The sequence below is a fragment of the Copadichromis virginalis genome, linkage group LG2 (genome assembly GCF_057382275.1).
Source record: "Copadichromis virginalis isolate Kocher_CV1m ecotype Utaka linkage group LG2, C_Virginalis_male_GT1.1, whole genome shotgun sequence".
In the NCBI taxonomy this organism is placed as follows: domain Eukaryota; kingdom Metazoa; phylum Chordata; class Actinopteri; order Cichliformes; family Cichlidae; genus Copadichromis; species Copadichromis virginalis.
Window position 1 is genome coordinate 26669245 of NC_140619.1, and position 283919 is coordinate 26953163.

The window sequence follows — 283919 nt, forward strand, 5'->3', positions numbered from 1 at the left end:
ATGCTTTAGAGAGGACCTACTTTGCAACTTTGCTGTGACTGTCCAGGCATTAGACTTATTAACAACTTTTGCAATATTTACAACAGCATTACTGATACATGATTAGAACACGAGAATGCAATAGCTTTCTAACTGACTGACAGGCATACTAATATATAGGTGTTATACCTGTTAGAAACCACATTCAGTGTTCTTGTATCACAGCCATTATCCATTCAGTTATAAATAGCGTTATCATTAATGCTATGTATATATACTCCTCTTTGTCAAATGACTGGTAAAATGGCAAGTTTGTAACCTCCTATAGTCCCAAACTATGTTAAACAACAGCAGGGCCACACAAAACAGCAACTCGAACAGTTGTCCTCTGCAATAACTGATCTTTAATGTTTAAAAACCCTTTGTTAATTTAGTTTCATCCCTCAGGTGATACCAAGCAGTTGTGAGTGCAAAGTAAAGTGTAATTTTGAGTATAGTGAAGCCTGCAGCTCGGTGATCACATTCTGGAGGTTGAAGACAGGATGTCTCCATGAGAAACAGATGATGACGAGAGCCGTAGGTGGTTGGTGTGCTGCCTCAGTCAGTGCTCTGCTTACAAAGGGCCATTAGCCAAGGTCTGTAGCTGACAGATGAAGGCCCCCCTACGGTGCAGGACCACGCTGTGATTTACAATCTTTATATTTAACCGGAGAGAGATTAATTATCACCAGCAAATTGACAGGACCAGGAAGACGAGGGAGGTTTTTGACTGACATTGCCATTCCTCACAGCACTTCATGCCAGAGGTCATTGCTCCTGACCTTGGGATGCCAGGCATATTGGGCACCCTGCCTCCTTTCAGCAGCACCTTCTTATGCATTTTTTTACTTTGACAACCATCATTTTTGCTTTGCAGGCACGCCGCTCACCCCCGGATGAGCTTATGGCCCCACAATGGTTGTCAAAATAAAGGGAAAATTAACTGTCGAGCAGAATTCTCTCATATTTTTCATCGTGGACACTTTTTTGTAGACTTGTAGTCAAGCATGTGTGGGGGAATGAGTGAGTGAGCGAGTGCGAGGGAAAACAAGCCTTGCCCAAAGCAAGAAAACAAAAGAGCCATGGTTCCACTCTGTGTTTCCACTCTCCTGGTTTACTGATGCCCTGCAGATGTCCTGAGCCACTTTTTATTTCCTTAAGTATTGAGTCCAGTGTGAGAGGGGGGTGGGAAAGTGGATTCTGGTGTGTTTTTGATGTGTTTGTGTTGCTATCTAGTGCATTATCCATTGTGGAAGGGATGGGCTTGGCTAGGTCATTTCTTTGTAGCATATACAACAGGGTGCTAAATCAATTTACCTCTCCAGGGACAATAAATATCATGTGTTTAAAAGTCTGTATCGATAAGATAAGATAAGATAAGATGAGATAAGATAAGATAAGATAAGATAACTCTTTATTGTCATTGCACAGTCATACATAGTACAGTAGTACAATGAAATTGGAAAACTGTGTTACGTCGGCACTACATATAACACAACACGACACGATATGACACATCACAACGCAACAAACAACACAACACAGTATATTAACTTAGTATAAAAAAGAAGAATAAGTGTATGTGTATTGCACACTATTGGGGGCTAAATGCATGCTAAGACCAAGCATCAAGCTCTAGGATGAAGGTGGCCAGTTGGCGTTGGCTTTAAAGTCCCCATATATTCCCTTGTTAAAACAGTACACTGTACAACTGTACAAAGGTGATTGTGATATTGGAGTCATGGAGCTGGATTTCTCAATCAGTGCGTCTTAAGCATACTAAATGCAATTATCTTTCTGATACAGACAATGCAAGCAGTTACTAGTTCTGATGAGCAAAATTTGAGTATTTTATTTAGTTACGTAGCAGTAATTACAATATATCTTTGTCTGTGTGATACAACTACTAAGTCTACACTCTGCCAAACAGTTAGTTCATAACATTGTACTCCATCCTCCTGTCTAAATATGGTCGCTTCTCTTTCCAAGAAAACAGCGTGGCGGGAGCCAGTAACATTAACACTGAAGCTTTAAAACAGGGCAGCTGGTGGGGGCTATATCCACATTTTATATTCATGTTTCCCATGTGACATCATGTTCACATTGCTCAAGAGTATTCTGTGATGTAGGCTGTAACATAACGTATTGACACACCTTTTAATACTGTACTCACACATTGTATAGATAAAAGGCATTGCTGCTTTTCACAGTGCCTATATTGTGCTACGCTGATGGCTGCAGAAATCATCAAGGACAGAAAGAGAATCTTTCTTTTTATCACTTTTGTCCTGATTTGGATTGAAGATGTTGGTTTGCAGTAGATAATCAGTGAACATTTCATTGGAGGTAAGCATTTTGCAGAATATTAACCCGCTCCAGGATCCCTGGCTGCATCTATGACATCCTTGGTCATAGATTTTTGCTATTATATTCTTGTAATTGCTTTGGTCGCTGGCAGACTGCCAGTAGGTTGCATGTTGGATGTTAACTTGTCTGCAAACACTTGCTAACTGCTAACCCAGCTGTAACTTAAAAACTGAAAAACATTCACCTTCAAATTAAATTTTGTGTCCCAGCGCTGCAGCCAACATGTTTCAAAATGCACAGCAGAGGCAAATGGTCTCTGTTACCAGAAAGTTACTGACCTGTGTGACTGAGGCTTTAGCAATCGATTTCACAGCAACTGCAATCAATCTCTAGCCACTACTCACCAACCATGTTTTTCCCTTATGACCAATGGTTGCCGATTTAACCTGTATGTACATGTGTGTATAATGCTGAACAGCTAGTGAGACATGAATGGTGCCAAATTCCTAAGAAGCAAAAAAAACCTCCTGTTTTTCCTTGCTTTTCCGATTTTCCTAGTGAAATTCCTACTGAACTTGGTAGTGATGTAACTCCCGTGTTATGGCTTCCAGGGTAACTGCAACATGGCATGCGTGCCTGGGGGCAGCATTACACATCCAAAACAGTGGATGGCCACATGACTAGAAAACATGTGCGATCGTGGCTCAAGAGTTGGGAGTTCGACTTGTAATCGGAAGGTTGCCGGTTTGAGCCCTGGCTTGGACAGTCTCTGTCGTTGTGTCCTTGGGCAAGACACTTCACCCGTTGCCTACTGGTGGTGGTCAGACGGCCCGGTGGCACCAGTACGCCCCAGGGGGCTGTGGCTACAATGCAGCCACACCAGTGTGTGAATGGGTAAAGCGCTATACAAATACCATTTTGAAAAATTGAGACTTTTTCTTTTCATCTCACCCAGTAGACTGTTATAATTAATCACATTTTTTGTTTGATTTCATCACAGTATCAAGTGGGACAAATTTTGGGAAAATAAGTCAGAGTACTTGACACGTGGGGATTCACTCTTGTCTCGAGTTAGATGAGATGATTGATAGCCCTCTCAACTCTGTTCATAAGATACGAAGCAGATGGTTATCTTAGTCTAGCACTGCAATCGGGGAGAAGCAACACGCAAGGCTCTCTAAGAAAATTTACCTACCAGTACTTTAAAGACGCTCCATAATTTACAAGTTATATCCAAGAGGGTTTCCTAAATGCCAAACTGTTGCTTTAAAGGGCAACTCTAAAACAGGCAAAGCTCTGAAATGTGTTGAAGAAATATAATAGGCTTCAGAACAAGGCAAGAATTTGTGCATAAGGCACAGAGTGTGAGTTTACTGGTTTCTCGCTACATTTTCAGCATTTGGTTTGTTTTCAGCCACGCTGGCAGAGAGAAATATATTTAGAGAATCAAATTTCATTTCTGTTAGTGACTTCAGTCGACACAGAGGCATGTTAGTCAGCACTTAACACCAGTTTTCTCTCCCCACCTATCAGTTTACCTTGTGCCTCCAGCTGAGTAAATCATACAAATGAAATCTGGCTTATTATCTATCACAAATGTGGATGCAGCAAGATTCTGACACATAAATCCCCCTTTGAAGGTTAATAAAAACACACACGCAACTTTGCAACCTCTCTGACGATAAATAAATAAATAAATAAAACTAAAAGCACAGTGCAGCACACCAGAAAACTGATTCACAGCTGATATCAGATGGTTATTCAGTCTTTGAGGGGTGGAGGGGGGAGAAAGTTGTTCATGCTTTCAAATGATTAAGCTATCAGAGGAATAACAGATGCTTTACACCTCTCATCCCCTATAACAGCTCTCACCTCCTCCCAGCTACAAACTCCAGCTCCTGCAAGTCTCCCTCTGTTTCTCTCTTGCTCACCCCTCACCTTTGCCTTGCCAGTCTCATCCATCTCTGCACTCACCTATGGCACTTCCTCATGTTGCATTCACTTGCACTTTTGCCGAATGAGAATCACAATGAAGGACAAGGTGCTAATGATTTCCACTCACTTTAAGCCTCTGGCATGCAGGAAATATATTCCCTGGGTAAATCCTGAGATTTATGACATCAACATTTTATCTTCTTTTAAGTGCGGGGATGACCAAGAAGAGGGCAGGGATGGACACTGAATGCCATGCAGGAACCATGACCACCTTTGCTAATCCTTTGGCACCCCCACCAGCTCGCATTACAGATGGAAGTCACAGGCGGATTATGACTGCAAATCAGCTCTACTCGCTTTAAGAAGCCGTACGCCCTCAGCCGTCTCATTTCTCTCTCTCGCTCACTCTCTTTACCACCCTTAAATCACACCCACCCCCATCTGAAGTTAGTGCTCTAAAGGGAGAGATCTCACCAACCCCGAGTGTCAGCATGGGAACAATTAGCAGGCAGGTGCAGAAAATTGCTCTTTTCATAATGACGGATATTTATACATAACCCCTCGCAGAGGTGGACACGCTGCTTCTTTGTTACCCAGGCTGATTGTCCAAGGCTCCTTCTCTTTCCACCTCCTCTCACTTCCTTTCCTTTCCTTTTTTTCAGCCATTCATAAAATACAAGCACCCATAAGTCAAAGTGACAAACATCAACATAAAGGCAGCTGCTGCGAAATCTGACATCCGCTCAGATGTCAGTTAAGACTGAGACATCCGTGACTCTCGATCCAATTACGTTAATCAGCCGTGGAAAATCCATACTGAAAGTTGATGAACAATCTCGCGCGATTGTAAATGAAGTTGGTTGTGGCTGTCACTATCCGTCTAATGAAATAATCTCGTTGAACTGACCCCCTGACGGTGATCATGACAGACGTAATCATCAGTTTTGTGCCTTATTGTGCCTTACTCCTCACATCACGGGGACGGGGAAGATGCGATTTCCAAAACAGTGCATTGACGCCGAAGACACTAAAGGTCACCGTGCGCTCTTGAAGGATCACTCATTGAAAACAGCCTTGTTTGATTCTGCGATGATCAGATGACTTCATAACAGCTCCCACTTTGTGCCAGGAGTTTAATTCAGCCCGCAAGGTCAAAGGGGTCAGTGGACAAAGTGTTGCTCATCTTAACTGACTAGCAGCCTCGTGCTGCTGTGCTCTGCTCGGCTCTACACGCAGAGCGCTACTGCTCTCTACTGACAGCTGCACATCACTTGCCTGATGGAGTGATGCTTTCTTATTGAGATCTACCACGTCCCTGAAAAAAATAATAAAAAAGAAAAGAGTACTGGTAAACATGATTCTGTTTCTGTGTTTCACTCTGGAGAAAGGTTTGAAGGATCTTTTTTCCCCCCCAAGCTTTAGAGTAACATGTACTAAGGATATGATCGCATCCCTTCATAGCCTATATCATGATGGATGTAATCCCAAGTGAACTGAGTAGGGCTTTATTATTACACGATACACATCTCTATCCTCACAGTAAATAGCTTTCTGATTGCAAACCATCGCTGAAGCCTCCAGAGATATCCCCTTCTCAGACAACTGCCTATCTCTTACAGGATTTATGTCTGGCAGGCGGCTGGTAAATAACCCTATCAGCACTTAAAGGCTCATTTAGCTTGAGGAGTGTGTAATGGTGTTTATATAATCAGCATCTTTGTTTCTGAGACTGAACAATGAAAAGCCCTTATTTGATTTGAGTGCCATCGTGACTGCCTCTGGCATGTATATCGTGTTGTCTCCATCTGGTGGTAACTGGTGGAAACACACGAATGTGGGGTGTTTTTTCCACTCTCATAAATGTTTTATATTATTAACACATAGCGATTGCAACTATGTGTGTTGCTCACCTAAGATTTTTACATTAACTGTCAAATAACCCATCTGTTCATGTTTGCAATCCTAGAATTCAGTATAGCATGGCCAGAGGGTAGAAAAGAATCCCTCAAATCCCATAAAATAACCAAAACAAGCAGGGGAGACATTTTTGACACAGTACCATTAAATCTGACATATAATTCAAATGCTGCAAGAACTGCATGATGAAAAATTCAAGTTCATATGTGACCTGAAAAATAAAAATATCTGATGTAATGTAATGCAATACAATACACGAGCCACACAATAAATAATATTTTCCTTAAAACCTGTCACTTTTTTTTAGACTGTGTGCATGTGTGTGTTTGTGTGTGTGTGTGTGTGAGTGTGTGTGCGTTTTCTGGTAGCTTTCAAATCTGAAGGTGGCATGAAAACCCTTTGCTAGGGTAAAAATTAAAAATTGTTATCATGAAAATGAAAACTAGGTTACTAATTCCTGGTTCCATTGGTTTTTTTAAATCCTAAATATGTTTTCAATGCACTAATTAAAATCAATAACTTTCATAAGGACCCAGTGCTACTTTTGGCAACCACCAAAGTCCTTAATGATAAAAAAATAAGTTGGGACAGTAGAGGTTTTAGTTCACTCGTGTGCTTGTCCGCCCATCAAAACGTCATATAATGGTATTATTAAAAGCACAATAGCCTGAGCATCCATTACACACTATAAGTGTCTATCTACTGCTGACAGCTTTCAGAGTCCCTGATGCTCAAGTGTCTGGAAGCCTTTCTTCTTCTTTTGATGGACTGGGTCTTTACAGCCCACTCGGCGTTCGCCTATCTGCCATATGGCGTGCTGGTACATGAAAAGAGTGCACTCAAACACTGCATTTTCAACCCATCATACATGAAGCAAAACACTAACGAGAACCCATTAAAGCAACTCTCCCTTTTTTTTTAAGATTTATTAAACAATGAAAGTTCTAAAGATGGATTCATCACTAATGAGAGCACACAGCATCACAAGGTGGCAAGAGTGGAAAAATAGGCCTGTGCAAACAGAAACCAAGGTTTTATTTAAATAATATATAGATTTACCAGTAAAATGTATTTATTTTAAATACTTTACTGCTTAAATGTCTCTCATTTTCTTTATTTTTGCTTCTTGGAAGCCAACGTTTCTTGTCATTTTTAATGTGGTCTGTGAGCAGTAGTTCGCCAAGCTTTCTGAAGGGCTTTTTTTAAAGCCACTTAACGCTGAATTGTATCATTCAAGTATATAAAAAAAAGCACATAAATCAGTGGATGACACATAACAGATAATTTAGCAAAGAACTCATTTTAAAATGTGTCTTTAGGCCTGTTGTGAAAACACATAATTTGTTCCTCCTTTAGCTGAATCTACAAAGAAATGCCAACAATAACTCAATCTGACAGAAATAAAGTACTACTTTTGCACCAACAAGGTGATTTCCAGAGAAATCCTGATATAGCTCAGCACGGTGTGCAGTGTGTCCTTAACAAAGGTTGAGAAAACTAGACAAGCGGAGATCGAAGTGGTGGGCCTAAAAAACAAAACACCTACAGCAAATGAACAGGATCTAAAAGTCAAGTTTTTAAGAAATAGGAAGAAAAAAACAGCATTATCATTTTCAGTTATTGATTGGCTTCCCCAGAGGCTGGGCCTCAACTTCAGCATGACAGAAACCCAAAACACCAGTGTGCCAGTGAACTAAAACCTTTTCCTGAAGACAACCTAAAGAAAATACAAGAAAGCTTGATTAACATAATAATAATAAAGGAAGTCATACCAAATACTGACTTTAACGCTTCACACACAGTCATATCTATCTATCTATATATATAGATAGAAAGATATAATCATAGGTTAGTAGGGTGGGTGTGATATAGAAATAGTCTTGTAATTTAGTCTTTTAGGTTTTTTTTGGTATTACTTTCAGTCACTGCTCTCATCTATTTCAGTGACAGTACCAAAGCAAATTAGAAACTAAAACTTTTAATGGTGTAAGAAGTAAATAAAACATTTTTTTACTGCTTCGGTGTGATCTACAGGATTACAGAATGAGAATAAGTGTGCAAATGAGTAATCAAAGTAGGCTAGAAAACACGTGACACGTGTCTTCAGGAAGGTATCCGGTAACACCTGTGATCAGTGGTGCAGGGCTGACTCCAAACCTCGTACTTAAACCGCACCCTGCAGTGACTTTGTCTCAGGTATCGCGACATTTTCTTCCAATTCAATAAGGAACAATTGAGGTCTTCTCGCGATGACAGGGGCGACCACTCAAGTATATTGTTCCTAAATTAGCAGGTATTAAACACAAAGCCCTAATAGTGCTACTGTACGGAGAAAAAGTCTTCTCTCATTATTACTGTCCTTCTCAGAGTTCATCAATTAGCCTTTTGCCACAGATAGCACTGACTTAATGAACCGTTACTTTAACTAGAATATTACTTCCATTTTCCCAAATTAATGAGGCCACTAATTGTCCTAATTTGCGCCTGAAACCCGGGCATTACGGTTTCTCTCTTTGCTCACTAGAACCACCTCCGTAGCTCGGGGTGTGAGAGGATAATTACAGACCAGACTCCGCCGAACATCAAGAGGTTCACTGTTCCTGGTGCACGAGAAAAAAAAAAATGAAACAGTCTTTTGTTCAGAAATTAACAGGTCTTTAATTAAAACACAAGGCGAAACGACGGCACACTTTATAGAGCATTCATCCCCACTGAATGCTGGCGACGAGGAAGGAAATCCAACAGCTGAGCTACAGTTTACTAGTGTGGCTGTTTGCATGTTGCTAGGCAACCGTAAAGCACGCTCAACACAGGGTTAGATGCGATTCAGTGGGTGGAGCAAAACAAAGGGGACGCCTGGATAGTAAACAGGAATTCAAAGGCATGCATCAAAAGCACATTTATATGTGTTGATTGTTATTTATTTGTTTATTAAGAACATATTACAATCAGAACTGTGGTTATTATTTTATTATCTTTGTTGGGTCATAATTTCCGGATAATTGCTGGTATTCTGTAATACTAATTCTACTGTAATTTGGTGTGTTAGGCAAATAGTTGGGAGGTGAAGTGCACTTTGTCATTTTAGTAAATGGTTTGTTTATTTTTGCACAGAGAGAGAGAGAGAGAGAGAGAGATCTAATTTCCTTTATTGTCACCTACCCAGGTATTATTGTAGCTATTTGTTTCCAGGAAACAAGAAAATGCATCGTTAAAGTAGAGAGTCATATTTATATGTGAACTTAGTTCACATATAAATATGGTTCACACCTCATTTAAAAAGCCTTAAAAATAGTTTTAAAGATCGGTCGGGGTCACAGTCACCCAACATAACAACTGAGAAGATGAGGGCATCCCCAGTGATATCACCATTAGTGTAAATAATTTTAACTATGGCATTTGACTTATTTGTCAGCATTATAAGAATAACCCACACATAAAAAAAAAATCCCCAGTCTTTACAAAGTTCAGTTACCAGCAAACACGAACCGGTCAAAGGGCACTTGTACCTTCCACTTGCAATCACCTACAAGTGTAACAACTTAGGTGGTTAGTGCTAATTAAACAGCAGCTATGGGAAAGATGTGCTGACTCAAGTGGAATCTGCTGTTGGTTGGCTGGTTGAGTTTAGGTTGTGGATGATTCAAGGATAAGGAGTAATCGCTGGGATATGTACCAGGGCTACATCACCACCTAACTTTGTTTGTTATTCACTGTTTGCAAAGCAATAAGTGTGCGCAGATAGATCCAAATATCGATAGCGTCGATACCTGTTCCGCTATTGATGTTGGATAGCAACATGATCAATGTTTATTTCTGTCCTCTAAGTTCAATATGATGTCTTAAATGTGTTAAATATTTTTCTCGGAAATGATGACAACACCTGAAGCATGCCCTATAAAAAATGTGTGAAATTTTTCTTTATTGTCTTTCATGTCTATTTTAGTTGTAGTTTATAGCACATTTTAAATAGAAAAAGCTGACCAAAGGTGCTTTAAAGACAAACACATTTATGCCTCTTTTTCCCTAGTACCTACTTGGCTTGACTCAACTCAGTTTGTAGAGTTTTCCATTATGTGGTAGCACCTGGTACCAAGTACTTGTTTAGTACCTGCTCAGCCTGGGTTCCGAGAAAAGTGAGTCAATCTAAAAATGTGCCATCAACATATTGCATGCCACCTATTGAGCAGTCAACAGCATCACTTGACAAGTTAAGAGCAACCGCCTCAGAAAAAACAAAACCACCGTTTTTGAAACCCGGCAACGAGGGAAATGGCTACACAAAAAATGAACACCGTGATCCCCTTATTCTGACAAAAACCATAGACCAAGCAGCACCATCGCCTCCTCATTCTCCATTGTTGTTTTGTGTTTGTGTCACATTAAAATGACATTGTGGAACTTTCGGTCACATTGCACACTCAGTTGTAATGGAAAACAACCAAACCGAGTCAAGTGGATACTAGTAGAATAGAGATAGGTCTCCAAAAACCCCAGTATTAAAATCCACGAAAAGCTGAAAGGTGTGTTTTATCAAGTATTGTGGAAAGTAAAAATCACGATGAATTAGTGGTCATTAGAATGTGGTCAGATGTGTTTTAAAAATCACGATGGTCATCTCATAACACATGACACTGCTCTCCCCTACATACACTGGCTTTACAGGTTAAAAGTAATGGTGTTGGTATCGGTATGGGTAATACTGGCCCTGTGTTTACTTGATATGGGAACATAGCACTACAAAGCAGCAATAGCCACAATGGCCATGAACTGCATTGTGAAATTGCTGAGGAATTTTTTGCAAAACACTTTTGTGCAATTTGAGGTTCATGTTTTTTGCATTGTGCATTTTCAGCAGGAAACAGTTACAGAGTTGATTTGTTTAGTTTAGTCAGGGTCATTGCATCATTTAGTCACAGTGATGTACAGTGGCCTAACACCACTCAAGAAGAACGCATTCAAGTAAAGATAAAGTAAGGCCCCCCTCCCTTCATTCTCGCCTGTCTCCTACAGAAGGTCGCTGCAAGTTGACCTTAGAAATGTTCCTCACACCTCCTCGGCCTCCACTGCCACTCCCCCCCTCACGCCCCGCACCAGATGGGAAGTGTAGCTGCATTTTTTTAAAGCCTGCACGCAGGGTTGCGGGCTGTTGCGCTGGCACTGGGGCTAAAGGAATGAAATATTCATGTAGCCCCCCCAGCCCTCTTTAAATAGAAGAAAAAAAAAGAATGGACATCCCGGGACGAAGAACGTGCCGATTTATTCAAGTAAGACCAGGCCTCATTAAACTGCTGGCGGCGGGGCAGGTCACGGTGATTTTCTTCACTACTACTCGACCCCGAAAGAGAGAGAGAGAGATCGCTGAATGCAAAATTTGTCCCAGTCACTCCTCACTACAACATCTCAGATCTCTCAGCGGACAGGTCCGTCACCGGTGCTGAAGTTGTTTCTCCGCCGTAATTGATGCCCTAATGAATGATTAGCTCTCATGTCAGAGTCAGAGCTCAGTGAGCGCCGTGGGCAGCATATGGGAGACGTGGGTGACACCGTCTCGGAGGTGCGTGGCTTGTGAGCGGTGCCAAGGGACACCAGCTGATAGGCACAGGCCAGGGGCCACGTGACCCTGAGCAAAAATTTGTAGCCTAATTTATCTTCTTCCTTCGAGGCTGGGTCTGAAAGGGGAAAAATCTTAATCTTGTAACGACAACAACGGCAAAAAAAAAAATAACAGCAATAAATAATAAATGACGGAGTGTTTTTCTTTTCTTTCCAACTTTTCTTAATGGTTCATAAATCGCCTTCAGACAACTTATCAGTTATTGCGCCTCAGCTATAGGTGTGTCTCGATCCTTGTCTCACACCTGTTAGTTTTATTATTCTTCTGCAAATAATGAATGATTGGGCGCCTTTTACTGTTTGTTTGAGAACAAACTTGGACGTTTGTTTTCCACAACCACAGCTCTCAGCGGGTCAGAACCAATCACGAGTCGGTTACTGCGCTCGTGAGAAAGAGGCCGAAATGCATTTTCCATGGAAAGGATGATGATGACTTTATAGAAAAACACATACTTACTATAGAAATATGACTAACACACTTGTGTAATTAAAAAGAAGACAAACGTTTTCCCATACAAGCTCGCGTTTATTAATATAGACACATAATATAGACTATAACTTAATTTATTACATAATCATTCATTCTCTATACATTTTTATTCATGAGTAGGGTGAGCTTCGTTAGGTAGAGCATAGGTCGGCTATTGCACGCTCTTAAATGATTAATACTCGTCTCCTTTTAGGGATAACAAGGTCGTGATTGAGTTACAATGCACAATAGGAGAAAAAGTCGAGCTTTGTCTAATTGTTCTTTGACAGACAGGGTCAGAGGGGATTGTGCGATTAGCTGCTGCCTCCTGAGGCTACAGTGCTGTCAGGGCTGTTTGCGGGCTGGGAGTGACACCAAGGTGACTACAGGGGAGGCTGTATAAATTGTAGGCGCAGCGCAAACCACTCCAGAGACTCTGGCACCGGCTGAAGCGAAAGTGCGACCTTTATATCCTGCCGTGCACGACCACATCAGGACACTGCAGTGATGGCTGCAAAAGCAGAACTTTCGAGCTGGTCGGAGTACCCAGAGGACTTCACTCTGCTGCAGCAGCATCACCAGCAGCAGCACAACCTGGCCCACATCAGCTCCAAAGCCTGGATTTCCTCCACTTCAATCCGTGCGCTCTCAATTAGGGACGCGCACGCGGCTGCAGAGGCAGCGGGCATCTCGCGGGAGAAACTTGTGCCAGTGACCGAATTCACTGACCGCGTTACCACCAAAGGCATGACAGAGACAGACCCTGCTAAGGCGCCAGATGGATGCAAGACGAGCCACTTCGGCCCTCAGAGACACAGGCGCGTGGCGGCCAACGCCAGGGAGAGGAGGAGGATGCACGGGTTGAACAAAGCGTTTGACGAGCTCAGGAGTGTCATCCCCTCCCTGGAAAACGAGAAAAAGTTATCCAAATACGACACCCTCCAGATGGCGCAGATTTACATCACAGAGCTGTCTGAGCTCCTGGCCGGCGTGGTTCACCCAGAGTGCAGGAGTCCTCGTCCAGGCTCTGGAGACAAGACCTCCAGGAGGAGCCTGATTCACTCTCTGCTGCCAGCAGCCGCTGCACAGTCCCCGAAACCTCTGACCGGAGAGCAGCGAGACCCCTCCGCATCTATCGGTCATCTGATTTTACTTGGACCTACATCTGACATGGAATCAAATAAATCAGGCACTTGTTCCAGCAGCAGCGATGGGGAATATTCACATCTCAGTGACGCAGAGGAGGGTCAAAGCGGGAAACAGTGGCAGAAAGTCAGTGCCACTGACTTTTAACTTGTTTGGAGCTCTTTACAAGGCAGAAGATATCAGCTGACCAGCAGAGACGCTCTCAAAGTCCTGTTTTTAATAATAGTTGAGATTCTGCACTACCTGTACAGGTAAAAGTACAGGTAAAACTCAGAAAAACCTGCTTGGATGTGATGGACTCTTGCAGGCCCTTTTTATGCACTTTATACTCTGAACCATTACTAGACACATTTCCAGTTTCATTAGTGACATTTGTCAAATAAAACAAACAAAAACAATAAACAAGTATTTTTCTATTTATGTATAGCGTATTTTATGATGGCTCTTTTGGTACAATAAAGATATACTTAACATAAGAGTGTGCTTTTTAAGTGGTTTTTATATGGATATTGTCAGCAAACACATGCAGTAATTACAGCAAAACACAATGTGGGTTATTGGTTTTTCCACTCTGTTTTACAGATACTGACAGTTGATGTGACAAATCCCTCCTCACTCTGCTTAAGAAACCAAACTGATTCCAGAGAGGATGATAATGAAGATGATGTGTAGCGCATCAAACATAACAAGGCGAGGTCGTTTGTTTTCTCTCCCAGCTTTCCCATTATGAAACGGTGCGGGCAAATGCTCGCCCACCTTCTCAGTTAATGTCACATTAAAGGTATTCGCCTAGCATTCCCGCAGAAGAAAACAAAATAAATCTCTCTTTTTGGCAACAGCATTTGCAGATTAAAAAGTATTCCAGATGCATCTTTCATATAACAAGCTGCAAAAACAATCAAACACTTGTGAGCCAGAATGCCTAACTGCATGTTCCCAGTGGAGGGGATTTTATAGAAGTAAAGAAACTAATTGTGTTTTATGACAATTTATCACAGATAAAATTGTCCTGTCTAGTCTGTCTGATAGTCTACTGAGAAAATGTGAGGCTGCTTGCTCCGTAGGGAAGAGGAGGCTGGAACTTTGCCAAGTCCTTAGAAATGATTTCTGCCAGCCTGTGTTTAAAACTGCCAGGCACCTCTGAGGGGGTAACTTGAGCAGAGGAGCTATTGGCCTCCTCAGTCTCATTCAAATCGTCTTCATCGTAGTCTGCTTGTGTATTGTATTCTGGCTGGAAGGAGTTATTCACAGGGAGCGCATGCTGGTTTTGGGGTTTGGCTAAGGAGTAAGCGGATGATAAGGGAGGAGGTGGGGGTACAGGCAATGGTAAGGGGGGATAGGAAGGCTCCTGCTGAAGATTTGTCAGAGAATTGACTTTTTTTATCCCTGAATAAATGCAATCTGAATTATCTGCCTCGGCTTTTCTCATCAAAGGAGGCGTGCCTCTCGGTAAGTTGCAGTAAATGCTGTCCTCAATATTGTTATCCAGATTTAGAGCCTCCAGGGAATAGCACCATTCCTGCTCATCCTCATCCTCAGATTCCTCTGCCACAGCCTCGTTGCTGCCCAAGAGAGGAGGCTTGAGTGATAGCTGTTTTATCTGCTGCACAGGGTCGTCATAAATGGGGTAATCGCCGGTAAACTTGTCCTCTGTGTCGGCTGAAACATCTGGAAAACTGTAGATGGAAGGGTCGACGAAAGAGTGAGCTGTGGCAGGCGGGGGAGCAGGAAATGGGTCAATTAGTGATCTTCTGTTGGCACTGGGAGGCTGCACTGCTGTATTCCTCTCCACTGTGCACTGCTTAGATATAGTCTGAAAGATCTGGGGACCATGCTGGGTCAGAAACATGAACACGCCTTGTCCCGACTTGCAGCGACGGCCTGCTTCGATGCTGAATCCCCCCTGCAATCACAGCCAAAGATCCTCATGTTAGGAAATACATTTGCCATTTTATAAAATATGCAATACTTCAGCTTTGAATTAAATTTTTTTTTTTGCAGCAGCAGAATAAACAAACGAGTAGCAGCATGTTAATTAGTGAGCTTTAGAGATTTTGCTGCCTTTGAACAAAGCCAGAGTAGCTGTTTTCCTCCGTTTCTGGGCTAACAAGCTGCTGGCTGTCGCTTCATATTTAGAGTACAAACAGAGTGGTAGTAATTTTTTTCTTCCAACTCTTGGCACAAAAGTCAATGAGTGTGTTTTACAAAGCTTTTCCCTTTGAGAAATTCTAAATAAACCCACTGGAATACCTGGTTTATCATCAGCATAGGGACTGCACAACATCTAGTGCTTTACCTCAATCTGACCAAATTTGCGTAGGAGCTTGTATGGCCAGTCGAAGATGATGTAACGAGTTCTCATGTCCAGCAGCTCTATTGCCTCCCCTTCTATGGAGACCAGGTACTTCCCAGACAGCTTGCACCTCTTGGACGCCTCTGTGCTCTGGATGGTTACTTGGTACTGGTTTGGAGGAAGCGTCAGCTCTAAAGACAGGAACACATGACATCACACAAGGGTTAGTGTTTCGCAACTACACACAAAGGGTTGGGGTTTTTTTTTCCCCACAAGAGGTCTGAGCAGCACAGGAAATAAATGCACACCAAATACTTTTTAATTTTGAAAAATCTGATTTAAAATTGCTTGCCTTCTACTAATCTCTCTGTGAGGCTGGCTTTTCTGGATTGTTGAGAAGTGTAATCCATTAGGAAATGAAGAGAAATGCATTTGTATAAGTCAGAGCTTGCTGACGCTGATACATTCTGGCTTTCATGTTTGAATAAATTAGCGGCTGTAGCGCCCGCTCCCATATATATAGGGGATTTCTGCTGATGTCTTGAATTTATGATGCTGTGAAATATTTCCATCCATTTTCTTCTCTGCTTATCCTACTGAAATATCTCTTTTTTATTATAATATACTCACAGGTTTAGGCTTATTAATGGGGAATTTACAAGTAATAATAATAAATCAAATTATCGCCCATTATATCCTTTGGTTGTGGAAGCACTTCAGTCACCAAGTTACCTGCTGACGTCAGCTGAGTAATTTTGCTACAGTGTTGGAAACCGGAAGAAACGTCACTGATCAGAGAGTCAGACAGACTGTTAAAGGATTTGTTTGAAGGTGATCTATCGTTAGTGCTTGTAAAATCTGTGGGAAGGCAAAAACACTGGGTAAAGCGGGCTGCCTTTGAAACAGGAAGTTGGTCTTAAGCTGTGGTTTTGCTTACGATGAACCCTTGTGGTGCATTTCTTTACCTGTCTGACGTATATTTGAGGGCTGTACAGTGATGCTGAGCTTGGTGGGGGGGACGCAAACGTATTCATCATTTTTAGAACATAACTGCCCTCGCAGGGGTTGTTTATCTTTTCATTTATATCACTTCCTGCTTAAAAAAACAAACAAAAAAAAAAAAACCCCAACCCTGCAAGTACCTTCCTCAAAACATGCGATAAAGTGGCACAGGTCGTTAAGTTTTGTAAGCTCATTAAAACCTTTGATAGTTTAATGTGAGCTAGTACACCGCAATAAAACCCTGATAAAGAAACGGCTGGCCATATTTATAACTGGGGAGTAAGTCGAAGTATTTTTGTAATGTAACTTTTCAAATCTATTAGCAGTGTAGCAAAAATGGGCTAAAATGAAACACCAGTAAAATGCAAGCTGATTGCTGGAGGAGGTTGGCGTTGACGAAGGAGTCAAACACCATATTTTTAGCTCTATAGTTATGCTTATTATTGGGGAATTTGGAAGTAATAGCAACAAATGTAATTTTTAGCTATTATATCCTGACTTTGAAACTAGGTTTCTCAAAACATGTGATAAAGTGGCATAGGTGTGTTATTTTAATTAAAATAGACCCTTTCACAACAATAACCTTGAGTTAATATTACTTGTATCAGAAATTCTGGCAATGTGTTCCTGTGTGCAAATAACATTACTATGGACACCTGATTGCTTCTCTGTGCCATGCTCCTGGATGTAAATAGCCACACTGGCTCTTCCAACCTGGGTGTGAATAGTAAATTAGTAAAATAAAGAAAAGTCTAAAATAGTTCCTTGTATATTCGGGGGGGAAATTACACCAACCTTCCCCTTTTTCTTACCTCATCTTCTAAGACTAGTAGTTTTCACGCACTCTCTTATTAACCAGTACACAGAGTTCAACAGGTGTGTGTAGGACGAATAGACAAGCTACAGAAATAAGACCTGCACATTTTTATTTGTTTTCGATTTCTTGTGCCTGATCCCTAATCATGTGTAGACGTGCTTGCATTACCGCTTTTCCAAGATGCGTAAAGATCATTGTCCGCCATGGTCAAGCCATTATCTTGCTCAAAATCCCCTTTGTCTGATTCTCCAGGATCCTTCTGTAAACAGTGGCATGGTAAACATTACATGGAGTGTACAAGTACCTCTTATCACTGTTTTATGGCTTTAAAGTGGTAAGATGCAAGAAGGTACATAGCTTGTGCAAGCACAAGAATTAGAGAAGTAAAAGGGACAGAAGTTACAGATAATGCATTAACTTCCTTATTATGCTACTTGTCTCTGGATGTGGGCAGAGTCTGTCCTTACTGACCTTTCCCAAAAATTAAAACCTAACCAGTGACATAAAAGGAAAGGTCATATTTGTACTGTTCAGGATTGGAGATGTGTGATACCTGGAAGGCTAGATGACAGAGGGCATTCACCCAGTCCTGGCTTGATGTGGAGGCTAAGATGTAGGTTGACTGTGTGGTGTTTAGGTAGAAGGCTGTGCAGCCAGCCGGGCAAGACTCCTTTGGTGCAAACGTGACACTGAGACAGTCAATTAGACGCACGACTTTTCTTTCTGGTGTTTTCTGCCGGCACATCCTTTTCTGCTCGGTAACACAGCTGCTGTCAGCTAGAGCATAGAACTCCAATCGGCCAACCCCCTGAGAGCTGGGTTTATAAAGCACCATCCACATTTTCCGCCATGTTTTCTGATGAAATGATAAAAAGTGACTATTAATAAGTGGGAGGTAATAAGATATTAAGCAAGAATGGCATCTTTCCTTTGTGGCTACCAAGTGGCTACACACACACACACATACATATATATATAATATATATATATATATATATATAATATATATATATATATATATATATATATATATGTATGTGTGTATCATTATTTACTATCTGTAGGAGATCTTAAGTAGAAATGGTCCTCTGTCCATCACAGGTTACTTTCACAGAACAAATGAGCCGCTGTTCAGTGATGCCAGGATGTTCACAAACCACAGCCTGACATATACAAAACAGCTGTAAGACTTAAATACTATGATACACAGGTATAGTAAGTCTTGGTTATTGATATTTAACGCTGTTTAGTATATAAAAGAACAAATATAAGATCTTTACTACTTTATCCACATATCCACGCATGACTTTTTAAACATTCAACAGATTTAGCTTCACACTCGCCTTTCTCTTACTTAATGTAGCGGAAGGATTATTCATTTTCATGTAGGTTAATGTTCCTGTGACTCTACTGCTGCCAAACTGGGTTAAAGGATGAAATACTCACACTGATCTGAGTGCATGAGCGTTCGGTTATACACTAAAGTTTTAGACTTTCATGAAATACTAAAAATGATTTTGAGATACAGCTATTGGTTATGTCAGCGTTTAACAAATTAAATGGGACTAAACATTTCCATTAGATTTACTACTAGAGTCACTAACGCCTTTTGATCAACTAGCAGGTAAGAAACAAGTCGATATATTCCACATGTGATGAATGCCTATAAAACTTACTTTTCCAAATTTGACAGCTTGAAGGTACAGCATTCCCTCTTTGAAGATGACCTCCATGCTTGTGAGCGCTGACTGTGAAAACCTGTAGTCTCTTACACCAGTCGCTGCTCTGTGGCCAAGATGAAACTGCCAACGAAGTTAAAATTAGGTTCCTTTGGCCACAAGAATAAATGTTTCCTTTACGTCACTAACAGCCTTTATTTTCTTGCATACTTTGGTGTGTGATAAAGTATCTCTCTGATCTGCGTTTTAGCTGTTGCAAAAGAAAGGACATGAGTTGTGTGCTGCTGTTGTCTTGTGTCAACTTCCCTTTGCATTTGTCTATATCTTGTAGCAACTTCCTCACCATACCACACTTAAGCCACACCTGTCACTTTTTCCAGAAGACACAGACAAAAGAAATGTACACAAAAGAAAAACAAGAACAAATATAGTGGTTTTATTTACAGAGCTGCAGAAATCTATGCTACAAAGTGAGAAAACTGACGGAAAGGCGAAGCAATCGGTCATCTCATCTACAATGTTGGGAGGGTTATAATATCCACTTCCTTTCTTCAGTGATGTGACACATTGCTGTACAGTTTCCTCAGAAATGCTTTCAAGTTTTGTTCAGCACTGGAGAATCTTGCCCCTAATGAAAGACTCTTAGAAGTCCATTGAGCTATGAGCCAGGTAGTCTTTCCTTCCAATGTTGGTGACCTGCTTGGTCTGCATGGCCTCCAGCTTGGGACAGTCTGTAATACGATGACCAAGACCACCACAGAATGTACATCCTCTCTCGCCTGAAGAAAGAAAGAAGAATCTGATGTAAGGAAAGGATTGTAAAGAATGCAACTGGCTTCAGTCATATCACACGAGGCAGTCAATATTCAAAAAGAAACCAAAAAACATGATTAAGGAGTAGCTATTGAGGTGGGACAACTCGCCTCCGATGTCCAGCATGGTCTCGTCTCCGGTCTGGAGTACCTGGAGGACTGGAGGAACTTTCTGCTTGGCTTCAACAAGCAGAGCTTTCAGATCCATCAGAACGGATTCATCTATAAACAAACACATAGACTGGTTAAATTTTAACTGTACTTAAACACTGATCCACCTAACTAAATTTATTACAATAAGTTATTTCCCATTAAAAAGCCGGCACCACTTCAGCTATGCCATGCCTGTATGAGTAAATTACCATGTTTAAAACCATACAGTGGTGTTTCAAAGACATCCAGTATCTGTAATTACTGGACAAACCTTAACGACGTTACTTTTTTACTTTGGTCAGCGACATAAATAGAGCATGGCTTACACTGGCTAGCATTCTCAGAGAGGTTACTCTCCCTCCTTAGTAATCAATCTAATTTTATCTTTAGGTTGTGTCCTTACCGCAGCCTTTATTGATGAAAGTTGTGGCAATTCCAGTTTTGCCCGATCGTCCAGTTCTTCCTATTCTATGGACTGAAACGGGAAAATTTTGTCAAATAAGCCTGAGAAATTTTAGAAGAACTAACAAATACGTGATGAAGGTAAAGCCATATGCATATTATTCTCTTACCATAGTTTTCTATCTCTTCTGGCATGTCATAGTTCACTACATGCTGAATAGCTGGGAAATCCAGACCCTTGGAGGCAACATCAGTGGCCACTAACACATCTTTTTTTCCTTCTTTGAATGCTTCAATGGCTTTTGTTCTTTCCTCTTGATCTGGAAAAATACAGAAATTTATCTCAATAAAAACAACATTTTCTAAGAAGCAGAAACAATTCTGCATCACCGGAACCCATGAAGCAGAAACCATGAAGGTGACATTTGCAAGAAAGATGGCATCTAGTGGTGATGATGAGCAACTACAAAACAACAAAGATATGGCTTTGCACATACTAAATACATTTACCAGCCACTTGATTAGGTACACCTGGCAGAATTTCAATGCAGACAGGCATGCAGACATGGCCAAAATTACTTGCTGAATTTCAAACTGAGCATTATGTAAATGACTTTCCGCATGAGATACTTACTGGTACCGAAAGTGCTGACTTACTGGGATTTTCTCACACAACCATCTTTAGGGTTTACAGAGAATGCTGCCATCCTGCCTTATATCAACGATTCAGGCTAATGGTGGTTGCACATAGAGACACAATTTGGGCCCCTTAGTGCCAACTGAACACTATTTAAACACCACAGCCTACCTAAATATTCCTGCTGACCAAGTCTTTCCCTTTAAGACCACAATATATCCACCTTCTACTTGCTGCTTCAAGCAGGATAAACCTCCAGGTTGCAAAGCTCAGATTATCTCAAGCTGGTTTCTTGAACATAACAGTGAGTTCACTGAACTCAAATGGCCCCCACAGTCACCAGATCGCAATCCAACAGAGCACCTTTGAGGTGTGGTAGTACAGGGGAGTCACATCATGGATGTGCAGCCGACATATCCGCAGTAATTGTGTGATGCTATTGCAATCACGTCAATATGGACCAGAGTCTTTGAGGGATGTTTCCAGTAGCTTGTTGAAGTTGCCATAAAGAATTAAGGCAGCTCTGAAGGAAAAAGGTTCCAAGGTTTCATGGTACTAGCAAGGTGCACATAATGAACTGGCACTCTGACAATGATTTAAATGAAATATTTAGACTCTGCATACCTTTTCCACCATGTATGGCCACTGCCTCTACTCCTTTAAGCAGCAGATACTCATGGATGGCATCTACATCCGCCTTTTTCTCAGCAAATATCAGCACCTGTCAGAATGAAAAAGGACTTGTGACGTGTTGCTTTAATTCTTTATAAGAACTCTTTATAAAAGTGTCAAACACGTGAAAGTACGAACTGGAGGAGATGTTTTCTGGAGACACTCTAAGAGGTACACCATCTTAGCCTCTTCTTTGACGTACTCCACTTCCTGCACACACATAAAAATATTTATTTCATTAATATTTTTACATATGCATTTGGAAGGCAAACCATATCTGTGACTGAGACAAACGACTATTTTAGTGAAAGATAAAGTCACCTGGATGACATCCAAGCTGGCAGCTCCTGCTCTGCCCACGTTAATAGTAATGGGTTTGACCAGTGCACTCTTGGCAAAGTTCTGGATTTTCTTGGGCATAGTGGCACTGAAAAGCAGGGTTTGTCTTTGACCCTAGATTAGGAAACAAACAGAAAGCAAATGTTTTCATGAAAAAATTGGCATGAAAATAAAAAATCCAGCATCAACTGGAAGAAATATTTCTTTGCAACTGCTAGTAGAGCTTATATTATGAAGAAATGTATTACCTCTGAAAGTACTATGACTACCTGGAAACTGATGTCTCAAAAGCAGTTAAAGTCAGACTGAATAGAGAACTTTAGTGAGTGCAGTAACAACAAAAAGCCTATTGTACTCTGCCAAGGTGTGGATTTGTGAAACAAGAAAAAAGGAATTTATTGTTATGTTTGAGAGAAGCAGAGGAATCTCAGTTCTCTAGTGTAATAAACATTATGCTGTCTGGCCTTGGCAGGCTGGCTTTGTAAAGCTACTTATCTGGTGAAGGATAGAGCAAGCACAACAAAGAAAAATGGATGAGGAAAAACTACTGCAATAGTGCTGTAACATTTAAAAGCTAGAGCCATGAAGGACTGCCTCACCTTGAAGTAAGAGAAGATGGTTCGGATGTCTTCTTCAAAACCCATATCTATCATCCTGTCAGCTTCATCCAAAGCCAAGTAGCGACAGATGTCCAGACCCACCATCTTCTTCTGCAGCAAGTCCATCAATCTTCCAGGTGTAGCAACCATCATATGGACGCCGCTTTAACCAAGACAGAGTTGGAGAGAAAATTAGTCCACAACATCACATGACATTTTGGCTTTTTAAAGTGTAGTAGTGTAGTACTATCAGTGTTTAGGTAGTAATGCTTTTGAGCTTTATGCATGCTGTACGTTAAAGCACTGATTCAGGAACACGTCACTTTTTTTGTTCCTCGCTGAACGTTAGGGCTGAATCGTGCAATTTTCTGCTTGACACTGAAATGGGAATTCTGGTTGAAATCCAGATTTTTTTCACAACACCTTCAGCTGTACTTACTGTTTTACTACCTCCATCTGCTCCTTGACAGACATTCCTCCGATGCAGAGGGCTGTGCGCAGCTGAGGAGCTCCCTCCTCTTCCAGCAGCTTGCAGTAATACTCTATGATGCCATGTGTCTGCCTCGCCAGCTCTCGCTGCAATAACACACCGGGTTATAAAACACACATACAGGATTCAGGAGTCAGAGGGATGAGAAAAACAGAGGTTCTCAAAGCTAATGTCATCTTTTCCAAAGGGCACGAAAAATTCACAGTGCATGAATATTTGAAAAGGCTTTGTTTCCTCTATTTAGATCATAGTATGCTACAACTGCCCATAATTAACAGTATTGGTAATTACCTATATTATTTTTTTATGTTACATTTTATGTTACAGTGGAACCCCGACTTACGAATACCTCATTTAACGAAAAATTCAAGTTACAAAGGCACTTAACGGCAATATTTCTGCCCGTGTTACGGCAAAATGCCTGTGTAACAAAATCCGTTGGCTCTAATTGGCTGAGCCCAGAATACCCACAATGCCTCCCGAATCATGTGACAACCCCCTTGGCTTTCGTACTTGCGCTTCGCTGTTCCACTTGAACGATGTATTGTTGTTGCAGTTAGCAATTAGCCTATAGCCCATCGTTCACTCAAAAGGCGCGATGGGTGCTTCGACTTACGAAAATTTTCGACTTACGAAAGACCCTCGGGAACGAATTAATTTCGCAAGTCGGGGTTCCACTGTATCATTTATTAATTTGGCAGTATGCACAAGTTCATTAATCAAAATGATATTTATACAGCTAATATATAATTATTGTTAATGATCAATTTCCAAATTTTAAGTTTTACAAAAAAGCAGAAACATTAGTAAACTACTTGTTTTGTTTTTTTAAATTGAGATGCCAATTGTAGTGTTTTCTTACATTCCTGCACAGAAAAATTAATTTTGTGGTTCAATGTTTTTCTTTGTCCAGTTTCTCAAATTTTTCAAGGATGTATTTTACATCATGCCGAGATATGTCAGGTTTTTCGCTAATAGCTCTTTCGGAATCACCTCATTGGTGCAAAAATATAATTTTTATGAATGTCAAACTGTCATCTTTGGGAGTTATTTGCAGGCACTGTTTTATTTGTATTGAATTACACCTGCCTACGACAGTAAGCACTATCTTCAGCTATAGTTTAGCTAAGGTTTCTTTTTAGTAGCAAGGCCTCTGGAAAGAGACTTTGCTGCTGAAATATACACGTTGAGTATTTGATTTTGAGGAGATAGCACTCCTAGAGTACAAACATGAAAGTGGCCCCACATGAGGCCATTTTCTCTGAGATTTCACCCTGAAGCCCAGAACAGCACAATGAAGGTGAACATTTTTTAATGTCCATTAATCAACATCTTGAACTCTATTTTTAAAAATATATATTATTAGTAGGTAATTTTAGTAAAAGTAATAGTTTTGGTCTAAAAACCATGAATGTGCATCAGTGGTACATTTTAAGAAACGAAGGAATACATTTATCAGATATTTAAATTTATGTGAAATGACCGATATAAATGTGCTGATTATGTTTTTCTTACTGAAGGACAGATGATAAGTCCATACGGTCCCTCTCTCTTAAAGAAAGGCAGTCTTTTCTCTTGCTCCAGCGCGAACATGATGATCGGCAGAGTGAAGACCAAAGTCTTTCCTGATCCAGTGAAGGCGATTCCAATCATGTCTCTACCTGAAAGACTACAGACAAACAGGGTTCCTTTAAATGTACTTAAAAAATAGAATTTACATTACAGCCTTTGTATTCTATTTATACATACACTGTTGGGATTCCTTGTATTTGAATTGGTGTTGGGTGGATGATTCCCTTCTTTTTCAAACCTTTCAGAATTGCTGCAGGAAAAACAAACACAGATTTGTTGTCAGTTGATGATCACTGTGAACCATGAGTCAGTGTTTTTGATGTACTGGGCAGAGTCCGCTGTCACCTGGTGGAAGCTTCATCTCTCTGAAGCTTTTGATAGGAGCTGGAATGCCGTCGCCATCAACCAGGATGTGAAATTTCTTCCTGACGCGCTCATGTCTGGTGTCTGGCATATTCAGGATGTAGCGTGGTGCTTTCCAGCTATACAATATATTTGGGACGAAAGAATATTAAAAAAGAAACTACAAAGAGAAACTGACTACATGGAATTCTGTGATAAGGAGCTTACCTTGTTTTTATAGGATCATCATATATGATACCTTTGGCCATTTCCTTCACAGACATCAGAGCTGACAGAAGAAGAGAGATGAACGTTGCCAAAAGAACTTGTGCAAATTCAGATAGTTTACCACACTTTTCTCATGCCTACCAACATCTAATTCAAGAAGGCTAAACAGAAACCATTAGTTTACCTCTGCCCTCTGCAACACTCTCCAGGATCTTCTCCTCCTCTTTCAGCTGCTTCTCTTTGGCTGACTCCTTCCGAGCTGTAGGTATAAAAATAAAAACAAGTTAAGGTCATAAAAAACTTAAAAACTGAATAGTTAAACACAGAAGTATCAGACCACAGAATGGGTCTACTTTGAACTAGATACCTTCTGCCTTTTCCTTGAGGTGTTGATGCTGGTCGAGGAGACTAATATGGGAGCGTGGACCAAGAGCCTCATCTTCATCCCTCTGTTCCTCCCCACTGTCCTTCTGTTCTTCATCCACCGCTTTCCCTCGCAAGCGCAACATCTTTTGTAGCTATAAGTCAGAAAAGTTATAAATGTATTTAATTTTGATACATGTCACATTTTTAGAAGTTTCATTTATTAGAAAAAAAAAACTGCAGTCAATGTGGATCAACCAGATCTAGTCAATTTCTCCAATCTACTCAATAAGGTCAATGTTTTCCCACTATGAAAACAAGAGTTGGCAGTTACTACCTGCATAAAACTCAATCAGAACAATGTTCAGTAACTCACCATTTGCTGTTTTCTGATTTTGACTGGAACATATGGAACGTAGTCGTCATCCTCCGATCCTTCTGAGCCAGTCCTTTCATCCTCGTCATGGGATCTCTGTGAAAATATATATACATATGCTAATTTACATGTTATCAGCTACACAGCTGCCTTAGTGTGTCTCTGTTATTCTCTAAGAGATATTGGCTCTCCACAGATACAACCAGGACCTTTGAATAAAACTTCTGCCACACAGAACATTATGGAGCACAAACCTGATGATATAAAAGCAGTCTGATGATGGTAGACTATTGATAGCATCCAAATAACAACCACGCTCTTATTTCATAAAATTATATTTACTGAACATCAATAGACACTCAAATCATATGCTTGCGACTAGTACAGTGGGGCAAAAAAGTATTTAGTCAGCCACCGATTGTGCAAGTTCCCCCACTTAAAATGATGACAGAGGTCAGTAATTTGCACCAGAGGTACACTTCAACTGTGAGAGACAGAATGTGAAAAAAAATCCATGAATTCACATGGTAGGATTTGTAAAGAATTTATTCATAAATTAGGGTGGAAAATAAGTATTTGGTCACCTCAAACAAGGAAAATCTCTGGCTCTCACAGACCTGTAACGTCTTCTGTAAGAAGCTTTTCTGTCCCCCACTCGTTACCTGTATGAATGGCACCTGTTTGAACTCATCATCTGTATAAAAGACACCTGTCCACAGCCTCAAACAGACTCCAAACTCCGCCATGGCCAAGACCAAAGAGCTTTCGAAGGACACCAGGAAAAGTATTGTAGACCTGCACCAGACTGGGAAGAGTGAATCTACAATAGGCAAGCAGCTTGGTGTGAAAAAATCAACTGTGGGAGCAATCATCAGAAAATGGAAGACATACAAGACCACTGATAATCTCCCTCGATCTGGGGCTCCACACAAGATCTCATCCCGTGGGGTCAAAATGATCATGAGAACGGTGAGCAAAGATCCCAGAACCACACGGGGGGACCTGGTGAATGACCTGCAGAGAGCTGGGACCAAAGTAACAAAGGTCACCATCAGTAACACACTACAACGGCAGGGAATCAAATCCCGCAGTGACAGACGTGTTCCGCTGCTGAAGCCAGTGCATGTCCAGGCCCGTCTGAAGTTTGCCAGAGAGCACATGGATGATACAGCAGAGGATTGGGAGAATGTCATGTGGTCAGATGAAACCAAAGTAGAACTTTTTGGTATAAACTCAACTCGTCGTGTTTGGAGGAAGAAGAATACTGAGTTGCATCCCAAGAACACCATACCTACTGTGAAGCATGGGGGTGGAAACATCATGCTATGGGGCTGTTTTTCTGCCAAGGGGACAGGACGACTGATCCGTGTTACGGACAGAATGAATGGGGCCATGTATCGTGAGATTTTGAGCCAAAACCTCCTTCCATCAGTGAGAACTTTGAAGATGAAACGAGGCTGGGTCTTCCAACATGACAATGATCCAAAACACACCGCCCGGGCAACAAAGGAGTGGCTCCATAAGAAGCATTTGAAAGTCCTGGAGTGGCCTAGCCAGTCTCCAGACCTCAACCCCATAGAAAATCTGTGGCGGGAGTTGAAAGTCTGTTGCTCGGCGACAGCCCCAAAACATCACTGCTCTCGAGAAGATCTGCATGGAGGAATGGGCCAAAATACCAGCTACTGTGTGTGCAAACCTGGTAAAGACCTATAGTAAACGTTTGACCTCTGTTATTGCCAACAAAGGTTATGTTACAAAGTATTGAGTTGTATTTTTGTTATTGACCAAATACTTATTTTCCACCCTGATTTACAAATAAATTCTTTACAAATCCTACCATGTGGATTCATGGATTTTTTTTCCACATTCTGTCTCTCACAGTTGAAGTGTACCTCTGGTGCAAATTACTGACCTCTGTCATCATTTTAGGTGGGGGAACTTGCACAATCGGTGGCTGACTAAATACTTTTTTGCCCCACTGTATGTCAGCGGTGTTGGGTACAAGGCATTATTGTAAGCATATTGTATCACACTACTATACTAACCTACTAACAACTTTTTAAACAACAACAACACGTTAATGTGCTTGTGTTTGCCTGTCTCTGTAAGCAGATGAGCAGCAGCATTCTGAGCCACTTGTAAACGTGACGGTGAAACCTGGTCGATAAAAACATAAAGTGCATTACTATAATCAAAGCAAGTGGTCACTAATCCATATTACACTCTCGTTAAGCCACAGAGATAAAAGTCAGGATGTGGGAACAATTTAACATCTTTTTCTTCCCTACAATAGACCGATTTCACTTCCCGTAGGGAGAAGGAAAAAGGTGTAGAAGTCTACAACTTTACAGAAGTGGAAATGTGAACATTGTTTTTATTTTATTTCACAAAAGGACAGGAGCACGATGGTAATCTTGCATCAACTGCATTATACTGCTATCACAACACTTGCAAACATCTGCACAGCTAGCATGCTAACATGAAGCTAGAAGAGAACCCAGAGTGATGTCTTGATGCATGCCAAGTCATCCAGGAATCCCAGAAAGATGATTCAGATGAACAGAATAAACTTTCTGGCAACTCAGAGTTATGTTAAAGTGGAGTGTCAGCTGATCCCAGCTCAGCAGCCAGAACCTGATCGTCAACAGGTAACAAAGGCAGTGATGAGCAGTCATGCTTTGTAGCATCCATTTCTACATGCATCTACAGTAGAAGTCTCTTTCTTATTGTTGAATCATGAAGACTGAACTTAACTGAAGCGAGGCCTACAGTTCAGCCACACCTAGGAAGGTTCTCCACCAAGCTTTCTCCGTTTCACTATAATGCCTCTCACTGCGGCTGGCTCTAGTAACCCTTTTCAGACTGTTGGGACGTCAGTGACTTTCTCTACATCATAGCATGATGCATTTCTTGTTTTCTTGCCCCAAAAGCTCGTTACTAATCATAATTATTAAAGAATGAAATCTAATTTTTAAAATATTTTCAAGTTTTATCCTAATTTTACATCCACAGGGCCACATTTATGCTGTCTCTTACTATAACCGCTTGATATCGCATACGTCAACTTTACGTCTTTATAGTAAATGTTTTAGCACTGCATCATGGCTAATGCTAATAGTAGCGATTTAATAAAAACGATTGTACAGAATTAATATGAACCGTCTGTTATTCAACCACTTTAATTTGCTTCTATTAAGGTTGCCAAGTGAGCTCGACTCCAACAGATAGCAAAACGACTCGAAGATTAGGTTAAAGCTAGCTAATGTTACCGTTAGCTAACCCTGGTTAGCGTAGCATCTTTAAAGTATGGCTGTTTAACTTACCTTTTGAGGTCGGTTTTCGGTCTCCATTTTATTTAAGAATAACCTAACGTCCCTTTAAATGCCTTTGCTTCGAAGTTTTTCGGGAAAATACGAAAGCATACAATTTAACAAAAGTATCTAATCCGCATGTTTACACAGTACGCAGAGGAGAGGAAGCCTTGATACCGGACGGAGGGCTGGAAGGGTCAAAACTTAGCGAGCAATTTCCCAATCACGAAGCGCTTCAAGTAAATACAGTAAAAGAGAAATGTAAAAAGCAAACACCACACTTTTTGTCAAAACTGTATTGTTTTTAATCTTTCCGAACGAAAGATTTTTCACAGTATCAAAAGTGATTTTTTTTCTTAAAAAAAAGAAGAAACAAGCCAACATACACTTGGCTATTACTGGTATAGTATAAATCTACATTCGAAACATTAAGATAATCTTCTCTAATTGAATATAACCTGGAAAGCATCAGAGATATTATATTAAAACAAAATCTCAGCACAGATTCAGGAAAAAAACAAAACATCATTCATTTCAATGAAAGCCATCAGCTAAAACATTGATACTGATGTGAAACTCAAGGCCGGTGTCAAAACCAAAGGTCTCCTTTGTGATATTTGCCATTGTAACATAGATCAAGATTGGGGTCTCACTGGGTTAGCTGAGGTGGAGGGTGCCATCGAGGTCACAGTAAAGGGAAAGTGAGTAATATGGTTGGAAAATGCATCCCAGACAGAGCCCATGACTAGGGCTCAAGTGGGCAAAAATTATTCATTCAGTATGTACAACAAACAAGGTTTTTTGTTCCAGTGGCAGAATGAACATTTCACACTGGTGTACTGTTACTGCTGGGATTCAGAAGGGTAAAAAAGTGTTTGAGAAACCGTGTTCAAGGGTGTCCTTTTAAAGATATACACATACAGAATGTATACTGGATATCACTTATAAGAGATAATTGTTCAAGACTAACATCACAGGAGGACTGACACTGAAGCGACAGACACTGAATTTTGGGACAGTGTTTAGATTTTTCTTTCATGCACGTCATGCATGGGGATGTATCTGCAGGGATACTTAACTGGATTTGTTTTTTGGATGCATTCTGTTGGCCAAATAATACATTTAACAGAAATGTATTTTAAAACATTTTAGTGTTGCTGGTGTACCAACTGCCAAACATTCATTTCATAATAAAACAGGTTGGCAGAAAAATCATGCATTGTCACTTTTCGGTAATTGATTTTCTTTAAAATGAACATTAAACATTATTCCAATTCAAAACTGTGAGCAACCAGCAGAGGTACTGCGGCTTCTCTGCAAGTAATATAATGTAACTGTCTCCTCTGCTCCAAGAAGAGAAGACTGGTACGAGTGTTTATAAGACACATGGCCTCTAGTGTCTATTTCGACTGGTGGAGTGGATTGGAAAATAGAAATGTAGGACGTAATGGATGAGCACCAAATTCAATCAAGTGGAATTCAGACGTTTAACGACGTTAAAATGTCTCAGATTTGTGATAAAAAAACATTTATTTAATGTACGGTTGCTGATTACATACTACATACTTAAGCACATGGATGCAGTTGATTCAACAGACTTTTTTTTTTCCACTTTTGCATCTCTTACTTAGTGAACATTGCAAATAGTAGCAGAGGGTAGAGTTGGCTTTGAGTATGATCCCTGGCTTTGTTAGCCACACGTTTCAGTCTTCTGAATGGAGAGTATGATTTTGAACCAGGGTCCCTTGGCTTAGTATGGAAGAGAAGAAAACTGGGAATGAGAGATGGCCTTGGGCCAAATAGGGCTCTACCGAAAGAGTTTGTGGTGGGAAGTTTTTTTTTCTGGCACTCGTTCAAGTTATTGAGCTGCATTGGAAGAAACCTTTTTGAGGCTAAAGTTGGACCAATTCACTGCGACCTTCTGGCGAGTTTGCTTTGCAGAATCCAGGCAAAACCTACAGGGAACAAAAGACAAACAAGAGAGGGGAAAAGGTCATGTAAATATAACAGCTGAGCTAAAATATATAAACCCCCCCCTCCCCCAAAAAACTCCACGTATCTGGACATTTATTGTGATGAGCTTACCGTTTGAAATATTCCACTTCCCGATCGATCTCATCCATTTCTGTTGGATCCACATCTTTAGGGAGAAATACATCATCTACAGTATAAACATAAAGAATTGAACATCAAGATAATTTAAAAAAACAGTAGTGATTAAGCATGCAATTACAGTTACTTTTCCATACCAATTGCACTGTTGGATTTTTCACCCTTGTTCTTGCTCTTCTTATTTTTCCCCTTGGACTGTTGCTGTTGTCCATTCGCTGGAATAGCGGGTTGTGTTTTGCTCTCTGAATCCTGCTCACACCGGCCTCCTCGTGTCTCTGGGTCGCTTTTCCCCCTTTGTGCACTCAAGGGGCCACCGTTTGCTCCATTTGTTGCATATTTGGATGGTCTGCCCTCTTCAGATTTCTTAGGCCCATTTTTCTGGTGGTCTGCGATAAGCTGGGGCTGTTTGTTTCCAGACTTTGAGCCACTAGATGCCGTTTCTTTAGACTCATTGGTTTTCTGTGCCTCGTTACCAGAGCCGGCTTTGGTTGGTTTGTTGGAATTTTGCTCTGACGCAGACTGTTCCTGTCTCTGCTTTTTATTCTTTTTTGACTTTGCACCATTGCTCCCAACAGTTGTGTTCTTAAGATCAGAGGCGTCCTCTTTTGATTTAGCTGTCGCTTGAGCTGGCACCTGTGGTAAATTGTCAGATCCAGTGGAAGTGCATCTTTCTGGTGAGCGAACTCTTATGAGCTTAGAGAGACTAGGGGTACTGTGCAACCGCTGGATGTCCTTTGTAGTTGCACTAACCCCTGATGCAGTGGTGGTGCTGGTGGTGCTATTAGAAGATGAGACAATGTTTGTGTCCTCCCATCCGTTAACCAGGTCCAGGTGGCTTTTAAAGGTTCCCAGCGAAAGAGGAGAGAGGTCAAGGTCTATCTGCTGCAAGTCAGAGGAACCATTCAGATGGGACAGTAAATGGTTTCCCTCCAACGTGGCTGCTTTCTTTGGGAAGTCATTGACATCCAGATTGAGGTCGTACATACTAAACGATGCCCGGATTGAGTCTTTGATGGTGTTTTTAATCTCTTCTAGCCGACTTGTGAGAAAACTATTAACGCGTTCAAGTTCCAGCTGAGGCCAGTCTAGCAACCGACTGGCTTCAGAACCATCAGGGATGGGCTCGTCGATAGGCTCAGATGGATTGGAGTGGGGGTCACTGCCTGCAGCGCCCGTGTTGCCCTGCTGAGCTTTTTCCTACAACAGACATGGTACAGGTAAGAAAGTGAAAACGGTACCCACATAGACACTAGGACTCTGTACTGAACACTTGCATAAAGTTAAAATATATACCCTAAAGGACTTTGTTGATACTGACCAAAATGTATCTAAAGGACTGAGTATTAGAAAATACCCAAGCCTGAAATCAAATATCTGTAATCTGTTATTATATTGTCACTTACAGTTGCAAGAATACTTAATTACTCAGAGGCGGTCTTATCTCACCCAAGTCACAACAACAGAAAAACATATTCTGACAAAACTAACCACACAAAAAGCAGTAGTGTTTATGTCTTCATAGAAGACGCTGAGTAATTCTCAGTTCAGTCTGAAAAAAAGTCAATGGACCTTTGTGCTAATGAGTTCTTGAAAAGATAAGACTCAACGGTTCTAATTAAGGAGGGGAGATTGTAAGCATGGGTTGTACAAGTGCCACTAATGGTAAATAAAGGCATACAAAGTCTGGTTATCAACCACAGTGACCTTTTAACAAGACCTTAACCTCCTAGGACCTGGCGTCCACATATGTGGACATCACATTTTGGGTTATGTAGACCCAAATACTCAATTTTGCTCTACAAGGGCCTGATATCCACTTACGAGAACATTATACTGCCACTGTTCTATCGAAATTTTAAACAAATATCCTCATATGTGGCTCTCATTTTTCTTAGAAACAAAAATCAGGTTAAAAAAAATCTGGTAATTCTTTGTTTTTACATTCATCAGGTCCCAATCAGCCCAAATATCAAAGAGAAATTAAAAATGCATGCTGTGGAAGAGTTCGGGCCTTAGGAGGGAAAAGGAAGAATTACAGTAATGTACAATGCTAGAAAAGGCTAAAAACTATATCTAGAGTTTTGCTGGAGTTACTCAATCAACAGTAAGGGCAACAAACAGAGGAAAAGCAGACCATTCTCTGACATTTAGGAGAGGTTAAGCCAGGGGTGCTCAATACGTCGATCGCGATCGACAAGTCGATCGCAAAGGTAGTATTGGTAGATCGCATGGCATTAAAAAAATAGATGCCAGCCTATCATCCATCCCGTCACTTGATTGATACAGGGAAGCCAGTCAGATGACATCAGATTTTTTCTGACGCTTAGGTCGCTGCGCATGCGCAAACAGCGGCGCGAAGTGTAGTAAAACTGACAAGCTAGTCAGCGAGTTAACTCCAATTTTTAGCTCTCGGTTTTTTCTCTTAAACCTGGCCGTCAGCAGCTACTGTCCGGACTATGCATCCCTGGCTGATTCAATTCAGTGCAAGTCATCAGAGTAAACTCAGGTAATGACAAAAAATTTACATAGTTAATTGTGTTGTGAAATATTGGATATTGCGGTTATGCATGTATACATTGTAGATATAAAGAATCCTCAATATATTTATAAATAAGTATATGTTTTGGATTTTTGTAGTGGGTAGATCATTTTGACTTGGTCATTTTATAAGTAGCTCACATGCGGAAAAAGTGTGAGCACCCCTGGGTTAAGCAATACAACAAGACAATGAAACATTGTGCATATTTATATAAACCAACGAATGGTTGAAAAAGAAGACAGTTTTTTGGAAGAAATCAGAGTCCTCAAATGAACCCTGCTGAGATGGTGCATGTTCAATTAATATGTCCCAGAAATAATGAAAGTTTGGTAGCAAGGGACAGTCCAAAATCTACCTCATCATTCCCTGCTCCACAAAACAAGTACATTGTGTGGATTTAGTTTAATCAAACTGATTTTGTCTATTGACTGAGAGAAGGATCAGACCACATTTTATGAATATGCAAAGATCCTGGTCATTTCAAAATTTTTAGCTGCAGTGTCTCATCTAAATTTAAAATATTTTCAATAAATCAAACTGTCTTTGATGCTATCTAAGAGGAAATTTTCCATCATTTGCTTCTCCATCAATTTGCACTTCTTTGCAATGTGCTTTTCATCACTTCTTCCTCCCACATATAATTAATGAGGCCCACCTACCCATGAGATTACACAGGATTAGCATGTAACTAATCCAGAGTAAGTGTTTGCAGATTTCTCCTGCTGTTTGCACTGAAATCTCATCTGAAGTCTATTATTGAGCTGCTAGTGTCTAGTTAACCTTTCCTATTCAATAAGAGGAAATGTTATTGACATGGGTCTAATAGATTCCATGTTAAATATTAAAGTTCGCCAAATAATCTCAGCTTTAGACGTAAATAAACATGACTGAACTATAACTGAAAAACAGAAAACAACACACATTCAATAAAATTACCACACCTTTTTCTTTTGTTTGTGTCGAGCCCTTTTGGCAGCCTTGGCACTGTTGACAGGTTTGGGCTCAGAACTGTTTATAAAGTCTAGCAGCTCGTCCACGTCCCGGTTGTCGATGGCACCAGCCACTGTCAGTTCTGAATCTTGGCGCTGCTCCTCTTTACGCCGTGTCAGTCGTGAGCGAAGCTTCTCTCGGATCTCGGCGTAGTTTCGGCTGGTCGGTGCAGCTGGAGGCTGTGAGCAAATAATATTTCACAATACTGAGCTCTTCTCACAGAGTCACATTTGATGAATGAAAAAGCATACCTCTTTGTTAGTAAAACTTTTAAAGTGGTCGATCAAACCGTACCGCATTGTGTCCAAAGAACTCGCAGTAGCAGCAGTCGCAGTACTTCCCGTCTTTCTGATTTGTGGAAGAAGAGGCGCAGGAGCTCCTCTCAGAGCTGCTGTCTTCATCCTCACCCTCCTCCAGCTCAGACGAAGGGTGGCATAACGTCCCATTAGTCACCTTGTGCCCCTTACATGCTTGATCCCTACAAAAAAGAATGATAAACCCTTAGGATATAATTGTTCTCTGAATAAACACAGCTAAATAAGTGACAAAAAACAAGGCTGATTATTAAAACTCACCTGCATGCCCCAGGTGTTACATGACCTACATTGGAGGTGGCTACTGTTCCCGGATTGTGCCCATTACAGGAGTGGTTACAACCCACGACAGACGTGCCCAGTTTGCTGTGTTGTGCGTTCACAGCGGGAATGTGGGAGTTTTTGCACGGGCTGGGTTTATGGACAGATGTTGGGCTATCTGGGCTCAGAGAATTGATTTTGGCTGCGGGGCCGTGGAGGTTTGGTACCAGAGGGGAGAATGGCGCGTGCGCTGCGACGCCAGTGCCACAGGAGGAGGTCACGTGGCCGTGCTGCCCAGAGTTCGGCTTTGCGGGTAGGAGAGAGGAATGCTGGGAAGACAGGCCGGTGGGACTGTTGGGGGGTACCGATAAGTCTGTATGTTGATGGTGGTCACTGGGGTGGAAGGCTTCACCTGGACAATAACAAACCATGAATATGAATGAGTCACAGGTCACACATACAGAATCATCTCTTTCTAAAGTACATCAGTTAATTTTCAGGTCCACTAATCTTTTGACTGTAAGCTAAAGTATCCTATTAAAGTTCACTTCAAAGATGAGCTCAGAGCAAAATACAACTACAGGCTTGCAAAGTCTGAAAGAACAGTTACTGTGTTTTCTACAGTAATATATAATTAGGTGTTTCTATTAAAGGACAAAAATAAAGAAACAATTAAAATAAAAATATCTTGTTAAACCTAAATCATTCGCCTATTATACACTCTTAACTTTAATGCTGCACATTTTGATTTGAAACTTGAGTTTTCTTCTTTGCTGGCTTTAATAAAAGCTCCTGAACTCATTGAAGAATAAAATTACCTGGTGGCGTTGGTCGACGGCACATGGTCTTGAAGTGCTTGGGAGTGGTCTTACAAAGGTCTGCTGAGGTAGAGAGTGCGTTCCCAGCAGAGGATCCACTGGAATTCTGGGCTGATGGGTGACTGTAGGGACATACTTTGTTCCCTGACGTTTTAGCCGATTTCCCTGGCGCTTCATTAAGTCCTCTTTTCTCATGACAGGTTGAAACTCCTGTTATACCTGCAGACATTTAAAAAAGACCGTTACAAATAAAGGGGAACAGTGCTTTTAACTTTCACCATGGGTAAATATGAATTTACCGCCTATGAGCAGTTTGTGTTTTAAAAAATAACTCTCTTTTCTTTGGAGACATGTTTTGACATTAAAAAGGAAAACAGCTATGTAAAACATTTTCAGTCCCGAAGCATAAATCCCTTTCTGCTAGCTAAAATAACATCAAGACAGCACTAAATTTTAATAATTTATTTAACATGCTTATTTCTGCTGTGCAAAACTGACTGCACCTATTACTGGTAATCACACACACTTGCCAGGAGAAGTTACAAATCCGCGTAACATAATGCCTGCCTAAACATTTTTTGCTATATACAGCGAAATATAATTGGGATGCCAATTAGGATGCGGGTAGTGTATTTCACAGCTAAACACCTCTCCTACAGCTTCATTCTTTCTTAATTAATTTAAGGAAAACATACCAGTCTATTTTAGAAGGAAACAGCCGCCTTCACAAAGGGCATGGATCATTTAACTAGTCTTTCACTTACTCCTCTTTAAATGCCATTTGGTGCCATGAACCATCCAAATATTTAACTAGAAATTCAATCACATTCACGCAGCAGGGAAAGGGTTTTGAAGGGAGCAAAGAAAAGTGAGAAATCAGACAAAAACAAAGTCATCTTAGTTGTTTGTCAGGTCTAAGTAATAAATCACAGCCTAATGATCCATTCCCACTGAATGCATCATTCATCATGTGAAATGGGAACTTTAAAAACAGTTAATGAGACTTCCTGTGAATTGTGCATAACTCGCAGTGTTAGAACTTTAAAATTGAGGATTAATCCAGTTCGGAAGCGAGGCTGACTCTCAAAGTTTGTTAATGTCAATATAACTGAATAAACATTAAAGTCTGTGGCTTGTGTCACGTGCACAAGTCTCTGCACGTGCCTCCTTGGATTTTTATACATGGTTATACATGAGAAACTTGCTGTTCAGCGCTGTTCACTGTTACACTTCACCAAGCTCTTGCGCAATGGGGAATTGTGGAGTTTCTGTCTGTTATTCTGAAGTCTTGCCCTTACTAAGGAATTAAAAATAAATAAATAAATAAACTGAAATGAATGAAATATTTGTTCCTGCTAATCATCATAAACCCAGTTCACAGTATGAAACTCTTTTATTTATCCTGTTGTTTAAACAATTTAGTTAACACACTTGTACTGTGTTTGAAAATTAGTATCATTAAACAGTTTCTTACAATTAAGTAAGATTTATCCAATCAAAAATCGCCATGCACCTTCCTCTCTTGATTTCTTATATTCAGATTTGGGGATTTTTTTGTGTAAAAATATAAATGCAATATTTCCTAACTAAATATTTTGCATTCTTCTCGGGAACAGAAATGTAAAAACTGTATAAAGCCTGATTAATAACTTGTGTTTCATTCTGTTTATACACTTGAGTTAAAATGCTATACAATGCATATTTCTACTTTGAAATAAAACAGGCAAGGTGCTTGCAAGTGTGTAAGTGCTAATGAAATGAAGTAAAAATGAGCTATGATGGATGTTTGCTTTCCATTAAAAGCAAAATAAAAAATGTTATGGGAGCCAAGCAGCGTGGTCTACCTGTCATGTTTCGCTGATGCGCGATGATGCATTAACCCATGACGACATGTTCCAGGATTAACACTTGAGTTTTGGACTGTGAGGTCTAATAATAAATGCTTCTTTCTGACTAATCAATATGATTAAACTGAACTCGAGTTTTGCCAGCATAACTCTTTCACTTTGGATTTGTGACTGATGCTGATATAACATTACTATAATATTACAACCAAAAGATGTAAGTAATTCCTTAAAAAGAAAACTATATACTTTGCACATAATAGATGAAATCCCTAAGAATGAGCCATTCCTCTGACATGTGGCCTGAATACCTGCACATGTATCGATGAAGTGTGTCTTCCAACTGCTTTTTTTACAAACGTATTTATAACTTTCTATTCATTTACTTTGCTTTAGCTGTTGTTAATCCCACCATCAGTCTTTCCTACTGCTGAGCCATCGAGCTGTATAACCCTGTTTTCATTCCATACATCTTTCCTCTCTCTTGTTGTTACACAAACTAAATAGTACCCATGATTTCCTTCTCAACATTGTATAAATGATGACCTTCACAGGCAACTGTATTTTAAAAACAATTTCACAGTCTTTACATTTTTTAACATTAAAACATTACTGCACGTCCTATAATGCTGACTTTTAATGAGTGTAATCTTTTACATCGTGCATTTAAGTTCTTCTATGATCATTTCGATTAACAGCTGAACAAAGTGACCTAAAATGAACCTCACACACAGTACTGCTAAAACAGCCAAGGAACTAAATCTAACCAAAATTCTGTCCATTTGCCAAAACTGAAGCTTGCAACACAGCCTGAAATTCAGGATGGTGATGTTTTCAGCGTTTATTGTCAGTCGCTGCATGCTTTTCTTTTACTCTGTGACGACAGACCTTGTTGTGAGTGTGAAGAAGTGCTGTGGTTGCAGTGTTCCCCTCCGTTGGTGTGGGCAGAGTTCCAGAGACCCGACAGTTTGTGAGCCGACAGGAAAGAACTCGGGTCCCAGTCCACAGTACTTTGCTCTGGGTAACCGTTCCCACAGCTCTGGGACTTACAGGAGGAAGAGTGTGACAACGGTACCTAAATAAATAAACAAACAAAAAGAAAACACCCCAGTATAAATCATGTGGCTGCAAACAGTGTCTTGCAGTTTGGTAGCAGCTGCAACTAACTTGCAGATAAGCAATGAAAATCATTTTACTTGCGTGTTTTGCTTTAATACTTAAGAAAAAAAAAACACATATTAAAGAATGCTTTAAGTCACCATAAGTCACTTTTTTGCAACTCTGCCTGCTGTTCTCATTTTGAAACTTTTAACATTTAACCCACATGTCAGCAAAACGTCATGACCACGACACTCATCAGCAGTCCAGCTGAAGTATTGTGATATATTAAGTTTAAAAAAATGCTTTCCATGTAAATTATTTACAAAAATAACTAACAAAGAAAGCTTATTGGCTGCTTCTGTCTTACATATGCAGCAGAGATTACAGAAAAACCAAAGCAGACAATTACTTTCCTTCATTGCAGGCTTGTTTCTGTCACATTAGGAAAAAAACACCAGAAGAATCATTGACCTTGGTAGACCTTGTGCTCTCAAAGTGCCTTTCTGATCACAGTTATGGTTAGAGGTTCATATAAACTCATCCTAGACATGAATTACATGGTAATTCTGGGGTTTTTAATGACTTATTTGAACTGTTCTTTTGCCAGGATGTAATTGGGTGCATAAACAATAACTTCGTGCACAGCTTTAATTTATTTTGAAATTTTCTCTAATCCACACATGGTCAAATTATACATACAGTCACTTAAATCTTTTAAGGAGTGAATGCTGAAGCTTCTACAATGTGTTTTAGCTTGACAAGGCCATGGCTTATTAATTTCTCGTTAGTAATCACTAATCACAGTTGACTACAACTTTACCTTTGTCAGAATAAGAAGGATTTGTTCAACAAAACTCAGAACAATGGGAAAGTCCAAAGAACTCAATGAAAATCTAAAGCAGACAATTTTAGATTTACACCTCATGCCCATGATGAGTGTACGTAACATTCTAATCACAATTTATATATCTAGCAGATATGAACAAAAATTTTTAAATATGAATGGGGGGGGGGGGGGGGGAAAGCACCCTTAGTATCTGTCTCCTGAACTGCAGAGTGCAAAGCTGGGTTTCCAGCAGAGAAGTTGTTAGACCAACTGCTGCTGCAGGGTTAACGGAGCATAATCCACCTGCAAAACTGCATATTGGTTGACAAAGCTGGAACAGCTGTGTGGTGTAGATGCGTGCTTCACACTGCTGCAGGTGCAAGAAAGGATAAAAGTGACTGGTTTAGCCTACATAATGAGGGAATATAAGTGGGTGGATATCAGCTAAATGGTCTCAAGCCATAAAAATTTCTTGTTTGTTTTTTTTTTTTTACTTGTTAAAGGTTGTTTAGTTCTACCTGGAGTTTCAGACTGTTTTATATGTGTACAAAACTGTTAACAGTAACAGCAGGCAAGTTAGGTTAGGTCTGTTTTGTTTTGGAACAGATCAACAGTAAGGATGCCATAAAGGTGACAACCAAACGCAAGTCAGAAAGATCGATTTAACACTTGGTGTCCCATTTGGGAATACTTGGGATTTTGGTCTGTAGAAGACCAAGACTGTGGAACCTTAACTGTCCTGACTGATTAACAAATAATCCAGAGATAAAAGCTTCACGTCATAGTTTCCTAATGGTTTTATTATCTTCACAACTCATTCTGAGGAAAAGATCCTTGTTGTTCCATGTTACTGAAAGCAGAGCTCTCTCAGAACCTCAAAGGTTCATTCAGTAAAACTTAATCTAATAATTATACTTGCTTATTTTGTCAGTTGTAGGTATTTAGATCTTTAGTAACAGGTTTATTTGTGGTATTGGTTTGCCCTCTTGTGGTCATGATGTAATATTTAAATAGTTCCAACCTGTGTGGCTCTTTTGAACAAATAAGTGACCTCTGGCACCTTTTGACAGCCCTAACAGCAAAGGTGAGATTTAGAGAGATTTATTTTGCAGAAACAGTGTTGATGACTAATAATGAGGTAACCTCAGTAGGATAAAGAAACATAGTTTAACTAAACATTAGTAAACAGAGGCTTTGAAAAGTACTCAGACATGTGACCCAGATCAGTCCTGTTTTATTTACCGGTGTTGGCTGCTCCTGTGTGCTCCGCTTCTCCTCCTCTTCTACACTCCTGCAGCAGCTCTGACAGATCCACAGAGGCACCTCTCCCAGCAGGGACTGAGATAGTGAGGGCACAGCATCAGCGAGCTTACGCCCTGGCGCCTCCCGCAATAAAGCTTGGGAGAGCGCAGGCACAGCGTTGGCCAGCTTCGTTCCATGGCCCCCGGGAAGCCCGTTCACAGAACTCGCTCCCCAGTCCTTAAATTCACGATGGCACAGGAGACAGCAGGTGTGCATAGGCTAGGCAGAAAAAGAGAGAAGAAAGCGTTCCATATATAAGATGTATTGACTGATTGATGCATATAATCGCAACAGATATCACAGACTAAAACATATATTAATTAAGCTCATAATACTGTGCACGCAATACATACCAAAGTGCTAAAAAGCAATGACAAAGATCAAATTATTTCCTCGCTGGACCTTTTGCAAGCATTGTGTGACAGAACCATCATAAGAAAAAAACAAAACAAACAAAAAGCAAAAAGTAACACCACAAAAACAAATAAAAATAACAATAACAAATAAATGTAATTTAACCATCATGTTAACTTTAACACATAGTAAAATTATGTAGTAGATTCACTCTCTGCAATGCTCCACGCTTAATCAATCAAGGTTTGTGCCCTAGATCAAAGCCTGAAAAGCAAACTGATTATGCTTGTAATTCATGGTTTAGGGGGAAACGATTCAAAACACATTCACAGTCAGCTCAAAATTAAACTGCATCCTTAACGATCAATGTCAAGAAACTTTGGTGTTTTGGTGATTTTTCTAGATAAATGTTTAAATGTTCAATGAGGGTGGATTACCTATCTTTAACCCTTGTGTATAACATTCACAACCATTCTCTCACCGTTACAGTAGGGGGATATTTCATTCAATACTCTTGCACCCACAGTCCCTAGACTTTGATTTAGATGAGGGAAAAGTTCTCCTTAACAGGAAAAAGCAGGTGAGAAAAAACTAAAGATCAATTGGAATAATATGTCTTTTGCAAAAGGGACAAACATCTAGAATACCAGATTACAAACATATTAGAAATATAAGCCAGAGCTAAGCAACTTTCAAGAGACATCAAAACATGTGCTTATATGACTGTAGAAGTGCTGTGTTGCCAGTTTGAAGGTACAGTTGGCTATATCCTATATAGTGTGGTACCTTAAGAAATCATGAATAGAGCTTCTCCATAACAGTTTACATAAAAATGAACATTCACTGTTATGCTAGGACTTAGTTCGATTATTTTTGGTACAGTACTAAAAAGCTCTATGGAAAAAAGCTGATCGATCCGTTTAGGGGCTTAAGTTTGCGTTATAAAAATGTAATTAACAGGTCCCAGCTGCAGCGGACAGGTTGCAGGTTATAAAGCTCAGGCCAGGTGTAATATCAGCTGGTTGTTAATAAGACAGTTTTCCAGCCTGCAGATGGATAAATTTTATTTATTTATTTTAAGCGGTTACCCTCAACATCAAAGATACTTCTGATTCAGCTAAGCATCATTAGCTCACAAGTTAACTGCTTATACTGAAACTTTTTTACATTAGCTCCTGTTACAGATTGATACTTGATTCTGGTACGACAAAAAACTAATAGGAACTAGTCTGACAGCTCCCCTAATTGATAACCCGTTATGTTTCAAGTTTTTAAGCTAATTAACTGTTGATTAGCTAGTAGCTGGTTAGCCTCTGCTGGCTGAGTAGGTCCTGTGGAGGGGATCAAGTGCAGGCAGCAAGCACGTTTGCAGCACGCTAGCTGAAGATGATAGCTTGGCTAACGTTAGCTGGGCGGATGAAGTCTTGTAAGCGATGGAAATGGGACGACCCTGCCCGAGGTACAATGTCACCTGTCCGGTATAAGGGACTGGCTGCAATGGTGATCACAGTGCCTAAAAATGCGTCTGGTGGGAACTATTCTACTCGGTAAGTTGAGCTTAATATTTATTTAATTACAATTCACACGACATAAAGGTATACATACATCGCTGCTAAATTACAACTAAAATAGCTTCCCACCAAGAAGCGGGTGCATATAATTGCACCTCTCCATGATTGAGCTGATAGAATAGAAGCACAATGGAGGATGCTTGGATTAGCTGAGTAGTGCTAGCTAGGCTAGCTAGCCTATTTTAAAGGCAGCGTTTGGCTCGCAGCTAGCTACCTGGTTCGCCTTGGTAGTGGGAAGCCTATCCAGCCCAGCATCTCCGCCGCCACCGCCAGCTGCATCGCCGGGAGAGACGGGGCTCTTCGGAGCGGTCTGCTGTCCAGGCACAAGCTCCTTCTGGGCGACCCCTTGCTGCTTGCTTTTCTTCCTTGCCATTACGACCTTGTTTATAGTACGCTTTGACCAAGTTTGCACCAGTTTCGGTGATTTTAAGAGCACACTTTCGTTTCTTCTCGGACCTCAAAATGTTCTCTATCTCCTCCAGTCAAGACAACAGTCAATATGGCGGAGGACTCGCACACTCAGGAGTTCAAAGGTTAAACATACTGCTGGCAAAGAGGCTTCACTCCCGCATGGAGTATGCGGCTGCAAGCATATTCTCGCGGTGAAGCCAGGGGCCGCCATATTTAGTTAGGCAAACGTCTCCTCCCACTTTCCATTGGTATATATAATGTTTATTGAATTTTTTATTATTTATTGTCTTTATTGAGCAAACTGTAACACGTTTGAGTGTTTTCTATCCTTAAACATTTTGTTATCGAAATAAAATGTTTAGACTTGAGCTGTTTTTAGACGTTGAGGGAGACAGTGAAACTGAAATATATGAACTGAAATAAATGTGTAAGAGTTGGTTTGGTAACGGGAGCTACCTCACAAACAATCATCTTGTTGTGAAATGTTATCATTGACAATGTCGATAAACAAAATTAGAAAAATAGTGCCGTGTGAAAGACTTTTTTTTCAATAAACTTTATGGAAGGACAGGGACCAATCAGTGTTAGGTGCTTTCAGTGCTTTCGGAAATATTTTGATGGAGGTATAACACAGATATTGTTTGTTATATATAAAGAGTACAATTATAGCATTATTTCTTGGTTTATCATTTGCATAGCATAGGATTTTACATAAATGCTAACATAACATTAGACATATGGCGCATTCTAGGTTGCAAACAACGATTGTACAGATTCCACCAAAACCCAGAATTCCCTGGATTAAATGAGCAAATTTGCCATAAACGACTTTTAGAAAAACAAACAGACAAAAACACCACTACTTAGCAATGCAAGTTGAACATGAAGGGAAATATGAAAAATAATTTGAACAGAACAAAAAGCGCTGACGCTATCCTGCTGACCATTATTTTTCTGAAGTTCAACTTCGACCCTAATAAAAAGACTTTTCAGAAGAAAAGCATATTGATTTGGATGAATCGATAGATAGTGTGGGGCATGTGGCGTGATAAGTTTAATGATAATATCCGAGTGGTTAGAGAATTTAGTCAAAATATTACGTAGAACGGTATAACCTGGAATGTTTATACACAATTTATTGAAAATTTCCGAGTTTGCGTGGGGCTCCTGAACGCACCACCGGTTTAGCGTTGTGTGGATTGAGGACGTAGCTCAGACACTGCTTCATCCACTTCGGGCTCTTGACGCTTGTACCACAGTAGCTTGTTTACCTGCTGCCGTTTCATTTGAGCAAAAAAAACCAAAACAATGGAAGGACAAGTGTGCAACATCCAGGTGCTTCTTCGGGCTGCCGAGTTTCTGGAGAGAAGAGAGCGGGGTAAGTGCTTTATGTCAACTGTCAGCCTAGAGAGGGGAGTTGATTGGTTATTGTTAAAACAACGATGAATCCACAATAAACCGGCGGCAAGTATGCACCTACACATAACGTAGAAACATCATACCGTGCAGCTGTTTAAGATTTAACCTGGATTCTAGGTGCAAGGTTATTTTTGGGCGGTGTTTTGCCATTTGACTCTGACCTACATATCGGTCGCATCTTTGTACTCAAAGGCGCCAATCTGGACCAGTTTGAAAATGAATCCGGGCGCCGCTGAGCGTTCGCTCCGGTGAATGAAAGGGGGGGGGGGGGGATGAGGAAAGCCTATAAAGTATAACTTTTATTCATTGCTTACTAGCTGTAGACGCTATCCCGACTCCTTTTTTACGCGTGAGGTTGTAAGGCTGGTTGGATAAAAGCGAACAGATAGTGGATGATGGCGCCAAAAGCAAAACGTCCAGCTGATGACAACGGTAGACTGCGTTCAGCCTCCTTTTCTCCCACCTCCCCTACAGCACGGATAGTATATCACACTTTAATTACGCCGTAATAAAAGTTGATTTGTCCCACCGGCATTCGCACATGTTAATATGAGGGCACCTTTAACGTCGCAGCCAGTGTGCACTGTGATTTTGCCGGCGATTGTTGTGTAACACAGCTGTGATGCGTCTCCCTGCGCAGAGGCAGAACATGGGTATGCTTCCGTCTTGCCTCTCAGTCCAGCTCAGTTCGACAGGAGAAGCAAGCAGAAGAGCAAGAAGATATCTGCTGGTGGCAATAGGTGAATGCATTACATAACAAATAACTGACGACAGGGTGTGGCTCGGTCTGACTTTCAGTTTTGATAAGGCACCCTTTCAACCTTGAATACCTCTCACGCAGTAGCTGCTGAGTAGGAGTGCACTGTTGTGAATGTTTGACCAAACTGTCTGTTTGTTTACTTTGTTTGCAGGTCTGTTCATAATGAGCTGGAGAAAAACAGGTAATGGGCTTTTCTTCGTAATGCTACAGTAAAAGTTCATGTGTGTCAGATCAAGAGATTAAAAAAACCCCAAAAAGAGGGAAGTGTGGATTTGCAGCTTGACTTCTTTCTCATTGTGCTTTGCAGACGGGCACAGCTGAGGCACTGCCTGGAGCAGCTGAAGAAGCAGGTCCCACTGTCATCGGACTCGATGAGGAACACCACTCTGAACCTGCTGAGACGAGCCCAGCTTCACATAAAGGTGCGAGATGTCTGAATTTGCATTGAATCTGACTCGAGTTTGGTTTACTTGTCATCCCAGCCATGTTTAAAATGTGGTGCTTTTCTCAGGGACACAATACGTGTTAAAGGGAGACCGCACAAGACAAAACAGAGAACAATGCTGAATCATGAAGTGGGGTAACACTGTGGTGTGGTGGTTAGCACTGCTGCCTCACAGCAAGAATATCCTGTGTTTAAATCCAGCCTCTCTGTGTGCAGTTTGCATGTTCTCCCTCTGTCTATGTGCTCTCTGCGGGTAGTTCGATTTACTCCCAAAGTCCAAAGACATGCATGTAATTGGTGTTTCTAAAGTTAAGCATTTAAATTAGTCAAGAACATTAAATATTCTGAATATATATGAATACTGTGTGTATAGAAAGTGGCTTGTTTTGTGCATTTTACAGAGCTTTTAGCAATCTCAATTTTTGCTTTTGCCTGTACTGTTTATCCTTTCTTCATTGCTCTGCTCCTGCACCTTTTTCCCGTTCAGAAGCTGCAGGAGCAGGATGAGCGTGCAGAGCAGCTGAAGGATCGTCTGCGCTGGGAGCAGCAAGAGCTGCGGGTTCGGCTGGAGCAGCTGCAGAGGGGCACGGAGAGGATGAGGAACGACAGCCAGGGGTCAACCATGTCCTCCGAGAGGTCGGACTCAGACAGAGGTAAGCCCCTCGGGTTTTTTTTATTTCACGTTCAAATTATTTCAGTCCTATTAGGAGCTGGCTGTCTCCTCAAAGGCAAATTGCAAGTTCAAGCTTAATGTGACGAGCGAAGTTTGCCGTATTTCTGCTGACGGATCGGATCTGTGCTCGGGTTTGTTGCAGAGGACGTTGAGGTTGATGTGGAGAGCATTGTGTTTGTGGACTCTGATGGACTGAGCATTACGCACACCGGCGCGGACCACTGTTACTCCAGCCTGGAAAAGGCCTGGCTATGACGGCAGTACACGAGTGGTAACTGGTTTATTGTCACCGGACGGACAGGAAGAGGAGGAAAAACATTCCAAAAACAAAGGATGGGGGAGAATGGAAGAAGATGTTACTGTACAACTGAACATTTTTTTGGCATTCTCTTGTCAGCACACGTCGGACAAAAAGCTAAAAGCCAACCTTTGGTTATGAAAGAGAGGTGTCCATTTGCACTGAATAGCAGTAACATTCACTGGGCCGTGTCGTCACCAAACACATACTCGTGTGTGTTCTAGCATCAGTCATTAATGCTATTTTCCCCCAAAGCCATGAGGTGTCAAACTTCGTATCATTCATGCAGCTCTAATAATTCATTTTTTTTAAGGGCTTTTAAAATTCAGATAAGGGCTTTTATTCTAAACTTTTAACTTATTCTTTACTACAGAATGTCTGTACTGAATTCTGCCTTAAATCAGATCTGGTTTAGTATGCTATTCAGCTTTTACCTAGCACTAAGCTTATATCTCAGTATGCCACGTTTAGCATGCACTTAAACATTAATCTTGCTATGTTGGGGTTTTTTGTGTTTGTGTCCTATTGTATATCTAAGTGCAGTCATATACTTTGCTCCTTTTTATTCTATTGCACATAATTTCCAAATGTTGCACTTGTTTTGTCTCAAAAAGATTTGAAAGCAGCAAACAGAAGCAGGTCATATTTGCACATCGACATCAGGAAAATTCAGTAACATTGCCAAATATGAATTAGTTCACAATTTAAGAACTTAAAACTGTGAGAGGAGCACTTGGGAGCTGCTCACCGAGGCCTAATGGCAGTTTTATTCACTGCTAATGTTTCCTAGAAGTCTTTCCTACCTTCACTTGTGCATTTATCAATTAAATTGTTAATTATACACATAACAAATTCACCAGTCAGGTAGGCAGTTTGTACTTTTAATGATTATGTAGTTAATGCTGTATTACATATTCATTTCTGTGTATTCAATAGGGGTCGACCTATATTTTTTTAGTTTCAAAGACACCGATAACAGATATTTGAAACTTTTAGATAAACCTAACACTTTGCTGAAATGCCTCTGGGCAAGCTATGGCTACATAAACTGTTAATTTGTTTTAGTAAATTGCATCAATGTAAAAAAACAAAAAAGGTGCATTGTTCGATTTTTCAGTGTAATTGGGAAAAATCGCCGTGCTTGTAGTCATAGAAACACATAACATCGCAGTGTTTATTGCAACTTCTGCCGCTTCAGCATGGAAACACAGCTTTGCAGCAGGTGCCGGGAGCTGCTCCAAGCTTGCAGCTGCACTACTGTATAACATTGGTGTTGATGGGCTGTTATTTATCAGCCGTGTTCAAACAGAAGACTGCATCAGAGCCGGCGCGGCTCATTTACAGTTTATCTTCAAAGGCCTTGAAACTCTGAACACTGGTCGACCCCTAGTATTTAATAACTTAAGGTGCTTTCTACCCCCTCAATTCACTTTTGTATATGCAAGAGGCCTTATTACTTTATCCGTCTCTCCACCCAGTAATATTATGTAGCATTTTTTTACTGATGTAAGCTTCCTTTTTTTTAATGAATAAATATTTTCTGTATTTATTTGCTGTTGTGTTTGTTATTAGTCATTTTAGAGGTAAAAATCCATTCACCCCTAACTCGAGCAGGGCTGGCGCACAGACATACACTTGACAGACAGCAAAGTGATTAGAAAGACAAAGTCAATTTATTGACAAGCTGATAAAGGACACATTTTTGCATGGGTTGCATCACCAGAGCTTAGATGAATGTACAGTTCAAGGTAGCTTTTGTGCCTTTTTTTTTTTTTTTTTTTTTTTAAATGCACAATCACAATTCAAGTTTTCAGAGGTTTCTTCTTGAGCAATGACACCAACTGTACCAAACTCTTCAGTCCAACTTGAGGCAAGGAGATGATCAGCTGCAGTAATGCGATTTAAGTGTTGTAGAGCGAACTAAACCAGCAACTGTATGCAAGATTAAATAAAACCAATCATAAACGAGAATGCCTTAATCACAAATTCGGTGTGACCTTATCTACTGGAGCTTTAAAGACAACGTGACTTGCTTTAGACGAGGCATACTCAAAGGAACGGAGTTTAAAAAAAACAAACAAAAAACAAGACAATGGGCACGACTGGAGCAAAGGTCAAACAACAGCTTCAATCATTTTATGGCAGCGCCAGTAATAACCAACCATTCCTGTCTAAGACCTGCATCTCTGGTAAATACTGAGGTGATGTGGCGTAGATACGCTCGGCAATATATTTATAGTGCATGTAGAGGGAGGCAGGAACAGGCTGTTTAACCCAGCTCAGGTCTTTTATGGTCCACCCACCATTTCAGTTGGATGCGCCCTCACAGAGGTGTCTAACCATGACTGGGATCGGTGAGTTCTGCTGCAGAATCACTTTATTTGTGTAGCTTGTCACACGTATTGCTTCTTCTGGGCATGCGAGGCGAGGTCTTTGGCTTTCTCTTTAGCAGCCAGCGCCGTCTCTCTCGCCCTCTCTGTAGCCGTCTCCGCTAAAGTTCTCGATGGAGTTTCACCTACACGGGGACAAAACACAGCTCTTCATTGGATTCATCCAGGTTTTCGTGCCTAAGCAGCTAACACTTCCAATTATTACTATAATCAGTTTTCCAGATTCATGAAAAAAGCAACAGTCACCTTATTTTAGAAGAATATGCAGTTCCATGCACGAATTACTGATGTTATATTATGCTGCTCAGAAAAAAATGAATAAATAAAAAGGGAGACACTTGATCACCACAGTTTAACACAGAGTCAGTTAAACTTAAGAGATATCCATCTGTCCTATTAGGAAGCATCAACCACTGACTCCATTTAACCTGCTTTGGGATAAATAAAAGCGACAACAGGTAAAGTGGGAGGCAAAGAGAAGGCAACCATCAAAAAGAGAATACTTCTGCAAGACGATGACCACAGACCATTGTTCTCACCTTTTCCCCAACTGATTTTTCTCTAACTTTACGTTTTCTTTGTGTCACTAGTCACTACTGATACAATAGCTGCAATCCATTCAGCATATACAGGTAGTTCAGTTCCTCCAGTATTCCAGCCATACATGCCATTGCAAGAAGGGTTGCTGTGTCTCCCAGGGCCATCCACCCCAGTAGCAGCCCCACTATGTGACTCTGTGTGAGGGGGAACATGTGGAGGGCTGCCAGAGCCCTAAAGAATGAGCTCCAGAGGGCTACACGTGTTAACCTCGATGCTTCCATCAGAAACAGACTCCATGAAAATGGCATAAAGTCCCAGTGTCTTTAAGTGGGACCTGTGCCAGCAGAACAATGCTATACAGCCTCCGATAGTGCCAATTCTCTTCAAAGGACGCAAACTGACACGGAGTCCATGTGACAAGCATAAAGGTGTCTGGAGATGCTGGGAAGCACTATGTCGCCTGCCGCTCACAATTCTAGTGTTCTCCAGGAAATGCCACTCCAGCAGCACAGTGTTGGTGTGTGAGCACAAATCCTGCTAAAGGACGTTGGGCTCCAATCCTCATGTGTTACACTGAGGCGATCAAGTGTTCCCTTAATTTTTTTGAGCAGTTTGAACCGATTTGGAAAACCCATATTAGCATCAGCCACAAACTTACAATAGGAATAAAATGGGAATAAGAACCAAGAATAATTTACCTTGCATTTTGGCAAGCACATACTCGAAGCCTTTCATGGTTTTTGTCACACCGGTCTTGAATCTTGCGAGCCCAAATTCCTGGAAGGTGAAAAACAAAGTTATAAAAGATGCATGAGGCATAACAACACATGACTCACATCCTCATATATGGGCTGTCAACAACTACTGTAATTCTCTGTCATAAGTCATTTACTACTTCAGGTCCTGGCCGACAGCTTCAGCTGCTCAGCTGTTGCATCTTAACACTGTATTATGTTTCTAAATACAGAACAAATGCAAGGTGGGCGAGTGTTACTCTCGGTCACCCCCGACTACTTTCCCTCAGCTGTTATGTAGCGCAGCACTCTGCTTTACTCCACTGACCTGAATAGCTCTAGAGAGCCCGTAGACATTGGAGGAGACCCAAGCTTCTCTCTTAATCTCGGTCCAGCTGCCATTCTCAGGGTTAATTCTGTAGTGACACCGCTCTTCTACAGACTGTCAGCGAGAAAAAACAAAAGCAAAATGAGCCAAAGGTGCCACTTTGTGCACTGCTGATGAATGCTGCTTAAGGCACACAAACGCCAATGTACCATTAGGCGAGCGTGGCTGATGTTCCACGTGAGCGTGGTCATGGTCCTTTTCTGAGGGTCCACGATGGAGTCCTCGATGATGTACGCCGAGCTGGCCATGTGCTTTGGAAGGTAGCGCTCCATCCAGCGAGGGGCACGGCTAGTTTTGGTCAAAAGACGCCTGGAAATGAGGCAGTTGGTTGGGGTAACCTCTCGGAAAATTATATCTTCAGTCAAGACATGGTTACTGTGAAAGAAGAAGAAGAAGAAGAAGGACGGATGGATTATGATGACGTGAAACCTGGATTATTTAGGTTTATGATCCTGAAAAATCTCTATTTTTGCTTCAGTTCAATAAGAATTTACCGTTTTTAATCCACACAACAGTTCAAAATCGAAATATATTACATTTAAACATTCTATGAAACAGTGACAAACACAGAAATACTAAACTAGACACTGTATTTTTAGCTTGACAAGAACTATTAAGCTTCAATTAAATGGACAAACTGATGATTCAATTAAAAGCACAACTAACATTTGCTTTCACACTCATTGTGACTTGATTACGGTGATTTTTTTCCCCCTTTATTACCCGAATGGTAGTTCGGCTGGTAAAAATGGCAGAATGATGAAGAAACTGAGCTATTTAGAAACTGCTTGGTCCCCTAAAGTATTATTATTATTATTTTTATCTCCATTAAATTTTTTATGCGAACAATCTTCAGCAGAAAATTGGCAAAATAAAGTCAAAACTATGCGTTTCCTGAAAATGATTTTCCAGGATCTTCCACTTAACCATCTCAGTAGGTGAATGCTAAAATGTAATCTAATCATGTTGTTCTTGTAATGTAAAACTAAAAAGAGATGTAAAAAGAATCTTGTTCACTGAAGTAACAACAACAAAAATGTTCTTAATAATAAAAATAAATAGACTTTAGATAAAAACAAAAATGAACCAAGTGGAAAAAATGCCGTGGGAATACACAAACCGTCCTATGAATCAGCAGAACAAGCACGAGGAAGTGTTGGTGAATACTCTTACCGAGTCTGGGAGATATACCTGACTGTAAGTCACATGACTTCTCTGAGCGTTGCGTTTGTAAAACATAATGTCTCAAAAGTTGTCTCATAAGAAACTAAAGTGAAACAAAATTCATTGATCATCACACCATGACACAGTCTCATATTTATGCTAAAAAAAATGTTTAAACTGGAGTGTTTACTGAACATTTGGATACATAAAATGTGTTTTTAATTTGATCTTTTTTTTTTCTATATCGCTATATCGGTTTGTTTATCTTAAACAAAAACATATGAAGGGGAAGTTTAAAAAAAAAAAAAAAAAAAAAAATCACACTGATGATGTCGCATTCTCAAAACACTTGGCATTTAAGCGTAAAGATTAGGAAAACTATGATAATGCAGACTATATTCCATCCCTGTGTCTTTGTCTCCTTTTTTCTCCCTTCCCCCAACTAGCATGGCAGAGGAGTCTGGACCTGTTAGTCTCTTCCTGTTAAAATGGAGTTCTTCCACCCCACAGTCATCTAGTGCTTACAGAAAGAGGCGATCAGCTGGGTTTGGGACGTTGACTCTAAAATTGTAGGCTCTTCACATTGCAAGGTGACTTTTTGTTGCCTTATTGGGTGCAGTTTACAGTCCATTAAAAAAATATTACAGGCTATAAGAAAGATGTTTGATACGAATGCGTATCCACACATAAACCCCTCACCTCACCTGTAAGGGTTGGGATATCGTTGCCAGAAAGCAACACAGACTTGGTCCCAGGTGTTTTTTAGCAGACCTGCACAGCAGAAATATTTCACCATTGTTCCCTTGGTTTACCCTGCAAACACACAGAACAAACAGCGTGATAGTTAGCCAGATGTGTTCAGATAATTTTCAGATGCCACATCAGGACGAAGCCGTAAATAGCGGTGTCAATGTGATAAAACAACTCAGCGATGACAACCCTTATGTTCCAAAATAAATCCAAGCCATTGGTATTTTCAGCTACAACAACAGGTGTCAAGTTCAATAAACACCTGAAGGTAAACACTATAGCGTTACCTTTAACACCTTTTTACCTCACAACTCCAGCTGTGTCCAACTGTGTCTCGTCGCGTGACTGACAACAAACAATGTAAGCCTCATTAAGACCGCAGACTGTGACATATTTCAACAACGAGAGGCCTAACGTGAGATAAAACACTGCTATCCTGTTTTATCACGTCCGCACTCTTTAGCTTCCCCTTTAGCATAGCCTAGCATGAGGCAAGCCACATGAATGAATGGCACAGCGTACCCCAGAAAATTCTACTACTGACATTCAATAAGCACATTTTTTAGGGTCAGCTCAGATGAAAAGGCGATTACCTGCACGGCGATACCATTTACAAAATGAGAATTTGCATTTTACGCTCCCATCGGGAAGAATTTCACCGCGGATAAAGTCCGAAAATCATGTCAAACGTAACTGGAGCAAAAAAGGAAGGTCAAACGAGACGCTATATCCGGTTAGGTGGGGCGTGTGCAACGCCTGCTTGGGACACTAGAGGGCAGCAGGTGACCGCGCAAGACACTACAGAAGAGTCTCAAAACTTTCTGTCTGAACTTTATAATGACGTGTGAGGGGGAATTTTAATGTAACCCTGTCAGCTCTCAACAACTGGAACTGGCATCTTTAGGACTCCCTGAACAAATATGCATCCCAGAATCCCAAATAATGTGTTCCTGTTTAAAAAAGAAGTGTCCACACGTCCACCGTAATGGTGTGTGATGCAATGGATACAAGCTGAGTGCTGTTCTGCTGGTTGCACTGATAGCACTCACAGCTCTCATAATAATTTAGAGGACTAAAAAGGGATATAGGTCAAACAAGGGAATAAAACAGCAATGTGGGTGTCAGGATCCAGTAATGCCAGAGCAATAGGCATTTTCTCTGCTGTATAATGAATCACAATGTGTAGGCCATATACAAATGCTTCACTGGAATCACTTGACCCACTTATTTTTTTTTCTTTTTTAAAATAAACAAAAAAATATGTGAAAGACTCATAAACGTGTGACTTGTACTAAAAAAGATCTCCTATTCACCTCTTTTAATTTTCACATGGATATTTCATCAGTCGGGCTTACCATACATGTGTGGAGTCCCTGCATGCTGCCAATGTTCAGTACATTTTCAAACTATGTCACAGAAGAATATAACAGCCATTTACTTGACTTACTTATATTTATCCAAACCTGGATCTCTTTATTTGACAAGGACATGCAAAACATAGTTTCTCCCCATAGTCAGATCAGGTCCAGGATTTGCATGTGTAATAGGGGCTCATTATGTCTACCAAGAGGTGCTGCGGTTGATTAATATTCCTGTTCATTAAACAGTCAACAAAGGGCACTTTATCAGCACTGCAATAAATGTAGAATCACACATTCTGACTTCTTCCAAAAGCGTTTCTTATTTCTAAGAAATCTGCGAAGCAGCTGGCTGCATTCTGTGCTAAAGACATCAATAATACACTGCTCTCGCTCTCGCTCTACAGAGTCCCATTCCTCTGGAAACAGGGTCCTGCTGCTTCATCCAATCAGGAACAGCTGGTTGCCAGGTGAGGACAATTAACTTCCTGTTTGGACAGTAATATATCGATCGCCTCCTCTGGATTCCTTGAACTAGGGTTGAATGTTACGCTGCCAGAACACTTATAATTAATCCAGAATGTAGCAGTTGGATTAATTAGCTGAAAACCATCCAGATATTTTTTGAGCAGACATCAAGTAGAAAAAACAAAACAGGTGTGAAAAATGAAACTGTCACAGTAATAACAGTCTTCCCTTAAGACTGTGTCATAAATTTGGACATGACAAACGAAAGAGAGCTCCTCATTTTACACGAGAACACATTATACACTGTACCTAGTTAAATAACACCTAAGTAAACACCTTAAACACATTTCTTAATAGTTGTTTTTACTAGTGCTGTTAGCAAAGGAAAAAGAACTTCACATGAAGCAATTTGCATGCAAAGCTTTGGGTCTTCTCCAGTGACACAGATACTCAAGATCAAACCATTAAAGTAAAAAAAAAGGCTACTTTTTGAAAGACAAACTCCAACGGAGCAGAGGGGCGCGCATACGTTCATATACTACAGATGCCTTGAAACGTGCAAATCAAGTCACACAGCAGTGGGAGGGTGTCCGCCGTTACGGCCGTTCAGAGTCATCCTCCTCATGGAGCGAGTCCTGAATGAGCCTTCCAGGTGGAAAGTATCCGGCTTGTCTTCGCACCGGAACACCATGAGGAAGCCATTCCTGTAGTTTTTATTCATCCATCCGTACAGGAGAGGGTTGGTAAAAGTTGAACACATAGCCACAATGTGGAACACGGTGTATATTAGTTTATACTCCTCGAGCCTGAGCACCAGGTCCAGGTCGATGGCCAGCTGAAAGGCATGGAAGGGCAGCCAGCAGATGGCAAACACCACCACCACAAGCGCCAGCATCTTTGTGGTCTTTTTGCGGCGGTTGATGCTGTCATTGCGGCTTGATGGGCTGATGTGATTTCTCAGTTTGACCCAGATGCAGATGTAGGCGTAACTGATGATGGCTAGAGGAATGATATACTGCAGGAGGAGCATTGAGAGGCTGAAGATGAGCCCATCCCTGCTGGTCACTTGGGGCCACTTTTCAGTGCAGACGGGAAAGCGCTGGTTGATCGACGGGATCTCTTCGTAGCGGAACTCTCTGAAGATGGCGAGGGGTGCTGCCAGGACAGCAGACACAGTCCAGGTGAATGCCATGATGAGGAAGCTCGAGTGCCACGTGAGCCGCATTCCGAGGTGGAACACGATGCAGCGATAGCGCTCCAGAGCTATGACAGTCATGGTGAGGATGGATACGTGCACACTCAGAGCCTGGGCAAAGGGCACCATGTGGCACAACACAGCCCCAAATGTCCACTCTTCTAGAAGAGTGTAAACCAGCGTGAAGGGCAAACAGAAGGTGTTCACGAGAAGGTCTGCCAGGGCCAGGTTAGCTATGAAGAAGTTGGTGACTGTTCGCATGTTTCTGTAGCGAACTATCATGTAGATGACGAGAGCATTGCCCAGCAGCCCCAGCAGGATGATAAGCGAGTAAGCTGTGATCAGGCTGATCTGGACTCCAAGGTGCTTGATGATGTCAGTGTGGTATCCAGGCTGGTGCAAGCCCATGCTGTCGTTAAGCAGAAACAAGGGATCGGTTTCTCCAGCCTCGTCTTCTCCCGTGCTGTTGGATATGTCCGGTGGGCTCATTTTGGAAGATGCTAGATCAAGGCTGACTTTACACCTGAGCAGAGAAAATAGAAAATAACTGTTTAAGAGAATATCCCATCAGAGGTTTCTCATCACGCCTGATCAACATTTCTTGAACTCTTACCTCCAGGATGTACATCAATTAAGCCCTCACAGACTTCTCATGCACACTGGCGTTTACACACCACTCTGTATTTAAATATTAGTTATTATTCATCTCTGTCTCTCTTCCAAGGCATGTTTTTTGCCCTGTCTTTCTCCCCTCACCACAAAGCGGTAACGGCTCCCTGAGTCTGGTTCTGCTGAGATATTGTCCTCTTATAAGGGAGTTTTTCCTTCCCACTGTCAAAAAGTGCTTTCTCAGAGGGGGTTGTCTGGCTGCTGGGGTTTTTCTGTATTATTGTAGACTCTTTACCTTACAATGCTAAGAATTTTCTAAATAAAATAAGTCAAATTGAATTGGATACTGGCAGTACAACTATGGGAATCTGAACATTAGAGCTCTTTGATCAAGTGTCGAGGTGTGTTACTCTTCTATCCGTTTGTTTCGTGTCTTTTATACGCTGTAATACCTTCTGTCACTCACAGAAGTGAACTGCAGACATTCCTGTCAGTGTATTAGGACAGACAAGTGGCATTATTAGTGATGCATTGTACTTCAAACCATGTTTTTTATTTTCAGGGTGTTTTCCATGCTCTGCACTGCAAGAGAGCTAAAATCCAACTTTCTTAAAAAACATGGCTCCACAGTTATTTCTTTGTTCCCTTTACATCACCTGCAAATACCACTCTGATATTAAAGAGATGTAGTGTTTAACCAAAAGATAATGAAACAATTTAGTAGATATGAGACGCCTCTAATTCGTACGGCCTCATTATTAGAACACTTGTCCACGACTGTGTTGAGGAGGTAGATGTTCTGAAAAAGTAAGAAAATTAAACATGAATTTTAATGAATAGATCGACAGTTAGAATCAACTGAAGAACAGCTTGCTTTGTAGCAGCTTCTTGAAAGCCCTATGCAAAAATAGAACCAGATATCACGAGCTATTTACTGTGGAATATTGTCTGGGCTGTGCAAAAGAAAACACAAAAAACCCCTCTAAGAGACATGAAAACCTGTACTATTAGAAAGAATAAAGAAAACATGATGGAGGAAGCAGTGAGATCAAGAGTGAGCCAGTTCAAAGCTGCATCATTAGAGTTTCAGGCAGGTTGCATGCATAGTCTGAATCTTATAAAGGGAACATTGTGTTTTTGTGCTTAACATTAAACAACCTTTCATAAGTAAAAATATTCTGTAGTTCATCATCTAGTCATTTATGGCAGTTTACCTGTGTACAGCCAAGAGCCGCTGCTGAGTGCAGACAGTGCATGTTGTAATGACATGTATAACTACAGCTGCAGCTTGGCTCTTAAAGGATAAAAGCCAAGTCTCATCCTTATTAGGCAAATGCATGTAAATTGCATTATGTTATGTTAACCACAGTAAGATGCTTTGAGGAAATCCATTTCCTAGGGATTCTCAATCATAAAACCTGGACCTGCCCTTATGGGCCTGATTAAGCTTTGCAATTTTTATTGATTTTTATTTTTATTTTTATTTATTTTTTGTGGCCATCACTTAATGCTTAAAGTTTTCTGAGACAAACCAGGTCACCCTTTAGTGAGAGGTCATGTCTTTGGTGACAGACACTCCTTGATTTCTCGGGGGATCCAGCCTATTTCCTGAGAACCACTAGAAAGACTATCTTTCACTGACATCATCGCTTTTTCCACGATTTTACTAAAACAGTAAAACAGTGAAGCCAATGGCATTTGGAAGTATTGTGTTCTCGCCCATAATGTTACGGTTAAAGGTATTGCATTGCAGATGTGTCGTGTCTCCAAGCTCCTGCACAATTCCCTGATATTTGAAACCATTCATACGTGTCGGTTCCTTGAAATATTAGCGGTGAAGAGAAAACAGAGACTCTTAGGACATCGGACAAAATAATCTATAGTTGACTGATTTGTAAGATGCCTCGAAATCCATATGTAGGGATCACCGAAGATGTGATCATGGTGCTACAACAGGTGTTGCAGTGCCAGTAACCCGAGGAACATGAAAACCCTGCCTTAACCTGCCTGGTACACACCGCTGCACCAGGCAGGTTAAGCCATGCACTTTATAAACCATTATTTACCCTTTTTTGTTCAATGATAGGAACCTTGTGCCACTACACCTGCTCGATCAAACATCCTCAGCACAACCTGATTCAATTCAAGCTAACTCTACATATTACTACCAAATAATAACGAGGCGATTTATTTCTAATTGAGTGTGCATCGGTGCGTAATTTGTGCCAATTTGTTCAACTTACTCAGCAGTGCGCATTCAAACATCTCCAACTGAGCTCTGAGAGATTAGTTAACCGACTTGACAGGTGCAAAACGTCTCTCTCCAACGCAAAGAGTCTCAGGTACGCAGTCTGGACTCTTTTCATCCAGCACGTTTTCTTTTATCCAAATTACGCACATTTCATAGTTCTATCAGCTACAGGTTACGCTGTCACAAAAGAGCAGAGAAATCATGTCTTGCACCTCAAAGGGGGAGTCCATGTATGTCCCACAACTATAGCTTCGCAATATCCATTTTAAGTCTATCCACACATTAATCGACTCACCTGTCCCCCTATATCTCCTTTGTGCAAACGTGTCTTCACCGGAGAGTGTCATGAAACAAGTGGGAAAAAATCTCGAAGCTCCTCCCAGCGTGCAGCGCCTGGTGCGCATCTTGTGGCTCGACTGTTTTGTGTGTTCCTGTCAGGTTTACAGGGTGCAGTGTAAGCCTCCACATCTGTGCCAGCCTGCCAGAGACAGAGACTGGAGATCTGCGCAGGGTTTGCGCTTTGCAAATCACACTTTTTTTTGTAATGTTTTCATTTATTTTATTTACTTTCACCAGGCAAAGAAATCAAATAAAACACCATAAAGCATCCTTTAAAGTGCCAAAGCACACTCAGTCTACGTCACTGGGTTTTCCAAATTCATCTCCATTTGTTATTTCATTTATTTCCTGCCAAGTATTCCGTTTTTCCCCTCCTCGAAGCTTTGCCCTTGTTCATGTGTACAATATTTGATGAACTTTGGAACAAAACATGGCTTTAAAGCAGATAATATTAAATGGCTGTATATTTGATTCTCGGGATCACTGTCTCAACTGATCTAATTTCTTTAATGAAAAACATTTAAAGTGCAGGTTAACGCAATTTTCGTGTTGCTTTGCAGAGAGCCATTGTTAAGCTAACTGTCATATTGAGTTGATTAGCCCGGAAAACAATACAAGACAACAAGGAGCCTCTCGTGGGCTTTTTTCCCCTGTGAGCTCCCACGATACCTAAAATAGATTAAAGTTCATGCTGATGGCACAGAAAGTCACTAAACTGTAGTCCCTTTGACCCTGCAGTGTCGTGGGAGATGTCAGTCAATAGTTTAGTATTCAGAGTGTGTCATTTACCTGGATTATTTTCTATTGGGAGGGGCGCGGGGGGGGGGGGGGGGGGGGATGGTGACTTTATTGTGCCTGCAGCAATTCCCTCTGTAACAAGATGACAGTAAATAGTCATCTGGGACAAAAATTACTTTTTGTTTTGATTTGGCCAGTTTTTGAGGAACTTCAAAAGCAAAGTGAAACGCAAAAAGCAACAAAGATCACAAGGTCCCTAGAAATAAATGGGATTAAAAGACTTTAAAAATGCCCTGAATTATTTTTTTTTACTGTACTTTCAACCTACATGATTGTTTGAAAGGAATTCACCTGATCAGAATCTTAATAGGATCCTTGAACCTCTTTGGTTTTAGTTTGTGGCAGAATAATTTGATGCACCAATTATCTCAGCACCGGAGATTATACTTGATTGGCTCTTTCTCTTTCTCTCTTCCACTTCTTTTGCTTCCAATTAAAAGAGCCATCCACCAGCCTCCCCATGCCTGGGTCACTCAGCCAGTGTTGAGAGTTTTCTCAGGCTGCTGTGTCATTGATTCACCTGGAAGGGCTCAAATTAATCTTCATAAAAGTGGTTAGTGAGCTATTTGGGACTGAGAATGGTTGAGATTCACTTCTTGTCTCTAGCTCACAAACTGTGGGTGTCCTCGCAACTTGTTTGTCTGTCTTTCTGTGTAATTAACCCAAGCTAAGAAATCCCTTTTGTGCTTTTTTCCCCCTTTTCCTTTTGTTATTTCCTACCGGGGATACACACTTGACAGATGGTAACCGTACAATGCGGATTAGACCATTTAGTCATTTGATTTTAGATATTGATTTTAAAGGATACTTTCCTTTTGAAGCTTGCAGATTGGATTCCTCAGAGAAATATTTGTGTGGGATGTTCCAGTCGTTCCTGCTGGTGAACTTTTCTTTTATAAAGGACTTGGTCACCATGTCCAAGAAGGCAGAAATGGTCCTGTATCTCCCCTATTAAACTGAAATTTAATAGCCACATTCCTTGCAAGCACGCCTGGAGCTAACATTAATGACACCGAGGTCGTATCCTTGGTAATGTTTCAGAGAGTTTGGAGGTTTTTAGCAACTTGTGACAGACTGTAGATTTTTGCAATAGTGGATATCAAGCAAATTTCATTATAATTCCACAAACCATCCACTCATTTTACACACTGAGTTCAGTTCACTTATCGCAGCGAGTAATGTAAAATCTTTTGTATAACGTCTTTTGTGGCTCCGGAGGAACCTTTCAGAAATCTAAACAAATAGCTATCTACGGAATCTAAGGAGCTTGGAAAGAAAAGCGACCGGACTTCTATAACTTTCTTGAAGACGTTTCACCTCTCATGCAAGAAGCTTTTTCAGTTCTAACACCAACTGATGGAGAGTCCCAGGTGTTTAAGCCCTAGTGGAAGTTGTCTCTTAAGAGGACCCTCTTAAGGCACAACTCCCACTAGGGTGAAACGTGGGCAAAACTGTTATGGGGGCCTGACCTTTACATGAGACTAGAGTCCAATCCTATTTTATTAGATGTTTGCTTTACTACTATTCATGGAGATTTAATAGTCATTTATAAGGGATTTGTTCCATCAGAATTATATCTGATGGAGGATGAATGGACAGATATATCTGTGCAAATGACCTAGAAATAACACACTTTAATCTATTTTTTACAGTAAAAGTAAAAAGATGCAACTTGACTGTCTTTTCGGAATCAATATTAGATCCAGTATTCTTAGTCTTAGTCTTAGTCCTTCCCTGCATTTGCAACAGACATTGGAGGAAGTGAAAAAGGTAGATTGAAAATAAATATTGGTCGACTGGCAAAGGTGCTGGAGACATTCCTCTGAGATTTTGGTCAATATTGACATGATAGCATCCCAATTGCTGCAGATTTGTCTGGTACACATCCATGACGTAAATTTCTCTTTCCACCCCAACCCAAAGGTGAGCTGTCGGACTGAGATGTGCTGAATGTGGAAGCCATTTGAATACAGAGACCCCATTCAAGAAACCACTTTGAGCTAATTTGAGAGTTTCACTGGAAACGGCTTTCAGAAGATGGGTACACTGTGATCATAAAATGATGGATATGGTTATCAACAACAATCAAGCAGGTGTGGTGTATAAATCATGATCTGGTACTTAAAGGGCCCAATGTTTGCCGAGAAAATATCACCAACAGTACCCTGAACATTTGATACAAGCAAGGATGGAGCCATGCTTTTATGTGGTTTTCCATATTCTAACCATGCTTGCCTAATGTACCAGCAAAATCAAGACTCATCAGAATCTTTCTGATCTTTTATTGCCCATTTCTGGGGCGTCTGTGTGAATTCTAGCCTGAATTTCCTGTTAAGTGGTCATTTGAGTTAATATTACTTTCCTATCAGCTTTATGCAGTGTGGTTATTCTTCTCCGACCTTTAGTATCGACAAAACCCAGAAAACTGCAACTCACTGCATATTTTCAGTTTTTCAGACCATTTTCTGTAAACCCTAGACATGGTTTTGTAGGAAATTCCCAGTCAATCAGCAGATCTGTCTGGCACCAATACCCATTTCTCAATGAAATCCCCTTTCTTCCCCATTCTGATGCTTACTTTGAACTTCAGCAGGTCGCCTTGACCTTGTCTGTATGCCTATAAATGCACTGAATTGCTGCCACGTGATTGGCTGATTAGATATTTGTATTAATGAGCAGTTGAACGTGTGTACCTAATAAAATGACCAGTTAGTGTATATCGAAAATTGCTGACAAAACTCGTTGCCATCTGCTGTTCACCGTCAAACACACTGACCAATCAAACGCGGGCTTGTGGCGCGCGCATGCGCAGAATATAAGACTATTTGTTCCCAAACAGTAGCAGCAGCAGGGAGCAGGGAGTAGAGAGCAGAGGGGCGAACTTTGACGTATTCGGTTTTGAATTTCTCCGAACAACAGACCACGTAAGTTCATCAAAGTATTCATTATGTGACGATTATAGTCACTTTATTGAAGTTCCGAAATGTCTTTTGTTTCTTATTGTTTTGTAGAGGCTGCTACACGTAGCTAAACGCTAACTGGCTCCAGGCAGTTAAGAGCAAACACGCTACCTGAGTAAACACTGCCTTCACAATACAAATCACAAGCTAGCTCGCAAGCCCCGTGATATAGCACCTGATTTCTACTGCTGAGCACCATCAAGTAGGTGCTTAGTGCTAGTATTAAGATGTTTGCACTGCTTTGTTATCAGTGATGGACTTCAGACTGTAGCTGCACACTCTGCTGTGTTTGAAGGTGAACTATTTGTTTTTCCTTTCATTTGTTGGCAGCTGACAGAAAAATCGAAGCTATCTCCTTGTAAAGTATTTGCAGAAGTGGATTGGTAATCTTTTCTGTTTGCCTTCAGACGTTTTGCTTTCACTTCCTGTGAAGGGATCTCAAAGAGGACAGCACCCTTCATCATGGCTGCTGCTGCTGTTCAGTCCACCAGAGGCAGTCTGAGAGAGGACCTGACATGTGCCATATGCTGTGATCTGTTCCGAGAGCCTGTCATGTTGGCCTGCATGCACCATTTCTGCAAATCTTGCATATCCAGGTACTGGAGAGGAACGCAGGGGCCTGTCACCTGCCCACAATGCCGCAAGGAGTTCAGCTCCAAGCAGTTTCAAACTAACTACCTTGTGGCAGCCATGGTGGAGAAGGTCCGTGCCACTACCTCGGATGCTTACACCAAGAACCTAGAGGTTTGTATTTCAGTCTCACTTCATGTTTAACTGTCGTGCTGGCGGTTTTCCAGACAGTTTCTTTGGGTCAGCAAGAAATAAAGTCTTCTGCGATGTTATACAAATAACCTTGTGCTCTTAAGTAGACCGATCAATAGTAATTGACCAGCAAGTAACATCTGGGTTCAATACAGTTATAATTCATGCTTCAGTCCGCGTCCACGTTTGTTTTATTGTTGTTCTGCCCTCAGCCTACCTTATTTGAATTTCTCAGACCAAAGTTCACTCTTCACTCACCCTTATGATACTTTGTATAACAGGTTATGCAACTTAAGCACAGCAGAGGCATTAATATACACTGACAGAATAATAAAAACACTTGTAAGGTTTTTTGTTTGTTTGTTTTGCTGGTTTTAGCACAGACAAAAAAATCCTTTTCCACTTTTCCTAAGAGAACAGATAAGAAATTGATCTGTCGAGCAAATATAAGGCTCGAGGCCTCAGCTGGTTTCTTTCACTTAACATAAAAAGTACAGGTACTTCTAAGGATTCCCGATTGACAAATTAACTTGTCAACTTTTTTTTTTTTTTTTTTTTTTTTTTTCTTTTTTTTGTTGCTTTTGTTTTTTGGAAACCATACAAAATATAAAAAGCTAAAGTAACAAACCACAGACCACGGCAGCATCAGCCACTGGTTTGTAAAGTCACCTGAATTTTAGAATGTATTTATTTAATTATTTTTTTAGGCCAAAAGACACCACATGTGAACAAACTACTTGATTACTAAATTATCGGCTGTGTGCCTGTGTCGGCTGCGTAGGTCCATTGCGTGCAAATGGAGCGCAGGCCTCCCTTGAGCTGTTACACCAGCTAACAGCATAATAACCCATAATATTGGTAAGATAACATAAAATAAAAATAAAATAAAAAATGGATCATGACCAACAACACAAACATGGTTGAGAACTCCAGCTCAGTGATTCCAATTAGGTAATGCGGCTCACACCCTTTATAATTCTGACTTTACATACCTTAACATGTGTTTCAGGCTATAAACATTTAAGCCAGTTTTTTTCCATAATAATGATCCCATTTCATATTAGTTTGAACTTCAGCTTAATCTAAGCTTTATCACTATTATTAGCCAATGTCAGCTATTTGCTGATTGATGACTATCAGCATTAATAACAGCTGATTTATCTGATTTTTAAATCACAAAATATCAGTATTGGTCTTAAAAACCTATATTGGGTTGGCTCTAATTAAGATGGCACAGTCATGTTTGCAGTAAAAATACCTGTTTTTGTCAGTTCAGTCTGAAGCAGAGCAGTCAAAAAATTTATAATGTAGCTTATATTTAACAAAAAAGGACATTTTGGCTTCAGTGTATGTTGCTACTGTCTTCATCCTTGGCTGTACATTCTTTAGCTTTCCTGGAAGTCTAGTAGTCGGTACCAGTACCAGCATAATTACCTGATTCTTAAAACTCAATTCAATTCAAATTAAAAAAGAAAAACACAGACGTTACCCTAATCCTTTGACTCAGTGTCATTTCAGAATGACACGAAAATGTTACCAATATATTTGGTTACCAGAAGTGTTAGCATGGTTGCTAAGTATCCTGCTAACGTCACAAGCTCAAGCATTTAACTTTAGACACAGTTGAAATATGAATGTAAGCATATGTAGATGTCTATCTTTTAGCCTCTTCTCTGAAGCATTTCCACACTTGGTGTGAAAGTCAAGATAGCATCGTTTGCATATCCATCCATCCATTCGCTTCCGCTTATCCTTTTCAGGGTCGCGGGGGGCGCTGGAGCCTATCCCAGCTGTCATAGGGCGAAAGGCGGGGTACACCCTGGACAGGTCGCCAGTCTGTCGCAGGGCCAACACATAGGGACAGACAACCATTCACACTCACATTCACTCGCACATTCACACCTAGTGACAATTTAGATTAATCAATCAATTAACCTATCCCCACAAGCTGTGGGGGACGTTTGCATATCATCTTTTAAAAATGTAGTTCCAACCCTTGGTCATCTACCTCAAGTGCTTCCGTACTCGACTCTTACTACTTTTCTTCGCAAGTCGGGCTGGCACTATTACTGCAACTGCACTAGCCGCCATCTTTGGTGTTGTAGTTTGTAGTTATGCATCCCCATGTTGGTACATACTCTGCAAAAAATGAGTAGTATTCCAGATTTTGCTATTGGGGTTTTTTGTGTAAAGTTTTTTCTTCTTCTTCTGATGACATCACTAGTCCAAACTTTAGACAGGTGTATTTTCGCAGCTTTTATGTTACATATGCAAGTGGATTAAGAACATAATAAAACACAATCAAAATGCTTTTCCATAATGTGGGACCTTTTAAAATGTTGTGTTCTTCCTAGGCTGTGTTTTGTGCTGTAGTTGTACTAGATTCCGTTAGATTGTAATGTATTATGATGTTTCCTCCTCAATACATGCAGAATATAAGAAAAACCTCTGAATGTGATGCAGATCAACTCAACAACAGCACAAAAGCAAAGTTCTCAGATGGGCCTGTGTCTTGAATAGCGTTTACTTCTTGTCGTTAATTATTCCCCCCTTTACTGTTATCGAGTTCCTTCATTCTCTGCATAGTCTCTTTTCTTTAGTGTTCCTATCCCCCACGCTGATTAGATTTGCATACCACTTTGCAGAAACAACTGAAGGAGGCTTTGGAGAGCCACCGCCTGAGGAAGCAGGACTTCATCAACAGCATTCACAGAGACAAAGAAAAGATGAATATTATAAAGGTACGCTCATGTGGGAATCCAAAGGAATGGCAACACTTAAGAAATAAGAACAAGCACGGCCGTCTCTAATGGCTGTTTACAGCATGTTAATGTGCATATTTAGTGGTGCAGAACATGACAAACTGTGCAAAAGCAGGAGCGACAGAAACAAAATGACAAAGTAAGGCAGACAGATGTGGGATAAGAGCTTAAATTTTAGCCGCACACGCTGGGCTGAGATGATGAAAAGGAAATCGTTTCCTTCTTTATGCAGTACTTGTCAGACACATGGAGCTTTTATGCTAATTGTGACTTCATTCCCATCTGTTTGTATCTCTGGAGATGTGTGTTGTTCCGCAAGCTTTTTAGAGCTTTAAGCAAGCAAGCCACGTGTTCGGTAAACGCGTGGCACGACACGGAGAGTCCCGCTCTTATAACGTTAATCATCCCTCTCCCTCGTAGAGTGTCGCGGCAGATCTCCAGGCGCGTGTCAAAAGTGAGTTCCAAGCTCTCCATCAGATCCTGCACGATGAGGAAGCCTGTACGCTGGAGCAGCTGAGGAGGGAGCAGGAGGAGGAGCTGGTGAAAGTCCAGCACCACCTGGAGGTCACGGAGCAGGCAGCGAAGGAGCTGGAGGACAATATAAAAGCGCTGCAGGAGGCCAGCACTGCCACCCAGGACATCGTACTGACTGAGGTGGGAATTGAAAATGATGTGACCCTATTTATATTATTGTCTGATATTATAAAATCATCTAATTGGGAATTATTTTTCACGAACCCGTTTCAAACAAGCTGTTAACGTGACTTTTTTTTTTCCTTCTCATTAGCTCCCAGCACTGAGGTGAGCGTGCATTTCCGTGTTGTGACCAATTAATTGCTCGTGACAGTTTTTGCGCACATTGTGCTCATGTGACATTTACAGTAATTTACGCTGAGAGCAAATGACCCGAACTCTGTGTTCTTTTTGTTTGCACAGACCATGTGCGCAGGTGGATATCGCCCCGGAGTTTGATATAAATGCTTTCAGTAACAAATACCTGGCTCCCTTACAATACATCACATGGAGGAGGATGTTCAAATCTTTGAAACCAGGTAATTTCCCCCCGATGCTTCATTACACACAAAATGACTGGAGCTGAAAACTGGTTCTGAGTCAATAATGGGAGTAATTAAGGGAAAATGAGTGTAGTGTTATGATAAGCTATTGAGGTGGAAACAGGAGTGGCACCATTGTCATGCTGTAAAAGGGTTGTTTTGGAGTTTTGTGCGTTAAAAATCTGTCATTTTATCTCCCAATGAATTGTTTCACCCCATAGGTCCCTCCCTGTTAACGTTTGACGTCGATACAGCACACCCGAGCATTCAAGTCTCGAGAGACAAAACCGTAGCGGTCGAATCTAACGTCATGACCCACCACGTGAACCACAACAAGCGCTTCCTTCAGTGCGTCAACATTCTGGCTGCCCAGGGCTTCCAGTCGGGTCGACACTACTGGGAGGTAGAAGTGGGCACCAGCCCTAAGTGGGACCTGGGAGTGGCCTTGGAGAATGTCAACAGGCACGCTCGGATCAAGCTGAGCCCGGAAAGCGGCTACTGGACCTTGCGGCTGCGCAACGGGAACGAGTACTCGGTGGGGAAGCAGCCGTGGGAGAGGCTGCGGGTCAGATCTTCCCCGCAGAGGCTCGGGGTTTTCTTGGACTGCGACGAGAGGAGGGTCTCCTTCTACAACGCCGACGACATGAGTCTGCTCTACTCGTTCGCCAACGGGCCGAGGGGCAAGGTGTTCCCCTTCTTTAGCCCGTGCATTACAGACAGCCGCCACAAACCTCAGCCCATAAAGCTCCTCCACTACCCTCCTGCCGCTCTGTCCGGCTGATATCGCTGCAATCAATCAATGCTTTCTCACACAACACGGTTATCAGCCATTATTTGAATGAGCGTGACGTAAACATTCTTTTCACAAATTCTGACTTGATTTTGCCAGATGCTGTTTTCTATCTTAAAAGCTTTAAAATGTTCAGAAAATTGTCTTACTCATCAAAGTAAAAAAAAAAAGTCCACTTTGTAGTAATCATCGTGCCAAGGCTTATGCACCAATTAGCTTAAATGCAGTATTAAAACGCTGTGCTCTAGCTTAGATGCATCAAATTACATTAATGGCATACTCAGTCTTCAACACATAATGTTTAATAGATGTAGATAAATGACTTTTGCTATGATAATTGGAATAATTGCCAGGTTAGACTCTTTAGACTGACTTGTAAAATCACCAAATTCAGTCAGGGTGAGGTTATTATGCACTTTATTACAAGATTTTGTATGTGATTGTGTAGGAAATAGAAAGGACTCAATCTGTTTATTCGTTTCTATTCATTATGTATGTGTCTAATTTTGAAGCCATGTATCATGAGTTTAATTTTCTTAGTAATTTCCTTTCGTCGTGTATAAAGTGCTTACGCAAATAAACCGAATCACTTTTTCTTCCTCAAACACTGCCTTTGATTCTTTTCTACAACGCCACACGCTGTGGAAGTGCAAACCCAACACAACTTGAAACGATCAAGGATGCTATTAAACATCATCAAAGCAAAGTTCGCAACTGCACACTGCAACTGATGTGAATCCAAAGCTATCCTAACAGGAGACACGGTGGAGGGTTGCTGACTCGCCTGCACCGGAATTTTTTATTTTAATTTTTTTTCTTTAAACGCGTGAGCCATCGCTGACACTTCCACAGCGAAAACAGGCGGGCTTTTGGTTATCTTTGCAAACACACGACAGCACCGACGTCCTGTTTCCTCCCGCCAGGTGAAAGGTCAGATAAACAGAGTGACAGTGGGGTTGCCTGTGGGTCTCCTGGACAGGCCTCAGGGGGCTGCTGAAGCAGGATGCTGCTGCCTGCGCCTCCTGATTGGGAAAGTGGCACAATAAACTAGACCGGTGGGGGAACTGTTTTTCTGCACAGCAGCTACACGGAATATGCATTCATCATGCTTTTATCACACACTTTCTTTTATGTATGTGTTCAGATTTAGCAAAATTGCCGTAAATTATGAAGTAAACCTTTTACATTCTTGTTTTTCTCTTCTTTACAGGTCATTCTGTTTGACTCTGTGGAACACATTTGTGCCTTTTGGGTGTGATATACATCTATATACTACAAGATGTTTCTTATTGTAATTAAAACATGTTAAGCAATGTAATGGTAATAGAGCTAAACAGTGGCCAGTCTGTTTAATGGGACGCTCAGCTCTACAGAGCCTTTGGGTATCCTATGTAGCTCAAAGCGACACTATTTAATATTTTATTATTAAAACTTGAGAAATGCAATTATGCAAAAAGTCATTACTTCTAGCTTTCCTCACCATTTCCTCTTAAATCTGCTTCAGTTTTAGTTTTGTGAAAAAGGAAGTACACCCTCTGGAAATTATTGACCTTTTTAACATATTCAGTTGCAACTGAATAACAGTGGTGGAAAAAGTCAAAACATATTAATATTAATAAGTCCTTTTCATAACAACTTGAACTATCTAACCTCTGCTGTTCTCTTAGCTGTTCAAATCTGTTCATATCGACATGCCAACATCTAAAGAGCTCTCCAAGGTCTTCAGGGAAAAAATTCGATTGTGAATGCCCTCGAGCAGCGAGGGATTCAAAAATAATTTGAAATAAATCATTCCACTGTAAGAAAAATCTTCCACAAGTGGCGTAGCTTTCAAATAGCTGCCAGTTTCTGCGTCACTGATCACTCCAAAAAAGGAAAAAGAACAGGAGAAAAAAAAAGGGAACACCGACATTGATGGGAAGTAAAGCAGAATCTGAAAGTATGTAACTCTTTCTAGTTGTTTGGTGTCAAAGGGCATTCACGAGAAAGACTACAGAAATTTGACCTTGGATTTACTGTCTAAAAGGAAGATTAAACCAAAGCGACAATTTGATAAAGGGAGACAAAGGGAAAGAAAGATGTGACCTGGACACTCAAATCAAAGATAAGAAGTGCTCAGTCACAGTAACAACAGGGATGTTTGGCGCAGACCAAAGAAGAACTTTATCCCCATCATGGTGGAAATGTTTACGCCTACTTCTTATATTTACTTAAATAGAAGCACTAAAACCACATGATGAAATCAATCTGTTACAAATAAAAGTCTGAATTTAAAATCTCACTTAAGTATTGTTAGTTAATGAGAGCAGACCCCTAAATATAAATAATCTCCCTCAAGCAGGATTATACTGCTGTATTAAAAACTATTTTCTTATAGTTTTCAATGATTAATCTGCTGGTTGTATGTGATATATGGTTGTGATACATGTAGTCAAGTAAAGAGTGGAGAAGTAGAAAGTGGTATAAATACTAAACACTAAAGTCAAATTTCTATTAGAGCACATCTATCAGCTGTTTTCCTTTATTTACCGGATTTAGGTTGGGTGTCACAGGGCAAGAAGCAAAGTATACGCTGGAGAAGGCTACAGAGGTGACACAGAGACTCAGACCACCACACCTACGGCCAATTTTGGACTGTGGGAGGAAGACACATAATAGACACAGGTGGGAGAACATGCAAACTCCACACAGCCATTGCACCACAGTGCCATCTTAAATAAATATACCCAACATTAGCTGCATACCTTCCATGTCTCCTCATAAAGAACGGGAATGATTATGGAGTGGCTAAGTCAAGAGAAAGTGTAGATAGGCCGTGGCAGATTGCTGCCCCTCCCTGAGCCTGGTTCTGCTGGACCGTTCTTCCTGTTGAAAGGCAGTTTTTCCTTCTCACTGTCGCCAAGTTCTTTGTCATAAGGGCTTGTCTGATCGTTGCTTAATATAAGCGCCAAATCACAAGTATTGATAAGATGAAACTAAATTGAATGATTTGGGGAGGTCTATGCATGAGCCTGTGTGATTTGTATCAAGTTGTCTACAAGAAGTTTCAGCAAAGAAGGATAAAAGCTGCAAATAAACAAATCTGAGATTGAGATTCAAACTTAAGTTTGGATCTGCCTTGAGCTGTGAGAGTTGTCTTGTCCCACTGCTATCCTGATTACATAGCAAATAACTTACATGCAAACCGCGCTGCTCCTACAGTCAGGAGGGCACCGTAACTCGGCATGATCTACAAATGCTAAGAATGGTGGCTACCACAATCAAAAGAAACCCAAAGGAACTCTGCTGAACTGTAACAGCTTCTTCAAAGTAGCTTGGCAAAAGTGCAGTGTAGCGTGGAGGCCCATGGGCATGAACTTCGGCGAAAGAGCGAGAGGGTTGCACGCTTGCTCCACATCCTTCCTATGATAGTAGTTGTAGAGCTGTAATCTGTTTCCTGACCTGAGGATGGGCCGGATGGAGTGCTGGCACTTCAAGGACGAGTCCTTGAGCCCTCGGTTGTCTCTCAGGGGTCGGACAAATTATAAACTGAAACCTTTTCATCTGACACAGCAGAGGCGATTGTGCCATCCTGCGTAAAGCCTATTGTTTGCTATCGCTGTTGCCTGAATGGCTTATGTGTGCGGATTTCTTATTGAATTGGCTGTTCAAGTGTTTTTCGTTTGTTTATGACATTATCTGTTTTATATTCGTAATGAGATTTAGTAACTCCCTGGACAGCGCTTTGTTAGGCTATCATCACAATTTAGTGTGTTTATTTTTCTGTGAAGCCGAAGGCTCTGCCGGCCTGAAACCGAGGGAACATTTTAATTACAACCATTCAATCACAACATTGTGTTTTAAGGTCAGAGAGGTGGATTGCCGTAAGGGCTCCGGAGTGGAAACGCATGCCCACAATAACAAACAATAATCCTTTGACTCCCTGTTATTCAGCTCTCTCCCTGAGGTCAGGCTCTTCATAGCTGAGGAATCACACCATGTTCATATCAAGGAAAAATATTATTTCTCATATGTCTCATCAACAGCTGCTGCTTAATGTGTGGACTGTTCTAAAGGCACAGCAAGGGAGGAGTCCGGAGACACTTTAATGCTGTAATGGATTTCCAAGTGGCGAAGCAGCACATTATTATATATATCTCACTGGACTTGCGCTGATTATTCTGCACTTTCCATACGATGTTTGTCTGACCACCGCAAAGGTGACCCTGACAGTTCACAGATAAAGCACACACCTGCACCTGAAGGCCCATCTCTGTGCGTGCGCATGATTACACAAGCGCACACCCCCTTCTGCCCTCTCTGACTTATGGTACACAGGTTTTCAATTTTCCAAATCCCTCCCTGTACGATAAAACGGGACTGATAGCGGCTCGCTACGGGCATGTTGTGCTCCTAGTACATGACTTTTATTCACACTCTGAGGACTCCCCGAGGAGGATGGATGAGTGGGTGGTGGGGGTTAACAGGATTTGGTCAAGTCTGGAAGAAACTCTGTGCAGTTTAGTCTTGGAGGCATCATTACTTACATCTGACCCGTTGGATGAGTTATTACGGAGACTTAATAGAGAGGCACTCCCTCAGCTTATGTTTGTTTAACGTGAGGAAGAATTTGTGTCCAGAAGCATGCCAGAAGAGATCTTTCCTTTACATCAAATTAACAACCAGCATTTGACCTAAACACATAAAACTGCATTGACAGTTTGGTGTCAGAAGGATTTAAAAACATTTTTGAAATTTGAGCCTATTTTTGATACATCAAAAATACCATTCCTTCTTACATTCTTATATTTGTCTGCAGGCTGCCTCTGTTGCTTTATCTCGCAGTGGCATTTGTTTCCTTCCTGTGGTGACTGCAGTGCTCCCGTGGTGGCTTTGTAAGAATTTCTGATGGTAGGATTACCTGCTAAGCTATTTAGGTGTCAGGACGACTTTAAATGCTTTGGGAAAAATCCATGACAGAAAATCAATGCCAAACGGTTCTGCAGCAACGCAACAAATGGGAAAACCCACAGCTCCAATATTGCAGTGCTCTTATTGCACGTTTTTATTATCCTCCACAGTTATTATCCGCAGTTCTAAAAGTCTTTAATACAGCGGGATGAAACGCAAGACTTTGCAGGAAGGAACTTTGTCATGGATGTTTGGCTGACCCTCCACACCCCACCTCCCTAGCCCGTACACACCACCTCACACGCTCACACCCCTCTCCAGCTTGTTTTATGAACTGGGTGGGTGGATGTGGATGCGCTCCCGTCACGAGCAAAGGAAAGGGAAATCGTTGAAAATCCCATTCAGTGCCTTATGCATCCTTTTAAACTAAACGAGGGGGGAAATTGTGTGTGTGGTGTGTGTGTGCTTTTCCTTTTCCTCAGCACTTCGGCTATGTCCTCTCTGCGCAAAGCAGCCCACAGACAGACAGCGTTCACCTGAGTTTCCCCCCCTTAACCCCACCCAAGGACCTTCATTGAAACCAGCTTCTCCACTAAGAGCCTGTTAAAACCAACCTGTCCTTTTTCTTTTATTCTTCTAAAAAAAAAATTTAAAGAGAGAGAAACTCAGCTCAAGCTTGTGCACTTCTGGACCGGAGATCTGGAGATGAAGACAGACTTTATGCTGTTCTGTCGGACTTGGATTGGACTAGCATACGCTTCAGGTGAGGAGACATCTCATAACGCAATGAGTCACGGTGGAAGTTTTGAGCGCAACTTTATTTAAACGAAAAACAAAGTGAGGTGTTGCACTCTAGGTTTACACCGGCTTTCCTCTGCTGTGAGGTGGATTGAGCTTTTAATTTAAGTTGCTTTAAGTTTTACTCGAGGTTTGAACGAAGCCAGGTGGATGTTAATTGTGCGCATTTGTGCGTAGGGGCTACTTCCCGTGTTATCAGCGTGTTATTAGCTGCAAAGTTTATGCGTAAAAACTTTAACCCACTTTTAATCAGTCCTTTTGACAAACACTAAGAGTGCACATCTTTTGGTAGGGTGTAAGACTCAACAAGTCTACATGCAGATAGGCACTAGGGGGAGGCATGTTGTTGTTCTGTTTGATGAAGATGTAGCTGTTAATCGATGGTGCCTTAATCTCAGGAGATACAAAAACACCAGAGGATTCAGCTGAGCTGACTTTTAGTGACTTTGCATCAGTTGTGTGTGTAGAGCTCACTGGGCTCCCATATGTCGCTGAGGGTCCAGAGCTTTTCTCTGCAATCTTCTGGTTTTTGGTTTTTTTTTTGTGGCAAGCAAAAAGCTCTGCCTGCACATGTCTTCCATTGTCACTTGTGTGTCTTAAAGTCAAACAAGTTCAGCCAGGCTGTGTCTAAATAATCGAAAGCACGCTGGTCCTCTATGCACGGTTTAAATTAGATGTATGAAACATCTACAGCCGAGAATGCTCGCAGCTTTCCGTAAATGACTGCATGTGGATGTGGATGAGCTGTGCCGGTTGGGTCACATGAATCCACTGAGAACAAGAACCAAACCCGAGTTTTCATTCCCATCAAAAAAAATGTGACCTTTGAATTTTTAAAGCTCTGTATAATGTTTTTCTCATCTTACGAGCCTACTCTGCAGGGTGTTCATCCATACAGAGGCCCTCTGCTTCTCAACTGGTACAGAAAGCATAAAAATGAAACAGAATGTCGAAGAACTAACCTGGAGGCATTTTTCAAGTCTCACAGTGGGAACTTACGGGATTGATTGACACTCTGAAGCGGAGAGGTGGGAGAAAGATGGCAGTTTGAAGCTCAGAATTGCTGCTTTTTGAAATCACTTCAGACTGGAATCAAGTCAAGCGTCATGTTATGCTCAGCTGCTTTATATAGGATCCAGACTTGCTGAGGGCTAAATATGGTCTTGAGGTGTTGGAGATGTGGAGTTAAAGCAAAGTGTTTCTTGTCTTTTTTTCCCACTCGTGAAACAGCATCCAAGACAGAAACATCAGAGATCTTTGTCTGTGTCTGCCTCACTTATAAAATCTCTCATCAAATAAATTCAACAAAACAAAGTCTTGTGTTTAAAGATTATGCACGTCTTTGGCCTGAGGGATTTTCTTAACCCTCCTAACCCCACACTTCCCAGATTTCTTTCTTTCTCAAATGCGTGACATTAAAAAGCCATTTCTGAGTTTGATGTAACTGTAACTAGATCACAGACTTGCCCTTATTATGATCAGAGGGAGAGATTAAAGGTGAGTCCATTGTAGACCCGCCAGCCCAGAAGTCATTGTCATAAGATGGGGAGAGCAGATAATCTACGCAGCAGCTGCATTTAAAAAAGCTCCTGCCCGAGTCATTTTGTCCCATCTTGCTTTCACGCTCTGCCTCTAGTTTGAATTACAGCAGTGCAAAGACATTCATCAAAGAAATTCTGTCTTATTTAAGAAAGACATCACGGGGGAAACTTCTGCTGCTGTTTGACAGCGTTGGAATGAATAGCGAGTCACTGATTCCTTCATTCTCCCCTCATAATTTCCTTCATTTTGTTGCGCCGTAAGTGGCTTTTTAAACCCTTTCCAGTCAAAATGAGCCACATATGAGAAAAAAGAGAGAAAACAAAAAAAGAAAACCTGAGCTCCTGAGCCAAATGATCTTTGGCTTGCTCTCTGTCTTGGGTGCACAGTGTTGATATTGCTTTTAGCAGAGTGTTTTCTGTACGCATACCTCTGCTTGATCAGATCATCCCAGAAATCTGACTCTCAACTTTGGGTATTATTCTAGTTGTACCCTTATAGAGGTTGAGTTGTTTTAGCTAACAATACCCCCTCCTGGTTCTCAGTGCTGATCTCAGGATTCAACCTCAGGACTCTGCGGTCCATGGTGTCCGTTCTTGAATATCTTGTTCTGTCAGCTACAGAGCCTCCTCTGAGAGGAATGCTGCTGCTGCAGTAAAGTCCAAATAAATAAGGAGTCCAGTGGCTCACTCATCGCTGGCATGGAGCAGTGAGGCCCCCTGGGCATTTGGGGCTCTGGTCACTCACTTTCTCATTATGCTAAAGCGCAAATACCCCAAATACAGCTAGAACTGAGAGATAAGCTCTTTCAACACCAGGAATCTGAATCAGAGGCCAAATATGTGTCCAAGTTGGTGTTAGACAGTTGATGGAAACCATCTGTGGTATTTTTGTTTTCAAATATCTGACCCCTGCATGTTTTCAATGCCCAGTTTCTAGTCATGCTAGTTGCATTGCTTTGCAGTATCCAGTGGCCACCATTCTGGTCCCAATGTAAACATCTAAATAACTAAAGAGAACCATTAACTTTTGGAGAGGCGCCACTTTTCTATTCAACTATTTTGTCTCTTTGTTGATATTTTTGAATTTCATTCGTTATCTTCTCTTGGATCAGCTGTCATAGCACAAAATCCCAAGAGCTCTGGTGATACCCCGACATTTCTAATACCACCTTAAGAGTGACGTTAGTGGTTTTGGAGGCAACATCTCACTAACAACCGATCACAACCGATCGGGATGCCATGAGATTTGATAAAAGCTCCGTCTCTGTGAAGATGAGCTTTAGTCACTTCAGCGATCCCCACATGCTTTTCATGTAAAAATATAGTATAGTAATGCTGCTGTGAGATAATACAATGACCAGCCTCACCACCCATTTTGAATGTTATTAGCCACTTTTGAATTTTTCCCTTTTACTCTGTATGTGGTGCACATCTTCATTATTAATTGGACATTTGCACACATGGGGGCGACTATCGGGGGTGGCAAAAATGATTTTCTTAAGGGCCCACATGAAAACCTGGGCCAATAAGCTGAACTCAGTTTAGCTCAGTGTTAATGTTATCTTTTTACAAGTTTATTGGTGTAGCCCTCCACAACAATACCAGTTTCTCATGAAGCCCAGTTGGGAAAATGAATAGCCCACTCCCACGTGGCTCATGAAGTAGTTTGATCGCCTGTCCTCCAATGTGACAGGGGATTATTGGGGGATTTATACCTCTATTTTAAATTTACACCACAGGTGGGTCATAATCGTAGACCCCTCTGAAACCCTACAGCACTACTTATGCCACAACCTGATGTCCAGCTCAATGGAAGAGTAACTGAGGGAACTAAGGGAATCATAATCGCTGCCTTAACATAAGGACTCACGTTTCATCAAATTCCTGGAGGGAGATTGCAGAACGGAAATCAAAAATTGGAACGGACGTGAGGAAAATGACAAGGAAGTGGAAAAAAGTTGAGAGACAAATATGTTTGCCTCCAAAAAAAATAAAATAAAAACAATTTTAAAACCCATCAAAAACCAAAACTAACCACAACAAAGAGCGGGGGCCCGGGAGGAATAAAACATCCCAGTATTTTATTTGTTTCTATTGTGGCTGGCATATAAAACACCGGAACACAATCACAAGGAAACTAACATATCACACACGCACAAGGATGAGTGCTGGCAACAGCATTGGCCATTTACGTAGGTTATGTCGTAGGCTGTCCAAAGATTCACTGCACAAGTCTAAATCAGCCGTGGGAAGGGCCTTGAAGGTGGGGGTGCTGAATTAGGCAGGCAGGCAGGCGACGGGGTACTAGAGTCTAAGGTATAAAATTATATTATATTATATATATTGCAATTATTGCTTAATTATAATATTAAACTGCTCATCAGCAGCTCATAATAAGCCAAAAGTTGCCTTCATCTGGGTGCAGGTTATAAACCTCCAAATTTACACTCAGAAATTAATTTTACTCTTGAGGCACACTCCTGTTCAGAGTCTGAGCATATTTAGCTGGTTATGGGCAAAGCCTCTGAGTAAGTCAGAGTCATGTTAGCAGGGGGTCAAAGTTCACAAAGGTTTAGTGGACAGTTGGAATGTGTTCTGATAACAAGCAGACTAGTTTTTTAACTTGTTTCTTACATTTTAAAAAACGTCTGTGCTGCTATATCTCTATGGTGCGACTAGCGTGTGTTGCTAACTTTTGGAACTATCGTGAGACTCCATGATCCGCCATTGCTGTAAGAAAGAGAAAGGCCCATTGGACCTTTTTCATCTTTGTGGTACGGACTCTTCCATTCAGTGGCTCTGGTGATGTCTGCCTTTTGCAACAGGGGGCGCCCTAGCATCCGCAGCACCCCTGCTGCCTACAGTCTTGGCTGTGAGTGTGTTTGGGCAAAATATTGAACCCCAAAATGCCCAAAAGCGTTTATCAGTGTGTATGTTTGAGAGATAAGCATGCTTCATATGTTGTATAAAGCACTACATGAATGTCTGTGAATGTATAAATGTGGCATGGAGATGTTAATAATACTATAAAAACACTTAAATGTCAATCCATTTACGAGATGGGAAAAGACTTTGCCATTCCAACTTCCAAATTGCCAATAGAGTTTTAGTTCAGTTGTTTGCAGGCATAAAAAAAGGTCATTAACATATTAAAATGTATTTAAACAAACAACAAACCCAAATACATACACAAATAGGCCCACACGGACAATCTAAGGAGCAGTCTACAGCATTCAGTCTGCAGTCTGTAGGCAAGGGACGAGATTTTTGGTACCAGAAGCTTTCTCTGGTTTTAAAGTACTTGTCATTTCTACATGTAGCTGTAATCGTCACATGTGCATGCAGAGACCGACAGATGGAACAGGAATATGAATCAGCCATCCGGTGTCCACTGTCCGGACATCCTGATACATTGGAAGCCCAAAAATATTGGCTGTTGCTCCCAGAGTCAGCTAGCTGATGGGTTAACAGATTGCCTTGATAAGAGGGAGGTTGTGACCCACTTCGTAGCTAAATAATTGCTACAAAGCCACAGGTGATGTCAAAACAGTTCAAAAAGAAAATTAATCAGTACTTTCATCATGTTGCACTCAGTTGGTGATGTATAAACTGACAGATAATTGTGTGTTAACAATCAAAAAAGAGAAAAATCTGCCTTTGTCTTGTTGTATGAATGGTTCCATTGACCCACCACAAGAAAATAATGGTTATTCTTGGTTATTCGGCCCTTATTGTAGCACCTTTTCAAAATCAATAGAGTTGTCGTATGAAAAAGAGAAGTTATACAAATGGCCATGAAGGGATTTTTCAGAACCATATCTCCATGGTCATTTCAGTGTCCCTGCTGTGCAAATGAAATGTTTCAGTGGGCTCTATTTTCTTTGCACTCTTTAAAAAAAAAAATCTCACCACACTTTGAATAATTACTGTGCAGAGGAGGTTTCACCTATTGATTTTCCTCCTGTCTCTCATGTTCACCCAGGCCTGAGTTTCATGTTGCAGTCCATCACAAGGACAGCATTTTAGCGACGCTTTGATGGCTGAATACTTGAACTGTGAGTCTCTGAGTGTACAGAGCCACCCATGGAGGGTGAAGAGCTTATACAACTGCACGAGTGAGTGCTGTGTCACTGCCGTTGTTAATCGACATTAAAAAGAAAAACAATTGTGAGGAGTCGTGCACAATCTGTCGTGTCAGCTGGGTGTCGTTCTACGGGGCGACAGGTTGATGATCAAGTGAGAGAGTCCAGAATAATCAGGGGGTTTCAGTTCACAGCTACAAATGTGTTGACTTCACAAATTGTCATGACACGCTAATGCAAAAGTAATTGCATGGGATCCAACAGCCATACGAGGCAGTGACGACATTTATTGTAAGTTATGTTGTGAGGTGCAGGAGGAAAATTCTTCCTTTGTGGCATCCGTGGCCTGATACCTCTAAAGGCAGAGACCGGCTCCTCGGACGCAGTGCCTGTATCGCAGTTATATTACAGCACTCCAAAGTGCCTCTGTTGCTTAGAGACAAACATAATTTGGAGCCCTCGTAATTCTAGCTAGAGTCGCCATCGCTATTACTTTCAAACTGCTGCTCAGGCTCGGGCAGCTGTGTGGGTTTAGGGTTGTGACTTGTCCGTGTAGCATATTATTGGTCACTCAGAGTACTTGCTGTGCATTGGAGGTCACTTGAGGTTCATGGGAAAGGGTCTATTGGCAAAGCCTGAGGAAATTGCCAGCTTCCCTCCCTTTAGGCACTCAGCACAATAATTGCTGACCCAGTACTCCCTACTTTGCCCTTCTTTTCTCCGGCATCTTAAGCTGCCGCGGTGATTTAGTTTGCCGGGAGATCTGACACGACAGCAGCAGCAGAGACTTGTTTATGGCCCGAGTCTGCACGAATCAGGTAACGAGCACAGCAATGAAGCTCCTTAACATTTGGCTTCTAAAGAGGCACAGCGTGATTTTTATGAGCATGCAAGCCATCACAGCAGGGCTGGATTGTGCTAATCTTTGGCACTAATGTTGGCATTCTTTCTTTTTGTACAGCTAGTTGTAAAAGGAACATTTTAGATTCTTCCACACAAAATCATCATTGCCAGAAACAGGGGCAGAGCATTTACCAGAATGTACTTGCTTCCCTTCTCAGTGGAGGAAGCAATATCTCAGTTATAATAATGATGACAAGCCAAAAAAAAAAAAAAAAAAAAGAGTCACTGCTGCAAAGGAAGAGTTGAGCTGTCCGGTGTGCCTGTGTGGCAGGTACAGGAAGGTTTAGTCAGGGTCAGAGGTTTTAAACATAGGAAGCTGGCCCAGATGGCTTGCCGTGGCATCCTTATGTTTGCAGCCCTCCTCTGGCAGGATGTTGGAAAGGCTTTTTCTCCCCCAGCAGTGGAGAGGACAGGGATGTGGTGGATGTCATCCACCTATGTAGTAACAATGAAATCAAAGCCAGGCTGCCAGTCAGCCAGTCGCCTGGATTTGGCCCGGCCTTGTGTCCAGATGACAGAGGAAGCTGGGAGAGAGAGGGAGAGAGGGAAGCGTGTCAGAGCCCGTGGCTGACTGACTTCACATCCAAAGTGCAGGTCTGCTCCGTGGCCTGCTTGGCCTCCCGTCCTTCGGCAGATATATGGTGCTATTTCAGAGCCCTCTAGCCTTGGACCTCAGCCAGTAACACAGTAACAGTGTAGCTGCATCCTCAAGCTGCTCTTAATTTTAACCCTCGCCACCAAAAAAAGTTGAAACATTTTGTACATTCTTTTCATGTGTGTTTCGCTTTCCTTTTTTTATTACTGTAATTAAATCTAAACCGAATTTCCATTGGAACTTTGCTCATGGATATTTTATATAACCACACAGCGACTCCGCACACGCCTTACCATAATCATTATATCTGTGAAAGACTTTATTTTTAAATTCCCTTGAGTCACTCCTGTGTGCTAAAACTAAGAGTCTGACAAGTTATTTGTTTGCAAATGGTTCCTCTTTTCCTGTTCCTGTCATGTGACTGATCAGAAACAAAACTACAGAGGGGAGAGGAAAACGCTGACGGCAAAATCATCTTTAGTGTCCATGAAAACGGGAAGCGGGAGACGCGTGAATATGATAAAGAAAACAGGAAATTTGCTCGCAGTGAAAAACACCGCTTTGCTTTTCACACGAGCGCCCTGTGTCGCTCCTGAGGAGAGAGAGCGAAAGAGAGAAGGGCTCATCTTCACGCCTACTCGCCTTTAATGCCCACGAATCCTGCTTGCCTTGCATCCGCCTGATTCTCAGAGAAGCTTTACATTTTTAACTGGCTTAAAGTGCCCTATGGCACTGAAGCTTTCTCTCTGTGTGTGATTTATCTAGTCAGCAGGTGTCCTTCACAGACTATAGGAAGCCCACATTCAGTATTGCGTAAATGTGACAAAAACTCCCAATGTGAGCCTGCAGAGAGGTCAGCAAATAAAATGTGAGTGCGCATATCAAGAGGCTTTTAAATGGGTTAAAAATCCAGTGTGTATGAATCACCGTAGGTCCACTAACTTCAGCAGTTCTGCAGTTCATCTTGCAAACGTAGTACATTTGGATGTAATGTTGCCCCTGGAACTTTGATTATCTGGAAATTCTTCTTGTTTTCTGCACGAGAAAGAGAAATCACACTGATGTACTGCTTCTGTTGAGCTCCCAGCCATCAGTAGGGGAAACACAAATGGGAACAAGAGATTTGAAACACACATTTTTTTGATTTATGGATTTCTGCTGTGCGCACAGGTTTCCTCTTAATAAAAGGGAATTTTCCCCCCCGTTGTTGCTATAATCAAAGGAAGCCGTGCAGTAGGCTTCTCTCTGAAATATTGTGAGAGAGCTTGACCTTATTATGTCAAGTGCCCCCTGAAATGACATCTGTTGTGATTTGGCATAATGCAAATAAGATTACATTGAGCTGAATGATATGGGTGAAAATCAGGCTGGAAATGCGAAGGCAGGAAACAATTGGACCTGGCTGGCTCTAGCATGCTGTGCATTCAAGCATGCATATGATTTTGCTGTTCTAATGTAAACCAAGCCTAATAAGCTTTGCTGTGCATCTGCAAGTGTCCCAAATAAATTAAACTTTTCCAGCATTATTAAGATCCTTTTTCTTTGTATTCAAAGCTGGAAATTGCTGCAAAACACTGGGATGCAGACGTTTTATGGCCCGTTAGGCATTCTGAGTCTTTCGAATTAATAAAATGCTGTTTACAGATTTTATTTGACAGGAAACCAGTTGCACTTCTTTTCTCCCTGTCAACCAGTTAGGAGGCTGGCACATCAAAGCGAGGCCCAATGGCACTTGTGGAGTAAACAGACACAGTTGTCCTTGCAAGTGTTTGACTTCTGGCACAGAGCTCACATATATACATCTGGGACTTCCATCTTGTAGAAAATCAGAGGGGCCTGCTTTGGGAAGTCATCCGGCCGGTGTAACCATATCCCTTTATATGGCTGATGTCAAACATGGATGGAACTTTTTTTGCTTTTTTAATATTTTTTTTTATGCCTATTATTTCTTCTCTTTTACAAATCTTTTAAACTAATCTAAGAATGGGTTTTCACAAAACAAGAGAGAAATTCTATTTTCTCAAGAGAAATGTTAGGTTTCTTTACAAGGACATGTTGAGTGAGCTGCTTCTCTGTTACAAAGCCATGTCAAATGACTGTCAGTGAGGAGGTTAAATCTTCTGCAAGTCTTGAAGACAGAATTTAATTATTTTTGACAAGCCCTGGTGATCAGAGTGTCAGATACCGAGAAGTCGGTGAGCCGAATCACAAGGTTTCTAAAGTCATCGAGTCGCTGTCACTTCAGCTGCTTCAGACATAAAGGAGGCTCGGAATTAGCCTGTCTCTATGAGAGCATGTAAACACAACACTTAAGTGCCTGAAGTCATTTATAAATCTAATGTTATGTGTTTATATCATGTGTAATCATTAGATAACAGAATCCAGCATGAAATTACTGTGATATTTGTTGGTCGAGGCTAATCTCCCGAAGCTGCTGCTTATCTCTGCACCACCAGCTGGAATGCATGGGAAAGAGGGGAACCAGGCTTGAAATATTTTTCTGGCTCTCTGTCCGTGTTCACATTTGTAAGGTGCTTGTAAATGGGCCAATCACCACTCATTTTGCTGTTTCAGGCCAGGGAGTCATTCCGAATAGGGTTTCGACATACAATCATCTGCGAAAATGATTTATACCAATGATTTGGCACGATCCAACACATTTTCCAGCAAACCTACTAAAGTGTACATCGCTGTTAACCATTCTCTATATGTCTGTATTTAATTTTGTATGCCTGTGTGGGCGGCTGCGGTTTGGGAGGGAGTGCACATTGTTCACTAATTGGAAGGTCAGCGGTTCAATCTCCAGTTTCTGTAGCAGTTAGAAAAAAAGTGTTAACATGTGTGTTATTGTGTTTTACATTTAAAATATACACGCACTGGCCTCTTCATCAGTTACGATGTGTTAGTGCTGGTTGGTCCCGAGTGTTCCCTGAATTCAAGAAGGTGCTGGAAACATTCCTCGGAGATTTTTGAAAGCATCACACAGTCGATGCAGATTTGTCAGCTGCACATCCATGAAGTGAATCTTCTGCTCCAACACATCCCAAAGGTGGTCTGTTGGATTGAGATCTGCTGACTGTGGAGGCCACTCGAGTACACTGAACTAACTGTCAGGGCAGGTTGGATCCACGCTTTCATGTTGTTTATTCCAAATTCTGACCCCAAATCAGACCAGGCAATGTTTTTCAAATCTTCTACTGTCTAATTTTGGTGAGCCTGTGTGAATAGTAGCCTCAGCTGCTTATTTTTAGTTGACAGGAGTGGGCGCATGGTGTGGTCTTCTAGCCCATCTGCTTTAAAGTACAACGTGCTGTGCATTCAGAGATGCTCTTCTGCATAATTTGGCTATAATGAGTTCCTGTTGCCATCCTATCAGCTTGAAGCAGTCTGGTTATTCTCCTTTGACCTCTGATATCAACAAAGAATTTTTGCAGAGAAAACTGCCTCTCTCTCTCTGTATTTTCTTTTTTTTCAGACTCCGTAAACCCTTAAGATGGTTGCTGGGAAAATCCCAGTAGGTCAGTAGTTTCTTAAATACTCAGACCAGCCCCACATCTCACTTAAATGGCCTTTCTTCTCCATTCGGATGCTCAGTTTGAAGTTAATCAGGTCCATGTCTGCATGCATAAATGTATTTCGTTGCTGCCAACTGATTGGCTAATTTGATAATTGCATTAACGAGCAGCTGAACTTGTGTACAAGTAGTTGGACTTTATGAAGCTCCAGGTGTTCATCAGCTAATGTGACTTCATGTTAAATTTGGAGATGAGTTAGCTGATCTGTAACTTGAACACCACATTTGCCTGACCTTTTTTTTGTCAGTTACACTGACATTATCAAGCAATGCAATGTGCCCTGTATTAGTTGCTGTATTACAACGCAATGACACAGGACATAAAAGACTGTGTGTCTCACACAAATGATGAGAAATCAGTGGCTGCATTTAATGTCAGCAAATGCATTATACATAAGCCATGACTTAAAAAAGAAGTGGCCAGAAACAATTTAAAACTAATTTAAACTGTCGCCCAGGTGCTAACACCAGTTAAATAAAAGCAAATTAAAGACAAACTAGACATAACTGAGACACTCATTTTTCTTTAGGAAGCTTGAAGCCTTGTGTACTGAAGGATAACTCAGATTACTCACTGTCCACCCACCGACTGTCCTCCAGTTGAAGCTCTTGTTCAGGAACACAGCCCTTGCAATACACGGTGACCATTAACCTTTCTGTTCTTCACAGTTTAAGGCATACCCAGATAAATGAGTGATTGTCATTGCAGTCTGCCATGAAAAGCAGCATGTAAGCTCAAACCAGGAAAAAGTGTTTATTATCATGACAAGACACGTTATCAGCCCCAAACTTTCAGGATCCGATGTGTTCGGTTTACTTTGGCATTCGCCTCGTGTGTTTTTAATTGTATTTGACAGAGTGCAAGCAAACACTAATGGGATTATATATATGTGCTGAAACGCTTTGTGCAGCTGATGGAGTGACAGGTCTCCATATCTGGGGTTTCGCGGTTTGGAAAGAGAGCGTATACATTTTGAAGCACATCCATATGGAAGATATTGACATCTGGCACAAAAATTTGCCATCGCTGTTAAACACGGGGTGAAAGAAACAGCAGCCTCTGCACTAACATGGATGAGAGTCACCTACAGTATATACTCCCTTCCGCCACTCATCAATCAGCAGAGAGGTCAGCGGTGCTTCGACCTGCAGTCATGCGAAACCCAGCACAAAATGAGTTCCGACTCCTTCAGCAGATGCGAGATAGCCACTTAGGATGACGAGTGATACACAAGAAATCCAAATTATCGAGTTGGTGCACGTTATTTTCAGACTGCCGCTTCAGAGGTGCTGAGCTCAGCAAACATCGGCGTATATGACATTAATTCTGTCAGTTTGAATGATCTGTGATTTCTGGGAGCTTTTAGCTCAACTCCGTGTGGGTGTGATGCTGCTTTTCCCTTTCCTGTGACACACACACATCTACTGCACGCTGTAGCTTTTGTTTTTTAAAAAAAATCCACAGCTGAGGTGTTCACGGTAATGGTAAATGTTTGTGTTGTAGCTTCCCCTCCTTCAACAACCTACACCTCCAACAGCTTGGCATTTTATCTCTCAGGCATGCCAGTCATTAATGACATTTCAAAAGTGATGTAAAATCTGCGTGTGGCTTGCCAGTGTGTGATCTCCCAACAGATTTTTCTCAGGGAAGCATCCATCACCGAGACTCATCTACAAAGGGGATTTAGGACCCAGTTCATCACTCAGTCTGCACGTCTAACAGCTGTCACCATATGTCAGCCTGCGTGCAGGATTCTTACATATTATATATTGTTTGTATGTCAACTGTATCTCTAGAGTCAGAGATCGATATCATTTTAGTCCAACACTATTGTACAGATTGCTGTAATGAAGGTGGTTCAATTTGTGGGGAATAATTAAAAAATGGCAGAAATGAATAAAGTCAGATGTGTGGGTGGCAGAGTGTGCGCTGTTCACTGCCACCTCTTTGATATTATTTCTGTGGCGGATCTGCTTAGTGAAGTAATTTGTCATTTGTACTTTCTTTTATTGTTTTTGATGCAAAATCTCTTTAACAATAGCTCTTTAAAAAAGTTTATGCACCTAAGTGGTGCTTAAAGGGATGTAAACAGTAGACTTCATTGTCCAAGTGTGACATTTTGTGCACCCGGTCATCTATACTGACCTCCTTCTGGACATAACACCACCTCTACCTTTAATTTTTTTAGAACAGCTACTACTCACAGAGGCATGAGAGGCCATGTTCAGAAAAATGCACGTCTATAAAGCATTTTTTTCTAAGTGGTGGTAACAATTTTTGGTATCAGAAATTAGCATTTTTTTTATGCCGCTCTGATTAGCACCAATTCACAACAACAGTCAGCTTAAGGTGGTTTATATTCTAAGGTAAAGACTGAACAATATTAGATAGAAACCCCAACAATCAGAAGACCCCCTATGAGTAAGAACTTGGAGACAGTGGGAAGGAAAACCTCACTTTAAACAGGAAGAAACCTCCTGCAGAAACAGGCTAGTTTAGGGGTGGAGCTGGGAGTGAGGGGAAAGCTCTGCCTCCCATTCTACTTTTATAAACTCTAGGAACCACAAGTAAGCCTGACGTCTGAAAGAAAAGTGCTCTGTTAGGAATGGCGATATGGCCCAATTCTTCAAAATTATGTATTTGAGGACAAAAGACAGTGAATGAAAGTTTGTGGCAGGAAAGATAACAAAGAGCTGACAAACATAAAAGTGATCCAAAGTGCTGAAAGGCACAGTTGGCAATTTTCACAAATTCGTCACAATAAATGATTCATATCTTTGTGCACATTTTACTAGCACACATCATTTAATCTACTGTTGACATAAAATGCTGATGCGAACATTAAGGTGATCAATAAAGAAAATAAAGTTTATTTCTATTCTAAAGCTACCTCATTATTTTTTCAGTCATTTGAATGTAAAAATTCATGAACTTGATGAAATATTGTAGGTCTCCCATTACACTCTGCATCCAGGTCTGTGAATGGAAAGGTGTGGGTGGTCCAGAGCTTTGCTGGAGCTATCTGCCATCCTTAAAAAATGAGCAAAGAATCTTCGAGATGATCTTTTTCTCCTGGTGCCTGTGGGAAGGAAATCCACGCATCTTAAAATAGAAATTTGGACTTGTCCTGACAGGAATTTCCTTTCTCACTTTCCCCTGGCCTCTGTGTGTGCAATTTTCACAGCCCACTGTTTGGCTTTGCAGCATCTCAAACGGTGATGGGACTGAATCTGGTGGCAAGTTCACATGACAGCAGAGACAATACGTTGGGGGAGTCTCTGCTATTCCTCCGAGGCAAAGTAAAGATCTCGGAAAAAAGGAAGGAAGGAAGATCCTGCTGGGCACCAAACTGGGAATGATTTATGGACTGCCACCGACTCCCACTGCAGCCTTCAGCATGTTTGTTTTTGTTGAGAATGCCAATATTAGCTCTGAATAATTCACTAATGTCAGTTTTAACATCTGTGAGAAGATGTCGGTGACAGTTTTACTGTTAACAGTTATTATCTCCTGCAGCAATAAATCAGGATAAGTTAAAGGGGATTATTTTAGCTCTCTTTTTTTAGTGGAATAATAACATAATACAACTTTCAAATTTATAGGGGAGATGTTTCTTTGCTTTCTTGGCCAAACTACAGATAACTGCTGAGGCTGAGGTAGCCGTTTATCTAAAGTTAGCATAAAGACTGGAACCGGTGGGAAACAGCTAGCTTGGCTCTGAGTAATCTGCCACCTACATGTCAAAAGCAGCTCACTGCAAATATACAAAACATAACCAAAAATAGAAACACTGCAAATAAGACAGGCTATAATAAAAACCTGGACACATCTGGGGCATTGTTTTATTGTAATTTTTGCCTATTTTTACCGTGCTTTGCGACACAGGAAGTTACAGCATACTTCTGCCTGTTAGTCAAGCATCAGATGTTTCAGCTATTATTGCAGATTTCTTCCGTTAGTCCACTTTGTTTCTGAGCTTTATTGTATTTTGTGTATTTGCAGCTCGCTAGGCAGCCTCAGTTTTCGCCTTTGTGATAAGCTCAGTTAACCGCCTGTTGATTGCAGCTGCATGTAGATGTGAGACTGGCGTGGATTTTCTTATCTAAGTCACAGCAAGAAAGCAAATCAGCATATTTTTCGAAATCGCTTATGATTTCTTTAAGAAATTATCATTTGAAGTTTTTAAATCTTTGCAGTTTTGAAAGGAAGCTGGGCTTACATTGTAAAAATGAAAAATTTACATATGAATAAATTGGCTCTGTGATGCTCCCTGGGCGGCGGGACATGTAGGAGGAACGAGGCTGGTGTTTAAGATTCGCAGCTGTACAGATCTCTGACTTTTGATTGGCAGCAGGTCATGACTGGCTGCTGTGAAACCATTGCTGGGCACTTCAGCTGCTGTTGCCTAGACCTAGAAGATGTGTGAGTCAGTAATATAAAATGCGCATATGCAGCTCCATTGTACAAATGTTTTGACCCCAGATAGATTTGTGTGCTTATAAAAGAAAGTATACTGATCCAATATATGAAAGGTATTTGTATAGCCTTTCAGCTGCTTGCATAACTCTATTTGTGCATTTGTCCTGCTGAATTTGTAGCTTTGTTCACATCTAACAAAAAATGATCAGTCTCTAGTTTTTACGACTTTTTCATTTTAATGGAAAAAGGCACAATATCAACTAAAAAATTCAGAAAAAAAAACACATACCTGAAAATTGTAAATTGATTTGCTTATTATTGAGTGAAATAAGCATTTTACCCCCTACAACCCAGCCAAAACTCTGGCTCCCACAGATTGGTTGTGTGCCCATGTGACACGCAGATTAAAACCAGTCAATGAATCAATCAATTACAAATACTCCTGATCGCAACTCATCATGTGGACATGTGTGCTACATGTCCACAGAATCCATTTCTTCCATTCCAACCTCTCCACCACCAAGGGTGAGACCAAAGAACTGTCAAAAGACGTCAGGGACAATCTGTAGACCTGCACAAGGCTGGAATGGGCTACAAGACCATCAGCAGTAAGCTTGGTGAGAAGGTGACAGTGCCTCATGGCATTGAAGATGATCAGGAGAAAAGCTGTGGGTCAGTCCAAAACTATACGGGAGGAACTAGTTAATGATCTGAGGGCAGTTGGGACCACAGTGGCCAAGGACACTACTGGTAACATAATATGCCGTAATGGACTGAAATTTTGCAGGTCTCCCTACTGAAGTCTTGGGTGAGAGAAGTGGCCCAAAATCCCAACCACAAGAAGCATATTACCACTGTGGTTGCCAACAGAAGTTTCTTCACCAAGTACCACTTCATGTTTTGCTTAAAGATCAAATACCAATTTCACTCAATGCCTTGCAAATCACTTTCTAACTTTCAAGTAAGGTGTTTTTCTGGATTTTTAGATGATATTCTGTTTCTCTTCATTAAAATGAAACTACCATAAAAATTGGAGGTAGTTCATTTCTTTGGAAGTGAGGAAACTTACAAATCCAATAGGGGATAATATACGATTCTTGCTGTTCAACAGTCCTGGGTCTTCAGTGTTGTATCGTTTGTTTCATAATGGGACAAAATATTTTGAGATGGTGAAAGATCTGGCCTTCAGGCAGATCAGTTCAGAAACTGGACTCTTTTGCTATAAAGCCAAGTTGTTGTAATAGCTGCAATATGCAGTTAAGTATTGTTTCATGCAAGGCCTTTCTTAAAAAAGACACGATGGATGGGAGCACATGTTGCTCTGAAACTTGTATTACCTTTCAGAATTGATGGTCCCTTTCCAGATGTGTAAGATACATTGGCACTAATGCACCCTCATACCATCATAGATGCCATATCCATGTTTTCCAAAAAGAATTCCACATTTAAATTTTTCTGAACACAGATCAGTTTTCCACAAGCTAATTTCAAATGTCCTCAGTCCATTTTAAATGAGCTTAACCCCTTAGAAAGTGTTTCAGGATTGTGTTCGCATATAGCTTGTCTTTGGATGATGGAGCTTTTACCTGCTTTTATGGATGGCACGGTCAACAGTTTTCACAGATAGTGGTTTCTGGAAGTGTCCTTCAGCCTATGCAATGACTTCCACAACAGAGACATGTCTGTTTTCAAGGCAGTGGCACCTGAGGGTGTGAAGATCTTAGATTTCAATACTGATTTTCAGCCTCGTCTCTTGTGCAGAGGAAATTTTAAGAATAAAAATCATTGCTTTGTTTTTATTTACATTTTACATATGGAGTGCAGGGGTTTTTATATTGTAGTCTACTGTTTATGATGCTTATCCATGCATATTTTCTCAGTTTGTTTTGATGTTTGTGCATCGCTTTGTAACAAAGTGCCTTGAAGCACACTATGTATTTATTTATTCAGTCTGATGTGGGAAAATGGTCATGATTTGTTTTGTAAATGCTCAGAAAGCCTCTCCACTACCGCACAGCCACTCAGTCCCTGCAATAGCACAGTGTGTGTTTTCATCTCTAATGATATCCAGGTGGAGCATAAGTCATGGTGACACTTTTATATATGATCGACTGTAGGTGCAGAGTCTGACTAAGCGCTAATAGCACCCTGAGGGGACTCTACTATGGTAATGACATTCTAGGCCAGCTATATTAACCAAGCACCGATGAGTGAAGTGAATGCATTTGTAATAAATCAAGGGCAAATGGTTTGTGTGGCTGTTTCAGAGGCGGAGGTAAAGAGATCACACCAGCATTGCCTCACGAGCGAGCCGTAATTTCTCTATCTGGGTGTTTTTCAGCATCAGGGACCAGTTCCTTTAGCCGCAGATTGCCTTACAGCTTGTAAATGTAATAACCACTGTGTCAGATTTCAGATTCCCGATGTGTTTCAGAGATTTGACAGCTTACCAGCAGCTCTGTCAAAAACACTAGGTCTTGACTGACCTGTGTAACATGATTCTAATGCAGTTGGCTTGTTCATTCCCGCAGGTCTGGTGATAGGCTATTCTATGACTCCACCCGTCCTCGACAGCCCCAAAGACGAACTAGTGATTGCAGCCCACACAACACTCACTCTTACATGCAGGTATGTGTGTCTTCTCGTTTTGGACTGACTACATGCACTTGTGCATGACAAACTGTGTGTTTTTTCAGGAAATTACAAAAAATCATCATTGATAGATTAAAAAAAATGTGTTACTTGCAATCAACAAATGAGAAAAATACATTTCGACTCTGCTACAGTTCATTTTTCAGAAAAAGTTACCAGTTTTATTGCATCTTTCATGAACAAAGGATCTGGACACTCATGCATTGCTAATAGTTTTCATAGCATTTTATACGTCTTACATTTGTGATGCAAACTGTCAGTTTAAATAAGAAAAGTCTGCACTTGTTTTACTCTGCTTTTTCTAAACCATATAAACAATGGGCCATGTCTTATAAGAAAGAGATTTTTTTTGTTCTAAAGCAAAGCCAGATCCGATTTAAACTGAGCCTCTGTCATATATGAATCAACTCATGATAATGATCCTATATCCCTATAAAATCTCAGCTGTGCTGTCTGCTGCCCCAAGCAGTCCCTCCTTTAACCATTTTGTTTTTGTGGTGAACAAAAAAAAAGAAGAAGAAGAAAAGCTGTCTTTGCTAAAGCTGATATTATTTTTGGTCTTTTCCAGATTATTTCTCAGATAAATGTTTTCATCTTTAAAAAAAATAAACCTCCCATAAGGGAAAATTATTCACTGAGGCTGTAAAATACTTAAATTATCATCTGTCATGTTTGTGTCATTTCCAGCCATCACATTTTGGCACCATGTGCACATTTCTGTCATTGCTGTTTAGTGGAGCAAGGTGATGAAAGCATAGCTATCGGTTTTCAGGCAGCAATTATGGTTGCAATCGTAATGCCTCTGGGTTAACATAACTGAATTTATGTGACAAAGCTCAAAGCAAACAAGGATGTACAGATGCTCTGGAAAATTTATAGCACTACAAGTGCAAAATGCACACTCACAGTCACACAAACACTGTCGTTTTTTTACTTAACATGTAACAAAAATGTAATAATAATGTCTTTATTTAGCACAGAGTATTTTGACTGATAAGCAGAAAGAAAGTTTTATGCAATCGAATAATTAACATCACTAATAAACAATCTAAGAACAGGTAGATGTCAGCTAATGCATATCTGCATATTGTCTGCTTGGAAATGAAGAGAGACTTTATGACATTGGATACTTTGGTAAAATGGAATCATGTAAAAAAAAGAAAAAACTAAAGGACCTAGGAGTGTACCTTGTGGTACACCACAAGTAATGTGACAATCTGAGTGTTAATTCCAATAATACAACTTTTCATTTTAAGTACTAAGATGAAATCTGTTCCGTGTCCTTTGACTTTTCACATCTCTTCAGGGGATCTAATACTCTGGCCTGGGCCTGGCCTGATCAGACTCTGGTTGGACGAGACCTAACCCAGCGTCACTCCCAGCTGGAGACCACCTCAGCCCCCGGGCAGAGGGTGGCCTTAGTCAGCGAGTGTCCGGGGAAGTTGGAATTGCCGTACTGCAAGAAGCTTGTCCTGAATGGGGCACAGGCCAAAGACACGGGGTACTACCGCTGCTCATATAAGGATGCCAAGGCCATCATTGAAGGCACCACTGCCACCAGCATTTATGTCTTTGTCATGGGTGAGTCACACAAGCCTGCAAATGTGCTAAAATTTCATCCCCTTGCTTGATCTGGTCCGCAGCTCTTTGGCTTGGCTATGTGGAACCTTTAGTCCTTATTTCTGTTTTCTTTGGTAGCCATCCTGTGGAAGCAGATCTCCTGTTTTGAATATTACTCTAATATCAAAGCAGACGCTCTGTTACTAGAAGTGGAAATTGTTGAGTTTGCCTCGGTCACACCCTGGAAGTTGGCAGGATTCAGATATTAGCCATGCAAAGCTTTTGATAAAGACAGGAATGGGAAGCTAATTAAAGCATTAATGCGCTATTTGTTTTTCGTAATATTGAAATGAATAACATATCAAAGAACACCAATGAAATGTGTTTCGCTATCAGTATTTTTTTGCCATATACAAGTTTCAGACTAGCTCATAGTTTGAACTTTAGAACTCAGGACTTGTCCCTAAGGGTTGTCTCTTTACTTTTCCTCGCTCCGTGTGCTGAGGGAGAGGAGGCACATGGAGAGACAGATGATTGTCATGGCGGGGAATCCTGCTGACCAGTCCACTCATGTGAAACGCCTGTTTATCCCCTCAGACAAGGTGCCAAAACAGTTTCCACAGATCTATCCGGGGGGCTGATCATAAGCAGATGGAATTGCAGCCATAAATTAGACCCAGTGTGTTGAAGGATAAAGGGGACACATGTGGATTCAATTAGACGGGCAGATGTCAGCCTTTTACTCCTTCAGGGCTCTAACGCTATGCTCTAAACGCGCATATGAGTGCAGACGTTGATCTGAATACATGAATATACTGTATTTTTACATGTGTAGAATAATGCAAAGCACACAAACACCTGCTCAGCCTGCTCTGCAACCTGTCCTCGCCTCAAGTAGCAGATCTCTTCCTGCAGTCTGATACCTACGGGTGATTTATTGAGAAGACGTTAAAGTGCGAAACGCTGTCTATTATTTCTGTTGCTTGTGTGTGTGTATTCAGTCCACTGCAGGGCAGAAATATAAGCCTCTTGATATGACTTTTTGTTTGGCCTTGCAGAAGCTTAAAGTGATAGGTTTGAGTTGTGCAGAAAAAACAAGAAGTATGGAAATAACTGAAGGCTTATCATGCAAAACAAGACGTAAGAAGAAAAGCTCGGATGTCATATAACATATTTGCTGCTGCTCAAACATCGCCGGTACTGACAGCAAAGCGGGAGAGATAAAGGTTTTTATAATAACATAATCTCTTGCTGAGGGAATATTAGCTTTTATGGTGATAAGAGCTGCAGTGTAAATTGCCAAAACAATTGCTGCGATGCCTCCCAAAGTCCTGAGCATCGGTAGCTGCAGCAACAAAAAAGGGAAGTATCAAGGTGTTAAGAATGAAACACAGTGGAGAGATATTTTCCATCACCAGAGAGCCTGAGGTGAAATTGTAACACTGTTTAGAGGATGATTAAACCTCTTGGCTGTCTGTCTCTCAGTTGATGTGTAATAGAGGTCCTTACCGCTATTTGCTAGGCGGGGACAGACTGAGCTGTTGGTAATCATGATAAACTACACATGAGGTGTGTCCTTGGGGGTCATTATCAGGATGGGGGAGATCTGGCTGGCCATACATGAAGTTAACTCAGTAATAGCTGCCATTACCCCAGCTGCTATCGGGGTTAACCTCCCTGCTCCCTGTCTCTCTCTGTCTGCATCCAGACCCAGAGCAGCCCTTCCTCAACAGCGGCAGCGTGCAGACCATTTTCATCAAGAGCCATTCCACGGATGTAATAGTGCCATGCCTGGTCACAGTGCCTGATCTGAATGTCACCCTGAAAACGGTTTGTGCCCAAAACATATTTCTCACACTCTGTTCCTCCAGTTAAAGTTTTCAGCTGGTGCTTAAATTGATGATTTTAACAGCAGCAATCATTTTTGTGCATTTAGATGTGGTACAATCCCTGGCCACTGGAGAAGGAGAGGCTGAGATGGGACAACAAGCGGGGCTGGTCCATTCCCAAAAACATCATAGACAAGGAACCTCTCCTGATGCTTTTTTGTGCTGCTATGCTGGGAGGCAATTGGTACAGTTCGGACAACTACGTGTTCCACACTACAGGTAAAACAGTATGTTTCCTCCAAAGGTTTCAAAAGTATCCTTAGGTATTTATCACAAAGTCCTACCAAAAGGCAACAGCTGAACTCTTAGCTGAACTTTTAACTTCAAGCATTAAATGACACACCACAGAGCTTTGGGACACAGAGAAGACTGGGTCATTACTGTAACTGAGAACATTAAGCTAGTTAAAAATCTTGGGCAGATCCCTTGAGGTGGATGAGATCCGCTCTGAGTTTCTCATAGGTCTGGATTCGAGCCTGAACGATATAGGACTTCTAAGACTGACACTAATATTTGTTAACATAAAAATCTGATATATCAGCCAATATCTTTTTTTCTTTCAAGTACACGAAACAAGATAATGTGTCCCTGCTAAGATAATATAACAATGCAGGGTAAAAACAATCTTGTTTTTTTGTCACACGAAGTTGTGGATTACTTGTTTAGATCAATCGGTTGTTGTGTTAATGGCACTCTAAACACCTGCATTGCCAACAGGGAAGTCGCAGAGTATGCTGTGGTGGACAGACTATGCAACACTTGTAACATAGCTCAGGGGTGTTTCTCCAGTGTTTTTTTTTTTTCCTGTTTTAATTCTCATTGTTGTAAAATAAATGTAAATTATTTGCTCATATAATGTATCTGCAAATAGCTAATATCGACTGATAATATTGGCTGGGTGGTATTGAGCAACTTTCCTGTATGACACAGTTCTGCAACACCAAGTGCAAGTTATTACCTTTGGATTTGCAAACTAGGGTGGTGGTCCAACTTCGGGAGGGATCACACTGCTTATCCTCGCTGGGAACGTTTATCCCAGGGGAGTGCTAGGATTTAGGAAAGATAACACAGTTTACTTCCTGGTTATGGAGCAATGGCCCAGCTCTTTTCTTGCTTTTCCAGTAGAAATATTTGGGAGTTTGCCCAACCAGTCAATTTTTATAGACTTGGAGAAAGCATTCAACCACATCCCTTGGGATGTTCTGTAGGGTGCTTCAAGAGCTTTTCAGTCCCTGTACAATTGACATGGTTGGTTCACATTGCTGGCAGGACATCAGACTTATTCCCGGTGGGTACTGGACTGTGGCAGTGCTGCCTTTGTTACCATATCTGTTTCTTGCTGAATTTCTAGGTGCAGCCAAGGGGCAAAAGGTTTCAGGTTCAGTGGTTTCAGGATCATGTCTGTGCTTTTTTGACTTCACTGAGGGATGATTGCAAACTTGCACTGGGGCAGTTTTTCAGCAGTAGTGATAACAATTAGCACCTCCAAGTCCAAGGCCACGGCTCTCAGCTGGAAAAGGGTGGATTGCACATTCTGTGCTGGGAATGATTTTCTGCCTCAGGAGAAGTGCTGTTATCTCATGGTCTTGTTTACAAGTAGGGAAGAGTGGAGCAGGAGACTGACGAAAAGATTGGAGAAGCGTCTGCACTGATGCTGATGGTGTATCAGTATGTTGGTATGCTAAATTAAGAATAAGATGCAAGGAGTAGAAATGAGGAGCTCACGCTATCTCTGCTGTGGCTCAAACTGAAAGATTATTTCTATGTGATCTTGGGAACACCTTGGCGTCCGCTCCCCCTCCCCAGAAGAGCTGGAAAAGGTGACTTGGGGCAAAGGAGGTCTGGGCATCTCTGATTAGACTGCTGCCCCTGCGACCCAAACCCGGATAAAGCAGCAGAAAATTGGATGGATGGGTGAACAGAGTTACAAAAACACTCCCGACCCAGGACAAATATTTGAATTAGATTTGACTCTCTGCTCTTGTTGAAAGAGAAATTAGCTAGAAAATCAAAGGTGGTGCTAGACTGACTGCCCTGTCCCCATAATTTTCCATGGCAGTCGACGAGCCAATTAAGCCTTAATGCTGACAATTTTGAGGCTTTTATTTAATTATGTAATTTCCTCTAAAACAACTCCATTTTTATGTAAGGATGGAGTCATTATGTCACAAGCACTAAAAGAAAAGAAGAAAAGAGAAGCAGATGGAAAAGGAAGGCATAATCACATTTTGAAAAACTAAGCTGAAAAGGCGAGAGACTTTATGTTGAGTTTCCCTCTCATAGCGCGTGAACTCAGGGTGATCCAGATGCTCTACGCTCTGTTGTATGAGCTCATTCACCTCTGTCTTCAGAGGGCAAATGGAAACTCATATTCACTGCTCCCAGCCAAATGTAATAGCGACATCAGTCAGAGGAGAAACTCGGAGAGGCTTCACTCTTCACACTAATGGACTGCATAAACAATCAGTAATCACAGTCTGCCTTTTTTCTTTTACGTGGAAAGTCATTTCCATGCAGAGAGAATGACCTAAACATCAGATACACTGTCCAGTGTGCAAAACGGGATTGATGCTTCACTTCAGTTTTATTCACATATATAAACAAACACACACACACACACACATCTAGATATATATAAAATTGTGTGTGTGTGTGTATGTATATATAAAGTTTTAGAGTAGCCTGGGATGGCTTCTCAGGTCCAAAGGAAAGTCATTTCCTCAGGAAAAACTGCTGACAATGTCACTCTGACCTCTCTCACTGTCTCCCTACCTCTGTCTGGGTCTACCTCGCCCTTTTATTTTCACGGACAGGAAGTCAGGTTTACGATGTCAAGCTGTTTCCTGAGGAGCCAGTACAGCTGTTAGTGGGGGAGGCCCTCACCCTGAACTGCACAGCGATGGTGGAGTTCAACGCAGGGGTGGACATCCAGTGGTCTTACCCAAGCAAACAGGTACTAGCAGTGCATCGCATGTTGTGTTAGTAAGAAGCAAACCTGAATTTACAATCACAGTTTGTTTCTCCTCACCAGGCGAATGACTTGGTGCAAGTTACCACCCTCCGTGAATCTCTGTCTCAAGCCACAACGGCTTCTAGCGCCCTGACCATCCACAGTGTCAATGTCACAGACACCGGCCGATACACCTGCAATGTTACCAGCATGGACGGGACTTACACCCAACAAACTCAGGTCGTAGTTTATGGTAAGACTTTCTATTTTTTTGTCCATACATTAGTCTTCTTAAAGTTTGCATTAATCATCCAAATCTACAGTTATGCTGGCAAACATAGCAAATAATCCAGCTCTATGTGCAGTTATGGTCAGTCTCCACAATAATCCCTGTAATGAAAAACTTGACCAAACATCTGCCTCCATCTCACCCTGTCCTCAGCATCCTCCTCTGTCACGCCAATCAGTTGCATTAGATTGTGTTTGATGCTACCTTCATGACAATTGTAGTTTATAGTTAAGTTATAGTTTTAAGTTATTAATGAAGTCACATATTTAATAGAGGTAAGAATCACCCCACGATACCATATTATGTTGGGATTAAATAATTTGCAGTGCCTCAATAATGCTATGCTTTTTATTAATAAGTGTTATGTCTTCCATCGGATGCCTCTGTGGAATCAAAAGTGAAGTGTTGATATTTACAATTATCATAATACTTTACTCACACTATGATATTATTGTGATTTTTAACTTTTTGCAACATGCCGAGTATTCCAATAACATATATTGCTTTCTGTTATAATATCTGTTTTATCCAATAAGCTGAAGTTATCTCGTTTCATCTGTTATTTTTGCTGCAAATGAGATTGTATAACATGCCAACATCAGCACAAAAAAACTGCCATAAATGTTGCCACTTAGCTGGCAATTACATGCAATCTACTCCTGATAATGCATTGGTTAACTGTGGTAAATCATCTGTTGCTCTCTACACAGACAGAAACATTTACACTTCACACAGAAATTCACATTTAACTATTATATTTGCACTCTGCGACCTCCCAGGTCTGTAGGAGTATAACCAGAACACAGGCAGCTGGCAGCCAGTTGAGTCGAGTCCCCTCGAGTTTGGCTCTAACGCTGCCTCAGGATTTCTGTGCATGAGATGAGCCATCTTGCACTTGCATTTACCAGAGTAGTTGGATTTATTTAATAAAATATCAACATTTTATTTCATAAAATATTAAATCGATATTTGGTATCGATTTGGTGTCGATTTTTTAAAAATCAAAATGAAACATATTACATTCATAAATTTTTCCTGCCACACATGGTCTTTATCACTGTAAAGCTTTATTTTCAAACATTTTGGTTTGTGATATTATGTGTGACGTGAAACAGACCAAAGTAAAAGGAGCATAACTAAACACAGAAAACATGAAAGGCGAACTCTGACATCTAAAGGTGCACCAAAGGTGTCGTATGCTCTCTCTTTGATGTTTTTGAAAAACTTCACTTTCAGATTTTTTCCAGAAGGAAAAGGGCTTTAAGGGCTTGCTCGAGTCTGCCCAGAGATCTGCTTGAGCAGTGTAACTCCAAAACCACGACACGTGCAACCCAGCGCACCATCCTTACCTCGTGGACAAGCGCTAGAAAAATACCTTAGAATTTGGAATTGAGCAGTGTTTATGGATTAAAGGGTTTTTTCAGATGAGGCAAAATAATTAATGTATTATTTTTCCTTTTACCAAAAATCAATCGAATATTTACTGCTGAAGGCTTAAAAAGTGACTTAAAGTCAGAACCAGAGGATTTATTCACTGAATCCAAGCTGACTACAGTGGAGACACGTATAACGCTTTTGATTGCCATGTTTTAAGCTGAGAGAAGGCGAGTGTTTCGTACTCTGACCTTAAGATTTTAAAGCCTTTTATGTAAACAACTGAATGCCTCTGATTCCAGAAGGACCATTTATCCACCTCGACTACAGAATTGGACCGATTGTGGAGATAACTGCTGGACAGAAGTCATACAAATTACAAGTAAATGTCTCTGCCTTACCGGCACCCGAAACGCAATGGTAAGAGGAGTCTCATTAAATGTAATTGGAAATGTCCAAAAGCATAATTAGGCCTCGCAAATCTGAGATTTGTAGCTCAATTAAAGAGCAGGACATCTCAGTAGGAGCACATTTTGTGTATTTGTGTGTGCCACCAGGTATAAAGACGGAAAGCTAATAAACCAGCGCCCAGAATTCAAGATGAAAAGGATGAGGATGCACCCTAAACATGTTTTGGAGATTAAGGATGTTTGTCAGGAGGACTCCGGGCTGTACACGGTGGTCCTGAAAAACAGCGATGCTGGGCTAGAGAGGAAGCTCAACATAACGCTTGTCGTCAACGGTATGTGTGTGTTGCTCTGTGAACCTCCAGTTAAAATCCCTCCAGATATTTTAGGAACAAAGCAGCAGTGTAAAGTTATAGAGATTCCCTGCCTTCCCAAGTGAGGAAAGTCGAATTTTTGTAGATTTAATTTGAAAATCTTACAAAAGAAAGGAGCAAAAGAGTAAAAACGTTGCATGAATCAATTATAAAGAGACCTGTATCTAGCATAAAAAAGTTATGACTTCCGGGAAAAATTGATTTATTAGCTCTCTTCTTCCCCCAGTTCCTCCTCAGATTCATGAAAAAGAGGTGGCAGATCCATCCAGCCCTTACCCCAGCGGCAGCAGCCAAACGCTGACGTGCACCGCCTACGGTGTCCCTATTCCCAACATCAGCTGGCAGTGGAGGGCCTGGGGCCCCTGTGTCCTCAACAGCACCCAAAGCAGAGTGTAAGAAAAACCTCAGCCCCAGACTCATTCTTATATAGCACTGGTAGTTTTGCAACTGTGTGTGTGTGTGTGTGAAGATAAGGTTTCATCAGACAAGACAGGAAAGGCGGGAAGAGCTGTGCATGAAGCGTTATGTGAGACCAAATAACAAGAAGAGGTCAGTGTGAAATTATCCACTGGCTCTGAGTGAACAAGAGAGGGAGGAGATGATAAGAAGAGAGAGAAGGGGGCAGCGGGGCGGGTGGCTGTGGATGAAAAGAGCTAATATATAGAGGAAGGTAGAGGGGAGGTAAGGAAGGAGGAAAGAGGAGACTAAAGGAAAGTGTCTGCTCGATGTCCAGCCAGCTTCCTCCCCCACACAGTAATAATGTGCCTGTCACTCTCCTGTGCTATGGTCCAGCTTTGTGCATAAGCAAAGACACACATACAGACACAACACACATGAAATGCACATAAATCTCTCAGGTGTGATTGAAGCTAACTAGAGTGCTACACAATACAAATACACACATAAAACATGCAATCATACTCACTTGTTTCCTATTTCTTTAGCCCCTGTGTTTTGTGCGCTTCCACTGAATATTGCTCTAATATCCACCTGCCTCTACCGTCTTCCTCCTAGGCTTAATTTTGGAAGATATTGCTGTTCTGACCTTTCCATGTCAACATGCAACATGAGTGCAGCTGCAAGGTTTCGATCCTGGTCTAAGAGGCAGTCTGAAACTCACAGCAGTGGCAGCTTTGGTTTAATTTTGGCTGAAAGTGCTCAGTTTTTATTTTGTTTTAGCCACTGTGGATCTAGTATGCCATTTCATGGACAGTGAATTCTGCCTCTATTTTTTTTTTTCAATTTTCTTTGAATATTTTGAAATTCCTTGTCCATTGTGACGGTCCAAAATACAGCAAAGGACTTCCAGCTAAACCTGTCCTTCCTCACAGGCTCCTGTTAAGTGTAGCAGCACAGTGTGTTCCTGATGAAGTGTGCTTGATGAAAGAAAGTAATTTTACAATATCAGGCGTTTGCTTTTGTAATCTCGGTGGTGCTGGTCTTTTTCTTCAGAGCCTGAGAAATTACTTTCAGGAGAGCAATGTCTTGTCTGATGTTATCTCTGTATGTGTGTGCTTGTTTGTTGCATATACAAATCTGCTCATAAAGCACATTGTGGAGCTCTCTCATTCATGTGGCAACAGAAAACAAGTGAACACAAAAAGCAGGCCCTCACACAGTTTTACGATTGTTTTTAGTTAAAAGGAACGGTCTGCTATCGATATCTGAGCTCAGTGACTTGTTAAAAGTGCTGCTAGACTTCTATGCGAAATATGAAGCCTCATCAACATAGCTTAGCATCGAGACTAGAACTAGGAAAAGCAAATAATCCCCTGGCTCACAAGTAGGTGGTTTTAAGGCGGCACATCACTTCTTAAACAGTATGGATTAGACAAAGGAGGTGTAATATCCTAATTACTGAGCCATAGACGTGCCAATAAGAGGAGTTTGATAAGTAATTTAGGAGTAAGAGAAAAGGCTAAAATTATTCTGCCTATGGTCCAAATGCTGCATGCGATCTCTTTACGGTCAGTAAAAGGATATTGTGTTTTATAAATTAGTAAATTTCTGCCTATCTACAGTCGTTTTGAATTGCACCTCAGCTTTTTGTATACTGCTAGGATAAAGGGAAATAGGTGTACCTATTTATTGAAATAAATATGGTATCTAAGGCAAACACAGAGTTTGTACCTTTATTCTTCAACACAGGCTGAACTCTGTCAGGCAGCTTTCTTGACATTTCTTTAAGTAGTCTTCAGGAAAGGTTCTCCATGCATCTTGAAGGACATTCAAAGCACTTGTTTGGATGTTCCCATATGGAAAAGATATATATAAATCTTATAAAGTTTGTATCTGTCTTGTGTGAAACTTGTATGAAAAGCATACAAGAGTGAAAACAGATATAAGATCCCTTGAAAAATTATATAATGAAACTTGTATGTTTTGGATACTTACTAAAACAATATATGAAAGTAATGAGAAAGTGGCCACTTTCATGAGTAAATCATATAAGTTTTTACTATTTCTTTTCCATATGGGTTGGCTGCCTTTTGTTCTGTTGCCTGTCAAAATAATGTTGAGGTCCGTGCTCTGGGAGGGCTGATAGTGTTCCACAGGTATGCTTTTCATGCTGAAAGATGAAGCTGCTGTCAATCAGACACTCTTCAGACGGCTCAAATGAAAATCTGATGGTATTTGATTTCTGTGTTTATAATCCCCAACACCACTGGCTGAAATGTGTTAAGTACAAGGGCTGGGCAAGCATCCAATGTGCAAAGTACAATACTGTAAATTGGTATTTACAAGTTATCATTTTTTCGTATGCACATTTACCATCAGTAAATTATGTAGAGAGTAAAATAAAACTGACCCCTGTGGCCTTCTGCTAATGCAGAGTAGTGCAGATGGGTGAAAATACTAAATAGAAATTTCATTAGTTTTCCTGTGATGTTCGCACTGCGGATAGTCATAATTGATAGAGTAATTTGTCCATTAACTGCTAGGACACTTAGGACATAATTGCATTGGCTCAGGGCTTCAAGCTGATGTGAAATGCTATACAGTCTGCGGGAAAAGACTTCTCATAAAACATCAGGATATCGTTCAACGTGCTCCTTAATTCTCACCCACTGCCCACTCTGTGCTGCACATGTCAATGAGGCGAGGTGTCATGAATGTGTTTCTGCTTCCCTCCAGGGCCCGACAAGACCGGAAGAGCCGGAGTGACAGGATTGCAGAATGTCAGAACTGGCAGGACATTAACTCGGAGAATGCGATGAATGAAATTGAGCCGATCGAGTCGTCTCTCGAAGTTGTGGATGGACGAGAGAAGGTTCGTCAGGCCTCATTGCGATTGTTACTGGTTTTCTGTGGACAGACATGCTCTGCTTATAAATTGATTCTCTGGGGTAAAGGATTACAGAATATAATTACGGCCTAACCCATAAGAAGGCCTTTCTGTAAGTGGACCTATCTGTGACCTGTGATGTTTTTATGTAAGTGTCCCAAATTCTAAGCTCCATAACAAAATTTGTCAATCAAGAGCCATTTCCACAGTAGAAATATTTAGAACAGTCTTCCTCTGCAGACTTCCTGCAAGTTCTAGTTATAAACACATCCAGGCACACATGTACGCGTACCCACGCCTGCACATTTATAAACCACAGCTGTAAGAGGAAATTATACATACACACGCTCACGCTGCAAACGCCCTATTTTTTTCACTCACACCTGAGCGAGTTTGTGTGTCGTTGGTCTGTCAGCAGAAAACCTGATTTTTACACGACAGCAGATTGCACTTTCTTTTAAAATGTGCGTCTCCACGACATGAATTAAAGTCTCGTCCTCCTTTCCTCGCCTCGCAGAGAGTGAGCAGACTTCTGATTCGCAATGCCAGCGTGTCCGTCATGTACAAGTGTTCTGCTAAAAACAAAGTGGGCAAAGATGAGCGGCTTATCTACTTCTATGTAACCAGTGAGTATGTGTGGTTAGATATCTCTCAAACACAATGCGAAACAGGAGCACTCACAGAGCGCAACTCCCCCCAAAGGCCAAGGGCTATACTAAAACTTTGATATTCTTTGCTCATGTTAGCATTGGTAAGGTCATAATCGAGTGTGCTATATTATATTATATTTTGTGTCATTGTGAAGTCATATTATGTTGTATTGAAAAAAATACGGTTTTGAAGAGCTTAAACAAAGAATGATGACTATGTTGCTTCAAAGTTTGGAGAGGATTGAATGGAAACTAAAGCTTTTTTCCTTATTTTTGTGACCCTGACCTTTGACCTTGAAGTATTACATACTAAAATTGTGTATTTTATTATCTTTAGTATATGATTGGAGCATTTTTGGCTTCTATAAGCTATAAAAACTCGAGCTTTAAGACATATTCATCCAGTGTGTGATTCTGCAAAACTTTATAGCGTCATTGTGACATCATAGGGTGTCATATTGAAAAGACAAAAAGTGTGTTGCACAGATCTATCATATGATATATTACTTGACATGGTTTCTTTAAATGTTTTTCAAGATAAACTTTGACCTTGAGCACTAACAATGAAGGTCAAGGTCAAATGCTTAGCCAACCCAAGCGCTCATGTCCCCCGAGGCCTAGTATATTGTTCTGAAGCTTGAAGACGATCCATAAAGAAGACAAACAAACAAACTGCCTTTCCTCAGCTGGGAGAAAAAAATAGGAGCTTGGTTGGTTTTAAAGCCAAAGGTTGATCAATGATGATCCAAGTTTTGCTGCACTCTATTACAATAAAGCTGAGCAGAGTTTGTGGTGGAAAATTAGATTTGAAAAATTAATTACCTCGAAAAATAAAAAAGGTGGAAAGATTTTCAAATTGATTTCCCGGGCACAAGAGCCAACGGGTCATTCTGTTCTGTCACAGGACTCAGTCAGCTCTGATCCTCTGCAGGAATAACAAAGCTACTCAATGTATGATAAGCCTACACAGAATGCGCGCTGCAGTATGTAGTATGATCTGTGCTCAAATGTTCCAGTAATCCAATAAAAAACAAAAAGCATGTCTGATTTCAATTTGGCACATCAAGGTTGCTGCGCCGCTTCCAGCACCCCAGCTAAGCTTGGATTGCGCTCTGGAAGTCACGGTCTGACCACTTGCAGGTGCCCGTTTGCAGCGTGTGCTGGATCACATCCAGCGAGTCAAAATGACAACACTTCAACTCGAATTCCCCTTTGAGAACATGAGACGCAGGGGAGCAAATGGGGGTGGATGGTGAGCTGCAGTTTTGTTTGTGGGGACAAAAGAGCTCCATGATGGCACATGCCACAGTAGAACTTTCTGTCCAATTCTGGCCCAACTCTGGAGGAGGAGTATAGGGTACACTCCCCACAAAAAAGCCAGGGGGAAGGGTTTCTGGCTGCACACATGACTTAATGTGCCTTCTTTTGACTTGGGCACTGCTCACTTTAAAAGTGATGATCTTCCATGTGAAAGTTGGTTTGGTTTGACGCAGCAGGCTATGTTCGGGCTGAAATCGCTGGCATCCGTGCACCGGTGGCCAGAACAGGACATCAGGGCGCAACCAAAAAAAAAAAAAGTAGAGCTCCTTTGTGATAGCAGCCCAACTCAAAACACTCAAAGCAACTTGTGGGGTTGTTATTTTAGAACTATTAGAAGTCTGTGCCCAACACCCTGTTGCCTCTTTACGCTTCCATGCCAAAGAAATAGTCCTTGTGAAAATAACTCACACTGAGGTTGGCCTGCCATTAAGGGCCTAGTGGCAGTGTAACAAGGCCTAATGTTGCTGCAGAATTTCTTAATCCTGTGAGCAAGCACAAACAAAACTTCTCTTTCATTTTTGCTGGGATCCTCATAACAAGGCCGTCCTACATGCATTTGTTGGTTTATATTTTATATAAATGGCATTTTTTGAGGAGTATTTATTGATGTGTAATTCAAAGCCTTTCTGTGTAAGGGTAACATACCAGCCTGCCTGTTCTTCTCTCATCTTTAAAGCCATCCCCGAGGGCTTCAATGTAGATGTCCAGCAGTCTGAGTATCCCCTGGAGCAGGAGAAAGTGTCTCTCCTTTGCAGTGCTGATAATTACACCTATGAGCAGCTCCACTGGTACCGTCTTGACCCTCGGGCCCTGCAGGACGAGGAGGGTAAGCCCCAGGAGCTGGACTGCAAGAGCGTGCACCTATATGCTGAGGCTCTCCGTGGTGGGCTCTCCTTCCAGGAGCCCTCCAACAGCTGGGTCTTGGACTTCACTATTAACTCCATCCAGCTGCAGGATGAAGGGCATTACGTATGTGAGGCTCAGAGCAGACGCAGTGGGGAGAAACAGTGCCTTTTCAGATACATCTCTGTCAAAGGTGAGCAATAAGGGGGAATTAAAGCTCCAGACACAGAGATGCAAACACACACACCGCTGAATGCAGAAAGCAGAGTCACTCTAACTCCAGCGCACTAGGCTGCACCACTAATTATAGAGAAAAACTCAACCCTTGGCAGTGGCAACACACATGGGTCGCAGCGGAACTGGCGCTGAGATGCTAGAGGCTTAAAAATACCCACACTCAAAAGATCCCACGCAGCTCGATACCCACATCCACACATAATGGAGAAAATACTTGATGCCTGCACAGCATCAATATGTAGGGACATGAAAACAGAGCTGAGATGCAGCAGGGCTGAAAAGCACAAACAAATTCCTGCCTCGCTCGTGCTGTTTGCTGTGTAAGCTTGCGTCAGTGCCTGGAGGACATATGTACGCTTTAATGGGATCTTCTTCCTTTTGCCCTGATTTTCAAACCCACAAGAGTGCATCTTGTACATTTGCCCTCTTTGAGTTGATATAGTGTCGATATAGTGAAATAATTTTGATTTCACCTTCTCCATTGCTGATCTGTCTCTGGCTTTTGCTCTCCCTTCTCTCTCCCATCGCAGCCCTGGAGGCACCACGCTATAAGCGCAGCCTCACCAACCAAACAGTGAATGTGACCGAGTCTCTCACGATGGAGTGCGACGTGGAGGGCAGACCTCTGCCCCGATTCTTCTGGTTCAAAGACAACCAGCCTCTCCACCAAATGTCAGGTGCATGAATAAATCACAGCAGCTCATACACGTGTTTGTAGGACGGGGCTTTCGCATTCACACACGCACGCCGACAAGAAGTCAGAAAGCCTGCCCCTGTGAGGCTTTATTTGATGGGACTCGTATTATCCACTTTACATCCCAGTAGGCTTTGTTAATGTTTACACAGATACATCGACTCAGTGTGATCAAATGTCAGTCCAGCTATTCAGGTAAACTTCTTGTATGTTTAATGTTGTGCTTTATTTTCTGTCTTTTCTGCCTCTGAATGATTGATAGGCGCAAAAATAGCTGAAATCTATAGCTATAATACTGTAGTGCAGTTTTCCAAGTGGAAACATAAGTAGCTCTTTTTGTGAGTGACAGCCTCGGATTGTTTTTTCTCAGTGTGTGCGATTGCTTTTGACATTACCCTCTCATGTTTTTGCAAGCCTGGTCAACAACATGCTAATAACGTTGCCGTCACACATTCTCTCCAGCAAGCCTGCACTCTTGGAACAATATTTTTCCTCATGTAAATTGTGCCTCGGTGTAGGATTTCTTCTACACTTTCTTCCTGGTCAGCACAGTCAGTGCAAACACGATGCACTGCAGGTTGCTGTGTGTGCACAACAAAGTGTTTTTCAGTGGTATTCAGTCATTTTTGGCACAACCGGCTGCAACTTTATCACGGCCCCCTTGTCGAGTCTGTGACATTGCCATTTCTCAAGATTACACCGTTGTCTTCTTGGAAAAATTCACCTCCTGCGAGTGTTCAGATTTAGGAGATTAGTCAAATGCAGATCAAGCATTCCACTGTCATGGATAAATGGTCTTTGGGATTAGATTGCAGTGTTTTTGCTAAACATTGGACCACTTCAGAATGTTTTTGTCCTAGCTATCAATCCAGAAACCAAATAAAAAGGAAAGGTCTGGTTCTAGGATACCATTGCTTTCCTTTACAAGCGCACATCAATCCCACACACTCACACTGTGGAACAAGTGGGTCAAATAGAACTTGTATCAGGAGTTCCTGTCATGATGTTTTTGCTGTAGAGCTCCTCACACATCCACACACACCCACACACATAAAACCCTCTCAGGCCGACACAGCTCATTAGCTTTTTAGTCTCTTCTTAATATCTGAAGGTGATGAGCCTGTAGGGTGGGTCAATGCAAGTCTGAATAACAGCTGATGCCCTGGGATCACTCAGAGGGGACTGTTTGGGGTGCGCGGCGGGATGATGGAATAATAAATGAATGCTACAAATGGAGGTCCAGAGGTGTGACAAGAATTCAAAAAGGCGCTGTGGAAAATGGTGCTGAATTCACAATGCGAAAGGGTGAAAAAGTGGCACTAAAGTCACAGCACACAGCACAGGCTTCGAATATGGGTTTGACTGCGTGTCACTAACAAGTCCCCCCCATCTCCACCCCATCCCCCGGTGCCTCCTTCGCAGGGATCCAGCTGCAGGATTCAAACCGCACGCTGAGTATCCAGCGGGTCAGAGAGGAGGACGCCGGTCTTTACACCTGCACCGCCTGCAACCAGCGCGGTTGTGTCAACTCCTCAGCCGCCGTCAGCGTCATCGGTGAGACAGCCGCACGCACACACAGTCACAGAGACACCTGAATCTATTCACCATACGCTCTCCCGGCTCTCTCCGTGTGCTTTTTCGAGTGCACTCAGGCCTGAAATCGCAGTTGTCCTTGAGCTCACATCTTCACCTCTCACACTCTCACCGTAACTCTAGTTTTTGTGCTTTTGTTATGTGCGGCTCTCAAATCATAGTCATCAGCCAGTGAAACACTGTGTTTTCTCATTCAGCTGGTGAATGAGTTTGCTGGAAGAGGTTTTATGGCCAATGGCTGAAAGTCAGCCCAGCACATTTATTTAACTCTAACGATTTTATTTAAGGAGTTTACTAGAAAGCTGTGGGGCAAATACTTTGTAATTTAGTGCCCCCTATAGTTGGTAAAAGACCAGTCCATGTGACAGGGCTGAGTAATTTTCAGCAGTGTGTGTGTGTGTGTGTTTTTAAACCCTTTGCATCTAACACTGACTTTCTTCCTTTCTTTCTTTCCGATAAGGATCAAGTGACCGGGCCAACGTGGAGATTGTAATTCTTATCGGGACTGGAGTCATCGCCGTTTTCTTCTGGGCCTTGCTCATTCTCATCTTCTGCAATGTGAAGCGGGTCAGAGGGCGCCACTTATCACTGTGTCTGAGTTTGTGTCTGTGTGTGTTTCGAGAGGAGCCGACAGGCTGTGACGGAGGCACTTTGACCCCTGACTCCTGTTTTGTCTATCTTTGAGTACAATCTGTTTGTTAGAGATAAGTCTGTCATTTACATCCAGAGACAGTTAGTGATATTTTCTAGGAGCGCATAGAGCGAATCATTTGCTGCTGTTAGCAACAGCAGCAAACGTGGTCATAATGAGAATCCATTTGCTCTTTATTTGCACACTTGGTAGGGTGAGTCTCTCTTTTAATTAGAGATGGCTTTCCTTTTTTTTCTCTCCGTCTTGCAGCGTCTCATTGTTTGTCTCTCCACCTTTCGTCTGTCTCTAGCTCTGCTCCTCTATGCTCCATTTTTCTCAAATACCTTTCTAATGATGTGTATTATGGTCAGACATCTCCAATTTAGTCTTGTCTGTCCAGAGCACATTGTTCCAAATGCAACCTTTCAAACCTAAACCTAACTTTTCAAACCTAAGCTGTGCTGCCATGTTGGTTTTATAGAGAGATGAGGGTTTTCTACTTAACTGTAACATTTAATCTCCTCACTGAGGCCTATAGAGTCTTTGGTGTAGCTCTTGGGTTTTTTTGCAGCCTCTCAGAGTATTGCACGATCTAACACTGGGGTGGATGTGCTAAGGTGCCCAATCCTGGGAAGATTGTCATTATGTTAACACACACCTGAATTCTCCAGACCAACAAACTTCTGCTTTTACAAGGTGCTCACTGATGTGCCGATGCACTTAACTTGCTGATAATCAGTTACTCGAGTACATTTGATTTCAGCTGTGGTTCAGGTGGTAGACTGGGTCCTCAATCAATAGGTAGGTGGGTGGATTGATTGATCATCCAGTCTGTCGAAGTATCCTTGGGCAAAGTACTGAATCTCACACTCAAATGCATACATTTGAGTGTGAGTGTGTGTTTGAATGTTAGATAAAATTGCTTAGGCATGAAATTTAGTGCTTTATGAATGTGTATGACTGGGTGAAGGCATTATAGAAGTACCAGTCCATTTTACCATTAGCAGCACTTGTCTACCTCTTAATTCATGTGGAAGCAAAAAGGATGCACTTAGTTGTTTACTCTTTGCTTCTGCATTAGTGGTTCGATTTTTGTTAAATAAATAATGACGCAGTGTCACCTGTCAGGTGTAAATGTTCATCTCAGATTGTATTTGCCTAATGTTATGACCTGCTAAAGACCAAATAATTTTTTTTATGATGTCCTGTTATATAAAACCTTAAAATTGAAGAAGGCTGTACTTTGTACAGGACATATTTGACATATTTTATTTGGATCAGCACTTTTAATAGTAACAATTGAACAGAATACTTTAAGGTCTTCATCTTAGCTAGTTAGATTGCATTGCAACTTAACTGCAACCGTAGCATCACACTAACACTAACAAATGCCAGGTCATGACAGGAGGCTATAAAACATATGTAAACACAACATGAACATACCACATGTAACTACAGTAATAGGCAGTAAACAAAGGTGTTGCTCTCACTCCTGAATAGAAAAGAAGCTCAGTTAATGACATCAGCAACACCCGTGTTTACCTTCTGTTTCAAGTCAACATGGCTGCTGTTGCATGTTGGGCTTTGAAGGCTGCCAAACAAACAAACAAACAAAAAAAAAAAACAGGTGTCCTTTAACTAAATACACATCCAGAGACAAACACAGAGCACAAAAGCATTTACTTTTTAAAAGTGTGCTTTTAATGCTTTGTACACAGCACCGCAAATGCACACGGCCTGTGCTTAAGCCACCAGACCAACATTCACTCCCTAAAAGTGCATTACTAATGTCACTTTGCATGCTAAGTAGCTACTAAGCTTATCAGCTGCAGCATTTAGTTAGTGATGAGGTCATGAAGACTCCTGCTAACAATGCCTCATCCTTCGGTGGCTTTCAGTGGCTGCTGTCAGTCAAGCGCAGATGGGCCACTTTATTTAATATTTCAATACAAATCATTTTCTTTGCTTTCAGCAATAAAAGAAAAACACTAAATGTGCTTTAAAAGAGCATGCTGACATATTTCTAACTCTAATAAGAGCATGACTAAAGGTAATTTCACTCGTTTGCAGTATACCATCGACCTTTCCTTCTTTCTGTCCTCGTGTTATTTACGTTTCACATTTGCGCTGCGTGTCCAAGCGCTTCCTTTCCAAGATTCCCTGTTATTCAGCCCACCTCTCGTCTCACCTTGAACTTCAGGTTAACCCAGCAGACATAAAGACAGGTTATCTGTCAATCATTATGGACCCGGGGGAGGTGCCACTGGATGAGCAGTGCGAATACCTGCCCTACGACTCATCGCAGTGGGAGATCTCCAGAGACAGACTCCGGCTAGGTGGGTAACAAGGAACAGTGAGAAAAAAGGGATGGTTGCTAAAGTAGCATAGGAGCCTGAGGTATGTGTGAGGACATGAGCAGGAGTGGATGAGAGGCAAATAGATGGGTGAAACTGAATTACTTTTCCATTTCCACAATCCATAATGGCATGATTCTGGATTGCTGCCAACTGGATAGAGCGCTGCCAGCAATAGTGCTAATGTTAAATATGTGCTCATTCCCAGAACAGCTTTTTAAAAATGCCCAGAAGAAAAGCATCTGTTCCACGACAGCAACTTATGGGAGCATGTTGTCTAATGTCCCGTTGCTCCTCCTTGTCTCCATGGATGCCATCTGCAATTTTTTTCCCATTGCAGATGGAACTGTTTATGTATTCCAGTGAGGCTAAAATCAAGCACGCATCAGTCAATAAGCATGAATATCTTGTTGATTTTCTGCTCTTTCTCTTGACACAGGAAAAGTTTTAGGGCACGGTGCCTTTGGAAAAGTAATTGAAGCATCAATCTACGGCATTAGCAAGAGCAAAGGTTTGGACACGGTGGCTGTCAAGATGCTGAAGGGTGAGATTTGGCTTTGTGTGTTTATGTTCTTGGAAGGTTACCCAAAGTGAAGCAAATGCTAAACAGATTTGATGCAGTCAGAGTAATCAAAGTTAGGAGAAATTGCAGTGCAGTGCAGCCCACGCAGTTCATGTTTGTACAAGATATGCACACGTCAAAATACACAATGTGATGTGTTTTATTTGGAACATTTCACTTTGTATTGCAGACGGAGCCACGGCCAGTGAACACAAAGCCTTGATGTCAGAGTTAAAGATACTGATTCACATTGGCAACCATCTGAATGTAGTAAACCTCCTGGGAGCCTGCACCAAACCAAATGGTGAGGCCAAAGAATTACATGGATTATGTTTGCAAAATCCTATTTTTAGAATGTAATAAGTGGTATTAGTAATATTAGTACAAGTGTTTAGAAACCACATTGATTGAACTTCAAAGTAGCAGACCATATAGAGTGACAGTTCCAAATCTGCTTTGGCATTAACATCAGCACAAATACTGTGTACCAATAGCTTCGTAGCTTGGGTTTCCATGGCCGAAGAGCACCTGTAGGTGTAATCTGGAGGTGGCCCAGTACTCGTGTCCATATAGTGTATTAAATACATTTGCACACAGTCACCTAACAAGATAAATGAAGGTGGGATTGTTTTGGTAATGTTGTCACTGTTTCAGCCTTTGATCATCTATTTTCCTCTGTCAGTATTTTTGGGAAAGCTTCATGTTCCGGCTCTGCTCTTTTGTCCTGTTCAGTGTAAAAGTCCTTACATCATTTTGTCCACCCCCCTTTCCCTTATAGCCTGTAACCAAATGAGAGGTAAAACAGATGCCTTCATTCTTTTCCCTTTCACCCATGCATGATTTTGACCTATAGAGAATATTTTTGAGTCACGGACATCTGAAAGTGTTTATCCTAAACAAAAAGCAGCCAGGCAGCTAATCTCAGGCGGGAAATGGTCCAGCTCAAGCTGCAGCGTCTCTATTTCAGATACGGTGCGAGAAAAGACAAAAAAAGAGCTTGTAGACGAGCAGTGAACATGTGCTGAAACATTTGAAACATCTCTGTTACCAGGCCCGCTGATGGTGATTGTGGAATACTGCAAGTATGGGAATCTCTCCAACTTCCTACGAGCCAAGAGAGAGTTCTTCCTCCCTTACAGGGTAACACAGCGCTGCAGAACTCAAGCAATTTATTCAAGCACTTTCACATTTGTTCTCTGATGGCAGCTCAAAGCTCAGAAAGACTATCTGTAATCATGTTTTCATTTTAACCTTTTAGTCTGTCTCATTTTTCTACCTCTGCTTTGTCCCCTTTATGTAGTTTCTGTTCACAAACTCAGTTATCTGCCATGTTCTGTAAGTCTTAAGCCCGATATTGATTTTTGAGATGATTCATTGAAACGCTTCCCCACTTAGGATCGCTCTCCAAAAACCCAGAGCCAGGTGAGGCGGATGATTGAAGCGGGTCAGATTGCCCAGAGGACTCGTCAACCGCCCTCTCCATCCTCCTCCCCGCTCACCGCTTCTCAGAGTCCATCATCCAATACGTCCAGTCAGACTCCCGCTGTAGAGAAAAGTGAGTCATTTTATGTGATTGAACTCCTCATCCCGCACCGCGCTGTTTTCTTTTCTCGCCGTGACTGCCCTCATCCTCTCCTTCTCTCTCTCCAGTGGAGGACTTGTGGAAAACTCCTCTGACGATAGAAGATTTGATTTGCTACAGTTTCCAGGTGGCTCGTGGGATGGAGTTCCTGGCTTCCAGAAAGGTTAATTCTCAGCATTACAGTGTGGACAATTAATGATTAAGCTGTGATGAATTGTCACCGGAGGTTAGCTTCAGAGGCAGCGGCTTGTAGTTTGGGGCATTTATGAGGGGTCCACAGTGGCTCAGGTGGTAGAGCAGGGTCAACCGCTAATGCTTGGCATCTCCGATCCCTTGGCTCAGAGTGTCATGTTCTGCCATGCTTCCTGTGACAGCTCCACTGGCATAGAGTATGCATCTGAATGGGTAATTGAGCGGTTAAGTGTTTTGTGCACTAAGGTGGAAGGACACTATGTGAGTGCATTTCATTTACCATCAACTTTTCAGTCCTTTGTGCCTAACAATGATCCCCAGTTTAAAACTAGCAGAAGAATATGGATGTTTTTGCATTGATGCCACAGTGCAATACACAAATTAAATTAGAAAGATTTTTAATGAAGAAAAAAAAAAAAAAAGGTTTAACATTGGCATTTTGAATTGATTGCAGTTACGATATTAGTGGTTTTCTCAGTCCAACATACAACAACTCAGACCAACTGTGATGAAAGCACAAATTACCATTTCAGAGTCAATAACAGAAAGAAATTTATTAATTAAAAAGAAAAAAGTTGTCTTTAACAGCTGATATAATCTGGAAATCAAACTTAAGAAAAGAAACAGAAATAACACTGATTCTTTTCCTGAGGTTTAAAATATGATGCCGAGGACACAAAATATGAAGACGTTAGGGGATGGTGTAACTGCCTGCTGAATCACTAATTACTCTTAAGGTTTTAACATCAACTAAAGAACAGGTTAAGGAATTGACAGAGGCATTGCTTACCAGAATTGGCAAGGGTTTATGTTACAAATATAGCCCCAGTGATAGCATAACACAGGAAACTGGACCCAGAATGGAACCTTGAGATACACCACAAAAGAAGAGTGTAGTTACCATTGCTGATGGAAAAAGACTTGAACCTGGGAAGTACTACCATAAATACCAATACATTGTATACAAGAACAATAAAGTCACCAGCATCAACACAGCATCAATACATTAAATGTCATTTAAAGGTACCATTATCCGTTGTTTTCTTTTGAGTTTAAAATATTGAAACCATTAAAAATACAGACAATGCAACCGGCATCAGAATAAAATGTAATCCTGTTCATCCTTACCTCAAACCTCGTCGATGAACTGAACTCATCGAAGCAGATTGGATACAACCCTCCCATCTCCAGACAGCGCACAACGCTATAAGCTAACAGTATGCCAGCTAATGTTAGGCTGTTCAAAAAATTGTCCTAAATATCACACGTTCCATCCGACAAACACTTTGATTAAATTCTCACATCGTACAAGAGTTTACTCACTAAGCGTCACTGTTCAGCAATGTTAGTTACACCAATGTAAATCTCGACAGCTGGACTAAAGCCTAGACTCGCTACAGATTACTTGTCCTACAGTGGCCACCGTAGCTAGGCTTGTGCATTTCATTTAGCTTCAATCTACTGACATCTAGTGGTGAGACTTTATACACCGTAACTAAGATTTGTTCTCTTTATGAGAGCAATTACTGGTGCGTGTTTAAAGTAGACAGTCGTTGTGTACTAACTGCATAGACAACATGAAAAAGAAACTAAATCCCAGCTTAGAAATAGCACAGTTTGTAGAGGCGCTTGACGTGTTATGGTATTTTATATATTCTGTTACCCTGTATGATCACTATTTTATTATTACCGGTATTGTTATATTATTATAGTGCCTTTTATGTTCAAATTTATTTTAGATACTCGAAATACATGTGAGCAGGTTAAAAACAGTAGTGTATTATGATTAATGAAGCGATCATTCAATCTGTTCTGCAGCAACTGCATTTGTTGCTCTGGTAATGTGGAGAAAATACACAGTAGTATAAACTGGGACTACTCAATTTAAATATTAAGCACAATTCCTAAGTACTTGTCATTTCTTATAGCGACTCTGCCACCTGACCTTGACACTGGAAGTGCATCAGGAGTGTTATCACAAAGTATCTAGGCCTCCTGAGTTATACTGTCTAACGAGCAAAATCTTTTGACTTAAGAGATAAGAGGTGAGCTTTTCTCAGAGCAGTTTTTATTGAAGTCCAAGAGATAGGACTAAACTGATTTAAAATTATATGACTTTTTTAAAATTCATGAATATTAAAAAAACATGAAATCAACTTAGAATTGAAGTTTTGTCTGCACATAAAATGACATTAAAAGCATTCAGGTACAAGTAAAGCAATAAAATTAAGATTGTGTTTTAATTTTGAGGAATACTCCTCGCAAACAGCAGAGATGTTTCAAAGCACTTCGATGCAAACTGAATTCTCACATTTTCCAGGCGTTAGAGAGGTGTGTTATTGGATTGTTTCAGTTTGACGGTGAGCTGATTTGATCCCCATGAACTCAAAACACTGTCAAAATAAGCTTTTAAAAATTGTGTTTTACCAAAACACTGATACGCATTGCTATGGTTCATTGCACTGTAACTGGATAAACGATTAAATCGGAAAAAAGGGAGCAGCTGCAACTTGTAATGAATGTGATACTGAGACTTACAACAGCAGACTGGCTGGCTTTATTTGACTCCCCCAAACCACTCAAAGCTGTGTTTGCTTGCCAGGTTTGTGAAGGGTGCTGGAAGAGATACAGTTCAGCCCCAGTTACAAATTGGCACACGCAGACACAAACACACTCCCTGGTTTTAAAAAATGGTCAATGGTACACTCTCCCAAATAACACTTACGCAGAGGAAACAAGGCGGACACCGCGCATGCAACCACTTAAAAATCACGCACATACTCAAACACCTGTCTGCGGAGTTATGATGTATGCGTGGTCCTGTGTGTATCCACAGTGTATCCACAGAGACCTGGCCGCCCGTAACATCCTCCTGTCAGAGAACAACATTGTGAAGATCTGTGATTTTGGGCTGGCCCGAGACATTTACAAAGACCCCGACTACGTCAGGAAAGGCAACGTATGTCACCACTTTAGCTTCCCGGGAAAGAATACACTTTTTAATTGTTATTATTTCTTTTTATCCACCCACATAAAGATTACTTTTAATGGCGAGTCTCAGCTGTGTTTTATCTGCCTGTCATATCTGTTTTAATGTTCTCTCAGGCTCGCCTCCCTTTGAAGTGGATGGCCCCAGAGAGCATCTTTGACAAAGTGTACACCAGCCAGAGTGACGTGTGGTCCTTTGGAGTTCTCCTTTGGGAAATCTTTTCACTCGGTAAGAAGTCGGAATCATAACACATGCACACGCATCTTTTATGTCATCTGTGCAGAACTCAGTCTCTTGTGATTGAAAATATCTATAAATGTCAGCCGGTGCCAAAAGCAATGAACTTTTACTAGCAGAACGAATCAGCATCCCTATTATACAAGTACTCAGTCATTTGTCTTCCTGTTCCTAATGTGGTGGTTGATGTTGGTCTTTTCTTAGGTGCATCTCCGTATCCAGGGGTACAGATTGACGAAGAGTTTTGCAAGCGATTGAAAGAGGGCGTCAGGATGAGAGCACCGGAGACTGCCTCTCCTGAAATGTAAGCATTTAGTTTCTCTCTTTCTTTCCGCATCTTCGACAAAAAAAATGCTTCTGCTTTCAGGAAGAAAATATTGCTCTTAATGTCTTTAACTGGGTAAACCAGTTAGAAGAATGACTTCCGTTTTAATGTCATTAAGTTGATTTGCACATCTAGGGAACAATGTAGGATGGCATTTGTAGATGCATTTGAGGCTGTTATGCTTGTTAAGACTGCGCTGCCCTCTGCTGGTAGATATGGCATCATGCTGGCCTGCTGGCAGGGCGAGCCAAAAGAGAGGCCCACCTTCCCCGCCTTGGTCCAGATCCTGGGAGACCTGCTGCAGGACAACAGTCTACCTGTAAGTTCTGCTGGAGAGATAATGTCTCCAACTTTCTTCTGTAGTTTTTCTTTCTTGGGGTCTGGATCTTGTTCTTATTTCCTTCAGGATGGGAAGGACTACATCCCCCTGAACCACTCACAGAACTCTGAAGACGATGGTTTCTCTCAAGCCTCTTCGCGCCCGCCATCTGAGGAAGAACTGAGACTCGCTTGCAACACTATGCCCACAAGGTACAAGAGAGCAATCCCCTTTTATCCACCAGACCCCATAAAACGATATGAATGATACAGCAGATTGTTATTGTTGGATTTATCAAACTGTCACTTTTTGTCATGAACATAATGCATCATAAATACAACATATAATGATTCCAATAGCTGTGTAAAGATTCCAATTAATGTCCAAAAAATGCTGGTAAACTGAAATTTGTGTTTCAATTATTAAAAATAGAAATGCAATATGCAGCTCAAGTTTGTTTGCGATCATTGCCTTTTCTCTGTCTTTCGGTCAGGTATTATAATTGTGTGCCCTTTGCTGGCTGTGTGTTCGTGGGGCCGTCCAAAATATGCCAGCCCAGAGTGAAGACCTTTGAAGAGTTGCCTCTTGAGATGCATCCACAGAAACCTCCTCAAGTAAGCTTCTTATCCTCTTATCAGCTGTCGGAAAATGTGAACTGACTGGTGACATTTTCTGAAAGCTTTTTCAGACTTAGACATTATCACCTATGTTTATTACTAAAAATGGTCGTTCTTGGTCGAGACAGATGTAGCACCTGCGTCAGCCTGTGTCTTTTTTCCTCTAGGACAACCAGACGGACAGCGGGATGGTTCTGGCCTCCGAAGAATTTGAGAGAATTGAGCACAACCACGGGGGTGTTGTCTTGAAAAGGTTAAATGATATGAAAGCAAAAATCTGAATATCTGTGAAAACTGGAATCGAAGCACTAGACGTACGCAGCCAGCTGTTTAGTCACACCATCTGACATTTGGACCGCTACACACTAATTTCTCACCATGAAACAGCACAATGACTGTCGAGTTAAAGAAAAACTTTAGAAATGAATGCCTTTATGCTCCACATGTTTCAGAGTCAATACGAGAAAACATTTGCTTTCTTTTGCTCGGAAACTGCAGAATAGTCACCCGCTGCTTTATGTGGAACGAAACTAGATTTGCAAAGGAAGTAAGCATCAGTGCAGTCTCGATCTATGCATGGGTAAGTGGGAGTAAACAACTGTCTGAGTCATTCAAACCTGGGTATTAGCAACATTTTGAGAGTTGCAATGTTGTAAAAAGCCAACATAAACTAAAAGTGAAAAAAGCATGTTTTTATGGAGAACTTACTCCTACAGTAAAGTGTAGGAGGAGCCTATGTGAGCAGATGCTCTGATCAAAAAGGAGTCAAAAATAAATAAACTATCCCATTCTTTAGAGGATATATTACATAATATATAATATAGTACGTATATTAAATCAGTGTGTCAGTATCTTTGGTGCCTCTGAAAGTCTTTTGCTTAATAATGTCTTCAAGCAGCTGGGCTCCATCATTTTGCACAAATATTTCGTAAGTGTACATGCTGGGGATTGGTGTATTCGGGACTGTCTTGCAATAATAAGCTCATGGTAATAAACAGGGGAGTTCAACAATGATTATCTAGGTTATAGAGAATTGTATCAATCAAAATTCACAGAAAGTTGTTTAGCCTGAGTTGGGAGTCTGTAATTTTTTTCCTTCTTTCCTCAGTCGTATAAACAGTAGCAGCAGCACGGAGCCTCTGACAGCCTCCCACAGTTCCCCAGATCAAAGCCATGCCACAGGCAGCTCCAGGCTCCGGCCCAACTTCTTCAGCCAGCTGTCAGGTCAGACCTTCTACAACAACGAGTACGGACACCTGTCCGAGGAGGGCTTCTGTGACTTCTACTCCTCACCGAACACCACCTCCCCGGCCTCTTCGAATGTGTAATTTTACCAAAGATGCATAAAAAAGGGGTTTAACACAGACAGCTGAGGTTGAGGATGGTTTGCAGTAACATCTCAGTATTGACATGTAACTAGTCTTTTTTTTTATATATTGAAGATCAGGTTTTAGATTCTCATGATTACTTTCTCATCTCGAAATCCTTCTTCTCTCAGACTGTTGCCTCAACAAATGGACTGAGCTACATGTGCCTGAAGTTCCTCTAACCAGCCACTGCGTGGCAGCATTATGACAAAAACAAACCACAAGTATTTTCTAGTCACACACATATATATATTTTTATCTTTTATATGCAGAGAATTCTTTCTTTATTTGTGCAAATTATGACTCATACAAGAGGAAATAAAGAATTTTATCTCCTTCTGCTTGTTTTTTTTCCCCAATGATGAATATGAATTTAGAGTTGGATCTGTCGTAAAAGCTGTACTTCAGTGGAGTAAAGTGTCAATTTGTGTTTTGGCCCACAATGAGAAAGAGCCACAAGATCTGTGATTTAGTCAGCGAAGTAAACAGATATTTGTGGCATCTGTGTCATTCAGTGGAGGTGGACACACTTAGACTCACAACATTGCTAATAAGTGATGGAAGTAAACAGAGGGATGGAGGGGGAATAAAAGGAGTGACTCACGGTAAGCACCTTTATCAGAGCTGGACGCTTGCACGATGATAGCTGTAACAGCTTAACGCCCTCTTACAAGCTCACATCACAAATGACAGCCTGCAGGGTGTTGTCCCAGGCTGCCAGCTGAGGGAAATGAGAACCGGCTTGGTGCAAAGTCCACTTTGTGACATTTACAGCTAGGAGAGTGAGCGTATACAAAGTCAGAGACACAAAGGTGCCACTTTCAGCTTCTAAGAATAATCGTTACCATGTTGTTCAGGTAAAAAGTCATAATATGGCCTTCATAATTTGACTTTTTATTACAAATACATTTCTTGCAGTTTAAAGAAGCTAAAAGAAATAAAAAGACACCTAAAATTTTTAAAGCCAAAACTCGTTCACAGATCACTTTCTGAGGTTTTTTTGGAAACATGAATCATACCAGAGTAATCTTTATCGTAACCTCTGAGGACAGCGCAGGGATTACAGTAATTTGAGCGTTAAAGAGAAAAGGATGGTACTCAGAGTAGAAAAACAGGTTTTAAGGTGCTTTTAACGCAGCGATGATCACTGACATAACAGGGAGTGTTGTAATGACAACAGAATAAAAGGAAGCAGAGGCCCTGATGAACAGGTTTGTCCCTTTTAAAAACAAACCTTTATTGAAACCACACCAAAATTCTTTTTTGAAAAAAATCATGTACCATGTAAATAAACAAACAAACAAAAAAGAATAGAAAAACAAACAAACACAGACATTCACTATATTTTTGCCATCACTGAGACTGAGTAGAAATAAAGTGGAAACTAGAGACTGTAAAGTAAACAATGATAAATGCTGCACCGATACTGAAACAAGCAGGAGAAACTGAAAAGCTTTCAGTGGCACAAAGAGAGCTGTTGATGATCCTGTACGGTTTAACAGTAAGCCAAAAGGCACACAGGTGGAATACGGGAGATAAAAACGACAGACCACGCTACATGACACAAAATGCTATTTGTACACACTACGCTTTAGATTTCATCCCGTCCTCTGCACGTTTTATGAACCCTGACAATACTTCCTTCACACGAGGACCAAAAATCTAAATTGGTCTCCTAATTTACAACACATCTGGCTGAGATGATCCTGTTTTGATGCCATTTACTCCCTGAATTATATCATTTCCTATACCCATGATTAAAAAAATGTTCCTTTGATTTAATATATGTGGATGTCTATTATTATTCTTTCGTGTCATTCTAAATATATCAGCTGCAACGTTTAAAGAAAAAAAAAAAAATACAGAATGAATCCCTGGCACACTCAGTAACAAAAGATATCATCTCCTCTCCTTTCCCCTCCTGACACTGAAGATGGAGGAAGCCGACATGTGATAGTCAGCATTCTCACGTCACTGGAGCAGAAGGAGCCCGAGAGGATCTTTAATAAAACAGACGCATCCCTGCAGCCTGGTAGTTAAATCAAGTGCCCGAGACTCTTATATGGACAAGGTGATACAATCTCCTGAAGGAGGTCGTTTCGGACTGGATTTAGCTAACAGGCTAGCAACTTTGCACTTATAAATAAGATGTGAGGAGAGGGTTGGAAACAGTCATCATGACATTTTGCCAATCTGTATCTTCTTCCAGGCCTCAGAAGCAGTGAAAATACAGGAGTCGATGATCCCCGCGACTGTGAACGTCCCTCCGACGATGGCACAAATCTACAAAAAAAAGAAAGAAAATGAAAAAACGATCCTGTCAGGCTTCATATTTCAGAGCTTTGATGTCTTCTTCTTAAGTCTCAATATCAGCTGGGCCTAATCCTATTTATCAAAACAATGCTCTGCGCCAACGCCACGGAATTTATAGGAATCCAACAAAAAGCCCTGCTGTAGGCTGACTCACAATCTTGAGCCGTGACTCATGATCACATTAAAAACACAGTCATCTCCTACCCATGCCTTAAGTCATGATAAACCTAAACAACACACAAGACGAATAATGGTGTAGCTCATCAGGCAGGCTGCCAACTCAAGCCTGACCGCATTATCAGTCAACAGGAAACTTTCTGATCAGGTGCTACAGGCTACGCCAAAATTCCACCGATGACAAAGGGAGTTGAGGAAGACAAAGGGAGTTCAGTGAGTTAGGAAATGGTCATTAAGTTTCATACCAACACCACGAAAGCTTCATTCAGAAGATGGTTAGACTTTGGTTAGCACAAAAACTAGAAAAAGGAGGGAACGGCTAGCCAGGCTTTGATCAGAGATCAACCCAGCAGCATTATTCTTAACCATGTTAGCAAACATTTGAACGGCTTATTTTCTATCTGTTACTGGGCAGTGAAGATGTTCAATCACAAAGCTGAGATATTTAGCTAAAATGCACGAATTTGTCTCCTCATTTCCCTTCCTTAAGAACAGCTTCTTGACCGCTACCCTTACACTGAGATCAAATTTTAATTCAACTTTAGCGAATAGCAGATGAATCAACTGAAGGGCCAGATGCATCTCTCAGGTCAATTTCTTCAGAACATGCCTGACACGTCTTCTGCTGTCATCTATTTCTACAGTTTTCTCATTTTTTTTAAGTCTCCAGCTCTTTGGGAATCACTTTGTTGTTGCGCAAATCCTATTTTATGCCACACGGCATAAAAACTGTTATCTTTGACATTTTTCATAGACTTAACTAAAGAAACTGGAATAAAGGTGCTTTTGTGATAAAAACAAAGTGCCTAAAGATACGATTTAAAATATGTTATTTGCCGAGTTGTCCGTTATGTGTAAACACAACACTAGTTCATTCACTGAGTCAGGTGCCTTTTCTATCCTTGAATGATTCATAGGTGGCATAACAAACAAACAGAAAAGGTCACGTACACGACTGAAAATGAGTGAAAAAGCAGCCAAAGTCCAGAGAAAAACTGTGAAAGACTTTCAGAAAAGCTGGAAAATTATTACTTAAGCCCTTTAAAAACAATTCAAGAATATCTGGCTCATTGAAAGCAAAATATAATGAAATAAGGTGTGGTTCAAGACTTTTGCACAGGATAGTAAAAAGTTGATCTTTGGACTTGAACTTGAAAGACCTGCAATTCAAATAAAAGCGGCTTTTGTAAACAGCTTTGGGGCCGCGGGCTTTGTGTTTACTCACTGTTGTGATGAAGCGGTAGAGGGGCTGTCTCCGCTCCGTGTACTTCACTGTGATCGGACTGAGATCGTACCTGAACCAGATCGCTGGGATAATTCTTCCCGTGTGGCTGTAAGCAACATATTCCTGTGTGTGGGGGGAAAAAAAAAAAAAAGATTACAAGTGAGGAACTTAATCCCATTACGTTTATAAAATAAATCGGCACATATTCTCATCTACAGCGGTGGCAGTGGTGTTTGTGAGTCACTACAGAATCAGTTTCGGAATAAGTCACTCCACAGTCATAAATGATTCAATAAAAATGAATCTCAGCTGAATATTATTCCAATGAAGCAATCTCGAGGAGGCTACAATGTAAATTGAATTATTGTTACGAGCTGACAACGTTATCAGGCGGTATATATAAATCCATTTCTCCAAAATCAGTGCTGCAGTAACTGCCCGACACAATAATGTTGACCACATTAAACACATTTAACACAACGCAGAAGAATGTCGCAGTCCAAGCTCGGATGCGGGCCTCAGCTGGACCACTATTTACGCTTTGGAAATTAGGTTTTGGAAATATTTTGCTCAGGCCCTTATTGTCCCTTCTTCACAGCTGACCTGCAGTGTTATTATTCCACACTCCACTCCCAGCTGTCTTCCTACACAGTTCCAGGAAGTGTTTTTTCTTTTTTTCCTTTATGGTTTGTTGACATCTTGAGAGTTTTTCCAGTCACTAGGATTGAGCTTTCACTTTCAGATGAGTGCAATGTTAACACGAGCTATACGTGCTCCGGCCGTATGCCGACATGGACGCGCTGCCTCTATGATGAGAAAAGGTCATCAGCTAATGAGTGCAGGGATGCGGTACCTTATTGGCTACTGTGTACTGATAAGAGAACCTCTGTCTGCCTGAGAGGTCTTCATACACTGTTGGTACAATCTTCAATATGTAGTCATGTGAAGCAAGAGCTGCAAGAGACATAACATTAATTAAATAAGACAAACAAAGCATCTTCAGTATTCAAGATGAATGCTGTCTTTGTAAAACAAGTTCCCATGTAGTTCTGTCCAGTGAGTGTCTTGTGACATTACATCATCCTAAGCTACATTGCCAAAGGTATTCACTCACCTACCAACCATTGAATTCAGGTGTTCCAATCACTCCCACAGTCATAGTTGTATAAAATCAATCACCTTTAATGCTCTACAAACATATTTTAAAAATCGGTCGCTCAGTGAATTCAAGTGTGGTACCTTGATAGGATGTTGCCTTTGCAATAGGTCCAATCGTGAAATTCCCTCACTACTAAATAGTCCAGAGTCAGCTGTTAGTGGTATTATAACAAAGCGGAAGTCATAAGCAATCAACCATGAAGCACCTTGTAAGGTCGCCAACTTTCTGCAGAGTCAATCGCTGCAAACCCCCAAACTTCATGTGGACTTCAGATTAGCTCAACAGCAGTGTGTAGGGAGCTTCATAGAATGGGTTTGCATGGCAAAGAAACCACATGAAAGTCTTACATCACCAAGCTCAATGCAAAGCATTGGATGCAGTAATGTAAAGCACGTCACCACTGGACTCTAGAGCAGTGAAGACTTGTTTTCTGGAGTGACGACTCTGGCAATCTGATGGACGAGTCTGGGTTTTTGTGCCAGGAGAACAGTACTTGTCTGACAGCACCATGCCAAGCGTAAAGTCTAATGAAGAGGGGATTATGGCTCGGGGTTGTTTTTCAGTAGTTGGGCTCAGCCCCTTAAGTTCTATTAAGAACTAAGGGCCCCTTCCTGTTCCAATAAGACTGCGTATCAGTGTGCAAAACAAGGTCCATAAAGAAATGGATGAGCAAGTTTGATGTGTGAAGAACTTGACTGGCCTGCACAGAGTCCTGAACTCAATCTAACAGAACAGGATGAATTAAGAGCGGAGACTGTGAGCCAGGCCTTCTTGTCCAACATCCGTGTCTGACCTCACAAATGTGCTTCTGGTCAAAAACTCCCATAAACACACTTCTAAACTTCGTGGAAACTTCCCAGAAGATTTAAAGCTGTAAACGGTGGGGCAGCATATAAAACCCGATGGATTAAGAATATGATGACACTCAACTTCATGTGTGTGTGAAGGCAGACAAGGGAATACTTCTGGCAATATGGTGTACGTAAGCACTGTCATAAGTTGGTCATAATTATTACATTTGCTGTCTAGATACATACGATTAGATGACATCTTGTCTGCCCCTCCTAAAGCATTAAAGGCTCCTTGGACTTTCTGTACCTGTGTGACAATGAAGAGAGAAAAGATCTGTGTTAATATGGCAGTTATTCTTCTCCACTTTCTCCATCTAAAAAAAATAAATAAATAAAAAATGTGTCCCACCTGGAGCTTTTCTCCAAAGGCAAGCTTGTGGATGGTGTGGGTCATGTCAGGGCTTTGAGGCTGTGCTGTGGCACTATGTGTCGACACGTGGAAGTTTCCCGGTACCTGAACACAAATAAACACATTGAGGTGGGTTTGTGCCTAACACCACAAGCACCTGCAAGACATTTAGTTAGCTAATGAGGGAGCCTGAATGCATTTGGTTGGAAACTAAATGTTCCTTGCCTCCCAACCGCGCGTGTTTTACATATTTCCAACTACTCCCCCAAGCATGAGTGTCAATTGTTCAACTGCAGGGTTAATCACTGTAAATGCAGTGGAAAGACTGACGCACAAGATGCAGACGTGAGACAAACACAGCTTCATGGAGCCTAGATTATACGGATAGGTGTAACTAAATCCAAGAGCAGCCTCAATTTAGCGTAACTCAATTTAGACCCAAGAGGTTGGTGGGGGCAATCTCCATTTTTAACTCGAGTCCAACTCAAATATACAAACTGACATTCAATCCAAGCTTGCTTGTCAGTAAAATACAAATATCAGCCCGACCCAGTCCATCACAGTGTAACTACTGGGCACAGAAAAGCAGAGTTTTGCAATTTCCTGAAGGGAAGCAGTAGTATAAGTGATTCACACAGCATGTATGGATTAGGCTTCTCGCACTCTCAGGTGAGATCTTACTTTGTTGATGCTGAACTCTCCCTCAAAGCGACAACCATCACCCTGGTTGAGGGGAATCTTCATGGAGTTCTCTATGTGACCGACCTCGTGGCGTCCCATCTCATCTTGGATGTCCAAACCCACCACTGAAAGCAAAGAAACAAACTCAGACGAGTGCGAGGACGATCGGCCAATAAATCGTTTCGTTAAACAACAGAAAGGAATCAACAAAAAGAAAAAAAACATTGACAGTTTTTCTGAGACTTGTTTTAGTGATTACTTTAATCTCTAAGATATCCGGAAAACAATGATGAACTCAAGTGATTTTTTTTAACTCTATAACAAATATTTGCCTATTTTATTGATGAGTTTCAGCAAAAATCAGCAATCTGGGAGCATCACCACCTTCTGGTTAAATATGAGCAGCTGTTTGTTGTTGCTGTTTTATTTATTTTATTTTGAAAAACCAAACAAGCACTTTTTATTCAAAAAGAAAAAGAGAATATCTGATTATCACTGCACAAAGTGACCCACAGAGTAAACACACAATCAGACCATTTACGATACCCAATCACCCCCGTCTCCCCGTGTCGGTGTTTTTCCATCTAGACTTCACCCCTTTCTTTTAGGCGGCGGTGGCACACATTGGCAGTGGCCTATTTTCAGAGCCTGCCTGCATTTTATGTCACCCACGAGTGCACAGAGAGAGAGAGAGGGATGTCTGCTTGATCTGTGCTAAAAACCTCCACATGCCGTCTGTCTGACCTTTGACATTCAAGACGGGATTCTCCCCCCTCTCCATCTCTATCCAGATCTCAAAATACAGTGCATAAATATAAGTGACGTGTGTGTGTGTGTGTGTGTATGCGCCAGTGAGAGATGGTTGTCTCTCCTTTTTAAGACATTTCGGACTGGAAGCAGGTAGAAAGAAAGTGGAGGTTAGTATAAGGTTATTTACACGCGGATGTGCTTTTCCATGAAGTCACAAATCAAGGCGGGGCAACCGGTAAAGGTCACCGAAGAGAGATGATGTTTAACTCTGGAGCAGCAGAGCAGATAAACGCTAAAACCAGGGGATGGAAATGTCAGGTTTTCCATGATGAAAGAGCCTCTTCCTTGAAGTAAATTTGCAGCGGATGACAAGCTCTTTGGAAAATTGACTTGTGTAGAATATTAACTCGTGAGGAGAGGAACATTTCTGCTCATTACGTGCAGCTGCACTGTGTGGTCAAACCGACGTGTTTGAGCTGGTATTTAAATGGGACCCAAACTTGAGGGGGGAAGGGAAAGGGCTTCAATTTTGCAATTAAACAAAACGACCTATACATACAATCATCAAGAGCTTTCATTAGTAACGGCAGGGGGACGGCCTTTGTTTAGGCATGCCATGAGTGAGTGAGCTCGTCTGAACACATGGCCAGCAGCTGTGTGTCTGCGTGCCAAAGCCTCTATCGCACAAATCTGGACTTAATTTTCACACAAGCAAGTTATAAGCTTTTCCATTTTTGGATATCGCCCGAGCTGAATCGATGTGTGAGTTTTCTGCGCTGTCCCGAGACCTGCCGGTGTATTTGTGCAAGCGATTTGTCATTTGGCATAGTTTTAGAGGAGGGGCTGGGGGAAGGCACGAGGAGCACAAAAGTGACCTAGTACCCTTCAATCGCACGTTACACAGACATCTGAGCGCAGGGTACGAGCCAGTAGAGGCGACTTAATGTGAAACACAGATCACATCTGTGTGGCAGCACGAGATTCAACAGGAGATACAGAGGATGCTCTCGTCTTATCTATGAGCATGCCAGACCAAAACTGCCAATGCAGTATTGTGAAATGTTCTAAAGCATGCCTCATTTCTTTACATTTTGCTAGGAAAATGGAAAATAGATGCAGCAGGTTACTAAAACATATATGGAAATACAGTATTATATGGCAAAAACAGTTCTAATGAGGTGGGAAGTCAATATTTAGTAAGGCCCCCATTCATTCACACAGCCTGAACTCTCTTAGACAGATCGTCTAATAGTTCTCTTTTTTGGATGTTTCTACCTTTTGTTCTGTTCTCTGTCAAAATGATCCCACGCTGCTTCAAAAATGCTGAAGTCCAGGCTCTGTGGTGGGCAATCCTTGACTGAAGCTGTTTCATTGTGTTTTTTTCTTTCCACCTACACCTTTACTGCACCGACAGTGTGTTTGGGATCACTGACATGCTGAAATATAAAGCTGTTGCCAAACAACACTTTGCAGATGATACTGTATAGTAAATCAAAATCTTATGAGACCTTTCTGCATTTATAATTCCATCAATTTTCACAATATCCTCAAAATAATTCAAATTTGGATTCATCACTCTATAAGACTCGTTGCCATTGATTTTCAGTCCAATTCTTGTGCAATTTGGTATACCTCAGGCTTTTCTCCCTCTTTATCATCATTAATAATGGCTTCTTGAGAGCACACCCTTTCACCGAGCCCGTTGAAGTTTCAGTGAAGAGTAAATGGATCAACTGAAGGTCCAGACGCATGCTGTGTCAGGTCTTTGATGCTGATTAACCGCTATTTTTAAAGCTAAAAATTTAAGTTTCTGTTATGCCTGGACACAAAATAGCTGATTTGTCCCTTGAATTGTTAAATTGTGCCTTTTCTATACTTGAATGATTCATAGGTCAGCGCTAAGTGGTTTTAAAAAAAAAAAAATCATATGAACTAATAAAGAACTGAGGGCTTGCTCAAGACATTTGCACATCACTGTAGTTTTGAGAGTCTGTTTCTTTATCTAAGGGATAGTTTATCCTTTGCTAATATGACAGGTTAAATGACAGGGCACACAGTAAGCATGAGTCAGATAAAGGGGAAAACAAACTGTTAAAAGAGGCCTTACAAAGTGTGGAAGAAAAAAATACAGAAACAGAAGATGTAATGCAAAGAAATAGATATTTGTATATATGTATATACTCACAATCACAGTGTAAGTTTGGCAAACTGATGTTTAAACTCACTTCTATCTTCCCACCACTGTCTTTATCGGGATCATCCACATACAGTTCATTTACACTGCAATGGATGGAGAAAAGAAAAAAAAAAGGTTAGAAATGGTTAGAACAGAAAATCAACTTTTAATTTAAAGAAATGTGGTATTTTCATTAGAAAAAGACACTTTTCTCCCTCGACGTCATGCTATTGTGCGCCACTTTAATAGTAGGGGACTCATCTTCTGCCAAATTGCAAGGAGAGAGCATTTGTGTATCTCTGCCGGTGTAATTTCCTTTCTGTCACACCCTTACCAAGTCATTGCTTATTACACATTGCCAAGAGGCTGACGCATGCACAAAGCCAATTTCCTGTCACAAATTTGACTCCATTCATTGGTTACAACACTGGCTGGGCAGAATACATCATAATGAGGGCATTGACATTCATAATTAAGTCCCTGTTTGTGCCTGCGTGGTAACCAGGGAACTGTGCGTTTCAGCCGGAGGATATTACAGACGAGCGGCAGTACCTACATTTCAGTGGCTATGAATCCCGTCAGCTCAGACAGGAAGAGGAAGAGTATGAAGACACAGCAGAGGATGGAAACTGTGGGCAAAGAGGAAGAGAGTCAGAATGAAGACACTGTTCAAACCTAGGTCACTGGTGATGTCTCATATATCACTTCTTTCACATAGAAGTTACACAAGCTTTACACAGAATGATGCAAGTCAAATGATCTGGACTGACTGGGTCTTAAGGAACGGCTGACGTAAGCTATTGGTATTAATGAAATCACAGCAGCTAAAAAAAATAAATCCCTAAATAGCAGTTTTACTGACAGTGTTAGCCCTCCCATTATGTTGTTTTTTCTTTCTTTTAAAGAACCTCCTACAGTAATTACACATTAAATACCAGCACAGCAGGCGGCCATTACAGCATTTCTTCTTTGAGAGAGGTGATCTCATGCTACGCCTTAGTAAGCCCTACAAACAACATTTTAGGCTTCCTTAAACTCACACACTGACAGTCACCCAGACCAAAAATGGCTTCCACAAAAGAGGCTGAGCAGACACCAAAGTAGGAAAAATTAACTTTAACTGTTCAGTGTCTTTGTGCCGACATAAAGCCTAAGCTTAAAAACACACTAAAGGAGAAGCAGCCAGGTCGTCCGCTTCCCTCCATGTGCCAAACTAATCAGCCGAAGAGTCAAATAAAAGAGTGGCTATGTGTTTACTAAGATAAATGTGGAAGGAACTGATCTGTGTCTGTGGTCTATCTGGTATGGTGAGAGCCTTGGTTAGAAAGCTCTCGCTCAGCAGGTGAGGCATGTTTACGTGGCAACCGTCTCCTAGGTTCGCACAGTCACGTGACCTTGTGGTTTAGCAGGGCGTCACAGGCGGACCTGCGGCTAGAGGAAGCTTTACATAAGGTAATATTTAACCAACAAACAAGGGAGTGTCACTGTGACACATAGATTACGAATTCAGGTTCATTAAAAAACTTGTACAGTAAGTTTTCCCTGCCTTCAAAGGATGCAATATAGGACGATGATTACTAAAGATGAGTGATTTTTAATAGTCTCACAATGGAAATACTGACACCCCGAAATGATTTACAAAGACATGACTGTCTTCTATTTACGCTCCAGCTTATCCGGACAGCTCGGACATTCTTTGGACTGTGACACAAAGGAATCGGCTACAATAACACCATGAATCAGTCACTGACATTTGAAACTAGCCCTATTTATGTAATCAGATGTGGCTTTTTTGTTACATCTTTGTTCCTTCTAAGGCTCATTTTCCCCACATAGCACAGGCAAATTTGATTTTTTATTTTATTTTTTTCCACATCAGCCCGGGCAAAAAAACCCACACAAATACTAAGAGAGAAAAATCTGACAAATAAGAGACTGTTACATTAAATCCAAACCATGAGTAGTTCCAGAAACCACAGTGGCCAAACAGAGCTTTTGTTTAGGGTAAACTGAGCCCTGCAGAATGTGCCCTGGGGCAACAAAAGCAGATGAGGGTCAAATATTTGGCCTTTTGTGAAAAGGCAGGCTCTGGTTCTTTTTTGCCACCGTGGCCTGAATGTTATTCGGCCTGCTGTGGATGAAGCATTAACAGGTTTTTAATATCCCAATCTAACCAGTGGCGTCATCCCTAGACAGCGGATGGAGACAGGAAGGGAGTTAACTGAGTGTAGGAAAAACTTATATCCATTTCCTCTTGGGTGGAAACGTTAGTGTATAACTTTAGTAACTTCTTTCTGCTGTCCATACAGAAAATTATTTTTCTCTGCCTTAAAAGGGTCCAATACTGAAATAACACTTTTAGTTTATCCACTGTGTCATGAGTTTTCCTACTATGTGTCTTTGTCAGCTGACTAATGAATACGACTGCTGCCAAAAATGTGTCATCAGAGCTCTTGTCTTCTATCAAGCAGTGAATAATCAATATAGCCCCTGATTACACAATGACTTATTGATGACAAGTAGGAAAACTCATGACCTGACAGGAAAAAGCAGTCAGATTTCCACTGAGGACTCCTGAGGTGCCAGTGACTATGAGACAGCATGATTATTAGCATTTTTGTCATACCAGATGTGCTAAAACAGGTACTGCTCCAAGCTGTTTGCTTTTTACATAAGAGCATACCTCTGTGCTGACAAAAGGGAAGTACTTGAATCACAATTACTTGTCATCGTTTTCCTAAACATCTGCCTCCCAGAGCAGGGACTGGCATCTGATTCTATTTACTTTTTATGTTCAAGCTGAAGAAGAAGGTTACAGACTGTGAAGCCCTGCTAGGACTCAAATGTCATTTTGAGTTAAGAATGAGGCGGTTTAAAGACATCAGAGTAATCAAAATAAAGTACTGTGCAACAGTCTCGAGTCACCGTTAATTTCTTTGTATTTTAACTCCAAGGAGCCAGACTTTATTGTAAGAGAACAATAGTTCCTCAGGCTTTCTGAAGGTCTTTCTATGCTTTTCACTGGACATTGGCTGCACATTTGTCACATATTTTCAGTCTACTTCTCGCACCCGACCGTTTGGAGAGAGGTACAACAGTGAGTGTCTCGTTAGAATTACTGCACCCACTTTCCATGCAAAATATAAAGCAATGTGTGGTGGATTCAGAGCTTTGTACAGTGCTCTATGTTAAAAAAAAAATACAAAGTCCATTATGCCTCCAAAAACAAACTTTGGATTAAAGTGTGTGTGTGTTTTGACTAGCTGGTGTATTGTATGCCAGAGCTAGAATGTAATTAGCATAAAGATGGGCTAGCTATAGATGAAAGTTTTTTTTTTTTTTTATTTCTGGTTGATTCAGTCTGGTTGATTAATGACAAGCAAATGTTCCTGTTAATATACTTCAATTAACTATTGCTAAAAAAGTGAATCACTAAACAGGTGAACAAGCCAAGAGGATAAATGATGCTAGGTTAGCCCTGCTTACAAAGCTTAGCTTAAAAAAATAGTTTTTAGCAGCTCTGATATTCAATAATTAGTATGTTTCTACTTTTTTTTTTTTTTTAATGTAAAGTTGAGCAAGTTCTTTTTATTATAGTGAACAAAAATAGTATGTTGTAGTTCTACTTTGTTGCATACCTTTATTTCATTTGAGATGTCTATAATTGTGAGTCAACTATAATCAAAAAGTGCTGTGTTCATTTTGCAACACCCATTCTGAACTACTAAAATATTAATACTAAAGTTACTAAAAGCTACACTGAAATTAAACACTGACATTTACACTAAAGTGAACTGATTGACTCTACTATGGAAATAAGCTGAGGCCTTTAGACTACGTCCACACTAGCCCGGATAGATTTGAAAATGGCGTTTTCTACTGAAAACACTCCGCGTCCACACTAGCGTTTTCAGTCATTTTCACAGAGTTGTGCGTCCACTTTGAAACGGCCGAAAACGCTTACGTTCCAGTCCTGCGCATGCGTGAAGCGCCAGATGATTCGGCCTGCCTCATTTCTGTCAGCCGTTTATTTACTTTCCGGCTCTTTGAAACGTCGCAGCAAAAGGTTGAGGAAAATTTTTTAAATGGACTGACAATGAGGTGAAGTTGTTGCTGCGAGTAACACAGAAGTACAAAGTAGCAAGAGCGAGTGAGAATTAAATAATTTGAAGAAAAGCTAATAGTTTTGCAATCTTCATTAGTTTTTATTTTTATTTAGTTTTGACTTCAGATTTTCAATTTTATATCAGTTTTAATTAGTTTTTACCATTTGTTTGCTAGTTTAGTTTTTATTTTTATCTTCTGCTTATCCTTGGGTATGTTGCTATTCCAGCTACCATACCCTGCACACTGGAAAGGTCGCCAGTCTGTCACAGGGCTAACACGCAGTGACAGACAACTCGCATTCCCACCTATAGGGAACCTATGGGTTATTAAAAAATAAATAAAATTAGGGCAGATGAACAACCATTGATACCAGGCAACTATAAAAGATTTATCTTGGCCCCAATGAGACTATTAACTCTTGCAGCACTGGGTCTTCGTAATTTTGGTTCAAGTGATTTGCTAAACTTTTGGAAGGCAACTGACTCACACAGTTGTGTAGATATCCCAGGCTCAATAAACATATTCACCAACGCTTCCTCTCGCTTGTGATGTTCCTGCGAATTGACCAACTAGCAGCCATTGGGTCGCTGTTGGAAGCACTGCATTAATGTTTTTTGTGGAGTTCACTTGGGATGCATCACGCTGCCTTGCCTGGGGCAAGCTTCTGTTTCTGGGGATGAGGATTGGGCGTGCTCCTTTACCTTCTCAAGGTAAGCCTGGTTAGCCTTCTTGTGCGAGCTTTTCAAGTGCACTTTAAGGTTTGTGGGATTTTTTTTTTTCCCTTTAGAAATGCACCACATAATTTGTCTCATTCCATTACAAGACACTTGCTTTTATCTAAAACACAATCATATTCAAAGTAATCTGAAATTGGACTGCAGCGATTTCTCCCGACTTTTGCTGACACGATTCTGCGTGGGACGGAGCAGCAACACAGACGACTCGACTAACGTACTTGCCACCTGCTGGCATAATGAGACACAGCAAGAAAAAAAACCTGGAAACTACACTTCATTTTCACCCTAGACTATTGTATGACACACACACATCAATGAAAACTAAACACATTTTTGCTATAAATTCAGTTAATTTTAGTTAGTTTTGTGAACACTCATTACAGTTTTAGTTCGTTTTCCTTTTTTTGCAAAGTCTTGTTTTAATTTTTATTTCCGTTAACGAAAATATTTTTTCACTTCTAGTTTTTGTTATTTCGTTAGTTTTTGTTAACGATAATAACCTTGGTACAAACTGATATTAATCTTTAATAGGGCTGTGAAAATTGAGAGCAAACAAAACAACCGCTGTATAATGCCCTCTGCTATCTTTGTTTAGTTGGTCACATGACTGCATCACATGACTAAAATGCATCATCATTTTTAGAAAGTCTACGTTTTCACTGTCCACACTGCGACGCAAACGCACAGTCTTCAAATGTATTCATTTTCAAAAAGCCGTCTCAGTGTGGATGGGAGGCTAAAACGGAGAGAAAACGAAAACGCATTAGTGTAGACGTAGCCTTAATCAGCACAAAGATAGCCCATACACACAAATCTAAGCACCTATGGCACAAACATTAACACATGCCATCTTACTTGTTCAAAATATGGTTTATCGCCTTTACACTTTGGTTTGTGTTAATTCTCACTCTAAGTCCTGCAGAGGCAGATTTTGCTACCAGCAGCCAGAGCAGTCAGAACGAGTGTTTTGGCTGATGTCAAACTACTGCAAGCAGCTGTACAGTCACGAAGGATGACCTTTTCAGTTAACTTTCACTGGAAAAAGTGATTACGTCTCACATCTTATTTTGCCACATTTTGCATCTTCCATTTATAGAAGCAAGATTCAGGAATTCCTTTCACATATGTGGAACAAAATCCCCCCCAAAAAAATTACAAAAAAATGAAAACCTTAAAGTAGATGCTCATAACTTTGGCCTGTGAGTGAAGGACTACTCACTGAAAGCTCCTGTGTATGTTGGCTGGGTGAGATCCTTTGGCACTTTCCTGTAGATATCAAATCTGAGGAGAGACAAAAAGAAATATATAGCAAATGTAAATATTATGTGCTGAAAAACATTGCACATTCTGTACCCATCATGCCTTGCGATATTACAGAAGCGCGGTGGAATGTTAGCTTTGGACGTCCGCCATTATATATAACAGATCCAGACGGCCAACCGCAACACATACAAACACACACACACGCACTTTTACAGGGTTACAACCTCTTCCTTTGAATGTCTGCTCTGTAATTATGAACTGACCCCAACAAAGGTCTAACACTCCACACATACACAAAGCCAACAAAAACACACACAGAAACATAAACACAAGTTCACCGACAACTTTAAATCATATGGTTTCATCTTCTTGGCAGTAAGTGGATATAAGAACTGCTGATTTACTCTCGGTAAAATCCTCAGTTTAACATTTTTGGATATTTCTAAAAATACCTTTCTTAAACTGCTCGTAAATCAGCGTTTAAGAGATGGGAAGATCATTTCCACCTGACACAATCGACTCTGCTTGTGAAATACTGTTCTTGCCAATTTTAGGAGCTAGAAAAAGGAAGGAGAAAAAAATCTGCTACTCAACACCAAAACTATTTCGGTTCAGGACTTCTTGCGCTTGTCCTTTTTGGGCAGTGAAAAATCTTTTGGCTGACTGTGCAAACTCCTCCCACACCCCGATCTCCCCACTCAACTCTCCTTAGCAGTCTCCTACCAAAACAATCACATCTGTCTACATTTCTTCCACTTAGAGCGTCCAGAAAAATAATCACAGCTAATGCAATGCAGGGCCGGGAGGAAGTATGAGGGTGGGCTTCCTGTAATCCACCTCTGTTTCTTCTCTCGATGTTGCATAACCTCCTGCTTTAACGCCTTTGTTTTAATGTGAAGCACTCCTAGATCCCAAAACTCTCATTCAGCATTCCTCTATGTGTATATCATCACAGTATACATCCATACTAATGTAGATAGATAATGTGCACTGCCTTTCCTCACATGACAGGTGGAGCAAAATGATATACATCCCCACCATGTGAAGGCCTTGTAAGTCAAGTTCTAGTCTTTTCCACGTCTTTGGAGTTTATTCAAGTATTACTTACGCATTCTGCGGTGTAGATGGTATGAGTAGACTAAGGCTGAAGGCAGATTGTGGTCATAGTGGTATTATTTGGAACAGAGATGTTCGAGATATGTATTCAGCCACTGATAAGAACGTAAAACAACTGAGCTCATTTTATGAATATGCGAGTTGTGCAGTTTGTCAAGTTCAGCATTATGGCAGGAAAGGATCATTTTACATAAAGGAAGTTCATCTGGAATATATTTGGATTATTCTTGGTTATACAAATACAGGTTTTTTTTTCCAGCTTAATTAGAGAAACAGTTCAGCTACATGCACATGTATTTTAGAAAATTGACCTTTTTCTGTGCATTTTTGCCTTCTGTACACATGTAAACTGAGCTTTTAAAATACTCCTTGTTGTCTTTCAGTGTCAAATGTGTGAGCCTTTACCATCTTTTTTTTTTTTTTTAAAGTCAGGCTTCTGATTGGCTAGCATTTCCATACAACTAGTGTTTTATCACTACTTGTGTGCTCCTGACAATGCATGACATTAGTTCTTGTGTTTTCATAAGGCCTGAGATAGTTTCCATAGCATTGCTTACGTGGACAGGATTTTTTTTTTTTTAAACAAAAGCTATAAATTCCCCTTATAAAAACTACATGTGTATCTGTGGATCTATACATATACATAGATATATACACACACACACACACACACACACACACACACACACACACACACACACACACACACCTTTGTTTTTAACAGTTGAAGGTGTTGGAAAAAAAAAAGAAAAAAAGAACAATATGACATCACTATCACTGACTCCACATACAATATTGGCTCAAGTATTTCGAATTACACATCATCTGATTTTAAAAGGTGACCCATGTAACCACACTATTCACTAGTTAAAAGCAATGAGCTGCATGCAGACACGCTTCCTCGCTCACATACGTCATTTTGCTTTGACATTAAAGTAAAAACATACTGTGATCATGTCATCCTACTGGAATAACACCGCTGTTTCACAAACAGTGTCCCGCACTTCAAACCAGGGGTAGGTAAATAAAGGTCTGATTTAAGATTATACCACAAAAGGACAATAATAGACAAGGCCACAACACACAACTTTCACTTGACAGTAACCAAAATGAGTTGTGTTTACTGCCTCACAGCTAAACTATTTCCTTTTTTTTTTTTTTAAAGAGACTTATTGTAACATTTTTAAACAGTCCTACAATGTGTTCACTCTGAGGTGACAAAGGTTAATGAATTCATTAGTAAAATTAATATGTTCATTACACTAAACAACAGTTTAGGAGAAATGTCAGACACTAGTAAAGCTTCAACAAGTATTAAACAGTTAGCATAAATGTTAACCTGGTTGTCACACATGTTAACTTAAGCAGTTTAATGATTTGTAATTAGCTACACTAGCCGTCTGTTATCATCATCGTAGTGGCTAGCAGAAGTAATTACTGCCGGCTGACTGGATGGAATATTGAGTAGTGACAGAGCAGGTTGTGGACACATGGAAACAGGTGGGTCGCCTGCTGCGCAGAGCAGCGGGGGAACCGTAGCTGAACTGAGTAGAGAGTCCAGAGTGTGGAGAACTAATCCGAGAACATAAAGAGTGGAATCCAGAGCAGAGCAGAGCTGCAGGCTTTTCGACTTTTAAAGTAACTGGTTAAAAAGTTTCTTATTTCCTTGATCGCAGCTTCAAAATGTAGTCAGTAACTTTATTATAATAAAGTACAATTTATAAAGTTAAACCTTTTAAAGTCAGCAATTTAAAAAAATATTTAAAAGATCCAGGAGTTATTTAAATTAAAGAAAATATACTTTAAAGAAAAACATGACTATACACCTACTGAAGTGTAAAAAAAAAAAAAAAAAAGACTGACATAAACTTTCACTATATGTATTTTTAACCTATGCGACACTGTGGTTTTATCAAACTATCTCTACTCAGAACACTTCATGAATATTTATGATGAGGTTCAAGGGTTCACATCTCAGTGTACCACTCGTAATTTCCTGAATTACCGTCAACACATCTCCTTCCGTCACATCTCACTGCTCAGATGTTATGTGATTAGGGAGGACATGATGTACCAGCATCTAGCTGTTAACACCATGACACGAAAACACAAGCCTACTTTTCAAGGGTCTTAAATAAATAAGCCGAATCTCGGCAATGACTCACGGTGATTCAGTAGTTTGTTCCATGTATAGCCGAGTAAACCCACATTACAGACGATCAAGGTTCTTCTTTTCACACCTTACACCACAGAATATAAGCAATACTTCTCTCTTTACGTAGGTAACCCAACTGCTGTTACGATAAAGTCATTACTGCAATTATTGAAAAAACAGGGAGAATCCATATTAAGCCTCTAAAGTGACCATGTAATAAACACAGCAGATCATCGGGTTGGCTAACACAAAATGTCCTTGTGCCAATAAATGACATAATCTAAAGGACATTAAACTTGGGCATAAAAGCCTTTCGGTGATTCACTCGTTCCTTCAGTGACGCTGTTCGGTCATCCTGAATGAGATGATCCTCATTGTTGGAAGTTGGCATTTGTGGAAGAACTTTATTACTGTTGAAATGTCAATCTACAGCAGCTGAGAAAGATACGCATTTCTAGAAAAGACCAAACCTAGAAATTTACTACCACATATTAGAAGGGGAACACAAGACCGTATATGTGTACACCATCCTGCTGCTGGGGAAAAAACAAAAAAAACCTAGAACACCAACTGTACATTAATCCAGAGGTTAAAATAGTCCCTAACAAATACACAAGTAACTCTTTGAGGAAAGCTGTGTCTTTTTTTTTAAAGAAATGAAAATGTATACATGCAATTAGGTTTTAAATTAGCACCTTATTATTTTTGCTCATCAGATTTATGAACATAAAGGCAGAAAAACACCAGCTTCGCACTTTAGCTTATTTGTTGTGCGCTTTGAAATAAATAACATGCACATTCTGGGAATACATCCTACTTTTGTGGATGGTGCAATCTATGGTAGCCAAAAAGTGTTACACACCCTCACGCTGGTGACTAACCCTGCAGTATTTTTGAAAGGACAACACCTCGAAACAGTTACTCAAGCCTTTTCTAGCTGTTGCAATGCGGGTTTTGTATGATCGAGGCATCAAGCAAAGCATCCAACGATGAGAATCTGACCTCTTGTGACACACAGTTCATCCAGAGTGTTTTTTCTTCTGTAGTAAAATCATTCTGTCAGCACAACACAGCTGTAATCTTTGGAAAAAGATGACAGACACTGATTTCCAGTTTGACCGTGCTGTTGATCATTTTCATCAATCTGTCCGATTTTTCTGCGTTAACATTCAGCACAGCTATACAGCTATCTGAAAACTGTGATTACTTCACATTAAATAGAGCTGGAGGATTATCTGAAACATTGTCACATATGAGCCTTGTTGGTTCCTATTGACCTATCAGCAAATGACATCACATTTACTAATGGAAGCTGTGGCTCAGGACCTGGGATGGGCAATTGATTTTTCCTAGGGTCCATGTGAGAAACTGTAACTGTTGCGCTAGTAAGCCAAACTCAATTCTGCTCAATATGAACTTTCTCTCTTTATAAACTGCTACCAGTAAGAATTAATGTTACAATTAGGCCCTAAATGTGACTCCCTGGTAAGATTAACTGCACAAGCTCTGCACAAGAGACAGAGCGGGTCATCTGCTATTCGGAAGGTCATGGTAAAGTTGCGAAAACGTCCTTGGGCAAGGGAGTGAACCCCATACTCCTCCAGATGGTATAGAACAAAGCACTGTGTGAATGGGTGACTAAAGCTTGTAGTAAGGGACGATCGTGGCTCAAGAGACTGGTGGTGGTCAGAGTGTCTGGGAGCCTCGCCTCTGTCAGTGCGCCCCAGGGCAGCTGTGGCTACAATGTAGCTTGCCATCACCAGTGTGTGAATGGGTGGATGACTGAATGTAGTGTAAAGCGCTTTGGGGTCCATAGGGACTAAGTAAAGCTATGTACAAATACAGGCCATTTACCATTTACAATAAAAGGCACTTTGAGTGCTCGGTTAGAACCAGTCCATACTCAAATATTGTGCTACATTAATTGTGTGTGTCAAAGATAGTGTTTTAAATTTAGATGGTAAGAAACCAACAGACAAACAACTAAAAGGCACTTGAATAAGCCCAAAATGTAACAATGCAATCCACAGGCAGGAAACATAAATATTATTAACAAGTACAAGCACTTTACAACTTAATTTGCTGTCAAAATAAAATGCATAGAAGATATTTTGTTTATGACTTTGCTAAATGTTTTTCTTCAATATAGCAGCTGCGTTGTTAAAATACTGTTAGGAAATGACTTTTGTTGGGTCTGGTGAGCAACAGGATAACTGCAAAAGTAATACATTACTTATTCAGAGCCTCTGAAGAGATACGTTTTGTATGTGTTTAATTCGTTTCCAGAACACGCTGCAGTTGAGTTTATCAGATACCATTTTAGACTCTGTATAAATGTGTGAAGTTTCATCTCTGTGAACTTAACAGTTGTGACTGTGGATATGGCAGATTTCCATTCAAAATCTAAAGGCTGGCTCAAAATGTGTTCTTACTAAATTTGTCTTGGCACTGGCAAACAGGATGAAGTGAGCATTATGCAAATGGGCAATGCAAACATCCTGTTTTTTATTCTAACTGGCCGTACTCTATTGATAGGTTTAACAGCCCTGTAGAGAAAGTGTGGCAAACAAGTTTAAGTTGCAGATTAATAGCTTGAATCGCTCTGCAATGGCTGTGTTCCGGTTTCACTGTTTATTGGTGGCTAATGACTGAATGTTTTGATGTTTGTGTACTGAACGTGCTACACAGTTTCTTTTGTAAACCAAACCAACCGTGCTGATTGTAATCGGGCTCACGTCTGGCAAAGCTGGTCGAGGACATTTGCACATGCGCAAAAAAACGAACCCACACAAAAACCCGAGCATCACTGCGGCGACTTAACGAAAAACCCGTGCATAAAAAAAAATGTTTCTTTTTAAAAAAAAACCGAGCTCGCTCATGTCAAACGCAACACATCATTGTGATAACTTTGGCTGCCTCAGTAGCATGTGATGCTGAGCCAACTGTTAATTCATCTAGAGCTCACAGACAGCAGACCACCACCACTTTCCACTTCATATCCCGCCACAAAGAACCGGAAGCCCCCCGTACTCACCTCCTAACATCGAAAGTCATGATGTTTGCACGTTGGACAGGGGCGTTAAAAAGAAGAAAACTACAAACAACAGGAGACCATACTATCTTCAACGCTACCGGTTGTTCATGGGTACCGGGCTGACGTCAGCTTAGGACGCTTTGCAGAAGCTGATTGGCTAAGATGTACTTCCTGTTCACTATGATTCTTCTTCCTCCGAGTGATGCAGCCGTATTTTAATGGGCCGAAACATGAATGGGAAAACGTTTTTTAAATTAAGAAATAATTAAAAATTAACATTAAGATTAACAAAAGATGAACTTGTGCAATACGATCACATTTTTAAAAATAATTTTATTGACTGAAAACTATAGTGTTTTTTTTATTTATTTAGTAACGTGAATTTTAAGAGGAAAAGGAATTATGAATTTTATGACAAAAATGGGCAATACAAACTGCTCAAAACTCAAATTTAATCCAGTATTATCCATGTGTTATGCTCTTACTCTTATTTTTCGCTTTCTTTTTTAATATGTGCAGCAAGAGAACAAAAATATTTTTAAAATGTTTAAAAAAAAAGCATGTACTACTCCAAGTCTCATTCACCTACACATTTTAAAAGTAAATATTTAGCTGACATTCACATACACCCTCACTGCAGTGATGGATGAATTGTGGGTAACTCAGGGTTCAGCATCTTGCCCAATAAAACTTTAGTTCATTTGATTTTCCCAGTTGGTCTGCACTGATACTTGTGTAGCACTTTTCTGCTCATTTTCTTACAACATGCCTCAATATACAAATTCATACAAGCATTATGTCATCATGAGAACATAGCAAGCCAGGAATTAACCCACCAACCTTCTGATTAGTGGCCAACCAGCTCTACCACCTTTGCCAAATTGCCATAGAGGAAAAGGTTCTCTTCCCCTTTTTTTAAAATAATGCTAACAACTCCTTCTTACCAAGAAATGAAAATTTATAAACATAAAACTCTGCCACCTCAGTGGCTGTATCTAAGGAGGACTCTATCAGAAGGTTGGTGGATGAATCCCTACATTCTCAAAGTATCCTTATGAAAGAATCCTTGGGCAAGATCCACAACACCAAGACGCCCCCAATGCATTTGTGTGTGTGTGTGTGTGTGTGTGTGTGTGTGTGTGTGTGTGTGTGTGTGTGTGTGTGTGTGTGTGTGTGTGTGTGTGTGTGTGTGTGTGTGTGTGTGAATGCTGAAACAACAGCTGTATGAATGTGATTTGGTGAGTGAGACTAGGAAGTGCTTGTAGTGCTAAACTTGAGTAGAAAAGTGTTTTAAAAGTACCAGTCCATAAATTATGAATAGAAAACTATTATGCAATTGTACATATGACAGGTAAAGGTAGTTTTGAGTAACTTTTTAGGAGTCCAAACAATAGATTGTTTTAAAGAAAGGTGTTATTTAATAAAAGAACATGGGTTTTTATCATTACTGTTATTCATGTTGTTCTTACTTCTAAAAGTAAGTAAGACACTTTGCCCTTCTCCCCCCCCCCCCCCCCTCCCGCCATGGCGAGTAACTACGCACATTTGATCTGGCAGTTTTACATCAGATGCTCTTCTTGACGCAATCCAGAGAGGGTTTTATGTCTTTAGCTGGAATCAAATCAACAACCTTTACGCTTGCCAAGCAGCATGTGTTTACTACTTTGCTCGAGGCGTCTATGTGATATAAATCATATTGCCATTCTAATAAAACTAATAGAGGTATTACTGTGCTAACATCTAATCTCCCACGTTGACTCCAAGTACATCAGCTGTGCCTTTTGGCAAGTAAACAAAAGCCTGCACATTATCTGACCAACACAGATTACCCTTCACGTGCAAAAATGAAAAAAAGGTCACCATGAAAGAAAATCAGCTGATGTGTAGTAAAAATAGATTTTTTAAGCAAAACAGCCCTCGGCTAAGCTTTTCCAAGTCTGACAAATGAATGGAGAATATGTGAGTTTTTACAGTAACATTACTTATGAGTTTGGTTCACATCCATTGCGATCATGTACAAATTTCTAGGGGACTAAAATAACACCACAAAACTGAAACTGAGACCTATACGTCAGGCTGGTATGGTTGAGAAATGCATCTGCTGCTCTCCTACCAAAAATCCATCAAATCTATCAGTTAACGTTTTTTCCACTGTAGGTATTTTCGTTTTCTTTCCTTAACACACACACATATACTCTCATATCAAGAAACAGAATATTTTTGGCTCAAAGAAAAGTGGTCTGTTGTTGAGACACTAGAAGACAGGATAGGCCCTGTGTTTTCCCAGTGATGTCTCAGTGCAGCCCGTAGTGACAATGACAGTAATCAGGCACAGATGTCAGCAAGTGACAGAGCGGTCTGACCACAGGAAATGCCACTTTGTCATCCTCTGTTTCACTTCCCTTTCTGCATGGGAACGCTGGTTGGTTACAGGCTGTTATTATGGGAATGAAAACAAAGCAATGGTTTCAACTACTTACAGTGCTCACTTTTAATATTCAGTTTCACACATACATCAAGCCGTGCTCACAGCAAAGTCCAGCTTTCTGGTCATGATGACCGCAGAGAAATTAGGCATATTCACACCAGTCCTAAACCCATCATCTCCTGGTTTCTGTTTCAATCTCAGCTACTTGTTCAAAGGTCCCCTGAGTCATGGGCTCTTATTCATCCCCTAACTGAATATCTTTACTTTGTACCCAAGTGACAACCACACCCACGCTTCATTTCCTGATCTAGCATGGCTGCAACACAAAAGGCAAAAAAAGAAAAACATTCACATCCTGACATACATAAAAAAAACACCTGACTTTGTAGTATTTCCCACTGTATCCTTTGGGTCTCGTTTTGCAGTGATGACGCATAATACAGCCACTCATGCAGCTTCAAAAGGAGAAAACTATACCAGCTTCACTGTTGCAGATGGTGAAATATGATACTTGGCTTTTGCCAGTAAAACTTGAATTAATATCCGAGAATATTTTGTAAGCCAGTATCACACCAGATATAAGTGATGGTGTGTTTTGTTTTTTGGGGGTTTTTTGGTTGTTTTTTTTTTTGGGGGGGGGGGGGGGGGGGGCACCTCTTACTTCAAGAAAGTACAAAACTGATTCACAGGGTTGCTTTTGTTTTGTTCTGGCTGTCTGTCTTAACCTCTTAGTCAGGTGTCCCGTTTCTGCCTTAACTATAACGCCTGTTGCTTCATAAGTGGAAGGAAGGCGGATTTGCTGCAAGGACAAAATGTTTGGGTACAGACTGTTTTTGGAGACTGTTTGACCCTACGTCCTTGTGTTGTGTGTAACATTCCTGCTTTGTTGCAAGCTCCTCACAGGCTCACACTCGTGTGAGATGTGACTCATCTCACATGAGTGTGAGGTTAAACCGGCTGGAGAGTTTTTCTGCACTCAACCGTGACTGGTTACCTTCCTCTGCCTCCTTCCGTTCTTAGATAACAAATTCATTTTTTCACCCCTCCTTGCTTGAAGTCAAAGAGACGCTCAGGAACAGGACAGGTGTGAACTCACCAAGCCTGAAAGTCCACACTCAGTCAGGTTAAAGTCATAATGACATCATGACCTATTTGATAAAACAGTGTGACAATTAAAGAAAAAATGTAAATATGTTAGGTGACCTAATTTTTTAAATAAGCGACTGTTATGGTATCCTAAAGTCCAGTGTTGTAATATCACACGTTCACCTCTGCTTGGTAAATGTTTGTTTCACAACCAAACAACCGTGACGTGTGTCTGCTGTTCAGTTTCAAGACAGTAGGGCTAGTCAACAGACACACGGTCTCTAACAACAGTGATCTTCCAGCTTCCTTATTATGAAAGAGAAGTGTTGTCCGTACTGAGTCAGCAAACCACAACAACAAATGAAAAGGGTTTCCCAGAGCTTTTTGTTTGTTTTGTTTTTTTAAAAACATACTCTCATTTTGACTTAAACAGTTCATCATGTCACCCATCTTTTCCAGTTAGATCACGGATGAAACAAAAGTAGCTGGTCAAGAGATCTCCATCTGCTGTTGCCTTCCTGGCAATCCACTGTTTTGTTTCTAAGCATGTGGAAATTTACTGGACTTCAGATTTCTATATAGTGATTAACTTTTATGGTTAGCCGTTGCTCTCGGGGCATTGAACACTATGTACCGCTGACTAATAAAAACAATGTGTAAACTTTTATGGCACCCGTGGCAGATATCTATTTATTATCTTGTTATTTGTCAACTCTCAGATGAAGAGGCGAATTTAAAATCTAATTAAGCACTAACATCATGGAAAGGTTTGGCAAATTCCTCTTTTTCCTGACATGCAGATCTTCAAATTAGGACTTTACATGAACCAGAATTAAACAATTAAAAACCTTTAAGACACTGGCAGCGTGCACTGAAATAAACAATCATAAAGCACCTATTATAAATTACTGCATAGGACAAATAGATGTGTAAACACTTAGAAGGCTGTAAATTGGTGTTGATTGTACTTTTAATTTGGTGAATTAGCAGCCTAATGTATTAAAGTAGAATAGCTTTATAACAGTTTAACGTTGACACACTGAAGAAAGAAAACACATTAGCCGCTAATGATTAAAGTTGGTCAACATCGCGTGCCCGCGTACGTGCAGGACGCATGTACAGAAATGTCCTGCTTGTGCGCGAGCCTTCTTTTGCTCTCGTGCACGCGGTACGGTCGGCGATGACGTTCGCAGAATTGGCAGACATCCAAGAGGGCGGTCCCCTTGACGTCATTGAGCTCTCATTCACAACCACGGGTTTATAAAAGCGGGCTGAAAGGCACTCGCAAGCAGACGCGCTCACTATAACATTTAATTTTTTTTTTTAACTTAAGAAGACAAATAAAAGTCTGGGGCTGCCGAATAGGCTACTCTAAAGAAGAAGAAAGGACCAGTTTTAAGATCGTCTTAAAACTTTTTTATGTTTTTGATTTTTTCTTTTTAAACAAGCTAACCGGAACAAAGGACTCCGCGCTTCAAATAACACTTGGACGAACAACGTTTGTCAAGTCGGCTCAAACCTAAGTTTTGTCTTCCGTCGTAACTTTATGTTTTTGGATTTAACATTTCTCCCCCGCCGTACTACTATGGTCATAATGGAGGTTCCCACTATCGACTGCGCTTCCCTCCGTGGTTTGCTGGAGGGTGAAGTCCTGGGCTGCCTAGTGCTGGACTGTCGCTCTTTTCTATCCTTCAACTCCTCTCACATTTCGGGCTCCACCAACGTGCGCTTCAGCACCATAGTGCGCAGGAGGGCCAGGGGCGGTCTGGGACTTGAACACATCGTCCCCAACGAGGATATCAGGAACCGGCTCCTTTCCGGGGAGTACCAGTCCGTGGTACTGCTCGACGATCGCAGTTTGGACTTAAGCCAAGTGAAGAAAGACGGCACAATGATGCTTGCTGCTACAGCCCTGTGTCGTCACGCCTGCGGTGCCAGTGTTTTTATTCTGAAAGGTAAGAAAACTCCGAGTTTTAAGTAGTTTAAAGAGTTGTTTTACTGTTTCCTGACAACGAGGTCAATAAATGACGATTACACCTGTCACCATAACAGCTGGTGCTTGGAGTAAACGATGTTCCAAAATAGCACCATGAGCAGCTGTCACCTTTTTGGAGAGCTGTATTTAAAAACGTCTTTGTTGAGATGTGTGATCTAACCTTGGTGGTTTCTTTTCTGTCCTTTTTAGGCGGATTTGAAACATTTTCTACAGAGTATCCAGAAATGTGTACCAAACCCTCCCCTCCACAGGGACTTAGTTTGCCTCTAAGCTCCAACCATCCTGACAGTGCTGGTACCAACAGTAGCCCTTGCAATACACCGCTATATGACCAGGTTGGTATTTTATTGTAGTCAAAGATTAAAAAGCAAAAATAATCCCAGTTTCTGTCACTTTCTGTCTGTTGGACTTTTATATTTATGACTGATTTTTTGTTTTTGTTGTGGTTGTCTAGGGCGGTCCAGTGGAGATCTTGCCTTTCCTTTACCTTGGTAGTGCTTACCATGCCTCTAGAAAAGACATGCTGGACATGCTTGGCATCACCGCTCTAATCAATGTGTCTGCCAACTGCCCCAACCACTTTGAGGACTCCTTCCTCTACAAGAGCATCCCTGTCGAGGACAACCACAAAGCTGATATCAGCTCCTTTTTCAATGAGGCGATCGAATTTATCGGTGAGTACATCATCACGTTTACTCTCTTCGCACGCCCTTTCTGCTAAATCAAAGCACCTAGCATAGTTGTTGATGAGGAGAAACACAAACACCAAACCCCTTCCCCCAGATTTAAAAAAAAAAAAAGTTCCCTCCAAAATCGACCAGCTGGCTCGGCACAGGCTCCCTGCTCAGGCACAATGCGGTTACATCATTGCCACCTCCCAGCCATAGAAAATAGGATGCCCCCCCTCCTTTTTTTTTTTTTTTTTTTTTTTTTTTTTTTGATCAATTGTGAAGCAGCAGCTCCAAGCTAGTTTGTGGTGGGTAGACTGGCTGCTTGAATAGCTCCCTCCACACTGCTCTTTGTTCTGGCCAAACAAAAGGCAGTTTCTCCTCACTCAATGTCAGTTTTCCTCCCAGATCAATACAGCCAGCAGGGGTTTATCCCCCTTCTTTTGTGCATTCAGTCTGCCTCCTTTGGTAGCGGCCCCCACTGGCTCGCACCCTGCTCCGCCATTTATTGTGTTCCTGTGTCGTAATGAGCACTGGCAAATTTTAATAGAATATCAAAGTGTTGCAAAGACTTTGGTGCTTGTGGTTTCCTGTCACAGCCAGGAGTTCAGCCCTGATACAACCTCGCAGGTGTTTACACTCCACTAACTTTTCTTTCCCTTTCTCTTTCTCATCTTCAGACTCTGTGAGAAACAAAGGAGGCCGGGTGTTTGTTCACTGTCAAGCCGGCATCTCCCGCTCCGCCACCATTTGCCTCGCCTACCTCATGCGGACCAACCGCGTGAAGCTGGACGAGGCCTTTGAGTTTGTCAAGCAGCGCCGCAGCATCATCTCCCCAAACTTCAGCTTCATGGGTCAGCTCCTGCAGTTCGAGTCCCAGGTCCTGGCCTCGTCGACGTGCTCGTCAGAGGCTGGCAGTCCAGCTATCGGCGGCAGCAGCACAGTATTCAACTTCCCCGTCTCCATCCCCGTGCACACTTCTGCCGGTCAGCTCTCATTCCTCCACAGTCCCATCACCACGTCTCCCAGCTGCTGAAGAAAGGGTTTGTCAGCAGACACTTTGTTTGGACTTGAACGGCAACTCGAGCGTGACTTCACAAAACTGCGCTTCTGATTATTATCCATTTATGGTGATGCTGGTATCGCCTTACAGAATGGGCACCTATTGTTTTCAGGGTCAGATCATTTGGCTATGTGATCTGCTGGTCAAATCTCTGTAGCCTGGCTTTTCATCATTTCAAAGGGATGTTTGAGAACCACCATTTGAGTATTGATGTTTAAACTGAGAAATGTGAAAATTAACCACACTTTTTAACCTGAATTACTTGGGGAAACAACTGACAGGATAGTTGTGTTTAGTCTTATATGGGAAATCCTTTTTTTTTCTCCTCCATGAGGCAACTGCTTCTGATAATCATAATCATTAAGAGACAGAGGGCTGTAACAGTTGTCTCAGGAATGTTCATTTACCCTCTCATATGTTCATTTGCTTTCTATACTGGTCAAAGAAAGCAATATTGATCTACTCCCCAACATGGCATGGAAGTCTCTCCTTCCTTTGAACAATGAATGTATCCCCTTCTTTCTAGGAGTAGATGTGCCAGAAATCTTCATAGTTAGATTTAGAGTTGAACAGGGGGCCGTTTCAAATGCAAATACTTGCCTCACGAGACATCATGAAGCCATGGCGATCCTGACATTTTGGGGAAGCTGACCGTGAAATACCTCATGTATGTGTACTGTGTGCTGCAGCACGAAGATGGACGGAGCCCCGTAAGACTACTAAAATGGGGCCACATAGTCCTCTTTGACTGCATTATGACGTATTTATTAACTAAAGTAATATATCTCTATCTATTTTTGGAAATGTTTGTTTTAATGTTGTTTTTATACAAATGAATAAATCTCATTTGACTTTTTTTAAACATGGTTGCAGTGTTGCATTTTCTCCCCCCCCCCCCCCCCCCCCCCCACACACACACACCACCATTTAACACTCATCTCTTCCATAATGTGAATCATAACAATAATCAAAGATTTCCAGGTCACTAACGCAGGGAATATCAATTCAACAGAAAAATACACACTCCCCGGCCTCTATGTTATGTACACCTGAACTGCCTAATGCAAATATCTCATCAGCTAAACACATGGCAGCAACTCAGTTGGTAGTAAACAACATGAAGACATGGATCCATCCTGCCTTGGTGGTTTCGGGGTGTTGCAGAGATTTTCTCGGCCCACTTTGGGCTCCCAGCCTACCTAAGTACTGACCATCCCATAATGATCACAGTGCACTCATCTTTGGCCCTCTGACAAAACCTTTTCATCATATTATTTAAAATCCCTATTTTTTTTAGTTATTTATGGTTATAAATGGCCTGTATTTGTATAGCGCTTTTCTAGTCCCTAAGGACCCCAAAGCGCTTTACACAACCTGTCATCCACCCATTCACACACACATTCACACACTGGTGATGGCAAGCTACATTGTAGCCACAGCCACCCTGGGGCGCACTGACAGAGGCGAGGCTGCCGGACACTGGCGCCACCGGGCCCTCTGACCACCACCAGTAGGCAACGGGTTATGACTATCTATACAGGGAGCCATCCACACATCTTCTGATGGCTTCTACAGCCATGTAAACAAGTTCAACTCATGACACAGAGTTTACTGCACTCAAATGCCCTCCACATTCACAGAGTCCAATAAAGCACCTTTGGAATGATGGTGAAACAAGAGATTTGTATCATAGATACAAACTGTGTGATGCTATCATGCCTGTATGGAGCAAAATCTCAGAGGAATGCTTCCTGCACTTTGATAAATCTATGCCAAGAAAAATGAAGGCAGTTCTGAAGACAAAAAGGATGTCAAACCCACTACTAGCAGTGTGTACCTCATAAAGTATCCAATGACTCTATAACTCATTTATAAACATGTTTGCTTATGTATGAAAGAGCCAGTTTCCCATTCTAGAAAATCAAACTCTACACGTGTGTTTGTGTGTTATCGTTTTCATTTATTTCTCTCAAATCATTTAGTCCATTAAAATTTCAACAAATCAAGAGTTAAATATCTTTGCGTTAATAAACCTAACCTAAAATAAAAAGTGTCATTATAAAGTGACTTTTTTAGCTGTACATAAGTTTGTTTTTCATAGTGTGAAACTACTTTATTTTGGATGAAAAGAACAGTAGAAGAGGAACATTTATATTCCACCTAAACAAAGCTGATGGGAAGTGGTCAACTGCCGTGTTCAAATTATTTTTCTACCACCCTACCCTGTTTTGTTCCATGTGATGGAATCCTCTATCTTATATCTGCATAAGGATTCGACCAAAATAAGGAGCATGATGTCATGGCGTCAGCCATTGTTCAGGCCACGCTCCCCGTCTATGAACCCCTCTGAGGCCGGGGCAACAGCAGGAGGCTCAAAGAATCAGCTAAGGAGCACCTCCCTCTGCTGCCACAATAGGAGCAGCTGCAAGGCGTTTGGGAAAAGTGTGACAACTAAAGAGCATTCAGGGCTCAGTCAAGCACAGCCCTTGTATCCCCTGCCTCAAACTCAAATGAGGAGGTGGGGACTAAGATAGCCATGAAAGGGAAAGGAATATGTTTGGTTTGCAAATTAGCCAAAACATTGGCTGTAACCCACGGCTGGGGTGTGAGAAAAAGGAGACAAACTTCCTGTGGAGGTGATGATGGTGATGGTGATGATGACGATAACGACGAGCCCCCTGAAGCCTTCGATACAAACTCACTGTCTGTATTCATTGAAGCCCAGGTTTCGGGGGAGTGTGCACTGATGTCTTATCTAACAGCAATGCAAATGTAGTCTCTGACAACAACCATTACCAGTGACGTGATGGCTCCGCGATCAAAGGCTCATTCATTACCACACCACCACCATCAGGAAAGCGTTGGGGTTTTTTTTGAGAGGGGGGAGACATATGTGAGCCCCCTGCCCTCTCCCCCCATTCCCACAATCACCTCCACACCACACACACACACGCACATCTCCTCCAACAAGCCCCCCGCTTTTGCATCGTTAGAGTTGCCGTTGTAATGTGGGAGGAAGGCAGGAGCGTGTATTTTTGCATGTGTGTGAGTCGTTGTGTGTGATCTGATGCAGATCTCTGGAGAGTGGGGGAAGCAAGGCCCCAGTCAACTGCAAGGTCAGGGACATTAAAGCGCTGTGACTTTTGAGTGTGGGTGAGAGCGATGATTCAAATGTGAGAGCGAGACAATTTAAAAGAGCTTTCAAAACGACACAATTCGTATAAGAATAGAAAGCGCCACCTTGACTATCGTCTTCATTGTCTTTTCACACCCTCTGGTTTTAGCTCGGCATCAGTCGGACAGAACCGGCCATAACGTCATTTGCCATTTCCACTAACTTGCCAGTTGACTCTCCCATTTAGCAGCTGGGCTCTGACTCACCTTCAAAGTCGTTTTAATGATCACAATCCCAAGAAAAAAAGAGAAAAAAGTAGTTATGTAATTTGTCAGACACAGCTGCCATGTTCAAGAAGACACAGAATCCCAGCCCTCCCTATTACATCAGTCAGAGCAGATCACATCAGTGAGACTTGACTGTTGCTTCCACACCACTTGAGAGCGTATGAGTGTATTCATACCTTTAATAAATGACAGTGAAGTCTTTGCAGAAAGCCTATCCGAGTGAGTAACCTATTGGTTAATGTCTTATCATACAAACCTTTAAATTCAGTCAAGTATCGTCTTGATGCATGCTCAATCATGCAGGTAAGTAAATCTCCAAAAGTTGATTCTGTTCATCTGGACGTAACGTTTTGTGGGAGAAACGTTTCGTCACTTATCCAAGTGACTTCTTCAGTCTCCGCTGACTGCAGGTTTCCCCAAATCTTATAAACAGTACATTTGCATAATGACTGAAACCAGCCCACTGAAGAAACAATGGGCTGGGAGGTCAGTTCTGCAATCACAGCATTGTAAAATGGTGACAGATGTACCCTTAGGCCCCCTCCTCGATTCAGAGACGGTCTTTCCCTTTTCATGTAAATGGCCTCCTTGACTCTTCGCTCAAACCAGCGTTCCTCCCTGTCCAGGATGTGTACATCCTCATCCTTGAAAGAGTGTCCACTGGCCTGTAGGTGTAAATAGACTGCAGAGTCCTGGCCTGACGAGGTGGCTCTTCTGTGGTGTGCCATCCACTTCGCCCAGGGTTGTTTGGTTTCCCCGATGTATAAATCCTGGCAATCCTCCTGGCACTTAACGGCGTACACAATCTTACTCTGTTTGTGTCGGGGGACCCGATCCTTGGGGTGGACCAATTTTTGGCGCAGCATGTTTTGGGGTTTAAAAGCCACAGAGACCCGGTGTTTAGAAAAAATGCGTCTCAACTGCTCCGATACTCCTGACACATACGGGATCACTACAGGTTTCCTTCTCTTTTGGATCGGCTGGAGCTTTCTTTAGGTGCCTTCCCAGCTTTGACAAAAGTCCAACTGGGCCTTCTTGATGTGCTGCTGTAAGACTGGGGAAACCTGCAGTGAGCTGAGACTGAAGAAGTCACTTGGATGAGTGATGAAACGTTTCTCCCACAAAACGCTACGTCCAGATGAACAGAATCAACTTTTAGAGATTCAGTCAAGTAGTACCCTCTACCCTCACAGCATCATTTGCTGGTTTGCTGGGCTGCTTCTATAGAAGCCAACCGAAGAAATTAAAGTTTATTTTGGTGACATACAGGTTAACTGTCATGTTAATGTCACTGGGAAATGTTGTTCATTGATAGCTGGTACTGGAGAATGAGAAGGTTTACCATTTGCTCTACATAAGGTTTTGCTTGACCACAAAGCACACATTTGTCTTGTAATTTCAAGAATAATCCATAAGGTAACTAAATAACTCAGACGTCCCAATCACCGATCTTGTGTTGAAGACATATAAAAGAAAATTAAGGTTCTTGATATTAGCTTCTCTTCATTTGCTACCCATTAAATCTGAATATATACCAAATTTGTGCTGAATATATTAAACCATTTTAGAGACCTCATAGTACCATATCTCCCACATAGAGCACATTGTTCTCAGACTTATTTAAGACTTATTTTGTGGTTCTTAGGATATTTAAAAGTAAAATACGAGGCAGAGCCTTCAACCCTCAGGACCCCTTTCTTTGGAACCAGCTAGTTTGGATTCAGCAGACAGACACTCTCTACTTCTAAGATCAGGCTTACAACTTCCCTTTCTGATAACGCTTATAGTTAGGGCTGGGTCAGGTGATCCTGAACCCTGCCTTAGTTACACTGCAATAGCCCTAAACTGCTAGGGGCTTTCCGCCAAGCGTTTCTTCTTCACTCACCTTTTTTCACTCTCTGCGTTTATACACCACTCTGCATTGAGTCATTAGCTATTATTAAACCGTGGCTCTCTTCCACAGTGTGTCTTTTGTCCTTTCTTCCTCCCCTCACCCCCCACCAGTCACAGCAGATTTCAGAGAGCTTTTTCCTGTTAAAGGGAAGTTTTCCCTTCCCACTCTCACCAAATGTTTGCTCATATGGGGTTGTCTGATTGTTGGTGTTTTCTCTGTATTATTGTTCGGCCTTTCCCTTACAATATAAAACGCCTTGAGGTGACTGTTGTTGTGATTTGAGATTTGTTGTGTCATTAATAATACTGAACTGAACTGGATTGAATATTGCTGTGACGTGCTTTGTTGAAGAGAAGGTGACCACAGAGGAAGCCCAAGAGCAAAAGGAGGAACAGAGAAATGCTGGAACATTAGGGGGACTTTGAGATATCCATTAGAGCACTTCTCTTTGGAGTCCACCAGCTACCCTGCTGTTTTTTAGTGCTTTGTAAAGAACATTGTAACTTGTGTTAAAAGGAAGTAAATACATGTATTAAGACCAATCAAACTGCTATGACAAAAATAATATTATTCATCTAATCACCATTTTTCATGTTTGGGGACACAGACATGCCACAGAGTGAAGATACTGGAAACCACAACCTTACCCACATCTTTAGAAGTGACTTTTAGTGTGTCGGGAGTCTGTAACGTGAGTAATTACAGAGTAATTACACTTCTCACTCTTCATCACACCTTTAAACTGGGTTTCGCAAGTGTGTCTTTGTAACAGCCGGCACGCTCACAAAATCCCAAGTGAGAAGATTTACTCCACACATTGATGTCACTGCATAGTATGCACCTGCAGTAAATCAGTAAGAGGATTGCGACTATGACGGGGCGGCCTCTGAAACATCCTGTGTCTGAGGCATTGTAATGCCTTGCTCTAATCTTTACGTCAGCGCCCACAGGCCCCATCTGCTGGGTCAAATCTTTTACCGAGACACTGTCGAGGAAAGGCCGCATAAAAGAGGCCAATGTGCCAAACTGAAAAAAAAAAGAAACTGCTTCAATAGCCACTTAATGGACAGAAAGACCCAGCAAGAGGGAGATTTATGTTGTAAAAGCTGCTATGCTTTTTTAAACTTCCAGCATCCGTGACATTCCACATCATAGAGGTCAGACAAGCGGCTGTTGCGTGACAGGAGAGGAGATAAGGTCAGATTCCTGGCATGATAACCAAACACTAACTCAAAGAATTTAAGGACATTATGTATAGCTGCACTGAAGCCAGCAGGACTCCCCTTCCTTTAACTGCCCCTCCTAGAATGTCAGATAAGAGAAGTAAAAGATGTATGCGGGATTTTTTATTATAATAAAACAATTATATGGAATAAACGAGGGTCAAAACATTGCCTCATTTTAAAGTCCCCCATCCAGAAAAATAAATAAAGAAAACCAAATCTGCATATCTGCCAACTTTTAAGCACTTATTAGCACAAAAACTCATCAAACGCAGGCAGGAGGAAGGCACCCATCATTCCACCCTCATTCACCCCACAGGCACTGAACAGAGGCTGTATTTTTCCACTCACTGAAGCGTCGTCAGGTCTGTGTTCACAAGCAGAAATGAGATCCTGTGTTGGTTATTCAAGGAATGCTCGGCATCCTGTCTTCTACGCTGACTGCACTCTGGGTGGATGATGTCACACCCAAAGAACATGTAGGTGTAGATAAGGATCTCAGAGGTGCACGCAGATGTGTTTGCCTGTTAAAAGTATGCCCATATTTCAGATGAGACTTAAGAGAATTTTGAGGCCGGTTGAGTCTTTGCCCATTTGCGAACAATGAGAAATCTGATGAAAACAAGTCTTTGCTTAAAAACGTGTGCAAGTATTGGAAAGATAAATAAAGCTTTGAGCATTTGGGCAGAATATGGTACTCACTGAATCTAAACCGTGGCCCTCTCATGCATACAAAAGCTGTAGAAGGTCCCACGTGACTGAACTATGAAAACTTAACTGATGATGCAGTTTGCTGGAGGAATAAGAAACTGATTTTCAGTTCCAAGTCAAGTGACAATACTTCATGTGAGGTCATACAGAGTGCTGTAAATGGGTCAAAATGTGTTCAGTTTTGTCCTAATAGTTGATCTTAGTCTTTTAATGAGCAACCTAAAAGTTCAGACACAACAAGAAGCATCCCAACTTTAAAGGCAACCTGTGTGTGACGGTATTGTGTAGGAGCAGTACAGCAATTCCTATAAATCCAAATATCAGCTTTCTTCCTATACATTATTTGCAGTTACAGTTATGCTTTCCAGTCATTGTTAAGCTTTTTTTTCCCAATCACGTGTTCCCACATCACACGAGCATGTTTGAAAGTGGTTGCAGATGGACACATGATCTTTGCGTTGTATTAACATGTCCTCTTATTCACTGATGACCTGTTAAAAGCTGTCTTTTGTCATCGGTGGGATCGTCTGTTCAACGACGTTCGTGAATTTGTGTATTCAGGAATTAGTCTGTGATAGTTGACTAAAGGAAGTGAACAAAAAGTATGTTAAAACACAAGTCCAGAGAAGATGCAGAGGGGCTTGTCACACAAATGAAATGAAAGGATACTCAAAAGGAGTTCTGATTCTCACTGAGTGTGTGCTCATTGGGTGTGAGCGCCATCTTGAGGAAAACACTGCGTGTTTCACCACTAAGACACGCAACCTGTAACTGGACTAAACAGAACGTAGGAGCGTACGAGTTTTTGCCTTCAGCATAAAAGTCATATTTTCATTTTGACTTAATCATCCCACATGATCTGAAAGGTTGAGGTTTCCAAGGGACCACAGAGGTTTTAAAATGATCAGTGTGGGTGTAGAAAATCAATAACCCACTGTCTAACACAGATGTGGCATTCATGAGTCTAACCTGGGGATTCACACTAACATGACATCATTGTCATTATGCAATTTTTTTAATTTTTACTTTCATTATTCAAATTGAAGTTAAAATTCGGAAAATACCCCTGAGCCCCACAGACAGAAAGTGTTGAAGTAAGCTGGATAAAGCAAGAGACAGACTGAACTGCTATAGGTCCAACTCAAGACATTTCCGTTCAAACTGTAGACTTTTGAGCAGTTAATGAGTAACTGTGCTGTAAGGCTGCTGATGAAGGGCAATGTGACCACTTCAGTAATCTGTATTGGGTAGAGTTAATGATCAACTAGAAATGAAACATTGATATCTTAAGGTTAAAATAGGAAAGGGTAACAACACAGAAGATTAAACAGAAGCCTAATATGCTACTATTCCAATGTTTGGAATAGTAACATTTTTTAAATAAAAAACACACCAAATTGATTAGGAATTTTGAAAACATGGATTATTTATAATTGGTATCATTTACACATGTATATACTTTTAGTAGGAATCACTCCTGTGTCCTAATGGCAAGTTTAGCAAGTTATATGTTTGTTATAAGTATTACTATAGGCAATCCAATACAAAAATCTACCAAAATATAAAGATATAACAGAGTGATGTATAATACTTTATAACGGGAAATAGAACGGAGAAATCTTTGTTTAACTACAATAGAAAAAAATATCAGAGAGTCTGGTGGAAAACTGATTAATAGGAAAAATATATCAGAATCTTTAGTTTGAGAAATGATATTTGCCACATGAGATGTGGAACAGCTGGCACATTCATAAGCCCTTGGAAGTCTAACTCAAGTGATAACCCTACCTTAATGATAGATTTTGTCCCGTCTTCCTGCCCTCACTACCAACCAGATACGGCAGATGGCTGCCCCTCCACGAGCCTGGTTCTGCGGGAGATTTCTTCCTGTTAAAGGAAAGTTTTTCTTCACCGCTCTCACACTTTAGGGGATTGTCTGATTGTTGGGGTTTTCTCTGTATTATTGTAGGAACGTTACCTTACAATACAAAGCGCCTTGAGGCTACTGCAGTTGTGATGGGGCATTATAAATAACACTGAATTGGACTGAACTGAACTGAATTGAAAGGCAGAAAGGCAAAGCTAAGTTTTTGATGTTTTTCAGTAACATCAGGGGTGTAATGTTACATTGTGAGCTGCATACAGCCCACTTTAATCTTGAGTGGGCCAAACCAGCAAAAATCCTCTTTCTGTCAGTGTAAAGTTGTTTAATTACACATTTATTCCCCTTTATTATATAAAAAATTAGTTTTAATAGTACTTTTCAGTTTTTCTACAGGATAGATAAATACTGCTATAGCAAATAAGTAAACTGTTGTTTATCTATTGGGTACTTTGGTGTAGTATGAATGACAAGATCGTTCTCAATAGGAAAAGCTGTAAAACCCATGGAAATACAGTTAAAGGTAAAACATCTGTGCACTCATTCACGTTTTCCAAAGCTGTCTATGCTGGGTCTATTCTGGCCCCCGGGCCTTGTGTTTTACCACCCTGACTTAAAGTCATCATTTTCTGTTTTGCTAACAGTTTAACAAAAATAATTAAAAATAATTTTTAACTCTAATAAAATACTATATATTATAAAAACAAAATCAATATAAAACCAACAAAAAAATGGAAACAGTTAAGATAGGAATAAGGAAGTTTGGACCAAATAGAGCCCCACTTATTTAGACCCACAACTTCACACAGATGACCTCACCCAGATGTCAGTGAACTTCCCCTAATAGAAAGAAAAGAAAAACACACTGGCAAAACAATAACAGGATGCAGAATGATACACAACAGAAGGCAGTCAGTCCATTTCGCGGCACAGTGTCATACCATGTGTCTGTCGCTTGATAGGACCCAGTTTATTTCCATAGCAGGACACCAGCCCAAAGCACAACTTCAAACTATGTAAGGACTCTTTGGAGAAGAAGTAGGTCAGCTGGTGTTCTTCAAAGTGAGAGGTCAGCAGTGACATTACTGGAGCTCAGCAGCTTGTTCGTATGATATATAAACAAAGTTTGATGGAAAAAATAATGTATTGACTATCGGCTCACTGATTTATTGATGAAAAAAGTAAATTGTAAATTGACTTGTTCTTATATAGCACTTTTTACTTGAGCACTTAAAGCCTTTTATAAAACATGCCTCCTTCACTCAGTTAGTCAGTATCTTGCCCAAGGATACTTTGGCATGCAGACTGCAGCAGCCAGGAATAAAACCACCAACCTTCCAGTTAGTGGAAAGCCCCCCCCCCCCCCCCCCCCCCCCAAAAAAAAATGTAATACAGGAAAAACAGTTCGCTTAGCTAACAGAAACCCTTGAGCTTTCAGCTTTCATACATGGCTTTCAGGTTTGACGATAAATGCTGCTGGGGTTCTTGTAGCCTTTACCTACTTACTAGGCCTTCTTTACCTTGGCAGGAGTTACAGACAACATTGACAATTAAGCTCAAATTTTAGCATTTACTCCTCATTTCTTCTGCTTTTACATATTTAAAAATCCCTCACCATGGCAGCTGTGTTTAACAAAGTATTAAACAAACTTGAAGTCCAGTATCATAGCAAAACCAGAGAACACTTCTAACAGGTTATAAATCCACTGAATCTAGTTTTCCATTATTTGCCCTTTGGCAGAGCTGCTTTTGAAAACAAATAATTTTCCCTCCAAACATTAACACTGTCTCGCGCCCACCTTTCAAGGTCGGGGTTACTGCGCACGCCCACTTCCCTCTTTTAGAAACTGCCGTTTGGGCTGCAAAAGAAAAAAAAAACAGAAGAAGAAAAAAAAGCCTCCCTACCACGTGTGTATAGCTAACGGTCCGCGCGCATACTCACACACCTTCCGCACGTGCTAACGTCCTTCCCTTCCCGGCTGGGATTTTATTGGACCAAATAAAGAGACAGCTAAAGCCACGTGGCTGTGTTTACTCCCTTCAAATTTCTGGCGGGATGGTTTTAGCAATAAAAGAAGCAGACTTTCACTATCCCGCCAGTCTGCAGAGACTGTACACGACAAGAGAAGCTCTGTAGTGATAAATGTGAAGTGTTGTTTTCTGGGGGAGACAACATGGGAAATAACCACTCTTCAAACTTGAGCATTCCCTCTGGCTTGTTTGGTTTGCCCCTCTCCAGCAGAGAAAAGAAGCTGAGCTGCAGCACAGAGGGTAAGCCTTACACTTTATTTCTCTGTGTGTATCATTTCAATCTGTTAAATCTTAGTTAAAAAAACAAAACAAAAACAAAAAACATCTGTGGCTGCTCCCTTAGCCATGAGTAGGGGCGTTTTCAGGATTTTTGGAATGGGGTGTCACAGGGGAGATCAAGAGCACAGCAGAGGTACTGCAAAGGAATTTGATGTAGAAACTGGCTTAAAAAGACATGACTTACAGACTCATCTATGGCTCTGGTTCTTGTTACAGAACCAGGACAAAGTGGTTATTATGTGACAATGTGATGATTATTATTAGTACTGCCAAAGTGTGGGCCAGTGCCCCCTGGTGGGTTGTGAGGGTACTGCAGGTGGGCAACACTGACCTAAATTTACTGAACCATAATGAAGTTTGTGTCCCAGTGGAAGGTGGGTCACACGTTGGCCTTATCTGTTTGTGTATGACTGGATAGCATTAAAAATTTGCATTCAAAAACCTGTTGTTTTATATGTATATTCAACAAAAATTTCAAGGAAATGTATCACTTTCTCTTGAATTTTGATTAGAGTTTTTAGGTGGGCCTAAAAACTAGTACTCCTTATGTTGAATGACTTTTCATAATCTTATTCATGATATAACTGGATCGTTATTATTGCTGTTATTATATAATTGTTGTAGCTTTAGCTATAATAATACAATTACTTTACAAAATAATAGGCAACTAAAATGTTAAACTAAACAATATTGAGTACAATGAGTAAAAACTGCATCTGAAATATAATGGAGTAAAAGCAGAAAGCAGAATAACATGGAACTACTTAGTTAAAGTAGAAGAATATTCAACCTGAATAAATGCACTCAGTTACATCCCTACTAGCCCTATCCATGTGCTCATCTAATGGTGTTTAATTGTAAGATATAATAGCAGTACTTTAGATATAAGTAGTGCTTTAGTTCATATATCATATCTTTAGTGGGGGGCACCAGTTATGGGTTAGGTGGCACTGGTCCTCCCCACGCCTCTCTTTTGGACACGCCTCTGTTCACCAGCATGTTTTGATTTGGCAGGTCTTTAGACCACATGACCTTCCTGACACAACCATTTGTGTCTCCTACTGGGATCGTACTAGGAATGTTTCATGTGTTAGGTGAATGTATAAGCCACCGTACAATGGAGCCTTAATGAATGCAGGGTTATTCATAGCACCACACGCAATTGTCCCACAATAATATGAATTCCAGTCATGTTTTCTGGCTCTTTTTCATATACTTTTAACATTAAACTTTGTACTTTCACATAAAACAAAAAAACAACACATTTTGTAGTTGAAACCCTTCTCCAGTGTCTTCACGTTTTCCCCACACCCTAATCAAACTAAACTTCTGTATTTGCTTTTTCAGACAGACAGGAAATGCCTGTTGCTCATATTGTTGCTATATTGAGGTCCATGTGGGCTGAGAGAGGTTAAAAGAGGCCACTTCATAGTTTCCCCAACACCCCCGAGGGGCTGATGAGAAACACACAAAAAAGCTTGTGAGAACAGACAAGGAAGTGACTGGTGGAGAACTAATGTAATCTCGAAGCAAGGAAAATATACAAACTGACTGTGTTTTCAAATTTTTGGTCCCACTATTGTTTCTTTCTTTTTCCTGTATTTATTTATGCCTCTATACATCTACACAGTTTTTTTATTTATTTTATTTTCAATAGACATTGGCATCTTTTTTCTCTTTAATCACGTACATATAAACATTCTGTACTTGCTATGATCGCAGAGGAATGCGTTTTAGAAATGCGCATATGCGCCGCTAGGTGGTGCCATTGTATCATATTGATATCGCTCTATGGAGGGACCCTATTAGAGGGATCAGCACTTCAGGATTGAACTGGCAAGTCGAAGTATGACTTCATTGGACTTTTGTGGACAAGCTGAACTACATCTTTCATCGGAGTCTTTCCCTGGATTAAGTCGCAGCACTGGACAGAAACACTTGTTTCTATTTAAGCATCCATTGTTCATTCTGTGAAGCAGCTGCATGCTTATTCTGCAATGAAGTGCTTCAGGCAACAAATGTGACTGTCTAGTGACCGCTCATTGGGTTTTTCCTATATTTAAAAGCTTCACAGAACAAGAGGGTTTCTCTTTATAGGACTAATGGTACTTTTAAAGCATTTAAATCAGCAGAAGACCTGATAGCATCTGCCAGGCTGGTGTTTCAAATTACAATGAGGCGGAGGAGAGAAGTGGTTGTAGAAAAAAAAGAGCAGAATTTGATTTGTTGTCTTCAGATCTCATGCATGTTTAGGTTGCATGCTGTATGTGTTACAGATTGCCTGCATTTTATATGAATATCAAAATAAGAATGTCCTTTGTGTGAACTTGTTCATTTCCCTCATTCATAACAAAGCTCTTGGGTGGCAAAGAGGGATTCAGTTAAACATTAAGCAGCGCTGACTTTATTTATGACCACTCGGCTGTGCGTGCGCCTGTGACAGAGAGAGGCAAAAGAAGAAAGAATATGAAAGACATTATCATTTCGGCAGTAATATTCGGTGCATATATATCACCTATTAATCATCTTCATTGATGGGAAGTCACGCTGTAAGCAGTCACCATACATTTTTATTACTGATTTCAATTTTATAAATAGGTCCAGTCAGTTGGTTAGAGCTAATCCGTTTGCGGCTGTTCAGAGCAGTTCCCGGCTCTCATGCTGTGTGGTCTGTTTTCTGTTAAAACACTGGCAACAAACCCCAGATCTCCCTTATCGCAGCCTCAGCTTCCTCCTCCAAAGGTCAAATTCAATTATCTTTCCACTTTATTTTGCTCCTTGTCTTGTCTCTTCACTTCCAAACAGGGGAGAAGGTTTGACTACCTTCTGAACCGTGTGCTGGGATGGCTCCATAAATCTTGGGGTGAAAGCCTAATTTCAAGTACTGCGTTAAAGGGCCTACACTGTAGAAGGGGTTCGCATTTATACTTGCACGCTTATGAGTCAAGGTGTTGGCAAAACGTAAAAAATGATTGAGTCTAAACTTGGATTGTGAGAGCTGCAGAAAGGAGAAAAACATCATAGATCTGCTTTTTTTGCAAAGCGCTACACAACAATGCACCAACATGGATGCATACCTCGTCGAGGCGGAGTCCAAGCAGACTTAAAAAAAAGTATAATAAGGATTGCTTGTCCTTGATGTCCACAGCTGTCTGCCCACCAGCACGCTATAATTCTGCCTTTCACCCTGAAGTATGCATTTGTTGTTGGTGCATTGTGGTGTAATGTCTCATGGATGAGTCTTGGCAGTCACAAAAACATCAACAGGACTTGAGCCTCACTTTCACACTGTGATGATGGACTCTATGTCTCTCTATGACCTAAGTGTAACACTGCATAATACGTGGAAGTGCCTGAAAATGCTATCATACAGACAAAAGGATTTTGTTGTGCAACTTGTAGGCTAGCCTTGGAAAAGGGCTGGTACTGTGGATCTCTGTCTTATCAATAAAACATAGAGAAAAGCAGAAGAAGCTGCACTCTAATTGATAACAGACACACAGTAATTATGTCTCTTGTTGTTGCTAATCCCCTGGGATATTAGATATACTTTAGGAAAGGAAGTTCTCATATTTACAAGCTCCAAAAATAGCCCTGTCATCCAGCACTCTCAGTATATCAGTGTCCTGTCTGAAGCAGGGGCCCTGCAGAAGTTTCCCACACGTGTCACATGAACGATGTCATGACGAGAGAGCGAGGGAGAGAAAAAGAGGGTCATGGAGTAGGAAAGGAAAGAGGGGTTGCTTTAAGGAGAGATAAGAAAAATAACAAGTCCAAAAAAGCCCACCAAATGATGCTAGAAGGGGAGGGGGGTTACGATAAAGGGTGTGGCTGGTGATTGACCCATTGGCTGCAGAGAGAGAACAGGAAAAGGGGAACAGATGGGCGGAAGCACTCAGCAGTGTAGAAGTGTTATAGGGGAACAGAGTGTCTGTGAAATTGACTCGGTTTTCCTGCTTCAAATAAAAGTTTACGCATTGGGGTTTTCTGGCACCCACAACTTCGTCTTTCCTCTCCTGGATAAAATAAGAACAAATTCCAGAGCTGCAGTCTTTACCTGTTACTGGGCCCTGTTGTTTACCTGAAAATTTTAACTGCATACTGTACATTGTAACATCTCACAAGGTCCTGGACATGATATCCTCTTACAGAGTTCCCGCTGGTGTGTGCCTTTCCACGGCAGTTGTCTTTGATGTCCGACATGCAGTTTGTCTTTGGAGTTGGGCTTGCGGATAGCAGCTTGTGTCCAGTTCAGCACATTCCAGCTTTGCTAGATTTTTATGACAGTTGAATTAACAGCTACATTTGAATGTCAGATGCTGGCCACCTTTATATGATTTAGAGAAAAGAAAATCGAAAATATTTTGTACAGGGGAAAAAAAATCAACATGTTAGTCATGAAATCTACAAAAACACAAGATATGAGTAGCTAAATTGTATATATCAAGATTTCATCAGTTTCTCCAAATATTTTTGTTCAAAACCATGAGTTTACTTTGAATAAATCAAAGCGGTCCTTTGCTTTCACTCTGAAGTTTAGAAAGTTCATCATTCATCTGTCTTATTTTGCGATTAGAAACAAACAAAAAAGTAATTCTCACAAAAAAAATAATCATTCTTGCACTTCTATGTGAGAAAGGTGTTTATTTTGGCATTGAAGTCTGATTGGGTCAACCAAAACAAGATGATCTGAATCGCAGGAAAACTTTGGCTGCCTATTTGTCTTAGCGTCATGTTTGAACTACAGTCACAGTTTTGCAAATCTGTCGTTTATTTTTCTTCTGCTTTGTCTGGAGAGACAGTGATAAGATGCAGATACCCGGCTAGCCAGTATAATTTTCTGTCTTCATATTTCCTGAAAAATTCTCTCTGTTTGTAGAGTATCAAATATATAGTTGTAAGAGAAACCTCTGTATAAACACCTGAATCACATAACAAGAGGGGTGCCATGATTTTTGTGTCATTTGCTGACTGATTTGATCATTTTTTATGGACTCACCATCACTGATCTGTTATGCTGTGCATCTCACTCGTTGATCTTGAAGTTATATCTCAAGCAGCAGGAAAGAAAACAGCCTAAATGTGCTCAGTGAAGTGCATCCGTCCCAAACAGCATGGTCGCTAGCAGAAGAGTCAGTACGCACACCTTAGCTTCAAGCTGCACCATGGGAACTAGGGATGGATGAAAGCTGTTTCCCTGGAGACCTGGACAATACGGGACCTGCTCTGTAATTAGCTACACCCACCCGAGTCAGCAGCGAGGCAGGGAGCATGCCTCAGCTCAAGATGTTTCTCTGACTACATGTTGCTGCTTTGTTTTAAAATAGTGGGGGGGAAAAAACATGCAATGAGGCAATAGGGTAAAAGACAAGTACATAGCAGCAGGAAAGGAAGCAAAATGGGCAGCTAAGATTACAGGTAAAATATATAAAAATGTACTAAAATTGTTACTTTTATTGAAAGCAGAATGATGTGATTCTCCGTTGGACTTTAAACAAAGACTTGTCATGGACTGTATATAGACGTTAAACACAGCAACTGCAATGTGACCAAATGGTTGCAATGTCGTAGTTTGAAGACTTTATCATGAGTCATTTGAAGACTGTCAATATTTTGTTGTTATAGAGCCAAATGTGACCATATTTGGACAGGAATGTGGACTTCTAAGTTATTTGCTCTTTAATGCTAGCAAAAGTATTAGCCTGATAGCATTAGCCTCACATAGACAAAGAGATGTGCTAGATAAGTAACATACAAGTAAAATGAAAATAAAATTGGACTCTCTGTTCATCTTATCAGATGATTCCTTTAAATCATGCTTTGGTCTTGTAACTGTAAGCATGTTTATTTATACTTTATGGAGATTGACTCAGTTTTGGAGTAAGCCTCAAGTGGCAATTTCAGGAACTGCAATTTTTGGCACTGGTTTCCAGTTTTCCTCACCAGAGGTCTCTGCTTGATGCTGCCATCCGCTAAACATTTTAATGATATTAAATTTGCTAATTAAACTTTACCGTTAAAGTAAAGATGTGCTAGTTGGCATGATATGTGTTATAAGACAAACTCGAGCCTCTTCATTTAAGGGTCAGTGAGCAGAGCTGCGGGCCTTCAAACTGGCCTAGATACCAAAAAGAACAGCACGTTATTACTGAACCTCTGGTGCTGCTAGTGGCTTGAATTTCTTTTATGACAGTTGACACAAGTGACTCATGCACCCAGAACTAGGGAAGGAGAGGCCTGACTTATGTGCCCCCTGGAGTTTCATTTATATGTCCTTCATGGTGCACAGTCCAGTGGAGAACAAAAACTGCTTTGTGTTAGAGCCTCTGTTTTAGTTTGCTCAGATGTTTTTGATCGGGGGATAATTTTTTTTGGGAAGTGGTTAGAATACACAAACTGTGGTGAAATCACAAAAATAATAGGCATCTATCATCAGCCATAAGGTGAACCCAGAGGGAGTTTTACTATTTTGATAACATTTAAAGCTCAGGCGCCGATAAATTAGGCATTGACCGGAGCAACAAAGTAGCTTCTACGACTTTTGACATGTGCAGAACACTGTATTTTTTCTGCCTTGTATGGGAAATTTTCAGCAGAACAGTCCTGCGTATCACTCCTAACCCCCAAGAGAGGGCCAGAGAAGGGGCAATTAGTAGAAAAACAGGAAAGCTAGAGTTACAGGGAGGTTACCCTACATGCAGCTTATGTCTGTCATACTGTCTCTGGCTACAAACTGCAGAGCAATGGAAAGAGATGAGTGCTGAATGGAAATATGCATTTATGTAATGCAGTAGCTGTCTGCTCCTCCATATGCCCCTCTCCTTTTGGACTGTGAGACAAATCAGGTGGACCTTAATGGTCAAAGAAACGCAATTCCAGTAAGCTGAGATGCAGTGCCAAATGTCAATAAAAAAAGAATGCAGTGATTTCCAAGGGAAAAAAAACATAAGCCCACTTTTAAAATTCACAATAAAACACTTATAAAATGTTTAAACTTAGAACAGTTACTATTTTAAGAAAACAACAAGGTCATTTTCTATTCATGGCAGCAATATGTCTCAAACAAGTTGGGAGAGGGCCATGTTTACAACTGTATAGGATCTCCTCTTCTTTTAATAACTGTCTGTCATCTGGGAAGTGAGGAGATCAGCTGCTCGACTTTTGTGAGAGGAATGTTGTCCCATTCTTGTCTAACATAGGATTCTAGCTGCTCGCTGCTCCTGGGTCTTGTTGGTCGTATTTTTTGTTTCATGATGGGTCAAATGTTTTCAGCTGGTGAAAGGTCTGGACTGTTGGCAGGCCACTTCAGTACCCGGACTCTTCTACTACAAAGCCATGCTGTTGGAATAGGGGCAGTGTGAGGTTTGGCATTGTCTTGCTGAAATATGTAAGGACTTCCCTGAAAAAGATGGAAGCATATGTTGCTCTATGACTTGTACTTGTGCCTTTCAGCATTGATGGTGCCTTTCCAGATGTGCCAGCTGCCAATTCCATAGGCACTGATTTCCCTTTATAGCAGAGATACAGGCGTTTGAACTGAGCACTGATAACAACAATTTCAAATTCGAGTCTTCTAACCACGGATCGGTTTTCCAGTTTGCCTCAGTCCATTTTAACTTCGTTTACGTACGGCTTCGTATGTATTTCTTTGCATTGCCTGGAAAACTGGGTTCACAGGCAGTGACTTCCATGACGGAGTGCTTTCATCGCTCTTTTCAATGCAGTGCCATCTGAGGTCCCGAAGATCACGGGCACCCAGTACCGATTTTCAGTCTTGTCCATTCCGCACAGAGATTTCTCCAGATTTTCTGAATCTTTTGAAGATATTTGACAATACACGATGAAATATTCTTTGCAATTTTATGTTCTGGGACATTATTCTGAAACCGTTGGACATTTTGTTCTTTGCAAATTGGTGAACATCTGCACATCTGCCTCACTAACACTCTTTTTTTATACCTAATTGTGTCACTGACCTGTTGCCAATTAACCTAATTAGTTGTAAAAATGTTCTCCAGCTGTTTGTTTTTAGTACCACTTACTTTTACAGCCTTTCGTTGCCTTGTCCCAAGTTTTCTGAGACGTGTTGCTGGCATCAGATTCTACCAGACATGAAATTTTTCTTATTTTTCTTAAAATGAAATAGCATAGCAGTTTATTAATCCCACCGGGGGTAAATTGTTTTGTTGCAGGCATAAAAATGTAAACACAAAAGATAGAAAATGCAGACTCATAAGTCCAACTAAGGCACTCAAAGCATAGTTTTAGATTAGATATTCCAAAGTTAAAGAATACAATGTACAACAGTATAAACAAGATAATGTAAGTGAAAATAGTCCAGCCACAGTTTGGACGTAGCTTCTGGTGAATGTCCTCCTGTGGCTGTCCAGCGTGAGATGTTCCAGTATCAACAGTAACCTCTACCAGAGAGTCAGACTTCACAGCCACAACGTTACTGGCCTTGCAGATCAGTTTATTGAGTCTGTTGATATGCACTACTGTCAATCTGCTGCCCCAGCGCACCAAAGCACATAGGATGGCACTGGACACCACAAGAAATCCTGAGCAGATGGCAAAGGACCTCAGTCGTCTCAGAAAGTAGAGGCAGCTTTGGCCTTTCTTGTAGAGACTCCATGGATGGATATAGGGGTCACTGGTGCTCTGGTCGTCCTCATGTCCACAACCTTAGCCCCTTCATCTTTTTATCAGTTTTAACATTTGATATCTTTTCTATTTTCTGTTATGAATAAATTGAGAGTTTATGAGGTTTGCAGATCATTGCATTCTGTTTTTATTTGCGTCTTACCCAGTATCCCACCATTTTCAGGATTGGGTTTGACGGCTGCTGGCTGTTGTTCCTGTGTCTTTTGTTTTGTTTTTGACTTCATAGAAACTTTTTTTCTCGAACTGAGAGCTTAGCCAGGTTTGTTGCTGAACCTGGGCTTAGATCTCATGTACACTGTGACCGACATGGTAATAATAGCAAAAGTATTTTGTGTCATAACCTCAGGGTCTGCCCTCGGTCATCGAGCCCTTTGTGGTCAAGGTTACTGGGGGAGCGGTTTGCAAACAAATGAAAGGAAATATCCAGCTCTAACTGTAACACACAAGCCTGTATGTCTCCTATAAAGTCCACATTATTCTGTCATGTCATTTAAAGCTTACCAGCACACTTCAATGCTTCACAAACTGAACGCTCCACTTTTCAGGAACATTAACTTTAATAAAATGCTGCTCCGGCTTTAGCGAGACATTATATTATGTGATGAACACATGAAAGGGAAACTACATAAAGGCATGGATTAAAATGGCAAAATGGTTGTAGCTGAAAAGTCCCTAAACTTGGCTGCTCAGCAGTTTAGTTCCCCTCAAACCACTTGAGTTTCTCTAATGAGATTGTGAATTCTTTTCCGCTGAATAGTTGAGAGTGAATCAATTTAGAGGTTCGAATTTGGGACCCGGAAGGCAAATTCTGACAAGCCTTAAATTGCTTGGGAGGTAGTTTGCTTTTGAATGGTGTCATAAACTCTAATGATGTTAAGAGGCTTAATTGGAATTTTCTTAAATATAGCTTTGTTGTTTAATACAGACCACAAGAATTCACTGCCTCACTTTTGTAGCCCTCACAGGATTAATGTGAATATGGCACGGGACTTTACACAACTGCGGTGCAGCAGTGGAAGGCTGCGGGTTGACAACATCTACCCGGCCTTTCAAAATATGATCCCTTAAAAATATATTTACACTGCGGTGAGACCGGGTTGGTTATAAACGCACATATTTACACAGACCTCTGTTTATTGGGGCATTATTTACTTTTAATCTTCACGAGATCCCCTTTTATTTTTCACCGTTCTTCAATGATGATTAAAAATATATGGCTTTAGTGCTCGACAAAAACATCTCTTTCTGGAGCATGCCTGACAGACTGTGTGGAGTGAGCCTGTGGCTGTTTGTGTGGAGTCATGTTAAAGATGACAAAGACCTTGACCCGGGCATCAATAAGCCTTCCTATTCCTCTTTAGACTGGAGACCAGTCTGAGATCCGATGAGCCCTCTGACAACTGTAGTTTTCCACTACATCAAATAAGCTACAGTCTAGTAGATTAAAAGATGAATGCATAAGGAACACATTAAGATTATATGTCTACGCAACACAGTGTGTGTGCTTTTGAAGACTTCTCCAACTTATACCGTAATGGAAATTTTTTGTAAGGGTATGAATTTCGCATTAGGCAATACCTTAATTCGACCACCGTCTTGAGCCACACCTGAATCTGAAGACAGTGTGCGAGAGGCTAGAAGACGTTCTCGGCCAAGAGTATTTCCTGCATCTCCTCTGGTGGTGCATCCGCTCCTCATCCCAGAGAACATCGAGACAATAGAACAGATGGAGGAAGAAGACTGTCTGTGCATCTGGTTAAATGCATTGAAAGGACATTTTTAGCAAGCCTCCCACTGACAGTGAGGCCTGAAACAACATGGAGGAGCCATGACACAGCTTCATGTTTCACTACCAGAAATTAAAATTTAGTAAGATGTAGCAAATTTTTGTGCATCTAAAATGCTGAATAACATCAGATTTTGTTTTTCTCTCAGTGCCGCCTTGCTTCTGCTTCCATTGTCAGAGTAGCAGAGGTCATTTAAAGCTAGGGCCTGACATGTTACATAATGTCATGATTTAGACTCCCTCAATGGAAATTGAATCAGGAAATCCCCCCCATACCACAGTTACTATGTCCTTTACCATTATTAACATTACTGTGTCATCCACTCTTCGCTTCCAGCTGTGTATTTCAGCCATGTGTAGCCCACCTTTCAAGATTTGCATTCCTTTAACTGTCATCTTTCACCCCTTTCTTCATATATATGTATAATTAGGTTTTAGTTTTTTTAAATTATGTATAGATAACATCATTTTTAAAAAGCTCAGATTGTCAAACGACTGCATTACACTGCATCATCTTCTCAATTTACACCACTCGTCAGTGATTCACTACCAGTGGTGTTTTTAATTTACTGAAATGTGAAATTGCAAAAGTGAAACCAAGCATTTTGTCTTCTTGAAACTACCACAGCATTCAGTCCTATGATCTGAGGATTTTGCAAATTAAAACAGTCTGTGAGGGCACCAAGCACATGGCAAGAACTCCTCCTAAAATGGCTCCAATTAAAGGCAAATGCTGCACAGTTGCTTTGATTTATAAAACAAAACAAAAAACTGTATCTTTCTTTTTTTTTTAAACGTTGAGTGTTTCATCATCTACGTGAGAGGCTTTTTACTGACACAATGGCCTTGGCAATAGTTGAACTCTTACTGCGTTTTTTGAAAAGCAGGTGCTTGACTCCAGTGGCCCGTTAAGAGTCGACCTAATGAAAAGACAGGAGGACACATTGGAAACAGATGTGAATGCACCGTAGTAGAAAACAGTGCACAAAAACAAAAAAGGTGACCAGAAAAACATTGTTGTATGAATGCGGCTTATTGTGCTGGCCCATGTGTGTTTGATGGAGATGGTTGTGTTCACATTGAAGGTGGGTATGACTCACTTCATCCATTAGATCAGTGGCTGGGGTTTGGACAGCAGCCCTCCCCCTGATACTGAGACCACCACACACAAACCTTCCCAAACAGCCATCTGCTCAGCATTTCTACACATGCCTTTGAATCTTTAAAGAGATTTAAAATACTGCAAACGTAACACTTTGCTGTCCAAGGACCAGTCACTGCGCTGCTCTGCATGGCAGCAGTCGCGCTGCCGCGGGCCAAGTTTCCTTGAGCAAACGAGGCATGTCTGCCCTCCTCCTCTGGAAACAACTTGATTCGCTGTAGGAGCCATTGATATCACTGCATTACACATGCTTAATATCCCAAAGGGGGACCGTATGCATTATTATGTATTTTAGAGCACACCGTTGCTCTAAAGATGCAGCTTTTCCTCTGGACTGTATGTCGCTTCAGCTGGCTTTGCTGGTGTTTTCCGCTCTGGATTAATCCACGTTCGCACCTCGCACTCACTAATCACACCAAAATCTCAAAAGCTTGCCAGTGTACATGGCTCCTTAGTGCCACAGGAAAGTGTAAATTGAAAGTCAGAGCTTAAAATAAATTTGATGTGAAACAGCACATCACCTCCCCCCAGTTAAAGCACTTCTGTTTGATGGGCCAAATTGTGGTTTATGCCAGGTGTGCGTGATTAAGGTTAGACAGTGGTCTTTGAGTTAATAGGGAAATGAACAACAGTCTTACGTGTTAATATCTGATGTTCGGTTAATGCCACCTCAGTTCCTTCTTTGCCCCATGTTATAATTATTACACCCCTTAGAGGACTTTGTCACTTATAGTTAAACCAAACCATTTCCAAATGCAATAGTGCTGTTTTGTCAAATTCTAACACTGTTACCAAGGAGAATGTGATTTATGCCCCTTTTGGGACCACAGTTTTTTCACTACATTGATTTGGTTTAGATTATATTTTTTAGCTCTTTAACAAAAATATGTTGCTTCATTGATTTTAGAAGCCACATCTTTTTTTTTTTAGAATTAGGAGAAGGTCATAGTTTAGTTAGAGTGTAACTGGTACACTAAAAACTACACTGTGGGAATACACAGTGTGTTTACTCGTATGCAAAATCAAGTAATATGTATATCGCTAAATACAAATACACCACTCGGGCATAAAATTATGACATCCCGCCTGATATGGTCCTGGTCTCACTTTTGATTTACCGCCCTGACCCATTGAGACATGAACTCCACTAGACTCCTGAAGGTGTGCTGGGGTATCTGTCACCAACATGTTAGCAATAGATCCTGCAAGTCCTGCAACTTGCGAGGTTGGGCCTCCGTTGATTGGACTTGTTTGTCATCCTAGAGAGATGAAGGATTGGATTGAGATCTGGGGAATTTGGAGAACAATTCAGCACCTCAAACTCATCCCTGTGCTTTTCGAACCTTTGCTGAACCATTTCTGCTGAAAGAGGCCACAGCCATCCATGAAAGGGTGTACATGGTCTGAAACAATGATTAGGTACATAGTATATAAGTGTAGCAGCACGAGGTGGGAATAAAGTAAATACTCTTCACAGTTTAAAAGACAACGCCACCCTGGGAATTTCACCCAGAAGAATACTGGAAGTAATACTGATCACCAAGAAGGCACTTAGGTTTGTTATACTCAGCACAGAGACGAGGTTCGATGATAAAAACAGTTTGACAATTTATTAATAAGCAGCATGCATATGGCCGCTGTCCACGCTGACTTCCACTTTAAAAGGCTGGCAGCAGCAGGAAAAGAAACCTCGCGACAGGAACAGACAGTAAAAGCAAAGCAGCAGCACTTCAGTTAGCTTAGCGTTCTGTAAAACTAAGGCCCACACTTCCTGCAAAGCATAGTAAGTATTTACTATAAAAGAACAATAAAAGGCAGAGATCGTAACAAAACTGAGTAAACAGCGTCACGAATCATGAGCAGAGTGGCTCATAGGAGGCTTCTACAGCTACGACCTAAAAACAATACCTGTTTACCACCAAGTAAGGTAATGTACGCACTACAATGACAAAACACCTTCCAGCCGCGATGGAGGCTTCAGAAGGGTAACCCGCAAATGATCTCTGCAACACCAAGGGAAGTCAGGTGACCAAAAAGGAGATCACAGGTAAGCGATCCAGGAACGCTCAAATGGCCGCTATTTATAGTAGCGCCCCCCTAATGCGTCAGGCCGAAAGTGGGTTGAACCGAGAAATAACATTCATCCTGCCACATGACATAAGTAACATCCACATGGATGGCAGGACCCAAGGCATCACACTGCCTCTGCTGGCTTGTCTTCTTCCCATAATGCATCCTGGTGCCAGGTGTTCCCCAGGTAAGTACAAACACCCATCCATCCACATGATGTAAAAGAAACAGTCATCCATCAGACCAGGCCACCTTCGATTGCTCCACGGCATGCATCATAATTGGACGGAGATCAGCATGGGAACCCTGACTGGTCTGCAGCTAACTAATTTACATCCTTATATTATGCCTCATTGGTGTATATGACATTGAGAAGGGGCATGTGACAAGTTAAAACAGTGACCTGATGGCTCTGTTATACTCTGGGAAGCAGTTTGCTGATATGCTTTGGGTCCATTTCTCAGTTATTCAGTGGCTAATTATCCAGTGCCAGTGGTCTCTTTGAGGATGACAATGCTTCCATTAAAAGGACACGAGGAGTCGCTGCATGACTTAATGAGCATTAAAGTTATGTAAATTATCTCTTATGGCCTTCAAAATTACCAGATGTCAACCCAAAATTGGACACCTGTGGCAGATTTTAGACTGATGTGTCAGATGACGTTCTCATCCAAACACCAAATGAGGAAATATCTTTTGCAAGAGCGGTGTTTAATCCCTCCAGTTGAGAGTCGGTGCCAAGGCTCATTGAAGTTATCCTGGCAGGATGTGGTGGCTCAGCACCTACTAAGACACTTTGTTGTTTTTTCCCTGTAATTTATCATCCATTTGTATTAGGGCCCTGTGTGGAAAGATTGATGATGTCATTTTTTTAGGAAGGCAGTTTCTAGAAAGTGTATTTCCCCAAGTATCGCACAGTGGATATTTGTGCAGATGCCCCACTGTTTCTGCAATGATTGTGCAAAAAACGATCCTAAAAAGTACAGTTCTTTTTCTTTGGAGCAAAGTGAGCCTAGTAATCATGATGGTTTCATTAACACCCTGTAGTCTGCACTCACACAGTACATCAAGCATCAGGGGGAAGTAGCAGCACTTGTTCCTGCAGCTCTGTTGTGTTTACAGTTAAACTTGATTGCAGAACTCATTGCAGCCTCATATTCACTTCCTTTGTTAATCCCTTTGCAGTAGCAACTCTTTTTTTGGAGGCAAGGGTGAGGGCAGGGGGAATTTCACTTCTGCTTCGCTTCACCCCCTACACCATTCACCAAGGCGCTTATAAGGAGCCACCATATCCTGCTAAAACAAACAGCATTGAGGAGCAAGAAACAAACGCTTTTGTCTTTGAGTTATATTTAGTTACAGTCTGCCTTCACCCAAACACCATCTCACACAAGGCTTGCTTGCCCTCAGATTGAGTTAGATCAAATATGACCATGTTGTCATCTACCAGAAACCAGCGGCACTTCTCCCCCCCATCCCTTTGCAAATTGGCGGGTTGACTGTGCTGACAGTCAACCCGCACACACGAACCACCTAATTCTGCCATGCTTTCCAATTAGTCACTGCCATGATGGTGACGTCTAGGACGTATCATTTGCGAGCATAAATATTCATGCATTTCCATTTCTTCAAGAACAGATTCTGTTCATGATATTTGTCACACTGCTGCTGCTGCTGCTGCTGCACCTCGGGCTTCTGTAATGCTCATGCTTTCCTATAGCTCCCCCTTCACTGATGTTCTGATTCCTACAAGCCCTGCAGGCCATGGCTCCTCAGAGAGCAGTGCAGTCCAGAAGACAGGAAACAGCTTGAGAGAAGCACAGCAGTCAAGGCTGTGGGAGGACAGAGGATAGGGTGGGGAAAAAGGGGATTTCCTCATACAATGCTTGGACTTTTATCAAAAGTGTGGAATCCTTATCTGCCGTGCACTCTATGAGTGAGTGATAAAATCTGGGTCGCTCCCCTTGCCATTGGTGTGTATATTGCTTTAGGGTTCTGTGATTTACAGTTTTGCTATCTATCAATCTATCTGTTAACTTTATGTAGATTAATTCACCCCCACCCCCTGCCACTACTACCGCCACATCCGTTAAACAGCCATGATGGAGTCATTTTATTGTTGCCAAACTTTCCAGCATGCAGTTATTATATGCAAATATCTCAACAGACTCTCCTTTTGCATCTCTATCAAACATACTGTTTGTCTTAAAGGCTACACGCCCACGGGGCTTCATTATAGCGGTGATTAAATCACGATTAATTATTAAGAGGCTCTGAGATGTTTTTGAAGAGGTGGGGGTGGGGGTGGGGGGTGTCTATGCTCGCTGTGTCTTTAAAGTCGTGCAGAGGGGAGCCCGTACTAAAGAAAGGAGGGGGCTGCTGTGCGCCAGTTGGAGGTATCTGCCTGTCGCAGCGCTTGCTGTTGACATTAAGAAGAGCGTGTCGGTGGTCCAGCGGGGAGGTACAGAGCGATCGGAAGGCACTGATACTAAAGACTGAAGCAGGTCCAGGCAAATATTCAGCAGACCCGTGATACATGGATGGACAGAGAAGCACTGCAATCGGGATTAAGTTGTCAGCCGGCGCGAGAAATTTCTGGATATAATGGGAAATTCAACACCTAAACCTTTGATAGGTGAGGCTCATTACTGATTTATCATTAACGAGGCTGGTAATGTTTACACAAGATAGGGTGTCTGTGCGGAACGGTTTGATACCCAGTGATACACATGGCTTGTCCTACTTGTGTTCGCTCTGCGTACAGACGCGCTTCCCATCACGGGGGCGCAGAGCGTGATTCTCAGGGAGCGAGTCCAAGCGAGCGCTCCAGCAGCAGCAGCAGTCGCGTTTCTCCTCATAATCACTTTGAAAGCATCATTTACGAGGTTTATACAAAGGGATGTGGCCTCAAAATTTTGAGAGCATTAGCATCGAAAATAGTCAGAAAAGTGACTATTTAAGCTAATGCTGGGTATCTGATGCTTGGGCATTAATAAACTGTAGCTACATAAATAATATGGCAGTTATTTAGCTCATAAATAACTACAGAACATACAGTGAGGAAGTGGGTAACCTGCCCTCAGTTATATTTCTGTTTGCAAATTAGTTGAACATACAACACTTACATTAAATTGATTTAAATTTTAAGCATTTTATTTATTTATTTTCATTTTTTTAGTGTCATCATTGCTATGATAAACAAGGATTTAGCTTTCCCCCCCCCCCTTTTTACTTCCCGCTTCCTTTTTTTTCTCTTTATGTGTGGCACTAACAGCAAATATCTGGCTGTTTATTTGCCTTAGATTCTGGTATGATTACAGACTAAAATCACCAAGGGCACGCACTACAAGGACACATCAAGAAGCAAAACAAGAAAAATCACCACAAACAGTAACTGAACAAATATGAAACTAGGCCACATTCTTAATATATGCAACTATATTTGCTGCTGATCGCTTCCAGTATCTCCGAGTATCAGAGGTGTTTTATGTAAAGTACAGTCTCAAGTGATTGCCAGTGATTTGCATGTGGGTTGATTGTCAGCCCCTAGTTTTTGAATAAAGCTGCTGTAATGAGCTCTCAGAATGCCTCCTTCTGAGCCACTTTATGGTGACACCTAGAGCACATTACTTGATAATCAGTTCCACATATCACTTTGATTTAATGTCTGTCACCCTCTCACGCCCCCAACAGACCCACTCACTGGCTAAACGATGTGGTTGCTGCCAGAGCAGCTGAAGTGGGGTTTGGCCTGAGAATGTTTAGTCATAGAAAAACAGGAGCAGCCTGGATCCTATTAATGTTTTAATCAAATATCTGCATTTATGCAATCCATATCACAGAGTATATCTTCTCATCGCACAGAGTTATTTTGTTGGCTTTAGAGGTGATTACCAGGAAATTCCCTTAAAATCCACATTGTCTTGCTCACTGAATCATTTACAATGTGATGAACACATACGTCTGAGACATATGAGTGACTAAAGAGCCTGATCATCTCGTGGCCAAAGATAACTCTGATGAATGCACATAATCAAATTTACTATCAAAAAGCTCTCTTTGGCACGGCAGTTTGTCTTGTGAAGTCTTATGATTGCATTTATTTGCGCTTTTTTCTATTCATCAAGAGCAAGACAACGTTCCCATGCCCCAACTCTTCTCCAAAGCCAACTGATTCGTGTACGGTAGCAGATACTGAATATGCTGTATGCAAGGAATTTGTCTGACGGCAATAACCTCCACCACCACATTAGCTGAACTACAAAAAAAAACAATTTCAGATCAGCTGCCTGGACTTTGTTCACTGTAAAATGGCTCCAGCTCAGATTAGATTGCACAGATTTCTGATTTTGAATCTTAATTTAAGCTTCTTTCCAGAAAGCTGCAGATGACTTAGAAATGAGTGACAGATTGAAGGAATAACCAGTGGACAGAATCAGTCAGAACAGGAAAGTGGATGGCATTTTTTAATGCGCTGGTCCAAAAGGTCCTATAGCTGTTCTCTTGGGTTTATTTCTGGCAGCTATGAAGGCCATAGAATACCTCGCAGTGACCCATTGTGCCTGTCTTCTAGAGGGACTGATGACCATTTTTAAAATATATTCCCCCACATGGTGTCGTGATTAGGACAGTGGACTGCGTTATTTAACATCCTGGTCCAAAAGGTCTTACAGCTGCTCAGTTGGGTTGAAATCTGGCGACTATGAAGGCCATAGAATACCATGCACTGATCCAATGGCTCAAACACTGATCCAATGGCTCAAAGCTATGACCTCATTCTCACACTAGCAAAGTAGTTTTGGTGTGGATTGTTTCAGATGGTAGGAATGAACAACTAGAGTGAATGCTCAGCAGAGGATTCGCTTGTTAAAAGATGTTTCAAAGATGACTCTGCCAAATGGTGGCAGGTTTACTAAATGGCATACGGACATTTTGAAAGATCACTGGGTACTTATTTTTCAGAAATAAGTACCCAGTGATCTCTGTGGCGCCAATGTAATGTGTATTCATGAGAGAAACCAGCTAGGGCTAACACAGACCTTGCTGTGAGCTGTCCCTTGCTGCATGACCTGTTGTGCTATGCCTTTCATCTAATAATGGCAAACAAGTGTCTATATCAGGCTTGGTCCTTTAACTGCAGACTCCCACTATGTCACTCTGTCAGCAAGGCAGATGAGCTGAAGGCCTATAGGCTAAGCCCCAACATAGTCTGGCCAACTCCATTTGACCAAAGTATATTTTACTCTTTCAAAAGCTAAATTCCTAGAGTGGAAAGGGAAGGGGCACCAGCACATCATTTGAGATGTTACAGATGTTCTTGCTGCTGCTTCATAGTTTAGAATATAATCAGTGATAATGTCTAATTTAGGAAATGTACTGTGGAACATTTCACTGAGTTATTGTCTTTTTCGCTGTGAATTTTAAACAAATGTAATCACTCTGCGGCCCCGGTGGAGTGTAGAAACCCAGCATCCCTTTGAAAATTGAATCTGAGCCAATCTATACCTTAAACAATAGTCTAAAGCTTTAATGCCATTTAATAGTTAACCCAAGCCCCCCCACCCCAGCTCTCTCTTGAGATACTTTATGGTTTGTCCTGTTTGATCCCTGAACATTGTTAATTTGTTTTGCTCATAAAGAAATTCCTTTCCCCAGAAGGGCATTGACTCCTATGAAGATGAGATCAAAGATTAAGCTTTTTTTATTTGGGTATTTCTATACTGACTAGGCACTGTGTGATTCATCCACCACTTCTGAAGATAACTGTGGAAGAATCAAATGCGTTATTCAGGGATTTTAGGCCACGGATGTGTGTACCTCATAAATAGGAGGAAATGTTAAAATGATTATTATTATTCTCTCTCTCTCTCTCTCTCTCTCTCTCTCTCTCTCTCTCTCTCTCTCTCTCTACATACATACATACATATATGTATATATATATATGTATATATATATATATATATATATATATATATATATATATATATATATAGATATAGATATAGATATAGATATATATATATAGATATGTGTGTGTGTGTTTATGTTACTTTTAGCCAAGCCCACTACTTTTTATGTTTCCCGGTGTTGCGTGGACATGGTTTTGACTAAATTTACAGTATTTCATTTTGAGATATAAATACCCCTTACGGATGTGGTGAGATGACTGATTTGGGACAGTTTGCCTTTTTATACTGTAAATATGGACTACATGCTAAAAGAAACTCCTTGTTGGGAAGAGCAGAGTTTTAAAAAACTTATTATGGGGAATAAAGTATGCAACTTTGGGCTTACCTCTGACCTCTAAACCAGCTATATACATATAATTAGCAGGCTCTTTATTGCCTTTTTTCTCTATTGTACCTCTTTTCTCTACTAGTAGATACAACTCTGCAACCCCGCCCGGTGGCTACTCGGCAGTACTACACCCTGCCTAACAATGGGGCAGCTGTTGAGAGAAGAACGTCTGCTCCCCCAGTCAGTATCAACATGGAGTCACCTCGCTTTCACCCACATGCTAAAGGCAAGAACATCAGGCTGGATGGGCAGCTTCGGCGTGCCACCCGTAAGAACAGTTTCTGCAACGGCATCACTTTCAGCCATCGGCCTGTGCACCTTTATGAAAAGGTTTGTTTACTTTCCTTAATTAGTTTTGAGACTTTTTAAGGAGGTATTCATTTAAAGAATCAAAGTAAAAGGTTATTTCACTGTGTCATTCAGGTGCGTCTTCGCTTGACTGGTGTGCACACTGGATGGAGTGGAGCTTTACGTTTTGGTTTTACTAGCTTGGATCCCAGTGAATTAGCTGCTGCTGATATCCCCAAGTATGCTTGCCCAGACCTGGTGACTCGGCCCGGTTACTGGGCCAAGGCTCTGCCCGAGAGACTGGCCCTGAAGGACAACATTTTGGCTTTCTGGGCTGATCGCCATGGAAGAGTTTTCTATAGCATCAACGAAGGCGAGCCCATCCTCTTTCACTGTGGACTCAGCATCGGCTGTCCACTGTGGGCCATCATAGATATCTACGGCATCACTCAGGAGGTCACACTGCTTGGTAAGCATCTTCTTATGTTGTTGTATTCTCACCCTAATCAAATGCTTATGTTTTCTGTTGGGACTGCAGCTGAGTGAGGCGAGCCGCGAACTTTTTGGAAAAGGATGAAAATAACTTTACTCAGCTTCATCAGTCAGCTAGAACGCTTTAACTGCAGTGACATATTTTTATGGTTTTAACACATTCACAGCAAATTCAAGCAGCTTCTTGGGAGTTCTACAAAGCCCTGCAGCACCACAGGATGAGTTTGTAGGAGTAGTCAGTTTGTAGTGAGTTGTCGGTTCAGCCTGAGCACTTCAAACCACTCTTCTTCTCCTCCTTTCAAACTTTCTTACTATCAGTTTCCTGCACTTTATTACATTCTCCCTTGACTCTGCCATCATTCCCATCACCCTTTCCCCTGCGCTTCCCTCTCATATGTACTGGGTGTGTTTATCTTCAGTCTGACAGGAGCTCTGGCCTTGTTTGGTCAAGTCGGCAGATCCCAGGAGCTTTGGTAAGGGGCCAGTGTGCTCAACTGTTCCTGCATCACTAGAAATAGTAATAAAGGAATGCATCATAAGTCAAAGGAGGACTACTAGCGGCAGACTTGTTTATATCAGTCTCTAAAACAGACAATTTCAGCTGTGCTGTGGATTCTCTGCATGGACTGCGGCCGTTTAGAGAGCACACAATGGCAAAGAAAGGAAATGAAATAGGGAGGCAAATAAAATATTGAATGACACACGAGCTCAGGACCAACAGAGCTTATTTGTTCTGAGAGGGAAGGTTTATTTAACAGCACAACAAACATCATAACAAGAGCGGCGTATGAAGGGCTCTAAGCACAGATGCTTAGTCTAGCTCTCTTTGGAGTGTCCGTCAAGAGGATTTATCAGAAAGGATGTCAGCAAACTGTTGTTGCTTACTGTGTGAAAGTCATGTTTGATTTCTTATTTCAAAGCTGCTTGCTGTCAGCAACGGTAAGAATAAGCATTAAATACCAACACGGATAGACAGAAGTGCTTTTGCAGAAATGTCATAGATGCCAACATGTCTTTTTTTCTCTGTCTTTTTTTAACACAATGCTCAAGGCGAGAATTGCTTTGCACTGCTAAAAAATACAGGAAATCCTCAAAAACCTTAATGTACTACTTTTCATAGTTGTTTATTAATGAGCAATGTGTCTGAAACAGGTCCATTTATTTGTTATTATTTTTTGTTTGTTCTCTTTATAGCTAAAAAATACCAATTATAGCATGATTTCGAAATCTTAAATCTAATTATTTTCTGTTGTTTTATTTTGAAGCATTTATTGCTTGAAAGAAAACAACTGAAAAAGTCAAACTTGTATTAAGGGCCTTGTTACCATTGTTTTCCTATAAGAATTCCCACAGTATGTGATAATCAGATCAATTATTGGGTGCTTACCTCACCAAAAAAAAAAAAAAAACAACAACTAAAAAAGCACATTGCAAAGACATCAAAGAGTCTGCAGCAACACAAATAGGATCCCAGGGCTTACTGCTTTCATGTCATAGTTTTACTATGAAAAGGCATTCCTAGAACAAAGAGAAAAGGAACACCAAGAAAGGAAGTGACCTGAGCTTATCTGGGAAGAATCATGTAATTCTATGTCCAAGTCACGTACTTGCTTTTCCATATTTTCCACCACAGACAGCACGTTTGCTGAGAGTGTGGGATCCAGCTGCCTGAGTGCGGCCCGTCTGAGTGCCTATCTCCCCCAGAGTAGCCACGACTCAGCCAATTACAGCAACAATCAGTTGGAAAACAACCAGGCGGCTGCTGCCAAGATGGCCAACCTCCAGCTCAATAACTACACTCAGCTCATCCCCTGCTGCTCCTCCACCTCTTCCTCCTCCACATCATCCTCATCTGCTTCCACTGGATTCATTGTCCCAAGGGTGGTCCGGGGTCTCTCTTCTCCTCTGGACAATGATTTGCACTTTCACCTCATCCGTGGCTCTGATGTAATACTCTCTGCAGACCGTTCAGCTGCTTGCATTCATTTTCTGGACAGCAGTCGGACTCTGGTGTTCACTGACAGGCCCTTTCACGTGGGTGAGACTTTGTACGTGGAGGTTGGCCACCTGGGCCTGCCATACTTTGGGGCGTTGTCATTTGGTTTAACATCCTGCGACCCAGCTAATCTACATGCTGGGGACCTTCCAGCAGACCCTGAAGTTCTTCTGGACCGCAAAGAGTATTGGGTGGTGCACCGGGTCTTCCCGATGCCTTGCTCTGGAGACGTGCTCAGCTTCAGTCTGCTGCCCAGTGGAGAGGTGCACCACGGGGTGAACGGAGTGGGACGTGGCAGGCTGATCTGTGTGGACTCCTCTCAGGTCCTGTGGGCCTTTTTCACCCTGCATGGGGCTGTTAACAGACTCAGGATACTTGGTACGTGTATTTAAAGCAGCACACAATCAATATCAAGAATCAAACCCCGATATTTATTATTCCTTTTTCACTGTAATTCCCAATGTCCTTGAATTTTATTAAGGTAATTAGTCCAATTAGATCAGAAGGAAAACCAGAAAGAAAAACAAAAAGTACTAAATAAAAAAGTTACAGGTCTTAGGTAATATCACTGCATTACATAAAACAGATTGCAGTGTTTCGTAATGTGCCTCAATTGATGTCACTTGAGTCAGTGTCATTCAAGGCTAAGGACTACTAGCATGCAGATGAAATAAATATCTAAGGGTAAGGAGTTTGAAAGAAGTTGCCAGACCTCTGTAGCTTACTCCTCATCTCTTTGAGGCTGCCAGTTTCAGACTACATTACCATAGACTGTAGGGACTTGCCCACCACAACTTTACCAGTTTGTTTGCCAGCATGCATTTGCAGCCCTGACTTGAGCAGTACCCAGGGTTAGACGAAATACATTATTTTAAGTTAGAAGTTATCAGCTAATATTAGCAAGCTTGGTGAGCAAGGTATACGTCTATGGTATCCATATGTCTATGGATCTTAACAACAGTCACCTTAAGGCACTATTGTAAGGTAAAGACCCTACAATATTAGAGGCAGAATTCTAATAATCAGTCGGCTGTTGGCAACAGTGGGAAGGAAAAAACTCTCTTTTGACAGGAAGAACCAAGCTTAGGCAGTGGCAGCTATCTGCCATGCCTCGTTGGGGTTGAGTTGAAAAAAAAAAAGACAGCATAGGGAGACAGGACTAAAAACACACTTTGGAGAGAGAAGACAAGATTTAATGACATACAGCACTGGTGTATAAACACATGGGAAGTGGAGGAGAATAGCTCCAACATCCTGAGCTTATAGCAGCATAACTAAGGGATGATTCAGAGTCACCTGATTCAGCCCAAACTCAAAGCTTTATTATAAACGAAAGCTTTAAGCCTAATCTTAAAACTGCCTGTTGCCTGAGTCCAAATTAGGAGCTGGTACCACAGGACAGGGGCCTGATAGCTGAAAATACTTTTAGAAGCTCTAGGAACCATAAATAAGCCTTCCCTCTGAGAATGAACTGGTCTATTAGGGTATCATGAGGTCTTCAACATATGATGAGGCCTGATTTTTAAAAGTTTTGTATGTAAGGGGATGAGTTTTAACTTCAGTTCTCAGTTTAGCAAGCGAAGAGAAACCAATATTGGAGAAATATGATCTCTCTTATAATGAAATATAACAATTCAGCCTTGAAGTAATGAGTGCAAGAATTAGGTTTTTCAGCATCACTCTAAGAGACGGTGTTTCTAATTTTAGAGATATTGTGCATTTGAATGAAAGCAGTCATTTTATTTGTTTAATGCGCACGCAGAAGGACAAAGATGGACTTAATTTTGTCTGAATCTAGGAGAAGAAAATTACATGACATCCAGCCCTTTACGTATTTAAAATGCGCCTGTTGATTAACTAATTTCTTTGATTCGTCATCTGACGTCACACATAAATAAAACCAGGTATCGTCCATTAAGCAAAGAAAATATATACCATATATTCTAATAATATTGCCTCAAGGAAGCACTCATAACATAAAAAGTAGTGGTCCCAGCACACAACCCTGTGGAACTCCATAATTACCTTTGAAGTCTTGTTCACATGCACAAATAACTCCACAGCTGGGCATATTGTCAGTGAGGAATTTGCATTAAAACTGTGTCACAAAACATCAACAGCAACTCCAAAAAATGGTTAAGGCCTCCATTTACAAGTGCAGTGTAGCAGATAGCCACCTGCTAAGCTTGTCAGTTTTATATTAGCTGCTACTAGCAAAAGACACATCTATTGTAATCAAAGACAAGAAGACTCTTTGGTACACTCTAGCTTTGAATTACTTTACCTAAGAATTTTTGGTCTGATTCTTTTATAAACTTGTTTACATTGTGTTTAAAAAAACTGCATTAAAGAGAAGGCACAAAAATAACTGAGATATCATGTGATCAAAATTCCTCTTGTTCAGTCATGACTGAGAAGTTGCCTGTTGTTTTCCCACTCAGTAAATAGGTTACGCCTTTAGCCTGGGCATGTGTCATTTCCCGTGTTTTGTTTTTTTGTAAGCGTATTCATTTGGCCTGAGTGGATTTCCAGCTAATCCCCCAACAGCATGCCCTTACTTGTTTCACTGATTCTCAATGTTTAAAGTTTAAAAAGGAAACAACTTTTAAAGTCACATGTCTCTTGAAACAAGCAGACTAATGAACAAATCCATGCAGAGAGGGAAGTGAATCTAAGTCTATAGTTCCTGCCCTATAATCTCCAAACAAAATGAGTGTGGGAGAGTAAAAAAAAACAAACTATGTGATACCTTCTTCTGTGCACAGTGATACTGTCTGTGGCATGCAGTTCTGTATATGTGGAGACAAGCTTATGTAATGTACAGAACAAGAGTGACATCAATCTTCATATTCATCTCTTTGACACAAAACAAATGAGCATATTTCCGTAAAATGTTTTGCTTTAGTACTAAAATAATGAAAGTCTATTCTACCCCCTACAATTCATTTTTTCCCAGGCTGAAGGAATTTGAAGGCATTTGAATAGTTTACGTCTATGTGAGCTTGTTCAGCCTTGAGCTGTGACCTCTCTTTCCTAGTCTCATTTTTAACGGTTTCTGATCCCCCGATTTTCTCCTAAAAGAAAAAGTAAAATCAGTCCACAAAGGACACGTGCATATCTAATCTGACTGGTTAGACATGGTCAGAATAAATCCCAAATCTCTAGTGTTACTGTCAAACATTTCAAGGGCACATTGCCCCAGAACATACCAGCTACACAGCTCACCTTTAAAAGCCACTACATTATATGGAGTTTGTTCATGTGTATTTATATTTGCGACACAGGAACATTGCAGTCCAGTCCTCCTTCTACATCCCCCACCACTTCACAGAGCAGCAGCCCAGATGACAGTGACTCAGACCTGGCATTCAGTGTCAACAGATCCTCCTCTGCCTCTGAATCCTCTCTGGGTAAGTTGCCAAATGTTGACAACATACCCAAGGCTACAATGTATATAGAAACCCTCTCAAGATCACTGTAATAAGGGTTTGTGTGGGTTCTTGTATTATGTATGACCAACAATCAGTTGATTAAGCCCCAGTAAACTCTGCTGCTGTATTAAGCATTGATAATTTAGCAAATATTTTGGTCTCAGATTAAGACTGGCTCATAAATTAAAAAGGCATGTAAAAGTAGACATAAAACTAACTCATTCACAAATGAATAAAAGTAGTAGTAGTGCTGATCTGAACCTGGAATTTTCTTCCTATAACAACATGACCTAAAGGTATCTGTCTGCATGCACCCATGTCTGCTCTTTTTTAAAATACCCACATATGTTTTCTTGCTTTTTTCTCCAGTGACTGCTCCCAGCTCGCCTCTCAGTCCTCCCACCTCTCCGGCTCTCACTGCCTCAGAACTGCCCTCTGCAGGAAAAAACGGAGAATGCACCGTTTGCTTTGACCAAGAGGTCGACACAGTAATCTACACCTGCGGACATATGTGCCTGTGCAACGACTGCGGGCTCAAGTTGAAAAGACAGATTAATGCCTGCTGTCCGATATGCCGGAGGCCTATCAAAGATGTTATCAAAACATATCGGCCGTGATGGCTCAAAAGTTCAAACAGGTGAGGTGACTTCCGCTGTGGGATACCACCTGTTGCTCCTTCTCAGGCTTTGCTGTACACGTGTACATGGATCTTGATCTCAACTGGAGATTAGCCACACTAGGACATAACTGTGCCTATCAGATTTTATATCTTGAGACAGACTGAACTGTGTTGAGGCTCATTTTTAATACACAGTATCCATACATGAGCACCTGGGTTCTGGCTATGAAAGAAGAGATGAAACCCGTGCTCCCGTTTTGTATTTCCCATGTGATGTCACATCTATTCGTTGAGCAGAAAAAGCCACTCCTGAATTTCTCGTTTGTCATCGTCATCGTCCTAGAATTATGTGTGCTTTAGCAGAATATGCGGACCATCGTCTATGACTTCTAGTGCCTTAGATTTTTGTCACATAATGTGTCCAAGTAATTATACTAACAATCCTAGCCATATTTCCAATGTACAGTACTAAAAGTTTGTGGTGGGAAAGGGCACAGAATTTATGCAATAAAAGTTGTAGTAGTAGGTAGAAAGAAGGTTCTAGTATATATGAGTGTGTTGGATTTGAATGTTTGAAAAGTGTAATAGAAAGGACCCGGCTTTGCACAACGTGAGATTAATAAAATGATTTAAGTGTGTTTAAGTGTGTCGCCTTTCTTATTAACACTTATACAGAACTTTAAAAAGCACCCATCATCTGATGAGGTTGTGTAATCAGAGTTCAGTTTGTAGAAATGTAGTTTTGTATAGCATTACATTATACTTTTTATTGTTTAATATTGCAGAAACGTTTATAGTATATAGAAATTTTTATGATTTTACAAATTGTTGTACAAAAGGTCTTGAGACACCCCTAATTTCTTTATATTTTGCTAGGAAAATGGGAAGTAGGTGCAGTCATTTATTGCTATAAATCTATTGATTTAAACATGCATGACAACACAGTACAGAAGGCAAAAACAGAGCTTGTACAGTTCTAACAGGCTTGAAAGTTATTATTTGGTGTGACAACCTTTATTCTTTAACCCAGTCTAAACTCTTAGACAAGCTTTCTTGTAATTTCTCTGAGTAGTCTTCATTCCATCAGACCTGTTGCCACCGATATCAGTCCAGTTCTTGTAAACTTGGCATACCTCACCCCTTTCTCCCTGTTTCTCTTCCTTGTGAATGGTTTCTTGACAGCCACCCTTCCACTGTGACCATTTCTGATGAGGCTTCAGTGAACAGTAGATGGATTACTTGGATGGGTCAGCTGGATCTCGCAGGTCCAGCAAATCCAGGCCTTTGCTGGATTTTGCTGTTTTCTTAAAGTCATGACTTTCAGATACTGTTCATCTGCGTAGTTTTTATGTCCGTCACTTCTACTTGTACAGTTTCCTCCAAGTTTTTTTTAATGACATACTGGATACAATGCAGAGATTTGGGAAACACCTTGTTGGTGTAAAAGTACAGTTTTATGTCTGTCAAACTGTCTTTGGCAGTTTTTGTACCTTCAACTAAACAAATTGGAACAAACTGTGTTTTTTGCGACAGACTGTTAACAACAAAGTGCCTGTAAAGCTATCTATCTATCTATCCTGTCCCATCTAGGGTACACCCTGAACAGATCGCTAGGGCCAACCATTCACACTTATAAACAATTTAGAATTAACCTAATCGCGCTCACCGCATGTCTTGGTAGGAAGCCAGAACCCACGTAAACGCAAAAGCATGCACACTCCACACAGAAAGGCCCAGGCCAGATGGTGGATATGAACCCAGGACATTCTTGCTACGAAGCAATAGTGCTAACCACTGCTCTACCGTGCTGCCAAAGGCCAAATTATATTATTTAAAATTGGTTCTTTGAGTGACACAACACTGGTTCATCCATTGAGTTTATTGCATCTTTTTTCATGACTGATCCACAGGTCAGTGTGTGGTGCCTTAAGAAACCAAACCAAACATTCCTCTGAAATGGTCAGGTAGAAGGACTGGACAGAAAACGAGCGAAAAAGGAACCAAAGAAAAACTTTGAAAAACTTCAGAAAGCCTGGAGAACAGCACATGTGTAATGCTGTGGTTATACTGTGGACATGACATCAGTGAGATGCTAATTACTCTCCAGCTCTGTCATGGGTATATAAATATGAACCTTGTTGGTAAGTGGTTAGCCAGAAGCTCATAGTTTGAAAATCACAAGTTTATGGGTTTATGGTTGTGGGTTTGTTTTGGAGTGGCTGAAAATCAAATGCTGTAAGTTGGGCCAAATGTTCATGATTTTCTCAGAAGTTGCCAGAGAATGTAGTTACAGTCAAGCAGCTCACATCAAATAAAAGCTAATGTTGCTGCAACTATATGTTAACCAGTGATCAAACCAGACAGAGAAGCTATGGTTAGGGTATATTCAAAGTATAAAGGCATTTTAGAATACACAAAATATCTACATTTATAGATAGATAGATAATATGAAACAAGATATATGGAAATAACAATAACTTTAAATATATTTATATATTAGATTCCTCAAAGTAGCCACCCTTTGCTTTGTTGACAGTGGTGGAAACCCTCAGCCTTCTCTCAATGAGCTTCATTATGTAGTCACCTGAAATGGTTTTCACTTCACAGGTGTGCCTTGTCAGGGTTCATTTGTGGAATTTCTTGCCTCCTTAATGGGGTTGGGACCATCAGCTGTGTTGTGCAGAAGTCAGGTTGGTACACAGCTCACAGCCCTATTTGACAATTGTAGGATTTATTTTATGGCATGAACCAAACAGCTAAGTAAAGAGAAACGACAGTCCATCATTACTTTAAGAAGTGAAGGTTGGTCAGCCTGGAAAATTGCTAAAACTTTGACTGTGTCCACAAGTGCAGTTGAAAAAACCATCAAGAACTATGCTGAAATGTGCTCACATGAGGACGGCCCAGGAAAGGAAGACCAAGACACTCTTTTGTTTTGTTTTTGTAGCCATTTCTCCTGTTGCTGGGTTTTAAAAAGTGGGGGTTTTAATTTTTGTGAACAAGACCTTCTCATGACTCATCGAGTGATGCCACTGATCAGCCAATCGGTGGCATGCAGTCTGATGATGTCACACTTTAGTACCTGCCCATATCACTTAGAACCGAGCAGCGGTGAGCAGGTACTAAAAAACTTTCTTGGTACTAGTAGGGTGACTAACGGTCCTCTTTTTTTTTTTGCACTTCTTGACTTGTAAAAGCCTATATGACATTTTTTATTTCACCATTCATTAACCGCACAGAGAAGATGTCGTTTAAATGTGTTTAACTGTTTGTTTAAAGAAAACTTTAAGTTCTTCATGACTGGGCCAAGTGTCCTCTTTTTTTGGAAATCAAATTTGGTCACCCTAAGTTCTAGGTACTATAACCTAAAGGAAAACCCTAAAAACTGTGGTGAATGGTGCCAAGTCGACCTGAGTCGGTACTAATGGAAAAGAGGCTAAGGAGTCACCTCTGCTGCTAAGGATTAATTCATCACCAACCTCAGAAATCGCAAGTTAACAGCACCTCAGATTAGAGCCCAGATAAATGTCACACAGAGTTCCAGTAGCAGACACATCTATTTGGCCTTTATGGTCAAATAGCTACTAAGAAACCACTACTAAGGAAAAGCAACAAGCAGAAGAGATTTGTTTGGGCCAAGAAACACAAAGAATGGATATTAAACCAGTGGAAATCTGAGCTTTGGTCTGATGAACCCAGATTTGAGATCTTTGGTTCCTCCTGGCGTATCTTTGTGTGACGCAGAAAAGGTGAACGGATGGTCTCTACATGCATGGTTCCCACAGTGAAGCGTGGAGGAGGAGGTGTAAGGGTGTGGGGGTGCTTTGCTGGCGACACTGTTGGGGATTTATTCAAAATTGAAGGCACAGTGAACCAGCATGGCTACCACATCATGCTGCAGCGACATGCCATCCCATCTCATATACTTGGACCATCATTTATTTTTCATCAGGACAATGACCCCCCAACGTGTGTGTGTGTGTGTGTGTGTGTGTGTGTGTGTGTGTGTGTGTGTGTGGAGAGAAAGAGAGACTGTAAAGAGGTATTTGTCTTTTTAAAGCCTGGCCTCTCTTAATGGTAGTGGGAGCCTTTTATTCCAGGCTGAATTTTGGCTTCCTCCTCTATAATGAATGACACTGTAGAATATTAAAATATGTGATGACTTTTACAGTCAAGCAAAACAGACTACCAAAAACTTGCTTTGATCAGACCTGCTGCAGAGCCTGAAGCGTTTTTGGGGATGAAAACAAGTCTGACTCCTGAAAGTCCACAGTGTCAGCTTCTCTGACTTTTATTTGGGGAGTTGATGCCAATATTATTTTGTGTGTCACATTGGCTCCATGGTGCATATTATAGTCACATTCCCTCTCTTTACCCCCCGCAGACCTGACATTTTTATTACATTTTACCTGACCCTACAGCCACTCTCTTATTCTTCCACTTTCAGCTGCTTTTTTAGGGGTCATCATAGATCATCTGCCTTAATCTCATCCTATTTCCAGCATCCTCCTCTGACTCATCAACACTCCGGATGTCTTCCTTCTCTACATACAGGAGTCTTCTCTTTGGCCTTCATGTCCTCCTGGCTGGAAGCTCCATATTTAATGTCAATATTATGTCTCTCAAACTTTGCCTCCAACTGCCCTAGACCTGACCTGTCCCTATGATGTACTCATTTCTAATCTTGTCCATTAGAGGAGGGCGGATTGATAGTATCAATACCAAAGCTGGTACTGGCATGATAGACTTGATAGTTTCTTTCTATCCTCTAGGTTTGGTATCCAAAGTCCTTTAGAGACAGGTACATTTCCAGGTCTCAAAAAAAAGTCCAAAAAAAGACAGTTTAAAAATACACAAAAAGCAGAACGGTGTGTTTTGTTGTGTTAGCTAATTATTGTGGAAAGTAACATTACAGTTATTTAGTGGTCATTAAAATGTGTTCAGAATTGATGAATCGTCATTAATTTGCAAATAAAAAATGATTATTCATCTCTTAAGTCATGACACATGCTGTCCCCTACATGAGCTGCCTTTATAAGTCAAAAGAATCTGTAGTGTTATGAGCAATACTGGCCCTGTATTTACTTGCTATCTGATTGATATCATAATTTGCAGTATGGCACAGCACTAATAACCCCTTCCAATAAAAACCTTAACATCATCAACTCTGCCACCTCCAGCTCCTCTTTTTCATCACAGCAGGTCTCAGTAAAGTCTTGTAAACCTTCCCTATCGCTCTTGCTGTTCCAGATCACCCCTGACACTTGTTTCCACCTACTCCACCCTGCCTACACTCTCTTCTTCACCTTTCTTGTGCACTGTCTCTAAGTGCAGCAAATATTTAAGTGACCACTGGAGAACATGTTTTTCTTTCTTTCACTTTTAGGGCAATTTTTTCTGCAGCCACACAGATATAGTTCAGGCTTATAACTCAGAGTCTCCATACTGAGACATCATTGTTAATTTCAGCAGCATCATATTGGGAGCTTCTCACGTCAGTGCAAGTGAGACACAAAGCCTCTATGTTTAGGAATTTGAAATACTTTCAGCTATGAATCCTAGATTTATTCACATCTATGGATATAAAGCATTATTAAAATGTTGTCATAAAAGTGGGTAGTATAAATCCCTCCACTGAGTCTGCATTTTTGGTCTGTTTCTTTTAAGTAAATGCTTCACAGTTGGCTTAAAAGCATCACCATTCATACCCGCAACATTCACGCTGATGCAAACTGTCAGTTCAGAAGTACTTTCAGTCTGCCGCTGCATCAAGCTGACACATTCAGTTCAGTGCAAAACTAGCCAGTACAGGCATTGCACAGAAGGTTGATGGTTCAGTAGTGGATATTGGATATACGCTCCAGTTGGACTGAGAAAGAGGCCTCGGCCTTACTGAGATTGCAATGTTTCCAAGTGCACCTTGGGTCCAATCTTGTCCCCATCCACCCCAAGTGGAAACTCCTTTTGTGTTACTGACTCAGATGCTGAACACCTCATCTGCTTGTCGCTTCAGGAATTTCACTTGTAGGAAAGGGTTTAAAAAAGACTGACAATCTGTTCAACCCTTACTGACTGACATTTCTCAGGTGTGGAGATGCTGTGATTTTATATCTGCGTAGATCTCTCTCGCCTTCTCGCTGAGAGTGTGTGGGTGTTTGTGTGTCTGATGCTGAAGCAGGTGGGGCGCTGTGATTGTTCCATTTTGAAGAGCTAGCTGCCTGTGGATTGAAGAAATGTAGGACAGCAGCCTTTTTAACTCAAGCTGACTTCCACCGCAGCCCCTCTCCTCATCCCTGCCACTCCCACCATTAAGCCAGCAGTTAGTTGAGTTCACTGTCATGAGAGATTTTCTGTCACGAGCAGGGAAACTATGCAAAATGTGGATTTGATTGGTAGTCGAGACTTTAGCTTTGTGTAGCAGTACACTGTAAATACGGAGCATCTCATAGTGGTTTAGCAGAGGTGAGAAGTTTTTTTTGGTTGAGGAACTTGGCTTATAAAGTTTTTTTGTTTGTTTGTTGTCCTTTTACTGTTCAGTAGGTTTGTAGCTGCTGAGTGAACTTTTGTGCTGTTTTGGGCATTGCTCATAAATCCATCACTTTGAACTCTGATTCACATCTGGCAGCAGATTGGGGACATGTGCGGCGAGTCACACAGCATTTTATATGAGCTATACGGTTTTCCCCAGGCCAGTCACGTAGCAATGACATATCTGAGGTCTTTTTTTCGATATGGTTTTGAGAAGGAAGCGACACACCTTGAATAAGAATGAGCTGAGGAGAGTGAGGGGAGCTCCACAGCCAAAAGCTACTGATTAGTTTAATTATAATCTTGAGGTGGGACAGACTGTTCTGTGATAAAAACATTTGGTGCTGCAGGTCTCTGTGTGTGCATGAACTAAATGCCTCTGCTACTGGTTTTGTAGAGGACCAATAGCGGTGACAGAATTTGTAAGGGGGCTTCCAGTGCTTAGTTAGGCAGTAAAATGCATCAGCGTAAACAATAACACAGGTTTAAAAGCAAAATAATACAATGCAAATATGAAAAACATGACATCATGTATATTTCCTTAGCTGGAAAAAACAAGAAGAGTTGCCATTGTGTGGTCAGCGTATGGTCAGGACAGAGCTCAGCCTCAGCTGCTCAAACCTCCACTCTGCACCCTCTGGCATCCTGTGATCACCTCATGCGTACAGACACACTGATCGCAAACTGCACCCGTTCTCTCCACATCTAAAGGGACACAAATTCAAGTGCACTGCAGGGGAAATGTGACCAAATGTGAGACTTTGTATACATTATATATATTCATTCCACTTTTATGATACTCTTCAGAACATTCTATAGAGCTCTTAGACTATAACATAGGTAGGCTACGTCAATGCACAAATGGATGTCACAAATCGATTTGGGCAACTAAGGGCTGCATGCATGTATATATATATATATATATATATATATATATATATATATATATATATATATATATATATAATGAAATCATTAGCTTCTGTTTCTCTGTATGCATCTGACTGTAAGAATGTCTTCTGGACACATGAAGGCGCCATTTCCATGCACATGGATGTTCTCTCGATCCTCTGGATGCTCTCAAAATAAAGGCTCTTACAAATCATGTGTCACATTGGCTCCACGATGAATATGCTAGTCACAGTTCCTCGTGTTTTCAGATTAGAAAATAAGCAGCACTTCCCTGGCCACGATTCTCCACAGCCCGCGTCTCCATTTGGATCACACGAGTTGTTATTCAGCAAGAATGGCACACCACAGCGGTTAAGGAGGCAGAGTATATTTATAGATTTTGAAACAGACCCCAGTCTTTATTCTGGCAGCTTTTTTATTTTTATTTTTTTTAAGTGGTGAGCTTCAGTATTTAAGTTGAACGCAGGTTGTGTTGCTCACAGTGCTCTCAGAGCCATCAGACTCCGTGTTGCTCTGTGCGCGCACGCTTTTGCATCCTCGGATTTCCATTACGCACAGGACAGCGCTCACATGCCTCCTGGAAGAGCTACCCTGTCAGATTGGAGCGGCGCGCAGCAGGAGCCTGTGTGACTGACCGCACTCAGAGCCGCCGTGAAACTCGAGCTTTCCCAACCTTTCTCACCTCATACTTCCCCTAGGATGGGCAAAGCGTGTGACTATTCTAAAGGTCATGTCAGGACTCGCGTCCTCTGAGCCTCCTAGTATTCCACAGTCAGAGGAGTGTGGTTTCATGCGCAAATAAGTTCAAGACTCCCTCCCGTGAAGTCATTTTGCCTTTTTGGTTTGTGCTTCTTCTTCTTCTTCTTCTTCTTCTTAATTTCAAATTTTCATCTGAACACTTGTAAGCCCACCATGGCAGCTGCATCCTGAGGAGGTGGTGGAGGAGATGGATGTAGAGGAGAAGGATGTGAACGGTTCGAGCTGTTTGCGGAATGAGAGCGACTGCGGGCTGAGCGCTACCTCGGCTGGAGTGTCCACTGCGCTGGCCAGCGTGCTGATCTTCACCATCGTGGTAGACATCCTGGGAAACGTCCTCGTCATCCTGTCCGTGTACAGGAACAAAAAGCTACGGAACCCAGGTGAGACGCACAGAGGATTGCAGGAAGTTATTCCTTATATTGATGCTAACTATTCAAAATAAAAGAACCCGTGTGAAAGGAAAAGATGATATGCAGAGATATTCTCATGATTTGCTCCCACTTTTTTCTTGGATGACAAATAATAGTCTCTTGTTAGTAAATGTTGGCAGTCATTACTAGTTTGTCGTGTCTCTCTGTAAATAAACTTGTAAAAGCTGTATAGTAGCCAATATTGTGTGGCATAGAAACACATGAGCAGTAATCGACCCACCTCCTCAGCCACAGGACAGACTGAGCAGTAAAGATCCTGAAACCCTACAGAGTTTATGGCATGAGAGGCAGCTGTGCAACAGATGCGTGGACACAGGAGCCTATTTTGCTTTGATTGACCGGATCTCGTGATTTTTTTTCCCTACTAAAAATTTAAAAAAAAGTGCAGAATAGAACATCGAGATGTCCTGCAGAGGCTGACTACATATCAGAGAGCAACGCACGCGGTGCATCTGATACTCTGCTGTTTTTGAACTTAAAGGTCTGGAGGAGAAAGCAGCGTGCACCCAGGCAATTATACCCAGCAGCTCCGCGGCTCAAAGTAAAGCGAAGGACGCCCTCTGAGCCCGAGCGAAAAAACACAGTAAACCTTGCGATCACAACAAAATGCTAATGGAGCATGCTAATGAGGCAGCGGGATTAGGTCAGTGTTGGGGATAACAAGGCTTTAATTACAATTTCAAATACATTACATAACATACCCGTTTTACAGCAGCCCAAAGCCATTTTGGCAAGAAGTTGAGGATCCCAGAGAATAATTTGATTATCTGCTTGGCAAAGACAAATAAATAAATAATGGCACAGTCCACTGATCTCAAACAACAGGCCAGGACTAAATGGCCTGTTCAAGAGTCCACCTTGGGCTGGTGGACCATGCGCACTGCACTGATTACAGACCTCGCGCCGGTGTTCCCCTGCTCTAATTGGGCTTGCTGACATATCTAGTCACACGCGAGTCCTCCCCACAGTTGTGCTGCTCGGTTTGTTCGCATGTATGAATAGAAACCTGAAACTCCAGTGGAAGCTCAGAGCCCATCCTGCTATCGCTTTGCTTTTTTTTTTTTCCACGTGTGTCCTTAAGTGACTGAAATTGTTGCTGCCGTTAGCCTATCAACAATCTCCTCTCTGTTCTTAACAAGCTATTTATAGGTTTGGCTCGCTTTGTATGAATGTTTAATTGTACAGTTTCCAAAAGGGAAGCATGGATACAGCTAAAGAACAGCTGTAGCTTTATACACGGGCCCCTTCTTGTTTGCTTGTTTGCGCAGGGCCTGCATATACGATTTCATGCAGCGTCACTCTTTAGGCCTCGCAAGGAGTCTAAGTTTAAGGTTTACATACATATATAAAAGCACGCACTCAGATATAGATGTGTCAGGCGGGGTGCTGAAAACATCCTATCTCTCCATTACACATTATTCAGACAGCTGGTTCGCTTCCTCACACAGCAGCAGCAGGACCTTTCCGCTCTGTTTCATTTCAACACACTCGCTTTGCACGCTTCCTCGATATACCCCCCCCCCCCCCCCCCACACACACACACACACACACACACACACTCTCTCCACCATTTAACCCCTCAACACACACCCAAAAACAAAAAACAAACAGTCATGTACATGGAAGCAGGAGGTTCACATTCTAAGTGCTGAAACATCTTGGGGGCGAGATCTGGTACCTTATGTTTCATTTGTATCAGGTTTCCAGGGGGTCTTTCAAAGTGCGCAAATGTAACAGGGCGTATCCACCAGATCCTCAAAGTGTACAGCATGGCACTTATAGGACTGCCAATGGGGTGTTAACACTACGCTTCTCCACTGGGGGTTAACCATACTAAAAATACACTCACAAAATGCTTTCGGGAGAGAGAAAGAGTAGTGCGGCACAGACAGAAAGAGAGAGAGCGAGAGCGAGAGAGAAAGAGGGTTGGAAAAAGAAAAGGATGAGAGGGAAGTAGATGGAGGAAGAGATCCCACGCTGCGCATGCGCGTGTAGTTTGCGCCCTGCCGTGCCGTGCGAACTCTAGGTCGTGTGTGTGTGTGTGTGTGTGTGGGGGGGGGGGGGGGGGGGGGGGTGTAGTGAGAGTTGAAGATGGACTTGAGTTTTTGTTAAATCATGCATTGCACCCTCCTCAGCTGCTCCACAGTCATGAATAAAACCTAGACACTTCAGCGTCCACAGGAGTAGGGGTGGGTGGGTTTAATTGAGTCAGTGGACTTGAGTGACTCAAACCAGAACCCAATTCAAATTGACAGCACAGATCCACGGAGAATATCACTTAGCACGCTCCATTAAACATGCCCCCCGAGCAGATGATATTAAGTTTTCCAGCATGGTCGTGGGGCATTGTTAGATTATTTTAATCATCTTGCTAAGCCACACCTGGAAATGTAATCTCATATTTGCAGCTCATCCATCTCGGACAGGAAGAGGCTTCTTTAAAATGACCACTTTTCACCCTACCTTGAAATCCTGTTGCACTGGACGATGTTTGTGTACCAGTGATCCTCTTTTATGCCCTTTTCAACTCCAGGCTGCTGCGTTTTTTCCTATCTCAGACATACGGCCTGTGATTGGTAGATGGGCTCTGGCGATGATGATGATGATGATGATGATGGTTTTGACCAGGCTCATAGTGGGCTGTATCACCAAAAGGCAGCTCATGTCAGTTTAATGTTAAGTTTCATTCTGGGGCCTCTCTGGCCAGAAAAGCCTCACGAAAACGAGGTCACGAAGTCGCCACTACTAATTCATCAGCGCCCGTGTCCTTGCCAAAAGGTTATTCTTGCTTATTTATGATTACGACTTACTAAGTTGAATGCAATTATATTCGGGGTATGCTCTGGCAGTAATAAGCCTTGCGTTGCTGACGTTCAGATGGATTCAGGCACTGCCAAACCCTTCTGCATGTCTTGGTGAATTCCTCAGAAGGTGTATAAATATAGTCGGGTGAATTAAAGCTTAGTAAATCAAGTTTCCAGTATGAGCAGTGAGAGTGATGGGGTACAGATGGTGGATTTGAAATAGGAACACGCACCCCAGAGATTCACATGCGTAGCAGTGAGATTGAAAACCAAATCGACCGGCAGCCCTTTTTTGTTTTGTCTTGCGGTTTGTTTGCTTGCGTTTGCCCGCATCTTCATAATGTAACTCTGTATTGCTCCAGCTTCACCCCCCCCCCCCCCCCGACACATACACACACTCTCTTTTTAAAAAAAATATATATATATATATTGTTTTATTTCCCACGTTGTTTTACTACTCTGAACCGCCAGGTTGGAACGAAGCGATGACAAATATCCAGTTTCTCTCTGACACTGTGCCCTGTGATGCGCTGTTTCAATTTATGTTTCATTCACCAGAAAAATATGACAGAGTCTCACACTGGGGAAATTCACTGGGCGGTTGCGCGGCTTTCTCGGGACAGAAGTCTCAGTTAATCTGATGCAACATTTCGCTTGTTTCACAAGTTTTTTGTGCGCGCATAGTGCAAAATCAGATCACTGCAGAGCGAGCGGTGTAGGACAAGTCGAAGGCTGCGTGTCAGCTGTCCCTAATGGCCTGTAACCAATCAGCATTCAGGTTAAGGTCTATTCAACACTTGGTAATTATAGCTCCCAAAGACGTCGACTCCGTTCTCGTATCCGTGTGTGAACATCTCTGTTTGACAGAGCGGTCTTGAGTGCTGTGAGTTTGGGTGTCATGAGCATCATCGCCGGCCAAGTCGGTTAATTAAACCGAGGTAGAGAGGTAATGGTTCGTCCAGGGTTTGAATAATCGATGCCAACAAAACAGAGACAGTCATCTGGCCGCTCCACAGCGATCCTCTCAGCGGTGTTTTAGCACTTACCTCATCCTCCTGATGATAAGCGAGTAAGAGGGTTCAGCCAGAGTGAGCTGGCCGGACCGTGCCCCGTCCAGCCGGCGCGCGCACACACACACACACACACACACACGGAGGAGCCATGTCAACGAGGAATCAAACCTCTGCACAATGACAAGAGCACAGAGCGAGCACTGGGAGCATCACAAATGCAATCTGACAGATTTGCCCACTGAGCTGACTCAAGGATGAAGAACAAATGCGTTTTATTTTTGTCCCAGCAGGCTTGAGCGACGGCTGGTGCCGTTTTAGTGACTTGGAAAATTGACTTGTCTGTAAAAACTCCAGATCGGCGGGAAATGGTGAAATCAACCATCTGATTTTCTTCTTCATGAAACTTTAAATATTCTGTGCCCCTGTTTGTTTTGTCTGCTTCGTTAGCACACCGTTTGAATAAAGTTCCAGGAGTGAAATGAAATTAGACCGGTTGCTAAACAACATAACGCAGCCATGTTGGCGTGCAGAGATTACAACAGGACCTGAATGCGGATTGATGGCCACATGTGTTTCAAATCCACTTCCAGCGCTGTTGTTTCAGCTGTTGCCTGATCAAGCAAGAGCTTTGCTCCTTTTACATTCTGGCTTCATAAGTTGTCACTCAGCATTTTAACATACACTAAAGCGCTTAATCTCTAAAAAAGATGGACCAACTCGATCTATTGGCTGCAAAACAACAGCTTTATGTTGTCCTTAACATATTGCACATTTACTCTAACCTCACACAAGGTTAATCCCTATTTTGCAAAACCAACACAATTGCGTTATGGCGCCAGCGTATCTTGTTCTTATCTGTCTTCTTATCTGACTTTACAATTTGATTTATTGTTTTATTCTTCCCCACCCAGAACAGCTGCACTGTAACAACATCACATGTCATTTTCTATAACTCATGTCATCTGAGGAGATCCAGTGTCACACCAGAATCAGCTCTGACCTCGGGAGGATGGGGGCTTGTTTGGATGTAATCGGACCCCGAAACCACCCGCGTCCTTGTTGATATGTACTTTAACTGCGTTCTAAGTATGTGACTGCATTTTCCCAGGAGCGAGGAAGCATTATTATACTGCGAAGAGCATATTATTGGGATGGACCTGCCCATAGGGAGATAACCTTTTGCTCACACTAGCTAAATTGACTAAATCTGGGCTTAATCAAAGTACAGGACAAAATAGGTTGAGCTGATGATGGGGCTCCATGAAAAGTCAGTTATAATTTGTCTTTGCAAGGGACATGAGTATCCAGAGAATTCACCGAATATTTGTTAAAATAAAAACTATATATACTAGGGAATGTCTTGCTAGTACAGCTTTGGACCCTATTTTGTCTTAAGAATTGTTTTAATGCTTTGTGGCATAGATTCAACAAGGTTCTGGAACATTTTAGTTTTAGAGATTTTAGTTCATATTGACATGATAGCGCCACAGATTCAGGATAGAAATCCCCTGTTCCACAAAGGTGCTTTGCTGGATTGAGCTCTAGTGACCAGTTGAGATGACTTGAGCTTTGTGACATGGAACGTTGTGGCTGGGAGCAGCCTTTGGAAGATGGCACACTGTGCTCATAACGAGAAAGACATGGCTAGCAACGATAATCAGGTAGGCTGTGGTATTTTGATGATTTTCAGTTGGCACTAAAGGGCACTAAGTGTGTCAAGAAATAATTCCCCACACCACTACACCAACACCATCAAAATCATTAAAATTGCCTATCTTTACCATTCTGATGCTTGAACGTCAGCAGCTTTCTTGACCATGTCTAAATGTGTAGATGTAGTTGCTGCCATTGACCATATATTTATATTTATGAGCATATGAACAGGTGTGCCTAATATAATGACCAATAAGTGCCAATTAGGAAATATTGCAGTGTGACAAATTTCACAGCAATCAGCTTCCTAGTAGTTAAAATATTTTTCCAGCTGGACCCATTTAGACCGCTCGTCTACACCTAGCAGCATTAGCATACACAGAGAATTCAGTATGGGCCTGGATCCAGATTGGGGCAATAAAAAATAATGTAGTATGAAAAGGATGTAGAGATTCTTGCTCCCAGCTCATGAAATACTAACATCAGGATCATGTTTTCATGCATGAAGGGTTATACCCCTTAAGCATTAACTCCCAGTGCACCTGGATACCTCTCTAGCTAGGTTTCCTAACATGGGGAATGTGCAAAAACCAGATGCATGTATCGCTGCTTTTATGCACTTTTATTTGACTTTGGTTGTGAATTTGACCTTTTCTATCACTCTTTGTTTGGCTAAAATGCTAAAACTACATGGTTAGATTAAGGAGAAAAACCCTGTTTACTGATGAAACACATTATTAATCAAGGGAAAGTCACAGTCAAGCCTCCACTGTCCCAATAAGCAAAGTTACAAACATGATCCTGCATATTTTACCTTCTCTTTTGGTCACATTTTGTCAGTTTTCATAACCTCCTTTTTTTTCTTTTTCTTTAGGCAACATCTTTGTGGTGAGTTTGTCTGTGGCAGACCTGGTGGTGGCGCTGTACCCCTATCCACTGGTCCTGACAGCCATCTTTCACAATGACTGGACTATGGGTGACCTGCACTGCCAGGTCAGCGGCTTCATCATGGGCCTCAGTGTTATCGGCTCCATTTTCAACATCACGGCTATCGCCATCAATCGCTACTGCTACATCTGCCACAGTCTCCACTACGATCGTCTGTATAGCCTGAGGAACACGCTCTGCTACCTGGGTCTTACTTGGCTACTCACCGCCATTGCCACTATTCCCAACTTCTTCGTCGGCTCACTGCAGTACGACCCTCGCATCTACTCCTGCACCTTTGCTCAGACCGTTAGCTCATACTATACTATCTCCGTGGTGATTATTCATTTTCTGATCCCTCTGCTGGTGGTGTCCTACTGCTACATGAGGATATGGGTGCTCGTCATTCAGGTGAAACACCGAGTTAAACCGGAGCAAAGGACCAAACTGAAACCTAGTGATGTGAGGAACTTCCTGACTATGTTTATGGTGTTTGTCTTGTTTGCCGTGTGCTGGGCCCCCCTGAACCTCATAGGCCTGGCTGTAGCCATAAATCCTCCGAAGGTTGCACCCAACATACCCGAGTGGCTTTTTGTCACAAGCTACTTTATGGCGTACTTCAACAGCTGCCTCAATGCCATCATATATGGACTGCTCAACCAAAATTTCCGCAAAGAGTACAAGACCATTCTCCTCGCTCTTTGCGTTCCTCGTTTGCTCCTCACGGAAACTTCAAGATGTGCCACAGAGGGACTGAAGAGCAAGCCTTCACCAGCTATAACAAACAATAATGTGGCGGAGATAGATGTATGAACTTTTACCGGGAACGTGGGTGTGTCCTGTGATTCACAGAATGCCTTTTCAGGATCTGTTTCTTTTTCATGTTGTAAAGATGCATTTGTGTTTGGTGAGGACACTGCTGCCATCATATTCCTTCCAGCTTGCTGGACACTTTGCACTCCTGTTGAGAACAAACATCGATTGTATAATTATAAGTATTTTGTGTTCAATAGTGAGTTTCAAGACAGATTAACAAACTGGGAGGAAAAAGTGCAGAAAGAACAAATTACTGGGAACATTCAGATTGTATATAGTGGCCAGCTGTGAAAATTATTTTCTTAAATTCTCAAAATCTTTCACGAACACTTAAGGTCCGATACTCTTTGGGTGAGGGACCTACTTTTAAAGCCAAGTCCCAGCATGTGTATATCACGTGTACGAGAATGACTCACTGCCTATTTGCACAGAACAATTACGAGTATGTCAGCACCATGGTGATAATGAAATAAATGTATTTTCTATGGCCACAGTGTCTTTGGGGTCTTAAATACAGTAATAATTATAGAAAAGCCTCAAGGTTTTATTTTCATTCAATAGAATCCTTAATCTAATTTTAGGTTTAAACAGAAGCTGTTTTATGGATCAATTACCAAAGACTTAATGCTCTTATTTGGATGGTAGTGACTCAAGAGTATTAAAACTGGGGCAGGTGCCAATTCCAAAACACATTTCAGTTTCAGTCTAACTCAAACCTCGTATTTCTTCTTCAGCCTGAGTGAGCATCTCAGCCTCAGTTTCACTGGCTTATTAATTCACCGTGATGCTGTTTCACCCTTGGGTTCATCTTCTGAGCAATGACGCGGTGGAACAAATTTTGGAAGCTTTTCTTCCGGTTATAATTGAAGAAATGAGGGGGGAAAGCAAGTATATCACAATGGGTTTTTATTTGTTAATGCAACAAAGCATGTCTTGTTGTTTGAAAAACATTCTCTCATAGCTTTTTGGCAGATCTTTGTCAAACACGACTGTTTATTAACTATTTCTAACCATTGCATTCATATGCCTATCAGACTAGGACATTTAAAGCTCTGGGCATCGCCCTTTAGACCCTAAATGATTTAAAGATTGGGGAGACTGTGCAATGAGGAAGAACAAATGGTAAACAAAGCTAGGCTTCTTCTTTATAAAACGCCTGGGGGACCTGATAAGCATCAGGAAAGAGGAGATGTAGTTCGTGATAGTGCAAGGGTGCCTGAGCACATGTCACCCCAGCCAAGATGAGCTCTGACAGCCTCCCAGCACAACTTCCACCCAGCAAACAAACTGAGCAGTTCACCTCACAGGGAGGCTGCGAGATGTCAATGTGACACATTTTTGATATGATGCACTGTTACTGGAATATTAAAGAAATTACACATGTGTAGCTCGGTATTTGTAAATATCACCGGCATGTTTCACATTTATCTACAGGTCGACTGTCCAGCTTTTGCATTCTGCTGTGCTTTGAGGCAGCTAACCTTGAATAGTTTTCCTGATGTCTGACTAATTTAAATCGTCAGTGGAGGATTACAGATGCAGAAATAGGAATCTGAATTCACGAGGGATGTTGGCTCAGCACTCAAGCTGTTTTACAGAGCCAGGCGGCGTCAACTCGCTCAGGAGCAGCAAAATGACACAAAACTGTTCAATTCTGCTTCTAACAAATCAATGTGTGTGATGTGGAAGAAAAGAAGCAGGCCACATGGCAGCGCAAGGTCGGCCACAGATGAGTGACTAAAGGGGCTTGAGGGGAAATGACAGCATTCACTACGGAACCAAAGAGTCACAGACGGATGGCTTGGTCACCCTTCTTCCCTCTGCTTTCACCTTCTACTTTTCATTCTCTGCTTTTTCTGCTCCTTTGAACCTGTGCTGTTTATTTTCTCTTCTTGTCCCCTAAGGCGTCTTATAATAGTGTCACATTTTGTTTGAAACAAAAGGTTAATAAAGAGAGAGAGCTTAAAGAAGAAAGGTTGATCACTGCGTCACACTGGTTAGCCAATTATGCATCACATCACTGTTAAAGAGCAAGGCAAATACCCAAGATTTTTTTGTTTAAATCAATTTGCAGATTTTGCTCACTGTGACATAAACAAAGTGCATCACCAGGCAATCTCTGTCCATCAAAATGAGACACAGTTACAGGAGTGTGAAAAAGTCTTGAGTCATTTGTTTTCATTTTATGAGAAACATGTGAAACAGGTACATGGAAATACAGTACATAAGACAAAAGTAGCGTTTATACAATTTAACAAACTTGAAAGTCAGTACTGGTATGACCACCTTTATTCTTCAACACCGCCTGAACTCTCTTAGGCAATCTCTCTTGTAATTTCTTGAAATAGTCTCCAGGAATAGTTCTCCAGGCTTCTTGAAGGACATTCAAAGCTCTTCTTTGGGTGTTGGCTGACCTTTGTTCTGTTCTCTGTCAGGATGATCCTACACTGCTTCATTAATGTTGAGGTCCAGGCTCTGGGGAGGCCAATCCATGGCCTCTTGTCACTGATTTTCAGTCCAGTTCTTGTGTAATTTGGCATGCCTCAGCCTTTTCTCCCTGCCCCTCTTATTGAAGACTGGCATCTGGACAGACGCCTTTCCCTTGAGACCATTTCTGATGAGGCTTCAGCGAACAGTAGGTGGATCAGCTGAAGGGTCCTTTGCAGGATTTTTCGTATTTGTGAAAGACATGACTTTCAGATACTGCTCATCTGCTGGATGTAGGTTTTTTTTTCCTGACACTTCTTTCATCCTCCACTTGTCCAGTTTCCTCAAATCTTTTAAGCACACACTTCACACATGCTGAGATATGCCACAGTTTTTGGCTAATAGCTCTTTGTTGGTGCAAAAACATTGTTTTGTTACTGTCAAGCTGGGTTATCTTTGAGACTTTTCATAGATTCAAGTAAAGAAATTGGGACAAATGATGCATTCTTCCAAAAGGCTGCTAGTAACAAAGATACAAAATGTAATTTATTATACAAAATGAATTTTGCTCTTCTCTAAGTTGTCTGTTGCGTGCGGACACAACACTGGTACACAACCACGGTGGATTTCCAATCTATCAAGATTTGATTTCCAGAGACTCAAAACTAATTTGACAAACTAACATAATTTAAAATCTAAGGATGTTTTTTGATACTTGGATACTTGAAAAAAGTCTTTTCCAGTCAATGACTGTCTGGAGTCTGCCAGACCTTTATGGAGCTGCGGTCAGTTGCGGCTGTTTGTGAGTCACTATGACGTCATTTTTGTTTTCAATAACTGAAAACATGCTCTGTTGGGTTGAGATCAGGTGACTGGCTGGCCTATTCAAAAGTAACCCAAGGGTTTCTTAAGGCAAAGAAATGGGAAAGTTTTTTAATAGGCCAGCCAGTCACCTGATCTCAACCCAACAGAGCATGTTTTCAGTTATTGAAAACAAAAATGACGTCATAGTGACTCACAAACAGCCGCAACTGACCGCAGCTCCATAAAGGTCTGGCAGACAATATGCTTTGGGTCATTATCAATTTTCACTGTGAAGTGCTGTCTGATTTGATTTGGAGCATTTGGCTGAATCTGAGCAGAGAGTACAGCTCTGTACACTTCACAATTCATCCTGATGCTTCTATCAGCAATCACAGCATCGATAAACACCAGTGGCCCACTTCCACAGGAAGCCATACATGTCCATGCCATAAAACTGACTCCGGCATGATTGGCAGATAAGTATGAGCTGTTTCTTTTTCCCCATACTTTTCTCTTCTTACCATTTCCTAGAGTGTGTTCTTCACTTGGCTAGATGCAGTGAAGTTGTTTTTCTTAACCAGAGAAACAATTCTAGTATCATGCACTAGTTGTTTTGACATCCCTCTGGACTTGGCATTGATAGCATTGAGAGCTCCAGGAACAGCTACTAAAGGTAAGTTCACCACTTGGAATCTCCTCCAGATCTTTTATCTACTCAATTTATTCTGGAATAATGAGGTAACAAGCTTTGGCCAGCCAGGAAAATGCTTGTCAGTCAGTTGTCCAGTTACTTTTGAGTCTTTGAGGACTAAACATGAAAATGGGTGTAACTCCTAACCATTTAGGCAAAGCTTTTGTTAAACGCCTTGAAATAAAGCTAAAAGTTTGCACTCCCATTGCACATTTACCTCACTTTATGATTATATATGCATAATTATGCCAAGCTTCCCCTGCTTTACCAATTCTTTCTCAGCCCACTCTACTGTTCCCCTTTAAGTTTTATTGTTACATGTAGCGACACAGCACTCATCCACAGTGCTGAGGAAAGTACTTAAACTATAATGCAGGTCTCAAACAGAGAGAGTCCTATTGCAGCAGATCACAAGAGAAAAAAAAGTCAGTGGACATTAAAACCTCAGTGCCTGGTGTGCACTGGCCAGCAAGATGATAGTTGTAAAAAAACCTAAAAAAGAAACCTGTCTTTATAAGCCAAGCATCAACGCACACTAACACTCTTTCAGTAAGTTTTTATTACACTTACAGCAATGTCACAATTGATTGTCAAGTCGAGTTATATTCATTTTACCTGTCTCTTTTCTCCTACAGTCCACGTGTCTGCATCTGTTTTATTGTGACACATACTGAGTGGAGCAGAGAGTACACTGGGTACATCCACAAATATGACGCAAAATGCTGCTGACACTCTGGAAACATGTTTGCTTGCTGATTAGCTCTTATCAGTCAAAAAGACATTAGCCAAAACATTTAAGCTATAGATCCTATTTACCTGTTGTCCTTCTTTTATGGGTAATCTTTCCCCATCGCTATAGCTTCTTCTTTACATGAGGAGCGATGCTGCAGGTACTGCTCTAACATAACCCAGCTTAGCAGTTTTCTAAACAAAGAAAGAAAAACCTAACGGTTTCCATAAGCAACCAAACCTGTGGTTTCCTTTTAACCAAACAATGCGATCTGTTTACAGGTGTGCAAGCATGCATGGAAATTATTTTGAAAAAATCACTCATCTAGTGAGTTACATCTATTCTAATTTGGTTTCGTTTTAACCCTCTGAGGTCCACATGCCAATCCACTGCAATTGTTACACCCTTTTGCACTCGCCCAACAGTGAAATAACAAATGTTTCACAGGTTAGAGTTAAATGGCATATATATATATATTTCTCCTCTGTAATATTCTTGAGATTTATAATTAAGCAATTTGTATACATTACTGCTTTTTCTTACATTTGTAAACTTTGTAATATATTGTATTATTTAATTAGTTTAGTCTGTTACCGTTACTGTTTTGGAGCAACTGTAACCCACATAATTTCCTTAGGGATCATGAAAGTATTCTGGTTCTGATTCTGATGATTAATCCTATTCCTACTCCGCACTGTGGGGGACCTACACCAACCGTTGTCAGCAAATGGGGCTTTGCAATATCAAACTAAAATGAATACCTCAATCCTAAATATCTAGTGGCATGTTCTTTAATATGTACACACACAGAATGTGATTCTGAATATTTTTGCTTTTGTATAGATTATTTTATAGTTTAACAGTACCACCGTCACACAAAATATACATATATCAATGTCTATGCATATATCAATATGCATAGACATTGATATATTGTCATATGCTGTGGGAGTGTCTGGTTGGGCATGGTCCAGGTTCCTGTCATCCGTCCTTTGGGGTGGAGTTGGCCAGCTCATCACCTGTTTTCAATCTCCGGGGCTCCACCTAGAGGGTTTTTAAGCCAGCACTGCCTGCCACTCCTCGCCAGTTCGTCCTGCTACCATCTGTGATTCATCATCCGTCGCACTCACCAGTAGTGCTGGTTCCGTCTCCATCCTGTTTTTCCGTCTGCTCGGAACCCAAGGACCACATACACAACTTCTTCTCAGCCTGCCCTTCAGTCCATACTCTCCACCTCCTTGGAATCTGGACCGGACTCTCCCCACTCTCGATCCTCTCTGGAATGCTCCCATGGCAGCCTTTTCCCCCGCTTAATAACCAGGGTCTCCAAGTAAGCCCAAGACTATCCACTGGCACTCCATACCTCTGTCCCTTACTCGTTTGTCACTCAGTAACACCTTTCTCCTGTGTTTACAGAAAGTTCCCGTTCGAGTTCTCCCTGTGCTCTACGCCTGTTTCCCCGCCCACGGATTTCCCTTAGTTTCTGCGAATGGTTTCTGTTAAACCCAGTTCTGTTCACGTTTTTGTTCCTTCTAATAAATTATACATAGTTCGAGCAATTGAGTCTGCTTTTGAGTCCACCGCATCCTTGTTTGTGACATATATAGTTTGAAGCCTACGCTTTCAACACGCTTGTCTTAAATCAGTGATGTGATTTGGATGCACTGGTGTGTTCGTTGAATCCAGAGGGTTAAAGCACCATTTAAATATTATTTCTAAATCATACTATAATGACTATAATATGTATATATATAGCTGCACATATGAAATGCACAGCTTTAAACAGTTCTCAAAATCAAATTTAGCAGTAATTTAGCGATGTAGGCTTATGATTTACAGCTAAATCAAGTTATAAATAACAGAAAGGATGTCTACAATGGTCAAGGTAAATCGCTGTACAACGGCTGATGGACTGTTACTGTTACATTTTACACTTTACACTTTACAAGTTAAAAATCCTACATTTTGAATGGTTCCAAATTATTAGCAATTACATGTTTTCTTTAGAATTCTCAACTGTAACGAATCTGATGCAAATCTGGCAAAAACTGCATGCAGGTCGAGCTTCCGCTAATAATAAAAATAATGGTATGACTTTATAATAATGTAACACTATTAAGCATTAGTAAGGTAGCGAGTGCTTAAATAATCCTTTATATATCATTAATCCTCCTTAGTAAGTCATTTATAAATACATATGGATTTATTCATCTATATATACCATGTACAGCTATCAATTCTGTATGTCACTGCTGGTAATAATCATATCATATCAATCACTTACACAGTCTCTTTGATATTTGATTTACTACTTTAATATGTCTAACCATCTTAGATCATTTTAAAATAGAGCGTCTTTGTAAAATAATAATTGTGCTTAAACTAAGTGGACTGATTGAAAAGACTGTGTCATAACTCATGTTACTCAGCAGAAACGTCCATAATAGAATCCAGAATCTGGGATGAATGGCTGAAGTGATCCCCCCACTGTGCCTGTCACTTTGTGATTTAATATGAAGGGCAAAAGCTTGAAGACATTTTTCTTTCTGTTATGTTCAAGGACAGCATGGTCTACCCACCCCGCTTTATGCTACACGATCCATCATAACTCATGACTCTATTTTGTCAATTTCACATACGTATGTGATTCTGTCCCGCATGAGTCACGTGGGCTTTCTGAGCAGCGCTCAGTCTCAGCTCGATATCAGCGGTCTGGTAAGCTTAGAGCTAAGTTACAGCGTAAAATATTGAGATAATATGTAAATAACTTGTTTTTTTTGTTTTTTTTACCGGTTTTCTTGCCTTGTTTTTAGCGGATCTCTCAGAGCTCTGTGCAACTGCACCAAGTGGAGCAAGGCATAAACTCAAATTCATCTGCTGACATGAAACAGCTGTTCATTTACTTACCTATTTTCTTCCCTCTTCAGTTTAACGTGCACATGAGAAGTGTTAAAGAAACAAATCGTTTGTGGGCGATTATTTCTACGGCAGCAGAACTCTGTCGCAAACACGGCTGACACAAAATGGATGAGCAATGAGGCATTATATGGCACAGCTCTTGCGTGACAGGATGGTTTTTTGGCCCGCTGGATGAAGCCGCACGTAACGTCGCTCTCTGCACAGAGGAATTTCTACAGCGCTTGCGCATCATTGCCTTTTACAGCGGGGGAGTCTCACTGTGGGCCTGCTGCTACAATGGCAATTCTCCTAATGCATTTGTCCATCGGGTTTAGCGCTGCCTGCCTTATCATGCATATGATGTGTTCCTACATATCCCGATGGGCTGTGGGTCACAGTAGTATCAGGAGGTTTTAGGTGTCGTACATCCAAAGAGGCCAACGAGAGCAAGAAATGGGGAAGATGACAATGATTTGATGTGACTTTATTTGTATCATAGTCTACACTGGGGATTGGACTTAACTTAATTTAATTCAGTTATTTCTGGTTGAGAAAATGTTCCCATGCTCACTATTGACAGCAGGTCTATTGGACCATTGTGCCGAAAATATATGTAGCTCGTCATACTTAATATTTAATTAAATTACCAAAATTTAATACATTTTTAAAGTAGAAGATTACAACTTGATTGACATTTATGTCAATCATAAATGTCGTGTTTGGGAAGTACCCTACATGGTAAAAACTACTGAGCCACACCTTTTAATGACTGAATTCAATGACAGTAGTATATTGCTTTTTTGGGATTGACCTTAGTTCCGGTGAAAGGAAATCTTAATCCTTTGAGCTCTGTGGGAACAGTTTGGGAAAGGCCCTTTTCTTTCCAATCATGTGGTGACCAGATCCTAATAAAGTAAATGTGGTACAAACACAGCTTTTGACCAGGACAAAATCTTGGAACTTTTCCAACCGTAATACAAAAAGGATAAAAGGAATGTTCTTATGGGCTTATGCAGTCTTTATATACTCCTTTATTTTCTGTTATTTAAGAGCTATTTTCTAGTTCAGTATTGATGCATCTATAGACTGGAATACCTTTTTCAACTACATCTGACAGCAGTGTTGGTCAAGTTACTTGAAAAAAGTAATCAGTAACTAATTACTGATTACTTCCCCAAAAAAGTAATCCCGTTACTTTACTGATTACTTATTTTCAAAAGTAATTAATTACTTAGTTACTTAGTTACTTTTTAAAAACACAATTTACAACCTGAATAGGTGATAAACCGATAGATCTTTCAGCCCAATTCTACTTTTTCTGTATAATCCATCATACAAAATGTAATCAAATGGAAAAGTCTCTCTTTTTAAAACTTGTTTTATTAGTTTTAATCTTTTAACTTTATGCATCAAGCAAAAATTTAATTATATGCAACATTCTCTGACTTGAAGAAATTTGCTTAACATTTAAACTTATTTTCTGCACATTCCAGCACATACAATTTTTTTTTTGTGTGTTTCACTCAGTCTTTCAAATAGATGCAAGTAAAACACAGAAAATAAATAACATCAAAGACTAGCGGTCCTGTTGCTCTATTTTCACCTGTAAAGCAGGAGTAGCGTAGGCGGAGGTTTGCCCTGGTGCAGGTGTGCCGCGGCGGTCAGTTGAAGAATCCGCGAGTTTCTCAGCGCACTCGGTGCTTGCTTGGAAGTTTAGGGGTTTTTTTCGCTGTAAAAAGAAGTTTTCTTCCCACGCACAACGGACACTAATGTTTTTGTCACTTTTTATGGAATTAAGCTCAAAATAAGGTCAGTACTTCCACGCTTTAAACACTCTCTCCTGCATTCATATATGATCCACTGTTGATCTGCACACAGCTTTTGTCACGAATGTTGCACTTGCTTACGTCACTGTCATGAGACATTCTGGCAAAAAAATCAGGGTTTTAGTAACGCAGTAACGCAGCGTTCCTACGGGAAAGTAACGGTAATCTAATTCCCGTTTTTGCAATAGTAATCCCTTACTTGACTCGTTACCTGAAAAAAGTAATCAGATTACAGTAACGCCCATCTCTGTCTGACAGTTTTACCAACTTTTAGCCAGTTATAACACTGACATACTGTTGACTCCCATGCAAAATTAAAACAAAAAAAGAGAATAGAGAAATAAAAACTGATTTCTCAGGGTTTTTTTGGCCACTTCACTTTTTTTTGGTAATTTTCATCATAATCAAAGCTTGTGACTTTTTGGTACCTTGTAGCTTTTGCTGATGGGAATTACGGTGTGTTCACACCGAACGCGATGGACGCGAATAGAGCGTCAGGTTTACATGTAAAGTCAATGGAAAGGCGCGATGACACGCGATTGCGGGTCCCGCGAAAATTCGGAAGCAGATTTGCGTCGCGAAAACGCCAAAACGCGTGAAACGCGCGTCAGTGTAGCGCGTCTGGCGCGTTTGACTCGCGAATAAAACCACGCGCGTGAGTTTTTGTGTTGCATTTTGTGCATACGCGCGTTTCGCGTCTACCGCTCGAGTTGGAAAAATCTGAACTCCAGCGTCAAATCGCGCCGCGACAACCAATCAGGAGCCTGGTGACGTGGCTGTTACCTAGGTCAAAGGGGCAGATCCAGCCAAAGCCTTTCATACTTCAATGGAGGGGAAGGCTAATCAATGCGGTAGCAAACAACTCGGAGCTGTACAACACCAGCTGCTTTCAGTACCGAGACAGGAATAAAAAGGACCGAGCTTGGAGGAAGATATGTGAAGAGATCGGGCAACCTGGTAAGTTCATTCATTTCTCTTTTGAAAGTTTTCACTGACCCGGGGAAGCCGCACAAAAGCTAGCAAGCCACCGCTATTTTCCCACTGACGTACAAATACCGTTCTGCTTTTATGCATGTTGTCATTTAGGAATATATTTTATTGTTTATTAATAAACAGCACACAGTGGTCCCGCTGTTCATCCGTCACTGCTTTGCTTTTTCGCTGATTTTTTATTGCACAGTACAGCATTGCATTCTGCAGCCTGATTGACAAATCTCCTGCGCTTGCCAAATTTATCACGTTTGGTTTTGATAACCATCGCGTCCAATAGAAAAAACAGCACAAAAACACCCATAACTATGAGCCTCATTCGGAAATACACACCTGCACCGTGAGGGAAAAAGGCGCACGAAAGTGGCGGGCAGATGAAGACAAACCGCGGCATAATAATACTTTTACGTTTTGCAATCTACAAAGGTTTGCACTTTGAGAATCAATTGTGAGAACTGTGACCAGGGGCTAGTTATTCTGAGAACCCCTGCAATAAATGAGGGACCACTGTCTACTCTACGATTATTATATCCAACCTGTTAACATTTAATACTGTATTGATAGAACCAACTGATTCTGCAGCAGAGCATCCCCAGTCCCTGAGCTCCTGCTGCTGCACCCACAGATATGTACAGCAAGCACTGATACCTTTTTAGTCGGTGGGATTCCCTTGTGATCACCTTTACTAAATATCTACAACCAATCTGATTATATCCTGTTATTGTTTTTGTTTTTTTTTTCAATGTTGAAATTAAAATCTAGTAGCAGCCTTCTCATTTCTTTGTGTTTTGTGCTGTTTTACAGGCCCACAGAGGAGGACGGCTCCGAGGCAGATGAGGGACGGGTCCCAGGACGGTCCATCGGCGGTGGAGCTGGCCATCCTGGAGTCCCTGAAGAGGCCACACCAGTCTCCAATGGAGCATTTCCTCCTCAGCCTTGTTCCTGCTCTGGAGAGCAGCTGGTCCTTTTTATTCCTGTCTCTCTGTAAATTCTTATATTTTATATATTTATGTTTAATGTTTTTCTGTTTGAGACTTTTAATATTATTTCAAATAAATGTTTATAATGACTAATGTCTCAGTTCTACTACACAGCAAATGTTGGCACACAACTTGACACATGTAGAATTTATTTCATATTATACTAATGACAAAATATACTGATACAGTGGGATGCAGAAGTTTGGGCAACCTTGTTAATAGACATTATTTTCCTGTATAAATCGTTGGTTGTTACAATAAAAAATGTCAGTTAAATATCATACAGGAGACACACACAGTGATATTTGAGAAGTGAAAAGAAGTTTACTGGATTTACAGAAAGTGTGCAATAATTGTTTAAACAAAATCAAGCAGGTGCATCAATTTGGGCACCACAAAAAAGAAATGAAATGAATATTTAGTGTATATCAATGTGTGTGTCTCCTATATGATATATGGGGTGCCTTTGTCTGGATGTGCTTCCCATCCAGAGCTGCACAGCACAGAGGAAAGTTCCAGCGCTCCTGGAATCCCTCTGTGATGGACCGCCAGTCTCCAGGTGAAGGCACAGCCATGAAGTCGTCCACTAGACAGTCCCAGATGGACGTCGCTGCCTGGGGGGTGATCTGGCTCACCGTGGACACACCGACTCTGAAACTGAACGCGATGGTCCTGAAGGAGTCCCCGGTGACAAGGAACCTGGACAAAATTGTTCAAAATCAGTATTATGTGTACTGCAGTTACAAAATACATTATTCAAATTCCAAAATACTTTTGTGATGTCAGATATAAATCACAAAACTTAAATCTTACATAAAACATTTTGTAATTATAAGGATAATTACAAAATGTATATTAGATAATATCTAAAACAGTTGTGTTTTGTTTTAACTTTAACATATCATAATTTGATTGGTAGCAACTTTCACAACTACAGTGAGCCAATCACTCATAATTCCTAAACATGTCAATCAGGTAGGAATGAAGTGAGACATTGATAGAAATAAAGAGTTGTGTGTTGACATGTAGCCCTTTCCTTGCTTAAATCATTAATATTTTTGAAAAATTAATCTGTGATAAGACAGCTTATCAAGATAGAACCATGTAACTAGAGATGAACCAAACTGTTCACAGTTTTATCTAACTCTGTTTTAATAAAGGCTGTGACCCCTGCTATAGAGTCTGACAGCTGCAGGGATTATATACAAATATTCAACTATCCCAGAATTAAACCAGGTCTAAATAAAAAGGAGTGAGTATCACTACAAAGGTTAACTCAGTGGTCCTAATGCTACAGTTTGATATCAGCAAACACCGAGCGCATACATTGATGTGACACCACAGCCATGCTATCATGCAAACACTGATAACAGCATAAATCGAATTAAATCGGGACTTGATGAGAGCTTCTGAGTATCACTAGAAATATTATAAAGAGTCGTCTCTGTACCACAGTTTGCTTTCAGTAAACACCGACAGCATTCACTGTTAGCATAGCACATCCGTATTAAATAGTTTTACTAACCTCAGGCAGACGGACAGGCGCTCTGCAGGTGGGATTGAGCGTCTGTAGTTGGTGTCTAGGCGGGCGATGCTGGGACCGACGTCTTTTACGCTGCTGCTCTGCTCTCCACAGTACATAGAGAAGGGAGTCTCCCTTCTCTATGTACTGTGGAGAGCAAAGCAGAGTCTCCCTTCTCTATGTACTGTGGAGAGCAGAGCAGCAGCGGGAGACTCCCTTCTCTATGTACTGTGGAGAGCAGAGCAGCAGCGTAAAAGACGTCCTCGCCGTACCTGGGTCCATCAGGTCCTCCAGAGGCATGAGCAGTTTGGTGAGTTTCACCACTTGCTCCAGGAGCTGCGCCTGGATGACGGCCGATTCCAGCGCTATCACCGTCGGCCAGTTTGAGGACCTGCTTTCCCTCGTCGGTCCCAGCATCGCCCGCCTAGACACCAACTACAGACGCTCAATCCCACCTGCAGAGCGCCTGTCCGTCTGCCTGAGGTTAGTAAAACTATTTAATACGGTAGTCCTTTATTGATATCTGTGCTAATATGCTAATCCATCCAGTTATACACTGCTAACATGGATGTGCTATGCTAACAGTGAATGCTGTCGGTGTTTACTGAAAGCAAACTGTGGTACAGAGACGACTCTTTATAATATTTCTAGTGATACTCAGAAGGTTTCATCAAGTCCCGATTTAATTCGATTTATGCTGTTATCAGTGTTTGCATGATAGCATGGCTGTGGTGTCACATCAATGTATGCGCTCGGTGTTTGCTGATATCAAACTGTAGCATTAGGACCACTGAGTTAACCTTTGTAGTGATACTCACTCCTTTTTATTTAGACCTGGTTTAATTCTGGGATAGTTGAATATTTGTATATAATCCCTGCAGCTGTCAGACTCTATAGCAGGGGTCACAGCCTTTATTAAAACAGAGTTAGATAAAACTGTGAACAGTTTGGTTCATCTCTAGTTACATGGTTCTATCTTGATAAGCTGTCTTATCACAGATTAATTTTTCAAAAATATTAATGATTTAAGCAAGGAAAGGGCTACATGTCAACATACAACTCTTTATTTCTATCAATGTCTCACTTCATTCCTACCTGATTGACATGTTTAGGAATTATGAGTGATTGGCTCACTGTAGTTGTGAAAGTTGCTACCAATCAAATTATGATATGTTAAAGTTAAAACAAAACACAACTGTTTTAGATATTATCTAATATACATTTTGTAATTATCCTTATAATTACAAAATGTTTTATGTAAGATTTAAGTTTTGTGATTTATATCTGACATCACAAAAGTATTTTGGAATTTGAATAATGTATTTTGTAACTGCAGTACACATAATACTGATTTTGAACAATTTTGTCCAGGTTCCTTGTCACCGGGGACTCCTTCAGGACCATCGCGTTCAGTTTCAGAGTCGGTGTGTCCACGGTGAGCCAGATCACCCCCCAGGCAGCGACGTCCATCTGGGACTGTCTAGTGGACGACTTCATGGCTGTGCCTTCACCTGGAGACTGGCGGTCCATCACAGAGGGATTCCAGGAGCGCTGGAACTTTCCTCTGTGCTGTGCAGCTCTGGATGGGAAGCACATCCAGACAAAGGCACCCCATATATCATATAGGAGACACACACATTGATATACACTAAATATTCATTTCATTTCTTTTTTGTGGTGCCCAAATTGATGCACCTGCTTGATTTTGTTTAAACAATTATTGCACACTTTCTGTAAATCCAGTAAACTTCTTTTCACTTCTCAAATATCACTGTGTGTGTCTCCTGTATGATATTTAACTGACATTTTTTATTGTAACAACCAACGATTTATACAGGAAAATAATGTCTATTAACAAGGTTGCCCAAACTTCTGCATCCCACTGTATCAGTATATTTTGTCATTAGTATAATATGAAATAAATTCTACATGTGTCAAGTTGTGTGCCAACATTTGCTGTGTAGTAGAACTGAGACATTAGTCATTATAAACATTTATTTGAAATAATATTAAAAGTCTCAAACAGAAAAACATTAAACATAAATATATAAAATATAAGAATTTACAGAGAGACAGGAATAAAAAGGACCAGCTGCTCTCCAGAGCAGGAACAAGGCTGAGGAGGAAATGCTCCATTGGAGACTGGTGTGGCCTCTTCAGGGACTCCAGGATGGCCAGCTCCACCGCCGATGGACCGTCCTGGGACCCGTCCCTCATCTGCCTCGGAGCCGTCCTCCTCTGTGGGCCTGTAAAACAGCACAAAACACAAAGAAATGAGAAGGCTGCTACTAGATTTTAATTTCAACATTGAAAAAAAACAAAAAAACAATAACAGGATATAATCAGATTGGTTGTAGATATTTAGTAAAGGTGATCACAAGGGAATCCCACCGACTAAAAAGGTATCAGTGCTTGCTGTACATATCTGTGGGTGCAGCAGCAGGAGCTCAGGGACTGGGGATGCTCTGCTGCAGAATCAGTTGGTTCTATCAATACAGTATTAAATGTTAACAGGTTGGATATAATAATCGTAGAGTAGACAGTGGTCCCTCATTTATTGCAGGGGTTCTCAGAATAACTAGCCCCTGGTCACAGTTCTCACAATTGATTCTCAAAGTGCAAACCTTTGTAGATTGCAAAACGTAAAAGTATTATTATGCCGCAGTTTGTCTTCATCTGCCCGCCACTTTCGTGCGCCTTTTTCCCTCACGGTGCAGGTGTCTATTTCCGAATGAGGCTCATAGTTATGGGTGTTTTTGTGCTGTTTTTTCTATTGGACGCGATGGTTATCAAAACCAAACGTGATAAATTTGGCAAGCGCAGGAGATTTGTCAATCAGGCTGCAGAATGCAATGCTGTACTGTGCAATAAAAAATCAGCGAAAAAGCGAAGCAGTGACGGATGAACAGCGGGACCACTGTGTGCTGTTTATTAATAAACAATAAAATATATTCCTAAATGACAACATGCATAAAAGCAGAACGGTATTTGTACGTCAGTGGGAAAATAGCGGTGGCTTGCTAGCTTTTGTGCGGCTTCCCGGGTCAGTGAAAACTTTCAAAAGAGAAATGAATGAACTTACCAGGTTGCCCGATCTCTTCACATATCTTCCTCCAAGCTCGGTCCTTTTTATTCCTGTCTCGGTACTGAAAGCAGCTGGTGTTGTACAGCTCCGAGTTGTTTGCTACCGCATTGATTAGCCTTCCCCTCCATTGAAGTATGAAAGGCTTTGGCTGGATCTGCCCCTTTGACCTAGGTAACAGCCACGTCACCAGGCTCCTGATTGGTTGTCGCGGCGCGATTTGACGCTGGAGTTCAGATTTTTCCAACTCGAGCGGTAGACGCGAAACGCGCGTATGCACAAAATGCAACACAAAAACTCACGCGCGTGGTTTTATTCGCGAGTCAAACGCGCCAGACGCGCTACACTGACACGCGTTTCACGCGTTTTCGCGACGCAAATCTGCTTCCGAATTTTCGCGGGACCCGCAATCGCGCGTCATCGCGCCTTTCCATTGACTTTACATGTAAACCTGACGCTCTATTCGCGTCCATCGCGTTCGGTGTGAACACACCGTAACGGTGTGTTCACACCGTAACGGTGTGTTCACACCGTAACGGTGTGTTCACACCGAACGCGATGGACGCGAATAGAGCGTCAGGTTTACATGTAAAGTCAATGGAAAGGCGCGATGACGCGCGATTGCGGGTCCCGCGAAAATTCGGAAGCAGATTTGCGTCGCGAAAACGCCAAAACGCGTGAAACGCGCGTCAGTGCAGCGCGTCTGGCGCGTTTGACTCGCGAATAAAACCACGCGCGTGAGTTTTTGTGTTGCATTTTGTGCATACGCGCGTTTCGCGTCTACCGCTCGAGTTGGAAAAATCTGAACTCCAGCGTCAAATCGCGCCGCGACAACCAATCAGGAGCCTGGTGACGTGGCTGTTACCTAGGTCAAAGGGGCAGATCCAGCCAAAGCCTTTCATACTTCAATGGAGGGGAAGGCTAATCAATGCGGTAGCAAACAACTCGGAGCTGTACAACACCAGCTGCTTTCAGTACCGAGACAGGAATAAAAAGGACCGAGCTTGGAGGAAGATATGTGAAGAGATCGGGCAACCTGGTAAGTTCATTCATTTCTCTTTTGAACGTTTTCACTGACCCGGGGAAGCCGCACAAAAGCTAGCAAGCCACCGCTATTTTCCCACTGACGTACAAATACCGTTCTGCTTTTATGCATGTTGTCATTTAGGAATATATTTTATTGTTTATTAATAAACAGCACACAGTGGTCCCGCTGTTCATCCGTCACTGCTTTGCTTTTTCGCTGATTTTTTATTGCACAGTACAGCATTGCATTCTGCAGCCTGATTGACAAATCTCCTCCGTGTCGTGTCTCCTGCGCTTGCCAAATTTATCACGTTTGGTTTTGATAACCATCGCGTCCAATAGAAAAAACAGCACAAAAACACCCATAACTATGAGCCTCATTCGGAAATAGACACCTGCACCGTGAGGGAAAAAGGCGCACGAAAGTGGCGGGCAGATGAAGACAAACCGCGGCATAATAATACTTTTACGTTTTGCAATCTACAAAGGTTTGCACTTTGAGAATCAATTGTGAGAACTGTGACCAATGTTCATGAGTGTGGGGAAAACAGTGTATAAAGTGCGTGGCCAGGGGCTAGTTATTCTGAGAACCCCTGCAATAAATGAGGGACCACTGTCTACTCTACGATTATTATATCCAACCTGTTAACATTTAATACTGTATTGATAGAACGAACTGATTCTGCAGCAGAGCATCCCCAGTCCCTGAGCTCCTGCTGCTGCACCCACAGATATGTACAGCAAGCACTGATACCTTTTTAGTCGGTGGGATTCCCTTGTGATCACCTTTACTAAATATCTACAACCAATCTGATTATATCCTGTTATTGTTTTTTTTTTTTTTTCAATGTTGAAATTAAAATCTAGTAGCAGCCTTCTCATTTCTTTGTGTTTTGTGCTGTTTTACAGGCCCACAGAGGAGGACGGCTCCGAGGCAGATGAGGGACGGGTCCCAGGACGGTCCATCGGCGGTGGAGCTGGCCATCCTGGAGTCCCTGAAGAGGCCACACCAGTCTCCAATGGAGCATTTCCTCCTCAGCCTTGTTCCTGCTCTGGAGAGCAGCTGGTCCTTTTTATTCCTGTCTCTCTGTAAATTCTTATATTTTATATATTTATGTTTAATGTTTTTCTGTTTGAGACTTTTAATATTATTTCAAATAAATGTTTATAATGACTAATGTCTCAGTTCTACTACACAGCAAATGTTGGCACACGACTTGACACATGTAGAATTTATTTCATATTATACTAATGACAAAATATACTGATACAGTGGGATGCAGAAGTTTGGGCAACCTTGTTAATAGACATTATTTTCCTGTATAAATCGTTGGTTGTTACAATAAAAAATGTCAGTTAAATATCATACAGGAGACACACACAGTGATATTTGAGAAGTGAAAAGAAGTTTACTGGATTTACAGAAAGTGTGCAATAATTGTTTAAACAAAATCAAGCAGGTGCATCAATTTGGGCACCACAAAAAAGAAATGAAATGAATATTTAGTGTATATCAATGTGTGTGTCTCCTATATGATATATGGGGTGCCTTTGTCTGGATGTGCTTCCCATCCAGAGCTGCACAGCACAGAGGAAAGTTCCAGCGCTCCTGGAATCCCTCTGTGATGGACCGCCAGTCTCCAGGTGAAGGCACAGCCATGAAGTCGTCCACTAGACAGTCCCAGATGGACGTCGCTGCCTGGGGGGTGATCTGGCTCACCGTGGACACACCGACTCTGAAACTGAACGCGATGGTCCTGAAGGAGTCCCCGGTGACAAGGAACCTGGACAAAATTGTTCAAAATCAGTATTATGTGTACTGCAGTTACAAAATACATCATTCAAATTCCAAAATACTTTTGTGATGTCAGATATAAATCACAAAACTTAAATCTTACATAAAACATTTTGTAATTATAAGGATAATTACAAAATGTATATTAGATAATATCTAAAACAGTTGTGTTTTGTTTTAACTTTAACATATCATAATTTGATTGGTAGCAACTTTCACAACTACAGTGAGCCAATCACTCATAATTCCTAAACATGTCAATCAGGTAGGAATGAAGTAAGACATTAATAGAAATAAAGAGTTGTGTGTTGACATGTAGCCCTTTCCTTGCTTAAATCATTAATATTTTTGAAAAATTAATCTGTGATAAGACAGCTTATCAAGATAGAACCATGTAACTAGAGATGAACCAAACTGTTCAGTTTTATCTAACTCTGTTTTAATAAAGGCTGTGACCCCTGCTATAGAGTCTGACAGCTGCAGGGATTATATACAAATATTCAACTATCCCAGAATTAAACCAGGTCTAAATAAAAAGGAGTGAGTATCACTACAAGGTTAACTCAGTGGTGCTAATGCTACAGTTTGATATCAGCAAACACCGAGCGCATACATTGATGTGACACCACAGCCATGCTATCATGCAAACACTGATAACAGCATAAATCGAATTAAATCGGGGCTTGATGAGACCTTCTGAGTATCACTAGAAATATTATAAAGAGTCGTCTCTGTACCACAGTTTGCTTTCAGTAAACACCGACAGCATTCACTGTTAGCATAGCACATCCATGTTAGCAGTGTATAACTGGATGGATTAGCATATTAGCACAGATATCAATAAAGGACTACCGTATTAAATAGTTTTACTAACCTCAGGCAGACGGACAGGCGCTCTGCAGGTGGGATTGAGCGCCTGTAGTTGGTGTCTAGGCGGGCGATGCTGGGACCGACGAGGGAAAGCAGGTCCTCAAACTGGCCGAGTGAATGACGGTGATAGCGCTGGAATCGGCCGTCATCCAGGCGCAGCTCCTGGAGCAAGTGGTGAAACTCACCAAACTGCTCATGCCTCTGGAGGACCTGATGGACCCGGGTACTGCGAGGATGTCCTTTACGCCTACTCTGCTCTTCACAGTACATAGAGAAGGGAGACTCTCTCTTCAAGCGCTAGCTCGATAGCTGCCATCTTGCAAAAATACCGGTCTGGCACAACTCCCTCCCACATTCCTCCCACATTTCCGGTTCACGCGCGTCAAAATATCATATTTTGACGCGCGATGGATTTTTCTTGGACACGCGTTGAGACGCGAATGTACACGCGTCAAATTAGGGGCGTTTGGGGCGTTTTATTCGCGTCCATCGCGTTCGGTGTGAACACACCGTTAGACAGGCTGACCTTCATCTGAGCCATCCCTTCAGATGCACTGGGTAAAAACTGAGACTTTAGACATCATCTGCAGACTCCATGTTTATGCATATGGTTGAGGGATTGGACACCATAAAAGGTCCTGCAGGTGTAATGTGTAGGTGACCCAATACTTTTGTCCATATAGAGCAGATCTATATAGAGCTGAGTCTGGGTGAAACTGTTCTAAAAGTCTTTGTTTACATTTTCCTTTGTTTTAAAAGAGCCTGATCATTTCCTTTAAAGGTTATCTGTTTGTTTTTTAAGTGGTTCCAAGCCAGAAAAAAGAAGCTACTATATTTAATAAAACACACTGTCATTTATTTTTTATGTAAAATATTCAGTTATAAAGTAACCAGGATTCCACTGTTTGGCACATCATGTGAAATAATAAGTGAAATAAATTCCTAGTGCTTGCTGACATGACTGTGTTCCAACAACAATCCTAAACCACATCAGGAGCTGCACAAACAGGAAAGCTGTTTCATTCTTACTTGTTGTTAAGGAGACTGAGTAGCTTGGTCTAAACAACAGGTGTGGAATTTACGGGACCTCATGTTTGGCATTGACTGTCGGTGAGATGTGAACTCCAAATAGCCTGGGGAGTCCAGACACAGGGGTCCATGAGAAATACTTCCAGAAGGTCGGAGGTCAAGATTCATTTGAAGGGCAACCTTCAAATGAACTTCCAATTAAAGACGCCTACAGACCAAATCTACAGGCTCGCATTCCACTGAGTTTTGTCAGACTTCTATTTTAGAGCTGGTTGTTTTATTAAAATTCGTAATCCCACCATGACGGGGTGAACATGTGCGTCTAGTGACTGTACTGACTCCGTCTTGTGTGGTTTATGGTCTATTCCCAAAGCTCACTGCAATAAACCATCTAATTAATTTCCAGTTTTTCATGTGCTTCCAGGGAAAATATAAGTCCAACATGTTTAGATGAAGGAATTTTGATGTGGATTATTGTTTATCAGAAGAGGTCACTGTTTATTTTATAGTTGGTCCTAACTGTAATGATTAGCATGTGATGTCCTGCCGTTCCATCAATACGGGATGTATCATCTCAGCTTCTCAGAATGTGTCATAATAAAAAGCACGAAAGTATAAAATTACAATGGAAAGAATAGAGAAAAAAAACTAAGGGCTTTTATTCTATTCTTTTTTAATCAGTTGCCTCATAACCCTTCAGATTTATCTTCTACCCCTTTGGAGTGGGCTCAGACTGTGGGTAAAAAATCCATCCATCCATCCACCACTCAGGGTCATCACAGCTGGACTTTATCCCAGCCATGATAGAGCAGACATGTCGCCAGTTTTTCACATTTAAAATAATTAATGAAAAACTGTAAATTAAAAAATAATAGAATAAATATTTGAATGACATGTGATTAAAATAATAATGGATTGCATTTATATAACGCTTTTCGAGGCCCTCAAAGTGCTTTACAATTCCACTATTCATTCACTCTCACACACTGGTGAAGGCAAGCTACAGTTGTAGCCACAGCTGCCCTGGGGCAGACTGACAGAAGCGAGGCTGCCATATCGCACCATCGGCCCCTCTGGCCATCACCAGTAGGCGGTAGGTGAAGTGTCTTGCCCAAGGACACAATGACCGAGACTGTCCGAGCTGGGGCTTGAACCGGCAACCTTCTGGTTACAAGACGAACTGCCAACTCTTTGAGCCACGACACCAGAGAAGCCCCTTTCAAATGCTTTTATTCAAACCCCTACATCAATAACGTGTACAAATACTGATACTGAATTTTTAATGCAATCATTCAATTTTTTATACCGTGCAAATTTGCAACAGCAACTGCTTTAAACAGGCACTTTTCTATCATAAGATAAATATCATAAAATATTACAGAGCAAACAGACACTTAGCAACAGTGGGAAGGAAGAACTCCCTTTTAACAGGAAGAAATCTCTGGGAAAACCAAGCTCAGGGACGGGCAGCCTTCTACCTCAAATGGTTGAAGGGAAGTAGAAGAGGAACCAAGAAAATACAGAGAGACAAGGACGAAACACACATTATGGAAGTGAAAAGTGAAGAAATTTAAACGTAAAAAAAGCACTCTTAAAAGATTGCAGAAAATGTGAAGTCTCTTGAAAATAAGCAACAGACTGAATCCATTTTGCTGAAAAAGGAAGAAAGGAAGAAAAGAAAAGCAGAATCTTTAGCAAGAGTTTATTATTTGTGAGGTGAAATTACATTTCAGGCTGAATGACATGAAAAACTGAATGAAAAAATATTAAGTGGCTGATTTGTAGTAGTTTTTTAGGTGAAGATAAAAACCGGATGTATGGTTAGACACACAATAAAGGCACAGGAGGTGAATGAACTACACTGACAGGTTTATTGCACGGTTCAACATTGGGGATGATGGCTGTTGATTGACAGCTTTTAAAATGAGAACGAAACCGAGCCACCTGATCCATGTGAGTCATCGCTACAATCACCAGAATCATAATTAAGCTCATCATATAAGATACTGAAGGAATAAGCAAGCGATGTATAAACTACACAGGACATTAACAGAGAGACAGCAGGAGATCATCATCCCACACAGGTGAGCAGTAATATTCATGCCACACAGGGAAAAGGGCCACACCTCAGTGCCATCTCATCAAACTGCTAATTCCTCCGCCCTCCTTCCTCCACATATAAAGGTCAAGGCTTACCCGTTCACCTCACGAGAAATACACTTGGTTTCACAAGTTTACACACAAGAACGCACGATCGATTCAGAAACCGCTCTCCTGTGCTTCCTCTCTGTCTCCCAAAGGGCAAAATCTAACAAAACAAAAGAGGCAGAAAACAGTTTTTAAAATTGCTCATGTTGGTTCATCTGCAAGAAGATTTGAAATTAATATGAATCACCATGACAATCGGCTGCATCTTCACACTCACTGACGTCTTTAGCGAGTTTTTTTTTCTTTTCTTTTTCCTCCCCTCGGATAACTACTTGAGAGTGAAATTGCCACTGAAAGCGAAACGATTATTTAGAACATGGGTCCCTAGATTCTTCTTAGAGCTTCTCTTTCGTCTCTTTTGAGTCTTTTCAAACTGAATGTGTTTTTCGGGAGCCTGCTGAGCGTGAAACTGGTAACAACAAAAGCCAACTGGAGCAGAAAGTGCCACTCCCTGAGACTCAGAGAGGAACGCTTTGACCAGAAACGTAGGTAATGCACCAATACTAAATCCACACAAATTGCTCATAATGGACTAAATGGCTTTCTGTTACATCAGCAATTAAACAGGAGATAACAGTGTAGCAGTGTTATTCAGGAGTGTGTGTACAAACACATGCCGACCATGTGAACTGTGCATGCACAGCCACTGAGGACACTGAGGCTATGTTATGTCATGTTATTTTTTTCCATTTAAGAATGAAGTAATGATAGTTGACGTATTAAAATCCACCCACTTTTATTTTCAGAGAATATCTTTGGGAATGGAAGGGCAGTGAAGTGCTGTTTATATGACTGTATTTATCTAGCTCCCTGCTAGGAAAACATTTATTTTTAAAACTAATCCAATTGCAATAACCATTTTAATTAGCAATTTTAAGATTTCACATAACAGCTTGCAGAACCACTTTTATTGGCAATAACTTGAATGAATCATTTTCTGTACGACTATATAAGTCTCTCACATTATTGTGGAGGAATTTTGGCCCACTCTTCTATACATGTGCACAGCTCTCTAAAGATGCTTCCACAGCATTATAGTTGGGTCTGGACTTTGAGTGGGCAACACCTTGATTCTTTTCAAGCCATGCAGCAGTAGATTCGATGCTGTGTTTTGGCTCATTGTTCTGCTGTATATTACAATTTTGACCAAGTTTTAGAAAGTGTACTTTATTGGTCCCCGTGGGGAAAATCCCTCTCTGCATTTAACCCATTCACTCAGTGAAGCAGTGGGCAGCCATTGGGCGCCCGGGGAGCAGTGTGTAGGGACGGTACCTTGCTCAGGGGTACCTCAGGGTAGCTGTTCAGAGGAATCGAACCCCCGACCTTCCGATCATGGGGCCACCACTCTACCTACTGAGCTATCCCTGCCCTCACATAGCTGTCCTCACATTAAACTGTAGAATACTTTGGTATACAGAGGAGTTCATGACTGGTGCCCAGGTCCTGTGGATGCAAAACAAGCTCAAATCATCACCTTCCACCACCACCAATAGTTCTGGGAAAAACAAGTCATACTTGTACTGTCATGAACTTGAATCTTTTAAGGCTTTCCCAAACAGAAAGTGGTGAATAGTCTACTTTTACCAACATCTGGGCTGCAAATTACCCTCATGATTCTACAGCAGTCAACAGTCCGATGCTTTATGTTGCTGAAAGATAAAGCCAGCCTTTATATCCTCAGATTACTCGGGCAAATACATTCTGTCATCGCGAGACTATCTGGCGTCTAATCTCATCATGTGACCAGTCTCGTGACCATCCCGGAAGAAGCGATTTTAGCGCTGTCAACACAACGCTTACAGAGAATAAACGCGAGAATATTCGCGCACAAGTTTCGTCGTTGTGTCGCTTCATTTACAGTACAGCAATGGACGGATCTATGAAAGCATCTCTGGACGCTTCCGCCCCACCGCCGCAGTATTTCAGAGGGTGAGAAAATAGTATAACGAACTAGCTAAGCTAACGGCTAGCTTGTATACCTAGTGACCTGAAAACCCGAGCTCTGCGGTGCCGTTCATTGCCATAGAGACATATCTTTTATGTGGCACAATCCGGGAACATAGATGTAATTTTCACCAGGGTACACATCCACATCCGTAGTCAGCGTGTCAGAGCCCCCGTCGCTGTGTGGTTTGATCCCGGCTGACTCATGAACTTGTGCTCCTTTGCAGAAATGAAAGCTCCCTGGTTTCAGCCCTCAAGACTCTGCTGTTCTTCACCATCCTCATGGTCACGGTGCCCATTGGACTGTATTTCGCATCAAAGGCGTACATCTTTGAAGGTGAAGTGTGTCCGGATGATTGTGGACTTACCTCCACTCTGTTCCTGCTTTCACATTTTCTTGGGGTTTTTACTTTATTTTGTAAACGTAGCACATCATCCAGATTTTAATTGATCAGTGGTCATCTGCTGACAGGTTAATAGAGCAGTCAGTTTATCTTTAAGCTCTAATAGTAAGAGTCTTTTAGCATAGTATTTGTCATTCCATACCAACATTTCCATTTTAGATGATATAATAAAGCTAATCCAGATGAGAATGTGCATTTATTCTGGATCTAGGGATTTATCGGAACTCTTTCCCCCATAATTATCACATTTGACGACCTCCTCAGTACCCACAATGACAAATATACTGGTTTATATCACCCACAATAATCGAATACAACCAGAGATGCTGTAGGTTTATATGGAAAGACATAACAAGCCACTGCAGCTTTTATTTTTCTGGGTTTCATTCTGTGCCAGAGAAAGTTGTGTTTAGCACCTCAATATAAACCTGACTTGTGACACTTTAAACTCCGTGATGCAGCTGCTGGTCGTCGCCATTAACGCTCTGCTTCTGTTTCGTAGGTTCGATGAAGATGTCAAGCTCTGACAGTTATTTCTACGCAGCCATTGTTGCGGTGCTCGCTGTGCATGTGGTTCTGGCTTTGTTTGTTTATGTGGCCTGGAACGAAGGCGCGCCTAAAGGCAAGGGCAAACATGATTAAGGCATATCCTTATCAGCTTAGAAGACCAGAGGAGACAGACCGACCGACGTGGGGAGGGATCCAAGCCCACCCCCCTCCCCTCACACCCCCTCCCAGGTCATGGGCATTGTAAGACCATCTACAATGAGCTGCATTAGAGCTCCGAGGTTAAAGCCTGAAACTACTCTGTGTTCCCCAGCAATGGCGGGGGGGAGTGGAGCTTGCTGAGTGTGCTTGCTCACCAGCCTCAGCGGGCCCGCCTTCTTGACTTTCTTTTTTTCTCTGAAAATATTACTTTTGTCAACAGAGGACAGCCGTGGTTTTTAAGAGGCTTTGTCATAAGCTGCCATTTGGCTAAGTGCTCTAAGTCCCTTCTCAGCAAAGAGTTTGTCTTGTAGGAAAGCATCTTGGGTTTTGACTGATGTGTGCAGGTGTGCACGCACACACACTTTGCCTCATGTTTAATGCATATGAAAGATTTGCTTCCAAAATGCTTCAATTAGCTCGAAGTCATGTTATTTTAATCACATTTCAGTTGTTGTACATTTGAGGATGTCTCTCAGCATCATTATAAACCCATAATGTGCTTAAATCTCACGCAAACCATATCATTCGAGTCATCTGTTAACCCTTTTAAATAGTGTTTAAATTTGGTTTTCTTTCAGTTGATGTGCGTTTGTGTGCCGTAGCGTGGCGACATTATGAAACTTTGGTGTTGCAGTGAGTTCCTAATTCACACTGTATTTAAATTTGTGTGTTTTGTGTCGATGATGTAGCCAGTGACGTTGGTCGTCATGCAGATGTGAGTGCCGACTTGTTCAAATAAACTGGAAAGTGTACATTTTTGTTGTTTCTAGTGGTATTTTCTAAAAATACAAAGATGAAAGGAAACGATTTGTGCTTGGTTAAAGAATTAAACTGATTCTCTACAAAATCATCTTTTATTTTTAATAAAGTGCAGAGTTTTGTTTTCAGGTTTCTAGTGTGTGTCCTGTTTTTTTTACATGGTCTAATACCAGAACAACAAACTGACTACTATAAATGTGATATTAAAAAACACATTTAAAGTATTATCTTTTGCAGTCCTCTGATTAAATCTTGGATGAACTGTTTGTTTTTTGTTGTATTTTTATGAATAAGGCCTGCATGTGATGAGTGAGCCTTATCACACAAGAGGTCATGACTTCCCCTACTATTTGTTGCCATAACTAACCAAAAAATGTGCGCACAGAGATCAAACATCCTCGTAAACAAACTTGTTTTTAATAGTCCACCCCAGAAGCACATTTACACATTGTCACAACAGTTCCAATCCTAACATTCAGTGTGGAAAACTGTCAAAACTGATTATTTAATTCATAAAAATATCTTAATGAAATAAAGAAAACATTTGCAAACCTCATTAACATGACCCAGATTTTTCCCAGGCCTGATAAAGACTAGTGAAAACCATTAGAATTTGGTTGCCAAAATAAAACAAGCTTTGTCTCACATGTCTGGGAAGATACCTTATTGACCTCTGCAGGGAGTCTGAATTGTCACATGGTGGCAGTAAATGGTCAGCCAGTTCCCACAGACAGCGCGGTAAAAGAAGCAGGGATAAGACCCGGCAGCTGCCTGGCCGTAACAACGTTTTCTGCCTCGGAAACCATGTCAGCAGCTGATTTCTCTTCGTTTTTTCCCTTCACACTATGAGAGCCTCTTCTCACCAGCACCGCTTTATGTGTGTGTAGCTCCCACACTGTACTCCAGAGTCGGAGCTGTGCAGCCTGCCTGCAGTGAGTTTAACAGGCTGGTGTTGGTGATGAGGTGACAGGCCTGCGAGCAATCAGACTGATTCAGTCAGCAAACATCAGATGTCTCCCCCCCTTCCTTTGGCTGATATTTCATACGCTTACCCTTGCAACAACAGAAAGATGGGGCAAGGGCAGGCTTTGCTTTTGGCTCTTTGTCATTTAGCACACATTAGCAGGTTGAATGCATAGTGTCAGTGACATGAAAAGCAGGCCAGAGAGAGCTGAGCGTCTACCTAAATGAAGGGTTACAAGCGATACACGTCAGCACTCCTTGATGATTTTCTTTTGTATACTCTGTCCTGTAACAGAGTTCAGATAACTCATGTATAGCACAAATGTTCTTGGTGCACTTTACATCGGCTCATACTGCATGTAGTAGAACATACACTCACCAGCCTTCATTAAGCACGCCTGTTCAGCTGCTCATTAACACAAATGTTAGCCAAGCATAGGTTCAAACCGAGCATCAGGATGGGGAAAGAAAGCGATTTAGCTCATTTGACCCTTGCACAGTTGTGGGCATCAGATGGGCTGATCTGAATATTTTCCACACAACCATCTCTAGGGTTTACGGACAACAGTCTGAAAAAGAGAAAATGCCCAGTGAGCGGCAGCTCTGTTGTGGCCGGAGGTCAGAGGAGAATGGCCCCACTGTAGAGCGCCTTTGTGATGTGGTGGAGCGGGAGATTCACATCATGGACGCAGCTTGTCTGATGCTGTTGTGTCAATATGGACCACAATCTCTGAGGGCTGTTTCCAGCACCTTGTTGAATCTCTGTCACAAAGAATTAAGGCAGCTCTGAAGGCAAAAAGGGGAGTTCAGCCCAATACCAGGAACATGTACCTAATGAAGTGGCTGCTGAGTGTATCAGATGCCTCCCTCACTTAGATTTCCCTGCCCAGCAGATGGCGTGCCCAACAGATGCAAAGCTCAAACAAGCAGCTGTGTTGGTGTTTAAGTGAAAGTAAAGAAAGAGGGCAGTAGAGTACCACGCTACAGCTGGTGGAAAATAAAGTCCACCACACTGAAACCTCGGGGAGCAAACAGAGTAAGACAGGAGAATAACTCATCTGGACACTTGAGATCATATCCACCATTAAACACAACGAAGGAGGCACTTTATTGTGTTAGTCTGCGTTGTTATTTCCCATGAAATTCAGCTCAGGCGCTTTTGAGAAGACGCAGGATATGTTTCAACACTTTAGAAGGTTTTATTTCACAGTTTCATCTGTGTAGGTGTTTAAAACTTAGAATTCAAGACAATTTAATTCTCAGTACATAGAGCTACATGTTAGGTTTACCAGAAACAACTGATATGTCACATAGATTTCTACATCTATCATACTTTCAAATCACTGACTAAAGTTTCATCATCAGGCGCTTTTAGATTAGGTGCTAATGACCAGACGCTCATCAAGGAGTGAAAAACCTATCCTGTTTATGCTCTGGTGTCCTCTCTGATGTGACACGTGTTGTGACATCAGGGTAAGATCCAAAGACCTGCCTAAAGTCCTTCAGAACGAGTTTCTATTATTTATCATTATCATTATTATTTTAGATACCTTTAAGGTCAGAGAGAAACCACAAAGATCTTCAAATAAAATATTGCATAGTAAGGAAAATAACAACAATTGATTTTTCCACTAAATACACCCCAAGAAGACTCCATGAAGCCATAAAATTCATGTAGGTAACTCTTGCAAGCTGTAGTGTCATAGTGCATGTAGCTACAATCAGAAATAGATGACCAGAATATGAAGTCTTTCAGGAAAACTCAAACAGAGCCACTTTTACAGCTAACATAGAGGTATAATAACTATTATGCTCTCTAACTGTAACAGTATCCTTGACAAAGGCCAAAGTTGTCTTTGCAGTAGCGGAACTGCAAACCAGCTGTGAAAAATGGCGGTGAAAATGTGATTCAGGGTGGCTTTGCTAACTCAGGGACAGGACATAGAGCATTTACTGATTCACCTGTGTACATTCTGCATCACATTAAAGAGTGCTTGAATATAATGCAAAGCCATTTGTCCATGAGCCAAATCTTAACAGGAAGTGCACCTTTAAAAAGGATGATAATGCTAAGTGCACAAGGAAATCTATCAATGGATGTCTCTGAAACCTGGAACTGAGTCAAAAACAAGATCCTGCTGTAGTGTTTGGGGGATTTGAAAATGGCTAAACCTTCAAGTGAAATAAGTCAGTCAGTCAGTTGTCCATCCATCCATCCATCCATCCATCCATCTCTAATTCAGGGAAAGGAGTTGAGCTGGAGCCTATCCCAGCTGTCATATATAGCAATTCTTTCAATTTACAATCACAGCACACCTCTGTATACTTTTAGTCATTAATTTTTTTTTGTTATATTAAACAGAGATCATGTGAAGCAAAGAAAGTATTAATAACACACATATAATGACAGACATGAGGCATCAGTAGCATAATATTTTTGGTCCATCACCCCAATTAAAATAACAATATTTTTTGTCGTCCTTGGTGGTCATGCTACATTTATCAAAACCTCCCGGGACATTAGAAAAAACGCAGTTTTGTCCAAGAAATGTGTTTCATGGATGCTTTTATTTTTGTGAAGCAGGAAACAGATAAAAGCGCCACTCTTAGGTTATTTATGCTTTATGTAACAGACGGAACTTTTTATGGCTGTAGATAATTTATCAGAATGTGCTGAATATGTCCAAAAATGTGCTACGCTGGACATCTTCTATCACAGTCCAACAATCTGATGGTGAAAGTGAAGCCCTGCAGAAGGATTTCATTTCAAAGCGCACTCATTTCTCTTCATCTGTCATCTTTTTTCTTCTCTCTCAAATATGGTCACATTTTTATTTCAATATCGCCTCCATTTTTTATCTTCATTTCCAAAGATGGGTGGAATGTTTTTTAAAGACTGACTTATTGATTGATGAAGCTGACTCTTTAGTCTGTTGCGCTATTATGTGTTTTCACAAGTAACACACGAGGGATGTAAAGCATATTGTGCTTGGCACCACAACAGACGCAAGAATAGTCTAGTACGTCCAGTTTTTGCTCATTGCAGATAGAAACTGAGAAACTGTAGCCCTCTGATATATATATATATATATATATATATATATATATATATATATATATATATATATATATATATATATATATATATACACACATATATATGATATAATGGCAGGTTATGTAGAGGAGAATAATATGTCATGACTCCATCATGAATCATCATTAATTTGCAAATTCGGAACATATTTTAATGATTTAATTTCCACAAAAGTTATTTGACACAACAAATCACACCTTTCAACTTTTATTTTATTTTGAAAAGATTTTTAATTTTTTCTATGGACACCTAAAATGTAAATGTGCCCTTTGGGTTGACTTTTGTTTAAACGTGGTGTAGGCTATAAATGAAACAGACGTGACAGTCAAGACAAAAAAGGTTCAGATATTTTTTATAGCGCATGTTTGAGGTATAAAAAAAGATAATTATTCAACACACTTTAGTGGGCTACATACTGAACTTTGAGGATAGAAACACAGTAAAGATCCTATCATGCTCGTATTGATCTCATACCGATATCAGTATTGGTATCAGTACTATCGATATTTAGATGAATCTAGAAAACACTACAATGACACCCGGATGGATAAGCTAAGAAAATGGATGGATGAACTCCTTGAGGCATCAAGCATAGAGTCACAAGGGTGCTTCCTCATGATGTACATGCTATGAGTTTCAAGGTTTCCATGCCAGCGATGTGTGCCTTCTTGGCACAGATGAGTATAAGATATGCATGCGAGGGACACGCAGACAGCAAAGACTTTCCACGTGTTTATTCTCGCTTCAACATGTCTGTTTTAAACACGTTAAAATGATGAGTCAAACATCACGTGGCATGTCCTCATTTCAGAGACCCCGTGTTCGTTAACAGTGTGATCGTTTTCAAAAGAGAAGCCTTCAGAGCTGCGCTGCATTTCAGCTTCTGTGTGGGCCAATATTACAGCTGGTTTTCATGTATTATCACCAGGGTTATGACATATGAATAGTTGCAGTGTGATAAAGACTCAAAATCACAAATTGAAGTGCAAATTTAAGACAATTTATTTCAAGCAGATTTGCAAACAAGGTTGTCATCAAGTGCTTCAAAGCAAACAAACGCCACAAATCCAGACATGAACAAGAATAAACCAATCGACATGCTTTTCATTACCTACTTTCTGGCTGCCTCAATAAAAAAAAAAAAGAAGGAAAGAGACAGTAAAAATGTGGGAACTCCTGAGACCCGTGCAATATCTGTTTTTGAGGCGCACTGTGGAATTAGTAACAGCAGTTCAAGCCTCCAGTAAATTGTCAGGTATTGCACAACTCTTTACTTCAAGTCTAAGCAAGTGAACTATGCTAGATGATGACCTCAAAACATTTAAAGGGAGTTAAATTTAACTTTTCTCCCTATCTGATTTCCACGAATGAGGTCAGGTCAGTGCTGTGCAAGTTCCAGCCCTGAATTCTAGATGTTTCACACATTGAGAAAAATAAAGACGAGCTCACTGTAAACCTGAGCAGACCCTCTCTGAATGGTGGAAAGATTCATACCAGTCAACACAACTTAGAAAACACAGATACAAATACTAGTCTGTTGCCGCAGCGACAGACTAGTATCTAACATTTAATGCTACAGTCTGAAGTGAGATCCAACTTTGTTTCTCCACATATAAAGAAGCAGAATTTCTTTTATTGTGAAAGTTTATCAGAAATGTTGTTGCTGTTTTTTTGTGGTTCCATTTCAGGCTTCTCTCTGTGCCCTGTAAATACTACTCCCCTCTAAGCTGGAATGAGTCAAAGCAGTGCCATCTTGAAGAGGGGAGTCAGTTTGGCATGTATGAACACTTCCAAGCAACATATGATCCCCTTGCACATTTTAAGACCCCTCAGAGAAACATAAACCTCCTCATATCCTCAGATCGTCTATTCTAGTCTTGCTGTTGCTGTGTTTGGCACTGTGGCCAGGCCTGGCCTGCGTAGGTGACCCAGGGGCAGATCCTGCTCCCTTCTTTCCTTTCAGGTCACATTCCTCTGGCTTGCTGGTGCTGCTCCTCTCCACCGCCAAGTTGTCCTTGTTCTGTTTGTAGGCTGCCTTGCTGTGGTAGGGGTGGAAGGACGAGTCTGTGGCCGCGGTGTAGCACGGCACTGGTGGGTAAGCTGGCTGGACTTGGCGGTGCTCGTGGAAGTAGTCATCGTAACTTGGGGCAAATGGCACTGCAGTCTCACCAGGCTCCTTGGAGATACTCCCATTGGACTGGTTGCGCCTCCTGAAGGTGATGCCCTGGCTGCACTTGGTGAAACCCAGATGGTAGATCTCTATGAGGTTGAGGAACAGAGACACAGAGGCCACTCCAAGCATAAAGATGATGAAGATGGTTTTCTCTGTGGGGCGGGATATGTAGCAGTTAACCACATTGGGGCAGGGGGGTCTGTCACATGTGTACATGGGTTTGAGCTCAAAGCCGTACAAAAAGTACTGGGCCACGATGAAGCCCACCTCAAACAGCGTCTTGAAGATCACATTGAAGACATATGTCCGCAAAAGCTCCCCCTGCAGGCGGACTCGTCCCTTATTGTCTCTTATCAGAGCCTTCTTGTGCTTCACATCCACAATGAGAGTCTGTTTGTCTGATTGATGACTGTGCTCCTTTTCTCTCTCCTTTTCTTTCTCCTTCTGCTTTTCCTCCATCCGGACTAGATGGAGAATGTGCCCCAGGTATATCAGAGTCGGTGTGGATACAAAGATTATCTGCAGCACCCAGAACCGGACGTGAGATATGGGGAAAGTGATGTCATAGCATACGTTCTCGCAACCGGGCTGCTTGGTGTCGCAGGTGAAGCCCGACTGCTCGTCGCCCCACACCTTCTCTGTCGCAGCACTCAGGATCAGGATGCGGAAGATGAACAGGACAGTGAGCCACACCTTCCCCACGACGGTGGAGTGCTCCTGGGCTTTTTCCAGGAGCTTTCCCAGCAGGTTCCAATCCCCCATGGCTGTGAGAGGTCAGATCTAGGACTACAGAGGATTTGAAAATAGAAAAAGTTATTTCATCTATAGACTGTTGTACACAGCAACAGAGATTAAATGACTACAGTAAAACTAATCCTGAGCGTACGCCTCATCCTTCCTGACGACTAAAAATTCTCTTACCAAGTTCAGCAGAGATCAGAACAACCAAGTCTTTTGGGAGCCAAGCTGCTAACTGAGCGTCCAACTGGGCGGCCGCCACTGAGCAGGTAGTGGTCTTATCCGCGTGGGTGCAAACAGGATTATATTTACTTTGGGAGGGTATATATTTGGCAAGTGTGGACAGGAGGAAAGCAGGTTTCAGACATGATTCTGCGGCTCCTGGCCTTCATGACCCACGCCATGGCAACATGAGCCACACGAAGTGAAATCAAACACTGGGCAGATGTGGTGGGAGTGTGAATTAGAAACAGTTGAGTAATGTTAGAGCTGTCAGCTCCTGTGACACATTAGGTTTTAAATAGATTCTGCTTCTGATGAATGGTCTATACAGTAGTAAGAGTGGAAGTAGAAGGTATGCTGCTCTGGAGGATGAATTCAAGTGTTGAAATGTGGCAGGTGGGCTGACGCTGAGGGAGCCAGCACCAGCTATCGCAGATTGGACAGCAATTTAAATATGGGACCCGCACTCCACGGTGTGAGATCCCACATTACAATGAAGAATAATGCCATCATTCGAGGAAAAAGAAGTGAAACAACTTCAACTTCTGTTCTCACATAAGACAGCTGTTAACCTGCACTTACAGCATTTGGCCACAGCATGAACCATTAATAAGTTAACTTTAGGTTTAGGACTATAATTTAAACTCCTGAAGAAACAAATATTTCAGTCTATAAAGCATAAAGTTAAAAAAAAAAATCACAGAAAACTTACATTTACTGGAGAAAGTCACCGTGTCAGCTCATACATCCTCTGTGGCAAAGCTTCCCACGTCTGGCAGGGTCCATGAGGCCTCACTGCTTTACCGACTGGCCTCAGTGCAACACTAATCTTAGGACCCCCAACAATGCCCTTGAATGGACAGGAAAAGCAGACTCTTGCGAGCCACAAACTTAGTTCCACGCCGACAAGCTCAGTGACTCAGTCTTCTGTCTTCAAATACAACTCTCGCAGAAATCAGAATCCAGGCCCAGGGGTCTTTAGCCGGCCACAGCACACATATGCACACACACTCAACCAAAGAACCAACCAACAAACCTGCTCTCCCTTGACCCTCCCTCCCCCCTCGGTTAAATTTGGCACGGTGTGCACTGTCCAGTGTAAACTATTAAACAAACCCCTGCTCGCATGCTACGGCGAGTGACAGGGCAGCTGGCCAATGATCTTGTCTGCTAAGTCTGTCTGGCCACAAGTGTTCCCGAGATCTAAATATATCACAAGGGTCTCTTTTCCTATCATGGGGGTGGAGATGGGATGGTGGTGGTGCAGGAATGATTTGGAGATGAACAACTACTGGCATCCTGAAGTTCCAAATCACAGTGACAGGAAAGGGGTAAATGTATTTATTAAAAAAGCGGAGTTTCAATGAGTTAAAATCCTAGCTACTAAACACAACAACTCACTTCAGACATATTTCATTATTTCATCAGGTACTCAAAGAAACAACACACTGCATGTTTGCTAAATAATTTCATATTATCTGCCAGTTTATTTCTTCATAATCCACAATGTACACTGTTTCAACCCATTGTATAGTTTATCAGGGTTGATTACCTGGATGTAAAATGCTACAGGTGCATTTAGAAAGGGTTTTTTGTATGTTACACGCACACATGGCAAACGATTTGTATAAACAGCTACTTTACATTTTATTTACATTTACAGGACAAGTGAGATGTTCACTAATATATCGTGATGGTTAATACTAGGGTCTGTTAAACAGTACGTCAGCTGCAAACATTTATTTAAGCCCACTGGAAGAAAATTTTACAAAGATGAAAAGTAAGGAAAGGTATTCTAACTCAAGGATATATCTGCAGTAATGAGACTGGACAAATTCTAAGCTGAGGTACCTCTGCAGACAAGCGGAAAGGACTAACACCGACATTTTTAACTTTTTGGGGATTATGAGCTGAAAATTGATGAAGGTTTACCGACAAGTCAAAGTGAACACACATGTAGAAGCCACAATATTAAAACCGCTGATGGTTGAACATCCTTACAAAACAGTGTTCTCTGTGGAAACTTCTTTCCATGCGTGAGAGTGCTACCATCTGAACACAACAGATCAAGGTAGTAACCTGGCCTCCAAACTCTCCAGACACACAACTTCAAAAAGTCGAAGTTTCATGCTTCAGTGCATTTGAGCTCTTTTGATGGCATGATATTAGGCAGCTGGTTTCAACACTGTGGCTTACAGGCACCGGTGATGACATGGCAATCATGTTTGGACAGTATTACATTGTTTTGTTTTGAATTGAAAATTTATTTTCTAGCACCAACTGTAGCAACAAGCGGTCTACATTAAGTTCAGAAAAAATCAGTGACCATCAAATAAAATCTAACCACCATACTGTTAACAGCTGTTCAAGTCATTTTACCCATTTATATGTGCTTTCCTATACATCCACTAGCTTCTAATGGTTTCATTTTTTGAATTTCTCATCCAGCATTTCAACTCCTTCAATAACCTCTGATTTTTAAAGGACCAAAGTGATGTTTCAGAGCATTTCGGTTGACTTTTACCATTACGTGTTTTCGTTTGTTTAGTTTGGAATCGTGGCGTCCACAATTTTCTTAAATTTCAGTATCGAATGATCTGCTATGGTGTGGACTTATGTACAGATTACAAACCCTTTTCCAAACAGCAATCTTTACAGACTTTTTGCACCAATTATAACTGGTATGTTTTAAATTGCTCATATTCAACAACAATTCTGTACACCTGTTTTATTCTTCTAAGAATACTGAGCTGCAACAACAATACGGCTGTTACAAAAACAAGGCATCACACTAATAGTCAGCCTAAGCTTGTCAACAACTTGACAAACTGCTATTTATACTAAAAAAATAATATAATGGAAGCCTTCAGAAGCATTGTGGAATCCAGAAAAAAGAAAAACAAAGAAAAAAAACCCTAAAGATCTAATCAAGGTAAGCTTGGTTTTACTGTAACAACAGCCACCTTGGATTTGAGTTAAAATGTTCTTAAGCACCAGTTTGGTCTTTAAACCTTCACTACAGACTCTAGTTTAGGCGAGAACGGCAGCCAATATTTGTGAGTAAAAATGAACAGATAAAAACAAGTATCTAAGATCCACTGACTGAATTATGTATAAATAAATAGCCAAAAAGCTGAAATTGACCTAATACACAGTATATATGTGACTTTAATGCATGAGATACTACGTGGTCAGGTGAGGTTACTGCTTATTAGTTCAAGAGAGTCTCAGAAAGCAGAACACCTCTCACCCCTCTCGGCTGGGCTCTTTTTGGTCACAGTGAACTTAGACTTGAGAGAATGATCTGCTATCAGCTGATTGATTTCATTTTGCTTGTAAGTGGACAATCTTTGGCTTATCCATGGTAACTTTGACTCGTCTTCAGAGCTGCGGAAGGACCGTTTACAGGCCCTGCCTATGAGGTACACCACCTCTGCCAGGTTGAGCAGCACACACACCGCAGACACTGCCAGCATGAACACAGTGAATATGGTCTTTTCTGTCGGTCTGGAGACAAAGCAGTCCACCGTATTGGGGCAAGGGAATGAGTCACATTTCACCAAACGCACCATCTTAAAGTCAGGATAGATCAAGTAAAAGATGTAGAGAAAAGCCACTTCGAAAATTATTCTAAAGATGATACTGATCATGTATGTCCACCACAGAGCGCCCGTGATCTGAAACTTCTGGTTCTTGATGTGTTCCAGCTCTTTGGGACTACTGCGGCCTGCCCTCTTCAGGATCTTCTTGTCGATGTGCCTTCGGTGGGCTACGTGCATGGCCACTAAGAGTGCAGGGGTGGAGACCAGGATGAGCTGGAGTGCCCACAGACGGATGTGTGAAATTGGGAAGAACTGGTCGTAGCAGACGCTATTGCAGCCGGGCTGCTGGGTGTTGCAGGTGAAGCCGGACTTTTCATCGCCCCAGACGCTCTCCGCAGCAACCACCAGGACCAGGATGCGGAAGATGAAGATGACAGACAGCCAGACGCGTCCGATGCCAGTAGAGTGCCTGTTTACACCGCTGATCACGGCATAAAAGGACCCCCAGTTCATTTTCGACTCCAGGTCTGGGGAAAAGGGGATTAATATAAGTTTTTACAGGTGTAGGCAGTTACATGTGTGGGATGCTTTGCATCTAAAAATCACCCAAAATTCTAATTACTAAGAAAATTTACTCCCTTTTTTATTACTGGCATGAAGTCACAATGGCTTGCCAGTTAAATAAGGTCTTTAGACTATAACTGCACACAAAACTTAGCATTTCAGAAAAAATCGAACCGGTGTAACATGAGTAGTTAGAGGTTTACCAGGCTCAGCCGGCGGTGCAAGCGGCGTAAGCAGCACCGGGTCCAAAGATGACCATCTTGAAGTATGACCTGAGCATCAAGCCGGATTTGGCAGTCAGGAACAACAGACAAGAATTGCCAAGTAGCCTGCCGGCTGTATAAAAACAGGGGCGATGGCCTGCCATCATGCACCGTCAGAAGACGCAACAGGTTGAAACCAATTGCAAAACATTTGCAGAACCACGTGATATGCTCATCCCGTATTAATACTCTACTCCCAGGCTGGCTTACAGCCCAACTGCAGACAGACTGACAGACTGCCAGCAAATTTCTCCAAGGGAGCAGCAAGACATGCATCTCATTGAGGCTTTCCTTTTTTTTTTTCCCCTTGAGAGATCTCTATTGTTTGAGAATAGCTATGTTCTTTAAGGTTTTCCTTTAACAGATCTTAAAATTATGTGACTTTTAAAGCATATTCAGTAAAACATTGCTACCATAAAGGGAATGATGATGAGACCGTAAGCATGCCAAGTATTTGCCAAGTCAAGTCACTGGGGCATGTCAGTCATCACTCACCCCAAATCCAACCTCTCACTGAATGTTAGTATAAAACAATTAGAAAGGAGATAACATGAATTTTTACCTTCAGCTGCTGGTGGTACACAAAAATGTGTACAAAATGGGAAGAAATAAATTCAAATTTGTGTTTTTTAGCGAGCCAAAAGGCTGGATTGAGAACACCATGCGTTTGGAAAATGCTAATCATTCCTCCGCCACTAGCCACTGCCCTGCACCGTAGCGGTCATATGCTCTTATATAAACTATTTACATACAATGGCACCCTTTATGGGGCTGCAACAAGACTCTTTCAGAATTCAGATCAAACGCCTCGATTTCCGCCTACCCCGGGGCAAAAGAAAGAATCTGTGTGGACACAAAAGGCCTCAGCCTGCCACATTATTTATTGTGCTTGGCAGGGCAGGGAAGTGAAGGACGCTGTTGACCCGAGTCACTGCTGCTGCGACATTAACAGGTTTACGAATTCACACAGATTATATATGAACTAGGGAACTACTGCATAGTCTAATGGAGTGGCTAATTTGAATGCTACAGCACTTTAAAAGATTGATTTGATTAAATTGTCATTTGCAAATAAAATACAGCTTTAATTTTTGATGTTACCTAGACTTTTTAATTCCAACAATACTAGCACAAGAATATATTAACCCAGTCACACAGGTTAGTCCAGTTAGGTCCAATATAACATGTTACCAAATGGTTCATATTAAAAGTTATTATTTACATAGCACCGTCAACAGGTTAGTTGTGGTCACACCCCCTTCCACGTAACAGTAGAAACCATGATTTACGGCAACACAACGTGGTCGTTTGTCATGTACAATCAGATGACACACAGTGGCTCACTGTGCCATGGGTTTTCCTGCATCACTCGCAGGCCGTAGTGGGAGGGTTTGGGTGGCCTGCTAATAATCTGAATGAACTGCACCTCATTTACATTCTCTCTACACAAGGAAGAGACACAAATGTGCAATTGTAGCAAACACATCTTTATTTCAAAGGCAAATCTGCACAAATAATGATAGGTTTGCCATTGCATAAGAACAATATTATTAAGTCAGCAAAGCTTTTCTGTGATCAAAGAAAAATTATACATTTAAAAAACAAAACCAAAAAAGACCTGTTGTACCATGCAGATAAGGTAATAATATAGATATGAATACAACTTAATAGAAAGCGGGTAATCAGACTGAGCAGGCACTGTCTAGTGGCTAAAAATAATCAGGACTTGAAATACAGTTCTGTTCTTAAACACAGCAAAATGGAACAGGTTAACCAATATCTTTAAATTATACAGTCAAAATAAAACAAGCAAAACTAGCTTTGTATGCTTTCCCTGTACATAAAGAATAAAAGCTCGAGATACAAAAGAAAAACATGACTTAATGTGTACTAGTCCAGTTAATCCTTTATAAATCTACTTTTAATTTCTTTCTTTCTCTCACACACACACACACACACACACACACACACACACACACACACACACACCTGAACTACTTCCTTTGAGTGTAGCATGATATGAGATACTTCTCCCAGTCAGAGTCCTGTTTCTGGGCTTTAAGCTGAACACTGTCTACAAAATATCAACATAGAGCGGTGACAATGAGGAATAAACACATCGCATTGAAGTATATTAGTGTAGTGTGGACTCTTAGAGAAAATGCATTTTTAAAATATAATGTAACTTACTTCTTTTGATGAGACTGGTCTTCTTAAGTTTGCTGTGGATGGCGTGTCCATTCTGGGCCAGTCTCAAAGACAATGAAGCACCCCTCCTGAAATGATGTGTTAAGTGTGTTCATTACTTATTGGTCCTTTTTGAATGTAGAGTAGATGATTGTATTTTGCCTATTTGTGGCACAAACAGAAACAGTGCTGTGCAAAAGTCTTTCTGAAAGCCTGGACAACAAAGTGTTTCTTTGAACCCTTGCTGCTTTTTTGCTCATTTTAAGAGGAACATTTGTTAAGCCACCCAACACTGTGGCCTTTAAATGATTTGAGCATTAAGAAAAGAAAAAAGAAAAAGTAAACTACAGCCTGTTGCCTGTTTATGTTTTCCCGTTTCTTTTGCTGAATCTATGAAAAATGCCAAAGATAACAGTTTAACAGGCATAATAATATTTTTGCATCAACAAGGTGATTCCTAAAGAGCTATGAACTTAACACTTAGCATATTTCAGCATGGAGTGCAGTGTGTCCTCAAAAGACTTTGGGCAAACTGGACAAGAAGAGTACAAAAGAAGTAGCAGGCAAAATCTGTGGCGACAAGGTCTTATGAGGATGAAACTTCTGGTGCCGTCATGGTTTGAGGTTCCATTTCAAGCCAAGCAAACTTATATTAAAAATAAATAAATAAATAAATAAACAAAGCTTAACAGAGGAAACGGAAAAAAGAGTTTCAGCCAGAGGTACTGGGGATCTTGTCATGACTGATGAGTACTGTTAAGATTTTGATCCACCACCATGCAATGCCATCTGCAAGGCATCCAACTGAAGATGGCCAATCAGCATGACAATAATCCCAATGTCACTGCTAATACAGTAAAAGGATACCTGGATAGAAAACCGCAGTCAGTAATGAACTGGCTGCCTCAAAGCAGATTACTGAAGCAGTGTGGGATCATCTCGACAGAACAAAAGGACAGCAAACTTCCCAAGAAGAGTGCTGAATGACCTTCAAGAAGCCCGGAGAACTATTCCTGAAGACCATTTAAAGAAGTGACAAGGAAGCTGCCTAAGAGTTCACGCTGCATTCAAAATGATAAGTGGTCATTCCAAATATTGATTTTGAAATTTGTAAGAATTGTGCAAACTCTGTTTTTGCCTTATTTCCTGCATTTCCAGGTATGTTTGCATATGTTTCAACAAACTGCTGCACTTGTTTTCCTAGCAAAATACATGAAAGGAAAGGAAAAAGAAATGGGTTGTGGCTCAAGACTTTTTCACATTACTATACAGTCACCATGCTACTTCTTAATTTAACAATTTACATTGTTTAATGGTGACGTAATAATTTTTTTACTGTTAAAATTCTGTCCACTGAAACTTTTTACGCCACAATTAATTGACTGTGCTTTATGTTTCGATACCTCATGGCTCCGAGCTTTCCCTTCTCCATGAACAGCTCGACTGTAACTTTGCCTTCCTGTGGGTACAGCCTAGCATAGAGGGTCCTGTTGTGTACAGTCGCTTTGAACCAGCCGACTGCCTCCTCAGACCAATCTCTCCCATTCAGAGGCATCACCTAAGGGGTAGGAAATACACACAAAATACCATGAACTGAGATAATTCATTTCCTTTTCTCACCAAGTAACAGATAACGCTGTGACTAATAGTGGACAAATGCAAATAATTAAGCCCACACTCTCACAGCACAGCTTTTTAACATTTCCATGTATGCAAACTCTGGCAGGGACAGTCCGTATGACTCTCTCTGAATATTTTTACATGTCCATGCAGGTGTACTGTAAATCCACTTACATTAGTCAGTGAAACCTGCACAGCCTGAAGTGGTATAGTAGCCATTTCAGGGGTCAGCTCCTTTATATTTGACAGTGACAGACAGGCAGTGTCACCATAGTCCAACCTTTTCACTTCCACCTTGATGGATGTCTCTGTCCCAGCACCATCTTACATCCAAAAGACAGAGAGCATACAAAGCAAGACTAAAAATCCAGTGTGATATTCCCAAGTGGCTACCAGGAAAACAAAGTGACACTGCTACCATCTAGAGGCATACATCTGCAAAAACATTTCAACACAAGGACAGAACCCACCTCTGCTCACGCCACATATCTTTATCACCTGGCTCCTGCACCATTGTTCTCGCTCGGCGACCCAACCCATTACTACGGTTCCAATATCTGGAATGCAGTTCTGCACAGCATTTGAACTACTGGCTTTCCAGCTGTGCCAAATGAAAATAATAATGATGATGACCAGAAACATGTGGGTTATTAAAAAAGAAAAAAAAAATCTACAAAGAAAACGGTTATGAATAAAAGGCATAAATGGCTCTTTAAGTTCTGAAAATGTCATCAGTGAATCAGCGGGAAAATCTGAGAAAAAGCAGACTTAAGTTTAGCCTCAGCAATGAATGACTTACTCTGTGGCAAAGGCCTGTAGCTTCTCATGGGAGTCTGCCTGCTGGATGTAGAAGTTGCTCGGACTCACAATGTGAGACACCACAACCTCAGTCTCTTCAAATCTTCGGATTTGGAAATCGGGAATCTTTAAACTGTTGGTTGTTGCCATTTTCGCACCATCAGAACTGTTATCACGTTCAGGCTCTGCGCACTTGGGACTTTTGGGTTTCCAGTGGATATTCACACCCACGATCTCTGGCTGAGTAGTTATATTTTGGCAGTCTTCACTTCCCAAGGGACCAGGATCAGAGACCCTCTCCACTACCTCTGCGAAGATGTCTCCAATATCCCAGAGTTCAGTTTGTGTTGCAATCACGCAACTATAGATGAGAGAGCCACTTGACTCGGCTTTTTTCACTCTGAAGACTGGGGCTCGGGTTTCAAACTTTGCATTCAAAGTTTTTGGAGCAAGAACTTCTACCAGATCGGTGACAACGTGACTGAACTGGTCTTTTTGTGGTGTAATGGTAGGTGACACAGGCTGCTGTAAATCTGAACTGTATGCACGTTTAGCCCACTCCATGGCCGTGACCTCCAGTGAACCCATGTTTTTAACTTTTGCTCTGAGGAAGTGCAGCAGCTGGGAGGATGTTTGTTTTTGGTGTTGCACCTTGACATCATCTTCACATCCCCAGTGTAATAGTGGTGTGGTGTTCATGGGTTTTGGGTTACTGAGCTCGGGGAAAACAGCTTTTAAGGGAGGTAAAAGTATTTGAGGCCTCTCTGCACTTCTGTCACGGCTCTCATCAGTGACAGGTGGAAAAATCCCAGCATCCACTTGGCTCTTCTCCTCAAAATCAACCTGCTTTTCTTCAACCTTAAAATCACAACTTGAAGTCAAAACAGTGCTGGTGAGGCTTGAAGAACGCCTGCATATCATGTTGTCCTGATAGCCTGCCGCAGGCTTCGAGGTGAGGAAGCGTTGTAGCTGCTGAAGAGACACCGTGGCTCCCAGTACCTGGATTGCTTTTGCTATTGAGCTCGCCATCAGCGAGTTCTTTAACATGGGCCCAAACTTAAAAACATCTGTAATCTGAATCTCTTTGATGCCAAGCTGCTGTATCTGATTTCCGCTGACTCCATTTTTAACCTTAGGAAGAAGACAAACCTGCGGGTCTGACAGGGAAAGCAGGCAGCAGAGGTTTATTAATACAGTTACTTATCCATCTGTAGCTATACGATTAATTTATAACTTACCAGCTGTGAGGTCCTTTAATGAAGCTGAAAGCTTTGCGACTGTTTGACATTTCACATCTAAAGCTTTTGAGAGATCGCTGAACAAGTTCCTGGGACAAGATGAATTCAGGTAACCTTGGACATCTTTATAGGCCTGGTTGTAAAAAAGGGGGAAATTTGTGTGGTTTATTTAAAAATACACATACATTGTGTTTATTAGTTCAGAGGAAACCAATTTTGGCAGTCAGCTGATATTTCACGTTTTTGTAATGACGAACACACTGTACCTTTTTCCATTGGTCTTAGCAATATCAGCTAATGTAAGTAAATGCATTAATTAGTCGCTCGCTTGCCAGCTAGCTTTACCTTGATGGTGAAGTTGCGAAGGTCTTGTTCAAGTTTATTCCGGGCATTTTCCAGCAAGAACAGCTGGTAAGTTAACTGCACTTTCTGGGAAATCATGGAGGGCGCCGACTGAAGGGTGACAGCCAGCTGGTGAGGAGCCATGGCGTGCGTGACCCCTGCCAGTATGACTGGTGGCTAGTTAGCGGCTAGTTAGCTAGCCAATTAGCGTTATTATTCCTGACTTTGACGGTCCTTTTCTTTTCATAGATTTTCTTGGGGGTTCCGCAAATTACCATAGTGGAACGATTCCTTTTAGTCTACTTTTTGACCTCGGTTTCTTCTTTAAAAACCCGGTTGTCATAAAAATGTATCCCACTCCTTTTTCCACCAATGCCAGGCCGCCATCTTGAGAAGAGGCCCCAGCCAGTAGAGGTGGGCGGAATGGATCGAAAAATAAACCTCAAATATGCACTATGAAGAAAGTCCAAACCTTTTTGTGTGGTTTAGAGACAGAAAAACTTGCATTCCAGGTCTCCAAAGACTCCGTTTCAAAAGACCTGAAAAGCTGAAAGTGGTGTTTTGTTGCGTTAACTGATTATTGTGGAAAGTAATCATTGATATAGTAGTGATTAAAACGATAATTCATGGCATACTACTCTCCCCCAATTAGCTACCCGAATAACAAATAGTAACCAATCCTGGCCCTGCATTTACTTGGTATTGGATCGATACCAATATTTGTAGTATGGAACAGCATTACTGTGAATGAGGGAAATGTGAATGTTGATTTTTTTTTTTTTTTTTTTTTTTGCTAATGTGCCTGTCTCTAAAGTACTTTGCGTCTACATCTGTTTTTAAAATGATTTAAAAAAAATAGATTTCAGACATCTTTCATAGTGCATGTTTGATTTTTATTTTCATTTCCAATTAAATTAACAATTAAAAGAATTTAGAACTTCTTTTTTTTTTTATCAGACAGCATTTGACAGTCTAGAGCAAGGATGTCAAGCTCATTTGACATAGTGGGCTGCATAGAGCCCACTTTGATCCATAAGAAGTTTAACCATCCATTGAATTTCTCAGATATCTTCATATAACAAAAAGAAGTACATTTTAAGCAGAATGTCTCAGTTTTTCTACACGATAAAGAAATGCTGCTGTATTAAATGGAAGAAATCTGTCCATATTGTAAGTACTGGATGTAACAGACTATGACTTTCTAACTGTGGACCCTCTTTAAAAAGATAGAAGTTTCAGTTGTAGATATTGCATTTAACTGTTTATCTATTATTTAGTTACTTTGGTGTGTTATGAATGGTTACGAAGGAGGTCCTTATCAGTAGAAAAAGCTGTCAACCTTATAGAAAATACAGTTAAAAGTCCCAAATTTATGCCCTTTTTCTCAATTTTTTTCCAAGTCTGTCTAGTTGGACAGAATGGAGTCTTTGGCGGTCTGATTCTGGCCCAGGGGCCATGTGTTTGGCACCCCTGGTGTAGAGGTAGAAACAGAAAGTCGTGCAACTTTGCATGCAAGCTGTTGCTAATGTCTAAATGCCAGTAACTATCAACACCAAGAAGAAGAATGAATACAATTTACTTGTTGCATTCCTATGGTTTGACACCTAATGCTATCCACACAGTGTTCTTTTCTTCAAGTGCTCTTTGCTTGAACTTGTCAAGCTGCTACTTGATCTAGAAGCTGAAACGTGTGGGTGGGGCAATACAGACATTTTACTAAAGTTAATATTGCTCAAGAGTTAGATTGATAGGCAGTTTTGCTGTACCCGTGATAATGCTGACATCACATATACTGGTTCCAGTTGCAAAACGGCACTTTGCATCAGTTTCAAGAAGAGGGATTTGCCAATAGGAAGACAGCAAGAAAGATTGCTCAATGGCATATCTTTTTTTTCTTTTGGTGTACATCCAGAGGTACTTGCTTACAATTTCAAATATCTTTTCATGCCATTGCCAGTGGATCAGAATTGTAGGATGCAAGTCAAAGTTTAATGTTGTGTTGCTTAGTTTCACAATCTTAATGGATGACCTTCTCTGATCATGACCTTACAGTTAGGATTCTATGACTTGGTGGCATTTCAACTATAATTGTTCACCTTCCCACCTCATTGATTTATTTTGTAGATACTGAAATGCGGGGAATGGTATTCTTAAATAAAGAACTGCACGATATCGTGGTTATTCAGTGCGACATGTTTATTATGTAAACCATACACCGTTGCAACATCTGACCACAGTCTCCAGGGTCAGAGCCACACATTATATATTACAGAACAGGCTGGTATAATGACATTTCTTGTATAAAGACAAAATAAGCCATTCTTATTTAAAAATATATACAAATCAATATGTTTAAACAAAAGCTCTCTTACAAGGGTCTATATGGCAATTGTGTTGAATTATTCAGGAGTCCAGTCGTGACTCTTGGAATGTTCTGCAAGGCTTCATAGACGTCATAAAAATGTAATCCATTGGCTAAAGCTTTTAGTTTCAAAACAAACATTCACGATGAAGAATGGATACGAACTCTTGTGATTCTTGATTTGACGTGCACTGTAACCAAACCACTTGGGAATCAGTAATGCCAATTTCCAGTTTAAGATTTTAGCTTCAGAGGTCACGAAAAGTTTGCAGGTATGTCCTGTAAGACTGTAATGTGCAATAACCACAATCTTCACTTTTCCACCAAGTTTATGGTATGCTTACTTTACATAGCCCATGTGCATGTCTAAAATTATCTAAAAAAAAAACTGTAAAAGACTGATTTGAGACTTCACACCATAACAGATCTCTGTGTGCAGCACAGCTTCCTGCTGAACATGATGAAAACTGCTAACAAAACAATTGCAAATAAGACAATTATCATCATTTGTCCAAAATGAACTTCCTGTGCCTTTGTGCGCAATGAACAGTACAATGAAGGGTTCATCAGATATTCTGTCACCGTAAGGTTTCTAACTCTCGTAAAGCATTCTGCCTCACTGATATCGGGCACTGTAATCTCCGTCTCATTTAAGACCATCAACCATCTGTTGTCACAGCAGTTGAAAGGATTCCCGCTTATATGCATGACGGTAAGGTTTGTGGATAAAGCACGAATCAACGAAGGGTTTAAAGTTATAAAAACATTATGTCTTATGTCAATTTCTCTCAGGGGAGAACAACTTAAACTTCTGGGAATTGTATCCAGCAGGTTGTTCGATACGTTCAGGTGGGTTAATGCCGGCATGCACGGTAGAGACAACAGACGAGAGCTGGTTAAGTTGATCTCACTGATAATTAAGGACTGAAGAGTTGTTTGCACACCTTCTAGCGCCCCCTCTTGCATGACCAGTGATGGATTTTTTGCAAGGCTGAGGGAAACCAAAGAAGTCCCCTGAAATGTGTTAGGCTGAAGCATTTTTATGCCATTTCCTTTAAGATTGAGGTGTTTTAGAGTCCCTAAGTAGGCGAATTCAACACAAAGGTCATCAAGATTTGTTTGCTGTGTTGAGTTAATGCTTCCTAAGTGATCAGCAGAAGTGCAAGGTTGGACTGAGTTGTCTTGCAGATTTAGTCTTTCTATTTGTGCGAGTGCACTGAGAAAAGGTGGGGAAATATATACCAGCCTGTTGCTTTGCAGGTCAAGGTGCTTTAGGGAGCGGAAGAAAAGCTGGCGAAGGGGTCCTGAGTCAGAGTCATTTCTCACATCCCAGATGATGCTTTGTAGACAGTTATAGCTGAGATTCAGAGTTTCTAAAGACAGCAATAGGCTTAAAGTCTCGATTGGGAAAGACCTGAAGTGGTTGTAGCTCAGGTCAATATAAATCAGTGGCATGGGCCTCCAGTTTGAGTGTAGGTTGTTTTTTATTGCAATTTTTTCACCTACAATCTCACTATAAAGAGAATTTGTCTCTGACACCAAAGCAGCCTCTGAATAGGAACCGATCATGTTATTCTGTAAATAAAGATACCGCAAATGGTTCGTTTTCGGAACGATTGGAAAATAAAGAAGTTTGTTGTGGCTGAGATCAAGAACTTCAAGCCTGTACAGCCTGCTGTCCTCATGTGTGACAAAAAACTCTACAGAGTTTCTGCTCAGATTTAGAAATTTCACTTGACGCAATTTAAAATCACAAATGTGCGCAAGATTGTTTTTAGCCAAGTTTAACACCTCTAATTGGATCAGTGATTCGAACGTCCCTTCTTCGATCTCAGATATCAGATTGTCGTCAATAGCAATGGCCCTCAGGCTTTTACTCTCTGTGAATAATTTGTGTGAAAGTCTTGTTAAAGCATTACCGGTCATCTTGAGCTGATCGAGGGCGGATTTGTTTCTAAGGTAGTGCTCGGCTGCAAAGTCACTCAGGCCGTTCATTGATATGTCCAAATCCTTCAGCCCGCTGAGGGATTGGAGGGCTTTGCTGTTATTGCCAAGGTTGTTGTTTAGTTCGTTTCTGGACAAATTCAGCTGCTCAAGTCGAACCAGGTTTTCAAACAGCCCCTCGGAGATGAGATCCAGCTGGTTGTTGCTCAAGTCCAGCTGCTCCAAGCAAGGCAGCTCAAGCTTGTGCAGCTGTCTGATGAAGTTATTGGACAGGTCCAGTCTTCTGATCCTTATATCCAAATCCACAGGGATAGAAGAGAGATTCCGATTGTTCCAGGACTGCTCCTTGAAATTAAAGGAACACAGTGTGAGCCTCAGAGATGGGGCACTTTTAAAAAATATCAAAACCAGCAATTCTGTAGGCTTAAGAAATAAATAAATAGTGCAAATTTAAAAACATTTAGCATTTATATTGATCATGTTGAACCTACCCTCGAAGCATAATACGTCAGTCCTGTTACGCAAAGGTCATGGCTGAGTGACCAGAGTAGTAGGAAGTTGGAGAACATATGTCTGACCATTCTCCCTCTGCTGCTGCTGCTAAACTGTACCACTGCTGTTGTCAGAGCTCGTATGCACTCACACACACACACACCAACACCCTCTTATAGCCATGCTTCATCAAAAAAAAGGGAGAGAGAAAACAGCTGTGGCCACCAGATAGGGAAGGTGGATACTATATTTAGACAATAAAGACATGACCACGTAGACCGCCTCTTTCTGTCAAGCTTAGGTCACATGTAAGCGAAAACCTTATAATTTGTAAAAAAACAAACAAAAAAAAAGGTTTGTAGACAAACATATTGTGTTTTTAGTGCTAAGTGAAGCCACTTTTAGAGATAAATGCATTTAGAATTTGCTAGCACTTTAAATACAAGTTGAGAAATAATTTGCACCGACACATTATCCCATTTATAACAACTTTAATTAGATGATGATACATTATTTATTGTGGTATTCAAGAAACTTCCTGGGAGATAAATTTATACATTTGTTTGTTCCTGACAAAGTCTCTGGAAACGGAAAGCGTTTTAAAATAGACAAGAGGAACAAATAAGCAGACAGCGCGTAGGTGGAACAGGAGGGAAGCCCCCAGCAAGGTATAAAGGAACACGCCTAAAATAGACTGATGAAAGGAGGTGCTGGCATATGAGTACAAACTTTTGGGAGTCAGCCCAGGACATGCACCCAAATTCTACATTTTAAAGCTAATATATATTTGAAAAAAATGTATTTGCCTGGCAGGAAAAATAGTTTTCCTGCTGCTGCCACTCTGCTTTATATCTGCACAGCCCTCACGCTGCTCAGTGTCAGTTTCCCACTTCCAGCAACAGTCAGCTGCATCCTTATCATCCTCCTACTGTCTTGTCTCAGTTCAGCTGTATGACACCAAAGAAGGTTGAGTCTTCATCTGTAGATATCAGGGCTGTGGGCCTGTCTGGGATCACCAGTTCTAGCTCGTCATCCTGAAGCAACTGCACTGTGCCTGCAACAGAGGACAAACGCTGTCAGAAAGTGTAAATGTATTTAAACGTACAGTACATGTTTGCTATACACAAAAGCCTTTTTACTATTGGTGCTACTTTTGGATTGTTTTTTCTGCTAATGGACTTGTATGTTGTCGGATATCCTGGATATTATGGCCATCTCATGGTTTTTATGAGGGGTGGCCCCCCCACTAGGAAGTTGGCTTGATGGGTTTGTTTCAGATGAGGGGCACTGCCCAGGGCAGAAAAATGGAGCCAGTGCAGAAATACCAAAAACTGCAGTTTGTCTAATGGATGCTTGAGGCTGGCACCAAAACCAGGTCAAATACTCTATAGTACAGTATAGTACTACAGTTAAAAGGCCTGTGCAGCATTAACAAGCATGTTTATAGCCTGGCACAAAAGAAAGATTTGGGAATTTATCGATAAGCTAGTGCATGGTAGCTGAATTTTCTTTTTTAAATGGAGGCTGGTGATATTTAAAACTCAGGGTGTGCCCAGCTTGACAGGTGTCCCAACACAGGAAGTTACAGTTGACTGCACTTGCGGTGTTAGGGCCTTTTGGAGCGTTTATAAACTGAATTATATGAAAAAGTATAATTTGCTGACTTGTTTGAATTACTACAGTTCCTGAGATTCATTAGCCTCTTATTTACCACCAGTAAGTAGATACCCTTTGCAGAAAGCTAAGCAAGCTCCAGTTATGGTTATGTCTGGTTCCAAAAGTGCAAAATAGCAGCTCTCAAAATGCTTCAAACTATTGGCCGACACAGGCTTAAAACCTGGAATAAACTGTGTAGCTGCACAAAGGCCCCGATATAAGATGAACAGGGATTATTTTGAACTGTAAATTATTGCAAAGCTACTTTAGTATAGTGTCTAAGAATAAAAATGTGGAACTAGAAATCAGCACGAGAGATCCACTTTCAAGGAACAGTGTAACATTTTCAAAAATATGCCTATTTGACCTCGATAAGTAGAGGAAGGAACAGCGCTGTGTATTACAGAGAGCGCCTGTATCCAAAAGCAAAAAAACCTCCACAGCAGCAGTCTCTCACTGACCTGCAGTGTAGCATGTGTTGGCAGGATATCTATCGGGCATCGCTTGCAGGCAGCGCAACAGCTCGGCTTCAGCTGAGGCCCTACTTCGAACGACATGACCCATAACTATGCTTGGGCTTTCAAACAAAACCTGCAAATTAAGCAGAACATTACCTAACTGGTTGGAACAAATCATATGCATGATCAATTTAGTTCTGCTCGAGTTAGAGTGACACAATACTTGTCCAAACACCAAGTAATAACCGTCTTCTTGGACAACAATTCTGTTTTCCTTTTGTGAAATTGCATTTCCTCGCTGTGCAGAAACAATCCAAGAGATCACAGTTATATTTCCTGTGAGAAAAAGGCAAGATACGCTTCATCAAAATAATGGCAGACGGTACAGCCAACGACTTGGATTTAGTTTTACCTCTTATGTCTGGCCGTTTGTTAGTGTCAGCCCTTAACTGCAGAAATGCTGTTGAAGCTGGCAAGAGAAGGAAATAAACACTTGACTTTCATTTTTTTATTAACTTAGCATATACTGTTTGTGCTGTCATTACCAGATTAGACTGGAACTAACAAGATATTTTCAGTTCTCAGCTCTGACCCACCTCTAGAACTGCCTGGGTCCCTTTTGACTCTCCTAGAAGATATCTTCAGAGAACTGAGAGCTTCCTGGAAGACTCTTGACTTAATGTCCTATGAGAAAAACAAAGCCTTGCGATAAAATTTATTATTGCAGCGCTATCTGAACAACTCACTAATGGTATAAATCTCAGTAGTACAATGTCCAAGATGACTCCATCCTGTATAATCAGTGACATACCTCGCTTGTTTTAAGCATCTTGGCCAATTTCCCATCGACTCCCTCAGAACATGGTTGATTTAATTGTAGAATTATGTCTCCTTGGAGTTTGCGAAAATCATTTTCTAAAACCCTGGCTCTGTGCACCAGGAAAAGACTGAGACAAAACATGAACGCTGTGAGTGATAATAACGCATTATAGAGCATTTTGAGACTAACAAGCTGTCCCCCCCCAGTCCCCAAGTTACTCAAACGAGTGAAGTCACACATCAGTACACTCCGGAAACCTAAACGTTCAGTTTCAAAATTAGTTTTTAAAATGAGGAACTATCTTTGCCCTGCCTCTCAAGATGGAACTCATTTGGACTGCATGAAAATTACAGCCAAACTCTGAGATGTATTGTGAAACTCGCAGTTGAAGTAAAAAGCCACATTTTAATAAAGACAAAGGCCTCGCTCGCAGAGCATCATTTGTTCTTGTCAGTACTCGTGCCAGCTCAGTCCGATATGAAAGAGAAGTTGTAACCTTTTAAATTAATACCACTGGCTGCACAAACACAAGAGACGAATGGTTTAGACAGAAAATGAAACATTTTAATCCATCAATCAACTCCATTTACAAAAGTATATCCCATTTTATATACAGTATGTACAGACATGTATTAACAACTATCATTTCTCTACATGGATTCATTCATAAGGTAACTAAACAATAGCACTGTAACAAAACATATCACTGATATTCTGCAGGGATGTTGTAGTGCAAATGCGCGCAAAATATATAGTGCTGTTGCTCTGTGAACACCTTATAACTCCAGTTTTAGTGGATTTTCTTTACTTTGCATAGATACTTTTATACTTGTGTTGAACATTTGCATCATCTTTCATTTTCTTAAAAATGTTAATATATTCAAATGAATTAAAAAAGGCCAACAAAGCCCCAGAACAAAACATTTCAAATAGCTATTTTAGCTATTTTTAGCGTTTTTTGTTTTTTTGGAGATACAAGATTATCATTCAACAGCACTCAGTATACATCAACACAGTGTCCTTCCTCACTTTAAAGAGAGATCCCGTCTTTGCCGGTACAAAATGGCGACTACAAATAGAAACTTCTCTCTGATGAGAACATTTGGTTCATCGATCTCTGCGCAAAATTAAAGTAAAGGGCAGCAGAAGTTGTCTTATTTGGTTCATTTGAATACAGACATCTGTGAAAGTGAACAAAAGTCACTAAAGGGGCGTCCTCAATTTTTACCAGCCCTCTAAACAGAGGCAAAACATAGGCTTTTAAATTACTGTGTCAATCCCACGTCAGGCAGGATGAACAGGCAGTGTGATTCTGGGCTAACGTGACTGCTGCTTTTTGGTTACGCATCGGGGGGGGTTGGGGGTGGGTGCTGGTGACTGTGCAGTTATCCGTTCTGTCCAGCAGATGGAGCCTCTCCAAGTCTGACACTTCCCAGGAAAGTGGTGTGGTTGGTCATATTGATGAGTGTGTACTCATGAGCTATGCGTATATAGATCTTTTGGCCAGCGCGGAGTGGGCTCACACCAGCCGTGTAGCAGGTGTTGAATTTGCGCTGGCCCGTCTCAATGCTGCAAGTACAGCGGAGGAATGGGCTGGAGTCCACCATCACATCATAGCTGGCAATGTCAGTGAAGTTGAGGTAGTACACCTGGTAAATGGGGCGGGGAGGGGGCGGAGGAGGGGGGCATACAAATCACAAGACTTTAAAGTGTGTACGACTCCACATGATAATTTCAGGGGTTATTTAAAGCTGAAACAGCTGCAATATTAAAGAAGCCAGCATGAATATGAGTTATGAAGCTTCACATTTAGCCACAGGGAAAGGGCAAAAGAAATACATCTTACATTAAAAAGGTAACATGTATATGCTTAAACAAAGCAGACAGGTCAACTCTGTCATTCTTGAGCTTAGCTTTAGAACGACTGCCAGCTCTTTTGACTATCAACTGTAAATTTAAAGAGTTACGTCAAGGACCGTACTCACTTCTACCTGACTATATATGAAGTAGACACCGTCCAACAGCACCTCTAGCTGCCCAGTGCGAGAGTGCATTTTAAACACGCGGTGATGGATGGACACCATCTTCCAATTCTTAAGGATGCCTTGAGACAGATCTAAACATGTCACAACAAACACACAAAGAGGGTCAACATAAACAGCTTTCAGCAGAGCTTAACTGCAACCAGAGCTCAGCATTGACACACAGTATAAACCTGCTAATGATGCTTACCTGTGATGTGATGAAGGATAATCAGAATCAGTTAGCATGCAACATGAGTATGAGTTACCATTCCAGATTGTAAAACGGCTATAGGATAACTTTAGGATGTCTATAATCCTACACAGTGCTATGGGTAAAAACTGGCAGTAACATTTACCCTGGATAGAAAATCCTTGGTGAGCACAGAAATACTTAAAAATGACCAAATCTGGCATGCTGGATCTCAAGTATAAACATTCACTGCATGTCAACAATCTACTGTGTTTATATTTTTTCTCTTGTAATTCTGAGGTTTAGCAGGCACGTCTATTAGCACACATCCAGAACTCTGTGTTTAACCAATGGCAGGGATTATGCATGCTTTTTTGTTCTTTGTGACTAAATGAGCGTAGACTGAGCACCCACCTTCTCTGACTTGGATCGTAGTTTCCTGCCCCTGCAAGTGAACCACTGCTGGCTGGAAGACAAAAGATCTCTGGTGACTAATCCAAATTCACGTAAAACAGGAGAACAGCTGTTTCACCAGAAGCTGCGACTGGGAGAAAATTGTATGCAAAATTTTAAAACGGTGACATACTCTTACCTGGAATTCCTTTGTTTTGCCCTTGTCAGGAACCCCTGCAAGAGCAAGAGGGAGACGTGTTCAAATTCTGGCCTCTGCACTGCCGAGGTGAGAGGATGATTAAAAGAAAACAAACTCTGGCATAGTTTAAAGATAGATCATTTCTGCTCCACACAATGTTTGACATCCTGCACCAGAAACTCTCACAGTGCGAGCAATGAGTGAATCAATTTTGACAACTTGAGCCCCATTCTGCTGTGGGAAAGTGTCTGGATACAGGAAATAACTGTAATCTAAGAAAAGGATCTCTCTGCTCGTTTTCAAGCTCTCTGGCTCGAGTATTGCTTATTGAGGAGGATTCGATGCAAGTTATATACCTGCTGGACCTTGAGCGCCTGGTGGTCCTTGTGGCCCAGGAGGTCCTGGAGGCCCTGCAGGTCCCACAACATTGCTTCCTGGAATACCTGGGATTCCAGGGATACCCGGTGGCCCCTGTGGACCTGGGGGACCAGGAGGGCCAGGTGGTCCTGGCACAGGCCTTTTTTTCACTGTGGAGAAAGATGGAATAAACGGTTAGCACTCAAGTTAGTTTTAATTATAAATCACCACAAATCACTAATTTGCCGGCAAGTATTACATTTACATAGATACTGAAAGCTTGTCGCCCACTTTGAGTTAAGGCGGTTTTTGGATGACTTCTCAAGTGCATTTGTAGAAACGTGCAGCAGATAACAGTCAAATGAATGACCATAATAACAGAAACGTATGCCGGATTTTGTCATACCTCTTTTTTTCTCTTTCCTTTTTTCCTTTCCAGTTGATTCTGAAAGAAACCGAAGCAGCGTGATTAAGCTTCAAATGCCCTCTTCAACAATTATCATCTCAAATGACACATCGAGCATCCAGATCATTCCATGTAGGTATCCTAAATAGGCTGAAATAACAGATTGAGATGGTGTGCACTGAACACTAGAGTGGAGGTATGTCAGTCTGTGGTATCTTGTAGTGTAGTAATTTGTAAGTGTGGTTTCACCTCCTCTGTATGAACAAGTGCCTTAAGCATTCACAGGCAGTGGAACTGGAGAAGATCATTAGAGAGATACTTTATCCTGCCAAAATCCTTTTCTTTGAATTAAGCCCAGATGGAGAATGCAGATGAAAGTGTGTGTGTGTGCATGTGTGTTTGTGTGTGTGCGTGTCTCCTCCTTTACAACCATGTGTATGGATGTGCATGCACGGATGTTGGTGGGGCATCTATGTCAGTGCTTGAAAGCACTCTCAGTGTTTGCATCTGCAAGAGGGTGTGTGCGCGCACACGTATATGTGCCGCGCACAGCTGAAGAATCCTTTTCAAAAAGCTGTCTCGGTTGCTCTTGTGTTTACCATGTCATTATAACTACAAAGGCCATTTAACCTTAAACCCTCACAGTTTGAGTCCCCCCTCAAACATATGGCCAGTGTTTCTCCTCTGGCTAAATGACTGGATGCATCCGCATAGATTTCTCTTAACGAGCAGCCCTATCTGGAATCTGGTGCCCGTTAGGAGTGCCGAGGACGCACACACGTGCGCACATGTGCAAACACAGGAGACACACACACACACACACACACACACACACACACGGCTGAGATTACAAAAGCCTTTGTCTGTGCGCTAAGAGCAGAGGAGAGACCTGGGAATGATTAGTGTTTAGAGGCTCGGGACTTTACTGATTTATGTATAAAGTCTCGAAGGTGAGTTTTTTTCTTCTAATTTAAACACAATCACTAAACTTGCCCCCAAGTATTCAGTGTCACGAGACAGACATTGGAATGCCTTGTGATCGTGCTGCACTTGTTGCACTCAGACGTGAAACTTCAAAGGCTTCCCTCCCTTTTCTTTCTCCTTTTTTTTATTTGCATAGTGCAGATTCTAAACAAAAAGAAAAAAAAAAAACAAACTACAAAAGCAAATTCAGACATACCGGCCACATGGTTTACCACGGAGCTATTGATTAGCATAAATCAATTCAGCAGAATTAATGAAAGCTATGCTCACGCATGGTTGCCGGGTTCTCGAAAATGACTCACAAAGTCAGTATACTTTTTGTCATCTGCTGCGATATTAATGTCACTGATAACACAGCTGGACTCCAAAGTACATAACTGCTTTGCTGACAGCTTCAAACAATAAGAAAAATAAAAAATAATTACTTTAAATTAAAAAAAAAAAAAATTGGTGGACGTAATGTTATTTTTAGTGGAGGGGCAGGGGATTGGGGGGGACCCGGGCTTCGTTGTCTGTTTCAAATTGGTGCAGCCTTCCCAAACTCCTTGTTGTCCTTGTTTGCCATCCAAGTAATAATCAATCCCATTCCATTGAATCTCTCGCTCTATAAACACGGCAACATTATGCGGTGGCGCTGCTTTGTTAAGTAAGCACAAATCAATAAAACATCAATTCCACACACACACACACACACACACACACACAAAGAAAGAAAGTGAGAAACCATCAGCAAACAGTTTGCAAAATGTAAGACCTCTAAGCCTACCATAAGCCAGTTAATTACACTTAATTGAGTCCTGTTCAAGCAAATGCGTGTTACAGAAAACATTGCTCAACAGTTGACTCGCTAGTTGCCAAGTACATATCCAGAAAACAAACTGATGCAGGTGCAACCAGAGAGCTAAAGTTAGTTTCTTTTTTTAATGATTAATGGAAAATAGATGATGTGCTTGAAAAACCCCCCAACAAAAACAAAAAACAAAACAGAAGACCAACTTAGGAGGCAAAAAACAGTCTTGTGTATCAAGGCGTAAAGATCAAAGAGACAATAGTATTAAAGGATGTCAAATGCTCATAACACACGCAAAAAAAGGGCTGCACCTGTTTCTGGCTCCTTGCCGGGGCTTCTTTTCGCTCGCTGAGTTATGCCCCTGTTATCCTCTGTGCCGTGGAAGTCAGCTTTTCTGTACAGTAACTTCTCCTGGTGGGACACAAAGGAAAATATCATTAAAGACGGAAAATTACGCATGGAAAAAGGTGCCACATCTTTTGAGCACGCTGCGCCTATTGTTACCAGCTGCTGCCACCTTAGATGAATTCGGTGAACCCAACACAAAAGGGCTGAATGCTACAAAGTTTTTGAGAGCGAAACTCTTGCTACAAGTGGCCTTTTCTATTCTTCGGGGGTATAATGTTTGCACAGACACAACTTGGGGCAGTTGAAAAGATGCGAGACTGTCAGCCAGCACATTCACATGCGGCCAAGTCATTGTCTGTCCCATTTGGGCTGTAACGCATCCTGTAACCCAAGTCACTTTTGTCTGAGTTTCTGATGTTTGAGACAGTCACCTGGACACGACTGCTTCTAAAATTCACCTTTTTATACAAAAGGAGGACATGAACTGCGGTTAATCTGAGAGCAATACCCATTCATATGGCACCTGGTCCCAGCCCCATTCAGTGTTGGCATGAATAAGCTACAAAATAAATTGTCAAAGGAAAAGGATCTGATGTAGCTGGTCTGGTCTGAGCTCATCCCTAAAAACAGGGGAAGTTGCACTACAGCGGCGGATTGTTCCCATGGGCAAGTGAGCGGCGGGACAAACCGCACGTTTGTTCATCTGGGACTGGTTCTGGTCGACCTACATTCACATGAACTCGGTAGGACGCACTGACCCGACTGTAAGACATTCGAGACGTGTCTGGTGCTGACAAGGCAATGTTTCGTGCTAAGGATTTAGAGTTTAAAATATGGATTGCTCCAAGTCGCTTTCTGTTTGAACAGCCAGTTTGTGATCACATCTTTGGAGGATTCCCAGAAAACAAAAAACAACAACAAAAAAACCAAAACCCCCCCCCAAAAAAAAAAAAACTCAAAAACTGGCACTGAAAACACAAACGAGACCACCCAAAGCCAACTCTTTTCATCAGGCCTCGCAGTAAACGAGACAGCTTTTTGGTCACACTTTGGGGTGTCAGCATAAATAAAAAGTAATAGCCCGAGACATTAAGGCCCTCCATTGCTGACAACCAGACAGCTTGTAGAGAGCTGGACATCTGCTCGGTGTTTGGATAACTGACATCTACCAAAGCAGTGACGCATGCGGCACCTTAGCACGGATCAAAAGATAATAAATAACCACGTATCGGCTCGCCTTACTGCTTAGAAACAAAGCAGACAAGCTTACCGACAGACACTTTGGCCTTCCTTGGGGGGCCTACCCCAGTAGTGCCCAGGATGATATATTCCCTGTTTCCATCTGTGACACTCGAGTAAACATCGTTATTAAGTCGCGATGACAAGTAAGCTCCTTCTCCTGAAAGCAGCGTGAACTCCCAGGGTCTTTTTGTGGGCCTTTACAAGGCGGAGCCGCTGCAAAACACGAAAAGAAGTTATGGTTCGAATTTCTTCTATACCTCGTCTCAGATGTGGGAACCCTCCTTTTTTCCCCCCCTCTGGATGGGGGATGAGATGTATCATGTCAAACACCTGACACCGACTGTGTTAGGCAAGTTCGACGCAGTTAGCGTCTACATCCCTGACCAGCTGCCAGCTGTGTCTGACCTTACGAGCACGGGAATTCCAGCTTGATGGAGGACTGTGTGTTGGAACAGATTATCGGCGCGCAGACCTCCAGATGTTCCTGCGAGCGGCAACGTTTGCTGTTCATTTGGTGCGCAGGTGCCTCCACATCTCCTCTCCAGCTGTTGGCATACCGGGGGGGGGGGCTAGCTTTTACCTCTCAAAGGATTTGTGGTGTATATTCAGCCATATGGCGTTACACTTTCTTCTGTTCTGACAGCCAAACATGATTCAACAGCCAATTTCTGGCCCGAGATTAAGCCCCTGCAGAACGACAGAAGACAAACAAGCAGTCTACGGGGCTACTACCAAACTGGTGCGCATCGTACTTTAGATGAAGGCAACAAAGTGATTTTTTTTTCTTCTTCTCCTTCCATTATATGACTATGAGAAATGGTTTTTCGCCCTTTTTTGCTTCATTTCACTTCATTACAACATTTACAGCCTTCGTACCCTTCAAAGGCACGCAGAGTTACAGTAAATCAGGATGACAATGTGTTGGTATGTATGCCAAGTGCCAACTATTGAGTAAACCATTCTTTTTCAGCGCATGGGGAGAAAAAAATGCTATTAATTAGAGGGCTTTCAAATCTTCAAAGAGTGGGGGTTGCTGTTGCGCGCAGATTCCCTGTTGCTTCGTGAGGATATGACTAAAATTCAATCACCCCAGGGATGTGTAATTTTGGGATAACAAGACTCCTTTTTTTGCCTTATTAACACTTACTATTACAAACTGCATATATTCTTACCAGTTAGCCTCAAAAGGTCCTTGATATTTGCAGCATTTCAAGTGTAATGCAAGAAATAAAATGCTGCAGGTCTCCAGTAGCATTTTTTACTCACAGTTTTCCACAAATACAGACTTTCTGGCTGCAGCGTTGTCTGTAAATCTTGCAAAGTCAATAACAGTTAGTGGCCGCTAAGTTGTAGTTGAAAATTTGATGTTGCAAAGCTTGAGACGGTGAAACTGAGGGCTGTTTGGGTGTGGTTGCGATTTACATGCCCATCACTGGCTGAATGGGCATTACCAAGTTCAGTGGCATGCATACTCCTGAGAGCTGATTACACCTAATATTCCTGTGATGTGCACTCCTGGGTCCGACAGCGACTTTGCGTTTTCTTCTTAAATATCACTTAAAGAAAAGGATCCTCCCCATAGCCCGTATCAGAGCCCGCTCTTTGAAAGGCCATGTGTTTTTAACCATAACTTGGGTAATTTAATAACGCTATGCATAGATTGTCATCTGAAAATCTGTGGAGCTCAACCTAAGGGAAATGTAGCCTGTCAGCAGCCAATCACTTTTCAAATTGTTGCAACACTCGCTGGCAAACCTACTCCTTGTTGAGTGCTAAGAAGGCCTTGAGAATTTATTATTATCGTGGATGTTTGCAACTCTGGACTCAATCTTTACTGGGCGTCTACGCCATCTGTCTGTCAAGACGATTCAAGCTTATACGGAGCAAACGCTCGCAGCCTCGCCATTTCTGATGTTTCTGCTCTCACGACTTGTGCTTTTATGTCTGCGCTGATTGATCCCTGATATGTCGACCTGCTCTCAGCGCATGTACGATACTGCTGTTTTAACCAATTATGCAGCGGTCACAATTAAAGTAGATGTGGGTGACAGCCCACCCGGGCGCCCCAGAGCTTGTACGCTGCTGAGGACTTTGCGTCCCATCAAACTGACTTTTTTAATAGCCGTTAACTAGACTCCAGATGTTTTAGCATCTGTTCTTCGGGGGGACTTTAAAGGCATACATCAGAGAGGAAAATTATTTCATATAATAGCTATAAGAAAAGTGTTAGGCTCAAGAGTAAAACGCTCTCTGAGCTTACATTTTGAAATGTTTCTGTGGACGTTTATTACATTTCACTCGCTGCTGTAAGGTGAACGAGGGTCAGGCTGACTGAGGGAGACACTTGCTCTCGCTCGCCTTACATCACATTTGTGGCACAGATTTTAGCGCCCCCCCCACACACACACACACACACACACACCTGGGAAGGGGATTTTTTACTGTTGGGAACTATGCGGGGTCTGCTGGACAGCTGGGATTTACTGCCTTGCTCACGGGCATACCCACTGCGACTGGTGAGGTGACGACTGTTTGTTCACTTTGTGGGCCCAGATCATAAATGAACAGATCATCGACTCATTAAGAAGCAGCTAGAAAGATCTGAAAAAAGTGAGAGCTTTTAAATTAGTGCTCAAAATTTAACTGTTTCCAAAGAAACTAAATGAATTTCTGTTACCAAACATTTCATATTTCCACTTGTGGTTTGACTGCATAGTTTAGATCTCTTAAGACCTATAAACAGTGCCAGCTTTGTCTGCAAAACAATATTGTTTCCAATACTGTGCTTACATCTGAGAAAATGAAAATTATAAAATGTTTTTTTTTGTAAAACATCCAAGGAGACACAAATGGTCCCACACAGAGTCTGAACTCAGTTTGATAGCTTTTGGTTATTTTCTTTTTTCGCCTCGCATCACCTCACGGGCCTTTCCTCCCCTGTTCAGGGAGAGATTCTGGAAACCGATTACACACTTGTAGTATCACGGCTTGTACAGCCAAGATTCTTATCTGGAAGTTTTAGCCACGATCATGACCTTCAGATCAGGTGTGCATCTGCAAAAAGAAACTGCAAAGAGAAGGCCAAGCCTCAGTAATAACTCTACTTGTGTTTTCTTTCAGTGGAAAAAATGACAAGTGTTGGCAAGATTAAACATTCAAGAAAAAAAAAAACTAACTTAAGAGTAGAAGGGAAAAGAATAAATATATTTATATCATTTAAAACTAGTTTAGTGCTAAGACAGCTGATTTTCACTTCAAACAACTTTATTCTTCCTTGATATCATGACTTCAACTAACCAAAAAAAATTTAAAAAATAAAATCATCTTTTCATTAATTCATTGTGGCAAAATTTGCTCCTGACACAACAACTGCAGTGGGACCTATCAGAAAGACTCTCTGTCGCTATCCCACAGGTGTGTAGCTGACATCAACATTAAGGCTGACTTCAAAGACAGGTGTGGTTATGCTCATATGTATGAAGTATTACGTACTAACGCCGCAACCACTCTGTACCTGGGCGTCACGGTTGGTGTGATGCCAATGCGTTGGCGCTCTCTAGTTTTGTTTGACACTGACCAGCCCTGCTGAATGGCCGGATGTTAAGGTTGCTTTTACATGCCGACAGACCACACCGCTTGGGTTTTTCAAGACACAATTCGACCACAAAACAGGTCCATCTGAACGGAGGCTGCAGCACTGCACTTACGTGACAACAGAGCCTCGCTGTATCATATATGCTGTTGGAAAGCTGGCCTGTGTTGGTATGGACCTGACGTTACTGTACTTTGCTTTAGCTTTCTCAAGGCATCTCATGTTTTTGGTTATACTTGTCTGTATATACCTGGCCATCACGTGAAATTTCCCCAATGCTCCTGAAGTGCCTTTGATGAAGAGCTGTGTGAAAAATCCAATAAACAATTTTAACCCCCCCCCCCAAAAAAAAAGAAGAAGAAAGATCCTTCAAAGGAAATGCCAGAAAAGCTAACAAGTGTGGCTGCTGCGTCTAAATGCCACATGCTCCTGTTTCTCCAACTATGTAAACTGTGGGATGTGTAATCAGAGTTGTTTAATGCAGACATCTGGCAAGGACAGCATCACAGCACTGTTAAATATTTACAGCTGGGCCACAGTCTTTCACCTCATGAAGCGTCACCATCTGGGCCAAATACCAGGCCCATCTCACTCGGCTTTAACTGGAGGAAACCACTACTATCTAAAATAAGCTTAGCAAAGAGGACACACAGAGGACTAAATTAATAGGCTGAGCTCATGAAAGGAAAATGTTAACGGAGCAAATCCAAATATGAGCAATGGATCTCATTAATCTTTCCTACTGAGGAATAAATGCGCCCATCCTGGATAACTTGAATTCCTCTGGTTGGTTATCCAGCTGACAGCTCTGCACAACTAAATGTCCAGCCAATGCCCCCCCCCACACACAGAATATAATTTTCTCTGTTAAAAGGTTACACAACTGCTGACATATGAGCTAATTGAGCAAGCAATGCAAAGTTGAGAGGTGCACTCGGGCCTTTTGTGCTGATGAAATTAGGGAGGTAGTGTGTGTGTGTGTGTGGTGGTGTTGTGGTGGTCTTAGTGGTTAGTGGGTTGTTGCCAAAAGCCACAGACAACACAAATGACCGTTCAGTCAGCCCTGCTGCCAAGGAAGAAAACACACAAGAAGTGGGGCTGGCTTTGCTCCAAGTACCAAGTACCCTCATCTAAAGTCCTGATGAATTTACATCAGCCCTTGGGCTTTGCACCTGCTGGTGATCCAGTTAATTTTCTGTCCACCTGCTCCAGCACATAGCCTGACCTGCCTCTGCGATTCCAGCTGGGCAGGTTGCCTAAGTTCTGAGTACTGGACTTCTGTCTGCTCTGGGACCGAGTCAAATTGGGTTAAAATGTGGTTTTACTTAATAAATAATTCGCCCATTATATTAATCAATGAGTTTACTGAAAGTTATTTCCCCCCCACAAAAAATAAATAAATGAAAGAAAGGATTTTCTTTACTCAACAAAGGCAAAAATCGGAACCACAACTGCCCTAATTCTTGTTCAACTTATGCCCACCCTGGATGTGTTTACCTGAACCAGAGACACTGGCTAGGTGACAAGATTTAAAGCCTACACCTTTTAGCGCGTCTCAGTCCAGAAAGGCGGAATGACGCACACGGGGGCGCAAATCCATCCTTTCAAAAACAAAAACCCCAAAAAACATACTTGTCTGGAAACTGAGCTGATAAAACGCCGTGACAGGCTACTGTAAAAGAAGTTGCCCAGAAACATGCCGTAACAGCGCAGACACAAAACCTGACACCGTGATACCGGGAACAGGAGGACCGAGCGGAGGTGAATGAACACGAACAGCCTCCGCGTGAGGAATGACAACAATGTCGCCTTAAAGAAGCTCCGGTGTCTCTTCATTAAGTCTTTGTTTTTTTTTTACCTCACGACTCTCTCCTCCGCGGCTGCTGCCGGAGTCCAGTCGGACTGGGTGGCTGAGCGAGAGCACCTCCGCCGGGTCAGCCAGGTCACTCCCCGCCAGTGTCATCACTGAGTCCCGCTTCTGGTGAATAATTTCCCTTTTGACCTGGGACCGAAGGTCCAAATAGCAGACGAGGGTGACAGCGTGAAGGGTCAGCGACAGCAGGAATAATCCCAGGAACACAACGCTGCTGCTCCGACTCCTGCACTTCTTGCTGCACGTGCACGGAGCCGCTATGGGCATCACTTTGTCCGGGAAATCCTCCGCGGATGAACCATCGCGTGCCATTATCGGACGGAGGGGCGAGTCATATGCTCCTTATCTCGGCATAATCGGCTCGTCTGTCTCGCGCGGGCCGCGGCTATTCATTTACATGGAGACTCATAGGTGCAGCTGCAGCAGGTCGGTGCAAACTTCTCGGAGTATCTGTAGTAACAATGGAAACCCGCCCACCTCTCCTGTGATTGGTCCGGCGCAATTAGCAGCCCAGAGGTTGGGGGGGGTGGATGCAGTAGGTGCAGTGGTTGAGCGACACCCGATGGAGAGAAGGAGCTACTGCAACGCCTCTGAGACAAAGATGTGAGAATTTCTTCCCCCGCTCTTTTCTTATGTTTGTTGTTCAGTGTTGTGTGATTATTTCATGGACTTCTTTCAGTGATTTATTATATCTTACCCGAGTGTGAATAGGAAAAGGGGGGTTGTCACCGGTGTAATGTATAATGTTTATATGTGTGCTTTTTTAAAAATGTGTTTTAGGGGTTTGGACATGCAATTTTTCACTGGCCTGCTTTGTTTGGCACTTGGTTTTGTTATGTGGGTGGCACATGAAGTGGTGGTCCTGTGTGAAGAACTGATTCAGAAAATACTGCCCGGTATTGTTATTGAAAGAGAACAAGCGGTTGATGGTTACACTGCAATCATCAAAGAGTGGAAAAGTAGTACAAATTATGTTCTTAAACATTCTACAAATTATCTGATTATAGGTTAGTGCATCTGAACTCTGTCAGGCTCAACATTATGATAGTGGGCCTGGAAGGGAGTCGGTGTCACGGTGAGGTCAGCGTCACTTTGTGTACAACACCATCAAATAATCTAAACATGTGTCATTCGGCTGGATCCAGGGAACGGTTTGACATTTGTGTTACAAAAATGCCCGCTGAGAACAATGCTTTAACTAGGCTGAATGTGGGCTTTGTGGTTTGCACATTTTCAAAATCCAAACTCGACACTTTGATCTCCAAGAACCAGAGGTAGCCTGTGAATCTGGCCGTCTTCGGGCCCCTAAGCAGGGCAGAGACTCGGAGGGCTGATAGATCACCTCGTTAGATTAGTTTTCCGGGCAACTGCTGCCAAACATCTGTCTTTATTTCACTGGGGCAAACCCTGACATTTGTGTGCACTTGACCTATATGGAGGTAAACATTTTCAGGCTGGGAGACTCATACTAGGTCTCACTCGATATTACAGGCTAAATAATGATGAAAAGTGGCTTTTGGAATTTCAATGAATGGCATTTCATCACTGTGTACTCTCTCTATATATATTACTGTGAAGTTTACCACTGTACAAATATAAGAATCTGTTATTGTATTTCTTTTGGTTCAGCCAATTCCCACTGCCACTATATCATCACGTTTTCCCCCCCATGCACAATTAGTTTCCTTTCACCAGCTCATCTAGAGGAGAAAAAAAAGTGATTCTAGTCAGCTGCCACTGAAGGGCAGCATTGCCAAGCCATAAATCAATAACGCTGCATTCCAGTGCCCTCATAAAGTTGAACTAAAAAAAACAAAACAAGAAACAAACAAACAAAAAAAAACCCAGCGCCATGCAAGTTGCATATTAACATGTAAATACATCTTGCATAGCCTCATATAGCATCTCTGAGATTGTGTCCTCAGCATCATCCCCTTTCTCTCCTGAGAAGTCATTTCCTCATTGTTAGCATACGATAGTGAAATTGAAGAGAGAAAGATTTTCAAAGTAACCCTCATAGGAGCTGTGACTGAGGGCTCAGCCTAAGCACGTTTGCCACGCTTCTCATCTGACTTTTAGAAGCAGATGATTTAGGACTGGAATAGTTAAGGGCACGCACTTCCTGTATTTTCAGACAAATGGTCACATTTTAAAATGTTTTTTTATTCTATATAAATGTATATGAAGGATTCCCCTAGGTTATTTATTGCATTATTTAAAAACTAAACAAAAAAACTTATTTGCTTTTGAGGAGGCCTTAGCTAAAGGTCAAACTCAACTCAATGCGCCTATCTTCTATCCCCTGCCTTGTTTCAGACAACACAACTCAACATTAAAGCCTGTGACAAATGAAACCAGTTTTATCGTGATTGGGTTTTTTGGCATTGAAAAGAGCAGGAGTAATTCGTATAACGTCCCCCGGGCTTCAATGCGGCATTCATAAATGGTGTGCCACTCTATCCTCTCTGAGCTTATAACAAGATTTAGAGGCTTTCCCTGCCAGATGATAGAGTTTTACAGAAGGAATAGGCGCTCTTATATTTTGCCACGGAGAGTTGAGCAGTTGGGCTGTGGCTCTGGGAGGCTGCTGGAAGATGCTCTTGGCTGAAGAGTTCCTCTCTAGTCCTCTGATAAGAACGCAAATTCAAATCAACTTTCATTTGCTATTAGGAGGACTCAAATTTGAGCTAAAACGATTCAAACCCAGCAGTATAATGCCACTACACGCGTAAATTGTTTTGGACCTCTGCACCACGTACATCACCTTCTCAGGAAGGACTTGCTGTTTCTGCACATTGAATTGGAGAGGTGTAACCTTGACTAATTGATATACTGTGACATTTGATTTCCTACCTATAAATCTCCAGTAAATTGGACCATCTCTGCCATTTCCCCGGACAATGATTCATCCACTCGCATTGTGGGTGTCTATCTTAAGAGTCCTTATCAAGATTGGAGCTCTCTCTCTCTCTCCTGCTCTCTGGTCTTTTTGTACTGTGCTGCTTTTGTTCCTTTACCTTTCTCTCTTTTTCCTTTTCTTTCTGTTTGCTGACTGCTGTGTGCAGTTCAGTACCAATCCGGTGTGAGTAACTTAATTGATTTTTTTTTTATTCCACAAAGAATCGCTTGAGTTTAGTGGCCTTTTTAGCATGCAAAATGCTGTTTTGTGTCTTTTCTGAAGGCAATGGTTTTCAGGGGAAACAATGCTATTTGGACTTATTCATTAACAGGACTTGTTTTTTTATTGTTTCGTAGCATTTCACCTTTATTAAATGTGGACAGAGTAGATAAAGACAGGAAACACAGACTGAGAAAGGAGAGTATGGCATGCAACAAAGGACATATACAGCAAAGTAGTAGTATTAACAGAAATTCACTAACTCTTTTAATAGATATTTATTACATATGAAGTAATCCAGACAACAACAACAACAACAAAAAAACCCATAAACTGTACAGTAAAAGCTATCACATTAAAATCTAAAAACATTCTAAAAATGCTGCACTCTCCCTAAAAATAGACTTTTACAAATAAAAAATGAAGATTAGGATATGCAATCCAACTCTCCTAGAATATTAAATTATTAGAAATTCTTATACATTAACCAATCATCATTGGTTGATTAGTCTTTTTATAGCAATTCATGATGTAGTTTTATATGCTGTTTGATATCAAACATGATCTTAAACAGTATTTTTGAAAAAGAAGATGAGAACAGCATAAAAAGAAACTATTTAAAAAAATACTTCATATAATCTATGTACACTACTGTGCAAAAGTATTGAGTCACCCCCGTTTCTTTATATTTTGCTTCAGAGGATTTTTAATCTTTAGTGGTATTGAGGAATAGTTCAGTGGCAAAAGTTTGTTTTGTCTTTTTTTGACATTTCCACTCATTTTTAGTCCAGTCCTTGTATCTGACCATTTTCAGATAAATGTTTTTTAAACTACATAACACAGAATCATGAATCATTAAGCATAAAAGAGGCACATAACGTAAGGAATGAGCCAGTGGTGTGTCTAACCTTGCCAGAAAACTTATCAAATAACCAATTTTAACCTCCTAGGACCTGACGTCCACATATGTGGACATCACATTTTGGGTTATTTAGACTAAAATACTCAATTTTGTTCTACATGGGCCTGATATCCACTTACGAGGACATTATACTGCCACTGTTCTATCAAAATTTCAAACGAATATCCTCATATGTGGCTCTTATTTTTCTTAAAAACAAAATAAGGTAAAAAAAAAAAAAAATCAGGTAATTCTTTGTTTTTACATTCATCGGGCCCCAATATGCCCAAATATAAAGAGAAATTAAAAATGCATGTCGTGGAAGAGTTCGGGTCTTAGGAGGTTAAATGGTATCTTTAGATACTTTCTAACTAGCAGCCTTTCTCAAAATATTATTGTTTTTGTACAAATTTATTTAGTTGAATCCATGAAAAATACCAGTTTCACAGGTATAAAATAGTATTTTTGCACCAACAAGGTGATGCTCGAAGAACTAAAAACTATCTTTAAAAAGGAAACTGGACCAATGGACTGGACCAAATGAAGAATTATCAGCACTATAAAACTATATAAATGATCTATAAAACATATATTTAAGAAAAGGAAAAATCCAGCAAAACCCTGACACAAGACTAAGAATGCCTCTGACCATTAAGGTGATCCAACTGCTGTTCACCAAAATCTCATCAGAATTGGTCTCAGTGGAAGGGTGGCTGTCAAGAAGCCATTCATAATGAAGGAAAGCAAGGAGAAAAGGTTGAGGTATGCCAAATTACACAAGAACTGGACTGGGAAAATCAGTATCAACGAGTCTTATGGAATCCAAAGGAGGTCAGAAAAGAGACACAACATGAGGGTCTAGATTCATCTGTAAAACACGTTGGAGGCTCATGGTCATGGTTTCCAAATCGATTGAATTATGAGCACAATAATATTTTGATCCACCATTCAGTACCATCTGGAAAGTGTCTTATAGGCAGTGGCTTCATTTTCCAGCATGACAACGATCCCTAATACATTACCAGTGCAATGAAAGCATACTTGGATAGAAAAATGTTTAGTGCATCACTAGGGATACATGGATTGGCCTCCCCAGAGGTTGCACCTCAACATTAATGAAGCAGTGTGGGATCATCTTGAGAGAAAACTGACCAGAAGTCAAAGAAGAGCTTTGAATGTCCTTCAAGAAGCCTGGAAAACTATTCCTGAAGATTACTTAAGAAAGTTCAGCCTGTGTTGAAGAATAAACACAGTCATATCAAATTATTGACTTTTAAGCTTGTTAGAATTCTACAAACTCTTTCCTAGCAAAAGACAAAGAAATGAGTGGTGGCTCAAGACTTGCACAATACTGTAGTTTATAGCTCTCATTTATTTCTTTGGACACTTAAAGGGAAGTAGAGCAAGCTGTGAACACAAGGCTGACACATTAAAAAGTTCACCATTCGAATTCATTAGGAATCCTGTTTCTTTCCAGCTTAGCTCAAGTTTTCATCTCTCCCAATGGAATTATCTGGCTCTTTCGCCCCTCAGTGCTCCACTATGTTCACTCACTAACTTTATTTCTCTGCCATTTGGAAAGTGTCACAGAGTGTGTTTCTCAGAGTTTTTTCACACAGACACACACACAGACACACACACAGACACACTGCTGCAAGAAACAACTCAACATTAAAGTTGCGTCCAATAACACTAAAGCATTTTGTTGAAAGGTACTAAGTATGCCTTATTGTTGACCCATATACATAATAAAGGAAATAAACACAAATGTAAAGCTCTATGCTCTTTCTCTGCATTTCTAAAGATTACATGATCACAAAGTGGAAGTTTAAATCACATTGGAATTTTGTCACCTGAAATGTATGTACATTTTTTATGGAATTTGTGTGCTTAAAAGCAACTTTTGGCTATAAGTGTTGTTGTTTAAGGAGTAACTGCTCAAAAAATGAAAGGAACACTTTGAAAACACATCAGATTTCAGTGGGGAAAAATCATGCTGGATATCTATAATGATAAGGACTGGGTAATGTGCTAGTAATGACATGATGCCACATCATTTGATGGAAATGAAAATGATCAACCTACAAGGGGCTGAATTCAAAAACACCCTAGAAATCAAAGTGGGGCATTTGATCAGTGAGAAAATGAATGGTGTCTTGGGGCATCTGCTTGCAGATCTGAACCAGGGCATCACTGAACTCCTGGACAGTCTGAGGTGCAACCTGGCAGCGCTGGACTGACTGAAGAATAATGCCCCAGAGGTGTTTTATTAGATTTAGGTCAGGCGAACCGGGGGGACAGTCAGTGGCACCGATTTCTTTATCCTCCAGGAACTGCCTGCATACTCTCATCACATGAAACCGGACATTGTCGTGCACCAGGAGTGACTCAGGACCCACCGCACCAGCGTAGGGTCTGACAATGCATCCCAGGATTTCATGTGCAACCTCTGTATGCTTGTTTCACTAAACACTAAAGCAGTTAAAACTTTTTAACATTTCAATATCCCAGAATAGTAATTGACTTGATGTACTCTGATCAGAAAGAGCTCTTGTAATTTTTTGAACAGCATATTAAAATGTGATGTTTTGATAAAAAAAGATGAAAAGGTCAGCCCTCTTTGAGTATCCTGTTGTGTTAGTATAGTGTTAGTATATTGTTATTATTAAAAAAACTGAAGATCAGCATAACATGCAGCATGCTCATGTCACATTAAGTGCAGAGTGGAAGATGCTCCGGTGTTTATTTATAACTATTTTATGGACATGAAAATAGAGTGTACGATTTAACACAACTGTTCACTTTTTAATGTAATCAATAATTAACAAGGCAACATGTTTAACATGTTTGTTAGTTATTAGGAGTGTATGGCTAATACTGTCATCTACAGTCGCCTCTAAATATCAATAAAGTTCACCAAATGGTAGTTAGCTTTTACCTGTTTTTTTTCCTGTAGGTATTGTGGTACGTTTATCAGAGCCCTTTTATCCCTAAACAGTCATACATTTGATAGTTGTAGACCTGAAAAAAAAGCAAAAGTTACTGTTTTCTCTGTGACTTTTCTTTGTCAGTCTCTCGCACTCTTTTTTCATTCTTGCTTCAGTTCATTGGGGTCTGTGGGTATTCATTTATGCGCAGCTTTGTTAAGATTCTCTCACAGCCTGTCAGTGGGGTTGGAATCTGGACTTTGCCTGGGCCATTGCAGCACCGTGATTATTTCCTATTTCAGTTATTCTGTCGTAGTTTTACTGCTGTGCTTGAGATAACTGGCCTCACATTTGACTCTAGAATACTTTGATATACAGAGGAGTTCATGGTCAACTCAATGTTTGCAAAGTGCCCAGGTCCTGTGGCTGCAAAACAAGCTCACATAATTGCTACTCCACCACCGTGCTTGGCAGTTAGTATGCGGTGTTTGCTCTGATATGCAGTGTTTGGCATTGTGCATTATGGCCAAACAAACCTAAGTGTGCTGCCATATTCTGTTAGAGAATATGGCAGCTGAATGTTTTTGGATTTTCAAACTTTAACACTTCACATGCTAACCGAAGCCTGTAGAGTTAAAAATATACCTTTTGTTTTTTGTTTTTTTGTCTTTTTCTGACCTTGAGCGGAATTTGCCAGGACGCCCACTCCTGCGATGATTGGCAGCTGCGCTGAATGTTTCTTCTTGTGCATAATTTTTCTCACTATAGAATGATGGACTTCAAATCATTTAGAAACAGCCTTATAACCTTTCCTAGATTGATGGGTAGCAACAATTGCTTAGCATCATTGCTGATGTCTTTCTCCCTTGGCATTGTTCCTTGGCAACACACGCTGAACACGCTAAACCAGCAAACTTTGATTTGATTAGCAGCACCTGGCTGCTACTTACCCTCGTAACTCCTATGAAAGCGGTATGGATGCATTTTTTCACACATCCCTTCTGCATTCTGGCCTAATTTTTGTGAAATCAATCAATGACACTGTAATATGTTTTGTTATTTATCTGAGGTTGTGTTTACCTAATTTTAAGACCTGCTAAGTACTAGATAATGTTTTCTTATGTCCTGATACATAGAACCTTAAAATGTAAAAAGGGTCTACTTTCTTTCAATTCTAAGCTTTTTGAAGTATACTGAATGCATTACATATAGGAAGATTGGAATGAATATTATAAATAGAAAGGTGCACATCTATATTTGTAAAAACGTACATACAGCTTTAATATATATCAAAAAAACGAAGTTTCTCAGTGCCCTTTTTTTATTGTGTTTTTATGTTACGACAGTGAAAAGTATGCCACCGGAAAGAATTCATGAGATATGAATCACAAAACTGTGAGCTATTATCCCACTCAGATTCTTCATGCTTTGCTGCCAGCTCCATTATTAGGAGTGTTTACGTTTTGGGGTTTTAGGCATCAGATTGCTCAGTAACCCACAGCAGGTACAGCGATAGAGATATAATTTAGACTATCTTCTTGTAGACACTTGTGTATCTTGGATATGCTGGGAAGCCGAGTCCAATAAAGGGGTGAAATAGGAGTGGGGTACATGTTTATATGAGCTTTTATACGTGCCAGGATGATGGTTTACTGCCTCTCTGTTCCCTGGATGTTTTCCGCGCTGTTTGTTTCTGAGGCTCGTGTGAGGCTGCCACCTTCAATAAACATTCACTACCCTTATCAAAACCTCTAAGCCAGACCAACAGCATGATCAAGAGGCACACCTGGGGTGACCCCAGAGGTAATCTACATTCCCACCTCTCTTTCTGTGCCACCCTCTTCATTCATTTCTCCCTGTCTTATGTGTTTTACTTGCTTGGATTTCCTTTCAGTTTGGAATGGAAATAATATTTTGTAGAGGACACCAGTTTCGTTCCCTTGATTCGACTTCAGTGAATCCTCTGTGATATCATGTCATGACAGTTTACAACTCTTTTATGTGAGGCATTCCATTTCCTGAGACCGAGTGACCTTAGTCCTCTTCATCAACCACGGGCACTTTTGTTTATCTCCTTAAATTTCACTCCTATTCTCAACACAGCATTCTTTCTTAGCTGCACAGTGATTGCTGGGAAGAAAAATACCAGTTTACTCAGGTCAGTGTTCACATTTTTTCCCACACAGGGTGAGTTTACCTGCACTCTACAAGATAAATAACTTTAATGCTTTCACTTGAAAACGGCTCTTGTTAAACAATACAACTGCATTCCTCCATTCATACAGCTGAATGGTCAGGCTCAAAAAAAGAAAGAAAATAATACAAATGGAAGCTCTGAAAAGGCCATCCACCAGAGAAAAACACACAAAGAAGTTATTTTCAGCACACTGTAAGAGCAAGAGTTTAAAATGCCCCGGCAGAAGCTGCAAAGGTTTGATTGCTTGAAATGAACAAATTACTTTTTGAAGTGTTATTTTGACTCTCTTTCTAACCAACATAGATACAATGAGCAATGATAGTGATGCTGCTCGTGACACTTTGAACTGTAAATTTGATAGAGTCTCTTAACTGCTCAAATCCCTTTGTTCAGGGCTGAATATCATACAGGGACCACTTTAGTATCATCCTGTTATGATAACAACTCCTCAGAGAACTATGCTGAAAACGTCATTCACATTAGTATGATTCACATATAATCTGATTTTAGATTTTACAGTCATTAGCCATAAAGTGAAGAATTAAAGTGGACATTTTAAGCACTTTTATTTCAACAGATACTAGAATGGATGGATGGTTGATCTGCAGCAGTGCAGATCTGTGTGATTTGAGGGGTATTCTGAGGTGAGTGGACTGATCCAAACATCCATTGTACCAACACTGGTACTGGTATCGAATTGATACTAGCATGATAGGATCAATACTTTGTTTTTCTCCGGTAAGTTCAGTATGTTAAACAATAATTTTTTGGAAATGAAAAAAAATATACCTCAAACATGCACTATGAAAAATGTCTGATGCATTTTGTGTTAACGGTCACACCTCTTTAATTTATAGCCTATATAACGTTTAAACATCAGGACTTGACCCAATGTGCATTTGAAACAAGCTCATTTACATTTTGGGTCTCCACAAAAACCTAGTTTTAAAGTACATGAAAAGCTGAAAGGTTGGTTTTATTGTGTGTTATTATTGTGGCAAAGAAAAATTATTGTGATTTAGTGGTGGAAATGTGCTCAGAATCTGGCTAATTGATGATGATTCATAAATCATGACACACATGCTGCCTTTTGAAGTCTAAAGCATTGGTATTAATATTGGTATCAGCAGTAATGGCTGTATATTTTCTTGCTATTGGATCAATATCAAAATCTGCAGTATCGCATAGAAGTAATACTTTGCACAAGGTTCTACACAAACATGAGTGCGACATTGGAGAGCAATGACCATCGTTCAGCTGTCCCACAACACAGACATGAATGGCCTCCTTCATGCTGTCCGGGACAAACAGAACTACGATGCTACGATATCGCTGCGTCTAGGCAGGATTCAGACTTACAGGTGTTCAGTCATAATCCTGCAGATAGTAGCTTTGGACTATTGGCTCCTCAGCTAAGCACCAAATGTCTCAGCCTGGTTGCAATAAAAGACAAGTCATTAGATCTTGGAATCCTGAATACCTGTACTGGATTTTGTTCCAAACATCTCGCAGAGATGGACTGGGAAACAGCAAAGTCAGTAGTATAACTGTTGTTTGATAAACTCTGAAGATACTTAAATTTGTAACAACTTTGAGGACTGACCAGTGTATTGCTAAGAAACTCATTATTCCAGTATTCGAGAAGAAATATGTGTGTCCAGCTAGTGGATGGATGACTTACAGTTAATAGTGTGAAGAAGTAAGGTGCTTGGTATGAGCATGACAGCATGAGATTAAAGCTCAGGAAATCTAAGCAACCAGTACAACAATGAAATACGAGTTAACCTTTATCAGCATATTTGGGTAAATTGAGGTAAGTTGAGGTTACCTTCACTAATGACAGACACCTCTAACTGAGGCACGTTCAAATATTAGAACTACCTAGTGATGACTACAATACCTCTGCAGTCCAGTTGCTTGAATTTCTGTTCAAGTTCTACTTGGGTAACTTGTAGCACTGTTGAGTGTCAGACAGTCCTTAGAAGCATGTAGCAAAATCAGCTTTGTGGGGCATGCTTTTTGCTGCAGGTAGGGCAGATACGGTTGTAACATTGAGGTTTTTATGTTTGCAAATCTATGAGCAGCAGCAGTCTTTCTAAAGTATACTCTGCTCTTTTATCAGTCCTTTTCAACTAGCTGCATGTACTGTCCACAGCAAGACATAATGTAAAAAAAACTGCATGAATGTACTTGTTTGATATTCATCGCAGGTTAAGCTTGATAGGGAAGGCTAAATCACTGGACAAGATTAACATGGTGACATTTCTTCAGCAAACATCTGAAGGTGGCATGTTAACATGAATCCCTGAACTCAGTGATTCCTTCTGATTTTTAACATGAAAGTCAGCGGACTGAATGTAACATTAACTTTACACCCATATCCGCTGCACTTGGTAATCCTTTTTCGAAATGTCAGCGTACTGCCTGAGTTTTTCTTTCTTTTTTTCCAGCTGTATTTTTGCAGCTTCTCGTCAATGACCCATTTCCTTTGAAGAATCACAACAGTATCAAACATTGCTAACAGAGACATAACAACATGCACTGTACACAGTAGTACAATGGGACACACGTGTCTCTGGTTAACTTGCCCACTTCCGAGAAATTGCAATGCATGATTCTTCCCTGGGAACTGCAAAGGCTAATTTGGCTTGTTTCTATTTTTCTCTCTGAGACAGACTGGATTCGTTCTGAGTTTAAGTGCATTCCTCATTATTATGTGTTTTTAAAGCCAGGCCACTTCTACACTATATTGGTAATATGTTGTCTAAACCAGCAAAGATTGTTAGCGTTTCCAGAAGACATTAGCCTGAGGATGTATTACCAGTAACCCTTTTCCTGATTTATTGCAGTTGTCACGAAACATAAGCCTAAATGATGTAGTTTTCAAACTATCAAGATTTAATGCCACCAAGCCCCCAGAGCCTGTTAGTGAACTGCAATGACCATAATTCAATGCACCTACATGACAGAGTGCATCTGTGCTTCAGAGCATCAGGGTTCCTCTGATTTCTAACGTGTCAACTCAGGCTGAAGTGGAAGCCAGCTTGAAATGTTGCCCTGACACGCAGGTAGAAGAACCAGCAGTCACACTGCTGTGTTGCAGTTTCATTAGCTCATACAAGTGGCTTTGGCTGGTGCACTATGCTGAAAAACGATGTCATCTAGCTGCTGCAATCCGCACATTTCTCACTGTGACTGAGCAGAAGTCCAACTTTATAGGGGGAGGTATTTGGCCAAGTTTTATTTTGTTAAGGTCAAGTCCCGTGTAAATACTAGATGGAAAAGGCAAAGGAACTATTGCTTTCTACACCTTGAAGTAAATATTTCCAGATAAAAATAAAGTCTTGACAATGTGCTTGAATTTTTACCTCCAGTATATTTATTTGCTCAAACGTAGCAAAAACTGTAAAAGGGTGAAAGTTTTTGGTCTGCATAAATGAGTTTGACCTTGGAAACCTCGAGCTGTCACTTTGCATTACGACTTTTGTGCTGATGATCTCAGCTCCTTCACGCCCTCTGTCTCCTTCCCTCCATTTCATTATCTCTCCAAATATCATAACTTATTCAGAAGCCCTTAAAAGGGAGACTATACCCTGACACAGCAATATCCACCTAGAGTCTGCCAGTTCATTAAAAAACTTCATCAAACATGCACAACACAAACATGGAGAGAGGAGCACACTAAGACACATGCACACACAAGCTAATTCAGCTTTCTGGGAAGCCTTGCCTTGTGGTGCTAACAAGTTTCCCCTTAGTTCTCATATAAGTGTCTTACCAGGGTGCAAAGGGTCCACTTTAAAAGGCCTTTGTTGAAACTCATGGCTGATAAAAGTGAAATGCACGGGACTTTTGGAGAGAGCGTGCTTGCCGTAAACCTGTGCACAACCTTTGTAGCTTTCTTTGTCACAAGCGAAAAAAGGCTCAACTGAAATTTTTATACATTATGTTGTCAACTGTCACACGCTCTGATCATTTTCCCTCCTGGCATCCAACATTTAAATTACCCGCACCTGGTTGCCATGTTGGTTGCATGTTTTTGATGAAAATCACTTGCCAACAAGGAATGCTTTTCAATAGTCTCTGAGTAGCATAGCTTAGGGCTTTATTAGGGACCATACGCCTGTCTGACAACATACTCCCGATGTTGTGTTAAATCCCATATGCAGCTGTGCGTTACTCAGAGCGTCTTGCAGTACTCGTGTGTGTGTGCGCGCACGGCTGGGTAAACGGCCCTCTTCAGCTTTATTACCTGGCCATGAATCATGAGCCTTCATTACAGCCTGCTCATTGTGCTCTGAAGGTTAAGCAAACCAATTAGAGTTCCCCACACGCCGTTGGGGTTCTCGGCAACAACTGCATCCCTACGTCTTGCATTTTAAACAGGCAGATGAGAGCTGGGATTAAAGAAAGAAAGAAAGAAAGCAAAAGAAGTGAGAACTGGGAAGGAGGAGGCTGGTAAGAGTTAATGATTGGCAGAACAAAGGAAGAGAAAGAAAATATAAGATGGGGGAGAAAAAAAGAAAGAGGGTGGGAAACGAGGAGAGGAAGAAAACGAGGAAAAGAAAAAGCTGCCCTATTAAAAGAAATGACACCGTCATGGTTCACTGAGCACCTGCACTGGGCAGCGGTACCCCTGTGCTTAATGCTCTCTGGCTGTCAGCGCCACAGTCAGCAGCACTGCCTGGATGCTCCCAGGGGGAAGCTGTGTTGGTCTATGCTCTCGATTAACTCGGCCGCTTATTAGAATAGATACCAGGCAAGGACTCAGCCAACCAAAGAGCAGGTCCAATAGAAGGAGGACGTGGCGCTCTGCAGTCATAATGTGAAGTATAATTTCCGAGAACTCCTAAGCAAGTCAGACGCAAGGTTTTACATACAGGCGAGATGCCGTCAGATTCTTTTGTTATACTCAAATTCAAACTCCTTACTGCGCTGGTTTTGACTGATACACAGAGGCATTTTAATTGCCATCGCATTTATATTTCTTGGATGAATAAGTAAACGTGTCTGTCAGGAGGACGTAAAAGCTGGCATGCATCTGCATCCGGAAGAATTTGACACCTTGTGCTGAGACTGTGAAAGCACTCGTGTCTCTCTCATATTCTAGCGGGCACCCTGGGGATTCAGGTACACTGAAAGAACTGTCAAAAGATGTTTGGAGAAACGGCTGAAATTATAGCTTTCATCCACACGCAAAGCAGATAAAGGTTCCAGAAATTGGCTCTTTTCAGTTCAGCACAAAGAAAGGTCACTGCGTTGGCGAATTGTGACAAGGTGTAGTGTTCAATAGCATGCAGCTGGATGTTTTTGTTTGTTTTTTTTGTCATGGAAGATGCAAAATTTTACACAATCGCTGACCTTCTCCTACGTTTGTAGATATTCTAAATAAGTCGGAATTTAAACTCTGCTTTTGTGTGTGCACTTTTAGAAGAGGAGACATAGGGACGAAAAATGGGCGAGCGAGCGCAATCTCGTCCCTGAGATATAAAGATGTGAGGCTGGGAAAGGCTGACGATGGCGCACTAAGTTGCCATATTAGCATTTCAGAAGGAATAGTAGAGGAATCAGCTAAGAAACTAAAAGGCTGCTTCAGCACTGACTGACACAACCAAAGACTGTTCAGCGGGAGGAGAAAAAAAAAGAAAACTCATCCTCCTTTCTTTCTTTCTTTCTGCCTTTCCTTCCAACTCCACTCAGCCAGAACACCACCTAAAGACGAATGACTGTCAGGCTTTCATTGTGGCTGATCCTTTTTAAGCTAGAATCATTGTTGGGGCGAAGACTTATTCATATTTCCACACAATCACCACCATTATTTTTCTTATAGGAAAAGGATGTTGTCTGTCTCCAGTGGTCA

At 41.2% G+C, this 283919-nt stretch overlaps 22 protein-coding genes and 3 long non-coding RNA genes across 39 annotated transcripts; 11 read left to right on the plus strand and 14 right to left on the minus strand.

Moving 5' to 3' along the window:
* The first annotated feature begins 12625 nt into the window (after positions 1–12625).
* atoh1b (atonal bHLH transcription factor 1b) lies at positions 12626–13596 on the plus strand. The gene has a single exon (XM_085476078.1). The coding sequence runs from the start codon at positions 12770–12772 to the stop codon at positions 13553–13555; it is 786 nt and encodes a 261-aa protein (XP_085332204.1). The 5' UTR covers positions 12626–12769; the 3' UTR covers positions 13556–13596.
* Positions 13597–13881: 285 nt separating this feature from the next.
* On the minus strand, positions 13882–19553 carry dok3 (docking protein 3). The gene is made up of 5 exons (XM_085476065.1): positions 19197–19553; positions 18074–18376; positions 17689–17779; positions 15705–15892; positions 13882–15311 (listed from the first exon to the last, which is right to left on the minus strand). The coding sequence occupies exons 1-5, from the start codon at positions 19251–19253 to the stop codon at positions 14439–14441; spliced, it is 1512 nt and encodes a 503-aa protein (XP_085332191.1). The 5' UTR covers positions 19254–19553; the 3' UTR covers positions 13882–14438.
* A 60-nt stretch (positions 19554–19613) lies between these two features.
* ddx41 (DEAD (Asp-Glu-Ala-Asp) box polypeptide 41) lies at positions 19614–29681 on the minus strand. The gene is made up of 17 exons (XM_085476053.1): positions 29508–29681; positions 26185–26280; positions 25813–25963; positions 25630–25704; positions 25446–25506; positions 25221–25357; positions 25053–25125; positions 24819–24972; positions 23253–23389; positions 22814–22976; positions 22197–22328; positions 22014–22085; positions 21828–21924; positions 20737–20886; positions 20568–20639; positions 20123–20233; positions 19614–19978 (listed from the first exon to the last, which is right to left on the minus strand). Exons 1-17 carry the CDS (start codon positions 29532–29534, stop codon positions 19842–19844), a joined length of 1845 nt encoding a protein of 614 aa, XP_085332179.1. The 5' UTR covers positions 29535–29681; the 3' UTR covers positions 19614–19841.
* An 81-nt stretch (positions 29682–29762) lies between these two features.
* fam193b (family with sequence similarity 193 member B) lies at positions 29763–44025 on the minus strand. The gene is made up of 10 exons (XM_085476041.1): positions 43742–44025; positions 41543–41821; positions 39262–39448; positions 36530–36748; positions 35712–36123; positions 35431–35614; positions 35088–35315; positions 31745–32804; positions 31581–31656; positions 29763–31450 (listed from the first exon to the last, which is right to left on the minus strand). Exons 1-10 carry the CDS (start codon positions 43898–43900, stop codon positions 31354–31356), a joined length of 2901 nt encoding a protein of 966 aa, XP_085332167.1. The 5' UTR covers positions 43901–44025; the 3' UTR covers positions 29763–31353.
* Positions 44026–44167: 142 nt separating this feature from the next.
* mxd3 (MAX dimerization protein 3) lies at positions 44168–48628 on the plus strand. The gene is made up of 6 exons (XM_085476100.1): positions 44168–45316; positions 45998–46097; positions 46269–46298; positions 46425–46539; positions 47050–47215; positions 47378–48628. The coding sequence occupies exons 1-6, from the start codon at positions 45247–45249 to the stop codon at positions 47488–47490; spliced, it is 594 nt and encodes a 197-aa protein (XP_085332226.1). The 5' UTR covers positions 44168–45246; the 3' UTR covers positions 47491–48628.
* A 556-nt stretch (positions 48629–49184) lies between these two features.
* Positions 49185–54221, minus strand: prelid1a (PRELI domain containing 1a). The gene is made up of 6 exons (XM_085476088.1): positions 54093–54221; positions 53454–53562; positions 51735–51960; positions 51526–51639; positions 51162–51240; positions 49185–50048 (listed from the first exon to the last, which is right to left on the minus strand). The coding sequence occupies exons 2-6, from the start codon at positions 53543–53545 to the stop codon at positions 49927–49929; spliced, it is 633 nt and encodes a 210-aa protein (XP_085332214.1). The 5' UTR covers positions 53546–53562; positions 54093–54221; the 3' UTR covers positions 49185–49926.
* Positions 54222–54808: 587 nt separating this feature from the next.
* npy7r (neuropeptide Y receptor Y7) lies at positions 54809–59788 on the minus strand. Its single transcript, XM_085465869.1, has 2 exons — positions 59676–59788; positions 54809–57043 (listed from the first exon to the last, which is right to left on the minus strand). The coding sequence occupies exon 2, from the start codon at positions 57007–57009 to the stop codon at positions 55894–55896; it is 1116 nt and encodes a 371-aa protein (XP_085321995.1). The 5' UTR covers positions 57010–57043; positions 59676–59788; the 3' UTR covers positions 54809–55893.
* A 3567-nt stretch (positions 59789–63355) lies between these two features.
* On the plus strand, positions 63356–69451 carry trim105 (tripartite motif containing 105). 7 transcript variants are annotated; one of them, XM_085476113.1, is made up of 8 exons: positions 63356–63441; positions 63529–63772; positions 63885–64221; positions 66885–66980; positions 67422–67655; positions 67789–67802; positions 67938–68053; positions 68278–69451. In XM_085476113.1, exons 3-8 carry the CDS (start codon positions 63940–63942, stop codon positions 68835–68837), a joined length of 1302 nt encoding a protein of 433 aa, XP_085332239.1. In that variant the 5' UTR covers positions 63356–63441; positions 63529–63772; positions 63885–63939; the 3' UTR covers positions 68838–69451. The 7 variants fall into 7 exon arrangements, with proteins under 7 accessions (XP_085332239.1, XP_085332271.1, XP_085332263.1 ...); XM_085476145.1 differs by having other exon boundaries at positions 63911–64221; XM_085476137.1 differs by having other exon boundaries at positions 63529–63679.
* Positions 69452–74108: 4657 nt separating this feature from the next.
* flt4 (fms related receptor tyrosine kinase 4) lies at positions 74109–121278 on the plus strand. The gene is made up of 30 exons (XM_085476169.1): positions 74109–74499; positions 92181–92277; positions 93608–93882; positions 95570–95691; positions 95798–95969; positions 98564–98703; positions 98782–98953; positions 100666–100783; positions 100921–101105; positions 101371–101536; positions 104280–104415; positions 104948–105056; positions 107077–107436; positions 108011–108157; positions 109597–109728; positions 110228–110334; positions 112599–112734; positions 113192–113296; positions 113505–113618; positions 114366–114454; positions 114710–114869; positions 114965–115059; positions 117925–118047; positions 118194–118305; positions 118519–118618; positions 118853–118958; positions 119046–119170; positions 119452–119572; positions 119743–119828; positions 120684–121278. The coding sequence occupies exons 1-30, from the start codon at positions 74442–74444 to the stop codon at positions 120901–120903; spliced, it is 4188 nt and encodes a 1395-aa protein (XP_085332295.1). The 5' UTR covers positions 74109–74441; the 3' UTR covers positions 120904–121278.
* An 862-nt stretch (positions 121279–122140) lies between these two features.
* ergic1 (endoplasmic reticulum-golgi intermediate compartment 1) lies at positions 122141–143190 on the minus strand. Of its 3 annotated transcripts, XM_085476179.1 has the most exons (10): positions 143036–143188; positions 136687–136748; positions 131180–131252; positions 130633–130727; positions 127698–127822; positions 127017–127121; positions 126854–126914; positions 125511–125611; positions 124658–124780; positions 122141–123225 (listed from the first exon to the last, which is right to left on the minus strand). In XM_085476179.1, exons 1-10 carry the CDS (start codon positions 143053–143055, stop codon positions 123118–123120), a joined length of 873 nt encoding a protein of 290 aa, XP_085332305.1. In that variant the 5' UTR covers positions 143056–143188; the 3' UTR covers positions 122141–123117. The 3 variants fall into 3 exon arrangements, with proteins under 3 accessions (XP_085332305.1, XP_085332312.1, XP_085332321.1); XM_085476186.1 differs by lacking the exon at positions 125511–125611 and having other exon boundaries at positions 143036–143190; XM_085476195.1 differs by lacking the exons at positions 130633–130727; positions 131180–131252; positions 136687–136748; positions 143036–143188 and adding an exon at positions 129723–130602.
* A 4630-nt stretch (positions 143191–147820) lies between these two features.
* Positions 147821–151138, plus strand: dusp1 (dual specificity phosphatase 1). The gene is made up of 4 exons (XM_085476209.1): positions 147821–148504; positions 148735–148880; positions 149000–149219; positions 149894–151138. The coding sequence occupies exons 1-4, from the start codon at positions 148096–148098 to the stop codon at positions 150247–150249; spliced, it is 1131 nt and encodes a 376-aa protein (XP_085332335.1). The 5' UTR covers positions 147821–148095; the 3' UTR covers positions 150250–151138.
* A 10370-nt stretch (positions 151139–161508) lies between these two features.
* Positions 161509–189141, plus strand: neurl1b (neuralized E3 ubiquitin protein ligase 1B). Of its 3 annotated transcripts, none has more exons than XM_085476220.1 (6): positions 161509–161659; positions 181760–182007; positions 182101–182434; positions 184091–184831; positions 187738–187863; positions 188254–189141. In XM_085476220.1, exons 1-6 carry the CDS (start codon positions 161563–161565, stop codon positions 188499–188501), a joined length of 1794 nt encoding a protein of 597 aa, XP_085332346.1. In that variant the 5' UTR covers positions 161509–161562; the 3' UTR covers positions 188502–189141. The 3 variants fall into 3 exon arrangements, with proteins under 3 accessions (XP_085332346.1, XP_085332354.1, XP_085332366.1); XM_085476228.1 differs by lacking the exon at positions 161509–161659 and adding an exon at positions 177752–178015; XM_085476240.1 differs by lacking the exon at positions 161509–161659 and adding an exon at positions 177752–178015 and having other exon boundaries at positions 181763–182007.
* A 7211-nt stretch (positions 189142–196352) lies between these two features.
* Positions 196353–206974, plus strand: mtnr1c (melatonin receptor 1C). Its single transcript, XM_085476253.1, has 2 exons — positions 196353–197082; positions 203478–206974. Exons 1-2 carry the CDS (start codon positions 196890–196892, stop codon positions 204341–204343), a joined length of 1059 nt encoding a protein of 352 aa, XP_085332379.1. The 5' UTR covers positions 196353–196889; the 3' UTR covers positions 204344–206974.
* Positions 206975–215824: 8850 nt separating this feature from the next.
* On the minus strand, positions 215825–217312 carry LOC146717439 (uncharacterized). Its single transcript, XR_014923403.1, has 2 exons — positions 217218–217312; positions 215825–216391 (listed from the first exon to the last, which is right to left on the minus strand). It is a non-coding gene; the product is annotated as an uncharacterized LOC146717439 (long non-coding RNA).
* Positions 217313–217341: 29 nt separating this feature from the next.
* LOC146717440 (uncharacterized) lies at positions 217342–219152 on the plus strand. Its single transcript, XM_085476265.1, has 2 exons — positions 217342–217697; positions 218586–219152. Exons 1-2 carry the CDS (start codon positions 217357–217359, stop codon positions 218854–218856), a joined length of 612 nt encoding a protein of 203 aa, XP_085332391.1. The 5' UTR covers positions 217342–217356; the 3' UTR covers positions 218857–219152.
* A 1686-nt stretch (positions 219153–220838) lies between these two features.
* LOC146717441 (uncharacterized) lies at positions 220839–224299 on the plus strand. Its single transcript, XR_014923410.1, has 2 exons — positions 220839–221335; positions 222232–224299. It is a non-coding gene; the product is annotated as an uncharacterized LOC146717441 (long non-coding RNA).
* Positions 222540–224481, minus strand: LOC146717442 (uncharacterized). Its single transcript, XM_085476284.1, has 2 exons — positions 223992–224481; positions 222540–223106 (listed from the first exon to the last, which is right to left on the minus strand). Exons 1-2 carry the CDS (start codon positions 224255–224257, stop codon positions 222836–222838), a joined length of 537 nt encoding a protein of 178 aa, XP_085332410.1. The 5' UTR covers positions 224258–224481; the 3' UTR covers positions 222540–222835.
* Positions 224482–228950: 4469 nt separating this feature from the next.
* vma21 (vacuolar ATPase assembly factor VMA21) lies at positions 228951–231167 on the plus strand. Its single transcript, XM_085476302.1, has 3 exons — positions 228951–229153; positions 229396–229505; positions 230075–231167. The coding sequence occupies exons 1-3, from the start codon at positions 229092–229094 to the stop codon at positions 230212–230214; spliced, it is 312 nt and encodes a 103-aa protein (XP_085332428.1). The 5' UTR covers positions 228951–229091; the 3' UTR covers positions 230215–231167.
* Positions 231168–236077: 4910 nt separating this feature from the next.
* LOC146717444 (gap junction alpha-3 protein-like) lies at positions 236078–238034 on the minus strand. Its single transcript, XM_085476315.1, has one exon. It carries the CDS (start codon positions 238032–238034, stop codon positions 236949–236951), a length of 1086 nt encoding a protein of 361 aa, XP_085332441.1. The 3' UTR covers positions 236078–236948.
* A 1494-nt stretch (positions 238035–239528) lies between these two features.
* On the minus strand, positions 239529–243652 carry LOC146717445 (gap junction beta-1 protein-like). 2 transcript variants are annotated; one of them, XM_085476343.1, is made up of 2 exons: positions 243164–243652; positions 239529–242301 (listed from the first exon to the last, which is right to left on the minus strand). In XM_085476343.1, the coding sequence occupies exon 2, from the start codon at positions 242285–242287 to the stop codon at positions 241460–241462; it is 828 nt and encodes a 275-aa protein (XP_085332469.1). In that variant the 5' UTR covers positions 242288–242301; positions 243164–243652; the 3' UTR covers positions 239529–241459. The 2 variants fall into 2 exon arrangements, with proteins under 2 accessions (XP_085332469.1, XP_085332462.1); XM_085476336.1 differs by having other exon boundaries at positions 239538–242301; positions 242542–243652.
* Positions 243653–244067: 415 nt separating this feature from the next.
* Positions 244068–249435, minus strand: LOC146717446 (uncharacterized). Its single transcript, XM_085476326.1, has 8 exons — positions 248790–249435; positions 248445–248577; positions 247208–248363; positions 246879–247009; positions 246583–246731; positions 246192–246346; positions 244792–244877; positions 244068–244675 (listed from the first exon to the last, which is right to left on the minus strand). Exons 1-8 carry the CDS (start codon positions 248928–248930, stop codon positions 244596–244598), a joined length of 2031 nt encoding a protein of 676 aa, XP_085332452.1. The 5' UTR covers positions 248931–249435; the 3' UTR covers positions 244068–244595.
* A 1544-nt stretch (positions 249436–250979) lies between these two features.
* Positions 250980–253693, minus strand: LOC146717447 (transforming growth factor beta activator LRRC33-like). The gene is made up of 2 exons (XM_085465882.1): positions 253584–253693; positions 250980–253437 (listed from the first exon to the last, which is right to left on the minus strand). Exons 1-2 carry the CDS (start codon positions 253671–253673, stop codon positions 251560–251562), a joined length of 1968 nt encoding a protein of 655 aa, XP_085322008.1. The 5' UTR covers positions 253674–253693; the 3' UTR covers positions 250980–251559.
* A 368-nt stretch (positions 253694–254061) lies between these two features.
* LOC146717448 (tumor necrosis factor ligand superfamily member 13B-like) lies at positions 254062–256758 on the minus strand. 3 transcript variants are annotated; one of them, XM_085465904.1, is made up of 6 exons: positions 256510–256758; positions 256295–256382; positions 256111–256167; positions 255922–256034; positions 255702–255831; positions 254062–254638 (listed from the first exon to the last, which is right to left on the minus strand). In XM_085465904.1, the coding sequence occupies exons 1-6, from the start codon at positions 256756–256758 to the stop codon at positions 254523–254525; spliced, it is 753 nt and encodes a 250-aa protein (XP_085322030.1). In that variant the 3' UTR covers positions 254062–254522. The 3 variants fall into 3 exon arrangements, with proteins under 3 accessions (XP_085322030.1, XP_085322039.1, XP_085322021.1); XM_085465913.1 differs by having other exon boundaries at positions 255934–256034; positions 256510–256744; XM_085465895.1 differs by having other exon boundaries at positions 255702–256034; positions 256510–256744.
* Positions 256759–257060: 302 nt separating this feature from the next.
* Positions 257061–269357, minus strand: eda (ectodysplasin A). 2 transcript variants are annotated; one of them, XM_085476361.1, is made up of 8 exons: positions 268902–269357; positions 262173–262272; positions 260088–260126; positions 259681–259851; positions 259325–259359; positions 259147–259198; positions 258510–258634; positions 257061–258167 (listed from the first exon to the last, which is right to left on the minus strand). In XM_085476361.1, the coding sequence occupies exons 1-8, from the start codon at positions 269226–269228 to the stop codon at positions 257904–257906; spliced, it is 1113 nt and encodes a 370-aa protein (XP_085332487.1). In that variant the 5' UTR covers positions 269229–269357; the 3' UTR covers positions 257061–257903. The 2 variants fall into 2 exon arrangements, with proteins under 2 accessions (XP_085332487.1, XP_085332478.1); XM_085476352.1 differs by having other exon boundaries at positions 258504–258634.
* On the plus strand, positions 259350–275824 carry LOC146717450 (uncharacterized). The gene is made up of 4 exons (XR_014923421.1): positions 259350–259411; positions 259629–259875; positions 260121–260219; positions 275111–275824. It is a non-coding gene; the product is annotated as an uncharacterized LOC146717450 (long non-coding RNA).
* The last annotated feature ends 8095 nt before the right edge of the window (positions 275825–283919 follow it).

Coding starts and splice junctions, on each gene's coding strand:
- atoh1b (XM_085476078.1), top strand. CDS start 12,770: ATGGCTGCAAAAGCAGAACTTTCGAGCTGGTCGGAGTACCCAGAGGAC.
- dok3 (XM_085476065.1), bottom strand. CDS start 19,253: ATGGAGGTCATCTTCAAAGAGGGAATGCTGTACCTTCAAGCTGTCAAA. Junction 18,377..19,196: donor AAGCTGTCAAATTTGGAAAA/GTAAGTTTTATA, acceptor TCATTTCATCAG/AAAACATGGCGGAAAATGTG. Junction 15,312..15,704: donor GCAAATTTGGTCAGATTGAG/GTAAAGCACTAG, acceptor CTGTGATTGCAG/GGGGGATTCAGCATCGAAGC.
- ddx41 (XM_085476053.1), bottom strand. CDS start 29,534: ATGGAGACCGAAAACCGACCTCAAAAG. Junction 22,977..23,252: donor CAGATGGAGGTAGTAAAACA/GTAAGTACAGCT, acceptor TCTTGGTTAAAG/CGGCGTCCATATGATGGTTG. Junction 20,640..20,736: donor AGAAGAGATAGAAAACTATG/GTAAGAGAATAA, acceptor TTCCCGTTTCAG/TCCATAGAATAGGAAGAACT.
- fam193b (XM_085476041.1), bottom strand. CDS start 43,900: ATGGCAAGGAAGAAAAGCAAGCAGCAAGGGGTCGCCCAGAAGGAGCTT. Junction 36,749..39,261: donor TTCTTCACACTCACAACAAG/GTCTGTCGTCAC, acceptor AAATGTCTGCAG/GTATAACAGGAGTTTCAACC. Junction 32,805..35,087: donor GACACAAACAAAAGAAAAAG/GTGTGGTAATTT, acceptor TGTCTGTTGTAG/GAAAAAGCTCAGCAGGGCAA.
- mxd3 (XM_085476100.1), top strand. CDS start 45,247: ATGGAAGGACAAGTGTGCAACATCCAGGTGCTTCTTCGGGCTGCCGAG. Junction 46,299..46,424: donor AATGAGCTGGAGAAAAACAG/GTAATGGGCTTT, acceptor TGTGCTTTGCAG/ACGGGCACAGCTGAGGCACT. Junction 47,216..47,377: donor GAGGTCGGACTCAGACAGAG/GTAAGCCCCTCG, acceptor GGTTTGTTGCAG/AGGACGTTGAGGTTGATGTG.
- prelid1a (XM_085476088.1), bottom strand. CDS start 53,545: ATGGTGAAATATTTCTGCTGTGCAGGTCTGCTAAAAAACACCTGGGAC. Junction 51,640..51,734: donor TCAGCCACGCTCGCCTAATG/GTACATTGGCGT, acceptor TCTCGCTGACAG/TCTGTAGAAGAGCGGTGTCA. Junction 51,241..51,525: donor GGCTCTCTAGAGCTATTCAG/GTCAGTGGAGTA, acceptor TTCACCTTCCAG/GAATTTGGGCTCGCAAGATT.
- npy7r (XM_085465869.1), bottom strand. CDS start 57,009: ATGAGCCCACCGGACATATCCAACAGCACGGGAGAAGACGAGGCTGGA.
- trim105 (XM_085476113.1), top strand. CDS start 63,940: ATGGCTGCTGCTGCTGTTCAGTCCACCAGAGGCAGTCTGAGAGAGGAC. Junction 66,981..67,421: donor AAAAGATGAATATTATAAAG/GTACGCTCATGT, acceptor TCTCCCTCGTAG/AGTGTCGCGGCAGATCTCCA. Junction 68,054..68,277: donor GTTCAAATCTTTGAAACCAG/GTAATTTCCCCC, acceptor TTCACCCCATAG/GTCCCTCCCTGTTAACGTTT.
- flt4 (XM_085476169.1), top strand. CDS start 74,442: ATGAAGACAGACTTTATGCTGTTCTGTCGGACTTGGATTGGACTAGCA. Junction 100,784..100,920: donor CCGGCACCCGAAACGCAATG/GTAAGAGGAGTC, acceptor GTGTGCCACCAG/GTATAAAGACGGAAAGCTAA. Junction 118,619..118,852: donor GAGACTGCCTCTCCTGAAAT/GTAAGCATTTAG, acceptor CTCTGCTGGTAG/ATATGGCATCATGCTGGCCT.
- ergic1 (XM_085476179.1), bottom strand. CDS start 143,055: ATGACTTTCGATGTTAGGAG. Junction 125,612..126,853: donor AGACAAGATGTCATCTAATC/GTATGTATCTAG, acceptor TGTCTCTTGCAG/CTCTTGCTTCACATGACTAC. Junction 124,781..125,510: donor AGTACACAGTAGCCAATAAG/GTACCGCATCCC, acceptor CCCCACACACAG/GAATATGTTGCTTACAGCCA.
- dusp1 (XM_085476209.1), top strand. CDS start 148,096: ATGTTTTTGGATTTAACATTTCTCCCCCGCCGTACTACTATGGTCATA. Junction 148,881..148,999: donor ATACACCGCTATATGACCAG/GTTGGTATTTTA, acceptor GTGGTTGTCTAG/GGCGGTCCAGTGGAGATCTT. Junction 149,220..149,893: donor TGAGGCGATCGAATTTATCG/GTGAGTACATCA, acceptor TCTCATCTTCAG/ACTCTGTGAGAAACAAAGGA.
- neurl1b (XM_085476220.1), top strand. CDS start 161,563: ATGGGAAATAACCACTCTTCAAACTTGAGCATTCCCTCTGGCTTGTTT. Junction 161,660..181,759: donor GCTGAGCTGCAGCACAGAGG/GTAAGCCTTACA, acceptor TTTCTCTACTAG/TAGATACAACTCTGCAACCC. Junction 182,435..184,090: donor TCAGGAGGTCACACTGCTTG/GTAAGCATCTTC, acceptor TTTCCACCACAG/ACAGCACGTTTGCTGAGAGT.
- mtnr1c (XM_085476253.1), top strand. CDS start 196,890: ATGGATGTAGAGGAGAAGGATGTGAACGGTTCGAGCTGTTTGCGGAAT. Junction 197,083..203,477: donor CAAAAAGCTACGGAACCCAG/GTGAGACGCACA, acceptor CTTTTTCTTTAG/GCAACATCTTTGTGGTGAGT.
- LOC146717440 (XM_085476265.1), top strand. CDS start 217,357: ATGTACTGTGGAGAGCAAAGCAGAGTCTCCCTTCTCTATGTACTGTGG. Junction 217,698..218,585: donor CGCCTGTCCGTCTGCCTGAG/GTTAGTAAAACT, acceptor AATTTTGTCCAG/GTTCCTTGTCACCGGGGACT.
- LOC146717442 (XM_085476284.1), bottom strand. CDS start 224,257: ATGTACTGTGAAGAGCAGAGTAGGCGTAAAGGACATCCTCGCAGTACC. Junction 223,107..223,991: donor CGCCTGTCCGTCTGCCTGAG/GTTAGTAAAACT, acceptor AATTTTGTCCAG/GTTCCTTGTCACCGGGGACT.
- vma21 (XM_085476302.1), top strand. CDS start 229,092: ATGGACGGATCTATGAAAGCATCTCTGGACGCTTCCGCCCCACCGCCG. Junction 229,154..229,395: donor CCGCCGCAGTATTTCAGAGG/GTGAGAAAATAG, acceptor GCTCCTTTGCAG/AAATGAAAGCTCCCTGGTTT. Junction 229,506..230,074: donor AAAGGCGTACATCTTTGAAG/GTGAAGTGTGTC, acceptor TCTGTTTCGTAG/GTTCGATGAAGATGTCAAGC.
- LOC146717444 (XM_085476315.1), bottom strand. CDS start 238,034: ATGGGGGATTGGAACCTGCTGGGAAAGCTCCTGGAAAAAGCCCAGGAG.
- LOC146717445 (XM_085476343.1), bottom strand. CDS start 242,287: ATGAACTGGGGGTCCTTTTATGCCGTGATCAGCGGTGTAAACAGGCAC.
- LOC146717446 (XM_085476326.1), bottom strand. CDS start 248,930: ATGGCTCCTCACCAGCTGGCTGTCACCCTTCAGTCGGCGCCCTCCATG. Junction 248,364..248,444: donor ATTAAAGGACCTCACAGCTG/GTAAGTTATAAA, acceptor TTTCCCTGTCAG/ACCCGCAGGTTTGTCTTCTT. Junction 246,347..246,582: donor TGCAGGTTTCACTGACTAAT/GTAAGTGGATTT, acceptor CCTACCCCTTAG/GTGATGCCTCTGAATGGGAG.
- LOC146717447 (XM_085465882.1), bottom strand. CDS start 253,673: ATGGTCAGACATATGTTCTCCAACTTCCTACTACTCTGGTCACTCAGC. Junction 253,438..253,583: donor TGACGTATTATGCTTCGAGG/GTAGGTTCAACA, acceptor TTTAATTTCAAG/GAGCAGTCCTGGAACAATCG.
- LOC146717448 (XM_085465895.1), bottom strand. CDS start 256,695: ATGCTCTATAATGCGTTATTATCACTCACAGCGTTCATGTTTTGTCTC. Junction 256,168..256,294: donor GGACCCAGGCAGTTCTAGAG/GTGGGTCAGAGC, acceptor TTCTCTTGCCAG/CTTCAACAGCATTTCTGCAG. Junction 256,035..256,110: donor CAAACGGCCAGACATAAGAG/GTAAAACTAAAT, acceptor TTTTTCTCACAG/GAAATATAACTGTGATCTCT.
- eda (XM_085476352.1), bottom strand. CDS start 269,228: ATGGCACGCGATGGTTCATCCGCGGAGGATTTCCCGGACAAAGTGATG. Junction 260,127..262,172: donor CGGCAAGGAGCCAGAAACAG/GTGCAGCCCTTT, acceptor GGTTTCTTTCAG/AATCAACTGGAAAGGAAAAA. Junction 259,852..260,087: donor AAGGAAAGAGAAAAAAAGAG/GTATGACAAAAT, acceptor CTTTCTCCACAG/TGAAAAAAAGGCCTGTGCCA.